We start from the raw sequence: 288,358 nt of genomic DNA, 5'->3' as shown, positions 1-288,358 counted from the left end.
TCTCATGTAAGCCTTAGTAGGAAAAGAAAAGAATAGAATCTGCATCAAGAAAAAAAAAAAACACTATCCCAGGTACTCAATGAAAAAATTTCACTTATTATTGGCCAGAAATGTATAATGTGGGCAACCTTGGCTGTCATAAGGTTATGGGAAAAAAGGATGGGAATGATGGTTGGGTCTACCAAGAAACAGCAATTTGTCCAAGGGGCTAACTTTTAGAAGACATACCTGACTGAAAAAACTCTTTATTTTGTCCTCAATTTGAATGATAGTTATTGGGGGTATAGTGTTTTAGGTTCAAACTATATCTTTTCAATATTTTGAAGACATTATTTCATTTTATTCTCCCATACAGTGCTGTTGATGAGTAGATGATTGTCAATTTTATTTTTTTTCCTTTATAAGTAACCTGTCTTTTTGTTGGTGATGATGATCATTCTGGAGGATTTTCATTTTTTTAAAATTGTTTTTACGTGTTGCAGGTTGAATTGTGTCCCCCCAAAAGATATACTCAAGTCCTAACTCCTGGCACTTGTGAATGTGACCTTATTTGGAAATAGAGTCTCTGCAGATGTTATCAAGTTAAAATGAGCTCATACTAGTGTAGGGTGGGCATTAATCCAATGACAGATTATAAGAAGAGGGAAATTTGGACACAAACACACACAGGAAGAATGCCATGTGATAACAGAGGCAGAGATTGGAGTGATGTATCTACAAGCCAAGAAACACGAAGCACTGTCAACAACCATCAGACACAGGGAAAAGGTAAGGAAAGATCCTCTCCTAGAGCCTTCAAAGAGAACATGGCCAGACCAACACCTTGATTTAAGACTTCTAGCCTTCAGAAATGTGAGAGAATAGAATTCTGTTCTTTAAGCCACACTGTACTTTGTTACAATAGCCCTAGGAAGCTAGTACATTATGATTCTAAAACTTCTCTAGGCTATGTCTAAGTATGACTCTTCTTTTATTGATCCTATTTGACACTAGGTAGACCCTGTAAATCTAAAGAGATATCTTTTCTTACTTCTGAAAATGTTGTTCTTTAATTTATTCCCTCCATTCTCTCTGCTCTCTCCTTCTGGAACACACTGACTTATGAAGGGAACCTATCATCTGCACTGTCAGTCACTCCATATTCATGAGCATTATGAGCAGGGAAAAGTCCTGACTGCAGAATCTGTTTGAATGCAGCCTTTACTGAATGATCCTGATTACTGTTCTAGAGGTCCTTCCGACTTTGTGTTTTCGTATACTCTGAATATGGGATTTCTCTGAGCATTATGGGATGAACTGCCTTTTCCCATCCAAAACCACATCTCTGCCTATATTCTGGTCATAATCTTCTCTATCCTTACTCTAACATCTGATCCCATTGAGTTTCTGTCTTCTAGATTTCTTTCACGATTCTGGCCTATTATCAAAATGCATTCTTGTTTTACAGGTTTATGCTTCATACTTCCTTTTTGTTACATGAATAGAATTGTCAATCTATCATTTTGAATCAAGCCACTGATGGTTTTTAATCTATTTATTTATCCAGGTTTGCATTGAATATTTTTTCCCATTAGGCCTTTCAAACCATGTTGGTATTCAAAGCTTTTCTGTAGTTTTGTTTTCACTTTGTCTAGGACCCGAGTATAATTTGTGACTGCGTCTGAAAATAAGATATTTTTCCCTCCATTAGAGAACTATTAATTGGTTTTATGCAAGCTAAAATTTTAATAATCTCATTTATATCAGAAATAGAGGTGGCATGGTATTGGACAATATCTCCTATGAAAAATAACCCTTTAATATACTTTAATATGCCCAGGTTTAAATTTATTTATGTTCCAAACTAGTCATGTGTATCCATGTAAGCCCCTAAATTTGGGAGAAGGCTAACTTGTCTTCTTTAATAAAACTGCCAATTGAGATGTTTTTTCAAAATGCCACAGTAGTCCAGTTAGGTTTTCTGATTCATAGAAACACACACAATGCACAATTATAATACTTGCAGTATTATTTCCTAAGGCAAATTTAGTGCTTAGAGAAGATTCTCAATTTGTACTTATGCAGGCAGATAATTTTAAGTATGTGTGGCACAAAGTGCCCCAGTGATGATCTGCTTAATTAGCAGAAATTAATTAAAACAAATGTAAAACGAACATAACACTAAGGATTTCAAAAGTGAAAAGAAGCAGATAATATACAACATAAATTGAGCAGGTTTTATCTTTCATTTTTATTTCTTTTTGTTTGATTTCTTTAAGGAAACCTATTTTTCAGGGATCTCCAATATATTAGCTCTAGGAAAATGCTTCATATCTCTTAAACTTCAGTAGCAGGGACTGAGAAGGGGAAGAACTGATGAATTTACAGTGTGGTGATACATTTTTTACCTTTTCTTTTCCCTTGGTATTATTTTAGATTTTGCAATATTTCCACCATTCAGAAAAGTACAGAGAATAATATAAGGAATACTATACCTATGTATCTACCACCACATTCAATAAATGTTAATATTCTGGCATGTTTACTTCATATATTTTGTCTTTTAATGTGTAAAAGGTTAAGACATAACTTGAAGCCCTTCATTCACTTCCTGCATTTTGGTTTCTCTTCTTTATTTTTTGACTGTATATTTTTTTCCTATGATATATAAAATTATTCCTTGTCTTCCTCCTAAATCAAGCAAAGATCTTGGCTTTACCTCTCTCCTCTCACCCAACCAATCTTCTACTATTGACAAGTATTCTAGTTTCATCTCTTTTAGCTCCTAGATTGGTTATTCTTTTATTTCATAATTAATAGTTAAATTTGCCAATGTATTTTACCAGTTTTCAGGCTTACTATTTTTTCATGCTCCCTATTCTTTTTCTCTGGATTTAATCTTCTTGCTATAGTATACCTTTGAGTAATCCTTTCTAGAAAAATATGGATAGCAAATTCTTTTACTATCTGTGTGTGTGAAAATATATTTTCCCTTCTCTGTTGAATATATCCTAGGTGGAAATATTTATCCTCAGCACTTTAATGGTAGGTTAACATTGTCTTCTGGCATGCTTTGTTGCTCTTGTGAAGTCTACCTTTATTCTAACTGTGGTTCCTTCGTGGGGATCTGTCTTCTCTGGTAGATTTCAAGGTTTTTGCCTTTATTTTTGACATTCTGAAGTTTCACTAGGATGTGTCTTCCTGTGGATATACTTTTAGGTTTCCTGCTTAGCTTTCAAAGTTAACTGCCAAGATTACAACTCATATCTTTATTAAAATTTGGAAATATTTAATTACTATAATTTTGAATCCTATTTTTCTTTTCTTCCAAAACTAAAATAGAATGTTTCGTTGTTTAAATTGTTTAGCGTGTTGGCTTTCTTTCTTAATTTTTCCTCACGTGGTCAAGAACACTGATTTGCAGGCTAATGTTGACCAAAATTTCCATTTCAACCACACCTCTCCAGCCTACAAGTATTACAATGGCTTGTACTTGGCAACCAACACAATACTGGTGAGTTTGAGCCATTGTGCACAGTGATTTTGACAATATCTCAGACCAGCCATTGAGGCAGTAGACAGCTCGGCTCAGACCTTGACTGGGAGGCTTTTTCCTTCCTCCTTCTCAGACCACAGTTGTAGGGGCAAGCCCCAGCTTTTTTGAGCTTTCTTCCACGTGAACGAGAGTCTTTGATTTCAGGCAGAGAACAGGATTCTGTCCCTTATCCCACAAGAGGTACAATTAGTTTCCATTATCCAAAAGGATCAAAGTTTCCTGGCAGCATCAGCTTGTTTCTGGCCCCAAAGGCTGGCAGGCCTGCAGGTCCGACTTCATTTATCACTTTGTGTTTCAATTCCATTGATTGTCCACAAAGATGATTGTCTTGCTTCTGAAAATAGCTAAATCTTTATAATTTTTACTTTTTATGTTAAATCTACCACTACTTATATGTTGGGAGAAGAAAAGATCTTCAGAATGTATACTTATTGCATTTGGCTGAAGCACTGGGGAAACAATTTTCACATTGTATCATGTGACTGAATTATATTTAAAATATATAAATTTGTATATATATATATATATCTATATTTTACATTTTAAAGGCTGACAACAAAGTCCTCAAATTAACACTTTTAAATTTATCATGTCTTTCCTTATACCATTATTTGAAAACCACGCTAAGTTCCAGAAGCAAGTATCTGTCCATGCTTGAATGAGGAAATCGGTGTTGATTTTATGACTCTTTGTGGTATGTGAACACAAATCAGTTGGGGGAGACTCACAATAAAATGTGAAGGATTCCACTCATTTTCAAATTCAACAATTGTGTATTTTTATGGCAGTGTACTCTTCTCACTGAAATCGTGCCATCTACTGGTTGAATTTTTGTCGTAAAGACAGTTGAGTAAAAAGAGTTGGTGGGAAAACTCGTTTTGCGTCTAAACGGACTCCCTACTTTGACCGTCATATAATGGCTCAGTGAAGAGCTAGAAGTAGAACCTTGACCTCAAATATATAGCTGTTTCAATTTAATAAAGGTACCATCTTTATGAATGACTGACGACATGGGGACTTAGAACTAGCCATATCTGAGTTGGTAAACAGGAATTTTTTCATAGCACATTAGCCTTCTCTAATTTTAAAAAAAAATTATTTCCTTCAGCAGAAAATTTTTATATTGAAATGCAATAAATTAAAGGTACTGGGTAGTGTTCAGCATTACTGTGACATAAGAAGAAACACTTTAGCTTCTGGAACAAGGTGGCAGGACAGAAAGATCTGCATGTTTAGGGCATCCATCATTAATAAGCTGCCTCTTCCAGAAGCCTGGCATTGGGGCGACCTGGTGTCTTTGTCAGCTTGAGGCTCAGTACTGAGTGAAAAGGAGGCAGAAGGTAGCATGGGTCAGTCTGTGAACTGATAAATGCTAATGCAAAGAAAACAGCTAAATTATATGACAATGATATACCCCCAATAAAAGTTTAGTTCACAGGTGAATGTGTTGGAGCTTTAGAATACAATGGTAATTTTCCTATAAGACTCATGTCGGTAAATATTTATTTACAAGGTAGGCTCATTATGTCTCATTGATATTTGATTTCAACCAGCAGCCCCAAATCCCACCCTTTGATAATTACCTTCCTTGGGTCTACAGCCCCCAAAGGCACTTTCATTGTTCACTGAACCAGAAGATTATAGGAGACCTGAATATTTCAGTTCGTCAATAATATGATTTCTAGGCAATATAGCCCTCATCGCAAACCCCAGATATAATCAGCTACAGCTACCTAGAACCATAGCTGTAAGACTGATTAGCAATCAGTCAAGTAGATCTAAGATTGGAGAATCTTGAAGACCCAATATAATTTTTAAGGTAAATGTTTTAAATCTCAGCTTCCTCAGAAGGGAAATCCTAATTTTATTTTAAAAATTATTTAAGGCATCAAAGATATGTATTAATTTTAAAGACAAAATTAAAAGCTCTTCTCTTAGTCCACGATCATTAGGGTTGAAAGTCATACATTTACCTGGTAAATAAAATAGTAAAAATATCAGCTGTTTTTAGAGTGGAACCCTTGATGATTCCGATCACTTAACATCCATTAAAGACACAGATTGATATTTGAAGAAGAAAATCATTTCATAATTTGGTACTTAAGATGATGATTAAAGCCCAGTTTGCTGTATCGTTAAAGTTGAGTAGAATATGAGGTAAACAAGAAAATACGAAGAGAAATATTTAAAGAACTAATAACTACATCTAATTATATAGTTAAATAGTACTAATAACTACATCTCCATTAAATGCTGAAGAGAAATGTTATTAGTTTCCTGAAGGAATAGAAAATGAAGGTCAGGACAACTAGACTCATTTTTCTCATCCAAGGGAGAACATTTCCCAAGGAGTAGAGGCTGAGGCTAGGCTGTCAACACTGAGTATCACGAGAGGACCCACTGGGCCGAGCCTTACAATTCATGCACAGGTATTTACTACCTGGGCTAAGGAGCCCCTCACAGACAGCTTGGAGTTAAAAGTTGGCCCCCAAATGCATTAATTCCAGTGATAACAGAGCTGCTGCTGTCACTAGTCAAGCTAAGCAATCAGCAATAGTGATTGTCCAGATTTTTCATTAAAATCAAACATTCTCCATGTGACGATGAGAGCTTTGGCTGACAGGGTGGTAGCACCACAGCTTCTGGAGATAAATGTAATAGTCATAAACACTAATGGAAATTATCGTTGTAAAATGGGAGAGGAAAAGGCCTTTCTCAAGTAATATGTGTAAATGTTTGTGTCTACTATGGAAAGTCAGAGAGAAAACCCTTACTTGATGACATTATAATTTTCCTTCAACAAATGAAATGAAAAATAAAGTTGTTAAGGGTCCATTATTTGCAAAATGATACATATGAAAAAAAAAACCAACATGGGACAAGCCTTTAAATAATATTTCTTGCTGGAACGGGAGGTTGGTAAATGACATTGTGAATTATAGAAACTAGATTCTTTTGGTTTCTAACCAGTTTCCTTGCTTTTGAAGCATCTAAATTCTCACCAAAACTCCTATCCCCCTTTTTGTTTTCCACCCCCGTTCTGGACTGAATTGCGTGTCCCCCAAATTTGTATATTGAAGCCCTAACCGCCAATATGACTATATTTAGACATTGAGTCTTTAAGGTTAAATGAGGTCCTAAGAGTGGGGCCCTAACCCAACAGGACTGGCCTCCTTATCAGAAGCAGAAGAAACACCAGAGCTCCCTTGCTCTCTTTCCCCACATGCGCACAGAGGAAAGGCCACTTGAGGGTAGTAAGAAGGTGGTAGTCTACAAGCCAAAATGAGAGGTCTTTTCTGAAACCAACCCTGTAGGCACCTCAGTCTTGTACTTTCAGTTCCCAAAGTGTGAGAAAATAAACAACGAAAACTGTCTGTCATTGAAGCCATCCAGATTGCAGTGTTTTGTTATGGCAGCCAAGCCAGACTAACTTCCAAATCCCATGATAATGTAATTATGCCTAAGTAATACAAAAGTTAAAGTATTAAATGAAAACCACTTGGAGAAACTAAAAATTATTCAAATAAAAGACTAACACTTCGTCTGGCTACTTCTACGTGTTCTCTTTCTCTTTCCTTCTCCTCCTCTTATTTCTCCTCCTCCATCTTTCACCTCCTTCTCCTTCTTTTCCTTCATGGTATTGTTGTTATTGTTATTATCACTATTGTTAGTATGATATAGTGCTTAATGACTGTCATATTAACTCTGTAGCAACCCCCCAAGTGTTTAAACACATAATAGTATGGAAACTATTTTTTAAAACCATCTATTGTATACTGTTCTAGGCTTATGCATGATATATCGTCATCAAATTCTGAATTATCATATCATATCTATTTAAATGTAAGAAGAACAAACTGTCCAAGGTTATAAACTTAGTAGTTGGGAAAGCTGGAAATCTACACATTTAGGCTTTTCCTAGAACTTGTGGCCTCTCCACTATACCATTATGCCTCAGGAGCACAATTTGCCCAGACTATTTCCAAATTCGTATGCTTTGTTTGAGATTATTACCTAAGCCCATTTAGTTAGAAGGTAGCATTAGTAGGTTCAAGTGCAGAGGTCTGATTCCTGTTAGTTTTAATATTCTACATGACCACAATCTTACCAGAAACACATACAACTGTTCTTTATGTTTTTAAACAAAATAAGTTGAAAGTCCAAATATCAACCAGTTATAGTTCTGAAAGGATATTTAATTTCTTAACTGGCTATCACTTTACTTTTGAATATGTAGATATTCTGTCAAAACTGCCATTTGAAAAAAAAAAGGTGCCTAACAAGTATTTTTTCAAATATATAATGATAGATCTTAAAAAATAGTCAAAACTATTATATTTCAAATTACAGAGTTTTTTCCTGATATTCATTTTTGGAATTTGTTTAGTTCTACTAAGTTATCAATTCCTTAAAACTGATTTGATTTTTTTCTAAAAATACAAATAGACATTTTAAAAATTCTATCACTATAGCAGGGCATAAGAAAGAAAACCGATAATGATTATTCCACCACCAAAATTATTCATTTTATATTGATGGACTTGAACTAGAAAAAAAGCAAAAAAAAAAAAAAAAAAAAAAAAAAAAAGTAATTTCTTCTACTCCAAAAACACTCAGGAAAATAAGTGATGATTAAGTTAAAGAGAAAATATTCTATAATATCTTGTTGCTGTAGTTTATTTGGATATTGTTTGCAGAAAAATTTATGAGTTTTATAAATATAACTTTATGTAAAATAGATTATTTACACTGAAATAATGATCATACATTCAAAGCTAAAAACAATATCTGGAATACGTAAGCTGCCGTGGTTTTTTAGGGGGGCAATGGGAGAAGGGTCAGTTCTAGAATGTATTCTAGTGGTAATGAATGTCTTTCTAATATAATGTAACAATTAATTTTCAAATATCCCTTTAGATAACCTTTTTTTCATTTACTTTTTGGATCTTTTTTCCCCTTTGTGTTATTCCTGTTCCTTCTGAATGATTTTATGATTGGGCTGGAATCTGAAAGATTCCTGAAAGATATCAATTGCATTTCTTACTAGCAAAGTAATTAAAGACATACTAGCTCTCTCTCTCTCTCTCACACACACACACACACACACACAAATAAAAATTAAAAAATAAAATAAAGACATCCTACAGCCTTGTACTTTATTATAGCCCCTATACAGTACATAAAGAGAAGCTGAAAATTCTGTGGACAGTGGAGCAAAAGCCCAGCCTTGACCAAATAAATATAAACCCAAGGTATAAACTATGACTAGATGATATTTAGACATTCAACTATTTTGATCTCAGTCCTTAATGTTCATTAAAAATGTGTATAGAGTTATTGAAAACTGTTACCATCATATTACGGCAGAAGTCACATACCAACATGAGTCCAACTAGGTCAGAGGGCAAGATCTGGAGCACAAATGCAGGGTTTATAACGGATTTGCATCATATGTGCCTAAAGACATGTACAACAGAATGAGGTGGTTCCATTCACTCTCTGTATGGAGGCTTCTGAAAGCAGGCTGCTATGCCCATAGGCAACAACTTCCAAACACTGCTACAATATTGAGCCACATCAAACTAGCATTTAAACCAATCCAGGTCAATGATCAGGGTGAATACAACCGTTTAAAAAATATTTCCAGGTCAAACTACTCCAAAAAGCAAGTGTCAAACAGTAATCACTCAGAACTATGTTTAAAAACTGCCTGCCAGTGAATTTCATAAATTGTCCAAGTACTGGTTCCATGAGAACTGATAGTAAAATCTCTTTAAAATAGTACTTCAGAACTAACAAGAATCATTTTTGCCCTTTCAGAAAGATAATATATTGGTGTTTCTTAAGTTAAAAAAATAAAGCTTTAATTTTTCATTATAGAAGCTTTACTAATAAGGCTAATTCTACAAATCTATATTTATTTAATATTTAAAAAATCTTAAAATGACTGCAAAAGAAAAATAGTACACAGTAAGCAAACTAAAATGGATAAAACATTCAAGTACTATACATTGGCCTCAGGGTACATATATATATTATTCAAGTCAATCAAATAAATATCTTTCAGGCTCCTAGTGTTGTGTCAAGGTGCGCTTCTGGTCCAAGTCGTTTTCGGTTAGTTCTATCTTGGACCAGTACCACCCGATTCTCATGGTGATTTGTGGGACAGTTGCCAAAGGACGGACATAATTTAGGGATGTACCAAATTTTGATTTTTCTTCTGCATTTGCCCAAAGTCTAACATTTAGATTCATATTTGGCCTTAACCTTTGAAAGTCCAAATAGCCAAATGCCTGCTGCAATGTTATTTTCGGCACAGTCAACATATGTGTGATGAATGCTATTGTATAGATTACCATCACATCTAAGCAAATAAAATCAGTGATGTGAACAAGGAACAAGAATATATACTTCTGATATATTGTTAATGTCTCACTATTCACTTTCAAATACAGGTAACTTGGAGATAAAATAAAATTTTTATCAGTTAATTTGCAGTATAAATGTATATTTATTATTTCAGTAGTAAAATGGAATCATAATTAATGATGGTTGTGAAAGTCATTAATTATATTTACTCAAGCCCTTTTAAGAACTTTTAAACAGTAAAATAAATAGAGAAATAGACCATAGAAGAAAACTTTTTTAAGAAAAATATAAAATATTGAACAATAAAATAATTAACTATGGGTTTTCTTTGGATTTAATTGTTATATATCATTCAAATTAGACAGTGTTTTGTTTACCTATTCTTATCAGATAGAATTCAATAAGAAAAGAAAGGATAAGAATGCAGGTGAATGGTAAAATTAACTTATTAAGCTTGATATAGTTTTATATAATAGAATTTAAACATAATAAACAGAATTTAATAATAAATAGATGTTGAAGAGAGATCTCAAAATCATATAACTCAACTATGTTGAAGAGATCTCAGAATCATATAATGCAAACATAAAACTAAAGATATATTCCTCTCTTCAATATTTTGGCTAAGAAAATAAACCACAAACAAAACAAAAAGACAACCCACAGAATGGGAGAAAATATTTGCAAATGATGCAACTGACAAAGGCTTAATTTCTAAAATATACAAACAGTTCACAAAACACAACAAAAAAACAAACAACCCCCATCAAAAAATGGGCAGAAGACCTAAACAGACATGTCTCCAAAGTAGAAATACAAATGGCTAATAGACACATGAAAATATGCTCAACAATGCTAATTATTAGAGAAATGCAAATCAAAACTATAATGAGGTACCACCTTACACCAGTCAGAATGGCCATCATAAAAAGCTCTGCAAATAACGAATGCTGGAGAGAATGTGGAGAAAAGGGAACCCTTCTACACTGTTGGTGGGAATGTAAGTTGGTACTGCCACTATGGAAAAGAGTGGAGAGGTTCCTCAGAAAGCTAAAAATAGAATTACCATATGATCCAGCAATCCTATTATTGAGCATGTATCCGGACAAAACTCTAATCCAAAAAGATACATGCACCCCTATGTTCATAGCAGCACTATTCACAATAGCCAAGACATGGAAACAACCTAAATGTCCATTGACAGATGAATGGATAAAGAAGACGTGGTACCTATATATAATGGAATACTACTCAGCCGTAAAAAATAACAACATAATGCAGTTTGCAGCAACATGGATGCAACTATAGGTTATCATACCGAGTGAAGTAAGTCAGAAAGAGAAAGATAAATACCATATGATATCACTTATATGTGGAATCTAAAATATGACTCAAATGAACCTATCTACAAAACAGAAACAGACTCATGGACATAGAGAATAGACTTGTGTTTGCCAAGGGGAAGGGGATTGGGGGAGGGATGGAGTTTGAGGTTGGGATTAGCAAATGTAAGCTATTATATATGGAATGGATAAACAACAAGGTCCTACTATATAGCACCAGGAACTATTCAGTATGCTATGATAAACCATAATGGAAAAAATATTTTTAAAAAAGAATGTATATACATATAACTGAATCCCTTTGCTGTACAGCACAAACTAACAACATTGTAAATCAACTATACTTCAATAAAAAAAATAGTGGTTCAAATGTAAAAAAATAACAACAAAAAAACTTTTCCAATTTAAAATTTTTCTATGCTAAATATTTACTCAATCCAATGAATAAAGTCTCCATCAGGAATAGAAGTCATCTGACAGTTGGCCCCCTTTCTACCTCTTACTTCTTGAGATAGTGTTGGTGTAGGGGAAAGTTATGTGTCCTCATGGAGGTGGGACAAGAAGCCTCTGTCCCTGTGCTGTGTTTTGGGTTCTTGTTGGATCCCACTGAGATGACTTTTCTCCTCTCTGGTTACTGGAAATCTGACAATAGGGTACACTGAGGTGTGGGCTGGTCTGTTTCATGTCGTATTTTGACCACTGTCCTAGTAGCCCTTACCACTGTCCAGCAACACTGCCATTTGCCTCTAGTTATGGGGTACCTTCAATCTGTGGTCTTTGTCTCATGACACCAATCCTGGGACTGAAAAACTCCTTGATGGAATGTTTCCAACAATACATTTCAAGTGTATTCAAAAAATATATTTTGGCTAAGATACCTTTTAAAGTGTGCTGAATAACTCTCTGTAAAACAGGTTTAATCTCTCCAGTTAGAACTAATTACTCCATCCTTTGTATATTTACAGAGTTTTGAAAAGATCTCTATTCAGACTACAGCAAATGCTTTTAGGCCATTATGTGCATATGTATGCTTCTAGGTTAAGTGTGTATTTCTAGCAATCACCCTGAATTTTCAGGAGTTGTATAAGTATCTGGAATGCAGGTGAATCAAGGAACCTCTCCCAATAAAAAGAATCATATATCCTTGGGAGTCAGCCCATTATATAGCTCTAATTTTTATAAAGTGTTGTTATATTGACATGAATTCTCTCTGTAGGATCTAATTAGAGACCCTTGTTCTTTTCTTGAGACAATACACAAAATTTGTTTGACGTGAATTTATTTCACATGCAATTATTAAGGCAATCGATGACATTTTCCCACCCTATTTCCCTCTTCTGCATGCGAAGTACCCCATCCCTAGTTACTCCAAACTGAAATCATGGGGCATGATTTCAATACTTTTATAAAACCTCTTGGTTCTTTTCATTAAAAAAAACTTTATATATGTCCAGCTTACTTAGAAAAATGGTTCTCAAAACTGAAATCGTATGTGTTTGAACATATAAAGCAGTACCCATCTTGTTCCAGAAACTTTATTCCCAAAAGGAATGACCTATTTGTTACAGGTTTACATGTAAAATCTGACCGTATACTTCTTCAGATAGAGCAATATTGGACAAACTATCTTTCACAAGATGTTAATAGGTGCTATATACATACGGAACACATATACATAATTTGTTCTTTGGTCAAATTAGCTTGGAAAAATTTCAGTTCATTTAAGTTTCAGCAAATTTAAACTTAACAGGTTTTTAAGTTGTAGAACACATCAGAAACTTTACTATGCTACCGTGCCTGATGACCCTCTGAGGGGTGAACACAGTTAGATGTTTCCCAAACTTTTTTAAAATCCTAAAACCGTTTTTATAGAGTGTCTTGCAAGACACGTTTTCAATTAAAATATTGTTACTCTTTGGAGCACAAAAAGTATAGGAGATACAGAATCACCTGAAAGGTGAAGTTGAAGTTATTTATGCAACATAAATCTGTCTAATTACTGTAGAAGATTCATGACTCAGTCTTAAATTCTGAACTGAATCAGAGAAGACTAAGATGTGTCAAGAGAACAAGGCATTCTGGAAGTTGGTTCCTGGAAAATGAATCAAATAGTGGCATTCTCCAAGAGGAGACATACTAAGAACTAGAGGTAACTCTGACTCTCAAAGAGAAAACTTCAACTCTCAAAGAGAAAACATACAGAGTTCTGTGAGCTCATTTAGGATGACATTTTGAAGACTCTTTCCTATGGGACAACATTTAGACCAAAGCAGTGTTTGAGCCTGGGTTCAAATCTTGTGAGTCAACCTGTTTCCGTTTCTTGAGATCTCTGATAATTTCTTTTTCTTTTTTTAAAAAATATATCTTTATTGGAGTATAATTGTTTTACAATGGTGTGTTAGTTTCTGTTGTACAACAAAGTGTATCAGCTATAAGTATACATATATCCACATATTCCCTCCCTCTTGAGCGTCCCTCTCATCCTCCCTATCCCACCCCTCTAGGTCTAATAATTTCTTTTGTTTTCTCTTAGTGTTAAATAAAATCCCTGAAAATTCCAACCAAGCTCAGTTTTATGATGTATATGCAAAATATATATTTTTGTCCTTGCTTGGATTGGAGGGGAACAATGCACACTGGCATCCAAATTCATGATGGACTCTGTATTCTAAGTGGCTGAGTCCTAAGGAAAAGGCAAAATGTATTGAACAATATCTTATGAGGTCTGTTTTATCAGCTGCCCTTCCCCACCTGGAGAGCCCTCATTTGCTACTAGCTGCTAAAACCTGGAAGACTCTGCATTTATTAGTAGAAATGGTTCCTTCACAAACTGTTAGTTCAGACAGAAATTCTTTTTTTTCCCCTTCTTTGATTTTATCTGTTTGAGGGGGCTACATTGCTTATTGATGTACCTTGAGCTGATAATTAAAGGAAAAAAATAAATTTTCCTCTTTCTTTTTCTATAAATACTTTCTTCACCTCTGTTTGTTATTCAGTAATCTTTTCCTAATATGCTAATTTGGAGCTTTAGAACCAAGGACACAAATTTATACTAATTCCTTTTAAATGCAATTTCTGAAGATTTAGCCCAATCTTCTAATCTCTCTATATATAATTTCACCTTGCTTCTCTCCTCCAGTGTATTTTTGTCACATCAACAATCTTATCTGCAAATGTGATAAGTATGCTAATTCTTCATTCAAAGAATAAAATGGTAACAGATTGTGATCAATCCATTAATAGCTTCTAAGTGTGACAATATAAGAATTTTCTTTTTTCCTTAATTACATTAACATCTAGCCTGTATGTTTTGGTATTATCCTTAAATATAGCTTGAGATACCTAAACAAATATCAATTGCAGATACACAAGGGAAACAGAAGAATTCAGGATTAAGTGATATTTTCTACTATTAAGATGACTGAAATTTTATAGTACTTTATTTATTTATTTATTTATCTGTGGTACGCAGGCCTCTCACTGTTGCGGCCTCTCCCGTTGCGGAGCACAGGCTCCGGACGCGCAGGTGCAGCGGCCGCGGCTCACGGGCCCAGCCGCTCCGTGGCACGTCGGATCCTCCCGGACCGGGGCACGAACCCGCGTCCCCTGAATTGGCAGGCGGACTCTCAACCACTGCGCCACCAGGGAATCCTATAGTACTATTATTTCTTGCTTCTATAACAGTTTTATGATTTAGCTCAGAAAATATCCATATGCTCACAAAATACCCACATATATAAATTTGTATTATTTATTACAAAAACTTTTCTGTCAATTCATTTAAGAGAACTGGTTTTCTAATCATATAGACTTGGATACAGTCCTAGGTAGTCTAACACTTATTGATTATGAGATCTTATCAAAGTTATTTAAATATCCTGGGCTTCAGTTCCTTCATCTTTAAGCAGGGAATTAAGTAAAACTAAATGTCTAAAGTGTCTGGCAAAATCCTGGTACTTAGATTTTCAGCAAAGATAGTTTTCCTTACCAAAGTCATTATAATTATCTTAATATGAAGTACTTTTCTTAGTTAAAGATGGGCAGCGTGTGAGAAGACCCATTTCACTAGTGTTGGAGGAGGTCATCAAAAACATGACAGCCAGTTGACCCACAAACTGAACCCAGACAACTGGAGTCTCCCCAACCCCTCCCCGGTTCTTGGAATGTGCTTCTGCTTGCCTTCCTGGCTCCCAGAAGCTGCTCTAAGGATACAGCCTTGAGATAGAAATGTGGTGTTGAGGCTAACTGGACTGAGTAGGTGACTGAACCCATTGGAGGCCTCTATATAAACTTCTAAGATTCTGGTGGGTGGGTGCAGAAATCGACTTGTCTTGGGGCTGCCCAAGTCAAGCCTATTAAGGAAGTTTCCTTGCTCATTAAAACTGCCACCTTCCAATACGGATCAGCCTGCCTCTTTCTTCCCTCTCTCCCCATCTTCTGTGTATGGAGGCCAGATTATTTCAGATTACTATATCTGGAAAGCTCCCAAAGATGTTGCAGAGCAACAATTGGATTTAATTGTCATTGTGAACTTGAACTTCATGTCTCCTAAGTGGCTTTATCTTTGAAAACAAAATGTTTTTGACTGATACTGAAAAGGGAATGTATAGCCATGTAGCAACAGCCTCTATCTTTACAGTTATGTTAACCTTAAAAAGTAGATTTCTCTTAGGACCTTGAGTAAATCCTTTTGAGCCAAGGAAAATGTTGATATGATTTAGAGATACAAACCCCAATCGGAGATATTTTGTGGTTTACTTTGTGAATGTGACTCAGTGAATGGGAAGAACAAGAGGGTATACATGCATACGAAATATACCACTTATCAGAATACTAGTGGCCATAAAAGTATAAACATGTAAAATATAATAATAATGTTCATATTTTTACCACAGTTTATTTTTCAAAGAAATTTCACAACTTGTTGAATAGGCAAAAGCTGAAAAACAAATAAGCTTTTAAACAATGAAAGAATTTTCATAACACCTAAATAAAATAGATTAGGAAATAAGTCTGGTAAACCTGACATTTGAATTTCAAGAGGGTTTTAGAAATGTTATACTAAGCAACTACTAATACAGAATTTTGTACATGAAGTGAATTTATTTTCTTATCACATTTGGTTTTATACTATGTCCACCTTTAGTAAATTTACTATTTTTGGAGTGTTTGTAATTATAATATTAAATTCCAGGGACTGATGTAACTCTCCTGTATTTGCAGTTTATCTTGAAATACAAGAATACAAATCTTTTGTTATTAGTCTCTTGGATGACTCAAACCCCAGGGAAATGCTTGTCATTTGTACAAATTAGAGAAATTATAATCAGAAGTAAAGGAAGGATTATGTACATGACTGTAGGACACTGTGGTCATTTATTCTTCTCTCTTAAGACTTATAGTTTGTTAGAAAATTATGATTGTTTTTTCAAATTCCAGCTTCACTTTCTAATTAGATTCACTGTTTTATTTTACTTGCTTTTATTCAATGCACCAAATTAAACACTGAACAAGAAGCTTTAGGGCAAAATAGTATTTTATCTTTTTATTACCTTTATGTCCTTTTTTCTTTAACCTACATTTCCAAAGTAAAAGAGAAACCAAAGTAAAAGAGGACCACTGAACATGAACTAAAAGATTTTAAAACAATCTAAAAAATTAATAAATTAGAGTTATGATAGAAACAGTCATAGACTCACTATATATCCGTTATTGGGCACTCACTATGTGCCATTCAGGAAGCTAAGCCATATATATATATATATATATATATATATATATATATATATATACATATCCATTAAACTTTATATATATACAGGTTCAAATGTTTAACCAAACTGCCCGAAGTTACATAGTTAATATGAGGTTTGAGTCTGAATTTTTCTGACCCCAAAGCCCATGTAATAGCCATGAAATGAGGACAGGTTAGTTCACTGGTATCCGAGTGACTGAGAACAAGGTTGATCCCAAATGAAAGACAAATGCGGCTGCCAGGAACCAAGCATCTCCCCAAGGCATTCAGCCCTTGACCATGGCTAAAAAGAGACAGTGAGGACCAGAGGCCCAGTCCAAGTGATCAGACTGCTTTCCTATGAAATTTTAAAATCTAGTTTGACTTTCTGATCTATCTCTGCCTCCACTGCCAATATCTGTTCAGTTTGATCTTCCCCTGACCCCTGCTTTTGCACCTGACTCATGCTTGCCTTCACTCTCATCAGCTACATTCTGGCCCCCGCTTTCTCTGGAATATCTTTAGTCACCTGGATTATAATACTGAGTCCTAGTGTTGTTTACAGGGTTTTGGAAATTTGGATTATTTTATAATATCCCTATTGTTTATGTTGGATTTGTTTAAAATGAGAATTATATTCCTGCTTCTTTCCCATGCAGAGACTCTCCTCTCCTAGACAGTGCTAAATAAAATTGCCATCCTGGACTAGGAGTGGAAATAAAGCAACTGAAAAGCCCTATTCTGGACTCTGATCAACAAAGAAACAGGTTCCTTTTAGAATTATCCCTTAATGTCTCAACTACCCCAGAGAATTTTACTCTTGTTTTTCTCAGAAATTAGAGTTGGGTGAAATTAAATCAGCAAATATCTCTTTGGTGATTCATGGAGAAGAAGCATAATGTAGTGTGAAAATCAAAAGACCTAGTTTTAAATTTTGCTACAGAACAATCCTGATCAAGACACTCAACTTATGTAAGTTGTTAATGTCATTTGAGAAATGAAAGAGAGAAGTGATCTCTAAAGTCTTTAAAAGTCATATTATATAACAGCATGATTTTAACTAGCAAAGGGGGAATTTAAAGATTAGAAGTATGAAGGTGTGGGCTGATTAACCAGGCCTCTAGTGAAGTAAAGGCATCAAGTTAATATAATACTTATAACTAGGTCAATTTTGTTTCATTTACCCCTGAAGTTTCAACTTGACATTCTAAAATTGTTTTGTAGTCTTAATGACTGAGCATGGAAAGTATTGAGAAATGCTGACAAAGCTCTCTTAATGCCCGAGGTGGTTATAGCAGAAAAATATACTAACAAAAAACGTTTCAAGGAGTCTTGAACTTGAGTCCCCAAGCACATTTGATCACACATGATCCCATTTATGAGTTTAAGCTGCTTAAGATGAATTTTTTGTTGATTAGAAATATGTGATTAAACAAATTAAAATCTTTTCTATTGAAATAAAAATTACTATGAAATAGAAATGTAAATAACAAACTAAAGTATATTTTGCAATACATATGGCACATAATTTAACAAAAGACAAAACAATAAGCCAATATATAAAATGTTAACTCAAAAAATATAGTATGTGCAAATTCATTCATAATTGAGGAGATGAACACTTTAAAGAAAAACATACTATACTACACTTCTCAGTTCGGAAAAGTTTTAGAAGCCTGGTAATATTAAGTCTTACCAAGGATGTGAAAAAACTAATAGTTTCACATGCTCTTGGAAGGAATGTAAATTGGAAGCATATTTCTGGCAGACATTTTTATAGTATGTATTACTCTGAATCAGCATACTCTGATTTAGCAATTTCACTTCTAGAAAATTATTCTAAATATATATGTGTATGTGTGACAACATTTATGTATAATATTTTTCCTATACTAGTATTTATAATCTGGAAAATTCAGGGAAAGAAAACAAAAATATGGGTGAGGAGGAGCTCCAAGATGGCGAAAGAGTTAAGACATGGAGATCACCTTCCTTCCCACAAATACATCAGAAATACATCTACATGTGGAACAGCTCCTACAGAACACCTACTGAATGCTGGCAGAAGACCTCAGACCTCCCAAAAGGCAAGAAACTCCCCACGTACCTGGGTAGGGCAAAAGAAAAAGGAATAAAGAGAGACAAAAGAACAAGGATGGGACCTGCACCAGTGGGAGGAAGCTGTGAAGGAGGAAAGGTTCCCACACACTAGGAGCCTCTTCATGGGCGGAGACTGTGGGTGGGGGGTAGGGGGGAGCTTCGGAGCCATGGAGGAGAGCACAGTAACAGGGGTGCCGAGGGCAAAACAGAGAGATTCCCGCGGATCGGTGCCGACTGGCACTCACCAGCCCGAGAGGCTTGTCTGCTCACCTGCCGGGGCGGGCGGGGCTGGGAGCTGAGGCTCGGGCTTTGGACGGATCCCAGGGAGAGGACTGGGGTTGGTGGCGTGAACACAGCCTGAAGGGGCTAGTGCGCCATGGCTGACCGGGAGGGAGTCCGGGAGAAGTCTGGAGCTGCCGAAGAGGCAAGAGACTTTTTCTTGCCTCTGTGTTTTCTGGTGCACAAGGAAAGGGGATTAAGCGTGCTGCTTAAAGGAGCTCCAGAGACGGGCGTGAGCCGGGGCTATCAGCGCGGACCCCAGAGACGGGCATGAGACACTAAGGCCGCTGCTGCCTCCACCAAGAAGCCTGTGTGCAAGCACAGGTCACCGTCCACACCTCCCCTCCTGGGAGCCTGTGCAGCCTGCCACCGCCAGGGTCCCGGGATCCAGGGACAACTTCCTCAGGCTGGTGCAACGTCACGCTGCCTCTGCCTCCGCAGGCTCGCCCCGCCTCCGTACCCCTCCCCTCCCCCCCAGCCTGAGTGAGCCAGAGCCCCTGAATCAGCAGCTCTTTTAACCCCATCCTGTCTGAGCGAAGAACAGATGCCCTCAGGCGACCTACACGCAGAGGCAGGTCCAAATCCAAAGCTGAACCCCGGGAGCTGTGCGAACAAAGAAGAGACAGGGAAATCTCGCCCGGTGGCCTCAGGAGCAGTGGATTAAATCTCCACAAACAACTTCATGTACCTGCATCTGTGGAATACCTGAATAGACAAAGACTCATCCCAAATTGAGGAGGGGGACATTGGGAGCAATGATATATATATATTTTTCCCTTTTTCTCTTTTTGTGAGTGTGTATGTGTATGCTTCTTTGTGAGATTTTGTAAAGCTTTGCTTTCACCATTTGTCCTAGGATTGTATCTGTCCGTTTTTTGTTTTGTTTTGTTTTTGTTTTTTTACTATAGTTCTTAGTGCTTGTTATCATTGGTGGATTTGTTTTTTGGATTGATTGCTCTCTTCTTTCTTTCTTTCCTTTTTTTATTACCTTTCAAAATTTTTTTTAATAATTATTTTTTATTTTAATAACTTTATTTTATTTTATCTTCTTCTTTCTTTGTTTCTTTTTCTTTTCTCCCTTTTATTCTGGCCCGTGTGGATCACAGGCTCTTGGTGCTCCACCCAGGTGTCAGGGCTGTGCCTCTGAGGTGGGAGACCCAAGTTCAGGACACCGGCCGCAAGAGACCTACTGGCTCCATGTAATATCAAATGGCGAACACCTCCCAGAGATCTCCAACTCAACACAAAGACACAACTCCACTCAACGACCAACAAGATACAGTGCTGGACACCCTATGCCAAACAACTAGCAAGACAGGAACACAACCCCACCCATTAGCAGAGAGGCTGCCTAAAATCATACTAAGGCTACAGACACCCCCAAACACACCACCAGACATGGAGCTGCCCACCAGAAAGACAAGATCCAACCTCATCCACCAGAACACAGGCATTAGTATCCTCCACCAGGAAGCCTACACAACCCACTGAACTAACCTTAGCCACTGATGGCAGACACCAAAAACAATGGGAACTCTGAACCTGCAGCCTGCAAAAAGGAGACTCCAAACACAGTAAGTTAAGCAAAAGAAGACAAAGAAACACATAGCAGATGAAGGAGCAAGGTAAAAAACCACCAGACCTAATAAATGAAGAGGAAATAAGGAGTCTACCTGAAAAAGAATTCAGAAGAATGAGAGTAAAGATGATTCAAAATCTTGGAAACAGAATAGACAAAATGCAAGAAACATTTAACAAGGACCTAGAAGAACTAAAGAGGAAGCAAGCAACAATGAACAACACAATAAAATAAATTTAAAATTCTCTAGAAGGGATCAATAGCAGAATAACGGAGGCAGAAGAATGGATAAGGGACCTGGAAGATAACATAGTGGAAATAACTGCTGCAGAGCAGAATAAAGAAAAAAGAATGAAAACAATTGAGGACAGTCTCAGAGACCTCTGGAACAACATTAAATGAACCAACATTCGAATTATAGGGGTCCCAGAAGAAGAAGGGAAAAAGAAAGGGACTGAGAAAATATTTGAAGTGATTATAGTTGAAAACTTCCCTAACAAGGGAAAGGAAATAGTTAATAAAGTCCAGGAAGCACAGAGAGTCCCATACAGGATAAAAACAAGGAGAAACACTCCAGGACACATATTAATCAAACTATCAAAAATTAAATACAAAGCAAAAATATTTAAAGCAGCAAGGGAAAAACAACAAATAACACACAAGGGAATCACCATAAGGTTAACACCTGATCTTTCAGCAGAAACTCTGCAAGCCAGAAGGGAGTGGAAGGACATATTTAAAGTGATGAAAGGGAAAAACATACAAAAATATTACTCTACACAGCAAGGATCTCATTCAGATATGATGGAGAAATTAAAACTTTTACAGACAAGCAAAGGCTAGGAGAATTCAGCACCACCAAACCATCTTTACAGCAAATGCTAAAGGCACTTCTCTAGGCAGGAAACACAAGAGGAGGAAAAGACCTACAATAACAAACCCAAAACAATTAAGAAAATGGTAACAGGAACATACATATTGATAATTACCTTAAACGTAAATGGATTAAATGCTGCAGCCAAAAGAAGGAGACTGGCTGAATGGATACAAACACAAGATCCATATATATGCTGTCTACAAGAGACCCACTTCAGACCTAGGGACACATACAGACTGAGAGTGAGGGGATGGAAAAAGATATTCTATGCAAATGGAAATGAAAAGAAAGCTGGAGTAGCAATTCTCATATAACACAAAATAGACTTTAAAACAAAGACTATTACAAGAGACAAAGAAAGACACTACATGATGATCAAGGAATGAATCCAAGAAGAAGATATAACAATTTTAAATATTTATGGACCCAACATAGGGGCACTCAATACATAAGGCAAATACTAATAGCCATAAAAGGGGAAATTGACAGCAACACGATCATAGTAGGGGACTTTAAAACCCCACTTTGACCAATGGACCGGTCATCCAAAATGAAAATAAACAAGGAAACAGAAGCCTTAAATGATACATTAAACACGATGGACTTAATTGATATTTATAGGACATTCCATCCCCAAACAGCAGATTACACTTTCTTCTCAAGTGCTCATGGAACATTACCCAGGCTAGATCATATCTTGGGTCACAAATCAAGCTTTGGTAAATTTAAGGATATTGAACTTGTATCAAGTATCTTTCCCAACCACAACGTTATGGGACTAGATATAAACTACTGGAAAAAATCTGTAAAAATACAAACATATGGAGGCTAAACAATACATTACTAAATAACGAAGAGATCACTGAAGAAATCAAAGAGGAAATTTAAAAATACACAGAATCAAATGACAATAAAAACACGATGACCCAAAACCTATGAGATGCAGCAAAAGCAGTTCTAAGAGGGAAGTTTATAGCAATATAATACTACCTTAAGAAACAAGAAACATCTCAAATAAACAACCTAAGTTACATCTACAGCAATTAGAGAAAGAAGAACAAAAAACCCACAAAGTTAGCTGAAGGAAAGAAATCATAAAGATCAGATCAGAGATAAATGAAAAAAAATGAAGGAAATGACAGCAACGATCAATAAAACTAAAAGCTGGTCCTTTGAGAAGATAAACAAAATTGATGAACCATTAGCCAGACTCATCAAGAAAAAATCAGAAAAGACTCAAATCAACAGAATTAGAAATGAAAAAGGAGAAGTAACAACTGACACGGCAGAAATACAAAGATCATGAGAGATTACTACAGGCAACTCTATGCCAATAAAACGGACAACCTGGAAGAAATGGACAAATTCTTAGAAATGCACAACCTGCCAAAACTGAACCAGGAAGAAATAGAAAATATGAACAGACCAATCATAAGCACTGAAATTGAAACTGTGATTAAAAATCTTCCAACAAACAAAAGCCCAGGACCAGATGGCTTCACAGTAAAATTCTATCACACATTTAGAGAAGAGCTAACACCTATCCTTCTCAAACTCTTCCAAAAGATAGCAGAGGGAGGAACCCTCCCAAATTCATTCCATGAGGCCACCATAACCCTGATACCAAAACCAGACAAAGACGTCACAAAGAAAGAAAACTATAGGCCAATATCACTGATGAACATAGATGCAAAAATCCTCAACAAAATACTAGCAAACAGAATCCAACAGCACATTAAAAGGATCATACACCATGATCAAGTGGGGTTTATTCCAGGAAGGCAAGGGTTATTCAATATACGCAAATCAATCAACGTGATACACCATATCAACAAACTGAAGGAGAAAAACCATATGATCATCTCAATAGATGCAGAGAAAGTTTTTGACAAAATTCAACACCCATTTATGATAAAAACCATGCAGACAGTAGGCATAGAGGGAACTTTCCTCAACATAATAAAGGCCATATATGACAAACCCACAGCCAACATCGTCCTCAATGGTGAAAAACTGAAACCATTTCCACTAAGATCAGGAACAAGACAAGGTTGCCCACTCTCACCACTCTTATTCAACATAGTTTTGGAAGTTCTAGCCATAGCAATCAGAGAAGAAAAAGAAATAAAAGGAATCCAAATCAGAAAAGAAGAAGTAAAGATGTCACTGTTTGCAGATGACATGATACTATACATAGAGAATCCTAAAGATGCTACCAGAAAACTACTAGAGTTAATCAATGAATGTGGTAAAGTAGCAGGATACAAAATTAATGTACAGATATCTCTGGCATTCTTATACATGAATGATGAAAAATATGAGAGTGAAATTAAGAAAACACTCCCATTTACCACTGCAACAAAAAGAAAAAAATATCTAGGAATAAACCAACCTAAGGAGAAAAAAGACCTGTATGCAGAAAATTATGAGACACTGATGAAATAAATAAAAGATGATACAAATAGATGGAGAGGTAAACCATGTTCTTGGATTGGAAGAATCAACATTGTGAAAATGACTCTATTACCGAAAGCAATCTACAGGTTCAATGCAATCCCTATCAAACTACCACTGGCATTTTTGACAGAAGTAGAACAAAAAATTTCACAATTTGTATGGAAACACAAAAGACCCCGAATAGCCAAAGCATTCCTGAGAACGAAAAATGGAGCATGAGGAATCAGGCTCCCTGACTTCAGACTATACTACAAAGCTACAGTAATCAAGACAGTATGGTACTGGTACAAAAACAGAAATATAGATCCATGGAACAGGATAGAAAGCCCAGAGATAAATCCATGCACATATGGTCACCTTATCTTTGATCAAGGAGGCAAGTATATACAGTGGAGAATAGACAGCCTCTTCAATAAGTGGTGCTGGGAAACTTGACAGGTATATGTAAAAGTATGAAATTAGAACACTCCCTAACACCATACACAAATATAAACTCAAAATGGGTTAAATACCTAAATGTAAGGCCAGACACTATCAAACTCTTAGAGGAAAACATAGGCAGAATACTCTATGACATAAATCACAGCAAGATCCTTTTTGAACCACCTCCTAGAGAAATGGAAATAAAAACAAAAATAAACAAATGGGACCTAATGAAACTTAAAAGCTTTTGTACAGCAAAGGATACCATAAACATGACCAAAGACAATCCTCAGAATGGGAGAAAATAGTTGCAAATGAAGCAACAGACAAAAGATTAATCTCCAAAATTTATAAGCAACTCATGCAGCTCAATAACAAAAAAACAAACAACCCAATCCAAAAATGGGAAGAAGACCTAAATAGACATTTCTCCAAAGAAGATGTACAGATTGTCAACAAACACATGAAAGAATGCTCAACATCATTAATCATTAGAGAAATGCAAATCAAAACTACAATGAGATATCATCTCATACCGGTCAGAATGGCCATCATCAAAAACTCTAGAAACAATAAATGCTGGAGAGGGTGGAGAGAAGACAGAACCCTCTTGCACTGTTGGTGGGAATGTAAATTGCTACAGCCACTATGGAGAACAGTATGGAGGTTCCTTAAAAAACTACAAATAGAACTACCATACGACTCAGCAATCCCACTACTGGGCATATACCCTGAGAAAACCATAATTCAAAAAGAGTCATGTACCAAAACATTCATTGCAGCTCTATTTACAATAGCCAGGACATGGAAGCAACCTAAGTGTCTATCGACAGATGAATGGATAAAGAAGATGTGGCACATATATACAATGGAATATTACTCAGCCATAAAACGAGACGAAACTGAGTTATTTGTAGTGAGGTGGATGGACCTGGAGTCTATCATACAGAGTGAAGTAGTCAGAAGGAGAAAAACAAATACCGTATGCTAATACATATATATGGAATCTAGGGAAAAAAATGTCATGAAGAGCCTAGGAGTAGGACGGGAATAAAACACAGACCTACTAGAGCATGGCCTTGAGGATACAGGGAGGGGGAAAGGTAAGCTGTGACGAAGTGAGAGAGTGGCATGGACATATACACACTACCAAACGTAGGGTGGATAGCTAGTGCGAAGCAGCCGCATGGCACAGGGAGATCAGCTAGGTGGTTTGTGACCACCTAGAGGGGTGGGATAGGGAGGGTGGGAGGGAGGGAGACGCAAGAGGGAAGAGATATGGGAACATATGTATATGTATAGCTTATTCACTTTGTTGTAAAGCAGAAACTAACCCACCATTGTAAAGCAATTATACTCCAATAAAGATTTTTAAAAAAAAAGATTTTTCAATAACATTGATTTAAAAAAAAATAAAGAAAAAAAATTGATTAAATGTAGTCTCTGTATATCTAAAAAGACCAGGTATTCTGAAATTGTTCAGGGCAATGTTTTATATACACTAATTAATTATGTAGTTAATTGTATGTTTCTTATACCAAGCTGGGTTAAAATTGGCAATTATGATATTTGTTTATTTTTTCCTTTTAGTTAATTTTTGGCATATATATTGAATACAGGGGAGTACAAAATAAATATTGTTATATATTCAAAAATAAAATAAAGATACAATTGTGAAACTTTAACAATTAGGCTGTTAATGAATTACTAATATGGAAAAGTCTCAATATGTAATATTAATTAAAAAATAAAATATGTCTGTGTGCATACAGATACATGACAAAATGTTCAGAATGAAAAAAAGAAGAAGTGGTGCTGGGTAAATTGGACAGCTACATATAAAAGAAAGAAAATAGAACATTTTCTCATAGCATATAGAAAAATAAACTCAAAAGGGATTAAAGACATAAATGTAAGACCAGAAACCATAAAACTCCTAGAAGAAAACATAGGTAAAACACTCTTTAACATAAATTGTAGCAATATTTTTTTGGATCTGTCTCCTAAGGCAAAGGAAAAAAAAAATAGAAATAAACAAATGGGACTTAATTAAACTTAAAACCTTTTTCATGGCAAAGGACATCATCAGCAAAACAAAAAGACAATCTACTGAATGGGATAAAATATTTGCAAATGATATGATGAATACAGGGTTAATATCCCAAATATATAAACAGCTCACACAACTCAGTATCAAAAAGACAAACAACCCAATTTAAAAATGGGCAGAAGACCTGAATAGACATTTTTCCAAAGAAGACATATGTTGGCAAACAGTCACATGAAAAGATGCTCAGCATCACTAATCACCAGAGAAATGCAAATCAAAACCACAGTGATACAGCTCCTCATACCTGTCACAATAACCACCATCAAAAAGACCACAAATAGTACATGTTGGTGAGGACGTGGGGAAAAGGGAACCCTTGTGTACTGTTGGTAGGAATGTAAATTGGTGCAGCCACTATGGAAAACAGTATAGAGGTTCCTCTAAAAACTAAAAATGGAACTACCATATGATCCAGCAATTCCACTCTTGGGTATATACTCAAAGAAAACAAAGACACTAATTCGAAAAGATATATGTACCCCAATGTTCACAGAAACATTATTTACAATAGCCAAGATATAGAAGCAACCAAAGTGTCCACTGACAGATGAATGGGTAAAGAAGATGTGGTATATGTGTATACAATGGAATACTACTCATCCATATAAAAAAATGAAATTGTGCCAATGGCAACAACATGGATGGACCTGGAAGGTATTAGGCTTAGGTGGAGTAAGTCAGACAGGGAAAGACAGATTTTGTGTGTTTATCACTTACATGTGGAATCTAAAAAAATAAAACAAACAAATGAATGTAATAAAACAGAAACAGACTCTCAGATATAGAGAACAAACTAGTGGTTATCAGTAAGTGAGGGAAAGGGGGTGGGGCAAGATAGGGTAAGGGGCTAAGAGGTATAAACTACTAAGATTAAAATAAATAAGCTATGAGGATATAATGTACAACATAGGGAATATAGCCAATATTTTATAATAACTTAAATGGAGTATAATCTATTATAACTTGGAATCACTATGTTGTATACCTGAAACTAATATTGTAAATCAACTATACCACAATAGTAAAATTATTAATAAACTTTTTAAAAAGAAAACATATTGATAACTGCAAATAAATAATTTTATATTCATCAGTCTAGAATGTTGGAACACATTGCATTCTCCCGAGCAAAACATATCTAAACCTACGGCAGGTGCCCTACCTTTTGAGACAGGACAGTCCTTATTGCCTAACAGTGCATGTAAATGACATCTCCTCTTTTGATGTGACGCTTTAGCTTATCACGGCTCTAAAGTTACTCTATAGTGGGCTATTTATGAGAAGACTTTGAGATACTCTTTAAACCCCCAACCAAAAGACTTCTTTTTTCTGATTTCTTTCCTTAATTATTTAATTTTTCACCTTGAGCTATCCACTTAATTACTTTAAGTCCCTCTAGAATATGAGTTTCTTGAGCATGAAGTAGGTGCTCAAAGCTATTTTTGTGTGTGTGTTGGGCAGACTCTATGATGCTTCTCAGTGATCTTTGCCACTTGATATTTTAGCCTTTGCGTATCCCTCTCCTCTTGCGTGTGGGCTAACCTAGCAACTTGCATGTAACCAATACTAGAAAAGCAATGGAATGTCATTTCTGTTATTAGGTTACATAAGAGAGTAACTTCTGTCTTGCCAGCAGACTCTCCTTTGCTGGCTTTGATGAAGCTATACGGATAATCCCAAGTGCAAGAAACTGAAAGCAGCTCTGACTAATGTTCAGAAAGCAATCCTCAGTCCAACAGCTCACAAGAAGTAAACCTTGTCAATACTCATTAGAGCTGGTAGGTGGACCCTTCCTCAGCTGAGCCTTGCATAAGACTCTGGCTCTGCCTGACACCTGCATTGGAGCCTGTGAGACCTTAAAGCAAAGGACTCAGCTAAGGCATGTCTAGATTCCTGAAACTGAGATAATAAATCTATGTTGTTCCAAGCTGCTAAATTTGTGGTAATTTGTTATGTTCCAATAGATAACAATTTGTGGAATAAATGAATATCTCCCAGTTTCCTATCTGTAAAGTGAGAAAAAATTAAAATAGTCATATTATGGGTTTTGTCAGGATTTAAAAAAGACCTAAATGCTATTCATGTAGTAAGTACTCAATAAATATTATTTGCTGTTACAATTGGGTAAACACAATTTTTTCTCTATTAGTATCCTATCTAGAATGTCTAAAGCTGCTGTCTCAGGTGCATGCCAGATTAAGTAAAAAGTGGAATAGAAGGTATCACGCTCTGGGATTTCAAACTGTATTACAAAGCTATAGTAATCAAAATAGTACATGTTTGCACAAAAACAGAAACATAGATCAGTGGAAAAGAGGAGAGAGCCCAGAAATAAACTCATGCACACATTGTCAGTTTATGACAAAGGGACTAAGGAAATACAATGAGGAAGATACAGTCTCTTCAATAAATGGTGTTTGGAAAGCTGGACAGCCACATGCAAAAGAATGAAACTGGGCCATCATCTTACACCATATAAAAAAATTAACTCAAAGTGGATTAGACTTGAATGTAAGACTTGAAACCATAAAACTCCTAGAAGAAAACATAGGCAGTAAGCCCCTTGCCATCAGTCTTGGTGATGATTGTTTGGATTTGCTACCAAAAACAAAGGCAACAAAAGGCAAAAAACAAAATAAAGTAAATAATTAATTAAACAAACAAAGGGGACCACATCAAACTAGAAAGCTTCTGCACAGCAAAGGAAATCATCAACAGAATAAAAAGGCAGTCTAGAGGATGCGAAATGATGTAAAATGCTATGCTGCTACAAAGTAGTTGTTCACTCAACGGCAGTGGTTATTTAGTTGTCGATATCAATGTTATGACTGTCATGTTTGCCATTATCATTTTTGTAATCCCAGTACTTAGCAGTGCCTAGAACAATGTTTGCACATGAATGAATAAATGTAGTTACAGTCTTACTACTCCTCGAGTTGTGTCATCTGGGTCTCTGAGGGAGAACAATGTTTTCTATGGGAAATACGAATGTGTATATTCGTAGCACCCATAGAACATAGGCACGGTTATAAGTGGCACTTATTTGTAGCGTCTGAGGACAGTGTAACTCAGCCATGTGGCTCAGCGTACTGGTGAGCCCTTGAAAATGCGGCTGGTTTAGCTCCTTTAAATAAAAATGACTAGATAAGAAAAAGTGGAAAACAGATTTATTTATAAACCATCCTGCATAGACACAAGGTGCAGTTTTGTTTTCGTGACACACCAGCAACTCTTTAAATATTTATTGTCAACCTGGGGAATTCCTGCGTAGACTGAAAGCATATTTAGGTCTTTAATATGCCATCTCAGCAGGGCCTGCGTAAGGCTGCCCATCTGGAAGATGAGACTTTAGAGCCAATGTGAAACATTTTTTCAAGGACAGATAAAACTGTTTCTGGCTGATTTTTGCCATGACATATGAGAGCAAACCTGGGGCTTTTGTATTTGGGAGTTAACATTTAAACCAGAAAGATATTTCTTTCTCAGAACACCTGTAGCAAACTCCTACATAGTCAAACGTAATTTTAATTCAGTTCTATAAGGCCAGCCTGAGAAGAGTATATAGCGTAGAGAGATATATTTTCCCATTATGGCATCAAACTCAGTAAAAAATATAGTTAGAATTTTATTCTCATCTCTTCTCTTTAGACTTAATAAATAGGTTTAATGTGTTTGAGTCTCTGCCAATTGAATAAAATTACTCAGAACTTTATCAAGTCTGTTTCTAAGTGTAATGAGGCAATATTACATTTCTCTTTTAAATGATCACTTTACCAACTTTTTAAATGTCTTTTAAAAACTTAAAACTTCTGTCATAGAATCTCAAACGCCATAGGACTCCTCAGAATCAGTTCATTCAGTCTCTTAGAAACACATGTCCCGTGATTTGAAGGGATAGCCTTCCTTCCTTCCTTCCCTCCCCCATTCCACTTTCCCCTATTCTCTTCTTCCTTGTCTTCCTACCTCTGTTCCATCTTTTTTCCCCTCCGTCCCTCTTTTCCTTCCTCTCTTCCTTTTTTTTCCCCTTGAACTCTTATGAGCTAGTAAAGTTGGTATTCAAGTGTGAACAACGTCTAAATATTGAACGCCTTTCTGCTCCTGATGAAAGCTCCAACAAACTACTGTCTTACACCATACAAAAAATTAACTCAAAATGGATTAAAGACTTGAATATAAGGCCTGAGACCATAAAACTCCTAGAAGAAAACACAGGGAGTAAGCTCCTTGATAACAGTCTTGGCAAAGATTTTTTGGATTTGACACCAGAAAGCAAAGGCAACAAAATCAAAAATAAACAAATGGAACTGCAGCTATATAACAAAGGAAACCATCAACAAAATGAAAAGGCAAACTTACAGAACAGGAGAAAATATTTGCAAATTATATATCTGATAAGGGATGAATATCCAAAATATACGAAGACTCATACAACTCAATAGCAAACAACACAAATAATCCTATTAAAAACCGGGCAGAGTATCTGAACAGACATTTTTTTTCAAAGAAGACATACAGATGACCAACAGATACATGAAAATGTGCTCAACATCACTCATCATCACAGAAATGCAAATCAAAACCATAATGAGATATCTCCTCACACCTGTTAGAATGGCTATTATCAAAAAATACAACAAATAACTGTTGGCTAGTATGTGGAGAAAAGGGAACCCCCATGCACTGTTGATGGGAATGTAAATTAGTGCAGCCACTATGGAAGTTTCTTAAAAAATTAAAAATAGAGAACTACCATATGATTCAGCAACCCCACTTCTGGATATTTATTAAAAGAAAATGAAAACACTAACTTGAAAAGATATGTGCACCTCCATGTTCACTGAAACATTATTTACAACAGCCAAGATATGGAAACAACCTAAGTGTCTATTGATGAATGAATGAATGAAGAAAATGTGGTATATATACACACACACACACACACACACACACACATATATATACACACACACACATATGTATATATTCACAAAATGGAATATTTTCATCCATAAAAAAATGAGAGAAATCTTGCCATTTTCAATAACGTGGATGGATTTTGAAGACACTATGCTAAGTGAAATAAGTCAGACAGAGAAACACCAATACTGTATGATCTCACTTACATGTAGAATTAGAACAAAACCAAACCAAAACCCAAGCGTATAGATTCATAGATATGGAGAACAGATTGGTAGTTGCCAGAGATGGGGTGGTGAGTGGGCAAGATGGGGTTAAAAGTACAAAGTTCTAGTTATAAAATAAATAAGTCATGGGGTGGATGTAATGTACAGCATGGTGGCCATAGTTAATACCACTGTACTGCACAATTGAAAGTTGCTAAGAGAGTAAATCTTAAAAGTTCTTTCCACAAGAAAAAGAATGTGTTTGCAACTGTGTATGGCAATAGATATGAACTAGACTTACCATGGTGGTCATTTCGCAATATATACAAATATTGAATCACTATATTGTACACCTGAAGCTAATATGTTTTATGTCAATTACACCTCGATTTACCAAAAGAAAAAACAACTAATGAGCAAAATCAGCCTTTCTAAAATGATTTTCTACAATCTGAATTTTTAAAAAGTTTTACTTGTTCTAAAATAATCTTTTCAAGAATTAAGAGAAACATGTGATGTTGCTCTCTTCTCTCAGCCCACTGAATATCGCTTTCTTGAAGTTAACACCGGAATCAAGTAGCCAACATAATCTGATAAAATCCAGGGCAGTAACAGTAGATGGCAGAAATGTCCCTCTAAATGTTGTCTCTTTTTGAATGAGGTCTGATGCTGCTGAAACAAAGAGCAAGAGCTGATTTTCCTGTTTGCAGTATCTGGTTGTAGATGTATACCGTTTCCCAATGAACTTGACAGTTAGGACAATTACTCAGCGGAACTGAGTAAATGGGTTTCTACTCACCTATTACCCCAGAGCTCATGTACAGTGAACACTTGAACAACACAGGTCCACCTATACATGGATTTTTTTCAATAAACATACTGGAAAATATTTTTGGAATTTGTGACAAATTGAAAAAACTCACAGATGAAACTTGTAGCCTAGAAATATTTTTAAAAATTAATAAAAATTAGGTATGTCATGAACACATAAAATACATGTAGATAGTAATCTATTTTATCATTTACTACCATAAAATATACACAAATCTGTTATAAAGGTTAAAATTTATCAAAACTTATGAACACAAACACTTACAGACCTTACATGGATCCATTCCCAAATGTAAAGATGCAGTATTAAGTCATAACTGCATAAAATTAACTGTAGAACATACTGTACTATAGTAATCATTTTGTAACCACCTCTTATTGCTATTGCAATGAGCTTATCATGTGTTGCAAGAATCCATTTAAAATGCCATGTGATACAATCATCTCCTCTGAGCAGTTCCTCTCTTCAGTAAATTGTATATCGCAGTAAAAAGTGATTTGTCATGGTTCTTATGTATTTTTCTTCATGTTTAGTACAATACTATAAACCTTAAGTAACATCATGGGACCCATACGAAGTGCCACTTCCAGTGATGCTGGAAGTGCTCCCAAGAAACAGAGAAAAGTCATAACATTACAAGAAAAAGTTGAATTACTTAATATATACCATAGATTGAGGTCTGCACCTGGGGTCGCCCACCGTTTCAAGATAAATGAATCTGATGTAAGGACCATTGTAAAAAAAAGAAAAGGAAATTTGTGAAGCTGTCACTGCAGCTATGCCAGGAGGCCCCAAAACCTTGCACTTTTGGCGAAATACCTTTTTATCTCTTATTGAAACTGCAGCTTATGTGGGTGCAGGATTGCTATAAGAAAGGATACCTATAGACTCTAATATGATACAAGAAAAGGCAAAGTCATTATATGACAACTTAAAGTAAGAAGAAGGTGAAGGATCTAAAGCTGGAGAATTTAATGTTAACAAAGGATGGTTTGATAATTTTAGAAAGAGGTTTGGCTTTAAAATTATCAAGATAACAGAAGCAGCAGCTTCTGCTGACCAAAAGGCAGCAGACAAGTTCTGAGACACCGTTAAGCAAATCATTAAGGCGAAGGGGTATCTGCCTGACATCCTTTTTTAATACAGATGAAAGTGCCCTATACTGGGAAAGAAAAATGCCACAAAGAACCTTTATTAATAAGGAATAGAAGCGAGCCCCGGGATTTAAGGCAGGAAGGGACAGGCTTACTCTGTACTCTGCTGTTGTGTGGAAATGCAGTCAGGTTGATGGTCAGGGCTGCCTCATCTATAGAGCTGCTAACCCCTGAGCCTTGAAGAGAAAAGATAGACACCAGCTGACCGTCTTTCGGTTGTACGACAAGAAGGCCTGTACTGGAAAAAGAACACTTTTTCTGGATTGGTTCCATCGATGCTTTGACCCTGAAGTCAGGAAGTACCTTGCCAGTTGTAAAGTTCTTCTGATATTGGACAATGCCCCTGGCCACCCAGAACCCCACGAGTTCAACACCAAAGGCAATGAAGTGATCTGCTTTCCCCCAAACACAACACCTCTAATTCAGCCTCTAGATCAGAGAGTCATAAGGACCTTCAAGACTCAGTACACACAGTACTCTATGAAAAAGATGGTCAAAACTGTGAAAGAAAACCCCGACACAGAAAACATGATGAAAGTCTGGAAGGATTACGCATTGGAGATACCACCTTTGTTATAGAAAACGCCATGAAAGCCATCAAACCCCAAACAATAAATTCCTGCTGAAGAAAGCTGTGTCCAGATGTTCTGCATGATTTCACAGAATTTATGACAGAGCCAATCAAGGAAATCACAAAAGAGATTGTGGATATGGCACAAAAAAAGGTGGGGAATGAAGGGTTTCAAGATATGGATCTTAGAGAAATTCAAGAGCTAATAGACAGCAAGCCAGAGGAATTAACAGAAGATGACCCGATGGAGATGAGTGCTCTGAACCATTGCCAGAGAATGAGGAAGGAGATGTAGAAGAAGCAGAGCCAGAAAACAAATTGACTTTAGACAATCTGGCAAAAGTATTCTGACTATTCAAGACTGCTTTGGACTTCTTTTATAACGTGGACGTGTCTATGGCACGGGCTCTGAAACCAAAGCAAACAGTGAAAGAAGGATTGGTACTGCATAGAAACATTTCTAGAGAGACGAAAATGCAAAAAGTCACACCAAAATGACAACGAATTTCTGTTAAGTTACACTGAGTGTATCTGCCTCTCCTGCCCCCTTCCACCTCTGCCACCCCTGGGACAGCAAGATGACCAACTTCTCCTTTTCCTCCTCCTCCTCAGCCTACTCAACATGAAGACAATGAGGATAAAGCCCTCTATGATCCACTGCAGCTTAGTGAATAATGAATAACCAACACACCATACAGTTAATAAACTTATCTGTTGTGTATGTGTCTTCGTGTGAAAATCTAGTAACTGTCAGGCAAGAACCGTAGGAGATGTTTGTGTGTCATCATTATTGCTTAACATCATGTGTAAAACCTGTACTGAAGTAGATAGCCTATGCTTACATGGGCATAAACTGAGTGATATTTAATATAAAATTAATAATACGTTTGTTTTCCTACTGTTTCATAACTTTGCTTTCAAAAACTTACATTACCATAGAGTATGCCTCTCTTTCTCATAATTAGAAAAACGGTATTAAGAGCCTATCAGCACAGGTGGTTTTTTTTAATGTAACAATGTTTCTAATGTTGTATTATGAATGTGACTGTCATACTGTACGCCATGAAAATTTTATAAGAATTCATTCATTAGTGTATCTGCTAGGCTTCCATGAAGCAATCATATCCATTACACTAGGCTTTGTTTTCAATGCATGAATGGTTATACCTGTAAATAAATATGCATTTCTTTTTTACATTATCTTTTCATTTTTGATATCTTGTGTTGGAAATATGTATAACAGCTACAGTGTTTTGTATCATATAAGACAATACTGATGTAGCTACTGACAGACAGATGATTCATCTTGTAAACAGACAACATAAGCTCACTGTATCATTAAGTATGGTACAGTGCTGTAAATGTATGTCTTCTTCCTTATGATTTTCTTGATAACATTTTATTTTCTCTAGCTTGTTTTATCGTAAGAATACAGTATATAATACATACATCATAAAAAATATGTGTTAATCGACTATTTATGTTATTGGTGAGACTTCTGGTCAACTGTAGGTTATTAGGAAAGATTTGGGGGGGTCAGAAGTTACCTGTGGATTTTTGACTACACAGGGTTTGGAGCCCCTTAACCTCTTCATTGCTCAAGGGTCAAGTTTAGTTGGAAAACACTGACCATCATTAGCAGACTCTTCACAGGCCTCTTGCAATTGGAAAATCATATAATTGGACAATAATTACCCTTACTGGAGAGGGATTATTGGGAGAGCTATTTTTAAAGAGCTCACATAATTAGATTTCCTCTTTTACTACATTTCTGTATAGACTTGAGAGAAAAAAAATGTGTTTACCGTGTGTCTCAAGTCCTTTTCCCCTACTTCTTCTTATTTCCTCATTATGTTGTTTTAAAATATAAAATGGTTCACTGTGGTTCAATATTGTCTAATGACTCTTCCTTAGATATTTCTACAAGTCTGTAGAAACTAACGTCTCTCCATCTTAAAATGGTGAGCTGATAAGGATAAGCTTTGCAGACCCCCTGTGCTTGGACCCGAGCTCCTCGTACTCAGGGTGAGTTCATTCATTTTCTACAGGACAGTTTCTAGAGATGTGTGCATTTCCTAAGTAGATCCAACTTACATGAGAAAGAAAGAGACCTCTATCATGTTTTAACTACTCTTTTATTGGGTTTTCTGTTTTATTCAACTGATCTTAATTCTAACTGATTCAGCTGGTTATCAGAAATAGGCACAGATCGTTCCTGCCTTCCCAGGGGAGGTAACACCTGACTTGAGTCTCGACCTAGATCTTTAGCCAGATGGAGCTTGGGTTAGGGAAAGGAGGTCGTCGTGACTTAGAAGAATGGAGAATGAAGGGGCATTTCAGGCAGAATATAGGCTATGTTCAAATGTACACTGGGGCTTACATCATTAGGGCTTGCTAAGGAGGCATCCTAAGAGGGATAGTGGGGGGTATGTCAGGCCTCCCCTCTTCTCCGTCTTGCACTGTGTCCCAGGAACTGACCTTCATGCACTGAATCCACAAGCTCCTTTGCCTCCTGGCTTCTGGTTGGGTTCAGTCAATGGGAGGCACCAGCAGAATATCAGAGCGAAGGAAGAGAGTGAGATTAAGGTACTTATCCCCTCACTCTTTTTCCTGCAGGATCACTCAAGGCTGGCTGCACCCCTCTATCCACGGTCACAGCTCATCAGGTGGCCTTTGGTTTCCAGGGACTGCTCTGTCCCTTTGGTTCGTTGAAACCTAGGGGTGGTTACAGCATCCTGTTACTAGCCCAGAGGACCTACTCTCTCTTGTGATTTCCCTCCATCTTGCTGACATTTTTGCAAATGATACTTTTATTAAAAACTCCTCAAATAAACCCAGTTCAATATGCTTTTTGTTTCCTTATGGGACCCTGACCAAGAAGGAGTTCTACATGTTTTATTTTGCTAATTTAGAGCACTTATTAAAAACAGTAGGAACAAGCTACTCAGTAAAAGTACTTATATCTTAAAAATACCTGGAGGGATTCTGTGAACGCAGCAAGAATTCTTTTTGAGAATAATTAGAATCACCACAAGAAAACTGTGAGGATCCTTATCCTCTGGGTTCTGGCTCTGCTCGTGAGCACCCAGATCCAAGCGTGTGCTGTCCATCAGGGACTCCCTTTGCCATGTGGGAAGACGTCCTTTCCAGCCCCTGCTGACGCCATTGTTCAGTTTGTTTCAAAAATTAAGTCATCACCAGATGATTCCTGCAGAGATTTTGCTCCCCTCTCTTACCCTCTCCTATCCTAATCTATCTGCTCTGCAAACTGCTTGCTGTCTAGATACTTCCCTTGTTAACCCCTAAGACAGCTTTCTTCTCTTTGCTCAGAGCTGTAGCTCTGTATTTGTTTTGTCTCCTTTACTATGCTGCTAGAGATAAGGAAAGGGTTTTCTTCTTTTATTTTGGAAAGAGTCATTCCACTCTTGCAATCAGGGTTGGAAACAGACCGTCTATTGCTCAGCACCCCACAGTTCTCATGGACACCGTGTTGGGGCTCCATGAACTGACAGTAGCAGCGGACGTACCTTAGGGTTATACCGCATACGTACACAGTGGCACGGATGCACGAGCGAGGACATCACTGTTAAAGAAACACACTGATTGCATGTAGCAAAAGTTTAAAGTGCGCATGAAGAGTCACAGAAGAAGATGCAGAGGCAGCAAGGTGCTTCTAGGAACATTCCTGACTTACGTTATTTATTACTAAGGTCAAGCAGCAGAGATCCAAGTCTGCAAACTGTTCTTGAGGACAGCAGGAGCTTCACACATTTACAGGACATCCATGTACAGCAATATACTAAACAAAAGGAGCAACAAGAATCCACGTAGTGATTGAAACACTGAGCACCTGCTACGTGCCAGAAATGAGGAGGACATTTACCAACTTGGCGTGTTCTGCCACTACATAGTTCCTCTTTTATTCCTTAAAACTACTGGAGAATGTCTTTTCTATGTCTAATGATAGATGTTGGTTTTATTTCTCCATGCTTTCATTTCAGATCATTTTGATGAAGTGTTGTGATTTCTTGTGGAAAAACAAATCAGTACTGAAAGGCCTATTTTCCATTCTGCTCTTCTCCTTTTGTCAGCTAGCTCCTACTGCGGTCTCCGGATGGGTATAGCAACACCAAACAGTGCATGCATAAACAGCGATGTCTGGAGGCAAAGCAAAGGAAGAACAAGTCCCTTGTGTGCCATTATAAGATCTAGAAAATCTTTTTCAGAATCCCTAGCCATCTTCTCCTCTGCCTTATTGACTCAGTTTTATTGACCTGAATTAGGTCACACGGTACTCCTCAGTCAATCATCATCGATAAGCAATGCAATTACCAAAATTGGCTTAATCAATCCATAATTATCCAATAACATAATCGGGTTATCAAGATTTCTGCCCTGGGTTAAGGGCCAGGATTCCCTGAAGCACATCCTCACATGTAGGGATAATGACAGCTAGAAAATGAGCAAACATAAAAAAGAGTTCCATTAGTAAGAAGAGGGAAATCGCTATTAAGCAGAAGATCACCAGTGTCTGTGAGAGTGACTGAGAAATCTAAAGACTGTGAAAATGCAAGAGACTACAACTGAGCAAAGAAAACACCAGAAGTAGTGGTAAGATTTCATGTAATAATTGAGTAGAGGGGAAACTTTTTTTTTCCTGGATGGTACCTTTACCCATCCCCTAGAGCTCTTACTTTAAGTAGCATTTTATCTTTTTTTGGTAAGATAAAAGAGGGTGGCTGGGGACTATTTATGTTCCACATTAAAGAAGAATTGAATTTGTTTTTATTTCATTTCTTGTCCTGAAAGATATTCTGCAACTCACCCAACCATGGGTCAAAGTGAAATCTAATTTTTCTACTGAGCTCATTGACAAATTTTTATCTTAACAAGATTAAGACTTCATAGCAGAAACTTCTCTGAGGCTTCAAAAAGCAATAGCTTTTCACTGCTTTTCGTTCACCTTTGACCATTGCTTGTCTTGTTAAGTTGCCATTTGTAAATATCTTTATCATCCTTACATTCTCAGTCTTTTTCATTGTCTGAGGCAATAGTGCCTTCCATCTGCCCTTTAGCTGACTACAAGTCCAGAGCAGCTGTCTCCTTGGATATGTAAAACTGTATTCTGAAACATCTCTAAGATACCATAAATATTACAAGGAGAATGTGCAGCGTAGGGCTGTCCTAACAGCAGAGCTATGAATCCTGAGTCTAAATTCATGAGCATAGTATAGTATAAGTATATGAAGTACAGGAAGACCATTATGTGAGTATAGTATACTCTAAGTACAGCAAGTTCTTATATGCGAGTATGAACTACTTTCATCCAAAAAAGTAAATACCTTGTAAAAACTGTCTTCATTTCTCTTTCAGTGAGTAGCATGTGGGAAGATCGACTTTCTCAAAGGCTTTCCCAAAAGCCTTTTTGGTATGTGTGAGTACCAGTCAATTTATAGATCCATCTCCAAATAAGGGACCTTGGGTTCTCTGGAGAGCTGGCCCAGTTATGAAAGGAAAGCTTAAAGTAGCCTGTCTGCTTATGAGTAGAGGTTATCTAATGTTAGCTTCTGCATGATGGAAAACAAATTTCTCTAGCCGTTAATCACTGCATAACAGATTTCAGGATGCAGAAAGGATGTTAAACTAGTGATAGTTTTATTTGAGGGAAATATACCAATTGCATTTTATCCAGATTAATCAAATATTCATTTCTCCTAATTAAATTATTCCTTTCAATTCTTCCAGAAAAATCTGGTTTTCAAGTATTCTGATCTTATTTGAAGTTTGAGAAAACATGATCATGCGCACTATAATTATTTTAATGTCAGCAGGTAGTAAAAATATGAATGGATACAAAATACAAGGAAATGTTTCCGTTCCTAACCAGAAACCAGAAACCTAAAATAAAGTAAATTTAAAACAAAAACAGGGAGGGCCTGAAAGATGTTTTGGTCTGTTGGCTGGGACCTGAAGGAGTTCAATGGGAAGGTTATAGTAATTTGGTTAAATGTGTGTGTGTCCAAGTTAGACTACCTGGGTTCAAATCCCAGCTCCATGATTTTTTGGCTATGTGATACTGAAAGGTTCTTTAAAGTCTCTGTACTTTAGCGTCCTTATCTGCAAAATGGTGTTGATAACAATAATGACAGAATGGGAATATTGTGACTGTTAAATTAGATAGTATAAATAAAGTACTTTGGGAGCACATGGTTCAGTGTTAGGTACTATTAATTTTTTCTTACTCTTCCCTTCGAGTCTAAGAATTTCCTTCCAAATTCATTTTTATAATTTTTAATATGATTAGAGGTATTCTAACGCAAAGAGTGCTTAGCTTTTCTTGCTTGGTATAGCCGTACACTCACTGTTTTATAGGAAATAGAAAGCAGTAGGTTAGCCCCACTCTATCAGTAAGTTTTATTAAAGTCCTAGTATGAGACAAACCCTGTGCTAGACATTAAGCAGAAATGAGGGAACACACAAAGGAAACCAAATAAGTACTTTGTGCACAGAGTTTACACTGCAGCTTGATCAATACACATGAAAACAATAGAGGATAAACTAGAATGATAATCTACACACTATGCATAGGTCTAATGGTGCACCTCCTCCATGATTCAATAATTATCTCTATGTATCTGTCTTCCCTCCACACTGAGATTAAAAGTTCTCTGAGGCAGCTATGGAGTTCTGCTTGTCAGAGGTCTAGGTGTAGAACAATGTACTCTGTAATACAAAATGAAAGGATTAACCTAAAATCTAGATCAGTGGTATTCTTAGGGTTGTTTTTTTTTTCCTTTTTTCTCCATTTTAAATAGGGCAAAAACATTCTTCAAAAGAGATCTTATGAGTAAAAACAGATGAGAGTGGAGAACCACAGATAGCCTTGGGATCATAGAGAAGATGATGGAGATGAATCAGTGCTTTAACTGAGTCCTGAAGGACGAATTGGAACTACGTAGGAGAAGAGTGTGGAAATGAGAGAAGATGGTTCCAGAGGCTAGAAAGAGCATAGAACTGAAGTCCTTTCATTCTGGTTGAATTCAGTAGTGAAGGGGGAGTAGAAAGAAATGGGGCATAAGAAAATAGGTAATGCCAGATCATAAAAGTCCATAGATAGCACTTTAAGAACTTTGGACTTTATCCCGAGGGCAGTGGAGATCCATTCAATGGCTTTAAGTAAGGGAGTGATCTCAAATTTGCTCTTCAGAAAAATCACTCCTGCTGTAGCTCAGAGAAGGGATTTGAGAGCAGCCGGATTCAGGCAAGGATGCAATTTAGGAGACTGCTGCATTAATTTTAGTAAGAAAAGATGGTCAGTATACAGGCGCCGGTGCTGCGAGCAGCACGACTGGGCGCCCTGAGAACTCCGCCCCTCCCCGTGGAGGAGAACCCGGGAAAGCAGCTCTGCCTGTGGGGACAGCACGTGCTCTAGAGCGTGAGCTTGCACCATCCTCTGATCAAAGACTAACACTGTCCTTTGCTTCTGAACCAAACTGTCTACTGGCGAGAGTGACACCGGGCAGGAGGACCCTTGCTGGAGCCCTACTTGAAAGGCTCTCTAGAACTCTGCAGCACGCAAATTTTTCCTGGCTTGGACCCCCCTCGATATGTGATTAGAAATGAGGAGAAAAGGTTTTTATTGAAAAATTAAAAATCCGTAAGCATTGGACCTTCAAGATGGCAGAGGAATAAGACGCGGAGGTCACCTTCCTCCCCACAAATACATTAAAAATACATCTACACGTGGAACAGCTCCTACAGAACACCTACTGAACGCTGGCAGAAGACCTCAGACCTCCCCAAAGGCAAGAAACTCCCCACGTACCTGGGTAGGGCAAAAGAAAAAGAAAAAAAAGACAAAAGAATAGGGACGGGACCTGCACCAGTGGGAGGGAGCTGTGAAGGAGGAGAGGTTCCCACACACTAGAAGCCCCTTCGCGGGCGGAGACTGCGGGTGGCGGAGGGGGGAGCTTCGAAGCCGCGGAGGAGAGCGCAGCCGCAGGGGTGCGGAGGGCAAAGCGGAGACATTCCCGCACGGAGCATCGTGCCGATCAGCACTCACCAGCCTGAGAGGCTTGTCTGCTCACCCTCCGGGGTGGGCGGGGCTGGGAGCTGAGGCTCCGGCTACGGAAGCCGGGAGAGGACTGGCAGGACTGGCGGCGTGAACACAGCCTGAAGGGGTTAGTGCGCCACGGCTGGCCGGGAGGGAGTTCGGGTGAAGTCTGGAGCTGCCGAAGAGGTAAGAGACTTTTTCTTGCCTCTTTGTTTCCTGGTGCGCGAGGAGAGGAGATTAACAGCGCCTCTTAAAGGAGCTCCAGAGATGGGCGCGAGCCGCGGCTATCAGCGCGGACCCCAGACACGGGCACGAGACACTAAGGCTGCTGCTGCCGCCACCAAGAAGCCTGTGTGCGAGCACAGGTCACTCTCCACACCGCCCCTCCCGAGAGCCTGTGCAGCCCGCCAGTGCCAGGGCTCCGTGACCCAGGGACAGCTTCCCTGGGAGAATGCACGGAGCGCCTCGGGCTGGTGCAACGTCACGCCGGCCTCTGCCGCAGGCTCGCCCCGCATTCCAGTTATGACTACGGTAGCCCTCCCTCTCCCCAGCCTGAGTGAGCCCTAATCAGCTGCTGCTTTAACCATATTCTGTCTGGGTGGGGAAGAGGTGCCTGAAGGTGGCTTACAGGCAGAGGCGGGGCCAAACCCAAAGCTGAACACCAGGAGCTGTGCGAACAAAGAAGAGAAAGGGAAATCTCTCCGTGTAGCCTCAGGAAGAGTAGATTAAATCCTCACAATCAACTTGATGAACTCTGCATCTGAGGAATATCTGAATAGACAACGAATGTTCCCAAAATTGAGGCAGTGGACTGTGGGAGCAACTGTAGACTTGGGGTTTGCTGTCTGCGACTGATTTCTTTCTGATATTCATGTTTATCTTAGTATAGTTTTTAGCCCTTGTTATCATTGGTGGATTTGTGTATTGGTTTTATTGCTTTCCACTTTTTTTTCTTTCTTTTTGTGACTGTGTATGTTTCTTTGTGTGATTTTGTCTCTTTTGGTTTGCTTTAACCATTTGTCCTAGGGTTCTAACAGTTGGTTTTATTTGTTTGTGTTTTGCTTTCTTTTTATGAGTGTGTGTGTGTGTGTGTGTGTGTGTGTGTGTGTGTGTGTGTGTGTTTCTTTGTGTGATTTTGTCTGTTTAGTTTTGCTTTTACCATTTGTTTTCAGGCTCTATCTGTTCATTCCCCCACCCACCCCCTGACTTTTTATTTCTTCCTTTTCTTCTGAGTTCTGTGGCTGGCAGGGTCTTGGTGCTCTGGCCAGGTGTCAGGCCTGAGCCTCCGAGGTGGGAGAGCCCAGGCCAGGACATTGGACCACCAGACACCTCCTGGCCCCATATAATATCAATCGGTGAGAGCTCTCCCAGAGATCTGGGTCTCAACAATAAGAACCAGCTCCATCGAATAGCCGGCAAGCTCCAGTGCTGGACACCCCAGGCAAAACACCTAGCAAAACAGGAACACAACCCCACCCATTAGCAGAGAGGCTGCCTAAAATCATAATAAGGTCACAGACACCCCAAAACACACCAACGTACATGGTCCTATGCACCAGAAAGAAAAGATTCAGTCTCATCCACCAGAACACAGGCACTAGTCTCCTCCACCAGAAAGCCTACAGAAGCCACTGACGAAAGTCACCCACTGGGGGCAGACAAAAAAACAACAGGAACCACAAAACTGCAGCCTGCAAAAAGGAGATCCTCTAAACACACTAAGTTAAACAAAATGAGAAGAGAGAGAAATATGCAGTAGATGAAGTAGCAAGGTAAAAACTCACCAAACCAAACAAATGAAGAGGAAATAGGCAGTCAATCTGAAAAAAATTTGAGAGTAATGATAGTAAAGATGATCCAAAATAACAGAAATAGAATGGAGAAAATACAAGAAATGTTACAACAAGGACCTAGAAGAACTAAAGAGCAAATAAACAATAATGAACAACACAATAAATGAAATTTAAAATTCTCTAGAAGGAATCAATAGCAGAATAACTGAGGAAGAAGAATGGATGAGGGGCCTGGAAGATAAAAGAGTGGAAAAAATTGCCACAGAGCAGAATAAAGAAAAAAGAATGAAAATAATTGAGAACAGTCTCAGAGACCTCTGGGACAACTTTAAATGCACCAGCATTTGAATAATAGGGGCCCCAGAAGAAGAAGAGAGGAAAATGTTCTGAGAAAATATCTGAGGAAATTATAGTTGGAAACTCCCCTAACATGGGAAAGGAGGTAGTCAATCAACTCCAGGAAGTGCAGAGAGTCCCATACAGGATAAATCCAGGGAGAAGCATGCCAAGACACATATTAATCAAACTATCATAAATTAAATACACAGAAAAAATATTAAAAGCAGTAAGGGAAAAACAACAAATAACATACAAGGGAATCTCCATAAGGTTAACAGCTGATCATTCAGGAGAAACTCTGCAAGCCAGAAGGGAGTGGCAGGACATATTTAAAGTATTGAAAGGGAAAAACCTACAACCAAGATTACTCTACCGAGCAAGGATCACATTCAGATTCAATGGAGAAATTAAAACCTTTACAGAAAAGCAACAGTTAAGAGTATTCAGCAGGACAAAACCAGCTTTACAACAAATGCTAAAGGAACTTCTCTAGACAGGAAACACAAGAGAAGGAAAAGACCTACAGCAACAAACCCAAAACAATTAAGAAAAGAGTAATATGAACATACATATCGATAATTACCTTAAATGTAAATGGATTAAATGCTCCCAGCAAAGACATAGACTGGCTGAATGGATACAAAAACAAGACCCATATATATGCTGTCTACAAGAGACCCACTTCAGACATAGGGACACATACAGAATGAATGTGAAGGGATGGAAAAAGATATTCCATGCAAATGGAAATCAGAAGAAAGCTGGAGTAGCAATTCTCATATCAGGCAAAATAGACATTAAAACAAAGACTACTACAAGAGACAAAGAAGGATAGTACATAATGATCAAGGGATCACTCCAAGAAGAAGATATAACAATTGTAAATATTTATGCACCCAACATAAGAGCACCTCAATACATAAGGCAAATACTAACAGCAGTAAAAGGGGAAATCAACAGTAGCACAATAATAGTGGGGGACTTTAACACCTCATTTACAGCAATGGACAGATCATCCAAAAAGAAAATAAATAAGGAAACATAAGTTTTAAATTATACAATAGACCAGATAGATTTAATTGATATTTATAGGACATTCCATCCAAAAACAGCAGATGACACTTTCTTCTCAAGTGCTTATGGAACATTCTCCAGGATAGATCATATCTTGGGCCATAAATCAAGCCTTGGTAAATGTAATCATATCAAGTATCTTTCCTGACCACAGCACTATGAGACTAGGTATCATTACAGGAAAAAAACTGTAAAAAATAAAAACACATGGAGGCTAAACAATACACTACTAAGTAACGAACAGATCATTGACGAAATCAAAGAGGCAAACGAAAGGTACTTAGATACAAATGACGATGAAAACACAATGACCCAAACCTATGGGATGCAGCAAAAGCAGTTCTGAGAGCGAAGTTTATAGCAATACAATTCTACCACAAGAAACAAGAAACATCTCAAATAAACAACCTAACCTTACACCTACAGCAATTAGAGAAAGAAGAACAAAAAAACCCCAAAGTTAGCAGACGGAAAGAAATCATAAAATTCACATCAGAAATAAATGAAAAAGAAATGAAGGAAACAAAAGCAAAGATCAATAAAACTAAAAGCTGCTTCTTTGAGAAGATAAACAAAACTGATGAACCATTAGCCAGACTCATCAAGAAAAAAAGGGAGAAGACTCAAATCAATAGAAGTAGAAATGAAAAAGGAGAAGTAACAACTGACACTGCAGAAATACAAAGGATCATGAGAGATAACTACAAGCAACTATATGTCAATAAAATGGACAACCTGGAAGAAATGGACAAATTCTTAGAAAAGTACAACCTTCCGAGACTGAACCAGAAAGAAATAGATAATACAACAGACCAATCAAAGCACTGATATTGAAACTGTGATTAAAAAATCTTCCAACAAAATAAAGCACAGGACCAGATGGTTTCACAGGTGAATTCTATCAAACATTTAGAAAAGAGCTAACACCTATCCTTCTCAAACTCTTCCAAAATATAGCAGAAGGAGGAACACTCCCAAACTCATTCTACGAGTCCACCATCACCCTGATACCAAAACCAGACAAAGCTGTCACAAAGAAAGAAAACTACAGGCCAATATCACTGATGAACATAGATGCAAAAATCCTCTGCAAAATACTAGCAAACAGAATCTAGCAGCACATTAAAAGTATCATACAACATGATCAAATGGGGTGTACCCCAGGAATTCAAGGATTCTTCAATATACGCAAATCAATCAATGTGATATGCCATATTAACAAATTGAAGGATAAAAACAATATGATAATCTCAATAGATGCAGAAATAGCTTTTGACAGAATTCAACACCCATTTATGATAAAAACTCTTTAGAAAGCAGGCATAGAGGGAACCTACCTCAGCATAAAAAGGGCCATATATGACAAACCCACAGCCAAAATCGTTCTCAATGGTGAAAAACTGAAACTATTTGCTCTATGATCAGGAACAAGACAAGCTTGCCACTCCTACCACTAGTATCCAACATAGTTTTGGAAGTTTTAGCCACAGCAATCAGAAAAGAAAAAGGAATAAAAGTAATCCAAATTGGAAAAGAAGAAGTAAAACTGTCACTGTTTACAGATGACATAATACTATACATAGAGAATCCTAAAGATGCTACCAGAAAACTATTAGAGCTATTCAATGAATTTGGTAAAGTAGCAGGATACAAAATTAATGCACAGATATCTCCGGCATTCCTATACACTAATAATAAAAAATCTGAAAGAGAAATTAAGGAAACACTCCCATTTACCACTGCAATGAAAACAATAAAATATCTACAAATTAATCTATCTAAGGAGACAAAAATTCTGTATGCAGAAAACTATAAGATGCTGATGAAAGAAATTAAAGATGATACAAACAGGAGAGATATACTATGTTCTTGGATTGGAAGAATCAAAATCGTGAAAAAGACTATACTACCCAAAGCAATCTACAGATTCCATGTAGACTATCAAACTACCAACGGCATGTTTCACAGAACTAGAACAAAAAAGTTTACAATTTGTATGGAAACACAAAAGACTCAAATAGCCAAAGCAATTTGAGAAAGATAAACAGAGCTGGAGGAATCAGACTCCCTGACTTCTGACTATACTACAGAGCTACAGTAATCAAGACAGTATGGTACTGGCACAAAAACAGAAATATAGATCCATGGAACAGGATAGACAGCCCAAAGATAAACCCATGCACATATGGTCACCTTACCTTTGGTAAAGGAGGCAAGAATATACAATGGAGAAAAGACAGACTCTTCAATAAGTGGTGCTGGGAAAACTGGACAGCTACATGTAAAAGAATGAAATTAGAACACTTCCTAACACCATGCACAAAAATAAACTCAAAATGGAATAAAGACCTAAATGTAATGCCAGACACTAAAACTCTTAAAGGAAAACATAGGAAGAACTCTATGACATAAATCACAGCAAGATCCTTTTTGACTCACCTCCTAGAGAAATGGAAATAAAAACAAAAATAAACAAATGGGACCTAATAAAACTTAAAAGCTTTTGCACAGCAAAGGAAACCATAAACAAGATGAAAAGAGAACCCTCAGAATAGGGGAAAATATTTGCAAATGAAGCAACTGATAACAGATTAATCTCTAACATATACAAGCAGTTCATGAAGCTCAATATCAAAAAATTAAACAACCCAATCCAAAAATGGGCAGAAGACCTAAACAGAAATTTCTCCAGAGAAGCTATACAGATTGCCAACAAACACATGAAAGGATGCTCAACATCACTAATCATTAGAGAGATGCAAATCAAAACTACAATGAGATATCATCTCACACCGGTCAGAATGGCCATCATCAAAAAATCTACAAAAATAAATGCTGGAGAGGGTGTGGATAAAAGGGAAACCTCTTGCACTGTTGGTGGGAATGTAAATGGATACAGCCACTATGGAGAACAGTATGGAGGTTCCTTAAAAAACTAAAAATAGAATTACCATATGACCCAGCAATCCCACTACTGGACACATACCCTGAGAAAACCATAGTTCAAAAAGAGACATGTAACACAATGTTCACTGCAGCACTATTTACAATAGCCAGGACATAGAAGCAACCTAAATGTCCATCAACAGATAAATGGATAAAGAAGAGATGGCCCATATATACAATGGAATATTACTCAGCCATAAAAAGTAACAAAATTGAGTTATTTGCAGTGAGGTGGATGGACCTAGAGTCTGTCATACAGAGTGAAGTAAGTCAGAAAGAGAAAAACAAATACTCTATGCTAACACATATATATGGAATCTTAAAAAACAAAACCCAAAATGGTCATGAAGAACCTAGGGGTAGGACAGGAAAAAAGACACAGACCTACTAGAGAATGAAGTCTAGGACACGGGGAGGGGGAAGGGTAAGCTGGGGCGAAGTGAGAGAGTGGCAGGGACATATATACACTACCAAACGTAAAATAGATAGCTAGTGGGAAGCAGCCGCATAACACGGGGAGATGAGCTCAGTGCTTTGTGACCACCTAGAGGGGTGGGATAGGGAGGGTGGGAGGGAGACGCAAGAGGGAGGAGATATGGGGACATATGTATACATATAGCTGATTCACTTTGTTATACAGCAGAAACTAACACAACGTTGTAAAGCAATTGTACTCCAACATAGATGTTTGAAAAAGAAAGAAAGAAAAGATGGTCATTTAAGCTAAGAAAATGGCATTAAATTCTTGATTCTCATTCTCCCTTGATTCTCTTGCTTCTTTTCCAATCATCTATAGGGTTAATACCACAAGCTGGCTAAAGCTAACTCTTTGTCAGCTCGAGTCCTGTACTCAAGAAGCTAAAAGTTACTGGGATAAACAAACAACAAAGCCAACTGGCCTCAATTTAAATTCATAAAAACAGCTTCCAGCGGGCCCTTAAAATGCTGCTCAGAAATCATACTGTTCATCCTCCATGTCCCTCTGATTGTCCTAAAAACGAAACAAAAGGAAGAACAATTTCACTTTTTCTCCCCTCCCTTCAAACTCCCAGTATATTCTTCCCCGTTGCCATGGTGGTAAAATCGTCAAGAAACTGAAATAGTCGGAGACTTTCTCAGATTCCCGCCACTGCATCTGATCAACTGCCAACATCAGTACCTGCCCTGTTCCTGTCTTCTGTCCGGTTGCTACAGGTGAATTTTCCATGCTCCTGTCCAAAGCCAATCCCTCTGCCACATCCCTTCTCTTCTCACCTCCTTTATTACATCACTTCAGCAATCCTCCCCTCTCTCCTTCATTATTAACTTTTTCATTCGTGCCAAATAATTCTTATCATCATTCAAATATAGCTTTATCTTCCTCATCTTAGAGAAATATTTTCATGACTCCACTTTCTTTGCCAGCTACCTGATTACTTTGCCCATATTTGCAGCAAAATCCTGTGAAAGATTTGTCTCTTCTTCCTTTTTCCAATTCCTCACATCCCTTTTCTTATAAACCCAACTCAGTCTACTTCACTCCAATCATTGCTACCAATGTCCCCAGTGACCTCCTCCTTGCTTCTCAGTAGATGAAATATTTTACAACTGATCTGAAGAGAGCGTCTGCTCGTAATAACCACAGCTCCCAAGAGGAAGTCACACCGTGGTCTGGGTTCTACTGCTAAGCAATTTCATCAGTGTCAGAGCAACATCAATCAGCCAGTTTGAAAATAGCTATTGAATATGGTAAAGCATCATCAGAATCAACAAATATTCTTTACTGGGCTCACTAGGAACAGGATATACTATCAGGCGACATGGCTACAAAATGGCTCAAGAACCTAATATCTAGTTGCAAAGCTCCTCACTTGTATTCATTTTACTGGTCAAATCCATGCCAAGAGTGTATGAAAAGCTCTGAAACATTTTCTCTTTTCTTATACCTAAACCAATTTTTCAAGGCAGCCATTATCAAATTTATAGGGGAATTAAATGGGAAAAACAACTTACTGTGTAAGTGCCTTTCCAGAAATATTATATATTGATCCAGTAAAGGGAAGCAACAAAGCTGGGACTTTAGCCATTTCACCACCATGAGATTAGGAACAGAGTGAATATCCGGCACTAAAATAGTTCATGGTATTTGCACTTATTGTATTTAGGCCACCACAGTACATACATTTACCTGAAAATAATTAATCACTGTTTACATTTTAAGGTAAAGGTATGACTCTTACATTAATTTGAACTGGGCGAAGAATAGACACAAAAATTGCACTGGGACTAGAAACAGAGAAATTTAACCACCCATTTAACATATGCCAGGAATAAGAAGCAGGGTGAACAGCTGTTCTGTTCTTTATAATACAAGTTCCAATAAATTTTACCTTTCATTGCATGGAAAACAGTGAGATTCCCTTCGTGTTGGCAAGCATTCACCAAGCATCCAAATCAGCAGTCTGCCCCATCCTATTATGCACAGCATAATTTGCTGCAGCTAATAAGAAAAAACCTGCAGCCAAACCCCCGGCTACCAGACTGGAAACAGAAATCATGTGCTTCTTTTGGTGGCACCAATCTAGTACTTATTTGACCTTTGCTGGTTGAACATGATCTAAAAAGGTATTTGTTTAACTTTGAAAGTAAGAATGAATTCTATTCTATTCAATAGTATTTCTAAGTGCTTCCAGATAATACCCTAATAATGATAATAATAATAGCTTACATGTCTTGAACATTTACTGTGAGGGAGACACCAGGAGAAGTACTTTACATACATTATCTCATTTCATCCTTACCACAAACCTATGAGGTAGGTAACCTTATTAAGCATAACAAGCTTAAATAACTTTCACTGGGTCTCATAGCTAATAAGTGATGGAGTTACAAACCAGGCAGTACCCAACCTTTTAAACTTTGCCTCTTCTGCCTCACAGAGCTGCTCAGATGAGTGGGAAATCAAGTAGGTTCCACATAGGAAAAGTGATTCTGTTCTATTTAAGACTTTGGCTCTAGTACATGAAGCTCCTAGCATTTAGATGAGGTCCACTCCTTTCAGAGAATAAGTCCTTCTTAAAATTCAAACATGGTGTCTGGAATGGATAAATAATTTAATCTATTTGCACCAATGAGAAGAAGCAAATATTTTAAATAGGAAGGAGGATAGACGGGAAGTGTCCTGAGAATGTCAACTCTTAAAGAGGGACATTCAGAGGAGAGTAGACTTGGGTAGACAGAAGTCACTGGTCTTGATGCACAAGTAGAGGATGAGGATAGAGGAGAGGAGAAATGGAAAAGGAAGCAGCAGGTGGAATATTACAGTAATGTGGAAGATTAGAATCACCTCGGGCTTTTCTTTAAAATAAGCACGTTTCCCGGCTCAGTTAAAGACATAGCTTCACCACTTAGTATCCTATTCTTGGATAAGTCAGCAAAAGACTTGAGAATTCCAACCCATTTTCCTTTGTAATATGAAATTCATACTTGTAACAACTTCTACTTTGAAATATCAAAATCTTATGTAAGGGAGAAAACATGGTGTTGGGTAATTATGTATTAAATGATTAATTCAAAAATCATTCAAATTATTCCAACATAAATGAATATTAATGTCTCAAAGATTTTCCTAAAACAAAATATGAAAACGTCAAATGAAAGCGATCTTTCCCTTTCTCAACTCTATTTACTCACATGAAGACAATGTATACTTTTCATATGGGAGCAGTCTATGACCATTTTCTTATATGATGAAATGAGTTTGCTAACTTACAACTCATCAGCACTGTTTTGCAAATTGGCTTTCTGACCTAGTCAGTCAACTTTTTTTTACACTATAATGTTGATATTCAGGCTATGTGCAGAATGACATAAGCTGTATCATATCTCAGCTTAATTCTCTTAAAAAGAGAATCAATACAATTCTCTTCTTAAAGTGTATTCTAGTAAAATAGCTTTTAAAGTAGTTTATATTGAAACATATTGTTAATCCAACTTCTCTTGCTAGTTTAATTTTCCACATAAGAAGATCCTATGAATTATTTATAAAGTTTTCACAACAGTGTCGTCCTACAAGGCATTTACACAATGAAACATCTTGAATGTACTGGTAAAAGTTTCCTACTGTGGATACAAAAAATTAATCACACAGAATTTTACTCAGTCTTCAAACTGAAACTATAACTTCATATCTATAGAAAACCATAAAGTATCACCACATGGTGTAATGGAAAGAGACTGGACTTTCATTTTGTACAAACCCAGGTTCAAAACATGCCCATCTTTCTTAGGTAACAGGTGTACTGAGGAGTGAACTCAATTAAGAATATGTAATCATAAGAACTTAAGAAAGAATATATATATATATATTTTTTTCTCACTGAATCACTTTGCTGTACACCAGAAACTAATACATTGTAAATCAACAATACTTCAATAAAGTAAATTTTTAAAAAATAAAAATAAAAAATACATGCATCCCTATGTTCACAGCAGCACTATTTACAATAGCCAAGACATGGAAACAACCTAAATGTCCATTGACATATGAATGGATAAAGAAGATATGGTACATATATACAATGGAATACTACTCAGCCATTAAAAAGAATGAAATAATGCCATTTGCAGCAACATGGATGGGCCTAGAAATTATTATATTAAGTGAAGTCAGAAAAAGGGAGACAAATACCTTATGATATCATTTATATGTGGAATCTAAAATATGACAAATGAACTTAATATGAAACACAAGCAAGCTCACAGACATAGAGAATGGACTTGTGGTTACCAAGAGAAGGGAAGTGGGGGAGGAATGGATTGAGAGTTTGGGGTAGTGGATGCAAACAATTATATATAGAATGGATAAAAAATAAGGTCCTACTGTATAGCACAGGGAACTATATCCAATATAGTTCCATAATGAAAAAAATATGAAGCCATAATAAACCATAATGGAAAAATGTGAAAAAGAATATATAATACATATAAAACTGAATCACTTTGTTGCACACCAGAAACTAACACAACATTGTAAATCTATTATACATCAATAAATTTTTTTAATTAAAAAACAAAACAAAAAAAGAATATGTAATCATAAGCAACTCTCTATCCTCCCACTGACCTTACATATCTTCTCATTGGGCTAGCTCTTTCCCTGTACTTGCATTTCTTAATCTCTTTTAGTTACATTTCACAAAAGCAGTCATTCCAAAATGGCATGCTTTAAAAATGACAACATCTGTGTAGTGAAGAATTAATCTTACCTATTTCCCTTCTTAAAATTCTGTCATACTGAGTGTAAAATCAATACTTTTAGATATATTTGAATTACTGAAGCTCAAGGAAGCCTGAGAGCTCCTATCAGTGGTATGAAAGGCATTTGATCACTGTTGTGGAAGCCAGATGGTCGAACTGATTTTCACCTTTGGATTGACTCAAAAATACATGAATGCATTAATCTATAAGAATTTCCATGTGAACTGGTAAGAGGTTCAGAATAAAGAGTAACCCAGCCTAACATTTGGCCTGAAGCAAATCCTAGTTATTTTGCAAACAGCCATCTGCATGGTAATGGAAAGCACTACTCTGTTGGAGTTGAGAAGTCAGATGGTCGTCCCATGACCATCTCATGCTGTCAGGAGGCATACTGAGAAGTGTTGGCTTTGAAGCAGAATTAGCGATGACCAGAAGCAGCGTCCTGAAAAGGCACCGCTAGCACAAATGCACGCTCTCTACATCAAAATGTCTGCATTTTCTTGCCTTAGCTTTTGCGTATGGCCCTTCATGCCCGTCAGGTCTGTGGAATGTTCAATGCGTCTCTCTCTCAGGATCTGGGCATTTTGCACTGGCACGGTGAGTCCAACCACATTCACCTACCACACGTGCAATTGGTTCCTCTATCTTTAAATCCTCTAACCCAATCACTTATTATTTTTAAAATTATGTTTATCCCACAGAACATATACTAGTTGAGCATCAGCTTTCTACCAGGGAGTACATGCCCTTAAGGCTGCGCCTGCCCATGCTCCTGAGATGCTGTGAGACCTCGATAGACTCTCCAGTTACCTGAGGATTGAGTGATCCCACAGAGGTTCATGGAATGTTTATTATGACAAACAGTATATTTAACAAATTTTATTTTCCTTCACATATTGCATGTATTGCTGATGATGCAAAATCTTAAATTATTTTTATTTAAATCCTAATAGTCAGGCATATAATAAAAAATGACCAAAGACATGAATAGGCAGTTACTAGTAGTTTAAAACATGCAGATTACAGTAATAACTGCTGTCACTGCTAGAAATGAAACGGTAATAACACCCACTACTGGCAGGGATGGAGGGAAAAAAGGTGGAAATGTGTGAATTGTTGCAGGCTTTGGGGAAAGCCATCTGGCAGTGTCTATTAAAAATTTTAAATGTACATGTCTGTAAGCCCAGCAGTTCCACTCCTGGGAAATCACCCCATAGAAATAAAAGTATCAGTGAGTAAGGATAAATATACAAGGATGATTATTCCACATGTACCTTGGCAAAAGGATGAAACAAAGAGAATGCCATTCAGTAGGAGAATCGTTAGACAGACTGTAATACACTCCTACTGTGGGGTATTATACAACCATAAAAAAAGAATGGATTAGAGCCCCACCAAATGAACTGGAGGAGTTTAAAGAAAAACATCAAATTGCAGAAACACGTATATAATATAATCCCACCTTCATAAAACAAACAATGACTAAAAACCCTCATATGTTTATATGATTTTGAGCATGAAGATACACATGGAAAGTTACACATGAGCTTTATAATACAGATCACCTATGGGGGGGGTGGGTGACAAAAGGACAGAAAAGAAGAGGAAAGGAAGAGAGATGCTCAGAAAAAAAAGTTTGAAAACTTGAAGGGTTCATAGAAAATAATGTATCTGATATGACCCAAGTGAGTCATATAATGTATGCATGTTTCTGTGTGGGCACATGTATGTGCAGAAAGAGATGAACTAAAGGAAATAATCACCAAATGGTGAATACGGTTTTTTCATGGTAGAGTGATTCCAGGTAATTTTTACTACTTCCATAGAGTTTTTTGAATTTTGAGTTTTCCAAATGCATGTGTATAATTTACATAATCTAAAAAGCGTTTACCTTGTTAAAAAGAAGTCAGTGACAGGACCATTTTCCATATCTATTCTGTACAATTTTAATGGCCCCCACACCATTTTTAAAAAGTGGTCCATGAATCTAAACTGATTTACTGGTGACCTTACAATGTATCCTGCATCACCCGCTCTCCACACTCTGGCTGTCTGGACAACAGTACTTGTTCACTTCCCTCTCTGTGTGTTCTTGAACCCCTAGTTCTAGTCGCAAATCTGCCAGATCAATCTTCCTAACTTTGGCTTTATGATCTACACTGTGGCTTGCTACCTATACTAGCTGTAATTTTACATGATACTTTATCATCTAGTTGTCACTTTGCCTTTCTCAACCAATTCTGTCATAATTAATATCACTATTTCACTCTTCAATGCTTTCTATTAACTCAACAGCACTCTCGTTTTTTTCATTTCTCCTGACATGGACATTGTCCATGTTCAACTAAGTGAATCCAAAGAATCCAGAGATGGGGAAGAATCTACAAGTGAAAATATATAGGCAACACGTGCAAGATTTGAGAGTACTTAGTGTGGGAAAGAGGAAATTTTGGAAGAGCATTATACATGGATATAAATACTAAAGTGGAAATGGAATCCAGAAAACAGAGCTAGGACAGATAGTTATAAGAATAGCAGAATCTAAGACTAAACCTTTTCACAACAGAAGTTGCCCCAAAATAGAAACTGGTAGTCCGGGACAGAAGGGAAGAAGTTTAGGCAGAAAGGAAATGTTCAAATGGAGACATGTTTTTCATTACCAAGGATGTAGTAAAAAGACTTAATTGGAAGACAGAAGTTGGATCAGATGATATTTTATTTCCTTTTCACCTAGGAAATTCTGTGAAATCTACTTACTGTTTTTACACATATGCTTATTTATTTCAAAAGCTAGTTGGGTGAACTCATACCCTCTGTAAATATTGGAATTTGGATCAGGTGATCCCTTTGGGGTTATAGCGTATACATGTCACCCTTCTCTCTGCTCAGGAAACGTTCTCTGGTAGACCCCTCCTTATTTTTGGCTTTCATACTGCCCCACACTGTTGAAGGTCACTTCTGACTAACTGACCACAATGTATATTCCAGGAAATACATATTTGTAATCAGAAAAAGGGTTTCAGTTCTTAACTTTTTCCTCACCTTTATTTTCTATGCCTAAAATCTAAACTCAAAATCTTAGCAGTAAGACCCACTGTTAATCTTCCTAATTCTTCTCTTTTGGAAACTTCCCCTATCTTATTCAGTTTTTCAGAATAAAGGTCCACATTGGGCAACACACATAGTCCCCAAAAATTTCCTCCAAAAATCTCCTAATTAGCTTCTTAAAAATGCTCTTTATTCAACATCAGCCCCTTTCACCCACAAACCTGTAATATCTTTGCCTGAGGAAAGTGTAAGACCATGAAGACAAAAGATGACTGCCAATACCCCTTTGTAATCTTTCCATTTTTTATGTTGTCTAAATTGTCCTGAGTTTTTACAATGGATCATCGTTCTCTCTGTGTGCATCTGTCTCTATCTCTCTCAGTCTCTTCTTCATAACATCCCTTTTCTCTCTTTCTACTTTCATTTTCCAAGCTACTGTGGCTTCTTAGGACTGCCTGAATCCTCCAAAAGTGTTTTTGAGATGTTGAACCTAGGGATGGGGCCATGTTGTATTACATTTGCTCTTCTTGATCCATTTTCTTCTTCATTTTTAAAAACCTGTTACTTTAACTAGGCAATTTCCTTAGCAACTTCCAAATCTTTGTTCCTCTACAATAATATGAATATTATGCTCTCAAACTAGCAGTTCTTTAATAGTTTTCACCTACTAAATAAATGGTGGCTCTATTTGACCAGTTATAAATATGAAATACATCTTTGGAGCCATTCTATACCACCTTCCTTATCCCAGTATATCCAAGCTTTTAATTCCCTGATTTCTATGTAATCCAAATATTTTAGAAATGACCCATTATATTCATTAACATTTAGGGGTAATGACAAATACAATTCTATGATTAACTCTTCTCTGTAAGCTGTTTGTGATTTAATGTTATACATTTCTAGTATTAAAAAAACTTGTGATTAGGAGTTAAAAAAGGAGAACTTGACAGAAGTTTCCCATAAGGTGGGAAGACCATATTCTGGGAGAGTATATCCTAAAGATGTAAGGTGTGAAGAAACAGGGGGAAAAAAAGTTGAAGACGTTGTGGATTTAATCAAAATCAAAATATTTATATTAGACTGTAGGGCTAAAATTTGAATAAATAGAGAGACATAAAATAAGTGATGCCAAAGATAGTCCATGAGATTATGAGGTTACAGTAAATATTTAGGTGAGACTCTTTAAAAAAGTGGGGTATCTTTCAGGAACCTGTTGAGAACCCAGGCCTGATCCTCTGCCCACCTAGGCACCCTCCAGCTGGGCGTGTCCTGAGGAAGCGGGAGGGAAGGAAGGGGGAGCAAAAGTAAAGGCCGGACCTCCAGAACCAGCACCCCTGAGGGGTGGCTGGGGGAGGGGAGGAGTTCCTACACTCAGCGGGACCCACCCATGGTTAGAGGTCCAGCACTGACGGGGGAGACCCAGGTGGAGACAATGGGGGAGGGTGCGAAGGAATGGAAGGGAGCAGGGCCAGTGCTTTCCCTGTCCACTTAGGCACCGGGGAGCCTGCTGGGCTCCTAGGCCTAATCCTCTGCCCTTGGAGCCTCCCTCCTGCACAAGTCTCACCCCACACCCCGACCCAGGGCCCTACCTCCAAACTCCAGAACTCCACACTCCAGAGGCCCTCATTTCCACGTGCGGCCGCTCCCCTTCTACAGGTCCTAAGCAGAGGCCCCACTCCAAGCTCAAATGTCACCCCCTCACCTGCCTAGGTGCTGCCCCACCCTAAACCCGCTCCCTTGCCTAAGTTCCACACCCCGCCTAAACTCCACCCACATAGCCAAGGCTTTTTTTTTTTTCTTCCTCTTTTAGATTGGGGTTCTGTTTTACCTTGTTGATTCATTGTTGTTGATTCTTTTATATTTTTATTTTTCCTAACAAATCTTTTATTTTTCTAATTTTATTTCATTCTTTATACTTTGATAGTGATCTCTCCTTTTGGCTTGTTCCCCTCCCCTTTTTATTCTCTGTTGTGGTGTTAATTTACCTTGTTGCAGTTGTTTCTATTACAACCTTATTTTTCCTAATATATTTTTTATCTTTCTAATTTCATTTTGTTTTTTATTCTTTGACATCTTACTGCTCCTTTTTTTCCCTTCTTTCTTCTTCTTCTTTTTTTTTTTTTAACTGCAACATGAAGCTCGAGGGATCTTCATTCCAGGCCAGAGATTGGGCCCAAGCTCCTGTGGTGGGAGCTCTGAGTCCAAACAACTGCACTAACAGAGAACCTCAGAACCCAGGGATTATCAATTGAGTGAGGCCTCCCGGAGGTCCTCATCTCAGCACAAAGACCCAGCTCTATCCAACTGCCTGCAATCTCTAGTGCTGAAAGTCTCAGACCAAACAACCAGTAAGACAGGAATACAGCCCCACCCATCAAAAAAAAAAAAGAAATGACAAAAATGATATGTTATAGATGAAGAAGCAAGATAAAAACTTACAGGAACAAATAAGTGCATAGGAAATAGGCCACCTACCTGAAAAAGAATTCAGAGTAATGAGAGTAAAGATGATCCAAAATCTCAGAAACAGAATAGAGAAAATACAAGAAACATTTAACAAGGATCTAGAAGAACTGAAGAGCAAACAAACAGGGATGAACAACACAATACCTGAAATTAAAATACTCTAGAAAGAATCAATAACAGAATACCTGAGGCAGAGGAATGGATAAGTGAGCTGGAAGATAAAATGGTGGAAATAACTGCCAGAGAGCAGAATAAAGAAAAAAGAATGAAAAGAATTGAGGACAGTCTGAGAGACCTCCGGAACAACTTTAAACATACCACACTCGAATTTTAGGGGTTGCAAAAGAAAAAGAGAAAAAGAAAGGATCTGAAAAAATATTTGAAGAGATTATAGATGAAAACATCCCTAACATGTGAAAGGAAATAGTCAATCACGTCCAAGAAGCACAGAGAGTACCATACAGAATAAACCCAAAGGGAAACATGCAGAGACACATATTAATCAAATGACCAAAAATTAAATACAAAGAAAAAATATTAAGAGCAGCAAGGAAAAAGCAACAAATAACATATAAGGGAATCCGATAAGCTTAACAGCTGATTGTTCAGCAGAAACTGTGCAAGCCAGAAGAGAGTGGCAAGACATATTTAAAGTGATGTAAGGCAAAAACATACAAAAAGATTACTCTACCCAGCAAGGATCTCATTCAGATTCGATGGAGAAATTAAAACCTTTATAGAGAAGCAAAAGTTAAGAGAATTCAGAACCACCAAACCAGCTTTACAACAAATGCTAAAGGAACTTCTCTAGGCAGGAAACACAAAAGAAGGAAAAGGCCTACAGTAACAAACCCCCCAAAATTAACAAAATGGTAACAGGAACATACATATTGATAATTACCTTAAATGCAAAAGGATTAAATGCTCCAACCAAAAGATATAGACTGGCTGAATGGATACAAAAACAAGACCTGTATATATGCTGTCTACAAGAGACCCACTTCAGACCTAGGGACACATACAGACTGAAAGTGAGAGGATGGAAAAAGATATTCCATGCACATGGACATCAAAAGCTGGAGTAGCAATTCTCATATCAGACAAAATAGACTTTAAAATAAAGACTACTGCAAGAGACAAAGATGGACACTACATAATGATCAAGGGATCAATCCAAGAATAAGATATAACAATTGTAAGTATTTATGCACCGAACATAGGAGCAACTCAAAATATACAGCAAATGCTAACAGCCATAAAAGGGGAAATCGACAGTAACACAATCATAGTAGGGCACTTCAACACCCCACTTTCACCAATGGACAGATCATCCAAAATGAAAATAAATAAGGAAACACAAGCTTTAAATGACATTCCATCCAAAAAAAACCAGAATACACTTTCCTCTCAAGTGCTCATGGAACATTCTCCAGGATAGACCATATCTTGGGTCACAAAACAAGCCTTGGTAAATTTAAGAAAACTGAAATAGTATCAAGTATCTTTTCTGATCACAATGCTATTAGACTAGATATCAATTACAGGAAAAAAAATCTGTAAAAAATACAAACACATGGAGGCTAAACAATACACTACTTAATAAACAAGAGATCACTGAAGAAATCAAAGAGGAAATCAAAAAATACCTAGAAACAAATGACAATGAAAACATGACGACCCAAAACCTACGGGATGCAGCAAATGCAGTTCTAAGAAGGAAGTTTATAGCAATACAATCCTACCTCAAGAAACAGGAAAAATATCAAACAAACAACCTAACCTTACACCTAAAACAAAGAGAGAAAGAAAAAAAAATGCACAAAGTTAGCAGAAGGGAAGAAATCATAAACATCAGTTCACAAATAAATGAAAAAGAAATAAAGGAAACGATAGCAAGTTTCAAAAAAACTAAAAGCTGGTTCTTTGAGAAGATAAACTAAATTGATTAGCCAGATTCATCAAGAAAAAAAGGGAGAAGACTCAAAACAATAGAAGTAGAAATGAAAAAGGAGAAGTAACAACTGACACTGCAGAAATACAAAGGATCATGAGAGATTACTGCAAGCAACTATATGCCAATAAAATGGCCAACCTGGAAAAAATGGACAAATTCTTAGAAAAGCACACCCTTCTGAGACTGAACCGGGAAGATACAGAAAATATAAACAGACCAATCACAAGCACTGAAATTGAAACTGTGATTAAAAATCTTCCAATGAACAAAAGCCAAGGACCAGCTGGCTTCACAGGCAAATTCTATCAAACATTTAGAGAAGAGCTAACATCTATCCTTCTCAAACTCTTCCAAAATATAGGAGAGGGAGGAACACTGCCAAACTCATTCTTTGAGGCTACCATCACCCTGATACAAAAACCAGACAAAGATGTCACCAAGAAAGAAAACTACAGGCCAATATCACTGATGAATGTAGATGCAAAAATCCTCAACAAAGTACTAGCAAACAGAATCCAATAGCACATGAAAAGGATCGTACACCATGATCAAGTTGGGTTTATCCCAGGAATGCAAGGATTCTTCAGTATATGCAAATCAATTAATGTGATAAACCATATTAACAAATTGAAGGAGAAAAACCATATGATCATCTCAATAGATACAGAATAAGTTTTCGACCAAATTCAACAACCATTTATGGTAAAAACTCTCCAGTAAGCAGGCATAGAGGGAACTCACCTCAACATAATAAAGGTCATATATATGACAAACCCACAGCCAACATCGCTCTCAATGATGAAAAACTGAAACCAATTCCTCTAAGATCAGGGACAAGACAAGGTTATCCACTCTCACCACTATGATTCAACATAGTTTTGGAAGTTTTAGCCACATCAATCAGAGAAGAAAAAGAAATAAAAGGAATTGAAATCGGAAAAGAAGTAAAACTGTCACTGTTTGCAGTTGACATGATACTATACATAGAGAATCCTAAAGATGCTAACAGAAAACTACTAGAGCTAATCAATGAATTTGGTAAAGTAGAAGGATACAAAATTAATGCACATATACCTCTTGCATTCCTATACACTAATGATGAAAAATCTGAAAGAGAAATTAAGGAAACACTCCCATTTACCACTGCAACAAAAACAATAAAATACCTAGGAATAAACCTACCTAAGGAGACAAAAGATCTGTGGGCAGAAAACTATAAGACACTGATGAAATAAATTAACGATGATACAAACAGATGGAGAGATATACTATGTTCTTGGATTGGAAGAATGAACATTGTGAAAATGACAATACTACCCAAAGCAATCTACAGACTCAATGCAATCCCTATCAAACTACCGATCACATTTTCCAAAGAACTAGAAGAAAAAATTTCACAATTTGTATGAAAACACAAAAGACCCCAAATAGCTGAAACAATCTTGAGAAAGAAAAACCGAGCTGGAGGAATCAGGCTCCCTGACTTGCATCTACACTACAAAGCTACAGTAATCAAGACAGTATGGTAGTGGCACAAAAAAAGAAATATAGATCAACGGAACAGGATAGAAAGCCCAGAGATAAACCACACTCATACAGTCACTTTCTCTTTGATAAAGGAGGGAAGAATATACAGTGGAGAAAAGATACCTTCTTCAATAAGTGGTGCTGGGAAAACTGGACAGCTACATGTAAAAGTATGAAGTTAGAACACTTCCTAACACCATACACAAAAATAAACTCAAAATGGGTTAAAAGCCTAAATGTAAGGCCAGACACCATCAAACTTGTAGAGGAAAACACAGGCAGAAGACTATACATAAATCACAGGAAGATCCTTTTTGACCCACCTTCTAGAGAAATGGAAATAAAAACAAAAATAAACAAATGGGACCTAATGAAACTTAAAAGCTTTTGCACAGCAAAGGAAACCATGTACAAGACGAAAAGACAACACTTAGAATGGGAGAAATATTCGCAAACAAAGCAACTGACAAAGGATTAATGTCCAAAATATACAAGCAGCTCATGCAGCTCAATATCAAAAAAACAAACAACCCAATGCAAAAATGGGCAGAAGACCTAAATAGACATTTCTCCAAAGAAGATATAGAGTGCCAACAAACACATGAAAGGATGCTGAACATCACTAACCATTAGAGACATGCAAATGAATACCACAATGATGTATCACCTCACACCAGTCAGAATGGCCATCATCAAAAAATCTACAAACAATAAATGCTGGAGAGGTGTGGAGAAAAGGGAACCCTCTTGCACTGTTAGTAGGAATGTAAATTGATACCGCCATTATGGAGAACAGAGGAGGTTCCTTAAAAAACTAAAAGTAGGGCTTCCCTGGTGGCGCAGTGGTTGAGAGTCTGCCTGCCGATGCAGGGGACGTGGGTTCGTGCCCCGGTCCGGGAGGATCCCACATGCCGCGGAGCGGCTGGGCCCGTGAGCCGTGGCCGCTGAGCCTGTGCTCTGCAACAGGAGAGGCCACAACAGTGAGAGGCCCGTGTACCACAGAAAACAAACAAACAAACAAAACGAAAAAAAACCACCTAAAAATAGAACTACCATATGAACCTGCAATCCCACTACTGGGCATATACCCTGAGAAAACCATAATTCAAGAAGAGTCATGTACCACAATGTTCATTGCAGCTCTATTTACTATAGCCAGGACATGGAAGCAACCTAAATGTCCACTGACAGATGAATGGATAAAGAAGATGTGGCACATATATACAATGGAATATTAATCATAAAAAGAAATGAAATTGAGTTATTTGTAGTGTAGTGGATGGACCCAGAGTCTGTCATACAGAGAGAAGTGAGTCAGAAAGAGACAGACAAATACCATATGCTAACACATATATATGGCATGTAAGAAAAAAAAATGGTTCTGATGAACATAGAGGCAGTACAGGAATAAAGACACAGACGCAGAAAGTGGACTTGAGGACACAGGGAGAGGGAAGGGTAAGCTAGGACGAAGTAAGAGAGTAGCATTGAGATATATACACTACCAAATGTAAAATAGATAGCTAGTGGGAAGTAGCTGCATGGCAAAGGGAGATCAGCTCGGTGCTCTGTGACCACCTAGAGGGGTGGGATAGGGAGGGTGGGAGGGAGATGCAAGAGGGAGGGGATATGGGGATATACATATGCATATAGCTCAGTTTGTTATACAGCAGAAACTACACAACACTGTAAAGCAATTATACTCCAATAAAGATGTTAAAAAAGAGTGGGGTATCCTATTCCAAATCCATACATTAAAATTGTCTTTAGAGGAATGTGGAAAACATAACTTTGAGGTGCTTAGTGAACATTTCTTGCCCATGAGCAGTCAGCTCTTGCTACAATTTTTTATCCTTTGCTCTTATAAAATACTTAAATGTACTTTTAAGTTACAGCAGTATCCAATTATCTGTATTTCTGCAAAAGCATACAGCATGAAAGACAATTTTCAAAGCCAAGAACATGAAATACACACAATTCAGTTTAAATGGAGATGGCCCTTTTGCTTCATCTCTGTGGATAAATAAATATATAAATATGGGGAGGAAACAGACTGGCCATAAGGGGGAGAAAGTAAAAGCCATTTGGGGAAATTTCTGGGAAAAATATGTCACTAAAAAAAAAGTTTTAAAAATTCACAAAACTTCTTTTCAGAAATGTGAACATCTCTCATGATTTTAACATACCTTCTCAGTTAATGCAGACTGGTGCCGAAGTTTAATTGTGCCTTTATCAGCCTTTTCTAAGGGTGATTATTTTAAAAAATCATTAAAATATATCTGGCTTGTGAAATCTTACAGAAACTTAAAAAGGATGGAAATCAAGTGAAAATGTATTGGAAACAGACTGGAAAGCTGACAGAGGACACCTAATGGTGGTCAAGAGTAGTGCCAGGGCTTCTCTGGTGGCGTAGTGGTTGAGAGTCCACCTGCCGATGCAGGGGACACGGGTTCGTGCCCCGGTCCGGGAGGATCCCACGTGCCGCGGAGCGGCTGGGCCCGTGAGCCGTGGCCGCTGAGCCTGCACATCTGGAGCCTGTGCTCCGCAACGGGAGAAGCCACAACAGTGAGAGGCCCGCGTACCGAAAAAAAAAAAAAAAAAAAAAAAAAGAGTAGTGCCATATTCTTCTGTAGCACAAGCTTTGTGTCTCACAATTATTTACACAGCAGAACTTCACTAGAAGACACTGTCAGGTGCCTGCTCTCTATGTCACTTTCAACTGGGCCACAGGTGCGATAAACAGAGAAGCCAACCAAGAAAAAAGATACCACCTGATTTGCATATGAGAACTTGTCCCAAACTCTTATATATCACCTGATAGATGGCAAAACTGTATTATAAACATTAAACTTGCCAAGAGACTAGATCTCAATTTTTCACATCACTAGAAGAAATGATAATACGTGACATGACAGAGTGTTATATAATGCTACAGTGGCAACCATATTGCAATGTAAATGTATCAAATCAGTATACTGTATACCTTAAGCTTACACATTACACTTCAGTTACACCTAAATATGTACATACATACATACAATTTTTAAATGTGCAGTCTGGCTAGGAAGTTGTGTAACCTGTGATCTCACAGTAGAAAGTCCTATAACAAACAAAACTTGCCTCTTTTTAAGGGCTAGATTAATGTCAACTATTTTTAAATGACAAATACACTCAGTAATTTCTTAAAACAATGCTATCATTGTCATTATATGTTATCATTGTGCCTATTACGAACCAATCATCGTGCGAGGTACTGGGAGTACAGAATGAGTGGACACAGCCCAGGTTCTAGAAGGCAGAAGAAGTAGGGATGTAAAAAGAAAGGTGATACAAAGTTTTAGGGTTCCTGAAACAGAAGAATGTACGGTGAAAACACAGAGGAAGGGCCATCGGTTTTACTTGTTGGGAAAATGAAGTCAGAAAATGCTTTAGCAGAGGACGCAAGACTTTTGGTCGTTATCCTAGCACCATGTATTGCATGGTCAGCCTCGTTGGACACCTCCTCTGGTGACGAACAGGGAAGAAGGGATGTATCGTTACTCCTCGTTCTGGCTGCTTTAGCCTTGCTTTCTGACCATGGAGACTTGTCATTAAGTTTTCTAGGCCATCTTAAAACTAATTTAGCAAATTTTTATGCTATTCCAAATGCACAGGAAAACTAGATTAAAATAATTCTTAAGCCCATATATTTGGAAATGGAAAAAATGGGAGTCTGAGATCCAGACAAATAGGGATCTTGCCCCATCTCTGCCAGTAACAGTCATGAGTTTTGGTGAAATCGTTGAAACTCACTCTCAGTTTTCTTTTCTGTCAAATGAGGGTTTGGGACATGGTGCTGTCTCAAGTCCCTTTTCTAATTCTAAGCATTAAATCTCTCTCTCTCTCTCTCTCTCTCTCTCTCTCATTCAACACACACACACACACAAATCTAACTCATCTGTAATAATTTTCAAACATGCCCACAAATCCTTTTTCAGTCCTCCTCTGAAAAGGTAGAGCCCAATTCTTCTCCCCTTGAGTTTGGGCCAGACTTAGTGACTGACTTCTAACAAGTAGAATGTGGTGGGAGTGACAGTGACGGATTTCCCAGATTAGATCATAAAAGGCATTGTAGCTTTGGCCTGGCCCTCTCTTAGCTTACTCATTCTGGGGGAAGCCAACCGCGTGCCATGAAAACACTGACGCAAACCTCTGAAAGGCCCATAGGGCAAGGAACTGAAGGCTCCAGCCAACAGCCATGTGAGTGAGCCATCTTGGAAGATCCGCTCTCCCCAGTCAAGCACTGAGATGACTGCAGCCTCATTAGAGACCCTGAACCACAGTCAACCAGGTAAGCTGCACCAGAATTCTTGACCCACAGAAACTTTGAAATAATAAACATTGTTACTTTAAACCTTGAAAGTTTGTGGTAATTAGCAGTAGATGACTAATACTCCATCTCCCAAGCCATCTTTCTTGGCTCAGAATTTGTGGCATTCAAACCTCAGTGGACAATAACGTAGATGCAGAATTACTGTTTTCTCTTTAAAGGTCTGAGCACTTATTTTTCTACCTCCATCCCTGCCACAAGATGATAACCTTAATACTCACCCTCTCTCTCTAGGTCTTTCTTTCTCTAACAGCGTTATTGCTAAAAGGCCCAGTGCCATCTGTAGTTTGTATAGCTCTTTTAATTAGTATATTCAGTCTTCACGGTTTAAGACAGCAAATTTGGACAATTATAGAGCATCATCTCCTCGCAATTTCTTTAGCTCTTTTCTGCCATTTCATTCAAGGTGCACACTCTCCTCCAAGCCAAGATAACCTCACATCCTTTCCTAGATGCTCTCACTTACTGCAACTCCTGGTCACCAGGCCTAACTCAAGAATTCAGAACATAAGGCAAAAGGCTCAGGTTATTTTCACATTTTTTACATGGACACAGGGATTCTTTTCAACATACCAGGACATATAGTCTCCCAAGGTAATTATAAACACTACAATTTTTTAATGACCCCAGATTGCAAGGTAAAAATGGGGAAGTGGAAAAAATATCAGCTATGTAACCAATGGTGCTCTGGTTGAATCGCAACCCTGCTGGTTACTTGCTCTCTGACTGCAAACAATTTATGAAACTGCTCTGAGCTTAAATTTATTCACCAAGAAAATGAGAGCACTGATAGCTGCTTCACAGGATGGTTATAAGAATTTAGGAATATGTTGAATGTGAAAAGTCCTTTATAAAGTATTATACACATTGCAGTTGTTATTTTTTTTATTATGTTGAGCCACCCATGACACATACAAATCACTTAAACATTGGTCAAATTCCAAGATCTCAGAGACCTGTAACATCACCAAATTGATTTCTGCTTTCAATACTACGGAAGTGAAGAATGGCATATGAAAGGAAGCGAGAAAGTTGGATTTCAGGGTGCCATCTCCCAGCGTGCATAACCATGGCCAAGTTGCTCGAAGGGGGTAAATGAGTTAGGGACTTTTAAGATATCTTCTTGGATGCTAGTAAGTATTAAATAATACTCGTGGTCTGATGGAGAAGGAAGAATTTTAAAAGTAAGAAAAATAATTAGCATATTTTTACCTACTGCATTAAGAGAAAATTTTTACTTTGCATTCATTTCATTTGAAACAGTAAGCATGAAAATGTTCTTATCTGTTTTGATAAATCACCAGATGGTGTCTCAGGATTCATTTTCTTTGTAGTTTAATGCAATTGAAATGAGTTTGCTAGTCACCTCTTCAAACCTACAGTGCTTTAAAATCAATCATTTAGAATATGAAGATCCTAGTGAAGCTGTTAAACTCTATGACTTTTAAATGTTAAAATCACCAAAGCACCTTTAATTCTACTGGTAATGACATATACAACCTTTTATACTGGATATTAAGTATTCATATTAAATCATAATAAATATTCATGCTGAACCATAAGCCACCTGATATTGCAAGTGGTCGTTTACGTTGTCATTTATGTACCACTGTCAGATATGATAGGCTAATGCTTATAACTTATTAAGCAATATGTCACAAGAAAATGTCCAGTTCCACACTATTTCCATATTGGTATCAATGGATGTTGCCAGGGTATGGTGGAGTATAAATTATTTTTCAATTTAAACATGAGGCTATCACAATAAAATGCCCATGGCTAAGAAAGTCATTAGCATTCACTATAGAACAAGCTGGTCACACGTAACACACACACACACATACAAGTAGAATATTTGGTATTATAGACAAAAAAGAAATAAAGAAATAAAAAGAAGTAAACATCAAAGCAGAAGGGCCTCTGATTTATAGCAAGCACAGTGGGAATGTGTGGAAGTCTTGCAATGAGATGCACAGGGAAAGGTTAGCTCTTTATAAGAAGTCAAATATCTTCCTTTTATCTACAAGGGAGCACAGTTCAAAGCCAGGTCAGCCAGGGAAACTTGGAACTTAAGGGAATTAGAAAACAGAGATCATTTGGAAAACGCTATTGCTTCCAATGGATGACGACATGACTAATAAAAATGGAAGGTCTCATTAGTTTTATTTAACTGTTAATCACCAGATGTTGCCACAGCCATATGGAAAGAAATGTAATGTTTTCAGAGCTGTGATGTATGTGTGATATGGGGGAGGAATGAGGGATAGGATGTGTGTTTGTGATGGTGTGTGTGTGTGTGTGTGTGTGTGTGTAAGTACCATACAAACAGATATTTAGATGGTCCTAAAAAAATATTTGTTTTATCAGGTCTTTTAGTTCAACAGTAAAGAAAGAAGGACTGATATTTGTGGTAATGTCACTTTAACACCATATGATATTTTTTACTTTATATTTCCACAGGTACAATTTTATCTGGTTTTTACAACAATGCACTTACTTTATTACAGAAGAAACTCAGGTCCAGAGAGCACAGAGTCGCAAAGCTCGTAAGTGGCAAGACCAGGACTTGAACCCAGGAGATCCACACTCTCCACCAAAGTCTATAAGAAAATGTGGAGAAAAGGCATAAGACTGAAGCAGTTTCCCTGGTGCCTTAGAAAACTATGGTGGGTTATTTCTTACCACCACTCATTTAAATTATTCATCTCCTTAACCTTGTCCCCCTGTTGTAAAAACAGTTGAAGATATGGCTCCTTCATTCACTCAACAAAAATTTCTGGTACCTACTGTATGTCTAGAAATGTGGTAGGTACTGCAAATATGTCTCTGAATAAAACTCCATGCCTGGTTTGGGGTTGCATTTGCTTACAGTCTACTAAAGGAGAGAGTCAAATACTTTTGGAATTACTACCCCAGAGGGTGTTCAAAATTCCTCCATCTCTTCTCAAAGATGCACCAGGAGCCAAGGCAGTACTCTACAGGGTTTGGGTACCATGGGGATAAACATTCTGTGATGTGCTGTGTTTAAAACTCAAAGTTTACATATAGGTTCATATTCACATTCTCTCATTTTCTTCAGCCTCCCCTCACTTTTTTTTTCTTCTTTCTCTTTTACTCTTCCCAAATATTAATCAACACCACTATTCTACCTCATCTGACCAAACTGAGTACATGTTCAGTGATCAGGGCTTTAGAAGATGAAGTCCCCTCCAACAGTGAAGCTTCCTCTTTAGGGAGGCCTCTAGTGGTGATACCTGCAACTGCAAGGAATTTGACAGTGTTTCTTGTAGAATAAGTCAAGGTCTCATACCGAGGAGGCTTGCTAAGTCTGAATCTGGATTGTTTAGGAATGTCAAACTGTAGGGACAGCTGCAGGTATGGGTGAAGTTCCAGAGAGTACACAGAAATCTCAGCTTATAATCTCAATAAGAAAGAGTCCAATAAGTTTATTAACAATAACCCAACCTGATTTCATATGTCAATCCTCACCTGGCCAGGTTGGTTTGAAATTTAACCTCAGTTATTTTAGTGTAATGACCCTCATGGTTTTATCATTAGCAAGGCATTCTGGAGACCCTTCCAATTGTAAAGCATCTATGCTAGTTACCATGGAAATTTCCATGGTACCACTGTCTCCCAAATTCTGCAAGTCTACTGCTCTCATTCCTGTGTAGAGAAAATGACTCTTTGGGAAATCACACAGTCATTCTTCTCTCTACCACCTACATGGGGGTCCCAAAAAGGAGCAAGGCATGTATGTGTGCCATTCAAGAAGCCCAGAGATTCCACCATCTCCCCATCTCAGAGAATCACTCTTTTCCCGAAGGAGATTCTTATTCCCCCGAGGTTCTCTTGCTCACCTTCAGAGAAGACCTACCACAATCTCCTCAGAGGGATAAGACTGAAAAACGAAGCCAAGATATGATATGTCTTGCATTTTTGCATGTAAATTCTGTTTTCTACCATGCCACAAACCTCCCATTGGCCAAAGAAGCTCAGAGTCTGACAGTTTTTTGAAGGCAGAGGAGGGGAATAAGGAAATATAAGAAAAAATATGAATTACTATGTCAAACATTATTCTACCTCACTAGTCTTAGCAAAGATAGAGTTGGACAGTCAGAGTTTTGCACTTCAAGATGCTAGTGTGTCACGGTCTTGATGGGCTATAAACTGCATGGAGTGAGCAGATCTCGTTTTGATTGGGGAAAGCAGTCCCCCTCAAAGGTCACAGGAAGATTTTAGGCTGGTGGTGGTGCTGGTTGTTGGAGGGTGAAAGTTTCCTTGCCCCAGACCAAAGTGTTTTCCCTTCATGTTTTGGTTTCATCTAGAGCTGAGATCCAAGTCCAAGTTCAGAGGGTCACTCAGGCCATTTCATGGCAAAACAGGTAGCCACAGTGAGATGTAAGCTGACATGATGAGAGAAGTTATTAGGACCTGGGCGATTAAGAAGCTGGGAAAAGCAAAGGTTCTGGGAAGAGTCCATGGCATAAGTCATTGCATTTCCTATGATAGCTGAGGGTTCAGGCCTAGGATGTCAACAGACACAAGGATAAAAAGCCTTAGGATTCATCTGGAATTAGAAAAATAATAAGAAAAGAACATGAATTGGCAATTTCAAGGCAAAAGAAAGTCCAAAATCTTGGCTTTTGTTCCCCACTTCTTCCCACCAGTGTGCAGGCTATGCCCTAAATAGAGCCTACACATTTAGGCCCTAAAAAGAAAATTAACCTCAGGGAAACCTAGAGATTGGAGTAAATACCACAATAAATACCTGAATTTTCCCACGAGGTAGTAGTGTTTGGATGCTGCTTTAAGAGAAAGCCATTTGTATGACAGTGGACTTTCAAACTTCTGCCCTACGTAGGTACATTGTTAATGGGAGGTTTGTTCAAATACCTTTTAAGTTTACAGGTGGTAGACTCCAAAGAGATGGCAAAGATTGAATGATAGCCTAATGAAGCTAAAACAACAAAGCTTTGCCTTTTTTTTTTTTTTCCTCTCAGCTCTCTCTCTGTTTCCCCAATTTCCTTCAAATAATAAGAGTAGCTGGTGGTGGTGATACAGTGGTGAGCATAGCTGCCTTCCAAATAATATGGGTAAGGTTAATGTATTAGTTTGCCAGAGTAGCCATAACAAAATACCACAAACTTGGGGCTTAAACAACAAAAATTTATTTTCTCAGATTTCCGGGGGCTAGAAGTCCAAGTTCAAGATGCGATCAGAGCTGGTTTCTGATGAGGCCACTTTTCCTGACATGTAAATGGCCATCTTCTCTCTGGGTCCTCACATGTTCTCTGTGCATGTGTGGAGAGAGAGAAAGCAATCTCGGATGTCTCTTCCTTTTCTTATAAAGACACCAGTGCTATCAGATTTGGGCCCCATCCTTATGACCCCACTTAACCTTAATTACTTTTCTAAAATCCTTATCTCCAAATATAGTCATATTGGGGATCAGTCCCATAGGGGATGAATTCTGGGGGAGTGGACACAATTCAGTTCGAAACATCGAACACACATTTTTAGTAAAATGTTTTTAGACCTTGGGAGCATCACTTCAGCTCTTAAAATGCTATTTTCTGAAGGAAGCAGTGGTTAAGAAGTAAGCTACAAAGAAAAATCTGGTTCTGAGTTGTATGGTAACCTGTTTACCCTGCAGAATTTTAGATTTAAGATACATGAAAGATTTAAAATTAGACTTAATCACCATTGGAAGTGATTAAGAAGTTCCACCCATTCAAGAGGAAGGTGACCCAGTGTAGATGCTAAAGAAGGAACCAAACCACACATGTGACCCTTTGGGTGGGCTGAGAAGAATAAGAGGAAATGAAGGAAGTAAGACTATTTTGTACATATTTTAAAATTCTGATTTCTGAGTGTGTCAGGAGCCATACAAGTCATTTGAAGGACATTCATTCTATGGGAGCAAGTATTTGGTTATAATATGAAGGGGGTCTGGTGTGATTGTGAGCAGGGTGTCAGCAAATTTGAGGCTTTGAATTATTTGAGCAATGGTAATAAATAGCATAAGGGTTGAGAGCTTGGGCTTAGGAGGCAGACTGCTTGCTTGGATTCAAATCTTGCTCTCTACTCAACAGCTTGTATAAGATACTCAAACTCTGTGCCCCTCAGATTCTTTATCTATAAAATGGGGACCACAGTAGTAACTACTTCATAAACTTGAGGCAAAAATTCCATGAGTTACAACATGTAAAATTCCTGGACTTCTCTCTAGCAATATAAACTGTTCAATGAATTTTAACTTCTATTACTGGTTGAATATCATGTGAAGAGACAACATCCATAATGGTGATGTGAGCAGCTCTGCAGAAACTTTTCACTACAAAACAACCATAACTGCTGAAAATTACTTTAAAAAATACCATTAAAGTGTCTCTAAATTATCCTACAGGCATATAGCAAATGAAGAAACATTCATTTAATAAAATCTGTTGAATGTTGTTAAGAATGACCAGAGTGTGTAACATTTGAATGATAACCCCTTTCCTCATCCCTCCACCAAGTAGAATGGAAACTCCACTTTGCATGAATGTGGCCAAGAAGATGGGGACTCCTCTACCCAACTCTCAGTCCAGGGCTACAGTATCTCTCAAAGAGGGTCAGGCTGAACAAGACTTCACTAAAATAATCTAACCAAATCACTAAAATATTAAATAAGCAAACAACAACAAAAAGCCTCAGAATGGAGGGATCAACTTCCAGAAATGTTATGATATATTATCTAAAAAGTCCAGTTTACCACAAAAATTAAAAGACATTCTAAGAAACAGAGAAGTGTGATCTATGAGCAGGAAAAAAAGCAGGCAACAGAATCTGCCTTTGACAGGGTCCAGATATTCAGCTTAGCAAACAAAGACTTCAAGAAGCTACTATTATTATGTTCAAAGAACAAAGGAAACCATGCTTCAATAAGTAAACAAAGGTATGATGACAATATCTGATTAAATAGAGAACATCAATAAAGAGACAGAAATTATATATATTTAAATTATATACATTTATATATGTGTATAAATAAATAAATATACAAACATACATATTATATGAAAAGTATATAACCAAAGTGAAAAATTTGTTAGAGTTGCCCAGTATAGATTTGAGATGGCAGAGGAAAGACTGACAAACTTGAAGAACCATCTCAAGAAGAGAAGAAAAAAGAACAAAAAAATTAACAGACTCACAGAATGAGAAGGTAGTATCAAATTTACCAACATTTGTGTAATGAGAGTATCAGAGGAGAGGAGAAAGTGACAAGAGCTAAAAAATAATTTGAAGAAATGATGTCTGAAAAATTACCAAGTTTAATGAAAAACATGAACCTACACATCCAAGAAGCTCAATAACCAAATACAAGAGATCCACATCCAGACAGATCATAGTGCTAATGTTGAAAAGCAAAGAGAAAGAGGAATCCTGAAAGCAGTAGGAGAAACAGACTCATCACACACAAGGGAGCCCTAATAAGCTATAAGCTAACTTTACCTGTGAAACAATGGAAGCCGAAAAGCAGTGGGATATCATATTCCAAGGGCTGAAAGGAAAAAATAAAACTATCCACCAAGTATCTTATATCTAGCAAAACTAACATTCAAAAATGAAGGCAAAATAAAGTCATTCCCATGAAAACAAAAACTGACAATTTGTTGCTAGTGGACTCACTCTACAAGAAGTACTAAAGAAATTGTTCAGGCTGAAAGCAAGTGGAACCAGTGACAAATTCATATCCACATATAAAAAAATACCAATAAGGTAATGATGTAATTCTAAAACACAGTATAATTGTATATTTATTTTCCTTTCTTCCATTAGCTGATCTCAAAAGCAATTGTGTAAAACAATATGTATATAATTATGTCATGGAACAATAACATCTAGAAATATAATATATTTGACAATAACATCACAAAGAATGTGTGGGAACAAAGCTACGTTGACAGGAAATGTAACTAAATGGTAACTTGAATCCATAGGAACAAATGAAGAGAACAAGAAATGGTAGGAAAAAAAAAAAGTTAACATAACAAACTCTATAAATATATTTTTGCTGTCCTTTCCTCTCTCAATTTCTTTAAAAGGCATAGAACTAATAAAGTAACAATTATAAGAAGGTATTGTTGGATCTGTAGCATATATAAATGTAATATATGCAATAATAATGGCATAAAAAAGAGGGAATAGAGCTATAAAGAGGTAAAATTTCTGTATCTCACTGGAATTAAGTTGGTATAAGTTTGAAGTAGATTCCTATAAGTTAGGACACATATCATAAGCCCTAGAACAACCGCTAAGAAAATAACTCAATAAATTTTGAAATATAATTGAAGGAATTAAAGTGTTACACTAGAAAATATTCACTTAACACAAAAGAAAACAGTGAAGTAGAAACAGTGGAACCAAAAAGATATAAGACATATAGAAAACAAAAGGTAAAATAGATATAAATTCAACTATGTCAATAATAACATTCAGTATGAACATATTAGACAATCCAATCAAAAGGCTGAGATCATCAGGCTGGATAAAAGAGCAAGATACAGCTATATGCTGTCTATAAGGAAAACACTTGTAAGTCAAAGATACAAATAGGCTGAAAGTGAAAGGATGGAAAAAGATTCAACCAACAATCAAATCAAACTGGAAGATATATACTAATACTTGATAACATAGACTTTAAAATTTTAAAAAGTTACTACAGATAAAGAAAGACATTTTATAATGATAAAATGACTAGGAAGATAAATAACTAGGAAGATATAGCAATTGGATACACGGAGCACCAAAATATATGAAGCAAAAGCTGACAGAATTAAAGATATACACAATTAATCTATAGCTGGAGACTTTAATAATGGATAGAACGAAGCAGAAGATGAATAAAGAAATAGATGACTTGAACAACACTATAAACCACTAGCCCTAACAGACATCTATAAAACCCTCCACCCAGCAACAACAGAATATTATTCTTTTCAAGCACACGCTGAATATTCTCTAGGAGAGACCTCACGTTAGGCCATAAAACAAGCCTCAATAAATTTAAAAAGTATTGAAAACACACAAAAGTATTGAAAACATACAAAAAGTATTGAAAACATGTTCTCTGATCCGCATGGAATGAATTTAGAAATCCATTGCTAAAGAATTCTGGAGAATTCACGACTGCATGGAAATTAAACAACATACTCCTAAACAACCAATAGGTCAAAGTAGAAATCACAAAGAGAAACTAGAAAGTAACTTGAGATGAATAAAAATTAACCCACAAAATGACAAAGAAAGAAAGATTACAAATCAATATACTTGCATTCCACCTAAGACACTTGGAAAAGGAGAACAAATTACAGGCCTCCCTCTGTACAGTCCTCCCCTCTGATTAAAGGTTACGTTTAGTCTAAATTCTTAGAAAGGCATAGACCACCAAAAAATGACTCAAGAAATTTTTTTAAATTTATAAGATCTATAATGTGTTAAAAGATTGAATCAGTAATAAAACTTCCCCCCCAAATAAGCTCAGCTCCAGATGATTTCACTGATAAATTCGACCAAATATTTAAAGAAAAATTCTTTGCAAACTCTTCCGAACAACAGAAGAGGGAACCCTTCCCTCATTCCATGATGCCAGTATTACCCTGATACAAATGCCAATACCAACACCAAAGGCACTACCAGAAAATTACAGACTAATATCTCTTATGAATATAGACACAAAAATCTTCAACTGGATACTAGCAAACTAAAGCCAGCAACATATAAAAAGGATTATATAACCATGAACCAGTGGAATTTATCCAATGTTAGTTTAACATACCGAAATCAATTAATATACCATACAAATAGAATAAAGGATAAAAACCATGTGGTCATTTCAATAGACACAGAAAAAGCATCTGACAAAATTCAACATCCCTCCATGATAAAAATCATCAACAAACTTGGAATAAAAGGAAACTTCCTCAACCTAAAGAACTCTCTCCAGTGCCTGGGACCAGCCAGGGTCAGCAGGAACATCAGGGTGGTGATGCAGACCAGGACATTTGTGGTCACTGGTCCCCCTTTTTCTCCGTCAGGGTGTTGTACAATTCTACCGCCAGCACCACTATGACAACGTATGAGATTGATTATGGAGGCATCCAGGGGTCCCTTGGCCCAATTTCAGGAAGTGACCTGCTGATAGGACCACTCTCACTAGCCAGCGGGGAATTTATTTGCTGGTATCACACAAGACTCGGCTGCCAGAATGATGCTAATGTGTCCATACGGAGTCTCACTCAGAGCACGCACTGGACAAGTTCAGGGCTGTGAGCTCCCAAAGGTCCACCATGACCTCTGGGCAGGAGCCGCCTGTGTGGGCCATGGGTTATCCGTCACTCCTCCATATTTCAACTGTTGCTGACTTCAGGTTCCCTCTCTGGCTTACAGAACCCAAGGAAAGTGGCAGTAGATTTCCTTTACCCGGAGTGCCCTGCACTGCTGGAATCCAGGGCATCTGTCCCATCTTCTCTGCAGGCTTCATACTACATATCAGGCAGTCCCCCGGGTGTGGCCGCACACATCTTCTACGAAGTGTTTCAGACGTGTGCCTCAAAATGCAACCCACCTTCTGACCCATGTCCTCTTGCCGATAATCTATGTAGTAACATTGTGCTACAGGGTCCCCGGTCAGTCTCAAGCTACACCAGAGAAAGCACAAACATTTCCCGTCTAAAGAAGACAGCTCTCGCTCAGTCCAGAGCCCCACTGCCTGCGTTCCCCGCTGATGACACAATGGGGAAGGCAGAGCTGCAATCAGCATTTAGAGAGATTACAACCTAGGAATATTGTTATTACTATTCCCAGAGTTGTAGTGAAGACATGATTCTACATTTATGCTATAAAATTCTGAACAGTAATTTTAACATGATCAGGAAACACATTTTTTTTTTTCTTTTTGTGTTACGCGGGTCTCTCACCGTTGTGGCCTCTCCCGTTGCGGAGCACAGGCTCCGGACGCGTGGGCTCAGCGGCCACGGCTCACGGGCCCAGCCGCTCCGCGGCACGTGGGATCCTCCCGGACCGGGGCATGAACCCGCGTCCCCTGCATCAGCAGGCGGATTCTCAACCACTGCGCCACCAGGGAAGCCCCATCCCATAGGTTTTGGGTCGTTGTGTTTTCATTGTCATTTGTTTCTAGGTATTTTTTGATTTCCTCTTTGATCTCTTCAGTGATCTCTTGGTTACTGAGGAGCATATTGTTTAGCCTCCATGTGTTTGTATTTTTTAAAGTTTTTTTCCTGTAATTGATATCTAGTCTCATATGTTGTGGCCAAAAAAGACACTTGATACAATTTCAGTTTTCTTAAATTTACTGAGACTAGGTTTGTGACCCAAGATATGATCTATCCTGGAGAATGTTCCATGAGCTCTTGAGAAGAAAGTATATACTTTTGGATGGAATGTCCTATAAATATCAATTAAGTCCATTTTGTCTGACGTGTCATTTAAAGCTTGTTTCCTTATTTATTTTCATTTTGGATGATCTGTCCATTGGTGAAAGTGAGGTGTTAAAGTCCCCTACTATTATTGTGTTACTGTCGATTTCCTGGTAGAGGGGACTGGTGCCTGTGTTCTGGTGGATGAGGCTGGATCTTGTCTTTCTGGTGGGCAGGGCTGCGTCCAGTGGTTTGTTTTGGGGTGTCTGTGAACTTAATATGATTTTAAGCAGCCTCTCTACTAACGGGTGGGGTTGTGTTCCTGTCTTGCTAGTTGCTTGGCATGGTGTGTCCAGGACTGGAGCTTTATGGCCACTGGGTGGAGCTGGCTCTTACGGTCGAGACAGAGATCTGTGGGAGAGCTCTTGCCAATTGATATTACGTGGGGCCAGACGTAATTGATATTACATCTCTGATGGTCCAATATCCTGAACTCGGCTGTCTCACCTCAGAGGCTCAGAGCTGACAGCCAGCTGGAGCACCAAGACACTGTCAGCCACATGGCTCAGAAGAAAAGGGAGAAAAAAGAAAGAAAGAAAATAATAATAAAATAAAATAATTAAAATTAAAATTGTTTTTAAATTATTAAAATAAGAAAATAGAAGAAAAGAAGAGAGCAACCAAAGCAATAAACAAATCCACCAATGATAACAAGCGCTAAAAACTATACTACGATAAACATAAAAAATCAGACACAAGTCAGTTACAGCAAACCCCATGTCTCCAGTTGCTCCCAAAGCCACTTCAATTGTGGGTTGATTCATTGTCTGTTTAGGTTTTCCACAGATGCAGGGTACCTCAAGTTGATTGTGGGGATTTAATCCGCTGTTCTTGAGGCTGCTGGGAGAGATTTCCCTTTCTCTTCTTTTTTTTTTTTTTTTTCTTTTGTGGTACGCGGGCCTCTCACTGTTGTGGCCTCTCCCGTTGCGGAGCACAGGCTCCGGACGCGCAGGCTCAGCGGCCACGGCTCACGGGCCCAGCCGCTCCGCGGCACGTGGGATCTTCCCGGACCGGGGCACCAACCCGCGTCCCCTGCATCGGCAGGCGGGCTCTCAACTGCTGCGCCACCAGGGAAGCCCCCTTTCTCTTCTTTGTTCGCACAGCTCCCAGGGTTCAGCTTTGGTTTTGGCCCTGCCTCTGCGTGTAGGTCACCCTCAGCCTTCCGCTCCAGACAAGACAGGGTTAAAGTAGCGGCTGATTCTGGGGCTCTGTCTCACTCAGGCTGGGGGGAGGGAGGGGTACGGATGCGAGATGATCCTGCAGCGTCAGAGGCGGCGTGACGTTGCATCAGCCCGAGGCGCGCCATGCGTTCTCCCGGGGAAGTTGTCCCTGGATCACGGGACCCTGGCGGTGGCGGGCTGCAAAGACTCCCAGAAGGGGAGGTGTGGACGATGACCTGTGCTCACATACAGGATTCTTGTTGGCTGCAGATGCAGCGTTAGCATTTCACACTCGTTGGTGTCTGAGTTGACAGGCAGGCTCGCGCCCGTCTCTGGAGCTCCTTTAGGCGGCGCTCTTAATCCCCTCTCCTCGCGCACCAGGAAACAATGGTCTCTTGCCTCTTTGGCAGCTCCAGACTCTTTCCCGGACTTCCTCCCGGCCAGCCGTGTCGCACTAACCCCTTCAGGCTGTGTTCACGCCGCCACCAAAGCCCGAGCCTCAGCTCCCAGCCCCTGCCCTTTCTGGCGGGTGAGCAGACAAGCCTCTCGGGCTGGTGAGTGCTGGTCGGCACCGATCCTCTGCGGGAATCTCTCTGCTTTGTCCTCTGCACCCCTGTGGCTGCGCTCTCCTCCATGGCTCCAAAGCTTCCTCCCCGCCAACCCCCATCTCCACCAGTGAAGGGGCTCCTACTGTGTGGAGACTTTTCCTCCTTCACGGCTCCCTCCCAGAGGTGCAGGTCTCGTCCCTATTCTTCTGTCTCTGATTTTTCTTTTTTTCTTTTCCCTACCCAGGTACGTGGGGAGTTTCTTGCCTTTGGGGAGGTCTGGGGTCCTCTGCCAGCGTTCAGTAGGTGTTCTGTAGGAGTTGTTCCACATGTAGGTGTATTTCTGATGTATTTGTGGGAAGGAAGGTGATCTCCACGTCTTACTCCTCTGCCATCTTGAAGGTCCCTCCCCATTTTTCTTGAAGGCAGAACAAAAGGCTTAAAATCAGAGCATTGTGGGTTTTTTTCCCCCATCTCTTTTATCTTGGCAGTTCAGAAAACTTCCCCTCTAGTCAGAATTAATCATCCAGGCCTCCGCGCTCCCCAGAATTTTGCTCAAACTGTTAATATTGCACTTATCACATTGCGTTACTGTCAGATTTTTCCTGCTTCTTTTCTTGGCAGTATCTTGAGCAGCTCAAAGGCCTCTTGTTCACCTTATCACCAGTAGCACTTAAAATGCTACCTAGCTCACAGTAGGCACTCCATAGCTGTAGAGTTCACTTGAGCTGGCCCAGAAAGGAATAGATATGGTCAGCTTCTTTCGATAGATATCCCTCAATTAAAAGAGGGCTGCATTTTGGAAAGCTAACAATAAATTATTTTTCTAGGTCACAAAAATAAACAGTTCCTTCTATAGTAAAATTCAAGTCACATAACAAATGCAATAAAAGAAGGAAAAGATGGAACCGTGAGATTTTGTCAAGGAGATATAGAGATGGTCCACCTGAATTCTATGTTAACAGGAGCCTTGGTGCTTTAGGACGACTGACCTAAAGAGACTCTGTAGCTTTTTGGTAAAATGAAGATAATCACACCACCCTTACTTAAATCCCAAGGCCGATGTGAGAATTAAATGAGAAAAATGTTTCTGAAAGTCCTTTATAAACTTTAACACCCCAAACAAGTAACAACTATTATTCTATCTACTGCAACTTACTTTGTAGGAAATTTGGAAATTTCTAGTACTCCTATAACTTTGAGATCTTGTCACTGCTTTAGTATTACCTTTGGAAGCCTGTGTCCCCATGTCAAGATATACACTCACCCAGACTTACCACTGAATGAACGCAGTTTCCTATTTTCCTGTTTTTGTTTTGGTATTTACAACACACCAGAATCTGAACTGTAATATCATACTAATTAGTCAGTACTGCCATCTAGTGACTTTAATAAACCAATCAGCTAACTCCAGAAAACCCAGCTACCCAGATATTTAAACAAATCCATTGCACAAATACTCAAGTTTCTGAAAGTGACATTCACCTCTCATGTACATGAAGCATTTTTTTAAGTGAAAAAGCTGCTGTTGAAATTTCTTTTGAAGATAATATGCCGCTAGTACAGCAACACCTTGGGGCATAGCAGCTCTGAAGCATTACAGCAGTCATTATTAATTTTGCAAGTGCTTCAACTATTTCTGGCAGATTGCTAAATCTTGACATCCACATTGGTAGCATTTCTTTGCCTGAATCAGGAGATTCCGGAAGGGATGGTTTGGTGCCAACACAGGTAGAAGTATTCTGGATTTATCCAAACATTGCCAGTGTGTCTTTGCTTCCAGACAATGACAGTGATCAAGCTGTTGGAATCTGAATAAACTGCCACCCGTCTTATCTGATTTCTCACGTATGTCTGCTTCTTGCCCAAGGGGCACTGTTAGCAGGAATTGTGCCTCGTCCTGGGAAGTGCCATCGGAGGTCTACGTGTTGTCACAGATGGCTGACACAGTAAGGCCAGGATTCAGGATGACATGAGGCCTGCAGCCTGCTTGCTACTTAAGGAGCATGGCTTAGGAGGTGATTCCTGAGAGAGCTAACAGTGACAAAAGCAAACCTCTGTTTGCCCAAAACCTCATAAATATGGAGTCCACTTTTTTTTTTTTTTTTTAAATAAGGGGTATAGTTGCTTTACAATGTTGTGTTAGTTTCTGCTGTACAATGAAGTGAATCAACTATATGTATACATATGTCCCCTCCCTCTTGGACCTCCCCCCCACCCCTCCCCATCCCCCCCATCTGGCTCGTCACAGAGCACCGAGCTGAACTCCCTGTGCTATGCAGCAGGTTCCCACTAGCTATCTGTTTTACACATGGTAGTGTATATATATCAATCCCAATCACCCAATTCATCTCACCCCATCTTCCCCCACTGTGTCCACTTTGCAGGGCAGGAATAGAGATGCAGACATGGAATCTACTTTTAATCACGCTTTCCTGTTCCTGTATCTTGCTTTTTACCCAATGATAGTTTAAAAAACTTATAGTATAATTTTTATCCATGACGACCAATTTGTCTAAATGTAACATTGTATCATTTTCTCTATTTCAAGAGGATAAAGTAAAAAACAAACAAAAACACACATACACAAAAAGCCCAGAAACAAAAATCTGGATTCCCCAAATGCTTAAGGGATTGTGCTTCATGGTTTTACTCTAATTCACAGAAGAAAGTAGATCCCCCTCTCTTGTGTGCTTTTAGCACTCTTTCTTGCTGCCTGGAATTATTTATCACAATCATAATTAATTTGACTAAACATCTGAAACATCTGCACCCCTGCTAGAATGAAGGCAACTTAAGAGCAGGAATGGATAGCATCTACAGAGGCCATTCCTCCCTCCCAAGAGCCTAGCACAGTGACTTCTTCATAAGCAGGCACTCAAAAGAAAATTTACTGAATGAGAAATAAAGAAATGCCTGAAGATTAGCCTTAACGTTATTTCTTCTGTAATCATCTCTCTGCATTATAAATCACACGCAAAACGTCTATCTCTGCTGTTTGTTTCTGCACCCAGCTCTGTTAACCCAGATTTTTCACTAATGAGCTATTAAACCTTGTCCAAGCCAACCAATCCCTTTGTGATCAATTTCTCCATATGTGAAATTCGAAGATTATAGTGAAAGAGTGATAATTTTTTATCTCTTTCTTCTATTATTTATGCTTCATTTCTGTTTTATAGCTTATTGCCTTGGCCAGGATTAAAAGAACAGTGTTAAATAACAATGATGATAGAAGGATGAGACCCTAGGTTTTTAAAGACTGGTGTGAAAGGTCATTTGAAGTATACTGAGCTTACCAAAGATGTGCTATCAGGGCTCTTTTTGAGGAGCATCTTCCCAAGGATTCTAATATGTTTTAAAGTCTCAGGGTCTAAGATCAAAATGAAGAAAACTGGATAGAGGAGGAAGCATAGTTCCTTCTCAACAAGCTGCTATTTTAATACTTTAAACCTAGATCTTTCATTACAATGCAGCAGCAAAATCCTTTGAGTGCTGGCAATTAGTTGAAAAGGAGAGATGATCGCATAGCCCTCTGAGGTAACAATTCGTAGGAATGCCCGTAGTTTTAATGTTTTAAGTACTCTTTTCCCATTTGATGAATGTAATCTTCTTGTTCATTTTAATGACGAGGATAACATCAGGCTGCCTGAATCCTTTGGTTTACTGCTAATTGCCAATGTCCAAGCCACGCTCCGCAGATGCTCACGCTTGCATTCATAGATATAATTTTGTGAACCATCGCTTTAGCAGTGAAAGCCACAGATTTAAAATGTAGGTAAAATCGTAGCTTTGGGAAATGATTATTTTCAAAACCTAGGGCTCCTTTCATAATTTAAAAAAATCCATCCAACTACGTACAGATAAAGGCTTTGCCGTTTTAGAACCATCCTTAACTTTTTTCTCCACATGCCCTCTGGTATTTTCCAAATTATCTATAAAGGGTTCATAAACTTTAAATGATTTTCTTTGTCCCTTGTCTCACAAGGGAGGCCAGTTCTTCTCGGCACCCCTCACAATCACTTTCCACTTCCAGGAATAATGAGATTCAAATTCCTTTGTAGCTCTGTCACCCTGGTCTTTGCTCAGTGGGCACATATACAAAGTAGCCATGGATCTGGGAGAAAGGCCAACTGCCAACAGCACAGGCTAAAATTAAGCCCCTGATGTAGAACCATCCCCAGCGTAACCGGAAGGCTGAAATACGGAACTTTCCATCGGGAAGGCAGCAGTCATTTTCGACACAGGAATAGATAGGAATTCTGTATGCAGATTTACTTTCCTTGCTCAAGATGTCTCTGCCAACGCTGCAATTGGTGGAAATCCTTATTCATCAATACAGTTTCTCACATCTATAAACCTCTGAGTAAGGAAATAATTTTATGGTGAAGGAAGTGCAGCAACGCGTCTTGCTCATACCTTTCCCTGCTCTCGAAAGAAAACGGGTGGAGTTACGTCAGCAAGATGGTGGGGCTAAGAGGTCCCAGACTTTGTCCCCCACGAAAACAGTGATTTAACAACTTCCAAAAAGAGCTCTGGGAGTGCTCCAGAGAACAGGTAAGAAGCTGCAGCAACCCAGTGAAGGAAAAGAACCAGGATAAGCATACGGGAGAGAGCCGCAGGGACCATCTGATTTTCACTGCGTCACTCTATCCCCCGGGGCTGGCACAGCTCCGTGATGAGTCCCTTCCGCCTCATGGTCCCTCATCAGGACAAAGGAGAGCAAGAGGGCCCCGGCAGCCCTACCCACTGCAGGGACCCCCACAGTCTTTGCTGCGAAGCCCACAGTTTTCACCAAAGAGAACCCTAGCTTCTGGAGCTGCCAGGAGCCCAAGCTGCCACATTTCACTGGAGCCAGAACTGTTGAACCCCGACCAGCCACCAGCGCCATAAACTACCGCCCAGCAGATACCACTGTACAGCCTTGGGACCCGGTGCTACCCCACACTCACTGGACCCAGAAACCCCACATGCAGCTGGCCTGGTGCCCTCAGGTACCTCTGAACCAGGTGCTTGCCATGCCCCCCAGAACCTGTGCCCTTATCTTCCCCTGAATCCAGCACCCCCAGAGCATGTATGCTCCCAGGCCCGGGGCCACAGCAAAGGCCACCCAGCTGTTATCCTCATGCCCACCAACAGCTGAAAGCCTTTCCCTACTGAAGCCAGTATATATAAAGTCTGACAGAGGTACTGCTTCTTCTAATGAGCAGACACCACTGCAGGCTACAAGGAACACAAACAAATCAGGGAAATATGAAACCACTAAAGGAACACAATAAATCTTCAGTAACTGATCTCCTAAAATGGAGATCTAGGCATTGTCTAACAAAGATTTCAAAATAATTACCTTAAAGAGATTCAGCGAGCCTCCAGAGAACAAAGATAGGCAACTCAATGAAATCGGGGAAACAATACATGAAAAAAGTTCAACAAAATGAGAGAAATCATAGAAAAGAACCAAACGGAATTCAGGTTCTGATAAGCATTCTCCTCCTGGCTTGGAGACAGCCACCCCTTGCGGGTCCTCAAATGGCCCTTCTTTTGTGGAGAGAGAAAGAGAGCTCCCTGGTACCTCTTCCTCCTCTTATAAAGACATCAATCCTATCAGACACGAGTCCCACCCTTATGAACACATTTAACGTAAATTATCTCCCTAAAGGCCCTGTTTCCAAACAGAGTCAGGAAGGAGGTTAAGGCTTCAACATAAAATTGTTTAGAGGGACAAAATTCATACCACAACATTCTGTCCACTGGCTCCCCCAAATTCATGTCCTTCTCACACGCAAAATACATTCATCCCAAACCAAACTCCCCCAAAGTCTCAATATTTTCCAGCATCCATTTCAAGTCCAAAGTATCATCTACATCAGATGTGGGTGAGACTTAAGGTATGATTCATGCCGAGACAATTTCCAGCTGTGAACTTGTGAAACCAACCAAGTTATGCACTTTTAAAATACGGTGGTGAGGGCTTCCCTGGTGGCGCAGTGGTTGAGAATCCGCCTGCCGATGCAGGAGACACGGGTTCGTGCCCTGGTCCGGGAAGATCCCACATGCCGCGGAGCAACTAAGCCCGTGAGCCATGGCCGCTGAGCCTGTGCGTCCGGAGCCTGTGCTCCGCAACGGGAGAGGCCACAACAGTGAGAGGCCCGCATACCGCAAAAAAAAAAAAAAAAAAAAAAAAAAAAAAATACGGTGGTGGTCCAGGCATAGGATAGGCATTCCCATCCCGAAAGGGGAAATGGGCCCCAAAGAAGTCCAAAACCTAGCAAAGCAAACTCCAATGGATCTTGAGGTTTGAGAATAATCCTCTTTGGCTCAAGGATTTGCCCTCCAAGCCCACTGGGGTGGCAGCATCACTCCCAGAGCCCCGAGGCAGTGACCTCACCCGACTCATCTCTTTGCAGGGCAGCCTGGCTGCTGAAACCAAAGAAGTGGGCCCCCCTCTGAAACTAAGGAGGCAATGGCCTTACTCCTGGGCCTGTGGTATTGGTGGTAGCCCTGAGGCTTTCTGCATTGCCTTCAAGGTTGTTCTTTCCCTTTTCTTGCAGGATATAGCATGCTGGCAGCTGGATGAGTATCGGCCCATCCTGGAGAATTCCAGGGTCGGAAAGTCTTCCTTTATTTCTTCCTATCTCTGTCCCCTTCAGTTCAAAGTAGCAGTATAATCCCATCCCTATTTCTGGCTTCTGCTGAGGTTGTTAATTAAAATCATGGCTAATTTCTTTATGGAGTGATTGTCCAGCCACACCCTTGGTGTTCTCTCCAAGAACTTGCTTTCTCATTTTTTGCAACATGGATCTGTTGAGATTTTTCCAAATCTTCAAGTTGTGGTTCCTTTTTGCTTAGCAGTTCCTTCGAATTCTCTCTTTCCTCTCACATTAATATAAGCAGGAAAAAGAAACCAGGTCACATATGCAACACTTTGCTTACAAATCTTCTCAGCTGAATAAATATTCATCACCGACAAGACTAAAAGACAAGGAATTGTACATAAGCACTGTTCTTGAGTTGAGGACGTTTTCCCCATGGGGTACATGTTAATAATTCTGAAACCACAATACATGTGTTGACCTGAAATAAACAGACTGCCAGATATTTCTCCAGAAAAGTTGGGCTTATTCAGGATCAGCCGAGAATTGCATTTTGAGGTCTGCAACCATGACGAGACATGTGTAAGTCTCCCCACAGCAAGGGAAGGAGACCACTACTACAGAGAGGAGAAGGAGGTTGGGGGGGGCTCTAGTAAACAAGGAGTCCGTGGCTTTTCATGGGCTGAGCGCTTGCCAGGGAAGAAGGGGAGTCTTCCTTCCTCCTGCTGGGCTCTGCTGCGATCCAGGGCCCGAGAGCTCCCCTGCTGGTCTCCTGTCTCTACTGATTGAGATTTCTGTTTATTAATTGTTTACAAATGTATAATGGAATTGAACAATTAAGTAACATTGAATGACAATGGTGGGAACCAGTTTTCTCAGTGTTGGAGTGGGAGGTTACAGGCACGCAATGGGAGAAGGCTAGAATGTTTCGTGTAGTAATGCTCGAGTTATAGACATCAGTATGAGTTCCTGTTTAGCCTATTATAGATACGTATGGTTACATACAGCAATATTTATAGATAAGTGTATATACACACACATATTTTGTTCTGTCAGCTGAGAGGACCTGAAAGAAATGACACCCTAGGAGCAATGAGACTACCCAGTGCTCAGATCTTGGGTTCTCGTACTATTCCTCTATAAAAAAACCAGCATTCCTTGGAGAAATGACTAATTTTAGGGCTGGGGAAGGAAATATACAAGATGAGCCTTTGAGCAACAAATAAGTATTGGGTTGGCCAAAAGTTTCCTTCAAGTTTTTCTGTAAGATGTTATGAAAAAACCCGAACGAACCTTTTGGCCAATCCAGTAAAATTGTATTGGATTATAACACAAAGGACAAAATAAATATCCATGAATTCATATTGGTTTAAATACATGATTGAGTAAATACACAAATGGGGGGAGAACAGACAAATCATCCACGCAGAATTACCGCAAATAATTTATGTAGATACTTTACCAGACACTTCACTCTCTAGAAGGGAGAGGATAATTCTCCACTCCTTATGTGTATGCTACCCATGGTGACTTCCAAAGATTACAGTACGGAAAGAGGGGAGGAGAGTAACTTTACAGTGGAGAAAGCTAACAAACATGACCTCAGCCGGGAAATAAAGGTTAACACCAGTTGTAACCAGTTATGTGGATATGAGGTACCCTTGATAAGATGTGATGACAATTGCACTTGACCTTTGTTTTTCTTCCTCTCAAAAAGCCCTAACGCCAGTCTTATAGTAAGAAAAACAGATAAATTCCAATCGAGGAACATTCTATCAAATACCAGTCCAGTACTTCTGACAACTGTCAAGGTCATCAAAAACAAAGGAAGTCACTAAAACTGTCACAGCCAAGAGGAACCTGAAGAGACATGATGCAGAAAGGTAATGTGGGATCCTGTAGGATTCTGGAATAGACAAAAAGGCACTAGGTAAAAACTAAAGAAGTCTAAATAAAGGATGAACTTTAATGTAAGATGTAAAAAATAGAGGAAACTGAGTATGGGGTATATGGGAAATCTGTACTACCTTTGCAATTTGTAAATCTAAAATAATTCTAAAATAAAGTTTATTTTTAAGAAACCATCATTTAGATCCCTTCTCTCAAAATGGAAATATGTCCACCACAGACAGTTAACTTACAAAAGCAGACACTGTACTAAACAGTAATGACAATAATACTTAGATTTTTCAATCAAAGTTCTTTAGAGATATTTATAAATGATGAAGAATTCCTAGAAATACACTCGCCAGAGGTTTTCAATTCTGCCACTGCCTTGCCACCTAAACACAAACCACTGCCAAGCTGAGCAACATTTTACTCTAGAGTAACATAATTAATTCCTCTATGCATGAGTTTTTAAGTGGTTTTGTGTATCTCATTAACTGAACTAATGATAAGATTTAGGACATTTTAAAAATTTATGAAAAAAACAAAAACGAAATTTGTGTATGTAAGGCCATACACAATGTTGTGGTATAATAATTCACTTTTTATCATTATAAATGGAGAAAACAAAACCTATGTGGCTTGAATTGGTGCCCCTCCTCCTTTGTAACATGAGTTATGTCTGTCTTTTCAACACACATCTAGCACCTCATGCAAATATCAGTACTCTGAGTTTGAGGCACATAGAGTGTTAACTCCACAATAAGTAAGGGATCACTAATTCCACTGGAAAATATCAGTGTTCCTGAAAATGTTAAATGTTTGCTAGATGGAGGTAAACCTTCCAATAAGGCATAAAGCACTAGGTCATTTATAAAGCTAAGTGGTCACTTAAATCTTTTGGGGGACAGGGTGGGTAGACAAATGAATAAATTAAACATAAAAATTTTCTATACTCTGAGTCCGTGAGCACTGGGATAACTTGAAGACTTATAAAAACTCGTCTTACTCACACTTCCTTTTAGCATTTCTCATGTTTCAGAAAAATGTTAATTGGGTGAAAACGTATGTGTGTTGTTTGGTGATACTTCTATATATAGCACATCACCAAACAGCAAAGGAAAACATGAGCAGAAGTATAAAATGATGGAAGAAAGATTAATTTTAGTTCTATAGTTGGCAAGAAGCTAAGCAAAGGCTATGAAGAACAAAAGTAAGAAATGCTATAAGACGTATATAGTATAGCAAATAGAATGGGACTTAGCTGCAGTAACAATTTAGAAATGATATAAAGATAAATTTGCAGTTAACAATTACATACACTCAGATGACAATTTTAAAAATGAGCTTAGACTTATGAAGGACTTTTCCCATAGTGCTAAGATGTGATTAATCAGCCTGCTCATTGGGGAAGGGGAACAAACTAACCTTTCCTCTATCATGTCAAAGGTCACAATTATGAACAAAACAGAGGCTCTTTATCTTAAAGAAAAATTAGCACAGCTCTCTCAGGCTTTGTTTCTACACATTCAGCAGTTTTAAGAATTGTTGAAGCTCAACAATTCAGCCAAGCAGCTTATCTTGCACCCGAGAAATTGTTAGAATTTGACACTTTTTATTCTGTTTATTTGCATTACTCTAACCTGGGTGTATTTATGTCAGTTCATGAAAGGTAAAGATCCCAATTATGTCAGAATTATTTGGCATTATGCTAGGCAACCCCTGGAGTGCTAACGGATGCCTTTCAGAGACCTTCATTCGCCAGGCACTGCCCTGTGTGTTCCTCAGCCAGTGCCAGCTGGGACAGGCCATGCTTTCATCAGAAGGTTTAGCTCTGCCGGCTGGTGGGATCTCGATTGCTTTTTGCTGTCTTTAGCCCAGTTTAAGCTACCCGGGGTTAGTGGTGAGCCCCATTTCCACTAAACCTTAGGCTTTCTGTTAAACCCACTAAGCTTTCTTTGTATGCCCAAGACCAGTACTTTTGCTGTAACTTTCTGATCTATACTCTGGTCCCCACCTCTGGGACTAGACTGTGATCTCTGTCATATAAATAGAAAGATTCATCCTGCACATAAGAGCTGCTTCCTCAGACTTACACCACACAGGATAACCTGTAAGAACTTGGTTACGTGGTACAGTAGAACTCTTGCTATGACCGGTAGAGAAGAAAACTAGGGTACTGACCTAATTTGTTTCCTAAAAAGGCAGTCAGCACTCCAAGTCTTAAATGGCATGGTTGGGTCAGGTTTGGAGTCTGTCAGTGTCAATATCTAAAAGTCCAATTCCAAACAGAACTGGAGTAAGTTCCATTGTATTTGATATACTATATCAAATATATATATTTCTCACTTTTGTTCTGTATAGTCTTTGCTTAGCTTCTTGCCATGCTGGAAGCTGGCAACATATATAAAGAGCTCCTTATTTTCTCTGATTTATGAGAAGAGAAAAGTAAAAGAAGGAATGCTGTCTGAGTCATGGCATTGTAGCTCCACGCGGTCCATCTAATTTGGAACAAAACTTTATGAGGGGAAGGGATGCAGCGCTACTCTGTATTTACTTTGGGTGTTGGGAAGTGCTCCTTTGATCTCAAAATCATTCTGAGACTGGACTGCATGGCTCATGACTTTAGAAGTGTTATAATTATTTTAGTTCACGTAACAGTATGTGGTAAAGATATTTGCCGGACACCAAAAATTTGTGTTCTCCTTTCCATAATACAGAGTTGTTGCCAGGATGCAGCTTCTCAAACAGGGGCTACAATCTCTTATCAATCTTGTATTCAGATGTGCCCATGTGTCTTATTCTTATCAAAGATAACTTTATCCTACACCCAAGACCCGCCTTAAAATTCATCATATGCAGCAGCCTGTGGGAAACAGGCTAGGGTCTCAACAGAATAGTGGAGAGGTGTTTAAGTTGAGCTCTCACCAATGTACCAAGCCCCAGTTTCTCAAAGTTTATAAATAGGCCACGATTTTTTAAAATCTTAAAAAAAATTTTTTTTCTGAGAAGGCTCCATTTACATTCCTACCAACAGTGCACGACGGTTCCCTTTTTCTCACATCCTCTCCAATATTTGTTATTTGTGTTCTTTCTGGTGATAGCCATTCTGACAGGTGTGAGGTGATACTTCATTATGGTTTTCATTTGCATTTCCCTGATGATTAGTGACGTTGAGCATCTTTTCATGTTCCAATTGGCCACCTGCATTTCCTCTCTGGAAAAATATCTGTTCAGTTTTTCTGCCCATTTTTTAATTGTGTTGTTTGTTTTCTTGATGTTGAGTTGTATGAGCTGTTTATATATGTTGGCTACTAATCCCTTATTGGTCATATCATTTGCAAATATTTTCTCCCATTCAGTAGACTTTCTTTTCACTTTGTTGATGGTTTCGTGTGTTGTGCAAAAGCCTTTAAGTTTAATTAGGTCCTATTTGTTTATTTTTGTTTTTATCTCCTTTACTTTAGGAGATGAATCCAAAAAAATATTGCTGCAATTTATGTCAAAAAGTCTTCTGCCTATGTTTTACTCTAGGGGTTTTATAGTATCTGATCTTACATTTAAGTCTTCAATCTATTTTGAGTTTATTTCTGTATATGGTATTAGAGAATAGAACTACCATATGACCCAGCAATTCTACTCCTGGGTATATACCCCCCCCCAAAAAAAAATACTAATTCTAAAAGATACATGCACTCCAATGTTCATAGCAGCATTATTTACAATTGCCAAGATATGGAAGCAACCTAAGTGTCCATCAACAGATGAATGGATAAAGAAGAAGTAGTACACATATACAATGAAATACTACTCAGCCATAAAAAAGAATGAAATTTTGCCATTTGTAGCAACACAGATAGACTTGAAGGGCATTATGCTAAGTGAAATAAGTCAGCTAGAGAAAGACAAATACTGTATGATATTATTTGTACATGAAATCTAACACATACAACAAACTAGTGAATATTAAAAAAAAGAAGCAGATTCACAGATACAGAGAACAAACTAGTGGCTACCAGTGGTGGGGGGGGTGTAATATAGGGGTGAGGGATTAAGAGGTACAAACTACTATATAAAACAAGCTACAAGGATATATTATATAACAGGGAATATAGCCAATATTTTTTAATAACTATAAATGGAGTATAGCCTTTAAAAATTGTATTAAAATTTTTTAAAAAATCTCTTCTAGGCAATCAATCATGATATTCTCCCACATTTGATTCCCAACTCAATACTTTAAATTGTTTTCATAGCATCTGGCTCCTGCTTCCATATTCATCCTAAATACCAACTTCTGATTCTTGCTAGATCTAGTTACTCTCTGGCTACTCCTACTCTCTTCTTTGGGTACAGTATTCTGTACCCAAAGACAGTATTCTCCTTTAGGACTCTATGACCTATTTCCCTGTTCTAAATACCCTGTCCTGTAAAACAATCAAACCAATTTCTATATCTTTTCCTAAGAACAGAGTAAAATGTGGAGAGGCAGAGAATTCAAAAGCTTTGATACAAGGAAACAATATTGTAGAACATACTGGTATTATTCCCAGAGAAAAAGTTCAGCATAATTTTAATAGGTTAACAATTGGAATCCAGGCTTGTGAGGAAATTAGGAATTAACATCAGAAAGCTTCCACCTTTCCTAGCTTGACAAAACGAAGGGAAGAGAGGGTATTATCAGATCTCAAAGGTTAGAATCAAATGACAGTAACTGACTAAATGTCAGGCCTGTCCAGAGGGAGCTGGAAATGATGAGGAGAGGCAGCCACTGCCAGAAAAGCGCTTCAAAGCAGAGAGAGATGAAAAAGAAAACTAGCCTGGTTGCTTCCTCCCTGCCTGCCCTCCAATCGCCCATTAGTACCACCCATTAGCCAAATCCAGTTGGAAGGCAGGCCACTCAGGAGCTTGTGAAATGGAGCCTGCAGAGGTCAGCCCCCAGAAATGAGAAACAAAGTACAGATAGGATAAGCAATAAAGCTGAGTGCAGAAGGGCTCCAACTGACACAGCCGCAGATACCCCAGTCTGTGGATGCCTCTCACTGCATGGTGGCTAAAGACGTTGAGTCTCTTCTTGGGTCACATCTCTTATTGGCAGCCACTGATCACTTTTTCATTCAATGCTTCTGTTTTCTGGTTTTTCTCCTGAGGTTTAATTGTGGCTACCACTTTCCTGAGTTTGGAAATTCATAGACAAATCGGCCATCTCTGATATGGGTCAGCTAGTTAATGGTTTGCTAGGTTATCCACCCTAACTCCTCACAGCCATAATATAAGAGAAACTAGATACATTATAATCCATTTTCTTTATAAGATGCTATCACATGTTCCCTCTTTTTCTTCCTTTGTACTAGCAGAGGAGTCACCTAGAGTTTCCCTTGAAGTCTTTCTCCTTAATAACCTGGAGTCATTTTACCCCACACTAGATTGCAGTTTTCTTCAAATCAACAAAATCAGTCTACTTTTCAGTCTATAGACTATTTTCAGGCTATAGACTGAAGGATTGGCTGCCTGTATTTGAAAGATATCAAAAGTTAACTTTTAGTTTGACTATCATAAACTACTGGATCAACAAATATACAGAGAGAGGAATTGAGGAATAGCCTTCAAAATGTCTAGAAATTCTTTTGTTTTTATATAAAACTTTCATGAGGGGAAAAATGATTTTTTTTCTAAAAGTAAAAAATGGTTAAAAATAGTACTTATGTAGCATTTATGAAAGCATTCTTTAAATTTTTAGAGAAGCTTCTATACCTCATCTAAGACGTTATATGACATCTAAACCACATCTATTCTGCTAAAAAAACCCCTGCAATTATCTAGCTAAAAGAGGATTTTTATCATGAGGACAAAACGATAATAATCTGACTGAGTTTAATTTAAAATGATGTTTCAATAATCCCATCAGTTTTTAACAGGTGAGGACACAGCTTGATATAGGAAGACCCTCGTTGGTAGAGCCTTTAGGCTGGTAGAAAGAGAAACCACTGCTCTCTCGCTCAATGACAGTCTTAAAGAATCCACACCAATAGAGTTGCAACAAATAAGAGGTCACGATTTAAAAAGAGAAAATCACAGAACACATAAGAAAATAAGCCACCAAGTGTGTAAGAAGAGCAGAAAATAAAAAACAACAAACCTAAAACCACAAAGACATCCAATATTGCTACGTTTGGATAATGAATATAAAATAAGAGTGTTTACTATGGGAGAAGAAACAAAAATGAAAATTGAAACTATTGGAAGGAAGAAAATTAGATATCAAATCTACACTCCATCTTAAACTAGGAGCTTTGACATCATTTGTAGATAGGCACAGGACTCAGAATATTAGAAAATAAAGTCACAGAGAAACAAAAAGATGGAAAATAATGAGAGATTACAAGACATGGAGAATTGTGACAGATGGATGGTCCAATGAACCTCTAACTGGAATATTAGAAGATATTGGAAACAATGAAAAAGTAGTAATATTGGAAGAGATAATGTTGAAAAATTTCCAGAATTGTTACAAAACAAAAATCAGCATATGAGAAAGCATAAAATCCAAGTAGGATAAATAAAAAAGAAATCCACATCTAGACAGTGTGTGAAATTATACAGAATACCAAAAATAAAGATAAGGTCTTAAAGCCAATTGGAGAAAAAGTTACATTAGCTACAGGGGAATAGCATTTAGACTAAAACTGATTATTCAACGGCAAGAAAGCAAACAGAAAACAAACAAATCCATAAATCAATAATCATAATAAATGTAAGTGCAGTGACTCTCCAGTTAAAAGACTGGATAAAAATTAATCAATAATTAAATCCATAAATGTGTTATTTATGACAAACATCTACATCATAAGAACACGGGGAGTTTGAAATTAAAACTACAACCAAAAAGAGCTTATATATGTGTGTGTATGTATGTGCATATAGATATAGATATATAGATATAGATATAAAACTGTGTTAGTCAGTGTCCTCTGGAGAAACAGAACTAAGAAGATATATAGATGATATAGATATAGATAAGAGATTTATTAAAGGAATTGATTCATGCAGTTATACAAGCCAAGAAATCCCACAATCTGCCAATTGGAAACTTGAGGACCAGGAAAAACTGTGGTATAATTCAGTCTGAGTCCAAAGGCCTGAGAATCAGAAGAGCCTATGGTGTAAATCTCAGTCTGAGGTCAAAGGCCCCAGAACCAGGAGGTCCAGGCAACAGAACATGGACATTCCAGCTCAAGAAGAGAGAGCAAGAATTTGTCCTTCCTTCCCTTTTTGTTCCATTTGGGCTCCCAACAGAGTGGGAAATATTTGTCCACATTGGTGAGGGTGGACGTCTTTACTCAGTCTACTGAATTAAATGCTAATCTCTTCCCAAAACACCCTCACAGACACAGCCAGAAATAATGTTTTACCAGCTATCTGGGCATCCCTTAGCCCAGTCAAGTTGACACATAAAATTAATCATTACATTACTATTTAAAAACTGACAAAGATATAAAAGAAAATAGACTTAAAAACTGAAAGCAATGCCAGAGATTGAGAGTCATTATAATCAAAGTTTCAGTTCACAAGGCAAAAATAACAACTTAAAATCATTATGAACCTAATAACCTAGCTTCAATAATTGAAAAATCAACTAGTCCATTTCATACTGGTACATTTCAGCATCCCTAACTCTTTGTACATATGAACATATCTAGAACCCTGCACACAACAGCTATGGAATACCACAGTGTCGCCAAATTTATTTTTTGGAATATTTACAGAAACCAAGCAAATACGAGAACAGCAGCCACCACCACAAAAAGAAGGGTTTAAAATTTTCCATATATATATATATATATATATATATATATATATATATAATATCAAACATGGGGTTTCTTATCATCTGTATTTTTTATAATCTTATAATCAGTATTTATTATAATCTGTATTTTTGTGTGTGTGAGCACTACGCAGGCCTCTCACTGTCACAACCTCTGCCGTTGTGTAGCACAGGCTCCGGATGCGCAGGCTCAGCGGCCACGGCTCACGGGCCCAGCCGCTCCGCGGCACGTGGGATCCTCCCGGACCGGGGCACGAACCCGCGTCCCCTGCATCGGCAGGCGGACTCTCAACCACTGCGCCACCAGGGAAGCCCAATATGTATTTTTATAATGGGTATTTTATAATCTGTATAGTACAAGTCACGTGGGGTAGTGGTGGAAGCATAACCTTGTACAAGTACTTTGAAAGTAACTTGGCATTGTCTACTAAATTTGAAAATAAACATGCCTCATGACCCAACAATTCCCCTCCTATATATACTTTTATACATATGTACCAGAAGATGTGTATACAAACTGTGGTAGCATAATTTTTAATAACAAGAAAATTAGAAAGAACCCAAATGTCAATTGGCAAAAGAATATAGATAACTAGATTATGGTGTAGTTACGCAATGAGATACTATAGCACAGTGAAACGAATAACTCATCATTAGAGCAATCCACATGTATGAATCTCAGAACATAATGTTGAGTGAATAAAGCAATATCAGAAAAAAATACATGCAGTATGAAAAAGTTCATAAAAATATAATATAAAGCATTATATTGTTTTAGGAGATACACAGGTAAAATCTGAAAGAAAAGAAAAATAATAAACATAAATTTCAGGTAAGAAGTTTCTTCTGGGAATGGGGGTTCACAGAGCTTGTGATACAGACTTTTATATATATATAATATTTCATGATTTTGAAAGAATGAAATATATGCAAATAGCCAATAAGCACATGGAAAGATGTTCAGCGTCACTAAGGAAATGACACTGCAAACCAATACCACTTCACACCTATTTGGATGGCTACTGAGAAAAGGGAGGAAAGGAAGGAAGGGAGGGAGGGAGGGAGGGAGGAAAGGAAGGAAGGAAGGAAGGAAGGAAGGAAGGAAGGAAGGAAGGAAGGAAGGAAGGAAGGAAGGAAGGAAGGAAGGAAGGAAGGAAGAAAGAAAGAAAGGAAGGAAGGAAGAAAGAAGAGAGGAGAGAAGGGAGGAAGGGAGGAAGGCAGGGAGGAGAGAACTGGAGGGAGGAAGGGAGGGAGGGTGGGAAGGATGGAGGAAGGAGTGAGAGAGAGGGAAGGGAAAGGAAGGGCAGGGGAGGGGACAGGACAGGAGGAGAAGGAGGGGAAAGGAGAGAAGAGGAGAAGTGTTGGTGAGGATGTGGAGAAACTGGAAGCTTCGTGCATTGCTGATGGGAATGTAAAATGTCGAAAATAGTTTGGCAGTCCCTCAGAAAGCTAAACATAGAATTAGCATACAATTCAGCAGTTTCACCTTTAGGTAAATATCCAAAACAGTTGAAAGCAGGAATTCAAACAGATACCTGCATGCCAAGATTCATAGCAGCATTATTTAAAATAGCCAAAAGGTAGAAAAAACCCAAGTGTTCATCAAGAGATGAATGGATAAACAAAATGTGGTATATACATAAAATGGAATATTATTTAGTCATAAAAAGGAACGCAATTCTGATACATGCTATAACATAGATGAACCCTGAAAACATGCTAAGTGAAATAAACCAAACAAAGAAGGACAAATATTGCATGATTCCACTTTTATGAGGTACATAATATAGGCAAATTCATAAAGGCAGAAAGTAGAATACAGGTTACCAGGGACTGAGGGAAAGAGGAAATGAGGAGTTACTGTTTAATGGATAAAGGGTTTCTGTTTGGGATAATGAAAAATTTCTGAAAACAGACAGTGGTGACAGTTTTACAACATTGTGAATGTACCAATGCCATTGAGTTGTACACTCAGAATTGGTTAAAATGATCGATTTTATGTTACACATATTTAAACACAATAAAAAATTGAAAAGGGGGCAAAAATATAAAAGATTCTGCATAAAAAAAGAATGATTCATATCTAGAAATAATGACAAGGAATAATCTCCTGGACATATTAGTAAATTAAAAAAGCAAGCGGTAGAATGATATGTGTAGGCTACCACTTTTAAAGAAAAATATCAATAGCCAGGACATAGAAGCAACCTAAATATCCATCAACAGAGGAATGGATAAAGAAGATGTGGTACATATATACAATGGAATATTACTCAGCCACAAAAAGGAATGAAATTGGGTCATTTGTAGAGACATGGACGGACCTAGAGACTGTCATACAGAGTGAAGTAAGTCAGAAAGAGAAAGATATTGTATATTAACGCATATATGTGGAATGTAGAAAAATGGTATAGATGATCCTATTTGCAAAGCAGAAATAGAGACACAGACTTAGAGAACAAATGTATGGATACCAAGGGGAAAGTGGGGGTGGGAGGACTTGGGAGATTGGGATTGACACATATACACTATTGATATTATGTATAAAATAGATAACTAATGAGAACATACTATATAGTACAGGTGACTCTATTTAATGCTCTGTGGTGACCTGAATGGGAAGGAAGTCCAAAAGGGAGGGGATATATGTATATGTATGTCTGATTCATTTTGCTATACAGTAGAAACTAACACAACATTGTAAAGCAACTATGCTCCAATAAGAATTAATTTTAAAAAAATAAAGAAAAAATGTGAGGACTTCTTACACACACCTGCACACAGATGTACATGGAGAGATTCTCTGGAAAGACACCCAATAAACTGGTAACTATTTCCTATGAAGTAAAGGACGGGGTGGGAGGGTGACTTAGAATAGATTTTGAATTTACTTATCACATACCTACTTTACTTACCAACTGTCACATACTTTAAAAAGGATATGAAATTAGAGACTTTTGTCAATAGAATATTAGGTATTTTCGAAAAATTAAATGGTCAGAAACATGTAATTGATTGGATGGGGAAAGACTAGAGTTAAGGATACCAGTTCAATGATTATTTTGATATTGCAAACACATGACTGTTGGTATGTGAACAAAAGCTCTGGCACTGGAGAAATGCCTTAAATATAAATAAATGTTCATTTAATATAATAAATATAAATACATAATAAATCTACTAAATTATAAATAATAAAAATATTTATTTATTTATTTGATATAAGGGATAAAGAAGATATGAAACTATAAAGATAACTTCAAATTCTGAAGTCTAGTTGACTGAGAAATTGCCAGTCCTTTAATTATTATGAATAAAGAATAAACAAAATTCTCTACATTCACAGATTCACTCCTCAAGCACTTATTGAGCATCTATGTTGTGTTGCCAGGCACTGAGCTAGCACTGGGGCTACAGAGATGACCGAACACAACCCCTACTATCAAAACCCAGTTTCCCGAGGAAGGCAAACGCGAATAGAAAACTACAGCACAGAGTGAAATCCGTGTTGCGGTGGCATCGTAATCAATGCAGAGAGAGCACAGAGTAAGGGGAACTCCATTTGCCAGGGGCGGTGACAAGAGCCTTCAAAGAGGAGGCACAATCCGAATACATCTGGAGGGACGGTCTAGAACCACACTAGCCACAAGGACCAAAGTATCAGGGAGGACAGATGGCTGTGGCAGTTTCCAGCAGTGTGAGGGCTTCGGGGCGCCGGAGAGCAGAGTGTGAAGTATATTCAAGCGCAGAAGAGGTTTGGAGAACATTAAGTACCCAGGATCCCTTCAATCAACATATCCAAACCAACAAGTCGTGATTTACCCATGAAAACCTGCAGCTCCTGCTAAGTGAATAATCTGGTTTTAGTCATAACAGGCTAAGCATATCCATTTGTGATTTATAGTTTTGACTATTTTGTTTTCTTGCCAATGCCAGCTCCCCATCTAAGTAATAATTTTTCTTCTGTCCTGAGGCCTTAAACTCCTACTTGTTAAGATAGGGTGAGCGGGGAGGTGAACGTGAGAATAATGATGATTCTGTCTTTGTGCTTCCAAGCAGGCTGAGGAAGAGGGAGATCTGAGGGGAGAGAGCGGGGACTTACTCAAGAATACATTCTGGGCTTCCCTGGTGGCGCAGCGGTTGAGAATCCGCCCGCCGATGCAGGGGACGCGGGTTCGTGCCCCGGTCCGGGAGGATCCCACGTGCCGCGGAGCGGCTGGGCCCGTGAGCCGTGGCCGCTGAGCCTGCGCCCCACAGCGGGAGAGGCCACAGCGGTGAGAGGCCCGCGTAACGAAAAAAAAAAAAAAAAAAAAAAAAAAAAAGAATACATCCCTGAATATAGAGCCCCATTCATTGCTAAGTGCCTATGAAGAGCCAGCAGTGTGCTTGTCCAGGCAAGGGGAAAACAGTGGTGAGCAGGTCACTGCAGTTCTCAGTCTCCTGCCTCACTGGTAAGGCTCCAAAACCACGGTACTCAGGGGCTTCCCTGGTGGCGCAGTGGTTGGGAATCCACCTGCCAATGCAGAGGACACGGGTTTAAGCCCTGGTCTGGGAAGATCCCACATGCCGCGGAACAACTAAGCCCGTGCGCCACAACTACTGAGCCTGAGCTCTAGAGCCTGTGAGCCACAACTACTGAGCCCACGTGCCACAACTACTGAAGCCTGCGCACCTAGAGCCCGTGCTCTGCAACAAGAGAAATCACCACCATGAGAAGCCCGCGCACCACAATGAAGAGTAGCCCCTGCCCTCTGCAACTAGAGAAGTCCGTGCGCAGCAACGAAGACCCAACGCAGCCATAAATAAATAAATCACAGTACTCAAATAATGACATGAACACTGAGTTGAGGCATCAGTCAATAATTGAGAGAATTGACATAGAGACACAGGAAAACATACTCAGTGGATGACTGCTGTATGCAGCAATATCATTTTACCATATCTGATATGAAAATGTTAATTTTCACAGTTCTCAGCCTCCCTTGCTCCCTCTCTTTTTCCTTCTCTGTTGTGCAAAAGTGTACACTAACGCTGATACCATGGGATACAAAAGTATTTCGGATAAAGACCTAGTTGTTGCAAGTAATGCCTATGGGTAATAACAGTAAACATAGTAATAGATGATACCCCAAAACTTACACTGTTCTAAGTGCTACAATGTTTTGTTTTGTTCAATGTCTACTACAAACCTTTGAGGTAGGTATCATTATTGTACCTATTTATTACACCTGAGACACTAATAGGTTGAATGAGTGACCCAAGGTCACACAGCTAATAAGCAGCAGAGCTGCGGTTTGGACTGAAACAGGCTGGCACCAGGGCCTGAAATGCTAAGCCTGCCGCTGTGAACCTCTTGGCTAGCGTAAGTCATTCTCAGCCATCAAATGAAGCACGGGTACAACATAAAGAATGTTATGACAGAGACTCTCTAATTGGTAAACACTTGTAGTGACGGACTCATACAGGATCTATTACAATATGTATCTCCTAGTTTGCATTGAAAATACTAGCTCTCAATATTCTTTCATAACTTTATAAATTAATTGCCTCAAACGTACGTAATCCCTGAAGTCCAGACTTCTCTTATAAGGACCTTGGCTATGCTACATTTTTGTAATTAGAACTGAAACATATTTAGTACCCTTTAGAAATAAGTAGGAAATGAAATTTGGAAATAAATAATTCAAATGATTTTGTGAATAAGATACTGTAAATTATATTATTTTTGATCAAATCATAATACCATAAAACCATAAAAACTCAAATTTGAAGAATCTTAGATTTCCTTACCCTTATCCTTTCTGGAATAACTGTCATTATTTTTTGGTTAATAATCCAAAGGCAGTGGTAATATCCCTAAGAATTTTAAGCTTGTGAAAATCTTAGAATAACTGCATATAGTTATGAATGATACACTTTATTTTTTTCACTTTGTTTCTCAGTATTTTCTCTTTTCAAAAAGCCTTTATGCAGCTGTTAGCTTGTTAGAAACTAAGGTCTTTCAGTGTTTCAAAAATGCCACACGTCATGACATTTTATAAATGGCACATTTGCTTCAATGCCTGAGTTTAGCAAAATCCCTCTCAGTACAGTTCATGATTCTCAACATGCAGACTGGGAAAGGGATGCTGTCACCAAAAGGTACTCATTATATTTCAAGAAGGCAATGTGAAGTCAAAAGAGGGAGACCAATTTCTTGACACTTTACGCAAAGGAGAATGTCCTCAGAGATGTATGGCTGAGATCTGTAACATATATCCTATAATTAAAATCGTAACCACAGGTTCCTGATTTTCTACAGATACCACAAGCTACATTAATTAAGGTAGAATTTCAAATTAGCAAAGTACTATAATCAAAATGAGGAGGGTTATAATTAAATGTGCTCGCGAGGCTCACCAAGGGAGACAAAACCACATTCTATCTGCCACTGTTGTCCTTCAGATGACTGCAAACAGAACTGTGATGTAACAATTTAAGCTAAGGTATTGACTTTAATGATTTATAAGTCCAGAATCCTAAAGACACAAGGTGGGATGAACATAGCTAAGTGTGTAACATGCTGAGTTTAAACCTCCTTAAAAGGAGAAGGGCAGTGGAGAATTTTGCTATATATGTATAATTTATATATATGCATGTTACATATAAATATATGACATTTCAATATATTTATACCTATAAAGTATGTTTTAAATTTAAATATATATATTAAATATAATCTATATTTTGTTTTAATAAATCCTAACCCACTGCCCCCTTGGGAATATGAACGAATGGAAAACGTCAGTGGTCATGAAAATGGACACTCTTCGTTTTGTCATTTTACTTATTTTGTTTTTCTTTTTTTTTTTTTTTTACTGTTAATAGGAGGAGAGTATGTTGGAGGAAAGCCAGAAGGTTCAGAGCTATTCACACTATGTAACGGCTTTACAGCTTCAAGTTTCAAGCAAATCTTTTCCAGAGCCCTCTGCTGGACTCATAATAGAAATGCTGATTCAAAGGAAATGACAAAGCTTGCCTAGTTGCCAAAAGTGTTTGTGTGGAAAACACAAAAGTGAAGGAGATAGAGAGTGAGGAAAATAATTCTCTATTCCAAGATCTCTATTCCTCTAGTCCTCTCATCTCAGCACTTGCAATTATTTTATATTTTCTGTCTCTCTCACCCACTAGAATGTACATTACATGAGGGTAGGGACAATCTTACCTTTCTCACCATGGAACTGAACATAGAAGATGTTTATATTAGAAAACCCTTTGTACCACTTCATGTCCTTTCAGCCTCTCCTTCCTCCCAGGCACCGGATTCCATCTGTAATCTGTCAATATCCCACACTGGCCGGTGCCACATACCTTCCTGACCCAGGGCTTCTCTGCACCAAGGTGCAGCTGGCCCCCACCTTGAAGGAAGCTTTTATGAATTGGAGAGACCCTCCCGAGAGGGAGGATTTGAGTTCTTCAGGGAGTGGATTATATTAAACCTTTCTCTATACCACTTTCTTCTCAGTTCTACCTCCTATTCCAGTCCCGATGCCATTCAAGAAACCAAGGTTGCGCAGGTTTAACTTCTCAGTAGTCATCTTGGCCGTGACTCCCGATGTCTCAATTCCTGCCCGAGGGCGTTTCTAATGCTGCCGTATGGGTTTCCCCGGGCGAACCGACGCCAACACGTACAAGCCAGAAGGGTGAGCTGTTGAAGACCTGTGGGGTTACCACTGGCAGACGGAAGGCAGGATTTCATGGATAAACGTTTCTCCTTCTCTTCCCTGGAGTGCGCAGTCTTGAGAAACATTCATAGCGTTCCTCAGATGGTCTCAGAGGATTAAGCATTGCTTACAGGCAATGACGGCCATCTTGATAACACACTTTAAAAAAAAGTTTTTAATAATTTATTTTTTTATACAGCAGGCTCTTATTAGTTATCTATTTTATACATATTAGTGTATCTGTGTCAATCCCAATCTCCCAATTCATCCCGGCACCACCAACAACACCCCCTGCTTTCTCCCCTTGGTGTCCACACGTTTGCTCTCTACATCTTTGTCTCTATTTCGGCCTTGCAAACCGGTTCATCTGTACCATTTTTCTAGGTTCCACATATATGCATTAATATATGATATGTGTTTTTCTCTTTCTGACTTGCTTCACTCTGTATAACAGTCTCTAGGTCCAGCCACATCTCTACAAATGACCCAATTTCGTTCCTTTTTATGGCTGAGTAATATTCCATTGTATACTTGTACCACATCTTCTTTATCCATTCATCTGTCGATGGGCATTTAGGTTGCTTCCATGAGCTGGCTATTTTAATAGTGCTGCAATGAATATTGGGGTGCATGTCTCTTTTTGAATTATGGTTTTCTCTGGGTATATGCCCAGTACTGGGATTGCTGGGTCATATGGTAATTCTATTTTTAGTCTTTTAAGGAACCTCCATACTGTTCTCCATAGTGGCTGTATCAATTTACATTCCCACCAACAGTGCAAGATGGTTCCCTTTTCTCCACACCCTCTCCAGCATTTGTTGTTTGTAGACTTTCTGATGATGCCCATTCTAACCAGTGTGAGGAGTTATCTCATTGTAGTTCTGATTTGCATTTCTCTAATAGTTAGTGATGTTGAGCAGCTTTTCATGTGTCTCCTGGCCATCTGTCTGTCTTTTCTGGAGAGATGTCTACTTAGGTCTGCCCATTTTTGATTGGGTTGTTTTTTTAATATTGAGCTGTATGAGCTGTTTATATATTTTGGAGATTAATCCTTTGTCCGTTGATCTGATTCCAAATATTTTCTCCCATTCTGAGGGTTGTCATTTCGTCTTGCTTGTAGTTTCCTTTACTGCACAAAAGCTTTGAAGTTTCATTAGGTCCCATTTGTTTATTTTTGTTTTTATTTCCATTAACTCTAAGAGGTGGGTCATAAAAGATCTTGCTGTGATTTAGGACAAAAACTGTTCTTCCTATGTTTTCCTCTAAGAGTTTTACAGTGTCTGCCCTTACATTTAGGTCTTTAATCCATTTTGAGTTTATTTTTGTGTACAGTGTTAGGGAGTGTTCTAATTTCACTCCTTTACATGTAGCTGTCCAGTTTTCCCAGCACCACTTACTGAAGAGACTGTCTTTTCTCCATTGTATATTCTTGCCTCCTTTGTCATAGATTAGTTGACCATAGGTGCATGGGTTTATCTCTGCGCTTTATATCCTGTACCATTGATCTATATTTCTTTTTTTTTTTGCCAGTACCATGTTGTCTTAATTACTCTAGCTTTGTATTATAAAGTCAGGGAGTCTGATTCCTCCAGCTCCATTTTCTTTCCCTCAAGATTGCTTTGGCTAGGGACTTCCCTGGTGGTGCAGTGTTTAAGAATCTGCATGCCAATGCAGGGGACACAGGTTCAAGCCCTGGTCCAGGAAGATCCCACATGCCACGGAGCAATTAAGCCCATGCACCACAACTACTGAGCCTGTGCTCTAGAGCCCGTGTACCACAACTACTGAAGCCTACATGCCTAGAGCCTGTGCTCCACAACAAGAGAAGCCACCGTAATGAGAAACCCGCACACTGCAATGAAGAGTAGCCCCCACTCACCGCAACTAGAGAAAGTCCACAGGCAGCAACAAAGATCCAATGCAGCCAAAAATAAATAAATAAAATAAATAAACTTATTTTAAAAAAATAGATTGCTTTGGCTATTCGGGGTCTTTTGTGTCTCCATACAAATTTTAAGATTTTTTGTTCTAGCTCTGTAAAAAATGCCATTGGTGATTTGATAGGGATTGCACTGAATCTGTAGATTGCTTTGGGTAGTATAGTCATTTTCACAATATTGATTCTTCCAATCCAAGAACATGGTATATCTCTCCATCTGTTTGTGTCATCTTTGATTTCTTTCACCAGTGTCTTATAGTTTTCTGAGTACAAGTCTTTTACCTCCTTAGGTAGGTTAATTTGGAAGTATTTTATTCTTTTTGTTGCAATGGTGAATGGGATTGTTTCCTTAATTTCTCTTTCTGATCTTTCATTGTTAGTGTAGAGGACTGCAAGAGATATCTGTGCATTAATTTTGTGTCCTGCAACTTTACCAAATTCACTGACTAGCTCAAGTAGTTTTCTGGTGGCATCTTTAGGATTCTCTATGTATAGAATCATGTCATCTGCAAACAGTGACAGTTTTACTTCTTCTTTTCAAATCTGGATTCCTTTTATTCTTTTTTCTTCTCTGATTGCCGTGGCTAGGACTTCCAAACACTTTGTTGAATAATAGTGGCAAGAGTGGACATCATACACTTGTTCCTGATCTTAGAGGAAATGCTTTCATTTCTTTACCAACCATTGAGAATGATGTTTGCTGTGGGTTTGTCATAAATGGGCTTTATTATGTTGAGATAGGTCCCTTCTATATCCACTTTCTAGAGAGTTTTTATCATATATGGGTGTTGAATTTTGTCAAAAGCTTTTCTGCACCTATTGAGATGATCATATGGTTTTTATTCTTTAGTTGTTAATATGGTGCATCACATTGACTGATTTGCATATATTGAAGAATCCTTGCATCCCTGGGATAAATCCCACTTGATCATGGTTGGTGTATGATCCTTTTAATGTGATGTTGGATTCTGTTTGCTAGTATTTTTTGAGGATTTTTGCACCTATATTCATCGGTGATATTGGTCTGTAATTTTCTTTTTTTGTAGTATCTCTGTCTGGTTTTGGTATCAGGGTGATGGTGGCCTTGTAAAATGAGTTTGGGAGTGTTCCTTCTTCTGCAATTTTTTGGAAGAGTCTGTGAAGGATGGGTGTTAGCTCTTCTCTAAATATTTGATAGAATTCACCTGTGAAGCCATCTGGTCCTGGACATTTGTTTGTTGGAAGATTTTTAATCACAGTTTCAATTTCATTACTTGTGGTTGGTCTATTCATATTTTCAATTTCTGCCTCTTTCAGTCTTAGAAGGTCACACCTTTCTAAGAATTTGTCCATTTCTTCCAGGTTGTCCATTTTATTGGCATAGAGTTGCTTGTAGTAGTCTCTTATGATGCGTTGTATTTTTGCAGTGTCTATTGTAACTTCTCCTTTTTTATTTCTAATTCTAATGATTTGAGTCATCTCCCTCTTTTTCTTCATGAGCCTACCTAAAGGTTTATCAATTTTGTTCATCTTCTCAGAGAACCAGCTTTTAGTTTCCTTGATCTTTGCTATTGTTTTCTTTGCTTCTATTTCATTTAATTCTTCTCTGATCTTTATGATTCCTTTCCATCTACTAACTTTGGGTTTTGTTTGTTCTTCTTTCTCTAGTTCCTTTAGGTGTAAGATTAGATTGTTTATTTGAGATTTTTCTTGTTTCTTGATGTAGGATTGTATAGCTATAAACTTCCCTCTCAGAACTGCTTTTGCTGCATCCCATGGGTTTTGGATCATTGTGTTTTCATTGTCATTTGTCTCTAGGTATTTTCTGATTTCCTCTTTGATTTCTTCAGTGATCTCTTGGTTATTTAGTAATGTCTTGTTTAGCCTCCATGTGTTTGTGTTCTTTATATTGTTTTCTCTGTAATTGATCTCTAATCTCATAGCATTGTGGTTGGAAAAGATGCTTGAAATGATTTCAGTTTTCTTAAATTTACTGAGGCTTGATTTGTGACCCAAGATGTGATCTATCCTGGAGAATGTTCCATGTGCTCTTGACAAGAAAGTGTAATCTGCTGTTTTTGGATGGAATGTCCTATAAATATCAATTAAATTTACCTGGTCTATTGTGTCATTTAAAGCTTGTGTTTCCTTATAAATTTTCTGTCTGGATGATCTGTCCATTGGTGTAAGTGACGTGTAAAAGTCCCCCACTATTACTGTGTTACTGTCGATTTCCTCTTTTATAGCTGTTAGCATTTGCTTTATGTATTGAGGTGCTCCTATGTTGTGTGCATAAATATTTGGCATTGTTATATCTTCTTCTTGGATTGATCCCTTGATCAATATATAGTGTCTTTCCTTCTCTCTTGTAACATTCTTTATTTTAAAGTCTATTTTATCTGATATGAGTAATGCTACTCCAGCTTTCTTTTGATTTCCATTTGCATGGAATATCTTTCCATTCCCTCACTTTCAGTCTGTATGTGTCCCTAAGTCTGAAATGGGTCTCCTGTAGACAGCATATATATGGGTCTTGTTTTTATATCCATTCAGCTAGCTTGTGTCTTTTGGTTGGAGCATTTAATCCATTCACATTTAAGGTGATTATCGATATGTATGTTCCTATTACCATTTTCTTAATTGTTTTGGGTTTGTGTTTGTAGGTCCTTTTCTTCTCTTGTGTTTCCCAGTTAGAGAAGTTCCTTTAGCATTTGTTGTAGACCTGGTTTGGTGGTGCTGAATTCTCTTAGCTTTTGCTTGTCTGTAAAGCTTTTGATTTCTCTGTCGAATCTGAATGAGATCCTTGCTGGGTAGAGTCATCTTGGTTGTAGGTTCTTCCTTTTCATCACTTTAAATATATTGTGCCACTCCCTTTTGGCTTGTAACGTTTCTGCTGAGAAATCATCTGTTAAGCTTATGGGAGTTCCCTTGTATGTTATTTGTCATTTTTTCATTGTTGCTTTTAATAATTTTTCTTTGTCTTTAATTTTTGTCAATTTGATTACTATGTGTCTCAGGGTGTTTCTCCTTGGGTTTATCCTGCCTGGAACTCTCTGTACTTCTTGTCCTTGGGTGGCTATTTCCTTTCTGATGTTAGGGAATTTTTCAATTATAATCTCTTCAATTATTTTCTCAGGTCCTTTCTCTTGCTCTTCTCCTTTTGGGACCCCTATCATGCAAATGTTTAATGTTGTCCCAGAGGTCTCTTAGGCTGTCTTCATTTCTTTTCATTCTTTTTTCTTTATTCTGTTGCATGGCAGTGAATTCTACCATTCTGTCTTCCAGATCACTTATCCATTCTTCTGCCTCAGTTAATCTGCTATTGATTCCTTCTAGTGTATTTTTCATTTCAGTTATTGTATTGTTCATCTCTATTTGTTTGTTCTTTAATTTTTCTTGGTGTTTGCTCTTTAATTCTTCTAGGTCTTTGTTAAACATTTCTTGCATCTTCTCGATCTTTGTCCATTTTTTTCAGAGGTCCTGGATCATCTTCACTATCATTATTCTGAATTATTTTTCTGGAAGGTTGCCTACCTCCACTTCATTTAGTGTCCTTCATCTGGTACATAGTCCTCTGCCTTTTCATTTTGTCTATCTTTCTGTGAATGTGGTTTTCGTTCCACAGGCCACAGGACTGTAGTTCTTCTTGCTTCTGCTGTCTGCCCTTTCTTGATCACAGACTCTTATTTTACTCCACTAATTCCTCACTTCTGCTCTCTGGGTTCACTCCTAATGAGATTACTGAATGCAGACTTTCATCTCAGACTCTGAATTGGGGTCCACCCAGACTAGGAAAGAGTTCAATATACATTCATAGAATAAACAAATGAACAAACAATGAATATTCATTAGTCTCCAAATTCCCTGAACAGTCCATCTTTCTTAATTATTCTTTCTCTATTCAACCTTAAAATGTTGGTATTCTCCAGGCTTCTAACTTTCACTCTTTCCTTCTAGGCAAATGAAACTACCCTTAGCATTCTCATACACAGCAAGGTTGTAACTAATCTCCATTCTGCCTTTAACTCTTACCCCGTGCCCTCTCAGAAACTCCAGAACTATACATGTGTGCATGTGCCCATCAACATATAGTGAATATACGTACACGTGTAATTTCCTAGTTTTTCTACTTGAGTGTCCCATTAACACTCCAAACTCAATATTTAACAAGAAGAAATCATTATCTTCCTCCTGAAATTCAACCCTCTTTCTAGGTCCCCAATACTAAGGAATGGTAGCACCATCCACTTCACCCCACAAGTCAGAAATTCAAATCTTTCTTTATTCTAATCCATCATTACTCATATCCACAGTCCTATCCATTCTATCTCTTTAATATAATGTAAATTTCTCTCCAATTAACAACTTTTATACTACTTCCTTAAATTAGAATGTCTGTACTGCTGTACATTGTAATAATATCATAACTAGTTTCTCCAATTTCATTCTCAAGCCTGTATCCTGATATAGTGAATTTCCTAAAATTCTTGTAATTTTCTTGTTTTAACTCGCATGGCCTCTAGTTTAAAGCTGAAGTTTCTTAACCAAGCTTTCAAGGTCCTTTATCACATGGGTCCTGCCTACTTCTCTCATTCTTTATTACTGTCACTACATGTACTTCCATATCAATCACATAAAACTCCCAAACAAGCCATACTCTTTTTTACTTTTGTGAATTTATATATCAGAGGTGTTTTTTTCTGTAACATCCCTCTCTCGTATCCACACCTACTATCTGTCACTCTTCAGGAAGTAACTCCAATCTTACTTCCTCTTAAAAGATTTCATCAATTTCGTTCATATCTTCTCAACCCCAGGGCTAGATTGGATGTTACTCCTTATCACACTCTCTCTTTAGCTCTTTTCCATTCAATGTATTCTTATGTGATAGCATCATCACAATGTATGTTAACTATTAATATAATTTTATTAAAATCTTATTAATTTTTTTAGACAACATTTGCCTTGGGTTAGGGACTTATCAACTTTGTATTTTTGAGATACATAAGAGTGTCTGAATATAATAACTCCTCAATGTCTGTTGAATAACATAATCAATGACAAAAGAAGCTACTGATTGTGCAATATTTTCAAAAGTACACTCTAAACTAGGCATTATTTCCCACGATTTTCTGGAAAAAAGCCAAAAATTTTAGAGAAAGTGAGAGACTTCCTCAAGTACACAGCTGGGAAATAGCAAAATCATTTTGCAAATCTTTGTCTACATGAATACAAGGCCCATATCCTTACTCTATGCCACATTATCCGAAGGCCCAAATAAATTGTGTATGGAGAGGAAAGAGTCAGTATTATGAGAGGTAATGGAGGAAAAAAGATAAAACCTTATTAGGCCACCACAAATGTCTTTCTTTCTCTTCATATTATTGTTATTACTTTGTTGGTTTGTATTATTTAGAGGAGAAAGGAGTTGTCTGTCTCTTTTAACAAGCTATGTTGAAAGCAGTATCTTCAAATGACAAGGACCCAAAATTCATCAAGATCTACCTTGTCATATCTATCATTGCCAAACTTTGGATGGTCAATAAATGGCTTGACCTGAAACACAACTGCTTCTTTTTAATACTCACTACTCTTCATAATTTGACAAATAGAAAATAAATAGACCAAAAAATGTTGTTAAGCATCAACGAAAATAGGATCTAACACAAATGAAAACAAAGACACATTTTCCATCTTAGAAATGATCTTCTTTGCTTTTCAAGCTGGTCAGTGTAATTAAAAAGAATAGCTTAATTTTTCTATTATTTTCTGTTAGAGCAGAAGTTTTGTTCTGAAGCAAAAGCGGCATTTGTTTTCGGCACTCTGTTGTCCATCTTATTTTCTAGGTATATAGATTTAAAAACCTTTTGTCAGGCAATGCAAACTGTGTAGACATTCACAAAAAGACGATGAAAAGAAATAATGTGACAGTTACTTTCCGACTATATGGATTTGCTTGGAACTGTACAATGGGAAACAATCTTAACACAGATATTAAATTATAGATGAGTATATACATTTGGAAATGTTTAAGGGTACTGATAAAGCAAACTACTATGAAAGCATCAAAAAATTATTTGATATATCGATAGAGGAATGAATATATGATGATAGTTGATAAATAATTATAGAAAAATATCAATTTTAGAATCTAGGTGATGAGCTTAAGAGTGTCCACTGTATAACTCTTTCAACTTTTCTGTGTTTTGGATAATATTCATAATAAATGTGAAAAAAGATCAATGAAAAATTATAATTGATCCCATGCATAATTTTCAGACATAAGCCAGTTCTCAGATTCAGAATTCATGACTGAAGAAAAATCTGGATTCCTGTGAGGAAGCATCACACAGAACTATGATATGCATACTCACTAGTAGCTTCCTCCATTCTTCCCTAAAGAGATCTATAGCCATTTACTTAGTTAACCATACACTGGGGAAAAGAAAATACCTTCAAACCTTTTGAGAATATTTGTATATGTGGTCTATATTGGCATTGATATTTGGGAGCCCAAAGTGCTACCATCACTCCCCTAATGGAATATGAGTAGATGTTATTTAGGAAATAAATATTATCTTGGAGCAGGTTCACCTCAAAGCTGTGGTCACACCCAACAGTTACTTCCCAGCCCCTAAATGTATAATTGTACTAGACATAGCTGGTAATTGGTAAAACACTCATATCAGGTCCTTGAGCTGTGGCATAAGAGAAAGAATAAAGGAAAAGGCCAAGTGGAAGCCTCAAAAATTGCCCCTCCACCTCTGGTCAAGATTGTACATACAGCAGATAATAACATATTACCAAAGGAATCAAAGAGATTAGTGCCACACTTAAGATGTAAAATATGCAGAGATATTGGTCCCCATCATATTCCACTTAATTCAAAGGTCTGACTCCTACAATAATTAAATAAATCTAGAAACTCAACCAAGCAGATGTCCAAATTTCAGCTTCTATGTCAAACATGGAATCTATACTAGAGCAAATTAACACAGCCTCCAGTACATGTTAAGTGGCTACTGATTTGATGAATGCATTATTTTCCATCCTTATCAATAGGAGGGTCAGAAATAGTTCACATTCAAATAGGATGGACAACAGTATACATATATGGTCCTACCACAAGACTATGTAAATTTTCCTGGTTTCTTTAAAAATATACTCCAGGGGCTTCCCTGGTGGTGCAGTGGTTGAGAGTCTGCCTGCTGATGCAGGGGACACGGGTTCGTGCCCCGGTCCGGGAGGATCCCACGTGCCGCGGAGCGGCTGGGCCCATGAGCCGTGGCCACGGAGCCTGTGCGTCCGGAGCCTGTGCTCCACAACAGGAGAGGGCACAACAGTGAGAGGCCCATGTATCGCAAAAAATAAAATGAAATAAAAATATAGTCTAAAGTGTCTTCAGACATATAAACATTCCACAGAACATCACATTGGCTACTATATTAATGACATTATGTTAACTGGATTAAAATGTAAATTGGAGACTAAGGTAAGACAAATGTGTTCCAGTGGCGGAAAACATACTCTACAAAGATTCAACGTTATGCCTCATCAGTGAAGTTTTCAGGCCCCTAGTAGTCTGTGGCATGCTGTGCTATCCCCTCAATATAAAGAAGAAATTTTTGCATCTCAGATCTTCCAGCACAAAGAGAGGCACATAATGTTTGGTTCACATTTTCAGATTCTGTAAACAGCATATTCTACATTAAGAAAGAATACTCTGACTTACTTACTGAATGACAAAGAAGGCTGCTAGCTTTGACTGGAGCCCAGAGAAGGAAGGAGCCCAGAGAAGGAAGGATCCCTCAGTAGTTTCAGGCTGTGATTCAAGTAGCTCTGATCCTTGAGATAACTAGGAAAGGAAAAGAATACATGAGGATTTTATAGTAAGTTCCAGTAGCAGAAAATTCTGAGGGTTCTAGAGAAGTGTTGTATTATCTACAGCATAGAAAGTATATAGTCTCTTCAACAAATGGGGCTGTGAAAACTGGATATCCATATGTAAAGGAACTAAATTGGACCCTTATATTACACCATACACAAAAATCAATTCCAGTGGGTTAAAGACTTGAAAGTAAGACCTGAAACCATGAAACTACTTGAAGAAACACAGGCAAAAATCTTCATGACATTGGTCTCAGCAATGTTTTCATGGATATAACACCAAAAGGACAGACAACAAAAAGAAAAATAGACAAGTTGGACTACCTCAAACTAAAAAGCTTCTACATAGCAAAGGAAATGATCAACAAAAGACAACCTACAGAATGGGAGAAAACATCTGCAAACCATATATCAGATAAGAGGTTAATATCTATAATATATAAATAACTCCTACAACTCAACAGCAAAAAACAAATAATCTAAGTTTTAAATGGGCAAAGGATTTGAATAGACATTTCTTCAATAAAGACATACAGATAGCCAACAGGTATATGAAAGGATGTTCAACACCACTAATCATCAGCGAAATGTTAATCAAAACCACAATGAGCACACATCTATCAGGATGACTATTACCAAAAAAAAAAAAAAAAAGAAAAAAGACATTAAGTCTGGATGAAGATATGGAGAAACTGGAACACTTGCACACTGTTGGTGGGAATAAAGAACGGTGCAGCCACTGTGGAAAACAATAGGGAGATTCCCCCCCAAATTAAACTGCCATATGATCCAGCAGTCCCACTTCTGGGTATTTATGCAGAAGAACTGAAAGCAGGATTTCAGAGAGATACTAGCACTCCTATGTTTATTGCAACATCACAGTGGCCAAGCTGTGGAAACAACCTAAATGTCATTCAACAGGTGAACAGATAAAGAATATGTGGTACATATGTACAGTAGAATACCTTTCAGCCTTTAAAAAAGAAGGAAAGTTCTGCAACATGTGACCATATGGATGAATCTTGAGGACATCATGCTAAGTGAAACTGATCAGTCACAAAAAGACAAAAAATACATGATTCTTCTTACGTGAAGAATCAAAAATAGTCAAATTCACGAAATCAAAGAGTGGAATGGTGGTTACCCAGGGCTGGGAGGTGCTGAAGGGTATGAGTAATTATTAATCAAGGGGTATAAAGTTTCAGTTAAGCAAAACAAATAAACTCCAGACACCTTCTTTACACCATTGTATCTACAGTCAATAATAATGTATCATACACTTACAAATTTGTTGAGAGTAAATTTCATGTTGTGTTCTCATCAAAATAAAATGAAAAAAATCATCAGTGACTGTTAAGTGGGCTTAATCCTAGATTTGCTTAATTTCAAATTCTATGTCCTTTCCACTAAAAATACTGCTACCCTAAAAACAATTTTAAAAATATTTTAAAATTTATTTATTTTATTTATTCTGTTTTTTTCTTTTGGCTGTGTTTGGGACCGCATTGTTGCGTGCCGGCTTTCTCTAGTTGCGGCAAGCGGGGGCTGCTCTTCGTTGCGGTGCACGGTCTTCTCACTGCGGTGGCTTCTCTTGTTGCTGAGCACAGGCTCTACGCGTGTGGGCTTCAGTAACTGTGGCACAGGGGCTCAGTAGTTGTGGCTCATGGGCTCTAGAGTGCAGGTTCAGTGGCTGTGGCACACGGGCTTAGTTGTTCCATGGCATGTGGGATCTTCTGGGACCAGGGATCGAACCCATGTCCCCTGCATTGGCAGGTGAATTCTTAACCACTGTGCCACCAGGGAAGTCCAGAAATAGTATATGTAATGTACAAGTACTTTCTATTCCCTAGGGGAAAACTATTGTTGTTATTGTTTTGTTTTGTGTTTTAGTTTTGTGATGTGGAAGTATTGTTAGGTCCTAACAATTCCTGGACAAAATGTCCACTTGAAGCTACCTAATAACATTTCATAACTTTTTATTTTCCATAAAATTATTAGGTTTATAAGCGTGTTTCCTCAATCTCTTAAAAACAAAAAGTTATGCTCTAGATAAAGGAAATTAGTTCTCTAGTCACTGAAGGTAGCATACTTTATTATAAAAGAAGAATTAGGATTCTTTTAGTCATCAATGTCTCATGAATTTCTTTGGTGAGTGAGATCTTTAAGGGGCCTATTCACAGAGTTTCTTTATCTACAAAGCTGAGGACCAGCATCTAGGTAACCAAGATTCCATGTAAGTAAGGCACCCGCAGCTGGTGTTTTCTATTAATTCTCTGATTAGACTTTGAACTACATCTTACACTTTCACTGATTCAAGTTGAGTCTATTATTTTATTGATACTCTGCTTAATTATCCTTAATTGACAGGGATATAATTCTTCCCAAAGAATCAGCATTTAGCAACTGAAGGCAATCAAGTATAACTTATGTCTCTATTAACATGGAAGTGATTCAAATGACACAAACCGGAAACAATCAATAAGACTACGTATTTCAGATAATCAACTAAGATTTTAACTATGTTATCTAAGTTAATGGAAAAACAGAAAAGAGTTTTGTTGTATTCATTTTATTATTGAAAAGTACTGAAATACTGTGACTGGTAAGATGAAAGAAGGCACTCAGAGTTATTGGGACTGGACTATAAAGAAAAATCACAGTATGTTAAACTCTATTTAAAAATATTCAGAGGAGCTTCAAGATGGTGGAAGAGTAAGACATGGAGATCACCTTCCTCCCTGCAAATACATCAGAGATACATCTACATGTGGAACTTCTCCTACAGAACACCTACTGAACGCTGGCAGAAGACCTCAGACCTCCCAAAAGGCAAGAAACTCCCCACGTACCTGGGTAGGACAAAGAAAAAAGAAAAAACACAGACAAAAGAATAGGGATGGGACCTGCACCAGTGGGAGGGAGCCGTGAAGGAGGAAAGGTTTCCACACACTAGGAGCCCCTTCGCGGGCGGAGACTGCGGATGGCGGAGGGGGGAGCTTCGGAGCCACGGAGGACAGCGCAGCCACAGTGTGCGGAGGGCAAAGCGGAGAGACTCCCGCAGAGGATCGGTGCCGCCCAGCACTCACCAGCCCGAGAGGCTTGTCTGCTCAGCCGCCCGCGGCGGGCGGGGCTGGGAACTGAGGCTCCGGCTTCTGTCTGATCCCAGGGAAAGGTCTGGAGTTCGCAGAGTGAAAACAGCCTGAAGGGGTTAGTGCGCCACGGCTGGCCGGGAGGGAGTCCGGGAGAAGTCTGGAGCTGCCGAAGAGGCAAGAGACTTTTTCTTGCCTCTTTTTTTCCTGGTGCACAAGGAAAGGGGATTCAGAGTGCCACCTAAAGGAGCTCCAGAGACGGGCACGAGCCGCGGCGATCAGCGCGGACCCCAAAGACGGGCATGAGACGCTAAGGCTGCTGCTGCCGCCACCAAGAGGCCTGTGTGCGAGCACAGGTCACCGTCCACACCTCCCCTCCCGGGAGCCTGCGCAGCCCGCCACCGCCAGGGCTCCGTGACCCAGGGACAGCTTCCCCGGGAGAACGCACGGCGCGCCTCAGGCTGATGCAACGTCACGCCGCCTCTGACGTTGCAGGCTCGCCCCGCATCTGTGCCCCCACCCCCGCTTGAGTGAGCCAGAGTCCCCGAATCAGCGTCTCCTTTAACCCCGTCCCGTCTGAGCGAAGAGCAGACACTCAGATGCCGTCAGGAGACCTACATGCAGAGGTGGGGCTAAATCCAAAGCTGAACCCCGCGGGAGCTGTGCGAACAAAGAAGAGAAAGGGAAATCTCTCCCAGCAGCCTCAGGAGCAGCGTTTTAAATCTCCACTATCAACTTGATGTACCCTGCATCTGTGGGATACCTGAATAGACAACAAATCGTTCCAAATTGAGGTGGTGGACCTTGGAGGCAATGATATATATATCTTTTTCCTTTTTCTCTTTTTGTGAGTGTGTATGTGTGTGCTTCTGTTTGTGATTTGTCTATATAGCTTTGCTTTTACCATTTGTCCTAGGGCTCGGTCTGTCCGGTTTTTTTTGTTGTTGTTGTTTTTTTAGTATACTTTTAGCACTTGTTATCATTGGTAGATTTGTTTTTTGGTTTGGTTGCTCTCTTCTTTCTTTTTTTACTTTTAATAACTATTTGTTATTTTAATAACAATATTCTATTTTACTTTCTTCTTTCTTTCTTCCTCTCTCTCTCTTTCTTTCTTTCTTTTCTTTCTTTCTCTCTTTTATTCTGAGCCGTGTGGATGACAGGGTCTTGGTGCTCCTGCCGGGCATCAGAGGTAAAAGAGCCCAGTTCAAGACACTGGTCCACCAGAGACCTCCTGGCTCCATGTAATATCAAACAGCAAAAAACTCCCAGAGATCCCCATCTCAACGCCAAGACCCAGCTCTACTCAACGACCAGCAAGCTACAGTGCTGGACACCCTGTGCCCAGCAAAGAGCAAGAGAGGAACACAACTTCACCAATTAGCAGAGAGGCTGCCTAGAATCTGAATAAGATCACAGACACCACAAAACACACCACCAGATGCAGACCTGCCTACAAGAAAGACAAGATCCAGCCTCATCCACCAGAACACAAGCACTAGTCCCCTCCACCAGGAAGCCTACACAACCCACTGAACCAACCTTAGCCACTGAGGGCAGACACCAAAAACAAAGGGAACTACAAACTTGCAGCCTGTGAAAAGGAGACCAAAAACACAGTAAGTTAAGCAAAATGAGAACACAGAGAAACATACATCTGATGAAGGAGCAAGGTAAAAACCCACCAGACCTAACAAATGAAGAGGAAATAGGCAGTCTACCTGAAAAAGAATTCAGAGTAATGACTGTAAAGATGATCCAAAATCTTGGAAACAGAGTGGAGAAAATACAAGAAACGTTTAACAGGGACCTAGATGAAATAAAGACCAAACAAACAGTGAGGAACAACACAATAAATGAAATTAAAAATTCTTTAGAAGAAATCAATAGAATAACTGAGGCAGAGGAACGCATAAGTGACCTGGAAGACAAAATAGTGGAAATAACTACTGCAGAGCAGAATAAAGATAAAAGAATGAAAAGAATTGAGGACAGTCTCAGAGACCACTGGGACACCATTAAGTGCACCAACATTCGAATCATAGGGGTCCCAAAAGAAGAAGGGAAAAAGAAAGGGACTGAGAAAATATCTGAAGAGACTGCAGTTGAAAACTTCCCTAATATGGGAAAGGAAATAGTAAATCAAGCCCAGGAAGCACAGAAAGTCCCATACGGGATAAATCCAAGGAGAAACATGCCAAGACACATATTAATCAAACTATCAAAAATTAAGTACAAAGAAAAAATATTGAAAGCAGCAAGGGAAAAAGAACAAATTACATACAAGGGAATCCCCATAAGGTTAACAGCTGCTCTTTCAGCAGAAACTCTGCAAGCCAGAAGGGCGTGACAGGACATTATTTAAAGTGGTGAAAGGGAAAAAGCTTTTCCCAAGATTACTCTACCCAGCAAGGATTTCATTCATTCGACAGAGAAATTAATACCTTTACAGACAAGCAAAAGCTAAGAGAATTCAGCACCACCAAACCAGCTTTACAACAAATGCTAAAGGAACTTCTCTAGGCAGGAAACACAAGAGAAGGAAAAGACCTAAAATAAAAAACCCAAAACAATTAACAAAATGGTGATAGGAACATACATATCAATAATTACTTCAAATGTAAATGGATTAAATGCTCCAAACAAAAGACACAGACTGGATGAATGGATACAAAAACAACACCCATATATATGCTGTCTACAGGGATCCACTTGAGACCTAGGGACACATACAGACTGAAAGTGAGGGGATGGAAAAAGATATTCCATGTACATGGAAATCAAAAGAAAGCTGGAATTGCAATTCTCATATCAGACAAAATAGACTTTAAAACAAAGACTATTACAAGAGACGAAGAAGGACACTACATAATGATCAAGGGATCAATCCAAGAAAAGATGTAACAATTGTAAATATTTATGCACCCAACATAGGAGCACCTCAATACAAAAAGCAAATACTAACAGCCATAAAATGGGAAATCGACAGAAACACAATCATAGTAGGGGACTTTAACACCCCACTTTCACCAATGGACAGATCATCCAAAATGGAAATAAATAAGGAAACAGAAGCTTTAAATGATACATTAAACAAGAGGGACTTAATTGATATTTATATGACATTCTATCCAAAAACAACAGAATACACTTTCAAGTGCTCATTGAGCATTCTCCAGGATAGGTCATATCTTGGGTAACAAATCAAGCCTTGGTAAATTTAAGAAAATTGAAATTGTATCAAGTAACTTTTCTGACCACAATGCTATGAGACTAGATATCAATTACAGGAAAAAAACTTCAAAAAATACAAACACATGGAGTATAACAATACACTACTTAATAACCAAGAGATCACTAAGGAAAGCAAAAAACACCTAGAAAAAAATGACAATGAAAACACAACGACCCAAAACCTATGGGATGAAGCAAAAGCAGTTCTAAGAGGGAAGTGTATAGCAAAACAATCCTACCTTAAGAAAGAAGAAACATCTCAGATAAACAAACTAACCTTATACCTAAAGCGATTAGAGAAAGAAGAACAAAAAAACCCCCAAAGTTAGCAGAAGGAAAGAAATCATAAAGATAAGATCAGAAATAAATGAAAAGGAAATGAAGGAAACGATAGCAAAGATCAATAAAACTAAAAGCTGGTTCTTTGAGAAGATAAACAAAATTGATAAACCATTAGCTAAACTCATCAAGGAAAAAAGGGAGAAGATTCAAATCAATAGAATTAGAAATGAAAAAGGAGAAGTAACAACTGACACTGAAGAAATACAAAGGACCACGAGAGATTACTACAAGCAACTATATGCCAATAATACGGACAACCTGGAAGAAATGGACAAATTCTTAGAAAAGCACAGCCTTCTGAGACTGAACCAGAAAGGAACAGAAAATATAAACAGACCAATCACAAGTACTGACATTGAAACTGTGATTAAAAATCGTCCAACAAACAAAAGCCCAGGACCAGATGGCTTCACAGGTGAATTCTAAAAAACATTTAGAGAAGAGCTAACACCTGTCCTTCTCAAACTCTTCCAAAATACAGCAGAGGGAAGAGGACACCCAAACTCATTCTACAAGGCCACCATCACCCTGGTACCAAAACCAGACAAAGATGTCACAAAGAAAGAAAAATACAGGTCAATATCACTGATGAACATAGATGCAAAAATCCTCAACAAAATACTAGCAAACAGGATCCAACAGCACATTAAAAGGATCATACACCATGATCAAGTGGGGTTTATCCCAGGAATGCAAGGATTCTTCAATATACACAAATCAATCAATGTGATACACCATATTAACAAATAGGAGAAAAACCATAAGATTATCTCAGTAGATGCAGAAAAAGCTTTTGACAAATTTCAACTCCCATTTATGATAAAAATTCTTTAGAAAGTAGGCATAGAGGGAACCTACCTCAACATAATAAAGGCCATATATGACAAACCCAACGCCAACATTATCCTCATTGGTGAAAAACTGAAACCATTTCCACTAAGATCAGGAACAAGACAAGGTTGTCCACTCTCACCACTATTATTCAACACTGTTTTGGAAGTTTTAGGCACAGCAATCAGAGAAGAAAAAGAAATAAATGGAGTCCAAATCAGAAAAGTATAAGTAAAGTGTGCACACGTATCATGCATATGTATAGTATCACTGTTTGCAAATGACGTGATACTATACAGAGACAATCCTAAAGATGCTACCAGAAAACTACTAGAGCTAATCAATGAATCTGGTGAAGTAGCAGGATACAAACTTAATGTACAGAAATCTCTTGCATTCCTATACACTAATGATGAAAAATCTGAAAGTGAAATTAAGGAAACACTCCCATTTACCACTGCAACAAAAAGAATAAAATACCTAGGAATAAACCTACCTTAGGAGAAAAAAGACCTGTATGCAGAAAATTATGACACTGATGAAAGAAATTAAAGATGATACAAACAGATGGAGAGATATACCACATTCTTGGATTGGAAGAATCAACATTGTGAAAAACATTATACTACCCCAAGTAATCTACAGATTCAATGCAATCCCTATCAAACTACCAATGGCATTTTTCAAAGCACTAGAACTAAAAATTTCACAATTTGTATGGAAACACAAAAGACCCTGAATAGCCAAAGCAAACTTCAGAAAGAAAAACGGAGCTAGAGGAATCAGTCTCCCTGCTTTCAGACTAGACTACAAGGCTACAGTAATCAAGACAGTATGGTACTGGCACAAAAACAGAAATATAGATCAACGGAACAGGATAGAAAGCCCAGAGATAAACCTATGCACATATGGTCACCTTATTTTTGATAAAGGAGGCAAGAATATAAAATGCAAGAAAGACAGCCTCTTCAATAAGTGGTGCTGGGAAAACTGGACAGCTACATGTAAAAGAATGAAATTAGAACACTCACTAACACCATACACAAAAATAAACTCAAAATGGATTAAAGACCTAAATGTGAGGCCAGACACTATAAAACTCTTAGAGGAAAACATAGGCAGAACACTCTATGACATAAATCACAGCAAGATCCTTTTTGACCCACCTCATAACGGAAATAAAAACAAATGGGAGCTAATGAAACTTAAAACCTTTTGCATAGCAAAGGAAACCATAAACAAGACCAAAAGGCAACCCTCAGAATGGGAGAAAATAGTTGCAAATGAAGCAACTGACAAAGGATTAATCTCCAAAATACACCAGCAGTTCCTGCAGCTCAATATCAAAAAAACAAACAACCCAATCCAAAAATGGGCAGAAGACCTAAATAGACATTTCTCCAAAGAAGATATACAGATTGCCAACAAACACATGAAAGAATGCTCAACATCATTAATCATTAGAGAAATGCAAATCAAAACTACAATGAGATATCATGTCATACTGGTCAGAATGGCCATCATCAAAAAATTTAGAAACAATAAATGCTGGAGAGGGTGTGGAGAAAGGGGAACACTCTTGCGCTGCTGGTGGGAATGTAAATTGATACAGCCACTATGGAGAACAGTATGGAGGTTCCTTAAAAAACTAAAACTAGGGCTTCCCTGGTGGTACAGTGGTTGAGAGTCCGCCTGCCGATGCAGGGGACGCAGGTTCATGTCCCAGTCCAGGAGGATCCCACATTCCACGGAGCAGCTGGGCCCGTGAGCCATGGCCGCTGAGCCTGCGCGTCCGGAGCCTGTGCTCCGCAACGGGAGAGGCCACAGAAGTGAGAGGCCCATGTACCAAAAAAAAAACACTAAAAAACAAAAAACTAAAACTAGAACTACCATATGACCCAGCTATCCCACTACTGGGCATATGCCCTGAGAAAACCATAATTCAAAAAGAGTCATGTACCACAGTGTTCATGGCAGCACTATTTACAATAGCCAGGACATGGAAGCAACCTAAGTGTCCATCAACAGATGAATGGATTAAGAAGATGTGACACATATATACAATGGAATATTACTCAGCCATAAAAAGGAACAAAACTGAGTTATTTGTAGTGAGGTGGATGGACCTAGAGTCTGTCATACAGAGTGAAGTAAGTCAGAAAGAGAAAAACAAATACTGTATGCTAACACATATATATGGAATCTAAAGAAAAAGAAAAGCTTCTGAAGAATCTAGGGGCAAGACAGGAATAAAGACGCAGATGTAGAGAATGGCCTTGAGGATACCGGGAGGGGGAAGGGTAAGCTGGGACAACGTGAGAGAGTGCCATGGACATATATACACTACCAAATGTAAAACCAGCAGCTAGTGGGAAGCAGCCGCATAGCACAGGGAGATCAGCTCGGTGCTTTGTGACCACGTAGAGGGGTGGGGTAGGGATGGTGGGAGTGAGGGAGATGCAAGAGTGAAGAGATATGGGGATATATGTATACGTATAGCTGATTCACTTTGTTATTAAGCAGAAACTAATACAGCATTGTAAAGTAATACTCCAATAAAGATGTTAAAAAACATAATAGTAATTCAGGTCCAAGGTCTATAGGCACTCTTTACTGATGTGTAAGCACAGATAAAATCATGAGCAAAGTCAGCTGCATCAAAGTGATTGGTGCTGTCTGGAATTTCCAGTACCTAAACGACAGGGAAAAATCATAGATAAATCCACGAAGCCCTGGATCTGCCACATAATCATTAGCTTTGTGATCTTGGTTGTGTAGCTCAATCTCTCTGAGGGTCAGATTATTTTTAATCTCTAAATGAGGATAGAGTACTAATCTCCAAGGATTTTTAAGGATTATAGAAGATCATCCATATATCTGTTGTGACAGAGTTAATAGTTACATTTCCTCCTGGGAACACAGCTAAATTCTATTTTCCATCCACCTCTACAGTTAGGTAGGGCCATGGGATTAAATTCTGGCCAGTGGCCTGCTGGTGGAATCCACATGTGCCATTTCCAAAAGAGGCTCCTAAACTGTCCTCCACAACCCTCCAAGTTCTACCTCCCAAGTTCTGGCTAAATGACTTCAGGTCTTTGATGAACACAGAGTATTAATCATCCAACTTGGCTTACTGGAGTTCCAGAAGACCCTCATCAGACTATAAGGGGAACATAAAGTAAATGTGACTAGGGCTCTGTTTGCACAGAAGTTAGCTGATGCTGTCAAATACTACAGAAATGCTGTTGTCATTTCCTTTTTCCATTATTAACTAGTATCTGCTGAGTAGCACATAAAGGTAAAGGGACATCTACTGACAACCCAAGTGCCATTTTATCTGATTTAATTAATTAACTACTCAAACCCTTATGTGTCAAGGACTCATCTAGATACTGGAAATAAAGTAGTAAATTCAACTTTATCCATACCCTTAATGTAGCAATATTCTAGTGAGTGAAACATATAATAAGCAAGCAAATTCACATATACACAGACACACACGTGTTTTATATATATCATGTTATGTATGTTACCTATCATATATATGTTGTGTGTATGTCTATATATAACGTATTTTATACATATATAACAGGTAATAAGTTCTATGAGGAAAAATATAACAGGAGAAGAACATATATTATGATGGAAGACTAACTTTAAACAAGGGGTGGTCCTGGGAAGTCTCCTTGGGAGATAAACTGAAGCGTGAATGAAGTGAGAGAATAAACCACTCCAAACAGCAGAAACTGCAAATGCAGAAGTGTGAATAGAAATTTTCTTGATACGTTTGAGGAATATCAAGGAGGAAAGAGTAATTAGAGACCACAGAGCAAGGGCTAGAATGGGAGGAAATGAGCCCACAGATGTGGACAGGGGCCAGACCATGTAGGCACACGGCCATAGCTAGGATTTGGGATTTAATTTGGAACCTAATGGGAACAGCTGAAGAGCTGAGACAACGGAAACGATAGGGCTTACCGTTTTTAAATGTAGCCACTCTAGCCACTGTGCAGAGAACGGACTGCAGAAGGCAAGAAGAGTCCAGCAGCTGTTGGGGTGATCCGCACGAGAGGTGGCACTGCTACACAACCAGGCTCGTTTGTGCCCGTCGCACAGTGAGCCAAAACGCCGAGACACCGAGGTTTGCAGAAGGAGAGGGTTCAGTCACAAGGCAGCCAAGCAGAAAGACCGGAGAACTAGCCTCAGATCCATCGCCCCAAAGCAAGGGGCCCAGCGTATTCATGGATTAGAGACTAAAGGAGCAGGGAGGTCTGAGGCTTGGGGAACGCGGGGAAAGGCGATTGGGAAAAGGTGAGATACTTGTCCTTCTGCGCAGGCGTAACTACGCTACAGCCGCCGCACGTTCAGAAGGTCACGGAGCGGACGCTCGCGCATGCCCAGTTGAAGGGTCGGTGGTCCCGTTCCCATCGTAACCAGCTCAGCTGGGACGAGCCACAGCTGACTCCAAGTGCTTGGAGAACCTCTCCGGCAAACATCTTGTTTCGGTGGTGCGCGGTTGGAGGACACGCAAGTGTTCTGTAGCGGCAATTAACAACCTTGATCAGTGAGGGCAGGTTACAGGATTTAAGTAATGATTACCTACAGTGTCAGGGCTGCCGGGGGCCAGCCTGCTAGCGGAGGATGGGGCGTGAAGTGGAGGGTTTAGAGTACACTGTAAAAGTGGGGTGAACAAGATTGCTGGTGCGCCGGATACGGAACAGGAGACAAAGAGTTCAAGCATGGCTCCGAGGCATGACCTGAGAGACGGAGTGCTCTTTATGGAGAGGGAGTATACAGTTCTAAGGACAGTTTTGGAGTGGTCACAGGGAACAAGTAAGGGTTTTGGACGTGTGAAGTTTTAGGTTCTTCAAGTCATACCAGTAAAATGTCCGCCGTTTATTCTATATCCAGTTGTCCTGGTTCAGAAAAGGAAGTTTGAAAAGATAAGGTCACTCCACGCCAGAGACCTTTCACTAGGGACACGGCAGGGGGTCCAGGAGAAGGCCTACTTCTAGTGGCTTTGAGGGAGGCCAGGATGGGAGCTCCTGTATTGGATACTTCTCACACCTTGCCTCCTCTTGGCCCAACTTTTACTCTAACCTTTGCTTCCACAACTAGCTCCGCCTGCTTAGACCTGACAGCTATCAGCACCTCACCCCCCCCCCGCCCCACTGTACCGCCCTGGGGCTTCTCTGAGGCCACGGTGTGGGACACCTTTGGGAACCCACAATCCCAAGGGACTGGCGTGAATGGACCTCGGTGTAGGAAGGAGCTAACACACCACGGGGCAACCCGCAAGCAAAGGAGGATGAGAGCTCATGGATGTTTCCTCCTTTCATCCCTCAGCTGGACAATTTTGGCGGTCTTCCTAACAGCTCCTCGGAAGTTCAAGGCAGGATCAAACTCCAGGAACCCATTTCAGTAACCAACTTAAAATACACGTCCACATTGGCTTTCCTTCCTTCTCTCTTGTACTGTCTCCAGTCTCTCAGTCTTTCTCTCTGGGGTCATTTCCCAAATAAATATTCTGCATGCAAATAGAAAGCAAATCTTCATGATTAGACATTCATTCATGAGTTCATTCATCTGATATAAGATGAGGGCCTCAGGATGTACTTATGTGTTTCACTAACCCTGTGTGTCTTTTACAGAAACTACCGTCCCTTAAAGGCTCTGTGATAGATTGAACACGATAAACGAAATGGTGTGGTACAAACTGCGAATACAATCGAATGCCTTTTATACCCTCCCTCACCTCTTCCTGGCCACCCACCTTCTCCAACGTTCTGAGGCAACCAGCACACCAGCTACGACCTGACAGCACCTGCCCCAGCAACACTGCCTACTTTTGATTTCTTACCCAGGATCTCTAACCTTGAGGGACTCCTGTACAAACTCCCCTGACACACACACGACCTGAGGAAGCTGGTGGGTTGCCCACTGGGGGAAACTCTTGAGTCGTATTCTCGCTTCTCAGAGGCCGGCAGGGCGAGATCAACTCCAATCACTTTCAGTTGCGGTCTTTGCATTTGCTCTCACTTCCTCTGTTGCACTCTCCAACTCTTACTCTTTATCCCTGAGATCACTTCCCAGATAAACCATCTGTACACAACCCTTGTCTCAGGTTATACTGTGAAGGAGAAGCCAGGCTAAGGCAGTTCAGTAGACAGGCAAGATTGCTACCTAGCTTGGAGAATAGCACCGTATTTCTTGGGTACACGGGTTCTACCTCTGTAAAAAGATTAAGGGGACTCTCCCTTTCAGGGCCAACTTTTGTTCATGACTGAATATGATCATCATGGTAAATGAAATGTAATTTAACTGCACTCAGCGTTCATTCCCATCCTCTCCTAGTGGGCCTTTCTGAACTACAGAGGCTGGAAAGCTGAAGACCTTATTTCCCAGACTCTCTTCAGGCCCACGGCTCCCAACAAGAATTCAGTTCCTCCAAAATTTGAAGACAGAAAAAAGAATTTTTCTTCCGTATCTGGGGCTATTTTCTGCTAGGAAGTGGAGTCATGAAGGCAGAGGCTTTTCTGCAGCACCCTTTGCTTTCTGGTCACCAGCTGGGGTGGAAGCAGTAGCTTCCTGACTTTCTAGTGGCTAAAACAGTGGTATGTTCTTCAACTCAGCGGCTCAGGAGGCGGCCTCCTGATTTCCTGCCACCAGACTCTAGCAGAGCTAACAGTTCCCCTGGTGAGTTCAAGGGCATGGTGTTGAGGAAGCTATTCTGGTGAGGCTAAAACCCACATTCGTCCCACCAATAATTTTTTAATCACTGCTTCTCTGTATTATATCCCTTTTCTCTTAAAATATGTTAAGACAGTAAATACATATATATATTTATATATATATATTTGCACTGAACGTTGACAGTGCAAATGTCAGCACAAATATGACAGTAAAATATATTTATATATTTTTTAAATATATATTTATACATATAAGTATGTATAAATATATATTAATATTTATAAATATAAATAAATATATATATATGTGTTTGCACTGAACTCTGACTGATACAGGCAGGTTATTCTTGTTCTAAGTAAATATTTCACTCCAGGAATCAATCATGTCTACATACAGCATCAAGATCTCATCAGAACTGTTGGACATTCATATGGCGAGTCCTTCCCAATAATCCCCAACCCAGGAGTAAAACCTGAGGAATAATGATTGCTAGCAGAGCTCAGGAAAATAACACCCTGCAAACGTTACCACAACCCTAGCCCCGGCACAAGCCTAGATTCCCATTCTTCTGGCAGCCACGTTAAAGAGGCAAATACTGAAACTCCATCTGAGACAGAAGGCACCACAGTCACTCCATAAATAAAACCATCTAGTTTTAACTTTCAGAGGAGAAACAAGAGTCACATGTAATTAGGTTTCCTGACAGGGGAAGAAAACTGTTAGTGGAGGGTAAAAAGTAAGCTCTTTTAATTATCAAATGTCTCAAAAAAAAAAAAAAGTCTACTGAACTGAAAAGAAAATCTGTTTGTATTACTCATGTTCTTATATTCTTAGGTGAAAGTTTCTGGATATTAATTAACCTTTATTGAAGATCCATGGTGAGTCATATATATCAAATATAATGCCTATCTCAAACATGACAATTTTATCCTCTACAGTTCTTTTATTAGTTCTTCCCTGTTGCAGACCCTCCCTACAATGGTCTGAGACTTCAGGTAATCAGATCTGTCAAACTTTGTGTAAATTGTAATCAGGAAGATCTAAGTAAGGAATAAGCCTGGGGCCCATTCCTTGTTAATCAAGTAATTGATTTTGAAATGCAATTTGATATTGAAATGCAATAATTTCAGTGCCTAGGTCATCTTTTAAGCAGCAATTTTAGCTGATCAGAAGCTATTTTAGCTATTACTAGTGTTTTCCATATTTGAGCCTCTGATGGAGTGGGAGCCCTTGGGTTATTTCAAGGAATACAGCTTGACAGACAAACCATTATGCTTTGCATATAAAGATGCTACTCACTTTTAAATGGATGTAGATGATACTTAGAGTAAAAAATAGAAATTGATCTAAAAGAGTGTCTGAATTCATAGTAGTGTTTGATTACCATGTATTTTCTCAATAAATAGGTAATAAATATACAACTGCTACCTCAGAGATACGGTTCATGGAATTTATTTTATGTTGAGAAGTAGTCGTAACTCTCAGAAATGTCAAGAGCTTTTGTGTCAAAGGATGGAGTTTGCCAGAAATGTGTCTTATGAGAAATGTAAATATAAATACAAATTAAAATAAGAGGCTTAATTCTCCCTGTTAAAAATAAGAGAACAGATTTACCGTCACTTCTTTTTCTCAGAGCATTTACTTTAGAAAACTTGTAATGATAAGTACTTCTCTTTGAAATGTACATAAATCCTTTAGAAAACTAGAATAGGACTTTTGCCTCGGGTGATCTTTCTTTGTCAACAGGTCAGCACTACATTTCATTTGGCAATTATCAGCACCTCAGCTGACATAGTCTCGAGTTCTAGCATCCCGTTTTCAAACTGTCACCAGTACTGTGATATCCCAGGTTTAAGTGTCAGTAGCACTGATAGAAAGATCTCACATGGCGCACTGCCTGGTGGGTGGTGCTTGTTAGCAATGACCCTGTACTTATTTCCCAAATGTGATTCCCAGACATAAGTAGCACCCGGAACATCAGCTTGTTTAATTGGACTGTTCCATTAGGCACTGACTCAGTCACGAAGGGGAGAGAGAACATGTGTGCTTTCAGAATTCACTGCCTGCTGCCTTACACCACTCCACAGTGATTTAATTGATGCCTAAGGCTGCTTTTGTGCTCAAGAAATACCTGTTATTTTTGATGGGAGCCCCAGCTGACAGTCTCATCAGGGAATACTGTATGTCCTTTTTTTTTTTGCTATTAGCGACAATATTATCAGAATTTCCTGACACATAAATCTTTTCACATTAAGTTACTGCATCTGAAGTCATGGTTCTTTTGCTTTTCCATAATAATGAATAAAACCCAAACAGATCATTACAACCTCTTTGAATTTTATATCAGTGATTCTTGGACTAGCTCCTCAACATATACTGTGGTACAGAACAAAGGAAAGCTATCATTTTCTTTTACCTGGAGATTTTTAGCGCAGCCATACATTAGGATGGATGTCCAGGCACCTACCAATAATGCTACCCAATTAATATCTGGGTTCACTGAAAGTCAGTACCAAAAAAAAAAAAATGTTGTAAGAAATCATCTGTTGTAGAGAAATTGGAATTCTTGTGCACTGTTGGTGGGAACGTAAAATGGCATAGCTGTTATGGAAAACAGTATGAAGGTTCCTCAGGAAGTTCAACTATCATATGGTCCAGCAATCCTACTTCTGAGTATTCATATAGAAAAGTTAAAGAGTGAGAAAAACAAAGAATTGGTATCTGCATTCCCATGTTCATTGCAGCACCATTCACAGTAACCAAGATGTGGAAGTAACCTAAATACTCGTCTGTAGAAAAAAGCATAAACAATATGTGGTATACACATACAATGGAATATTGTTCAGCCATACAAAGAAGGAAATCCTGTCATATGCTACAAAATGAATGAACCTTGAGGACACCTTGCTAAGTGAAATAAGCCAGTGACCGAGGAACAAATACTATCCATACATGATTCCACTCATACAAGGTATCAAAGGGAGTCAAACCCATCGAAGTAGAAAGTAGAATGGTGGCTGCCAAGAGCTGGGAGGAGGCAGAAGTGGGGAGTTGCTGCTCAGTGGATATAAAGTTTCAGTTACGCCGGGAGGAAAATTTCTAGAGATCTGGTGTGCAACATTGTGCTTAAAGGCAACAATACACACCTGTCAGGAGGACTGAGCTCACATCACGTGGTTCTTTACCACAATGAAAGAAAAAAAGAAAGGAATCATCCTCGTGACCACTACAAAGTATAAATGCTTTTTATACTTTGATGAATTGAGTTACAAGCTCTACCCGCACACATAATGATGTAGCTACCAGTGATGTTTGCACTTCTCACCTCTGTCCACGCTCCGTGACCACCAGAGTTTGCAAGTTATGAAAAAAAGGAGAAAGAGAAAAAAATCACAAATCTAATTCTCACTTTCCTATATGTCTCAATGAATAATAATACTTAGCTCTCAGATTTGCTAGGTATAATAAGTGTAGTGTATTTAAATCATATCCAATTTCTGATAGATGAGAAGGGAGTAACTCTCACACTAAATAAAGTCATTTAATAACATCCTTACTTAGTTCATAAATTTAGATGATCAACCTTGGTATGTATACATTTAATTGGAATTTTATTCAAGGAGGTGACTCAGTCATGAAGGGGAAAAATAACATGGAGATTTTCACACTGGACATAGACAGCAGTGTCTATAAAAGGCACTAGCGGTTCTCAAGTCAATTAAAGTACATTTCTTTTAATTTGTACAGAGTTGCTTTATTTTTCAAAATAATTTACAGATTGATTTTCTGAAAAACATCATTTATCTTTCCAAATGCCAATATGTATAGGTTATACCAAAGTTTGGTTTTGCCATGGGAACTAGCAAGATATGGTGTTACTCTTTGGCTTCTGCTGAATATGAACTCATATGTGATCAGTGGTTATATGATTATGTAGGTAACCATTACACACAGTCATTTTAACATCATTAAAAATATGAATAAGGTGCAGTGGATATTCTGGTACATTCTTCCTGCAGCCAGGAGCATTGACTGCTGAGGCTCACTGCTGAGCCCTTCCACATGAGCTGCCTTCTACTGAAGGAAACTGTCTTATCCAAGGTTATGCCCCCCTCCCTGCAGGCAGACTACAGCTATAACTAGTTGAATTGGGGTGCAAAAGCTTTGGCCCCTTGACTCAACTGGTATTCTAAGGAGCCATACCAGCTTCCAAACACCCCTTAGGATCAGCTGAAGCCACTTGGGCAACTTCTTCCTGTGACCAATTTTGCTTTCTTCATCTCTCCCAGCCATTGCATCTCAGCACTCCCAGTGAACTTTCTGCTTGCAAATCTCAGTATCTTTCCCGGAGATCCTGACCTACAGTATAAGGCATATCGTTTTAGAATTATTATTTTTCCTAACTATAAAAATTTTCAAGCAAGAAAGGTTGACAAAAACACTACAGTGACACCACTACACGGTGTCACTGTATTTGCATTTTAGATTCCGTATTTACATTTCACTATTGCTTTATAAGATGTCTATCCATCTGTTTTAAATTCAGTAAGAACACCTGAATATTTAATTTAAAATACTGGTAATCACCATACAATGTAAAATTGCAATGAAAATCCACCTCAGCAAAAATCAGCTACATGTTATCAAGATATCTTAAACTGCCTTATCTTGCATTTATATGAGATGTACAACCAAGACAGAATGAAAGCCATTACATGTTCAAGGCTGTTTGAACAAAAGAAGGCAAACCGTATTACATACCTTGCAGATAACAATACCAACCACTCAGGATATACTAACAACCAATGGTTGCTTGCCAAGCTTTCCTTTGCTGAAACCTGCTGAAGAAATCAAGACAATATATCACGGGGTGGGAGTACTTCTTACATGCTACGTAATGGACAGACCTCCCATCATTCCCCTCCAGGGAAATGTCATACTTGCCAATGAGAAATCGATAGAAACCTGAACGGCAGATAGGAATTCAAGAAAAATGTTAGTATCCTGAAAGCCAATCATATTTTTCAATTGCCAAAGTTCTAGTCCCTGGATTAAGAACAGATTTTTCTCAAGTGATTGTGTGAAGCAGAAAATGCATGTGGAAACATCAGAGATGGGGGAGACTGTACAAGACAGCGGAATAGAAAGCCGCTGAGCTCAGCTCCTCTCGCGAGCACATCAAAATCACAGCTATTTGCAAGAACAACCATCAGTGAAAAAGACCAGAACTCAGCAGATAAGATCTTCCACAACTGAAGAAGGAACTACAATGAGATGGGTAGGAGGGGTGGAGTCACAACACCGTCAAATCCCAAATCCCTGGGTGGGCATTTCACAAGCAGGAGAATAATCACAACTGCAGAGGCCCTCAAAGGAGTGAGAGGTCTGAGCCCCACATCGGGCTCCCAGCCCAGGGGTCCTGCACCAGGAGGACAAGCCCCCAGAGCATCTGGCTTTGAAGACCAGCCAGGCTAACTCTCAGGAGACCCAGAGGGCTGAGGAAGACAGAGACTTCACTCTTCAATGTTGCACACAAAATCCCACACCCTCCAGAACGCAGGACAGAAGTAGTCATTTGTTAGGAGCCTGGGTCAGGCCTACTTGCTGATCCTGGAGAGTCTCCAGGAGAGGCAAGAGGCAACTGCAGCTCACCCTCAGCACACAGACACCGGCGGCAGCCATTCGTGGGAGCTCCTTCTACCACGTGGACTCTGGTGCTGGCAAAGCACCATTTTGGAATCTTCCCTCCAGCTTATTAGCCCCAGAACCCAGCCCCACCCTGGCCAAGCCATCTGCAGGCACCAGTGCTGGGATGCCTCAGGCTAGGTAACTAACAGAGCAGGGGCACAGCCCCACACACCTGCCGACAGGCTGCCTTAAGCACCCCTGATCCGGGGCTTCCCTGGTGGCGCGGTGGTTGAGAGTCCGCCTGCCAGTGCAGGGGACGCGGGTTCGTGCCCCGGTCCGGGAAGATCCCACGTGCCGCGGAGCGGCTGGGCCCGTGAGCCGTGGCCGCTGCGCCTGCGCGTCCGGAGCCTGTGCTCCGCAACGGGAGAGGCCACGGCAGTGAGAGGCCCGCGTACCGCAAAAAAAAAAAAAACAACCCTGATCCCATAGCCACCTCTGGACATGGCCTTGCCCACCAGAAGGCCCAGAACCTGGCCCCACGCACCAGTGCACAGGCCCTAGACCCAAGACCCCAGAGCCCTCAAGCCAAAGAAGCAGACACCCAGCTCCACCCACCAGGGGGCAGACAGCAGCTGCGAGAAAACCACATTCTTATAACCTGGCCCGCCCACCAGTGGGACCTGCTGTGCCTGAGTCTCTTGCCCACTAACAGCCCAACACAACCTTCAGGACACCCTGGGTCCTGCGGCCAAACGCTTTAAGAGCCAGCCCACCCTCCAGTGATCCAACACCTGCTTTGGGACCCACAGGCCCTGCAACCAGACCCCAGGACCTGTCTCTGCCTGCCAGTAGTCTAGCACTAACTCCAGGACCTGGCTTCACCCATCAGCGGTTAAGCAACAGCCCTGGGGTCTCCCGGACCCTGCCCAACAGTAGCCCAGCACTAGCCCCAGGGGCCTCCAGGGTTCCACAGTCAGCCACTCCATGACCCTGTCCCCCCAGCCAGCAGCTGGCAGCCTCCACACAGGCAGGCCAGCCAAGCCTACCAGACCACCCCCATAGTCAGCCTGCCACAACAGAAAGAGCCCCAGAGCCCTCAGGGGGGAAACCTTAGAGCATATAAGTCTGGTGACAAGAGGGGAACACACTGCCGGAATGCATAGGACAGCTCCTACAAAAGGCCACTTCTTCAATGTCAGGAAATGTAACCCGCCTACCAGTTAAAAATACAAAATAAAAATAGCAAGTTAGGCAAAGTAAGGTGACAGAAACATGTTCCAAACAAAGGAACAAGATAAAACTCCAGAAGAAATAAGCCAAGTGGCGATAGGCAACCTTTCCAGAAGAAAGAGTTCAAGGTAATAATCATAAGAATGAGCAAAGAAGTCAGAAGAATAGATGCATAGAGCAAAAAGTTAGGAGTTTACAGCAAAGAGTTAGGAAATATAAAGAACAACCAAACAGAGGTGAAGAATACAATCACTGAAATGAAGAATACGCTAGAAGTAATCAACGATAGACCAAATGATACAGAGGAATGGATCAGCAAGACAGAGTAGCAGAAATCGTTGATACTGAAGAGAAAAAAAGAATGAGAAGCAATGAGGACGGCTTAAGAGACCTCCGGAACAATATGAAGTGTCCTAATATTTGTATTATAGGGGTCCCAGATGGAGAAGGGAGAGAGAAAGGGGCTGAGAACATAATTGAAGACATAGCAGCTGAAAACTTCCCTAACCTGGGAAAGGAAACAAACAGACATCCAAGTCCAGGAAATGCAGAGAGTCCCATACAGGATTAACCCAAAAAGGAACACACCAAGACACACTGTAATTAAAATGGCAGAAGTTAAAGACAAAGAAAGAATATAAAAAGAGCCAGGGGAAAAGCAGTACATTATGTACAAGGGAACTCCCATAAGGCTGTTAGTTGACCTTTCAGCAGAAACTCTGCAGATCAGAAGGGAGTAGAATGATATATTTAAAGTGATAAAAGGGAAAAACCTACAACAAAGAATAATCTACCTGGCAAGGGTCTTGTTCAGATTTGATCAAGAAATCAAAAGCTTCACAGACAATCAAAAGCTAAAAGAGTTCAGCACCACCAAAACAGTTTTGCAAGAAACGTTGAAGGAACTTTAAGTGAAAAAGAAAAGGACACAATGAGACACATGATAATCATAAAAGAAAAAGGTCATTGGTAAGGGCAAACACATAGTGAAGGTAGGAAATCATCCACACACAAAGCTAGTAGGGAGATTAAAAGACAAAAGTAGTAAAATCATCTATATCCACAATAAGCAGTTACGGGATACACAAAACAATTAGCTGTAAAACATGATATCAGAAACAGTAAGCATGAGGGGAGGAGAGTACAAATGCAGAGCTGTTAAAAGCATTTGAAATTAAGAGATCAGCAACTTAAAATAATCACACACACACACACACACACACACACACACACACACACACACACACACAAATTGCTATGTTTAAACTTCAGGGTAACCACAAACCAAAAATCTATAATAGATACACACACACAAAAGAGAAAGGAATCCAGAGTAACACTAAAGGTAATCATCAAATTACAAAAGAAAAGAACAAGAAAAGAAAGGAACAAAAAGACTTACAAAATAACCCCCAAACAATTAACAAAATGGCAATAAGAACATACATACCAATAATTACTTTATGTAAATAGACTAAATGCTACAATCAAAAGACACAGAGTGGCTGAATGGATACAAAAACAAGATCCATATATAAGCTGCCTACAGGAGACTCACTTCAGATCTAAAGACACACAGACTGAAAATGAGGAGATATAAATGGTATTGCATGCAAACAGAAATGAAAAGAAAGCTGGGGTAGCAATACTTAAATCAAGCAACTGGATTTTTAAAAAATGGGCAGAAGACCTGAATAGCCATTTTCCAAAGAAGACATACAGATGGCCAAGAGGCACATGAAAACATGCTCGACATAGTTAATCATCAGAGAAACGCAAATTAAAACCACAATGAGATATCTCCTCACACCTGTCAGAATGGCCATCATCAAAAAGAGCACAAATAACAAATGTTGGCAAGGATGTGAAGAAAAGGGAACTCTCATACACTGTTCATGGACATGCAAATTGGTACAGCCAAATATGGAGAACAGCCTGGAGGTTTACCAAAAAAACCTAAAACTAGAACTACCATATGACCCAGAAATTCCATTCCTGGGTATTTATCCAAAAAAACACAAAACCACTAATTTGAAAAGATACATGCACCTCAATGTTCATAGAAGCATTATTTACAATTGCCAAGATATGGAAACAACCTAAGTGTCCATGAACAGATGAATGGATAAAGATGTGGTATGTATACACAGCGGAATATTACTCAGCCATAAGAAAGAATGAAATGTTGCCATCTGCAACAACCTTGAGAGACTTGGAGGGTATTATGCTAAGTGAAATAAGTGAGATAGATAGAGAAAGGTAAATACTATATGATATCACTTGTGGAATGTAAAAAAATAAAACTACTGACTATAATAAAACAGAAACAGACTCATAGGCATAGAGAAAAAACTTGGTTACCAGCGGGGAGAGGGAAAGGAGGAGGGGCAAGATAGGGGTAGGGGATTAAGAAGTACAAACTACTACATATAAAATAAATAAGCTACAAGGATATGTAACACAACACAGGGAATATAGCCAGTATTTTACAATAACCATAAATGGAATATAACCTTTAAAATTGTGAATCGCTATGTTTCACAATAATACGTAAGACTCAGGTATACAACAACTATACCTCAATTAAGAAAAAGAAAACATTAGATATTAAGATATGTGACTGCTTTTGAAAATATTCAGAAAGCATCTTCTTCAGCACGGATGCAGAGCATCAATTTGAGGGATGACGTCATTAGCATGACCTTAGCATCACCTCATCCTCACCATCTAGTCCAGGAGCTAAAGAGGTGGGAAAGTTAGTTACAATTGGTGGAGGGGAGTTAATAACTTGACCACATTGTTACATCAGCCCTAGATGTAGGAGCTAGACAAAGGAATTTGTGCCTCCACAACCTCAGTTGAAAATAAATGTCTATTTAGCCCCCCCTAATGTGCAATATAATTACCATAGGAGCAATCTACCAGCTGCCATTGCTGAAAAAGTGTTTCTGTTCTATGATGTCAAGCCTTAAAGAACAATTACTAAAATTATAAAAAAAATTTTCAATGATTTGACTTTATTTAATAATATTTCAGATTTATTTTTGCATTTGACGTTTTTTCTATGTTATGTTATCCATCTTGGCCAACTGTTGATTTTAACATTTGACCTTTCAACCTCCAGCCAAAATGTGCATTCAGTACAAACACCCCCAGTGAATTTGAGAGGCTGTTTTCCCATTGTTAAGATGCCAGGTTGTTTCTATGTTGAAAAACTATGTTCTATATTTTTATGTTTAAAAATTATATAATATTCCTATAGAACCCTACTCTATTTTATTCAGAACCTTCAAGTACTTTTGAAAAGCACTATTAAAATTCATTCTCTCCATTATCCCTTTTGGAGTTAGTGTAAGCTTCTGTAAAATTTCAACAACAACGAAAAAGCCAACCAGATCTTATTATTTAGAATATGCACATTGATTTTAGAGCTTGTGTGGAATAATTTTTGGTTTTGAAACTTTTGCTAAATTAATACTTTTTCCTACCTTTTGTAGACCTCATGGTTTGTAGTCAGCTCTATTTTTTATTTTGTTAATGCAGACAATAATCAAAGAATAGGTTTTAAATGCATTGCTTTACTAATTAAATATCCAATACTAACCAAGTGTGGAAAATGAGAAAGAATGAACCACAGAGTACTTGTAAGAGAAATGGGATGTCTGTACCACAGGAAAGAGGCTGCCTTGAGGACTGTTTGCCCAATGAGCCCTGACTCACTCTCTTATTCAGAGCAGGTACACGTTTGGGCAGCAGCTTCTGTCCATTTCTGAGGCTGTTATTAAAAACATCTTCATGATGTTCATACTTCATGAATTTCAGGAAAGCAACCAGAAGAGAATGCCTGATGGAAATAAATAATACAGAGGGCAAAGGGTATTTGACTGAAGTATGGACATAGGGAAATTTGCCAGTTTAAACAGGAAAAAGTGACAAAGTGGTTAGTAGGTAAAGAGCTAGCTGACCCTAAACGTAACAGCTTTACTGACCCAGAAGGAAATCACCAGTCCTAAGGACACTTGATAGGTGGTTTTCAAAGGAGCTGTTGATACTGACGATTGTCAAAATGGCTTAATGAGGGCGTTGGCACTTCATTATAGCATCAGGGCACACACAGACGAGTGAGTGTACAAAAATCTCTTTTGTTTTAGCTAATGAGAGAGAGACTGTTCCATCTTGTTCTTGCCATAATGGAGATGTAAGCCATTTTCCGAGTAAGGCATATTGGTTCTTCAAAATAATGATAATAATAATAAGGATTTCTACTTTGTATAAAAGAAATCTGAAATTTTAATTTCTTGCTAAGAACCAAACAATCAAGTGAAATACTTTGAGTTCTACACTGTGGTGCAAATTAGGCTTTCTCATAACAACTTACTGGTAGTGAGTATTGGCTCATGATTTGTTTCAGAGTGGTAATAATATCTATGGAAGTTTCATCAATAACCTTGCTCAGGTATATGAATGGAGTGTGAAGATACTAGGGCATTTCTTTGCCCAGATGTCAAATATGAGTGTCAACTTCTTGGTAGCACAAATCTGATGACCCCAAAGACCCCCAAGGGGAAAATTCTCCTTCTCTGTACAAAGTATTCGCGTTGTCAGAGCAGACGCAATTAGGAATGCTAAGAGTATATGATCTCTAAGATTTTGGTTTCCCTGTACAGAATATATTTTAGCTTTCGTTGGTTCCAAATTTTACCAGTCTTTCCCATCTATGTTACAGCCATTTTAATGCCTTCACTTTTCAAATGCCTGGCCCTGCTGCCACGTTCTTTGAAGTAGTAAAGCCAAATAAAGACAGCACAAATACAATTCTCTTAAAGAGGGATCGATCCAGGAATGGGTGCACAGATTAGACAAGGCCTACCCAAGTGGCAAAACCTCTCCCAAACTCCGATCTAAATAGCCTGGGACAACTGCCTTGTCTGAAATTACACTGGTAAAGATTCACTGGATGGAAGAGTTCAAAGCCCAGCAGATCTTCTGTGGCAGAGAACAATGTAGCAGGAAGCTTCCTGCAGAGTCTCCGGAGCATTCACATATGCACCCCAAGAGAGAACCAGCATTTGGTACCTTTCACTCAGAGGTCATCACCAAGGCAACTGTCACAGCCAAGAGAGGAAAAGATCAACCCCAACTAAATGAGAATCATTTGACTGACTCTTTTCTCCCATCTCACTTCTCTGTCCTGAATATACCGGAAGAAAAAGAGCTTCAGAAAAAGGAGGATGGGGAAAAGTCCCTAAATCAGACCTTTTTACTTCCCAATTCCAACTCCTTCAAGCCAAAAGTCTTGTTGCTAGTGGAAGGAAAAAGAAAGATTTAAATTGGATATAAGCTGATGTTTAATAACTGAGTGACAGGAAAGCTATGGGATTTGTCCCAAGATATCACTAAGGAATAGAAATGGAAATGCTATGGAGAACAGCTGAAGGAAGTGACTTTTAAAAGAAAGAGATTATATCTGTGTCCCATCAAATTCACACTGTTCCTTAATTTGTTTACACATTGTTATTGGTAATTCATATTTAAATTAGTTCATCGAATCCTTTCCTCATTTAGTAATCTGACATGAAGTCACAGAGGAAATGGGAGTACTGATGAGGGAAGAGAACAGAAATAATTGTGGAGTAGAAATGTAGTTTTAGGGGGACAGCTTGGGTAATGGTAATCTTAAGAGTCAGAACTATTACATATCAAGCATTTGATAAGCATCTTTTGGGAATCCTTACAACTTTGGAAATTAACTATTATTCTTCCCAGCTTGCAAATAAGAAAAACACCTCAGGGAAATCAAGTGAATCATCTCAAGTAATGGGTCCAGAGTCTGGACTTGAAGATAGAGGGTTTCATTACAAGGTCTAATCTGTGGTCATTATATATACCTCTAGAGGGGAGGAGGGCAGGGGCATTTGGGGGGTGACAGTGGTGCGGAAAAAAGAGGAGACAGTAACCCAGAGAAGAAAAAGAAAACGGAAAGGAGAAGTAGGGATATACTGGAGAAAATACTTTCTAACTTTATAATTACGGTGAGGGGTGACCTGAAATATTGAACCTCATTGCAGTTTATCCGTGGAAAACAAAAGTACTGCCTTAAATACACAGAACCTTCTTAGCGCTTTTCCCGTATCAACCTACTCTTGGTTGTACATAAACGGCTTTCTTTCAGAAAGGAAATTGTGTGAGCCTTCATTATTTAGCCACAAAACCTGCTTCTACAAAGGTCAGTGTTTCAGTTTCAGATAAGCTGTTTATTTCCATGTTTGGGCAGACCTGAGCCAAGAAACAAAAGGGAAACTGGAATCAGTCCCTAGTCCTTCCTGGCATTTGGGTTAATTCAAGTATTACGTTGTCAGACATCAGACATAACAGTATTTAAGTATGACCACATAATACATCATTCAGCAAAAGTATTGTATAATTTACACTGCTACAAAGAACCTTAATCTACTGCTTCCTTTCATGAATGAAGACATGTGAAAGCTTTTAAAGTTCTTTTATATGAATATAATGTTAAAAATATAGGCATAACATCATTCTCTCTCCAGCGCCTAACCTCCCCCTGAATATCTACAGGCAAACATAGAACTTACAATTAGATTTACCTACCGGCAAATTTATTTCACACTTACCAGCCCAGTCAAAGATTGTGTGCCCTCACTGTGTGTGTATTTACAAGTTTATACGTGTGCATTTGCACGCCTGTAGAAAATTCTGCATCAAGAGCAGTACATTCTACTATTTACTGAATTACGTGGATAAATCCAGACATCATATCAGAAGAAACTTTTGTTCCTTCACAATCACACTTCAGATCTTCCCTGAAATCTCATTATGAAAATAAGTACTGCTTCTAAATCTGGGACATGAAATAACTGAAGGTGAACCTTAAGAAAATCAAGAAGTCATGTGATAACTAAACCAAAGACCTAAAATATAGTTGGTATGCTCTGTTCAAATTTCTTTTTTCCCATGTAATTTACATGGAAGTAATGTGAAGTACTCTCTATGCATCTGCTGCTTACCGTAAAATAATTTGTCCCCTTACCTTGGGAACATAAGGACATGAGCAGTGGAGGAAGCCCGGGGGAACCTTGGTTTGAATACAGCTCTGTAGCAGCCAAGGGAGCTTGGCCAAAGTAACTAACTAACTTCCCCGTGCCTCAGTTTCCTCATCTATAAAATGGGGAACTAATACCTACCTCACAGTGTTGTATAAAGATACAGTGAGAGGATATATGCATGATGCTTAGCACAGAATCTGGGACACATGGGAAGGCTCTACTAGTGCTCGCTGGATAAGGGGGCTCCCTTGGGAGCCAGACTCTGACACTCACTAGCTTAGTGACTCGGGGCAAAGGTACTTAACACGCTCTGTCCACTTTCCTCATCTGTAGAAGTGAGATAATAGCATTACCATGTTGGCTGGGTTAAATAAGATAAAACATTTTAAGTACTTACAATAGCTTCACACGATAAAAGTTAGCTGTTATTACTCAACACCAAGTCAGTGGTTAGTATTAATATCTGTTATAAAAAAGTGGCGAGTTTTGTTTTTAGGAGGGAAGAAAGATTTTTTTCAAAAATAGAAGCAAAGAGCAAAATAAAATATCCACAGGAAATAACATAAGGCCCCATGGCTTCTCCACTAACTCCACCTCTGGCCTTGCCTGGAGAGACAGGGGATTCGCCAAAGCCTAACACCCAGAGGGAGCGAGTTAGAGCTGCCTTGTCCCACCGCTCCCTCCCCCCAATTAGCTGCCACCTAGAGAGGTCTCTTTCAGAACTTTCCAAGAAACAGTATTGCAGACGAAAGGACTAAATTAGTTCTGCCCTGTGGGAAGGCGACACTTTCTTGTGTTCCGCATTTCACCTTAATTGTGGACACATTTCAGCTTTTCCGGATCATTTTTTATCTGATTCTAGGCTCGTCCTTCCTCCTAGTTTCTACCCCCCAAGCCCCCTAGCCCCAGGCTAGCGGTGGGAAAGCTCTGTCCTGTGGCTGTGGCTCTGCCAAAGGTTTCCTGCCCCCAAATGGAAAACAAGTAGACGGTGAGGGGACAGCATGTTCCTGCCCACACAGCCCCCTGACCTCAGAGGACCGCGCTGGTCGCTTTTTTTTTTTTTTTTTTTTTTTCGGTACGCGGGCCTCTCACTGCTGTGGCCTCTCCCGTTGCGGAGCACAGGCTCCGGACGCGCAGGCGCAGCGGCCATGGCTCACGGGCTTAGTTGCTCCGCGGCACGTGGGATCTTCCCGGACCAGGGCACGAACCCGTGTCTCCTGCATCGGCAGGCGGATTCTCAACCACTGCGCCACCAGGGAAGCCCGCTGGTCGCTTTTGAATGCAGGTTTGGGAACTAAAATTGCAGAATGTGCCTCGGTCCAAGTGAGTAATTTATACACAAAGAAAGGAAGGAGTCTCATTTCTGGACAAGAAGTAAAACTTCTGTAATGAAACAAGTGTCTGTAATGGACAGAATTAATTAATTTGAGATATTAACTCAGGAAAACCCGTTTTGTATGTACCACATGATCAATGTATGCAAAACAAATCCTTGGACGGATGAGCACATACCAACATTGTAACGGTGAGTATCTCAGATAAGCTATAACTATTTTTCTCGAAGTCTCCATTTCTGTATTTACCAAAATATGCAATTCTTTTCTAACAGGCCATTAAATTGAATTCCTATTAGTGACAGCTGGCCTCCGGGACGGTCCCTAAAGACCCCCACCTCCTGGTATTCACACGCTTGTGCAGATCCTCCCACACTGTGCCAGCGTTGGTCTGTGTGACCCATGGGAGTGTGGCAGAGGTGATCGTAGGTCGCTTTCAAAGTTAGGTTATAATGGACTACAGCTCCCGTCTTGGGTTCTTCTCTCTCTCACCACGTGCTCTGGGGGGGAGCCTTCGCCATGTCCTAAAGACTCTCGGGCAGCCTATGAAGTGACATAATTGACGAGAGATGGAGGCCTCCAGCTAACAGCCAGTAAGGAACCGAAGCCTGCCGACGAACTGGAACCGAGCTCCTAACTGGATCCTCCAGCTCCGGTGGGGGCCGTAGATGATGCAGCTCCGGCCAGAAGTGAGCCCGCAACCCCGCCAGAGGCTCTGAGCTACAACCAGCCGGATTCCTCACCCTCGCAGGTTCCTGACCCTCAAAACTGGGTAATAATGAGTATCTGTTAGTTTATGCTGTTACATTTTGCGGTAATGCGCTACTCAGCAGCAGTTCGCTATTTTTTTCTATAATACTGAAGGTCAAGTCAAATAACCAGACGGAGAAAGTGGGGTTTTTGCATTTCTTTTTCTCTCAGGTGGCTTGTGCACCTGTCCCTGGAGGGGAGGGGGTGAACATTACTCACCTTTATCCATGAAGACTCCAAGTTTGGAACAATTCTTCTAAAGTGAAAGATCTAATTGACACAAGTCCAGAACTCCTTCTTCATTTATGCTCGTATCTGTGAAGAGGGAATATTTTCCATCACAGGTTATATAGAGACTGAGAGAAAAATCTGAGGCAAAGTGAATCTAAGTGTGGGAAAGAACCCTTAGGGTTAAAGCAATTTTGTACCAACTTGAGAATTTTAGCCTTTGGCTATCATTTTACTGAAAACTAGACCAAAGGTGTAAATCCAGATTGAAAGCATTGAGCTATTACCTTCCTGCTCTGACAGCACAAGGATATCATTCTATATGTATAAGGGCCCTCAGGCTCTCTACTGACTAAACTGTACCTATGGAGAGGCTGACTGAACATGGAGTTTTATACAATACCGACATTTCACCAACATTTATTTTATCTAGGAGGCGAAGGTAGTTTTTTTTTTTAATGCCAATTATTTCCTTGGAGAAATAATAGAAATAATCTTCTCTTTTTTTTTTTTTTTTTTCTTTTTTGTCTCCACCCTTGATACCTTTCCAAATGGGCTCCAGCTTCCTTTTAAAGCAGACAGCAGATGAGATGATTTGTTTTTTTCAATTTGCTGTTACTTGTTTGGCTGTTTCTAGCTCCTTATCTCTTGAGAAATATAACAAGAGAACAAAAGCAATTTGAAAGGACCAAGTCTTTTCATTTTGATCACTGAACACATACAGATGTAACTAGGACGCTGGAAGGCGATCCTTGTCAGACAGTTGTGCAAGTACATGGATGCCCTCAGTCACTACACAGGCAGCGTCAGAGCCCCCACCAGGGATGAGTCAGAAGTTCACCTGCCAGGGATCTCAGTAAAGGCATCACCTTCTGACATCTTCCCCTGAATTCTTCATCTGATAAACTTTGCCCTCTTCTCTCCCTCAACTGCTTTGTCAAGACACTTCCTGCGCCATTCCTTTATTCTGCCTTTTATTATTGTTGTTTGTGTATTTGTCTTTATTACAAAGATGGATCGCCACTGATTGCGCTAGACTTTGGAAATGTAATGAAAAAGGATGCAAGGGACCTCAGCTGGAGCTGAGAATCCCACAGGGATCCTCAGCATCCTGGAAAAACAGCCCCTCTGCTTCCCTGGCCTATTTCAAAATGTTGCCTGTCTCACAGCCAAAGAGATCAGTATCTAGAAGGAGACCACATGAGAATCTATTATTCACTATTATTTTTCCTCTGGGAAATCCTGCAGACTAACCTCATTGCATTTACAAACTTCTTCCTCTGACACAAGAACTCCTAGTCCACCAGACTCTTATCTCTTATCTCCTTCTGTATAAGCCCCTTCGCTTACTCAAGTCCCCACTCCAGCTGCCTTTTCACGCACTGTGCCCTCCACAAGGGCATCTGCAAAAAGCTTGTATCCTCAGGTCCTCTGAATGTTCCTGTAACCCTCTCTTCCGTTGAAACCAGGCTATGCCCTGAGGACACTCACTTTCCTACAGGCCTCGATCGTGAAGAATGTCCTCCCTCTTCTCACGTAATACAGGGGCAGTTGGGTCTGTCAGCCTCCTTGCCCCCATCATGGCCTCCAGATCAGTGTTCCTCCCTTTGCCATGAAAAGAAACGAAACACAAACAAAAACCCAAACCTACTTGAAGCATATATCCTCATGAGTCCACCTTTCATTTGCATAGATACCCGCCATCCACCGGGTCACTCGGCCTCAAGTGTTTCTTGCTACAGAATCCCTGTCATTGCTCATGGTGAGTTTAACATCTATGCGGATGGTTCATTCAGGCTTCTAGTTTTTCAGGCCTCAAATCTTTTCAAGTTCAGTGTTTCACACTTCACTTTCTGCCACTTACATCCATGGCTATAACCTAGAGCAGAGGGTCGGCGAACGATATGGCCTGTAGCCAAATCTAGCCCACTGCCTGTTTCTGTACAGACTGCCAACTAAGGATGGGTTCTGTCTTTTTAGGTGGAGCACACCCGTGTTCATTCAGCGTCCTATCATCTATGACTGCTTTCTGGTGACAACGGGGGAGTGAGTAGCTGTGACAGACCTCACGGCTTACAAAGCTGGAAATATTTACTATCTGGCCCTTTACTTAAATGTTGACTCACCCTTGCCCTAAACTGTCCCATTACTAATAATTGCAACACTTTCTTTTTTTTTTTTTTTTAACATCTTTATTGGAGTATAACTGTTTTACAGCGGTGTGTTAGTTTCTGCTTCACAACAAAGTGAATCAGCTATACACATACGTATGTTCCCGTATCTCTTCCCTCTTGAGCCTCCCTCCCACCCTCCCTATCCCACCCCTCTAGGTGGTCACAGAGCACCGAGCGGATCTCCCTGTGCTCTGCGGCTGCTTCCCGCCAGCTAGCTGTTTTACACTTGGTAGGCAACACTTTCAAAATCACAGTTTTAAAAGCCCCCTCTGACTGCCCCCTCCGCTCTTTCTGGTTTGCTCCAACAGTCTTCAATCGCCCACCCTACTGACGCTGTCATCATTTCCCCACCTCACTTCTCTCATTCCCTAGGTCGGATTCCGCAGTCCAGCAGTAGGTGTACTTCCTTGCACGTACACGCAACTCCCGTGCCCTCATTTGTCTACCATTTGAGCCTCTTATGACCGTAACCACATCCCTAGTTAAGCTCAAGCGTCTCCCTTTTCTGCGCCTTCCCCTAAGGAGCTGTACGTGGCTGGAGTAGAGGCACACGGCCACATGACGAGGTAGTTTATGACAACCCGCTGGTTTCAATATGTGGGCTGCAGCTGGGAGAAACTGGAATGTCATCATGTTTGGAAAAAGCGTCTCTAGGAAAATGAAAGAGAAGGAAAAAACAGGTTAAGGGCTGATGCAAGTCTTCACCGTTCTGACAGGCCCAGGTGCAATTAAATGAAGTTCCACAGATAACGGGGTCTCATTAATACCAAGGGTAGTGCAGCGGCCTTTCTAATGGAAGAAATGTTTTCCCCCATCAATTTGGGGTTACCTTAACTCTCAGAAAATAGTACTAATAATAGTGGTAGTAGTAGTAGTACTAGCACTAGTAATAATAATGATAATATAATAATATAGATATTAATAATAGCGTTTGTCCTTGGGAGATGTGCTCTCTTGAAACCGGGCAGGATGAGCCCCAGTGATGTCCAGAGGAGTGCAGAGCTCCAGAGAGCAGACGACAGGACTCACCCATTTCATTGTGTGGCTGGGACCTGGAACCCAAGAAACAAGATTTTTATTCCCGATGGAAATAAGTGATGTTCATGTGTCAGGGAATGTCATAGACTGAAATGCATCCTCCTAAAAGTCAAGTGTTTAAGCCCTAACCCCCAATGTGATCCTATTTGGACATGGAGCCTTTAGGGAGGTAATGAAGGTCAAATGAGGTCATAAGGGTGGAGCCTAATCCAATGTGACTGGTGTCCTTATAGGAAGAGACATACCTGGCACAGAGAAAAAGCCATGTGAGGACACAGCAAGAAGGTGGCCGTCTGTAAGCCAGGTAGAGAGGCTTCAGCTGAAACCAAACCTGTTAACACTTTGATCTTGGACTTTCAGCCTCCAGAACTGTAAGAAAATAAATTTCAGTTGTTTAAGCCACCCAGTCCGTGGTGTCTTGCTTTGGCACCCCAAATAGGCTAATACAGGAAACAAAGTGGATTTTCAGACTGAGACACTTGAAAGTGGGGAGCTTGGGAGGCACAGATACAAACCTGATGGTGGAAGAGCCCAGTTAGGATATGGGGGAAAGAGTTTACAAAGCAAAGCATTGTATTAGTAAGGATTCTCCGCATCCTAAATGAAAGAACCCCAACTTAAACTAGCTTAGGCAAATAAGTAGAGGATGATGATGAAGATAGATAGATAGATAGTTGATAGAGAGATAGACAGAGAGATAGATAAATTCATTTCAGAGTTGTAAGCCTACTGGAATAACTGAAAGACTCAAGGAAATTAAGGAAAACCTAAAGGAACCCAAACAGGCCTGGGAGTATGGAGGAACTCGAACTGGGAACTTATGCTACACTCCTGTCTCTACTCCCTTCTGTGGGTTGACTTCATTGCCCACATTATGGACAATTTTGTCCACAGGTACAGCAGGATAGGGAAGGAAAGTCATGGATCTATCATCTGTTCTGGGTTTACCTTTTCCCAGGTTAGCAACCCAGAGAGACAAGGGCTTCTCTCTTCCCTCTAGGTCACATAGAATCCCAGAGAAGAAATTGAATTGTACTGGCTTAGATCACACGCCCTGTGACAAACAACTCTAGTTCTAGGAATGGAGTGTTGTGACTAGTCAGACTGGGTCACATGAGCACCTGGTGTCTAGAAACGGGTCTGGGTGGACAGGATTCACACAACAACTACAGAAGGTGGATAAGGAACAGCACCTAGAGGCAGGGGTAAGGGTACGTGGTGCTTGTATCAGAAGAAGTGGGGAGGGATTAATGATGGACTCCCTCACCCCTCACGCCTTAAAAGAAAGAAATCAACTCTATTTTGTTCATGGAGACCAAGGTCTTTAGGTGCTTTTCTCTTGCACTGCCAAGCAAAATATAAGTTAGATAGAACTTTAAAAGTTATAATAACAGAATGAACATTACAGGGCTAAGAGACATACCTGCTTAAACTTCTTAATACTCATTGGTTCCCTACATAAGGGGATACTAAGCAGTGTTCAGCTACTACTTGACTTCTGCCAAAGGTAGAATTTACTTGAATATCCATAAAATTCTGGAACCCTTAGTTGGCATGGCTCATTTGGACTTAGGGGCACACCTGGGGTCATCTCTGTGGGCAGGAGGGGACAACTCTTTTAGAGGAGGAGGGAGATGCTCTAACCCTTTTTCATAATGACTGTCTAAGCAGAAATCAAGAGTCCTTGGGGGGCATCCTATACCTCACTAGTTACATTAAAGGGCAATGTTCATTCTAATCTCTAATAGAAATACTAAAAAAGCAATGGAACACAATTTTTTAGACAAAAAGCCTTTCCTGGAAATTCACAAATATTACATGTCTTTTCTTTTCTTGCAAAATGTATAAACTGTATATAAACTATGAGCTGGGTTTAGCCACACACAGCCTTGTAGTACTTCACTGAGGAAGGCTCACCACAGTCTATGAACACTATTTGTCCCTGAAAGAATGAAGAACTATCATATGAGAATACAGAGTCTCCTGACAATGCAGGTTTTTCTGTAGTTTCCTTTTGAAATGGCCCTTATTCTTCAGAAATCCACACATAACTGTGCAGTATAATGGGGCTGAATAGAGAGCTTAGCAGAAGAGAAGTAGACCTGGTTCTTTCTTTTTTCCCTCTTAATTCCAGAGGGATTTGCACAGCAAAAGGGTGAGAAGTGAGCTGCAACAGTGGAGGGCAGTCATTGCAAACTGCAACAGAGCAGGGAACCCAAGGATACTAGAAAACTCTTCTGCAGAGGATACATGTCAGACATTTAACATCTAAACTTCAGTAAGCTTATCCACAGTAAGAAAACAGACACACTAAAAGGGCAGACAGAGGTCGCGGCAACATTTAGAAGAATTATACATGAGCCTCACTTTATAGTAACGTTCTTAAAAATTTGCTTGAAACTTTGCAAGTATTCACTATGTTTTATGTCCTAGGGATGGTCGCTTTAAATAGAACATTATAATCATTCTTTTCTGTGTGTGAACTGAAAACAATCTTTTAATGATAAAATTTATTTGCTTCTAATATTTGGTTTTACAAATTTAACTATCAGTGTATTGAGACTTCTTTAAATAAGAAACAACTATAAATATTTTGAGGGACATTTGAAGTAAGGGAACTCATCAGTGTTAATTCATATATAAAGAGAGTAAAGCAGAATTAGTAAAGGTCAGTTAATAACTGACATTGAAATTATCTTGTCACTACCATATTCAATGACTATCAGTCTTCTTTTTCTTATTTGGATTCTTTGAATAGAATATAATTATGAAAATAACACCTCAAAATCATGGAATTAGAAGGAAAAGAGTCACATAAATCAAAACTGTACTTTTGGGCTTCCCTGGTGGCGCAGTGGTTGAGAGTCCACCTGCCAATGCAGCGGACACGGGTTCGTGCCCCGGTCCGGGAAGATCCCACATGCCGCGGAGCGGCTGGGCCCGTGAGCCATGGCCACTGAGCCTGTGCTTCTGGAGCCTGCGCTCCGCAACGGGAGAGGCCACCAACAGTGTGAGGCCCGCATACCGGAAAAAAAAAAAAAAAAAAAAACTGTACTTTTGAAGAAAGTTTAATGTCATAGGAGACCTAACTAAAAGAACAAAATCTAAGACTGGGAGATCAAGATGGCAGAATAGGAGGATGTGGAACTCCCCTCCCCACACAGACACATCAAAAATACATCTTCACATGGAAATGTTCTCATTGAAGACTAACCAGAAACTGGCAGAAAGTCACTTGTACAAACAAGGATATAAGAAGGAGCCACATGGAATTGGGTAGGAAGGGAAGAGATGTGATCGGGTCAGGACCTGTGCCCCTGGGAGGGGACACAGAGGAAAAGGGAGATTACATGGGAGGAGATCCACCCTGGGGGGTAAGCAGGTCAAGCCACACATTGGGCTCCCCCATCCTGGGGTCCAACACAGGGAAGACAAGCTCCCTTTGCTGGTTGCAGTGCTGGTGGGACCAACAGGAGGGCTGCTGGAAGCTGTGGCTCCACTTGTGAAGAGCACGCACAAGCTTGCTGGTTCCTGAAGCAGGGTCAAAGGTAAGGGTGCCAGTACTGGGAGCAGGGAGATCACACACTTAAAGGGAGCGGAGTCAGCTTGGACCCAACCCTCGGGACTTCTGCTCCAGCAACTTGGGACCTGCCCCTACCTATGATAGTGTGGTAATGGCCACTGAGCATATGGGGAGCCCTAGCTGACACCTGTCCCTGGCCCTAGCTCCTTCATCTCCAGACCCACTTCCTACAAAGGTGATAGCTACCAGCACACTCTGAGGAAAGATGTGACTTGTGTTCACCTGGAATCCAGCTCTCACACCAAAGCCATCAGGCACATGCAGACTGTACAGGTGCCCCTATGTAAGCACACCACTTCAAGACTGCCATAGGTAACTGTTTCATCTAATATCTAGAGACAGAAAAAGATAAGCAAAATGAGAAGACAGAGGAATTTGTCTCAGCTGAAGAGCAAGAGAAAAACCCCGAAAAAATAATTAAAGAAACAAATAAACAGTTTACCAGATAAGGAGTTCCCAGCGTTAGTAATAAGAAATCTAACTGAACTAGTGAAAAGAATAGATGAACACAGTGAGCATTTTAACAAGGAACTAGAAAAGATAAAAAAGAACCAGTCAGAACTGTAGAATACAATAGCTGAAATGAAAAAGACACTAGAAGGAATGAATAGCAGACTATGTGATACAGAAGAATGTATAAGTGAGCTGGAAGATAGAAAAATGGAAATGGCCCTATTGGAACACCAAAAAGAAAAACGAATTTTTAAAAATGAGAGCAGTTTAAGAGACCTCTGGGACATCAAGCATACCAACATTCACATTATAGTGGTCCCCGAAAGAAAAGAGAGAGAGAAGGGGATTGAAAATGTATTTAATAAAATTATGGCTGAACAATTCCCAAACCTAGAGATGGAAACAGATATCCAGGTACAGGAAGCATAGAGGGTCTCAAACAAGATGAACACAAACAGACCCACACCAAGACATATCATAATTAAAATATCAAAGTTAAACACAAAGAGACAATTCTAAAGGCAACAAGCAAAACAAAGAGTCATATACAAGGAAACCTGCATAAGGCTATCAGCTGATTTTTATGCAAAAACTTTGCAGGCCAGAAGGGAGTGACATGATATATTTAAACTGCTGAAAGGGAAAAACCTGCAACCTAGGATACTCTACCCAGCAAGATTATCATTTAGAACTGAAAGGGATATAAAGAACTTTTCAGGCAAGCAAAAACTAAGAGAGTTCATTGATACTAAACTGACCTTAAAAGAAATGTTATAGGGTCTTTCTAAATGGAAGTGAAAAGGCAATAACAAGAAATAAGAATCTATAGGAAAGGAAAATCCCACTAGTAAAGGCAAATGTATAGTAAAGGATGAGGATCAACCACTTAAATAAGTTAGTACAAAGAATAAAATGCAAAAAATTGTGACATCAACTACAACAAGAATAATCAGCAAAGTGATAACATGAAAATGTAAAATATAACACCAAAAGCAAAAAAGGTTGGGGAGGGGAGTAAAACATGTAGATCTTTTAGAATGTTTGAACTTAAAGGACTACCTGTTTAAAACAAGTAGATATAGATCAACATATATGGTGACCACAAATCAAAAATCTAAAATAGATACACAAAAATTAGAAACACAAGCGCACCAGTAAAAAAATCATCAACCTACTAGAAAAGAAACTAAAAGAAGAAGAAAAGAACAGAGAAAAACTACAAAAACAACCAGAAAAACAAGTAACAAAATGCTAAGTACATACATATCAATCATTACTTTAAATGTCAATGGCTAAATACTCCAATCAAAAGACACAGGGTGGCTGATTTGATAAAAACCAAGACCTCTGCTTACAAGACACTCACTTCAGAGCTAAACACACAACAGACTAAAAGTGAGGGGATGGAAAAAGTATTCCACTCAGATGGAAATCAATTCACATCAATGGACAGATCAGCCAGATGGAAAATCAATAAAGAAAAAGTGGTCTTAAATTACACAATAGACTGGTTGGACTTAATAATATGACATTCCACCCCAAAACAGCAGAATACACATTCTTTTTAAGTGCACATGGAACATTCTCCAGAACAGATGACACACCAGGCCACAATCAAGTCTAGACAAATTTAAGAGGATAGAAATTATATTAAGCATTTTTTTCCACTCACAGCAGGCACACCTCATTCTCTATGAGCTCTGGGAGCCTGCAAGCCCTGGTGGGTTGCCCACACACAGAGGTGGAGCTGAAATCTGAGCCAATCCCCGGGGCCCATATGACTTCAGAAATGGAGCTGAAATATGAGCTCTGTTGAGGCAGCTCTCTGACTTTGGCGGATTTATGCTAAAATCTGGAAGAAGACAAGGATGCCCACTCCCACCACTTCTTTTCAACACAGTATTGGAAGTCCTAGCCACAGCAATCAAACAAGAAAAAGAAATAAAAGGTATCCAAATTGGAAGAGAAGAAGTAAAATGGTCATTATATGCAGATGACATGATAGTATAAATAGAAAACCCTAAAAAATCCACACAAAAACGACTAGAACTGATAAACAAATTCAGCAATGTAGCAGGATACAAGATTAACATACAGAAATCTGTTGCATTTCTTTACACTAACAATTAAATATCAGAAAGGAAAAGTAAAAAAAAAAAAAAATCCCTTTTAAAATTGAAGCAAAAAAGTAAAATACTTAGGAATAAACATGACCAAGGAGGTGAAAGACGTGTACAAAACACTGAAAAGGGAAATTGAAGATGATTTAAAGAAATCATCTGGGAAAGATAACCCATTCTCTTGGACTAGAAGAATTAATATTGTTAAAATGGCCATAGTACCCAAAGTAATCTACAGATTTAATGTGATCCCTATCAAATTACCCATGACATTTTTCACAGAACTAGAACAAATAATTCTAAAATTTATATAGAACCATAAAAGACCATAAAACCAATGCAGAGGAAAAAGAACAAAGCTAGAGGCATAACCCTCCCAGACTTCAGACAATACTACAAAGCTACAGTAATCAAGACAGCATGGTATTGGCAAAAAAATAGACTTATGGATCAATGGAACAGAATAGAGAGAGCAGAAATAAACTCACACACCTACAGTGTTATATATATATAAACACACACTCACAATGGAATATTCCTCAGCCATAAAAAAGAATGGAATAATGCCATTTGCAGCAACATGGCTGGACCCAGCGATTATCATACTAAGTGAAGTAAGTCAGACAGAGAAAGACAAATATCATATGATATCACTTATATGTGGAATCTACAAAATGATACAAATGAACTTATTTACAAAACAGAATTAGACTCACAGACATAGAAAATGTCATAGAAAAAGAAAAATTTTAATAGCCTTAATAACTGGTTATGTAATCAACTCCTTCAACCTTTTTTATCACCATTTTTTATCATAGATTTTTAATGGTTAAACCAACTGTATTTTATTCATCTTAGGCTGGGAAATGAACCCCAAACCAGTAGTGTGTTCACAGAGGTCTAAAACGAAAGTCTGAGGCCACAATCTTAGAAGTCTGTTGAATTCTGTCATCCATAGTTATGTTATGAGAACTCGGAAAAACAATGCGAATTCAGAACAAGGAAAGGGAGTTTTCAATTGCTGTTTGTACTGCCATTCTCCTTCTTCCACCCCTTCCCCAGGAGCCATAGCAGTAGCAGCAGTGGGGCCTTGATAAATATGCATCTGAGGTCCCCAGTGGCTAACCAGCTCCCACCTTACTCCACAAGAGTATCTGTGGAAAGAACCATCTTTGCCACTCCAGTCAAGCACCCATGAAGGATTATCCGGAGTTCTCACATATTAATGGATTACTCATCACCATGTTAGTCTTGCTTTCCTTTCAACTCAATTATATCACTGATATACCCTAAACTTACTTGTTTATAGCTCCAAAGACTTTTTGGTTCCAGTTTGCCTACAGCTCTATTTTCCTCTATATTTTCTGTATATATTTCCTCCAAAACTCATAAATTTTAAACTGCATCATTTGGTTTATTTTGAAGTGGATAGTGACCAAAATAATGATTAAAAGGTACACTTGTAAATTTCCAGGATATTGGAAAAGGATATTGAAAAGTGCTGGGGTGAGGGAAGTGCTACTTAACTTGTGAAGGGAGCTGGATTATAGAATTGTGGCATATTTAAATTTGTGGAATGAATATATTTCAGTGTTATTATTGTAGCTTGGTATGTACTTACATAAATTAATTTGTAAATAATGTCAGAAGTCTGAATTTGAATCCTACACTAAATATATTTTCTGACCCTTTGTAGGAAAACTGGCTGCACGGTTTTTGGAAGGCATTTCTGCAGTTCAGTTTTCTCATATGTGCAGTGAGAGCATTTGCTTAGCTATTTCTAAGGACCCGTCCTACCCTAAAAGTCTATTAGTCTGAGATATACTCCCATTCTTCCTTTCATATTCCATTGAGGTAAAAGTTCCTTTAATCTCATACTATCTTCATCTCTTACTGAACAAGGATGGCTCTGTGTTCTCAAGTCTGTTCTAAATGACTCTTAAAGAGAAATCAAACTTTTTAGACTCTTGAGTCCTGATTGACTGAGACCTTTACATCCTAACAATAGCTATTTGATACAGTCACTGGATAAAGCGAAGTCTCTTCTGTTGATGTGTCTAAGTGTCTGTGAATTAAGTCAACCAAAAAATCCACTTGGTTGAGCAGTCTTATTTCTGGACAAGGTCTTATCCCAAGGGATTACATCCAATTGTAAGATAAGAGAAAATGTTGGGTAATCTTTTGTTAGAATCTCTGTGAATCCAAATGCCGCTGTTGATAACTTGGCAGGGGGTGGGAGGAGGAAGTGTGGTTTAGGAAGATTTATATTATTAAAAAGTGAATTCTGTAGTGTCTGAAACAAAAGCAGCAATCACTGAGGGAATAAACCATATATCAATATTGCAGTAAAAAATACAGGTATTAGTTCTGTATTTCATAAAAATCCACATAGTGAGAGAAAACAATATATTTTAAGTGAACTTACATATAATGATGCAAAATGTTTATATCTTAATAGCTATGGAAGCATAAAATAAAATCAAGACATAATTCTGAACTATTAGTCAAAAGACTTAGTAGAAGTAAGCTACTCTATGATAAAGGGAGTTCTACATTTGAGGCAGAAACATTCCTAGTTGGAGATGTATAAATAAGGCCAAAAAAAAAAATCCTAAACAGAATTTTTAAATATCTATATGATGAGGAGGTTTATTTATGAAGTTTTCAACATTTTCAAAGCATCTGAATATCACTTTTAATGGTTAACTGATATTATTATCATCTAGCCCCATGTCTTTTTCCAAAAGTTTAAAAGGTCTATTCCTGGGCTTCCCTGGTGGTGCAGTGGTTGAGAGTCCGCCTGCCGATGCAGGGGACGCGGGTTCGTGCCCCGGTCCGGGAGGATCCCACGTGCCGCGGAGCGGCTGGGCCCGGGAGCCATGGCCGCTGAGCCTGCGCGTCCGGAGCCTGTGCTCCGCAACGGGAGAGGCAACAGCGGTGAGAGGCCCGCGTAGCGCAAAAAAAAAAAAAAAAAAAAAAAAAAAGGTCTATTCCTAAAATCATGAAATTTTAAGCTGTCCTTAATGAGCTGTATAAAATGACTTTCTTCCACTTTTTTGTCTAACCGACTCCTAATAATTCTTAAATGTCTCTTCTCTGAAGTTCTTCCTAATCCTGTTTTCCCTGGCAGATTTATCACTAGCATTCTGTTTTTTTTTTTAAAACAGAAAACTTGGATGTAATTTTAATATGCATGCTTTAATTGTTTCCATACCTATCTCCTTACAATGCTGTCTTATTCATTTCTCTCTTCCTAATACCAAGCACAAAGCCTGGCATAGAGTGTGGGCTTAGTAAATACATATTTTTGAACTGGTGAGAAACATAAGGCCCAGAGAGAAGCTGTTTTCATAGATCACACAGCTCATCAATAACGGTACTTGTGCTAAAATTCAAATACACTACTATTAGCATGATGACTTTCACACAATCAATAAATATTTAAGGAATTAATGAATCAATAGGTTAACAAATCAATGGTTTCTACAAACTTTCCATTGCACTGTTCAGATGAATAATAAATATAGCATACCTCATGTTTATACCAGGCTCTGGCTACTTGCCTTCGCAACATACACAACAGCAAAGGGAACAGATATTTCATGTACATTTGATTATCGGTTTCATGTAGATATAGTCTGCATCAGTCATATAAACTAAACTTTATCTGGTAACAAAAATCTACTGGTGATATCTGATGGTCTAAGCCAGTGATGTGAGAGACAGCTTTCCTACCAAGTTGAATATCTATCCTGTGAACACAGCTATCCAACGGCTTTTGTTTGAAAATTAATCTTCTTGGATTTGGGTCAGTCCATGTGTAACATGCTTTAAGGGAGGCTGAATGGCTTCTCTCTTGTTCTGAAAGCAGAGAGGTAACCTTTATATCGAGTTGGACACTAAGGAGTTGCCAACTTGACCTCAAGGATCACAGTATGCTTTGGATATATTACTTCTCAGAAACAAAAGAAGAACCCTTTACCCTTGGATACCCCCAGAGCGTCCTCTCTCGCGTCAACCAGATACCTGTGCATATACCACCCTACTAGAGAGGCCTTTTCTGATCAACTTTTTCTATAATAGGACCACATTCTGGATTTCTCCCTTCATCTCCTTACCCTGCTTTTCCTGCTCCTATTATCACCTGATATACTATACACTTACATTTTCATAACTTGTTATTACATATGTATATATAATGTGTATATGCTATCCACATTTTACACATTTAATATTTTTGAGTAATCAGTGAACAATATCATAGATACATCGGAGAGTCTACTTTGCGTAAAATTCAGACCGAAGGTTTGAAAATTGGTAATGACATTGTAGGTCATGTGGTACAAACTATTCATTTTATAAGTATGAAATCAAATAATAATAAAAGATAATAACACGGGCTTCCCTGGTGGCGCAGTGGTTGAGAATCCGCCTGCTGATGCAGGGGATACGGGTTCGTGCCCCGGTCCGGGAAGATCTCACATGCCGCGGAGCGGCTGGACCCGTGAGCCGTGGCCTCTGAGCATGCGCGTCCGGAGCCTGTGCTCCGCAACGGGAGAGGCTACAACAGCGAGAGGCCCGCGTACCGCAAAAAAATAAAAATAAAAAAATAATAATAATAGCACACCACGTGCAAGGCACTGAGTAAAGTGCTTTACATGTATAAACTCATGATACTTATGGCAATCCTAGTAGATCTTATTACTATATTTCATTGATTTAAATATATGAATTTTCACATTTCCCACTTTAATATATTTAAACTATCAAAACTGAAATCAGAACAATTATCACCTCAAACATTTTATTTTATTTTATTTGGAACTAGAGTTACCATTTATTAAGCACTTTATCAGTTAAGGTGTTTAGAGTAGCAAACAAAACTGGTTTGATCAGAGGGTAATTTATTGAAGGATATTGGGCTGTGCACAGAATCTCTAGCAAAGCTAAAGAACAGGGTTGGAAGCTGTACGGCGGAGAACAATGCTCAAAATTTCACTGCAGAATCGGAGGTAATGGGGCCACCACAACTGCCGCCCCGGGGCACCGCACCGCAACTCAAACTGCTAAATGCTCAACGCCGGAAGCCATGTCTAATTTTCCCCGCAACCACCATGACAGGTAAACACTATTACTTTCATTTTACAGATGAAGCCACAGAAGTTCAGAGACGTTAGGTAGCTTAGTCACAAAGTTTGCTAGAAATTCTCAAGTGTAAGTTCAGTGAGGATGCGGGTTACATTGACTTTGATCACTATTTATTATAAGCTCAGAACCTAGTCCGGTGCCGGTTCACTAGGTACTAAAGAAACTTATGGGGTGAATACATGCGGGAAGTGGTGGAGACATGCATGGTTATTGGATTTGTTTTGGTCCCACTTTAACATGACCTGTCCTCGTCTACCTTCCTGTGGGAACATAGCCCATGCTTCTGGCCAGAGGGCTGGGTAAATGACGCAGGGTCAGGCAGTCACAATATTATATCCTCCTGGCCATGGTGATGGGTCCCAACGTTTGAAGGATGTGAGTTTGACCAGATGGCCCAGCAAGACTGATTGCGATATGAAAGAACAGAGTTAACATACAGACAGGAGGAAAGACAGGATTTATATTCAGTTTTCCTGCACGTTACCAAGCAAGCACCATCGCTCCGGGAAAGAAAAGCAGGTTGAAAATGGTGACTTCTCTCAAAAAAGGGGTTTTATTTTGGATGCCAACTCCAATGCCCCATTAGATGGATATGTTTCAAGAAATAGTCCAGAACGGGTAAAAATGCATTCTTGTTGTTGTTCAGGGAAGTCTTTTCTTTTTTTTTCCATTCTCTAGCAAACATTTGTACTTCTTTTCTATAAATTAATTTTTATTGGCTTATAGTTGATTTATAATGTTGTGTTTGTTTCTGCTGTACAGTCACCTCAAACATTTTAGGACTTATGTGAGTTTGGAAAATATGAAAAGGAAAGGAATTGAACATAACTGTCTTTGTTTTAAAAAAATAATAAATTTAATTACTGTGTTTAATTAAATTTAATTTTTTAATTTACTGTGTTTAATTAAATAATTTAATTAAAGAGATTTTCTTACAAAAATCTCTAAGATGGAAAAATAAAATTGGCAATAACATAGTTTCTAGGGTTTTTTTCTGACTTTTCAGGAAAGAAGTGCTCATGATCCACTGAGCAAGAAAGAGGTGCCCGGGCTTCCCTGGTGGCGCAGTGGTTGAGGGTCCGCCTGCCGATGCAGGGGACGCGGGTTCCTGCCCCGGTCCGGAAGGATCCCACGTGTCGCGGAGCGGCTGGGCCCGTGAGCCGTGGCCGCTGCGCCTGCGCGTCTGGAGCCTGTGCTCCGCAACGGGAGAGGCCACAACAGTGAGAGACCCGCGTACCCGAAAAAAAAAAAAAAAGTAATATGTACCTGTATTGATTGATTTATGAATATAAAGCCTTTCTCCTAACACAGAAAAATCTTAATGGACACAGTCTACACTGGGCAACCCTTACTGGTCACTTTTTTTGAGTAATAATAAATGTTTATGAAAAACTGCTCTTGGTTTTCATCAGTTTTATATTTAAAAGGACTTAGCAATTAATTGCTGCATCTATGCAGCAATGATGATTGACGTGGAGAATGCAGCCTCCGATATGAGTATGTTAGCCCAACCTATGTCTTTAGTCACTAGACGAATGCTGGCTTATCCCTGTCTTTAACAGGGCAGCACTGAGTCAGGGTGAAGACTGTTGCTGTAGCATTTGAAATGCTGACTAGTTTTAAGCTGCTGTTGGGGGATATTTGGGGCCACTGACTGGAGCTAATCTTTACTGAATGCTTACTATTCGCCAGTAATTTTTTAAGACATTTGATATATTTTAAATGAGAATTTAATCCGTACATCAACCTTCTGAAGTGGTACTACTTCTGCTCATTTCACACATAAGAAAACACAGGATTTTGGAAGTTAAGTAACTTACCCGTGCTCACACAATTTCACGTAAACCACAGGAAAGTGTCTCTCCCAGGAGAAGGAGTAGGGAGGTGGATAACAGGAGGTCAGGGAGTAGAATTAGGTGAAAAGGAAACATTTGCTCTGTCTGGATTAAACTAGGAAAATCCACATGCAATATCTGTGCTTAAGCCTTTCATAGAAGTAAACCCCAAATTGATATATATTTTTTTCTTTTTTTAAATGTGTGACTGAAGAGTTTGTAAACATCAACATCTTGAACCAAGATTACTAGGCAATTACTTTCAGAGAAGATACAATTGGAGTAGGATGGAAATTTTGCATTAAGAAAATTCCCCACACGCATGTATTTAGTGTTGTGAGTAATTGCTAAAAGAAGGGGGAATTGTCAGCCTAGAGGACCAAAGAAGAGACCCAAACAGCCAGAGGCAGGCTATGTCCATCCAGAATTTTCTACTTCTGGAGGCAGTGACAGAGAGCAGGGCGTCAGGCTACTTAGACAGCACGCCGTTCAACAGGTAAACTGTGACACTCCCCTTGTTTTGAACCATGCTCACCAAAAGACTTCTGATTATACTCTTGCTTCCTGAATACCACATTTGACGGGAAAGATTCTACTGATACAACCATTCTTGATTGCTTACCATGGCATTTCTTACTTTAAATGAATAAATCAGAATTATGGAAGTGTATCCATTTCTACAAGCTTGAATAACATGAGCCCACTCGTGTTATTCCAAAGATAGATCAGCTCTTTCTCTGATAAAACAGCAGGAACAAAAGAGGACCAAACTCCAAATAGGATCAATTCACCAAATGAATATATCTTTATGTATCGAAAATATGTAACAGGCCTCTTCAACACAGTGAGCTCTGCACAACTTAACAGCCATGGTGCAACTCTACTGGGAGAAAAGTTAATCCAGGGATAAGTTCATTTTCAAAATGAGATGTTTCTTGCTGCCAAAACTATGCCTACCATAATCCAGAGGTCCATTCATCTTATAAGAATTCAGAAGGAAATAAAACAGTAAACAGAACGAAAAGAAAAGAATGTAAGACAGGGAAACCTAATAATCTAACATATAAAACAAAACTCTTCCCTTAGCTAAATACTAGGCATAAACAGATATAATGGTATATTAGTAGCTGGCGGAACTTCAGTAATTGTGCTCTTAAAAAAAAACAAAAAAAAAACAAAACCGTTACCCTGTGTTCTGATCTTGGGTTCTGACACCATTCTCCAATGAAAAGAACCAGGGCTCTTTGGAGAAATGGCTGGCTGGCTCTAGAGCTGGGGCAGGGAACACATATATCAATCAGGAGCACGTTAACAGGGCCAGGGAATAAGGAAGCGTTCAGAGAAAAGGTTGGGGCCTGTCAAACGGAACCAAAGTGAAAGAGCTCTGAATGGCCAGAATCAGAATGATGTGAACAACATTTGGATGATAACCCAAAGCATAAAATACGTATCTCAGGTCCATACTGATATAAATAAATGATGTAATAAACAAACGAATGAGGGGGAAGAGTCCACGCTTTCTTACAGAAGAATTTCAAACAATGTATTTGGATGCTCCCCTATCCGGGGGACGGTGCTTCAATCACCCCGCACCTTTAAGGGCGGGCTACCCGGAGTGACTCGCTTCCTTAGAGCAAGGAAAACAAGGAGAGGAAGTAACCGCACGGCGGGGAAACCCGGCAAGCCCGACCTCGACCAGAGGCTTACGATCAGCATCGTCACTAGTAAATCCTGGAAATGGCATGTAGCCTGACATGATGTGGTGAGAATTCACCTCTCCGGTCGTCCTCCCGAAAGCCCATGACCCCAGCCTACCAGTGAGGAAACCATTAGACAAATCCACACTGGAGGGCGCCCTACACAGTGCTCCTCAAAACTGACAAGGTCATAAAAAACAAAGAAAGCTCGAGAAACTGTCACACGGCGGAGGAGGCTGAGGAGACACGATGACTAAATGTAATGAACAGAAAACGGAGCTCAGGAAACAACTACTGAAATCTGAATACCGCCTGCAGGTAATAGTAACAAACCTCCGTTGTTTTCTTAGTGTGATCGCGATACCGTCGCAATGAAAGATGTTAACATCAGGGGAGCTGGAACTCTCTACTATCTTTGCAACTTTTCTCTAAGTCAAAAAGTATTTTTTTGTTTGTTTGTTTTCGGTACGCGGGCCTCTCACAGCTGTGGCCTCTCCCGTTGCGGAGTGCAGGCTCCGGACGCGCAGGCGCAGCGGCCATGCATGGCTCACGGGCCCAGCCGCTCCGCGTCACGTGGGATCTTCCCGGACCGGGGCGCGAACCCGCGTCCCCTGCATCGGCAGGCGTACTCTCAACCACTGCGCCACCGGGGAAGCCCAAAAAGTATTTTTAAGTTAAAAGTTTATTTTTTAAAAAAGAGAACTATTGTTTTCTTCACGTTGTGGCTCTACAGATTTCTTAAAAGCTATGTAATGGAAAATTCTACATCAGATGGATTTTGACATCTCTAGTTGTCCTGCTGTAGTAAAGTCACTTTGAAAAGATTGCATTCACATTGCGCAACGCAGCTCTTCAATTATGTGCCACGTCAAACCATCCCAACGCGGGATCTTGCCAGACACAAGCTTTCTGACCTCAAGTACAACGGCAGGATCCTCCTTTGATCTGGCTCCTTAGTTTCTAGTAAAGGCTAGAACTGGTAGTAAAATAAACAGACGGTAAATGAAGCAAAACAAGATCAATAAAACAACCTTGTCATTATAGGTATTCAGCTTCGTCTGGGAGAAAATGAGCAAGAGATGTTTTGAAAGATGGTCCCATGAGAAGGAGACGTGTGATGGAAAGTTATTTATTCCTTTAAGAATCTATTGCATAAAAATGTATTGCTTGCCCGTAGTAAGCTAGCTATTCCAGAAACAGAGAAAACGGATAAAGCCCTGGTCATCATCATCATGTAAGTCACAATCCGGGGGGGGAAAGACAGGCAGGAGGGGGAGGATTTAAATACAGTGATGAGTGCTAGCTCTGCCTTTTTCCTCCAGTGTCTATGCTTTTGTTAAATATGCTGGAGGCGGCCCCAGCACATCTTCTCGCCCTGCAGCATCAGTGGTTATGAATTCAGAAGCCAGTCTGGATTTATGGGGAGAAATAATTTTCAGATAAAAAGCTACCTCCAAAACCTTTATCCCTTTTTTATTGTATAAAGCCATCACTTAAGTGTAATTTCTCTGTCTCATTCAAATATTAGCCCTGCTACAGCCATCTGGGCTTTTATTATTTAACCATTTTACGCCCACTTATGAGCAAGTCACCAAAGTGACCTAACATCCTTAAAAGGAGATTTATGATTCCTAAAGATTTATAAATGCAACTCCTAAATAAGTGAAGGTTCTGTTTTTGCCAATGCTATGCAGATTCTTTGTTTATTATCCCCTTTGCCTTGTAGTCTGTATAAAATATGTTATCTAAACTACCTGACCTGACCGGTAAGCCATGGCATTTGGAATTATTTTTTAAATCTATTTTATTAAGGAATAAAATATACTCACTTTAAGTATACATTTCAGTGTTTTGAGAAACGAATATACTCATGTAACCACCACAATGATAAAGCCTAAAACATCTTTCCATTACAGCCAAAATATCCTTCATGTCCCTACTCTCTGACTCAGACACTCAACGTGTTAATTTGCGTCCTCAAGGAAGTAGATGCCAAGAGAGAATTAGCCCTGAAATAGATCTAGGGGAAATAATGTGAAGGATAAAGGGAAGAGAACCAAGAAGGCGTGGAAATCCTACAGAACAATGCAGCTCTGATACAGGTAAAAGAAAGGAGGGAGTCAGGAGGAGGGGGTAGAGAGACAGATACTCAAGAGTGCAAAATGCAATCCCAAGAAAGCGTTGGCCAGGCCAAGGGGGCACTCTCCAGTCAGGCTCCCATCAGAGGAGCTCCTGTGTCTTTCAGGAGCGGGCTGGAATCAGCGCCTCCTCTCTCAGCCGTCAGGTGGAGGTATCCCATTGTGGGATGCACCACCATTAGTGGATACGTTTACCTGTTGCTGTGCCTTTGCATTGTTTCCAGTTTGCGAATATTATAAATAAAGCTGCTATGAACACTTATACACAGCTCTTTGTGAAAACAGATGCCTTCTTGTCTCTTAGGTAAATGCCTAAGAGTAGAACCGCTGGGTCTTAAGGTAAGCGTAGTTTAACTTTGTAAAAATCTGCCCAACTTTTTTCCCAAGTGGTAGAGTCACTGCGTATTTTACAAGACGTCCAGTTACTCACATCCTCTCCAACACGTGGTATTATCAGTCTTTTTCATTTTAGCCCTCCTAGTGAGTATGTAATGGTATCTCGTTGCGGTTTTAATTTGCCCTTCCCAGCGATGAGGAGCACCCTTCCTAAGGTTCGCAAGGGTTTCCTCGCATTAGAGCATCAGCTCAAAAGCATTTCAATTGGGCTCCCCCGGGGGCGCAGTGGTTGAGAGTCCGCCTGCCGATGCAGGGGACGCGGGTTCGTGCCCCGGTCCGGGAAGATCCCACGTGCCGCGGAGCGGCTGGGCCCGTGAGCCGTGGCCGCTGCGCCTGCGCGTCCGGAGCCTGTGCTCCGCATCGGGAGAGGCCACAGCGGTGAGAGGCCCGCGTACCGCAAAAAAAAAAAAAAAAAAAAAAAAAATCATTTCAATCAGGCCCAGGTGTTAATAAGGTTACCGAGTGTAATCTGTTAAGTACAGACCCTGATCTACCAGTGTTCCCTCTTCAGGGGAGAAGAGTAAAATAAAGCAAAGAATCTCAAGAAGGTTGTAAGCCACTGCTATGAATATATACATATCCTTTTAACCTTATGTCACCTAGCTGCGATACTCTGTCAGTTTATAACTACAATTGCATCCAGCTGCTAAAAGCAGAGTTCCAACAGACACTTAATTACTTTTCTCACAGAACAGAAGTAAAGTGTAGCTGACATTGATTCAGGCGTTCGAGAGTATTAGTGCTGACGTACCTGAGACCCTCTTGACATTGTTCTCAAGGTCCCACGGTGGCTGCCCATGTCACGAAGGTAGAAACACGAAGGGGAAAGGACATGACTCCCAGCTGAGGTAGCGCTTTTAAGCAGCTGTCCTGGAAGCTGCTTCCCACCCAGTGACTCACGATCACGTCTCACTAGCCACCCAACTGTATGGGGGCTCGGAGATGTCACTTTAAACTGGGCATAATACTGTGACCAGTAAGAGAAAAGTTCTGTAACTCAATGAGAACGACAGAGTTGACAGGAGGCAACTAGCAGTCTTTATAGTTTCCTTTCCCTTACACTTGAGGGTTTGAAAAGAACAATCTTAAATCTCTGTTCTCTATTTGATCATTTTTAATTCACTGCCTAATATATGCAGCTTCTTTCAATTTAACTTCTCCACAATTGCCTATATTTGATCCTCTCAACATATTATACCCTTCTACCTGGAGTGTTTATCTATAGGTAAATCCTTTCTTTTAAAAACTCCTTCCTTGCTTTATAAAACATTATTTAATACTGATTACCCATCTGCTGTCAGGCTACTCCTCAGTATCCTTTTTTGGGGTCCCTCTTCCTTTATTTCTATACATTAACTCTGGCAATGTCATCTATAGCTGTGACATCAATTTTAATATGACCTACTTCCCATCAGTACCTGCTTCTAAGTCTCAGGCTTGAATTACTAATCACCTACTAGATACCTCCTTGACTTGCCAACTACCTACCGGATACTTCCATATGGGTATCTTACAGAAAATCAGATTCCAGATTTTCAAATTGAAATTGTCTCCCTCCCCATTTTTCACCCCAAATCTCCCATATTTCCTGTCCTGGCTGATGTTATAGAATTAATAAGAATTAGGGGGGAAAAGACATGACCAATGGACATACATACACTACCAAATGTAAAACAGATAGCTAGTGGGAAGCAGCTGCATAGCACAGGGAGATCAGCTCGGTGCTTTGTGACCACCCAGAGGGGTGGGATCGGGAGGGTGGGAGGGAGACGCAAGAGGGAGGACATATGGGAACATATGTTTATGTATAGCTGATTCACTCTGTTATAAAGGAGAAACTAACACACTATTGTAAAGCAATTATACTCCAATGAAGATGTTAAAAAAAAAAGACATGACCAAAAAATTATAAATCCCTTATACAGGTCAGAAGGTTAAAATATTTTTATCCTCCATATTATTTCATTGTCATTATAACCTAATAAGAAAAGTACTTTATTGTATCCATTTTACAGGTAAGGAAACTGAGCCTTAGAAAAGATTAATAATTAAGAGCAGGGAGATAGTAAATGATACTCTCTCCTAGGCTCAAGTCCAAAATCTTTGCATTAGGGTGTTTCACTTTTTTTTCGTTAAAATATCTGACATAACTTTCCTATATACCTCCTTGCCTAAGGAGAGTGACTTCTACCTCAACCCTTATAAAATTCGGCAGAGTCTACCTTAAAAATACGTTTACATAGGGCTTCCCTGGTGGCGCAGTGGTTGAGAGTCCGCCTTCCGATGCAGGAGACACGGGGTTCGTGCCCCGGTCCGGGAAGATCCCACGTGTCGCGGAACGGCTGGGCCCGTGAGCCATGGCCGCTGGGCCTGCGCATCCGGAGCCTGTGCTCTGCAACGGGGAGAGGCCCGCGTACCACAAAAAAAAAAAAAAAAAAAAAATACGTTTACATAGCCTCTATCCCACAGCCATTGCTTTTAGTGCAAGATCTTGGCATTTCTTACCCACACTAATAGAGATAACTTTCAAAGTCTTCTTACCAGTGTTACCAGATAGTCTTTTCTTCATTCTTCTGAAAAAGAGGTATTTGCAAAACTAAATTCTGTCCATGTCAGTACTCTGATCATATTTCTTCAGTGACATTTTACTATGCAGAGAATAAAGGTCAGTTCCTCAGTATAAACAGTCTGTCTGCCACGGCAGGACCCATGTCTGTTTCTCCCTGTCACCCCACATTTGCCCTATGGAATTACTTAATGACTCCCTGTCTTTGCATATGTTGATTCCCTTCCCCTATTTTGATAACTTCTTTTATTCTTTAGCATTTGGATTCTCTTGGAAATTTCCTGGCTTTTCTAAGCAGATATAGTACCCTTAGCATGCCACATTCTTTCATGGGTGTTCTCCCTCTCTCTCTCCCTCTCTCTCTCTCCCTCTCTCTCTCCCTCTCTCTCCCTCCCTCCCTCTCCCTCTCTCCCTCTCTCTCTTTCTCTCTCCCTCTCTCCCTCTCTCTCTTTCTCTCTCCCTCTCTCCCTCTCTCTCTCTCCCTCTCTCTCCCTCTCTCTCTCTCTCTCTCCCTCTCTCTCCCTCTCTCTCTGTCTCTCTCTCATACACCATAGTAGTCTTACTGCATGCCCCAATGTCTAAACAAGAATGAGACAATCTACTCTGACCTCTTTGAGGTCAACAACTGCGTCTTCCTAATCTGTATGAGTTTAGTCCCTGAAACTGTGCCTGTTGCTGCTAAGAGCTCACAGTCCAATCTGAGATACATTACAAAATACATAATACAGTACGCTGTGTCTGACCACAGGATGGACTTAAAGTGCTGCATTAATATAGATGTCGTTATTTACCTGTAACTTGATTTGTTCATGTGATATCTTCTCCTTCTCACAAGCAGCAGAAATGAAGAAACAGGTTAACCCAGGCTCTGTAAGATGTTAATGACATAAGGGAGAAACCAGCCAGTATTATGTCCTTTGAACAGCCGTAGAAATGCAAGGAGTGTTTTCTAAATGCACGGGCCTTTCCTCTGCTTTTAAATTTTACAACATACAGCATACTTGCTCCTGATCTTCCGAGTATAAGTCAGCTTTGCTGGAGTAACAAACAACCCCAACTTTCAATGACTTATTATAACAAAGGTTTCTTGCCCATTAATGTTAGATGTAACTGCATTTCTACTCCAGGCAGAGGAACTTCTCCATGGGTCTTTTCATTCCAGGACCAAGGATGAAATGACAGCCACCCTCTGGGACTTGCTGTAATAGTACAAGAGCAAGCAGCCTCCCACGATTGCCCTCCACGATTCTGCACATCTACTCACATCTACCTCAGCAAGTCATGCGGTCAGGCTGCTGATGGAATAGGGAGTGCAGGGAAGCTCTGAGAGTCACATGGCAACAGCAACAAGACAGAACCCTCTTACAGGAGAGGGGACAATGTCATGGTTTTTCAATGTCACTCAGTCATGTGTTTTTTTAATTTTTTCCTTGTAGAGAGCACAGTGCAGTGGGAAAAGGGCCCATCAGAAGACAGGAGGCTTTGTCCTTGTTCTTTTCCGTCTCAAACTCACTGCCTAGAGGAGTCCTCAGGAAAGCAGGCCACGTGGGTGGTGTGTGGAGGACCGAACAGGAGGGTGGTTTTTGGCTTCTGGAGAATCGGGTCTTACACATACATACGGCTTCACATTTTTTGTATGAAATACTGTGAATTCCTATATCATCAGCCACACTTTTCCCACAGGAAATGTCAAAACGCGTTCCAAACACAAATATAAGTGATTTTTGGATTATCTGCTTTTGTTCCTCTCCAATAGCTTAGAAAATTGAGTCAACTGCATGTGAATTTCTCATTCACAACTAGACAGAATATAGCCTCCTCTGAATTATTCATGCTAATTGTGGGGAAGGAGAAGAAATGTCATGAATAAATTAAATTTACTGATGAAAGAAATCTGGATTGCTATGGCATATTGCATTTATCATTGAGAGAGAATATTTCACAACATACTATAATTATTTATGATATTTGCCTATTGGGCTTGGAGTTTTGTTTTGTTTTGTTTTTTGGTTTTTTTTGCAGTACGCGGGCCTCTCACTGTCGTGGCCTCTCCCATTGCAGAGCACAGGCTCCGGACGCGCAGGCTCAGCGGCCACGGCTCACGGGCCCAGCCGCTCCGCGGCACGTGGGATCCTCCCGGACCGGGGCATGAACCCGCGTCCCCTGCATCGGCAGGCGGACTCTCAACCGCTGCGCCACCCGGGAAGCCCAGGGCTTGGAGTTTTGAGGGCACCCAATGATAAGGAAGTGAGGCAGGCACGAGAACTATAAAAGTTTAGCAAGTCACAGTTGGTCATCTAAGGAACTTAGTGTTTCGTGGAAACACAGATAAGAATAAATACTAAAGTCTACACAACAATACGACAATCACATGGGGACACAGGGGCAGAGTGAGGGGGGGCCTGGAGGAGTCAAGAAATTCCAAGCATAGGTAAATGAGCTGAATTTCAAAGGATGACCTACCTAGACAGCTGAGGAAGGGTGTAAGTGAAAAAAGAAGACCTCAGAGCTCGCCAAGAAAACCAGGCAGCTCCATGGAGCTTCGGCAAGCTCTAGGTAGTGGTGCAAGTCTGGGCCTGGCTGATGCCACAACTTTCCTGGCACCACAAGCAGCTATGGCGGTTAAGATCTAAGTATCATGCAGTGAACCAAAGCACCTGAAGACTTATTTTTTAAAGGTGTAGATTTCTGGACACTACACCTGATCGATACATCTGAGTATGACAGCTGGCCCCAAGGACCTGCCTGGTTAACAAATTATCCAGATTTTTTTTTAAAGTTCACTAAAATTTGATGATATTGTTCTACGACATTGGATGCACATCATAATCACCGAGGAAGCCTTAAAAGATGTCAATTCCTAGACCCATCTCAGCCATTGTAACCCAGGCATCATCATTTTCAAGAACTTCCCAGGTGATTCTAATGTAGTCAAGTGTGGAAATCACTCATCTAAGGCAATAAACAGTATATTGTTTTCCTTTCCTTTTTGCTGACACACATCCCCATTGACACTTTAGACCAAAAAGTCCATGTCTCGAGGTACTAGAAGCCACTTTTACTAGTGCCATCCTAATGACAATCTGGTTTCTGTGTTTGTGTTTGCCACAGTTTGAAACAGACCTTGCAGGCTAGTACAACCACCTAATTATGCCTTTATCCAAAATGTAACCAAGATAATTGAAAGAATATTAGAGAACACAAAATCTTTAGGAGTATCTGACTGTCTCACATACTGCATATTGAGATTAAATAGTCCAAGAGCTCTGTTTCAGGTGGCTCCGGTACCTTCGCTTCACGAATGCATTTTGACAGTAATATGTCTTTCTACACATGTGAATATAGCAACTAATTACGTGGTTTTTCCAGTATAAATGGCTTCTTTCATGGGCAAGTATTTCTCATAAGATAATTTGGCAGACACATTCACAGTGTTCAAAAAAACATTTTTCCTGTTTTATCAAGATATAATTGACATACAACAGTGCATTAGATTAAGTTATACAACATAATGATTAGATATACGTATATGTTGTAAAATGATCACCACAGTAAGTTAAAATCCATCACCACATACAGTTACAGATTTCTTTTGTCATGAGAACTTCAAAGATCTACTCTCCTAACAACTTCCAAATATACAAGAGTACTGTTAACTATAGTCACCATGGTGTATATTACATCCCCAGGACTTATTTATCTTATAACTCGAAGTTTGTACCTTCTGACCACTTTCACCCATTTCTATCTCTGGCCACCACCAATCTGTTCGCTATGAGTTCTGTTGTTTTATATTCCACAGATAAGTGAGATCATACAGTATTGGTCTTTCTCTGACTTAATTAGCATAATACTTTCAAGGTCCATCCATGTTGTCACAAATGGCAGATTCCCATCTTTTCTATGGCTGAATAATGTTCCATTATATATATCACATATATGTATAAAATATATAAGGTATGTATATATATATATATATATATATAACATACATTTTCTATTTTATACATACTAGGTTGTTTCCATGTCTTGGTTATTACAAATAATGCTATAATGAACATGGGAGTGCAGGTATCTCTTCTAGGTAGTGATTTCCTTTTCTTTGCATATATACATCCCCAGAAGTGAAACTGCTGGAGCATATAGTTCTATTGTTTTTTTTAATTTTTGAGGAACCTACATGCCATTTTCCATAGTGGTTGCACTAATTTACATTCCCACTAACAGTGCACAAGAGTTCCCTTTTCTCCACATCCTAGCCAACACTTTCTTGTCTTTTTGGTGATAGCCAGAGCCATTCTGACAGGTGTGAGGTGACAGCTCATTGTGCTTTTGATTTGCATTTCCCCGATGATTGGTGACGTTAATCACCTTTTCACGTAGCTGTTCGAAAAATGTCTTCTTTGGAAAAATGCAGTTCCTCTGCCTATTTTCTGATCAGATTGTTTGCTATTGAGTTGTGTGGGCTCTTTATATATTTCAGATACTGACCCTTTGTCAGATAAATGATTTGCAAATATTTTGTCCCATTCCACAGGTTGCCCTTTCATTTCGCTGATGATTTTCCTTTGCTGTGCAGAGGTATTTTATCTCATTTATTCATTTGCTTCTCTTTCCTCCTTCCTATTGGAGGCAATACCTCCCTATTTTCCTTACTTAAAGTAAAACCATTTTAGGAAAGTCTTTTTAAATGTACCCTTACCTCTCAGACCTATACGGTATCGTCACTAGCTGTTTGGCAATGCATGCCCCAACTGGTAAGAGGCAAAGGGGGCAAACTCAGCCACTGATTTAATTTCCAACTGTATCAGAAGGCAGAAAGAAACTGTGATCACTCTCTACCTGTTTTGGGTACAATTGTGAGAAGGATTAAGAACCTCAGGAAGATGGATGTAAGAGGACAGTTCCACTCAATTGTTGGCTGAAATAAGGAGTACCAGAATTTTTAGCACATGTTGATTAAGAAATAATGGGAGATGAGGGGAGAAGAAAGAAAAAAGCAGTAAGTTATTCTTCTTTATCTTTTGCTAAGAATAGTTCTCAGCTGTTTGGAGTCTGGGGCCAGTGCTATTTACCGCGGAAACTAAGGTTCCTGAAAAAAACAAAAGACCAAGATCATGCCTGATTTTGTGGGTGGTTAAGTGGTGAAACCACCGCCCTTCCCCACAGGGCTCTCTCCAAACTATTTCCACCGAACGGCAGGAAGTGCAAAGGACACTGTGCAGTCCATCCTAAAGCATCCCTTTTGTCCCTTTCCAGACAATGTTTTCGGGTCAGAAATGAGTATTCATTACATTTTGGCCTGGCAGGAAATGAACCTAATAAGATCCTATTTTGTTCTTGGCCTTGTACCATCAGTAACACCAAAAACAATCATGGTTTTGCATAAGGTATTTTATATAGGAAACAAAATACATTCACTCCTTGTTTTCATGAGGTTAAAAATCAAAGACAACTAATTCTATGGCCAGGAGAGGCAAATACATGGCAAGCCTGTAACATCTTGTGATGCAAGAAAGTGAAGAAGGATTAAAAAGCGGGGGGAGGGGAATGTCAAAGGTAAGAGGGAGCCCACCTGCAAGAGGTGCCAGTGATCAATGCTGGAACAATCTGAGCAACAAAAACAACGTAGTATTGGGTTATCATGCAAAGTATAAAATAAATACCCCTGACTCCACACAGATACACATGACTAAATAAATAATCAAATAGAGAAGAGACAAATCTTTCTTAGGGAAGAATTCCAAATAACTTATATAGATATAGCCTCCCCTTCAGGAGGTGGAGCTTAATGCCCCTATCGCTGGAGTGTGGGGTTTACTTAGTGACTTGCTTCCAAAGAATAGAATATAGGCAAAGGGAAAAATAATAACTTTACAGTGTAGCAACAGGGCAGACACCACCTTGCCCAGAGGATCAAGGTTAACGTCATCAGTGATAAGTCACGTTGATAGCCTGCACCCCCTGATATGACATGATGAGAAGGGCATTTCATCATGTGGTCTCTCTCCCCCAAACCCACGACCCCAGTCTAGCCACGAGAAAAACATTATACAAACCCAAGTTCAGGGACATTCTACAAAATACCTAACCAATATTCCTCAAAACCGTCGAAGTCACGAACAACAAAGAAAAAATGAGAAAATATCACAGACCAGAGGAGAGTGAGGAAACCAGACGACTAAATACTGTATGGTATCCTGGACCGCATCCTGGACCGGAAAAGGACATTGATGGAAAAATCAGTGACATCCTGCTGTTCAAGTTAATAGTAATGTACCCACGTTAGTTTCTTAGTTTTGACAAATGTGCCCTGGTAATGTAAGATGTGAATGCTAGGAGAAACTGAGACGTATATGAAATTCTCCGTATTATCTTTGCGACTTTACTAAGAATTTTAAAGCATTCCAAAATAAATACTGTATTGAAAAAAATAAAAGACAAGTCAACATTAAAAAAGCATGTGGAATGACACTGTCAAAAAGCATTTACTTGACACATGCTATGAAGGGAGTTTTAAAAATGTGTGAATTAGGGCTTCCCTGGTGGGGCAGTGGTTGAGAGTCCGCCTGCCGATGCGGGGAACGCGGGTTCGTGCCCCGGTCCGGGAGGATCCCACGTGCCGCGGAGCGGCTGGGCCCGTGAGCCGTGGCCGCTGAGCCTGCGCGTCCGGAGCCTGTGCTCCGCAGCGGGAGAGGCCGTGACGGTGAGAGGCCCGCGTACCGCAAAAAAAAAAAAAAATGTGTGAATCAGTTGCATTTTAGAAGGAATAAGCTGAAGATATATGATGAAATTTTGATGCATAAGATTTTAAATGTTTCCACTTCTTTGTAACAATTCAGGAAGGCTTCCTGTATCAACTTACTCCCTTTGCCAAAAACAAACAAACGATTAGTGTCAGTTAAAGTGTTTTCAAGGGTAAATTTTCTCTAAGCTGTATCAAGCCTGAGATCATTATGCAATCGGTTAATGGCATTAAAGATTTTGCTCCAGGTACCCCCTGATATTCATGATTAGATCCCTAATCCTCCAGAGGTACTCTTACTTTTCCCGTTAACTCACAGTGTTTCACGCTCTCTCTCTTCACTGGTCTATGCTTCAGTTCCAGGTGAGGTCTTGCAGCCTCATTAACTGCTTCCGTTTCTGTTTCCCTGCCATCACTGCCTTTTCTTTATTCTGTTGCATGGAGAGAGAGCAACAGAATTTGGAGGAGGGCTTTATTTCCCTCATTCATTTTATAAATTTTGATCAGTGTTGGATAGTCAAAGTTATTTGGATCATCTTAGTCTTGTTTCTAGGTCGGTGTTTCTTAAGGAGTGATGTGAAGACCACCTACAACAGAATTACCTGCGATACTGACTCTTTGCCTAGACCTGTGGACTTAGACTCTCTGGGATGGAGCCCAGAAACCTCATTTTAACATTGGCTCCCAGGTGACTTTTTTGTCCACCGCTATAGGAGGTTACAAGTCTCTGGACATGCCAAAGGAGTTTTCGTCCTTAGTTTTAGCTTCCATTTACGGAAGAACTTGAAACATTTTTAGCGGCGTCTGAACTCCAAGTGAATACCGGGGTGCTCCCAAATTCAGAGGCTGAGAAAGTTTCGTTCTTGACTTTTTATTTGGAAGAGTCTATCAGCCCCATAACAAAGGACTCGCAGAAATAAAACTTCTTGTGATTGTTTCTCAATCTCAGCATTTCCAAGGGCCCCTTTCAAATAACCAAGACCCAGCTACGAAAGGCTATATTGAGAAGTGTTCTTACATATCTAAACATTATCTCCATGTACTTTCTTCACTTTCTTCAATGGATTTCTTGTCACATTTTCTAGACTAATGATAGAATACCAAGGATCACATACATAATAGAGAATTAGGCTGAATCTATCTGAAGAATAAATAATTTCAGCTGATTCCACTTAGTTAAAATATTCCCTGAAAAGAGATTTCTTTTCTCAACGTTAGAATAATGTGAAAAGTACATGTGGTTTACACTTGTTCCACCTCTTCTTTGATGGCTAAAATTTCCATCGTGTGCCTCATTGTGACACATTATTTCCATTTTCTTCTCATTTCATTTAAAATGGTCAAGTTGTCTTTCATGTTAATTAGCTTTAAACAAGAAAAAAAAAATCTTTGTGCAGGTAATAACCAACTCCAAAGAGGCATTATTTCATTAACTTCATGCTTTGGAGACATAATGGCTGCTTGTTACAGCACAGCAGAGCTGGTATAAATTAAATCTCAATGGGTCATTCACTGAAAAGGCAGTGTAAAATGTCCTAAAAACCAAGGTTCTATAGCTAAATTTAACGATATTTTTTCCCATAAAATTTTCCTAATGTTGCTCTTATAGTTCAAACACACATCCATTTTAATAAGTTTCTAAATTCTTTAGTCAATAATATCTTAAAAAAAGAAATTAATGCTGATTAGACCTTCTGACAAAACAAGCCTAAATCATCAGTCTTGACGTTTCTAACCAAATGCTATTGAGAACTGTACATATGTTTTTGTGCATGGATTCAACATTTCCTAAGAAAGTAATATGCAAAAAGCTCATGATGACCTACTGAAATGTCAAATTTAATATTTAATGATCTCATAGATACTAGTCATTTTTAAAGCAAGTAATTCATTCCTTTAATATTTTGAATTCTGAAGTAATCTCAGCCAGGTTACAATGATTAATAAAGTCCTTTAGACAAGAACTCTTCGTATTCTAAAGACCCTTCCAGCACTTTTTTCCTGCTGAAAGATATGTGTGTTTGCATGGTATTTGGCTCTATTTGAATACATATAGGGAGAAAGCCTTCTAGTTATGGAGAACACAGAAATCGAGTTATGACTTTTTTAAATAAAAATTCTCCTATTCAATTACTCAAAAAGACTGTCTCAACAACTGTGTAGGCCAGGCACTATACCAAACCCTTTGGGAACAACTGTGGATAAGGCAGACGTGTTCCCTGCCCTTATGGGGCTTGAAAATCAGTGCTGTTTTATTCCTAAAAATATAATGACTTTTTGTCATTTGCATGTTAGTTGGATTCACTTCATATTGACTGATAAGATTTTACAGTACCTAATTGTTACTGCTTCAACAATACAACAAAACAAATAGGGAATTTTAAACACGGTAGAAAAGTAGGGCATACATTATACCCAAAATAATTAGTGATCAAGGCATTATGGGTTTTACAAAATTTGCAATCACTGCATTTATGATATAATTCAGTCAACTGTATGGTAAATTAGAAAACAGAAAAGTACCTGAGAAGATGCTAATTCTGTGATATAAACCGCAATCCCCCCAAATGAGGAGATGAATCTTTTGGGACGTCTTTACAGAGAGATTAACCCTCATCCCAGGAGTTTCAAGATCTTTTCCTTTCCTAATGAAAAATGATAGACTTTGAGGAGGAAAGGCTCTCTCTTCTATTCTCCTGCAACAGTGTGAAGTTCTTAACCTCCTGTGATTGTTCCTGTTTAGAAAATTATATTCGTTAAATTAATTGAAAAGGGAATTTTGAGTAATTCATGAAAATCCCAGAAATCAGTTTTTCATTGTGAGATTAATATCATATACCAACATACTAAATTTAGAGTTTAGCCATTTTTCCACCGAAATAATGCTTGGTTTCTCCCAACTTTTAGTTCAGCTCGATCGTCTCATTCACCTTTACTAAGTCAGTAAAGGATTTCTGCTGGCCGTCAAGGAAACTATAATATAGAGAGGGTTGAAAATGGTGAAAACCTTGTTTCTCATGAACCTGTAAACAGGAGATAAACTGGATAGAAAAAGCACAAATGCATTCACTGTCCCACTGGAGAAAACAGGTTTGAAATTATCCCACAAAGAAGCTCTTCAAAAACAGGGCATGCTGTTTTATAACAGGAAAAAAACGAAGTGATAATCTGAGGGATTCTCTAGAGGTACTGGGATAAATGAGGAAATAAATGGAACATGAAGAATAAGGATATACATTCATTACAAATGCAGGAGGAATTTCTTCTTTCTAATTTAAATATTGAAATCATGAGCCTGAAATTCTGCCCTTATTACTTTGCCTTTTTTATACAGCGGGACACCTTTATTTCATAGTACAATATAAGCAAATTTCAGGAAGATTTAATGAAAACACAATCTTAGCAGTAGCTGTTTCATATTTCACTGAATGGTGTTGGAAATATCCAGAAATATCACTGTATTAAAAACTCTCAAATTAACTTAAATATATAAAAGTTTTCATTTCCTATTTTCCAATTTTGAAATCATAAAATGAAAAAAAGGAACCTCTGACGCAAAAGGAGGAGGAGGAGGAGAGGAAGAAAAAGCAAAGTGTAGTTAGTTACACGGGAATTTTAGCAGAGCCCAATCTGACTGTTGAAAGATCCAAGTACAAGTTAAAAGTAGGGATGAAACAGGAAAAAGTAAGTATGGAAACCACTGATAGAAGGAAGAGATACCAAAACCAAGTTTCAATTACTTTATGATTTAGATCAAAACAAATCCTACAGAGATAGCTGTTTTAACACTAATTGCCCAAAAGATATAAAATAGTACTTGTTTATATTCAGTGAAATACACCATTACATTCTACTTTCTATGGTCCTCTGTTTCACACTGCAAATGTCCATCTCTACAAATACTAAAACTGAGGTCCTTGAGGACCAAAGCATATATCTTTCTGTAAATTTCTCCCATACTTCCCAGCCCTCCCTCCACAGGTATCCAGCAGGAAAGTAACAAATGCTCCCAAGACAGAAGTAAAACAGACAGGAATGGAATTGATTTTCTTAAACACTGAGTAGAGAGGTACCTTTTCAGTCTTAAATTCTTTGCTTCTACCAACGGAGTGATGGGGTTCAGGACAAGCTACCCCAAAGTATTGCACCTTTTTGGAATATTGAACATTTTAAGCTGAAAGCATTTGAGAAAACAGCAAAAGCAGGAAGGTCACTGACATTTCTCCAACCCTTCTCCTCTGAAATATCATAAAACCCTCCTGCGAGAGGTGCCCTCCCTATACTCAGAGGAAAGGAGCATCCTTCTGGGGAGACAAGGGGACACCGAGAAAAATCTGAACAGCACTTGCTAAGTTCCCCCCACTTCTTAACCTATCATATTCCTCCATGGCTGTCCACTCTTCATTAAAGCTAGCAAAATGATACTCAGGTTGACTTCGGGTCTTCACTTCCTTATGGAGGCCGCTGTGTCAAGTAAAAATTATATTAATTAATTTGTATGCTTTCCTCCTGTCCATCCATCTCTGTCGGTTTAATTTTCAGACCCGGCCACTGATGCTAAGAGAGAGGAGGAAACCTTTCCCTCCCCTCCAGGAGATATATGCTCCTATCTCCCAAAGTTGATTTTGTTTCAGGTATCCTTCTCATTGAATAGTTTTACAACTAGAAAAGTCTTAAAGGTAGTTGTTAGCAGAGCTGTCAAGAAGGTTAAGGATTTAAAAGGGAAGTTCAAAACCTAACCTAAATATAGGTTAACTTAGAACTCCTCTGACAGATTTTCTTTACAATGAAGATAGGAAAGGGAAGTGGAATAATGGAATGTGCAGAGGTTTTTTTCCTAGGATACAATGGCTCTTCCAAAAGACAGTTTGATGTCCCGCATATTTTTTAACAACCAGCTTAAATTGCCATGTGGAAGATGAAGACGATGAGGTACCGCTCGGCTGCCTCGGCCCTCAGCACCCTGGGCTCCGGGTCTCATCGCTCACTGAGTCTCCGTCCATCGGGGGCCATCCCTGCAGAACTGTGAGTACACAAGAGACTTCTGTCCCGGATTCAGGACGAAGTTAATGTGCAGGTACGAAATCATTCGTACTTAGTACTTAGTTTCAATTTGTTAATACAAAAAAGGAGACTTCCAGTAATTTTAAATCTCAACAATCATGCAAACATGTACAGTGTTTCATTTATAAATTCTAAATTTATCTAAGTCAGGGAGAACTCTGACTTAGAGAAGGTTTCACGTTATCTATACATAAATGTTGACCTACAAGTGCATTCAATAATACTTGAAGAACTACTCTTTCGTCACTTAGAGAGTCCTATTGTAAACTACGTGGTGATTCTTTGATGGATTAGAACCCATGTTCTAAGGCATATGTTATCTCCTACTTTTGCTACATTTAGTGACGTGACGGAAAAGAATTCAATAATCTAACCAGAATTCCAACAATAACAACGTCTGCCTTAATAGGTTTTACTCTAAGGTAGTACAACTGAAGTTTTCATATAGCTAAGAAAGTGAATAAGTCAAAAGAATTTAGTAGGAACATGTGATATGTATTTTAAGATCAAACCATTAAGTGGCCATGGAAATACACTGTTAATACTCTTATCAGAAATCGCCTGTTATCCTGTAAGCTTCATCCAGAACTTGTACAATAGGTGATAAATTTCCTTTTAACAACAAACATTGTTTTTCATTGCTATGACCAAATATTCTACCAGTGAGTGTCAAAAGGTGAGAATATTTGTTTGCGATGACGGAAGGACATCATCCTGGAAAAGAGATAGCCAAGTGCGCTGGAAATTCTGCTCCTTCAATTTCCCTTTATAAATCCCAATTCAGCACATCCTCCCCTTACATAGTCTGTGCTCGAAAAACTTCTAGTGAAAGAGTTCAATCACTTAAGACTGGAATGGTAAGTACATAGACACTGTGCTGGACCTTTCAAGGTCAGCAGAAATCAGCAGTCCAAAGGTAGAGAAAGACAATTTTTATTCTACAAACAAGAAATAAAGGAGGAGATGAAAAAAGGAGACATAAAAGTTTACTTGAAGGTAACTTTGGGAATGTACTTTAATGATCCATGGGAAGGAGTATAGAAGAGATTCAGGTCACAGTAACAGGAAGTATAGAAACCTAGCCCTGCTATATTTAGGGGCTGGCTAATAATCTAGAAGGCTTATAAATCCAAGGTGAAATAAAGAGGTTTTTCATGTACCAGCCATTAAACAAAACAAGACACGATTCTTTCTAAACATGGAGAGTGTGTCCAGATTCTATTTTGTTCGGTTGCTTGAAGGAACACAGGGTTGGGTCACAGGCAAAGATCAGTAATAATCCTAAAACGCTGCGATGGGAAGAACAGCCAACAAAGAATTATATCTTCCAGTTACACATTCCCTAAACCACTTTCTCAGAGAAAGATGCTCTATAATGAAAATATATTATTAGTCACGGTCATGAGAATCCAAGCACGTATCTGCTAAAGGAACAAAGCGTTCCTGCTACTCCCTGAATTTCCTGCACCATAAAACCTGAAAGACTGTGATGTGTAATTCCCATGTACCTAGAATATTTCATCAGAGAACTACCAAGAATCGTGCAGATGTTACTGACAGCTACTTTACTATGAATTCCATATTTTAAGGAGAAAGGATGAGGAAAAGGATATAAGTCATTTTAGTTTTTGAAGGAAAATATTGGAATAATGCCATTGTGCAAGAATCGGCAGTTTGGCAAATGAAGGCCTCACTCAGGAAACAAAAAGAAGCAATTTCATAATTAAACAAAGTTGCCAGCATGAAACATCTGTCGCTTCACCCTTAACCCTGCACTCTTCTTCTCTATGACATTTTAGGAGGTTCAGTATTTCTATTAAGCTGTGGGTCACTTCACTAACAACTTCACTACAATACCAAAGAAACAAATCTCACAGGATCCTCACAAAGAAATGCATTTTTGCAAAGATTTCTCGATTAAAAGATACTGAAACTGCTCCCAGAAAGCCTGGAACTTCTCCATTCATTTGTGCCATTCTGTTTTCCTGTTTCCAGCCTTTCCCACAGACTGGTCCCTAGTTTTCCTTACTAGATCTCTGTCTCTCTCACAACAATCTCCTGAGACTAGTGTGACTTGAGTAGAAAACCCTCAAGTTACCTTCTGACCCTGAGATTCTGTCATCTATGAGTATGAAACGTCTTTGATACGATCAGTTAGAATTAACCATAGCAAGTCTCGGCTCCTTTTAGCTTTTCCTTTTCAAAACCTAAAACTGAACTTAAGTTCATTAGGCAAAAGTTAATCATGTGGCCATGTTTTGCAAATTATCCTTCCCTTGGGGTGCTTCCCCAGAAAGGAATTAAAAAGGAAAGGACTCATTTGCACTCTAGGAACAAATAATAATAGCCTATAAGGACATGACAATAAGCATCAGCCCATGGGGTCTAGGGCTTAGAATAAATCAGGGTGCGCCTAATGTGAAACAGGCACTGGTCCTAATGGGTGGTAGGCAGAGACCCTAGGGAGAAATACAATGATTTCTGTCTTGCCTTTCCATCAAACTGTGATTTGTTCTCTGTGGTACTGATCGGTCGTGAGCTTTAAGAAATCTCTCCCACACACATGCTCCTGTTCTCTTACCTCTTGATTCGGAGATCAGTTAGATGTTACAGATGAAGATCAAGAAGAAGAAAACTACATCTGAAATGTGTGAAGAAGACCTAAGCAAATATTCAATCTATTTAGTCTACTTGAGTCAGTACACTAAGCCTAAGAGATCAATAATTGTCGTTGGGAGAGTTGTATGGGGACGCTCAGCAAATTGCAGTAAATCCCTTTCTGCATAAAATGTTTCCTGAACTGAATTCTGAGTGGTAAAGTAGACACATTTCATTTCATATTTATGAAGTTGATATCACCTCATCTCAAATTCTTACATTAAAAAAAGAATATCACTCTTTGATGTGTAAACTGGAATATTCTAAAGACAGCCGTGTTCAGAAAAACAAAAATATTCTTAAAGTATGTGGCCTCTTTTCTGAAAAAAAGAGAAAATTAACTTGAAAGCAAATGTTAACATTTTAAATAACCAATTAGACACTAGTGTTGAAAATTAGCTGTTTGGTTAAAACAAACTGTATGTTCTATAAAGCAATAATTGATTTTGTTACATCGTTAGGGAAAAAAAAAAAAACACTTCAGAATTGGTTCCTTGGAATTTAGAGTTGGATACTAATAAGTTAAGTTGAAGGGAAAAAAATAGTCTAAAATTCACAGAGCTGAGCAGCTCTATGTCAAAACTGACTGTACTTCCAGTTGTTCCAATTATTAGCAAGTTTTTATTTTTAGTCACTCCCCGTGAAATTAGTTAAGACAGTAAATAATAGCATATTTGCAGCAAGTGTTTCAAAGTTAATGAGAATTATTAAAGATAATTTTTATCACATGACTTCCCTACAAAGCCAGGAGATTAATAACTAAATAGGGACATTACCCACAGCCTGGCTGCCAGGAAGAATTATATGAACTAATTAACAAAAGACCTTGGAGGAAAGTGGTCTCATTTACAGTCTTGATAAAAAGGAGGGGAGAAGATATAACAGAGGAAGAGATAAACAGATTATTCTATGAACTATTCTTTCTTTATAATAAAATATATCATAACTAAAGAGGAAAAGCTAATAAAATTTTTTCAGGAAAAGACATGAAATTGAAAAGAAACATCTAAAGAAAACTTAGTAAACAAATAAATGAAAAAAATTAAAGAAATCAGAAATTAAAATTTTGAAAACATGTTACACCTAACAAGTGTGCAAAATAAAAATAAGGTAATTATCTATGCTGGTAATATGTATATGAAAATTGATAAATATTTTAGAAGTCATTTTTACTATGTATTCCAAAAATTATGTAGATGGTAGTATCCTTTGATAGAGTAATCTCATCTGCATCAAATTTTCCTAGGGATTATCTAAAGGAAAGAATATCTACATTCATTGCCAAATTATTTATGGTAGCAAAAAAGACTAGATATTTAACAACAGGAAATGATTAATTGCACTTTGGCCAATCGACTTCATGGAATAACATTGGGCAATAATTAAAATGTTATTTACGGGCTTCCCTGGTGACGCAGTGGTTGAGAGTCCGCCTGCCGATGCAGGGGGCGCGGGTTCGTGCCCCGGTCCGGGAGGATCCCACGTGCCGCGGAGCGGCTGGGCCCGTGAGCCGTGGCCGCTGAGCCTGCGCGTCCGGAGCCTGTGCTCCGCAGCGGAAAGGCCACGACAGTGAGAGGCCCGCGTACCGCCAAAAAAAAAAAAAAAAAAAAAAAAAAAAAAATGTTATTTACGAGGATTCTGTAGCAACATATCATAAATATTAAGTATAAGTAGCTGTTGAAAAACTGCATAGCTGTAGGGAATAGAGAGAAATGTGGAAAAAGAAAATAACTTTGAGTGGAAATATTGCTAATTCTGAATCTAATTTCTATCCACATTTTGTTTTAACTTATTTGGGGAGAAAGATGATAGAGTAAAAGATTGCTCAGGCTTCTATTGGAATTCAATAATTTCCAGATAGGTAAATATAAGCTCTTATATTTAAACCTGTATTGCAATTTATTTCAGAAACAGTATCCTTCAGTTATATACACGCTGTGAAATTATATTCAGTAAAATATTTGGTCAGTGCTATCAATTGAGGTATAGGAGGTTTGATGGGATGTTTCGCTGAACTAACTGACAATGTTCTGGATTTTAAAACAAGGGACTGAGTGAGGTTCAGGGCAGGTGGAGGATGACAGAAAAGGCAAGACAGAACCAGCAATGTTCTAACTGGATATCATCTCCAGGTGCTTAGTGAGGAGAAAGTGAAATCGACACTAGAACTCTCCTCTATACCCTTTATAATTTTATCCTGTAAACATCCTTTATAATTTTACCTACATGATTATGTGTAAAAATTGTTGCATGAATTTCATTAGAATGCAAGCTCGGTCTGGCTGCACAAATCCTCTGGTTGCTTTCACAAAGGCCCAAGTTAATGCTTTGTCTCTAGACAGAATACATAAATATCTAAACCAAGCGTTAGAGCAGGGGGTTAAAAGCTAAGGACCTGGGGGCTAAAACTGGCTTACAGATTTATGTTCAGGTGGACCTGGTGTTGACAAAAGTTTGAATGAGACTGCAGTATGGTAGAGCAAGCAGTCTGGACCAATTCAAACATTTTTGTCATTTGCCTGGATGCCAGAGGCATTTGAGCTGACACATTTTTCACCTATAATAGATACAGATGTTTGGACCCAGAACTAGTGGGAAAATGAATGTGGTCTAAAAAGTCTTATGAATAGACCCCAGCTCAATTTTCCCAGCAAGGCCTGGGGCTGTGGCTACTGAGGCTGATTTTCCTCAAAGCACTGTGGTTGCTGAAGCTGTGGAAGTGGGATGGCCTCACCCCTGTGCTTCTTCCCTTAGCCCAAGGGCCTGAGATATTTTGCAGCTGTTGTCTTGGGATCAAACCATCAGGGCAAGGTTGGAATTAGCCTTTGGTAAGTTGAGAAAGCAGCTGGGAGGCCCTTATCTTCTTTCTCTGCCTCCTATTGAGAGAAGCAGCTCTCGGCCACTCTTAATTGACTATTAGGCAATGATATTCAAACATGATGATGTTAGCATTATTGATAGTACAGGGAGAATCTTTTACCCTTGTTTAAAAGAAAACTATGATAATTGGAACATATTGCAATTAGCCATGCATTTCATTTAACACCTTTCACCTAAGAATCTCAGAGGTTTATAGCAATTAGCTGGTTAACCTTTAATGAATGAGGTATTTTTATTCTTAGAGCCTGCAAACCACACATAAAAAGCACAGCTGGAATTTTAAGATGTGAAAAAAAAGGTAGAATAATACAAAGAAATAAAATACATTGTCCTTTCAAGGGGCTTTAAATCCATCCAATAGGAAGAGACACTGCATTTAATTGATAAAGACATCAGTCGAGCACAGTTCATGAAAAAGCACGTTTTTTTCCAGCTAGCATTTTTTTTACAACTAGATCCAAATAATACTTAATCACTCCTCCTGTGTGCTAAGAGCATTTACTACTCAGGCATCTTTAACTTTGCGGCGACATCTACTGTACAAACGGGGAAATGCTGTGGAATCACTCTGTACCCAGAAATATTCTAGAAATTATATTATTTTATATTTTATTTAGATGCTACAACTTTTTTGATTCTTTCCTTCAATATAAGCAGGCTTAATTTTTTAAATTTAATGATATTTAAGTAATTTCCATATGTATTACTGCATAGAGCCATAGAAAGATCAGTCCTTGCTGACAGATCCTAACTTAATTCTCTGGTAGATATTTTAAAGACATCATTTCGATTTAAAGACTTTGCTAAACCTCTGTTTAAATATTAGGAAAAATTTTAAAGTGAATATTTAAATGCATTCTCTTATATTTAAAGAGAACCATTTCTGAGGACTTAAATATTATTATTTAAATGTTATGTATTTAATTAAAATATAATATTACTAAAATTGACATTATAATTGTAATATTTACAAGTAGAACTTGAATTTTAAAGGAAATAAAATCTCCAAATCAGTCGTCAGCTTGACTTGCTATTTCTCTAGCTATAAAAAACAGCAGAATTATCTGGTATGCGCAGTATCCTTTGTACTCCTCAATTACGCTCAACCGGCTCACAGCTGGTGGGTTGCAAAAGACGAACAATTTCGATTATAACTAGGAAATTCTTGCAGAGGAATTTGGTAATTCAACGACAAAGTAAATAATTTTTTATTGAGTATCTATTATAGTATCATGCTAGCTGCTTTCACCAATGTAACATGTGATGAAATGGTACAGCTCCCAAAGAAAACCTCCAAACGGGGGGGGCCCCCTATTCCATAGAACAAGCTCTTCTCACCCACTCTGGTAAGTGGTGAGAAGGTGTATCTCCGATTGGCTATGGGTCTCCAGGTCTTAAAAAAACTCTACTTTTTCAACCTGCCCATTGTAATGCAGTGAACAGACAGCCATTTCAAGTTTGTTAACAGTGTGAAAACCAGATATGATAGAAGCAGACAAGCCTATAAAAAAAAAAGTAAACAAGCCTAGAGTCTCACATCATGTTACATGAACGGTTTTTTTTTTTTTTTTTTTTTTTTTGCGGGCCTCCCACTGCTGTGGCCTCTCCCGTTGCGGAGCACAGGCTCCGGACGCGCAGGCGCAGCAGCCACGGCTCACGGGCCCAGCCGCTCAGCGGCATGTGGGATCTTCCCGGACCGGGGCACGAACCCGCGTCCCCTGCATCGGCAGGCGGACTCCCAACCACTGCGCCACCAGGGAAGCCCAACGGTTTTAAATTATTAAGCAATTCGTTCCCCATTATGATTTCCTTTCCAGTCCTCGGTATTTTTTTTTTTTAATTAATGACCCCAAGGCCCAGTAATCTGCATGAAGAAATAACCCATGTCAAGTAATTATTTAATTATGTTATTTTTATAATTATACTATTTTAATAATTATATATTAATTAATTAATTAATTATTCTGCAAATATTTATTGGCAAGGCTGGCTCACCCTGTGAACAATAAAATGCAGACTAAATTTTCAAGGGTTTACAGCCTGGAAAAAGGGATGAGTCAACAGCTCAAATCAAATCAGAAGGCACTAAGTAACCAAATGAGATCTATGGGAATAAGATTAGCATTTAGAAGAAGGTATGAGTACTTCCCGCTGAGGGAATCAGAGGAAAACGTATGGAGAAAGTGATCCATTTGATCGAAGAGGAGGAGTGTGTGCATTTTCCAAGTGCTGTTATGGATGGTCTAGGTGACGTGGAATTGAAGAGCCCAGTTTTCACCGAGACAGGAAGGCCTAGCTAGGCAGGGGCCTGACGCTGAGCAGCCCTGGACGTCTGCTCATTGGATACACCTTGGCTATTAAACCAGTGACGAAGAAACAAACGGAGGCTGAGACATCTCACAAAGGGCCCTGACTTGCAAACTAAAGAGTTTGAGATACTTCCCGGGAATACGGAGTGCCTTATCCCAAGTTCCCTAGATCATGGAAGGGAAATGTCTGCGACTCTGAGTTTCAAGTCAATTTCCTTTTAGCTTCATCTCAAAGCTGTTGTGCCGGGTTGCGTTTTCCTCGGCTTCATTCTTCCTATGCTTCTGAATTCTTCCTGATCTAAGACTAAGCCTTTTTGGCAAGTTGCCATAGATCTTTCACACAGATCAGTTGATCCTTTTGATTCTGAAAAATTTCTGTTTCCCCAGCTTCCTCTAAAATTTACAAACTACAATCACCATTTTTCCCTGAGAAATTGTTTTTATGCTATCAATTTTCAAATACTTGAGATTTTCCTCTCCAAATACATTTTATCATATTCAGCCCTAGCCTTTCCCTTACCACTTCTGGTAAGTGAAAGGATATTTTGGGAACATAACTGCCGTCTCCTTTGACCACAGAAAGTGGGAAAGTAACAGCATAGAAAAAGGCAGAGATATAGGAGGGAACTTTAGTTGCCTTCACCCACCTTCCAAAAGACCCCTGGGTTCACTTTATCTTAAAGTTTGAAATAATCCTTTTGGGACCTGTCAATAAAATATATAAACAGCATATCTGAAACGCCTAATATATAAGTACAAATATATTCAGAGATAATTAAATTCAGTTGACAAGTCAAATGCACATCGTAAATATATACACGTTGAGATTCTGCCTAGAATTTAATCTTCATCCTAATTCTACAAATAACTAAACATTTTTCTACTAGATCAAGTTTGGGGTTCTCAACTCTACCCTAGGCAAGTATAAGTTTGAGTCTCCAGTGTATGAGTTTATAGTTTTTTTTCATCACTTACCACTATTCTTCTACTAACCTCAGCATATTCGTAAAATTAAACCACCATCCTTTATTTTTCATTTATAGTTTCAGTCTAACTTCACACAACCTAGAAAGAAAATAGGACAAATTCAACGGACAGAAAAAAATTATACAGATAATTTACACTTCTGTACAAATTTTTAAATATCTTCATGCATCAGGCAGCTTAACTTCAGCTCTGTACAAATCTGTGGTATAAGCAGATGCAATGGCCACAAGGAGGCCACACTTTTTCTCTAAGTCAAATTATACTCTCTATGATACGTACCCGTGCACTAAACTGGTTTTCCCCACCTGCTTGACTGTCCCTTAGATAACATTGTCAGGACTGACATCTACTGACAGAGCAGGTGGCGCCTCAATGAGATGATTTAAGAATAACCACGTAATTTTTGGTCTGGATTTAGGACACTTTTGAGAGTAAAAAAACATGCATCTTTTGCATATTCTCAAAACTCTATAAATTTTTTATAAAAATAAAAACTACATATCTGTATAAACTAAGAAACATTTTAAAATTTCTTCACGTTCATTATCTGAACAGTAAAAGATATGATCACATAATGAAGATTTAAACACTAATAAAAGATATAAACACATAATCTGTGTGTGACCAGACTAGAATCAAGATGGTGGCATAGGAGGACACAGAACTCACCTCCTCACAGCCAACACATTAAAAATACATCTACACATATAACAATTCTCACTAAAAACTAACTGGAGACTAGCAAAAAAGAAGCCGGTACAGCCAAGGCTATAAGAAAGATCCACATAGAATCAGGGAGGAAGGGAAGAAAAATGATCAGGTCAGGACCTGGCCCCTGGGAGGGGACCCAGAGGAAAAGAGAGGATGCAACGGTGGAGATCCGCCCTGGGGAGTGAGCACATGTTGGGTGCCCCAGGCCTGGGGTCTGACAAGTGAAAGACAAGCCCCCTTGGCTGGTTGAAGGGCTGGAGGGTCTAATAGGAGGGTTGTGAGAAGCCTGGACTCAGCCCATGAGATGCACATAAATGCTCTCTTTCTCCCAAAGCAGGGCGGAGAGGGCAGACTGAAACCGTAAGGGTGGCTGACTCATTTCCCGGCACCACCACGGGGTGTGCCCCAACCTGAGCCCAGCAGATGCTCCAGCACTGCTTTGCCTCGCGTTGCAGCTCCACACTAGAGCAAGGGCTGCCACCACTGAGGAAAAAGCTCGGCCACGAAACACTGAAGAGGCTCATACCCTAAGTGATGTCTGAGCAGGGAGGGGGCAGCCGTTCCTGCTGTTGCTTGGGTGCTGCATCAGAGGCAACGTGGGGACAGCAGTCAGAGCAGCACAGCCCATGCACAAGCCTCACTGGACACTCACACCAGCCCCTCTTGCTCTGGCACTGCTCCCCTCTGGGACAAAGGGGCTGGTGCTGGGACAGGCAAGAGCACACACTTAAAGGAGCCTGAGCCAGCTTGGTCCTGAACCTCGGGCTTCCTCTCTCTAGCAGCCTGGGACCTGATCCTGGCCCCGACGGGGTGGCGATGGCCACTGAACAGAGGGGAAGCCCTGCCCCATACCCGGCGCTGGCTTCAGCCCCTCCATCTCCAGCCCCACATCCTACCAAGGTGACAGCCGCCAGCGCACCCTGAGGAAAGATGTGACTTGCTCTCACCAAAGCCAACGGGCACATGCAGACTGTACAGGAATACTTCTACATGAGGACACCATATCAACATCAACATAGGTAACTGTTTCACCTAATTTCATAGAGACAGAAAAAGATAAGCAAATGAGAAGACAGAGGAATTTGTCCCAATTGAAAGAGTAAGAGAAACTCCCTGAAGACACAACTAATAAACAGAAATAATTCACCAGATAAAGAGTTCAAAGCATTAGGAATAAGAGTGCTAACTGAATTAGGGAAAATAATAGATGAGCACACTGAGATTTTTAACAAGGAAGTAGAAAAGATAATATAGAACCAGTTAGAACTGAAGAATACAATAACTGAAATGAAAAACACACTAGAAGCGGTGAACAGCAGACTAAGTGATACAGAAGAATGCATAAGTGATCTAGACGATAGAATAATGGAAATCACCTAATCAGAACAGCAGAAAGAAAAAAAACAATTTTTAATGAGAACAGTTTAGGGGATCTTTAGGATATTATCAGGCATACCAACATTCCCATTATAGGGGTTCCAGAAGAAGGAGTGAGAGAAAGAAGGGGGTCAAAAATGTATTGAATAAAATTATGGCTGAAAACTTCCCAAGCCTGAAGAAGGAAACAGATAACCAGGTTCAAGAAGCACAGAGGATCCCAAATAATGGTAAAAAAATAAATATAAAGAGAGAATTGTAAAGGCAGCAAAATAAAAACAAAAAGTCATATACAAGGAAACCTCCATAAGGCTATCAGCTGATTTTTCTCCAGAAACTCTGCAGACCAGAAAGTAGTGACATGATATATTTAACGTGCTGAAAGGGAAAAACCTGCAGCCTAGGATACTCTACCCAACAAGAGTATCATTTAGAATTGAAGGAGAGATAAAGAACTTCTCAGGCAAGGAAAAACTAAAAGAGTTCATCAATATTAAACCAAACCTAAAAGAAAAGTTAAAGGGTCTTCTCTAAGTGGAAAAGAAAATGCCATAACAAGAAGTACCTACAGGAGGGGAAAAAAAGTCCCACTACTAAAGGCAAATATATAGTAAAGGCTGAGGATCAGCCACTAGTTGAACCTAGTACAAAGATTACAAGACAAAAGATTGTAAAGTCAAGGATAACTACAATAATTAATAAAGAGATAGACATTAAGATGTAAAATATGACATCATATACATAAAAGGTGGGAGAAAGGAATATAAAAAAGGTAGATCTTTTAGAATGTGTTTGAACTTAAAGGACTACCTGTTTAAAAAAATAGATATAGTTACAGGTCCACATATGTGAACCCCACGGTAAGCACAAATCAAAAATCAACAATAGATACACAAAAAGAAGACAGAACAGAACAGAAACATGCCACTAAAGAAAGTTATCAAACCACAGGGGAAGAAACTAAAAGAAGAAGAAAAGGCAAAAACTATCAAAACAATTGGAAAACAAGTATTAAATGACAATAAGTACATACCAATCAATACTTACTTTAAATGTCAATGGATTAAACACTCCAGTCAAAAGGGGGAGCTGGATAAATAGGTGGCTGACTGGATAAATAAACAAGACCCATCTATAGGCTGCTTACAAGAGACTCTCTTCAGAGCTACACAAATACACACACACACACACACACACACACACACACACACACACACACACACACACACACAGACTGAAAGTGAGGGCAAATGGAAATGTCAAGAAAGTGAGGGTAGCAATACTTATATCAGACAAAATAGACTTTAAAATGAAGTCTGTAACAATGAGAAAGAAGGTCATTATATAAATTAAAACGGATCAACACAAGAAGAGAATATTAGACTTGTTAACATATATGCACCCGATACAGGAGTACCTAAGTATATAAAGCAAATATTAACAGACATAAAGGGAGAAATTGACAATAATACAATAATAGAAGGGGACTTTAACAACCCACTTACATCAAGGCACAGATCATCCAGACAGAAAAATCAACACAGCAACAGTGGTCTTAAATGACACAATACAGCAGTTGACTTAATAGTTATCTACAGGACATTCCATCCAAAAACAGCAGAATAAACAATTCTAAGAGGGAATTTTATAGCTATACAGTATTACCTCAAGAAACAAGGAAAATCTCAAAGAGTCAACCTGAACTTCCACCTAAAGGAATTAGAAAAAGAAGAACAAACAAAGCCAAAGTCAGCAAAAAGGAGGAAATAATAAAGATCAGAGAGGGGATAAATAAAATAGAGACCAAAAGAACAATAGAAAAGGTCAATGATACCAAGTGCTTGTTCTTCAAAAAGATAAACAAAATTGACAGACTTTCAGCCAGGCTTGTCAAGAAAAAAAGAGAGAGAACACAAATAAACAAAATAAGAAATGAAAGAGGAGAAACAACCACCAATACCACAGAGATACAAAAAACTATATGAGAATACTACAAACAGTTACATGCCAACAAATTAGACAACCTAGAAAGAGTGGTCAAATTTCTAGAAACATACAACCTGCGAAGACTAAATCAGGAAGAAATAGACAACGTGAGCTGACTAATCAGTAATAGCGAAATTGAACTTGTAATTAGTAAAAACAAAACAAAACAAACAAAAAAACGCTCGGCAAACAAAAACCCAGGACTCAATGGCTTCACAGGGGAATTCTATCAAACATATAAAGAAGGGATAATACCTATCTTTCTTAAACTATTCCAAAAAATTGAAGAGAAGGGAACACTCCCAACCTCATTCTAAGAGGCCACCATTACCCTGATATCAAAACCAGACATGGCCACTACATAAAAGGAAAATAGGTTCAAATCACTGATGAATCTAGATGCAAAAATCCTCAACAAGATATTAGCAAACTGAATTCAACAATATATAGAAAGAATCATACACTATGATCAAGGGGGATTTATTATTTTTTTTATTTTTTTATTTTTTGTGGTAGGCGGGCCTCTCACTGTCGTGGCCTCTCCCGTTGTGGAGCACAGGCTCCGGACGCGCAGGCTCAGCGGCCACGGCTCACGGGCCCAGCCGCTCCGCGGCACGTGGGATCCTCCCGGACCGGGGCACGAACCCGCGTCCCCTGCATCGGCAGGCGGACTCTCAACCACTGCGCCACCAGGGAAGCCCCAGGGGGGATTTATTGAATTTACAGTTCAATATTTGGAAATCAATCAATGTGATACACCACTTAGCATAGTTTGTTCTAAATTTACCATGTGCACAAATCCGGCCATCACACTATCAGGAACTGCCATGTATTGATAGTAGCTGTGTGACTTTGAATGTTACCCTCTAAAATCCATTTGTCCCCTCTGTAGAACAGGGAGCAGTAATAACACCTACCTCACAGGTTTTTTGTGAGGCTTAAGTGACATGATGAATGTAATGGACTTATCACAGAGCCTAGCCTAAAGTATGTGCTTAATAAATGTCAGATGCTGTTAGTCTTGTTACCATCATCACCACCATCACCATCATCATTTCCTCACCTTTAACTCTGTAAAGAGGAAGAAGGTATGGGACAAGCTGTATGACTTATATTTAAATAGAATATCTGTTTTAATACTACCATAAGAGTAAATGTGGGTAAGAACCACCTACCGATCACATTATAATTTAGAGCCATGTAACGAGACATGTTTTCACCCTCCTTTTTAAATTAAAAGCTTAATTTTTGAACTTCTTTTAAAATGCTGGATGTCTGTCTTCTCGCTATAGAGGATGGAGAGAGGATTAGTCTCGTCACTTATGAAGCAATTTAGCCTCAATGGATACTTGTTCTACCATCTAACTACTGCAGAAATAATAGCTAAAGATGAATTACTCTAAAACTCAATGTAGCAATTTTGAAAGACATCTTCCAAAATGTACTTGACTATCAATCAACAACTCTATGTAGCAAACGCATCCATTGCTTTACACATATGTGCATTTTGCTACAACTTTATCCTAGAAGGTCCATTGGGAAGTTATATTGCTTAAAACCATTCCAGAGAGGGATTATTGAGATTTCCCAGAGTCAAAAGAGCAACTATTAATGTCTTCTTTAGGGGCCATTCTTGATGGCACAAAAAAGAATTTTGTTTTCTATTGTGGATAAAACGAATTGAGAAACTCAAATCTAAAAGTGAGACCCATCATGAATAATTTTAAAAACAAAACAGGACAAATGTTGCCGAGGATTGTGAAGAAAAGGGAACCCTGTATACAGTTTGCAGGAATGTAAGTTGTAAGTCATTATTGAAAACAGTATGGAGGTTCCTTAAAATATTAAAAATAGAACTTATACATGATCCAGCAACCCCACTTCTCAGTATATATCCAAAGGAATTGAAATCAATATCTCCAAGATAAACCTCCACCCCCAAGTTCATTAAAGCATTGTTCACAATAGCCATGATAAATAAACAACCTAAATATCCATTGACAGATGAATGGATAAATAAAATGTGGTATATATACATACAATGGGATATTATTCAGCCATAAAAAAGGAGGAAATCCTGCCCTTTGTGACAACAGAGATAGACCTGGACACTATGCTAAGTGCAAAAAGCCAAATGCAGAAAGACAAATACTGCATGATTTCACTTACATTTGGAATCTGAAATAGTCAAACTTATAGAAGCAGAGGGTAGAATGATAGTTGCCAGGGTCTGGGGGAAAGGAAATGAGAAGATGTTGGTCAAAGAATACAAAATTTTAGTTATCCAAGATAAAGAAGTTCTGGAGATCTACCTTACAGCATAGAGCATATAGCTAACAATATTGCATTGTATACTTAACATTTTCTAAGAGTGTAGATCTACATTAAGCATTCTTACCACAAAAATAATTTAAATAATAACGATAATAAAGCAATAATAAGGGCAGGAGGAAGCTGTATGAGGTGATGGGTATGTCTCTGGCCTTGATGATGGGGATGGTTTTACAGTTGTATACTTATTCCCAAACTCATCGAGTTATATACAGTGGTTCCCCCCCCCTTATCTGCAGGGGATACATGACAAGACCCCCAGTGGATGTCCAAAACTACAGATAATACCAAATCCTATACACGCTATGTATTTTCCTACACATACGTACCTATGATAAAGTTTACTTTATAAATTAGGTACAATAAGAGATTAACAACAATAACTAATAATAAAATAGAACAATTATAACAATACACTGTAACAAAACTTATGTGAATGTGGTCTCTCTCTCAAAGTGTCTTATTGTACTGAACTCACCCTTCTTGTGAGGATGTGAGATGATAAAATGCCTACAAGATGAGATGAAATGAGGTTAACGACGCAAGTACTGTGACGTAGTGTGAGGCTACTATTGACTCCTGACAATCCATAAGTCAGAGGGAGGGTCATCTTGGATGATCCTGGATCATTGAGCCACAGTGACGTCACTGGTTGGATGTCAGGAGCAGAAAGATACTGATGGGTGGGGATTCTGGCAGTGACAGAGCAGGACTGCACAAGACTTCATCATACTACTCAGAAAAACATGCAATTGAAAACTTATGAAGTGTTTACGTCTGGAATTTTTTATTTTAATATTTGAGAAAAATCTGGATGGTATAGTGATTAAGTGTTGTTATTAACGTGTGACAGTAAAGAAATAGCTTATTTAGAGAGGAGTAATTTGATAAGTAGACATGGAGTACAATTATATTAATGAAAATAGAAAATAGAATCCTCTATTTTTTACTCTGTTTGCACTGAGGCATTTAATTATTTTTCCAGCAGATAAATGACCACTGGAGTTGACTTTTTGATACAACAAATACAAATTATATCTTCACTTGTTAATAAAGATTCTGCTGCTACCCTTAACCTAAAAATAAATATGTGCATATGTTCTTTCACTAAAAATGTAACAATAATTGGGCAAGGTCATAAGTGTACATATTGTCACTCTTTTTGATTTCATCTTTATTTAGTTGAATATAGAATACAATGATAAGTATAGTACACATTTCGAATGGTTCAAAATTCAAAACATATAAAAATGTATACATGAAACTTTGTCTTCACTCCTCTATCCTTCAGCTACTCACTTCCCCACTCTCGTCAGGAAACAAAATACTGTTACCAGTTTCTTTTTCATTCTTCCAGAAGTCTTCAAAGTATGTATAAACATGTGCATATACTTTTCCTTTTTCCTTTTTTATTTTTTTGCAAGAAAAGGAGCAAGCCATATACATGATTTTGCCCTTTGCTATTTTTTAACAATATATGTACAGATAGTTTCATCTCAATACATACAGACCTTATTCCTTTCTTTAAATGTACCATAATTTATTTAACCCAATCTGTACTACTAATAATATTAGGGCTGTTTTCTATCTTATGCCATTTCAAATTGTACAAGGAACAACCTTATAAGTACACATTTCACACACATGAATGTTTGAAATTTTTAAGGATATTTTCCAAAATATTTTATATAAGTATTATTGATTTACTTTCTCACTATTATGCTCCTATCATATATATTTACCAATTTGGTGAAGAACAATATCACAGTGATAGTATTCTCTAATTGTGAGTGAAGTTGAACATCTTTTTATGATTAAGACCTATTTGTATTTTTTGTTAATGGTTTGTTTTTATCATTTGCCCTTTCCTATTGGATTGATGATTCTTTCATTATTGATTTGTTAAAGTCTTTTTTATATTAGGAAAACTAGACTATTGAATGTAATAGGATGCAAATATTTCTACTAGTTGGTCATTTTTCTTTAAAGGTGTTTTACCTTGCAAAAAAATTCATTATTATTATTGTTTTTGTTGTTTTATACGATTGAATTTATCAATCTTATTTTATATATTCTAAGTTTGGGATCCTACTTAGACAGACTTTCCCTCTCTGAGATTATTTTAAAATGTATAGTTTCTTGAAGTGCTCATTGATTTCAGCTCTGCTGTTTAGTCTTCCCTGCCTGTAGAACCCTTTCCAACAATTTTTGAGTCTGGAGTTTCACCTGTTGTCTAGTTTTACTGAAAAATAAATTTGCATTTAATTTTATCTTTCTTGTTTACTTCTTGTGATTTCTTTGAGAAGAAGGGAAAGACTATATGTTTCCAATTTTAGACTGAAAATCCTTTTTAAAAACAAATCTTCTTTGGGGCTTCCCTGGTGGCTCAGTGGTTGAGAATCTGCCTGCCAATGCAGGGGACACGGGTTCGAGCCCTGGTCTGGGAGGATCCCACACGCCGCGGAGCAACTAGGCCCGTGAGCCACAACTACTGAGCCTGCGCGTCTGGAGCCTGTGCTCCGCAACGAGAGGCCGCGATAGTGAGAGGCCCGCGCACTGCGATGAAGAGTGGCCCCCGCTCGCCACAACTAGAGAAAGCCCTTGCACAGAAACGAAGACCCAACACAGCAAAAATAAATTAATTAATAAACTCCTACCCCCCCAAAAAAATCTTCTTTTATCCAATGTATTTCTGTAAGTCAAGTCAAATCCTTTGTAGAATGACAATATAAGTGCACAAACACAATTATTTTGATATACAGTTTTTTTTAATAGCACTCAGTTTTCTTTGACCAAAAAACATGTTGATTTTTTAGAATGTCTTGTTTTAAGGCATTGTCCTTCTAAGATTAAGTTGCATATAACAAATTATAAAGATATACATAAACTTTTACATAGAATTTCAGGAGGAACTCTGCAGAATTCCTAATGCCTATCCTGACCTATTTTGTGATTAAGAAGGAAGCTGAATGTGAGGATTTAACACTCAAAATAGAAAACCTTTTATGATAAAGGAGAAAAACGTGCCTTTGCTGCCACCACCAAAGTGTGGAAATTCAAATATACAACAAGATCAGACCTATTTTAATGATCCATCACAATATTATTTAAATAGTTGTTTATTTTGAAATAATCATGGTACATATGATTCAACCTAAAATGTTACTATTTCCAAACATGAATATGAATGAGTTCAGCAAGTACATACTCAACACAGTTTTAAACAGATGACTGACTTGTCTTTAAAATCTTTGGTTGATGTAGCAAGTCGACTGCAATTAAATTCCTTTATAGATAAAAGTCTAGCCAGACTGTTGAGAATGTACAGTAATGTCATGGAAAATAAAATTTAGGTACAGAATATAACAAGATGTTAAAATGGCACTTCATCTGCTCTAGTTTTACATCAGGCCCAAAGGGAAAATAGAACCATTGATACCACCTGCTCTCCATTTCAAAGCATCTTGCTAAATCATTTACGTAGGATCTGCAAAAGAGGCAATCCAAAATATTTTTGCATTTGTTGGCTCATTACCTAATTTAGGGATATGTAAGTAGTTGAATAAGCCTAATAAATAAGAGAATTTCTTTAGCACAAGTTATCCAAATACAGCGGCATGTTACCTACCCCCCACTCTTGGGGTAGGGAAGATAGTGTTTCTTCCTCACCTCAAGGCTACTGAATGGATCAACCAAGGTACCGATGAGAGAATTGAATGTCTGACTACTAAAGTTTGGAGAACATAAACATTTTTTTAAATGTATACTTTAATAAGTATAAAGTATATAAACATCAGATAAGCTTGTGGAGAAGCTGACCAAGATACATAAATTAGGAGATACAAGTGTCCATCTAAATTTTCTACGTCATTCTTTTTTTACAGAATATTTATTAAAGTTGTTTAATGTTCAATTTCTCATTTGTCATCCTGGAAGCCCTTTATTGTAAAGATTCTTCTCGGTCTGATTAAACAAACAGCAGCCACACTGTCGGTGATTATTCTGGACCTCCACGTTTTCTTCTTGAGATACGAGTTTCCTTCTGTACTTCTGGTAAAGTTTTGATTCTCTCTGCAGTGTGTGGCGGACGCTGGCGCATCAGGCAGTCTGGCGACTTACTTCCCTTAGAATGTTGGGAAACGGAAGAAGCGTGAGACGGCAGTCCTGCCGATCTCAGAACTTCTGACACATTGGGTTTAGGACTGTCTCTTCTGTCAGGGAACTTATTAATGGAGTACGTGGCTTGACTACCGGAAGAAATTCCAAAGGGAATGTCTGGAGCTGGGTCTGCAGAGTAAAGAAAGCAGGCGATGTTTTCCATCATTGGTAGGTCAGAGAGGCATGGTTCCTATGCTTAGAAGCAGATTTTGGAGGAAAGAGCCACACAAAGATCATTTTAGGGGAACACCCTCTTCAGGAGGTTTGCTGCCGAGAACAAGGAGCCTTTAGCAGGAAGAGATCAGAGATACTGTCCATTGAAGAAGTAGCCGGGAGATCAGGGGAACGTAGGGAACAACTGCAGGAGAAACAAACCTCACAGCACAAGAGCTGAATTTTGGGGTTTTTGTTTGTTTGTTTTCAAAGGGAAAATATCTAAAAAAAACCCACAAAAACATTTCAGGAGGAAAAGAATGAACATTGGGAATCTGCCATACTCAGAGGGCACCAAATACCAAGTTACATCTGCCTCTGCCAACTTGGATTTTTTTTCATTCCTCCTTGGCTTCCTCGAGAACCAACTCAGGAAGTTGCAGTGGCAGCCTGCTGGGAAAGTGATGTTGAGAAGATCTGGATCAAGGTCGAGGAGTGGAGCAGCGGCCATACCCTCTTCCTTTCTTGTGATGGTTAATTTTATGTGCCAACTTGGCTGGACGAAGGGCGGCCCAGGTAGCTGGCACACATTATTTCTGGATGTGTCTGTGAGGTTGTCTCCAGAAGAAATCGGCATTTGAATCAGACGAGGTTAAGATCACCCTCACTAATGCGGGCAGGCACCACCCATCTGAACGAGAGCCTGAATCACAGAGCAAAAAGTCGGAAGAGGGGGCTTCCCTGGTGGCGCAGTGGTTGAGAATCCGCCTGCCGATGCAGGGGACACGGGTTCGTGCCCCGGTCCGGGAAGATCCCACGTGCCCCGGAGCGGCTGGGCCCGTGAGCTGTGGCCGCTGCGCCTGCGCGTCCGGAGCCTGTGCTCCGCAACGGGAGAGGCCACAACAGTGAGAGGCCCGCGTACCACCAAAAAAAAAAAAAAAAAAAAAAAAAAGGCGGAAGAGGGGCGAATTTGCTCTCTCTGCTTGGCCTGGGACATCCATTTTCTCCTCCCCCTGGACTTCAGTGCTCCTGGTTCTTAGGCCTTCTGATTCAGACGGAATTACACCACTGGCTTTCCCAGCTTGCAGACCGCAGGTACTGGGACTTCTCAGCCTCAATAACTGCATGAGCCAATTCCTATTATATATTTCCCCATCTCTCTCTCTCTCTCTCTCTCTGTCTCTCTGTCTCTCTCTCTCTCCCTGTTCTATTTCTTTGGAAAACCATGACAAATACACCTGCTAAACACTTCCTAGGCTGAAGTAGCATGACTGTCCGTGGTATGAAAAAAGGCTTTAATTTAAATGAAGCGCAGAGATTGGATCACTAAAAGAAGCTGGGCCTCTCATTTGCAATTCTGAGTCCGAATGGATGATTAGAGTTTAGTGCGATCAGCAGAAACTTTCTTCCAAAACGTAATAAATAGCGTGTGCAGGTTTTATTCACCTCCTCCTCACCCCTATGGTAAGGGAGAGACTCCTGCCCTGGAGTTATGTGATGACTGAACAGACAACAGCCACCACTAGCCAAATGAGACCGACAGCAATTTCTTAGTCACATAAACTACCCAAGCCAGCTGAACAGGACATCACATGCCATGCAGGGCCACACGGGGGTTGCTCTTGGGAACAAATTAATAAGCAGGGGATGTAGGGGGCAGGGAGGAAGAGATCAGAGACACCGTCCAGTGAAGAAGTAGCCGGGAGATCAGGGGAACGTAGGGAACAACTGCAGGAGAAACAAACCTCACAGCACCAGAGCTGAATTTTGGTGTTTTTGTTTGTTTGTTTTGTTTTTTTTCAAAGGGAGAATATCTAAAAAACCCACAAAAATATTTCAGGAGGAAAAGAATGAACATTGGGAATCTGCCATACTCAGAGGGCACCTCAGAGGCTGAGCTGGCCCTTGGCTTGTGGGAATGATTTCTTGCACTGGCAGGGAACTGAAGGCTGCTACTTCAGGACTGAAACAGGTCTTGTGATAAGAGGGATGTTAGACTAGCGTTCTTTATCTGCAGGAGCAGTGGGGAAGGGGAACTTGTGGTTGGGTCATTCAAAGCTCTCCCAGTTTTACAGATGTCAAGGCAACATTAACACCGAGTCTTAATTTCAGCCTTACACCACAGTGTAAAAGGGCCAGAGAGAAGACACTATATATTTAGGGTCTAACTAGTATTTTGGAATGCAGAGCACAGAAATAGAAAGGTTTGAAGGAGGCTGGAGAAATAAGCAGGGACCAGAACCTAGAGTCTCAAACGCCCTGCTACAGAGTATTTCCCTGTAAGGGCAAAGGGAGAGCGTTAAAGAGTCTTAAACAGAGTAACATCATGAGATTGGTTTTTTTGTTTAGAAGTCTCTCTAGCTGTAACAAAGTGAATGTCTGGGAGTAGGGCACTACTCCAAAGGTAGGTAGACAAATTAGGAGGCTGTTGGAGTATCTAAGAGACTGAAATGTACCAAAAGTAATTTGGGGAATAGGAAGATATGGATGGATCTCAGAAACTTAAGCAGAAGGAAAAATTCAGTTTTCTGGATTTGGCAACTAGATAAATGATATGTCTTTCACTGTAGTAAAGAAAACCAGATAGGCACAATTTAGAAATGGAAATGTTCTAGCCACAAAAGTATGATAAATTAATCATATAGTAAGATGACAGTAATTTGTATATATTTTAATGGTAAACTTTTCCACTTCTTGTGTTTATGGATTATTAAAAGTATAATGAATTAGAATCAATATCTCAGTAACATGAATCAATCAACAAATATTTTCAACATACCCACTAGATATTAAAGACAGTACTCTCAAAGAATTTTTACTAGTTGAGTATGTTGAGACCAGACTCATAAAAGAACTAGTAGCACATTGTGGTATTTGCTAAGTACCAAATGATCAAAATGGAAAATAAGTTTTATGAAAGTATTCAAAAATGTCTGGTAATACCAGTGAAAACTTCTCTCAAAACACAAAATTTTAAATGTCATTATTTTATCTAGAAGTTCCGCTTCTAGAAATTTATGCTAGGAAAATGGTAAAGAAATTATGAATAAAAAATGTGAGATAAAAGAAGTGATAAACTGAAGTTAATGCTTTCTCTAAGGTTTTTGCTTATAGATGCAACATGCTATCTTCTTTTGGATCATGCTTGGGGTCAAAAGAACACCAATCTGAAGATGAAACAAAAGACCCCAATTAGGCACTTGAGATGTTTTCCCATCAATTCCTCCTCTTCCTTTTTACTTCATCCTCTAGGGCTGAAATCAGTCAAGATACAGAAAAGAATGAAGACAGGTTGACAATGGTATCTTTAATTGCCTCTGGCTTCCTCACTGTTTTCAATGCTGATTTTTTTTTTGGTTAAGGACCTCACCTTTAGTCTGCTTCCCCAGCCTTCAAAAACAACCATGTTCTATCCCTTTATAATTATCATTGACAGACTTCCTGAGCTTAAAAAGTTAAAAAAAAATGTGTTTACTTTTGGATGGAGCCTTAAAAATACAACTGATAAAAAAGCCATCTTTTTACTTGGAAGTTCTGCTTCTAGAAATTTATGCTAGCACCATAGTGAAGAAATTATGACTATGTGTGCATAGAACGGTGCTCTTTGTGAGTTTTAATAGTGAAAACATAGCCATCACCTATATTAACATCAAAAATGGTTTGGTTATATAATAACAGCATAACTACACAATAGAGTATTATGCCACCATAAAGTAGAACTGAAAGTATTACCAAAAAAGGACATAGACATTGTATTATTACATCGAAGAGCAGCTAATAGGAGAGTATTACGGCAGGATGCTCTCTATCTATATGCATAAGGAACTCAGAGAGGAATTACCCAACACGTTAACAGTACTTATCCTGAAGGATGTGGGATTGCAGGGTTACTTTCACTTCCTCTCTACCACCTGAAATTTTAGAATGATAATACACTATCTGAAAAAAAAAATGTATTACGAAAGGACTTCCACTGTTGTCTTATGAGGAGCTTTCTGGACAACACTTCTTCAGACAAGGGAAAATCATACGGGCCGAATGATGTAAAAACTCTTTCTTCTGTGGTTGCATCCTGACTCCTACTACCGAATGCCTCCCATTTTCCAGCAACTAGAATGAAACCTGATACACTTGTCACTTTGATGGGGTTTGTTGTTTGGTCAACTCCTGACCACTTTAATGTTCATTTTTCTAGTTTTGCATAATGATGAATTACAAAAAGGTATCTGGCCATTTAAGAACAACCCCCAAATAGGGCTTCACTATTTTTACTAAGGTAGAACATTCTCTCAATAAGCCAAATTCAAAATTCCAGAACCATCTTTAATTTTTCTTTGCTTCTTATATCAAATCTCTAACAAAGCCACCCATCCTCTCCCATTCCTTTCTATTCTTTGTAACAGGGGTCAGTAAACTTTTTCTATAAAAGACCAGGTAGGAAATATCATAGCACAGCAACATGCTTGGATCTTAAACGCACTTTGCTAAGTGAAAGAAGTCCGACATAAAAAGGCTCATTTTGCACAATTCCACGTATATATAGCGCTCTGGAAAAGGCAAAACTGTAGGGACAGAAAGCAGATTAGTGGTTGCCAGGGATCAAGGTGTAAAGAGAGAGGCTGAATATAAATGAGCAACACTAGGGAACTTGGGGCGGGGAGGGGGGTGAGCAAACCTCTGTACGGAATTGTGGGGATAAATACATGAGTCATCACAGTTGTCAAAAGTCAAACAACTGTACATTGCAGGGTGAATTTTACTGCACGTTAACTTTTAAAAATCAGATCAAACAAGATGTGGGGAGGGATGCAGGATGTGACAAATCTAGATGTATTTCAAAGGAATTACATAATCACAAAAAGTTGCTGACCCAAACAACTTTGACAGTTTCCTGACTGGACACTTCCAAGTTAAACACAAAAAGAAATGTACCTTAACTCTACGCTCTAGCTCAGGGCTTGGCAAACTTTTTCAATAAAGGACTTGACAGCAAATATGATCGGCTTGGCAAGAAAGAACCTCTGTCACCACTATTTAACTGTGCAGCTGGAACACAGAAGCAGCCACAGACAATACGTAAACAAATGAGCGTGGCTGTCTTCCAGTAAAACTTTATTTATTAAACAGGTGCTGGGTTGGATTTGGCCTGTGAGCTGTACTTGGCCAATCTCTGCTACAGTTGGTAAATTTATTCCTCACAAGGGTATGGCCTAGCAATTCTAAGACTACTTTACTTTTAGGCTAGGGTGTAACTAATAAATATACTGTAGCAACTGAGAGTTGGCTTTCTCGCTGCCAAAGGAAGAAGTTACAAACAAGGAAAACGTAAATGCTAGAATGAACCACGTGGTACTGGATTGAAGATGGGGGTATTCAAATGGATTCATGATTTAAAAAATACCTACAAATACAATAGGAATAAATAGAGACATGTTTATAGACATGAGTTAGGGTACACATATTCCCCAGTTCTATCCACTTAGAGGTGCTAGAAGAAGTATCACCACAGCAGCAATGAGCTTGGGTTTCTAAATATCATTCTCTAATAAAAGGAACCAGGGCTCCTTGTAAAACTGGTTTGTGCCAGGGCTGGGGCAGAGAAAACACTGGATAATCCGGGAGCGGTATGTGATGCCAGAAAGTAAGGAAGTGATTAAAAATAAATAATAAAAGATCAAGACATAGTGAAAGGGCCTAAAAAAAGCTCCCAATAGCCAAAATTAGAACACTTACAAAACCAAAATAAGTAACAATAGTATTGGAGTGTAACCCAAAGGATGAAATGCATATCCACGCTGATGTTAACACCCCCCGCCAAAGTGAACACATAAACAAAGAAATGCGGGAAAGGGACTAGTCTTCTTTACAAAAGATTTCCAATTAAAGGTGTAGAAGGGATGAGGAAAATCACCATTAGAGCACCACAGCAATTCCTGCCTCAGACAGGACAGGTTAAACACTTACCACACTGGCTCATAATGCCTATGCAATTGAAATGATACTTAAGATACTACCTTACAGGTAAGAAATATTTTCCAAGTGTACTCCATTTGTTATTTGGGGCTTAGGGTAAAAGAACATATGACAACTGCCTTTAGGGTCCAGTTGTGAAGAAATTAGATCGATAGAAGAAGATCAAAGATAATGTGCTGCTCCCCTGGTGTCTATCAGCAGAAGACTCAAGCCTCTGCGAGAAGCCCACTGTTTGACTTGAAGCAATAACTAGACCGCAGGGAGGCTCTCAGCTTGGTAAGTCTAAACCAATCCCAGATCCTCATGTGCTGCATATGTGTCCACATAACCCAAGATACAGACCATGAGAGGGCCAATAAGCCAACAAAGGCTTGGGGGTCATGGAGAAAATATCCCAGGATTTCAACACTGCGGGCAAATGACTGGGACCACTGACTTCAGGGCAGGTGCCAGCGCAATACCTCAAAACACCACACAGAAGTGGTCACATCCCAGTGGATACGAGTCAGGGGCTAGATAAGATCCCACGCTTCACAGAACATCAGCGAGGGTTCACCTAATTCAATATGCTTCCACAAGGTTCCCACAGGGTCACTTAGAAATTATCTGGAATTAGAGCAGGGGGGAGAAGAAGAAAATTTTAAAGACTGAAAACTTACACCAAAAAGCTTGAAACAAGCCAAAGAGCTTACTTATGCTGGAAGAGATGGAGAGATCATTATATTCTAAAGTGGGTTTTTAAAAGAAATAAATATACCTTTAAGAGGACTAACAGTATGGAACACATGGTAAATATAAAATTGCTTTGATTTTCATGTTAACTTATTGAATACACGTGTAATGATTCTTTTCTTATAACTGAATTGTTGGCCGTGCCGCACGGCTTGCGGGATCTTAGTTCCCAGGGATTGAACCCAGGCCCTCGGCAGAGAAAGCCCAGAGGCCTAACCACTGGACCGCCAGGGAATTCCCAAAAGTGGGGTGCTTTGTAAAAAAATTAAAAAGTTGCATTTTATTTGTACATGTGTAAGCAATTACTAAATTAGTAATACCTGTTTACTTTTATGTACCATTAGACTGAAAGTTCTGTAGAAATGGGAACTGCATCTTTTTTTTTAACCATTGTATGCCTAGCATGGTAATAGGTATTTGATAAATATTCATCATATGAGTGAATGAAAGAATGAATAAGGTACTGTCCTGGAGCTCGGCAACAGACATGTAAACAGATATTTAAGATAAACACTAATAAAAGCTATGATACTGATCAGCCATCTCTGCCTATGAGGGACAAAGAATACTTCAGAGAGGAGGGGTGTAGATCTTGAAGGGTTAACAGGGGTTTGACAAGGATATTCTGAACCAGAGAGAAACTTGGAAACTTCCTTGAGGTTAAAACCATTGATTTTATACTTCTTAGTATTTCCTCTGAGCCCCGGCACAGTAACAGACATTCAGTGAATGCACTGATTTTAGTTTCAGTTTGCAATCCATTAGTCAAAAGAAATTGTCATTGCCTAAAACATATTTCCAATTGATGATGTTGGATGGAATGCTTTTTGTAAGCGAAATTGATCACTACAGTGGTCTTATGTAATGAGGTTTATTTCTGAAATTTCCTGCCATGGGATCAAATCGAATAATGATCATGGATAAACATATAAGTAAACTGATGGGTTTTTTGGGTGTTTTGTGGTTTTATTTTTGCTTTTTTGGTTTAAATATATACAAGTTTAATAATGATGTAATTTACCAAATCTCTAGGTTGGATTCTCTGAGCAAGTCTTCTGTGTTTTTCATTGGAATTTCTCTACCTACTTTATTAAAGTGTAATTGTATTTATGTGAAAAATATTGAGCTTTAAGTGTTATAAAAGGTTAATTTGACTTCTTTTATGTCACCAGTTTGAATCTTCTTACTCTCAAAGAATCAAAAATATGTAACACAAAATAGCGAGAGAAAGGCAAAGAGAGGGAGGGAGAGAGAACTTCAATTAGGAGCACGGACTGATCACGACAATCAGATTTCCATCAGATTTCAGGATAAAATCATAAACTTATAAAATGCAAATTACACTCTGGAGGCAACTTTAGAAATCACCTACTCAATTCCTGTGTTTTACATATAAACTTATTAAACTAGAAACCGACTCTAATCAATAACCAGAGACGTATCCTAAATGTCTTGATTTGAATTATTTTTTAATAACAATTTTATTGGGATATAATTGACATACCATAAAATTAACTGTTTTAAAGTATACAATTCAACAGGGTTTAGTAGATGAACAGAGTTGCACGACCATCACCAATATCTAATTTTACAGCACTTTCATCACCCCCAAAAGGAACCCAGCACCCATTATGAGGCATGGTCCATTCCACCTTCTCCCAGTTGCTACCAACCTAATCTACTTTCTATCTCTATAGACTGGCCTATTCTGAATTTCATATAACTTTAATAGGACAATATGTGGCCTTTGTGGCTGGATTCTTTCACTTACCATAATGTTTTTAAGGCTTATCTATGTTGCAGCATATAATAGTACTTCATTCTCTTTTTTTGCTAAATAATATTCCATTTTATGGATATGCCACATTTTATCTATCCATTCGTCACTTGAGAGACATTTGGGTTGTTTCTACTTGTTTCTACTGTTCGGCTACTAGGAATAATGCTGCTATGAACACTTGTGTACAAGTTTGTGTTTGGACATATAATTTTAACCATGAGTATATACCTAGCCATGGAATTGCTAGGTCATATAGAAAAGAAACTCTAGGTTAAAATTTTGAGGAACTGCCAAAGTGTTTTCCAAAGTGGCTGAAGCATTTTAAAATCCCACCAGCCATGCACGATGGTTTTAATTCCTCTGTGGCCTTGTCAACCCTTACTATTTTCTGTCTTTCTTAATATACTCATCCTAGTGGATATGAAGTGGTATCTTCTTGTTTTGATTTGTGTTTCCCTCATGGCTAACGATGTTGAGCATATTTTCATGTGTTTATTGTCCATCTGTTTATCTTCTTTGGAGAAATATTTATTCAAATCTATTCTCCATTTTTAAATTGATGTTATGCACTGAATGTTTGTGACCTGCCCCCTGCCCCATATTCATATGTTGAAATCCTAACCACAATGTGATAGCAGTAGGAGGTAGGGCTTTGGGGAGTTAATTAGGTCATGAGGGTAGAGCCTTCATAGATGGGATCAGTAACCTTACAAAAGACTCCAGACTCTTGCTCTCTTTCTTCTGTGTAAGGATGCATGAAGTCAACTGTCTGCAACTGGTAATAGAGCTCTCACCAGAACCCAACTATGCTGGCACTCTGATGTCAGACTTGCAGCTTTAGTCGGAAAAGATACTTGATATGATTTCAATTTTCTTAAATTTACCAAGGCTTGATTTGTGACCCAAGATATGATCTATCCTGGAGAATGTTCCTTAAGCACTTGAGAAGAAAGTGTAATCTGCTGTTTTTGGATGGAATGTCCTATAAATGTCAAATAAGTCCATCCTGTTTAATGTATCATTTAAAGCTTGTGTTTCCTTATTTATTTTCATTTTGGATGATCTGTCCATTGGTGAAAGTGGGGTGTTAAAGTCCCCTACTATGATTGTGTTACTGTCGATTTCCCCTTTTATGGCTGTTAGCATTTGCCTTATGTATTGAGGTGCTTCTGTATTGGGTGCATAAATATTTACAATCGTTATATCTTCTTGGATTGATCCCTTGATCATTATGTAGTGTCCTTCCTTGTCTCTTGTAATTGTCTTTAAAGTCTATTTTGTCTGATGTGAAAATTGCTATACAGCTTTATTTTGATTTCCCTTTGAATGGAATATCTTTTTCCATGCCCTCACTATCAGTCTGTATGTGTCCCTAGGTCTGAAGTGGGTCTCTTGTAGGCAGCATATATACGGGTCTTGTTTTTGTGTCCATTCAGTCAGTCTATGTCTTGTGGTTGGAGCATTTAATCCATTTACATTTAAGGTAGTTATCGATATGTATGTTCCTATTACCATTTTCTTAATTGTTTTGGGTTTGTTATCGTGGGTCTTTTCCTTCTCTTGTGTTTCCTGCCTAGAGAAGTTCCTTTAACATGGTTGTAAAGCTGGTTTGGTGTTGCTGAATTCTCTTAGCTTTTGCTTGTCTGTAAAGGTTTTAATTTCTCCGTCGAATCTGAATGAGATCCTTGCTGGGTAATCTTTTTGTATGTTTTTCACTTTCATCTCTTTAAATATGTCCTGCCACTTCCTTCTGGCTTGCAAGTTTCTGCTGAAAGATCAGCTGTTAACCTTATGGGGATTCCCTTGTATGTTATTTGTTGTTTTTTCCTTGCTGCTTTTAATATTTTTTCTTTGTATTTAATTTTTGATAGTTTGATTAGTATGTGTCTTGGCGTGTTTTTCCTTGTTTTTTTTCTGTATGGGACTCTCTGTGCTTCCTGGGTTTATTTCCTTTGCCATATTAGGGAAGTTTTCAACAGTAATATCTTCCAATATTTTCTCAGTTCCTTTCCTTTTCTCTTCTTCTGGGACCCCTATAATTCGAATGTTGGTGTGTTTAATGTTGTCCAGAGATCTCCAATACTGTCCTCAATTCTTTTCACTCTTTTTTCTTTATTCTGCTCTGCAGTGGCTATTTCCATTATTTTATCTTCCAGGTCACTTATCCAGTCTTCTGCCTCAGTTATTCTGCTACTGATTCCTTCTAGAGAATTTTAATTTCATTTATTGTGTTGTTCATCATTGTTTGCTCTTTAGTTCTTCTAGGTCTTTGTTTAACGTTTCTAGTATTTTTCCACTCTATTTCCCAGATTTTGGTCATCTTTACTATCATTACTCTGAATTCTTTTTCACGTAGAGTGCCTATTTCCTCTTCATTTGTTTGGTCTGGTGTGTTTTTCCTTGCTTCTTCATCTGCTGTGTATTTCTCTGTCTTCTCATTTTGCTTAACTTACTGTGTTTTCGGTCTCCATTTCACAGGCTGCAGGTTCATAGTTCCTGTTATTTTTGGTGTCTGCTCCCAGTGGGTAAGGTTGGCTCAGTGGGTTGTGTAGGCTTCCTGGTGGAGGGTACTGGTGCCTGTGTCTGGTGGATGAGGCTGGATCTTGTCTTTCTGGTGGGCAGGACCATGACCAGTGGTGTGTTTTGGGGTATCTGTGATCTTATGATTTTAGGCAGCCTCACTGCTAAAGGGTGGGTTTGTGTTTCTGTCTTGCTAGCTGTTTTGCATGTGATGTCCAGCCCTGTAGCTTGCTGGTGGTTGAGTGGAGCTGGGTCTTAGCATTGAGAATGAGATCTGTGGGAGAGCTTTTGCCGTTTGATATTAGCCCCCTCCTGGGGCCAGGAGGTCTCTGGTGGACCAATGTCCTGAGTTCGGCTCTCCCACCTCAAAGGCTCAGGCCTGACACCCAGCCAGAGCGCCAAGACCCTGTCAGCCCCATGGCTCAGAAGAAAAGGGAGGAAAAAAAGAAAGAAGTGAGGGAGGGAGGGAGGAAGGAATGAAGGAAGGAAGGAAAGAGAAAAAAGAAAGAAAGAAAGAAAGAAAAAAGAAAATAAATAAAGTAGTTATTAAAAAAGAAAAGAATTATTAAACATAAAAAATTAAAAAGTAATTTTTTAAAAAAAGAGAGAAGAGAGCAACCAAACCAAAAAAACAAAACATCCAATGATAACAAGCACTAAACACTATACTAAAAAAAAAAAAAAAAAAAAAAAAAGGACAGTCAGAACCCTAGGACTAATGGCAAAAGCAAAGCTATACAGACAAAATCACACAAAGAAGCATACACATATACACTCACAATTGGTGAAAAAGGAATATATATACATATAAAACATTTAAAAAGGAAGAGAGCAACCAAATCAGTAAACTAATCTACCAATGATAATAAACTTTAAATACTAAACTAAGATAAACATGAAGCCAGAAAAAAATTAGATGCAGAAAGCAAACCCTAAGTCTACAGTTGCTCCCAAAGTCCACCCCCTCAATTTTGGGATGATTCATTGTCTATTCAGGTATTCCACAGATGCAGGGTACATCAAGTTGATTGTGGAGATTTAATCCTCTGCTCCTGAGGCTGCTGGGAGAGAGTTCCCTTTCTCTTCTTTGTTCACACAGTTCCTGGGGTTCAGGTTTGGATTTGGCCCCGCCTCTGTGTATAGTTCACCTGAGGGCATCTTTTGGGAAGTCTGACATCTTCTGCCAGTGTTCAGTAGGTGTTCTGCCAGCATTCAGTAGGTGTTCTGTAGGAGTTGTTCCACATGTAGATGTAGTTTTGATATATTTTGGGGCAGGAAAGTGATCTCCACGTCTTACTCCTCTGCCATCTTGAAGGCGCCCCCTCAATGGAATTTTTGAAAACATAAATTACTTGATCTTTGATAAAGAGTAGATAAAAGCATGTGAATTCAACTTCAAATTACACAAGATTTTTTTAATTGCAGAAAATATGGTGATTGCTAAATTATAATTTTGACCCATAACTTTAGAGAGTGAATAAATCTAAAATGAAACTAGAATAAATCATATTTTAAGCAAAGATGAAATAAAGCATAAAGAAAGCAAGTGTATACTTACAAAACTTTAGAGATATTAAAGTAGTATTTCTGAAGATACAAAATAAGAAACTAGTTTTACACATAATGTGGATAGCTGGAGAATGATTTAGTGCCTTTAATTTTTCAATCTTATGAAAAGTAAAAGTTTGCCTCTCATCTATATGATAGAAACTTGATAATATTCATTCTAAATATTCTGTATATTCTCCTTTAAAAAACTGAGGAGTGGGTAAATTCTAAATTAGTAAATTATTTATGTTGTCATATGTTATTAGAACATGGCATTTTGAATGCCAACACAGAACAAAAGGAATAAGGTATTATACCATACTTTCTAATAAATGCTAAAAAGACCCTTTTAAGCTATAGGCGCTATTTCCATATATGTTGATTTTAGCAACTATTGGACCTTTTTAAGAGTAGTGTGTGTGTGTAACTGTGCAGACCAGATTATAATAAAAAAGATAAATGCTAATATTGAAAGCCATGTATTAAATATAAGTTAATTGTCCAAAGGATCATTTATACAAAGACTCATTTTATCTAATTTTTATACATACGTCTAGGCACATAGCCTGTTATTTTAAAACTTAATCTAAAAACATTTTATTTGGCCAAGGTTTCTCGCTCAAATCTATGAAGAACAATCCCTTTTTTGCTAAATAGCTTATTCTTTACCATAATGAACATGGCACCCTCACAAATTATATTTGCAAAGTGTTTTCAGGCAAAATTAAAGTGTTATAACTATGCCATTAAACTCTAAAATCCCATTTAAGGCAGATGGGACCTGAGTGTGAACAATGCATTGTAGACCACTTGACATTGATTTCCTGAAATGGGAGGCATGAGGAATAGGGGCTACTGTGCCCTCAATCCCTGTCTCTCACCTCTCCAGGTGCCTTGCTCCATTCATTAATTGCACTTTATCTTATGCGTTCTGCCCCTCAACCCACAAACACTCAAGTCTTTCCCATCCTAAAAATTCCCATTCTCTCAAATACTGTTCAAAATACCTCCCCATATCTCTACCAAATATTTTGGAAAACACAGTGCATTTTCCTTTGTGTCTCATAATCCATTGAGACAGAGACTATTAGCTGCCTGTCCTGTTCTTTGTCTCTAACTGGACCCTGATCAATGTGCCCAAATAAAATATTTTATTTCCCAGTCGTTCTGGTAGCTAGGGGTGTTCAATGTGTTTTAAGCAGAAGTGAGGTAGACTTCAAAACAAGTGTTGAACAGAGGGTTTTAACATGTTCCCTCTTGCCATTAGTCCTTTCTCCTTCCTACTGTCTAGAATACATGTCTGGTGTCTAAAGCCCCAGCAACCATATGGACAATGAAAAAAGCTTTAGGATGGAAGCCATGGCCAAACACAGTAGAGGAGAAAGATAAAAGAGCCTGTGAGCCAGGTAACTATGGAGATTCATACCAGCTCTGGGATGTCTCTTCCCGACTTCCTCCATGAAAGACATGAACGTTTAACTTTTGTTTTATTTCATTATAACTTTTTAAGTTACCAGTCCTCTGCTTTAAACTACTCTTTATCTTCATTTACTTATTGATGTAGTGTTGAATGCATTTATTTAAACATTCACATATACAGTAAACTATATACGTTGAGATGATATTATTTACGGCTGTGAACTTTAGTTTTAACATATGAATAGTATTTTAACATAATATAGTTCAGTCCATATACTATGTTGATTTTAACTAGTTGATATTTTATATGTATGCATATAGATGCAAGAGTATAAGTAAAATGATTCTTTGAAAGCTCAATTGTCTTCTGATTTCTATGAATCAGCTTAGGAATTTTTTGACAAACAAATTACTCACTAGTTATTTTTAAGGTCTCAAAATCAAATAGAAATCACAGAAATTAATCTCAATTTGACCTGAAAGCAGAATATAATCACTGTTGATATTTAAAATTCATCAGAGAAATATGATATTTAAAACTTTTACCCATATGTAAATCATTATTTTTGAGCCAAATATAATCTTAGTTGATACATTTGTGCAACACTCAACCTCTGAATTTTCTCTCGTCCCTTTCCTCTAACAAAACTCCTTTCTTAAGGGTCATTCATTAACCTGAGTTGCCAAATCCAAAATGTAAATGCTAATTGAAAAGCTGCATGTCATTCATCTTTTACTTTTACCACATACACCGAAGTCTTACAACTCTGTTCTTTTTTATTTCTTCGTTGTTCACCCTTGGAGTTTCTCCTACTTCAGATCAGCCTCCCTTTTTTCATTGATTCCTCTCTTCTAGCTCCCTATTAAATATTAGCTTCCTTATAGTTCACATTCAGTTTTTTTCTTCTTACTGTATATCTCATACAATGCCAAAATTTTCTCTTACTAATATGATAGTGCTACCAAAATTTATATCTCAAACCTGACATTTCCCTTGAGCTCCACACTCATATTTCAGAGCACCTGCTGTCCTACCAGGAGATCCTGTAAACAATTTAAATGAGTGTCAAACTTACTATCATTCCATCAGAGTCAGTCACCCTTCAGACTCTGCTCTGCTCAATGACTGAGGCAGTACCACCAGAAACAGTACCACAAGACCCTCACGCAAGAAGGGAGAAGATAAAAATCTTGTGCATGTGAATAAGGGCTCATCCTGTTTCGAGTAAGAAAATTCCAAATCTATTCAGTTTAAGCAAATAAGGGAACATATTGACTCATATATTTCTGTAATAAACTAGCTGCTGACTCGGTACAATCCAGTTGTTTAATCCTTGTCTTCAAGAATATTTTTTCCTCTCTCTTTGTTACTTAGTTTTGTTTTCAACTTTGCTTGCTTATTTCGCAATCATATTCATCCCAGTGGCAGCAAAAATCTAAACGCTTATATTATCAAAGTTTAAGAATTTTATTGGGAAGAAAAATCTCTTCTCCAATATTTCAAGCAAAAGCCAAGGAATGATTCTCATTGATTTGAGTTAGATCACAGGTCCCTAAATGATCACTAAAATTCTCATTACCTGCCTTAGACCCAAGTAAGTGGAACCCCTGACCTGGGCTCCACACCTCAGGCCCCCTTTTAATCCCCTAACTCCCACCACTTCAAAGTGCCTTTTCCAAAGTTTTCATAATCCTCTTCTGGTGATTGAATCACCCAGAATCTGCATTATTATCCAGGAAGGGCACCCAGGGCCTAGATTAGGACCTGTATGGGTGAGATTTCTTAGGAGCACTCTCCAACTCTCTATACCACTCACTGAGGTCAACCAGATGCCTGAAGAGCTCCCAGAATCATACCCATAGGGCTGTTCTAAGGCCCTGAAGTCAAGTTCCGGAGTCAGGCCCTCGTTCCAAGAGGGTGGCTTGGTGACAAGTTCACCCTCACTGGCCAGGACGGGATTTCTTTCATGGTATCACAATATCCACATTCCGTGGGTATTCTGCCCATGGAATGGTACAAACACACTTATTTTGGGTGACTCTTACATATAGATACAAAAGCTGTGTACTATGGTTTTTCCATACTTTCTTCACTGTGTGCTTTAGTTTGCATGGCTTTAATAGCTTATCTTCCAGTTCACAAATCCTTTCTTCTGCTCAGTCTAATCTGATAAAAACCCAAATATTGAATTCTTAATTTTAATTATTATGATTTTCTGTTCAAGAACTTGTTTGATTCTTTTTTGTAGATTCTAGTGCTTTGGTGAAATTCTCCACTGTGTCGTCTATTTTCTCAAACATACAAGTAATAATTATTTAAAATCTGTGCCTGACAACTTCAGTTTATGGATTATCTTTAGATATGTTTCTGTTGTCTATTTTTCCTCTTGTTTGAATTAGCTAGCATTTCCAGTATGATGTTGAAAAGGATTGGTGAAGGGACTTCTTTGCCTTTTTCCTGATCTTAGTGGGAAAGTTTCTAGTTTTTAATCATTAAGTATGATGTTAGCTGCAGGTTTTTGAAGATGATTTTTTATCAATTTGAGGAAGTTCCCTTCTATTCCTAGTTTGATGAGAATTTGTATCATGAATGGGTATTGGATTTTGTCAGATGCCTTTTCGGCATCTATTGATGTGATCATGTGCTTTTTCTTCTTGTTGATATGATGGATAACATTAATTGACTGTCAAATGTTAAAACACCTTGCATAGCTAGGATAAATGCCACTTGGTCATGGTGTACAATTCCTTTTATACATTGTTGGATTCAATTTGCTAATATTTTGTTGAAGATTTTGCATCCTGTTCATGAGAAATATTAATTTCTAGTTTTCTTTGCTAGTAATGTCTGTGTCTGGTTTTCAAATTAGGATAATGCTGACCTCCTAGAATGAGTTAGAAAGTATTCCCTCTGCTTCTATATTCTGGAAGAGAGTATAGAGGATTGGCATAAATTCTTCCTCAAATGTTTGGTATAGTTCAGTGGTGAATCTATCTGGACCTAGTGTTTTCTCTTTTGGAAGATTATTCATTATTGATTCAATATTAAGTAGACATCGGCCTTTTCAGATTATCTATTCCTTCTTGTGTTTTTTAAGTAATTGGTCCATTTCATCTAGGTTATCAAATTTGTGGGCATTGAGTTGTTCTTAGTATTCCTTTTCAATCTTTTCAACGTTCACGGGATCTGTAGTGATGTCCCCTTTTTCAATTCTGATATTAGTAATTTGTAGCTCCTAACAAATATTTGAAACATACTCTCCACTTGGCTTCTGAACACCAGTCTCTGGGGTGTCCTTCTATCTCACAGAACAGCTTAATACTTTGCTGGATCATCCTTATCTTGCTGACTTCTAAAATTTGGAGTGCCCCCTGGAGGTCCTCTGACCTCCTCTCTTCAGTCTACACTTACTCCCAGTCTTTAAATACCATGTATTTCCATATGACTCCAAAATGCATACCTCTGGCCCTGAACTTTTTGCTAAACTCTAGATTTTTGTATCTGACTCTCTACTAGAAAACTCTACTTGATTATCTAATGGTTATCTCAAACTCAACATATTCTAAAGGGAATTCTTTAAGTACCAGCAGCAGTCCCTCTCCTACAAAAGAGCTTCTCCTAGTTTTCCACCTTTTGTTTCCCTATTTTTAAATAGTTCTTAGACCAAAACATCTCTATTCCCTATTTTTATGGTTGCTTAGGCCAAAACGTTAGAATAATTCTTCACACTTTTCTTCCTTCCACTTTATATTAGCAAATTCTGTTGGCTCTCTCTTCCAGATAAATAAATCCAGATCCCAGGCACCCATCAGCATCTCTACTACACTTGTGCAGTCACACTCAGCACTCATCAGGAGGACTATGAGACGCAATTTACGAGGTTCCCTGCCACCACTCTTTCCCCCTCTATTCTAACATAGCAGCTACAGTCATCATCCAGAATACACTCCAGATTATGTTACTATTCTGCTTAAGCAATCCAAAGCCAACATGGTTTACTCAGAGGAATGGCCAAGACCTTTACAATGGTCTATTTGCACCACACTGTGTCCAAACCCCTAAACCATTCCCTCTCTAGCCTCGTCTCCCAGTGTTCACCACTTCACTCACTCAAATCTAGCTTTTCACCTTCTTTTAGATCTAAATCCAAACTGCTCACCATGATCTACATGTTCTATGAGTTTGTCTTCTAGTTCTCTCCCTGCTCAATTCCCTTACTTGGTGCTTGCCATATTGGCCTTCTTGTTCTTTCTCAAATAGCAAGTCCATCCTACCTCAGGGCCCTTGCACCAGCTTCCGCCTCTGGCTGGACTACCCTTGCCCCAGATAGCTGCAAGTTAAGTCTTATTTCAAATACCTTCAGGTCTTTGCTCAAATACTACTTGATCAGCAATGCCTTTTTTGATTATCCTATGTAAAATTACAGCCCCATTATCATTCTATGTATTTCTCTGTAGCAGTTAATACCACAAAAATATGCATTTATTTCCTGTCCTTCCCTCATAGGTCTGAGGGGTCAGGGAAAGCTTTCCTGAAAAGGTGGTGCTTCAGCTCAGCCATAAATCAGAGTAGACTATCCAAAAAAGGGAAGAAGCACATTCAGTATAAGGGTTAGAAATTATAAGGCCTTGAATCTAGAAAGGCAGACACAGGAAATATCTGTATTGTAAAAGGACCATGTAAGTCATGCTAAGGACTTTGCATTTTATCTCAAGCATAATGAAAGATTTATGGAGTAGGATTATATGATTAGAATTTCTTTTATTTTAATCAAAGAGAAATTTTTGTGGTTTTTTTTTTAAATAAATTTATTTATTTTTGGCTGCGTTGGGTCTTTGTTGCTGCGCACAGGCTTTCTCTAGTTGCAGCGAGCGGGGGCTACTCTTTGTTGCCATGTGCAGGCTTCTCATTGTGGTGGCTTCTCTTGTTGTGGAGCACAGGCTCTAGGTGCGTGGGCTTCAGTAGTTGTGGGACACGGGCTCAGTAGTTGTGGCTCGCGGGCTCTAGAGCACAGGCTCAGAAGTTGTGGGGCAGGGGCTTATTTGCTCCACAGCATGTGGGATCTTCCCCAACCAGGGCTTGAACCCGTGTCCCCTGCATTGGCAAGCAGGTTCTTAACCACTGTGCCACCACAGAAGTCCCTGGAATTTCATTTTGACAAGATGCTTTTAGCTGTTTGAAGAAGAGATGTATTCAATGGAGGCCGAGGAGGAATAGGAAAGTCAGTGAGAGGCTCTTGCAATGGCAGATACGTGTCTGTCATGTGATGGCTTCTGAGATTCATCTTCTACAGTATTAACCATGAATCTCTTGCAGCCTTTTGGTCCAAATTTCTTTTACTTATTTTGAGATAGTCATATGTTTTTCCTTGGTTTGATATTAGCCATTTATAATACCTTAAAATGCAGAGTTAACTTTACCATCAATATATGAATTTTCTTTCATCTTTAAGCATGCAATCAAAGGCTATCTATACCTGGTTTAAAAACACTTTTTATAACTAGCTCAGATTTTGGATATAGGTAGTAAGTAAGGAACTTGTTCCAGCATCCCCTTAAGAGCATCCCCTGCTGTTGTAAAGAAAAACCAGTACAGACAGAAAGAGAAAATATAACATAGATTTCAAACTGCACACATTTTCCTGTGAATATATTCATATCTGCAATCCACAAAGGGAACAATTTTCTTTTATAGGATAATGATGGCCATGAGATGGAGTTCTAATGGGATATTTCTGTAGTCTAACAAATATTTGTACGTTTCCGTTCATTTTTTTTTTTTTTTTTTTTACAAATGAAATGACAAAATAATACCCTATGTCCTTGATAATTCCAACTCTAGTGCTTTTAGCTGGCAGCTCCTTCTGTAATATGTACAAATTCTATTTGTTGCTTTCAACCTCATAGGTGCCTCTTTCAGCCGAGTTCAACCTTGGTCTGTCATTTTTAAAACCATAAAATGGCCAGAGAACATATGCTAGGGACTGGTTCATAATAGCTGAATCAGTAACTGCGTCTCAACTAGTAAACGGTTCCATATGGTTAGGAACTTAGATTGTGATCTTAAGTCAAGGGTGTTTGGATTTAGCAAGAAATTACTTGGATTTTTACCTTATCCCTAGTCTATTTTTACATGTTAAAATTATAACTACACATAAAATTCCCCTTACACATAATAGTTAAGGCTGAAAATTTCTGTGAAATGCAGTATTTTGGTTTCTGAGTCTGTGTGTGTGCGCGCATATTTGAATTTTCTTTACCAGGTATAGTCTTCGATTCCATACTCAAAGACGAAACTTAAAATCCATACAGTCAAGGAAGAGTTACCCGTGAACTTAAACTTGATGTATGTGTTGCAAATCTGTGAAGGGTTAGAATACAACGTAATTGACTTAACTACCAAAACTACACTGACCAGAGTTTAGCCTTTTTAAAAATATAAATGAGATAATATATTTTTAAATAATTCTGAGCCTTATCCCGAGGAAGATGAAGAGGGTACCCACTTCCTCAACTGCTCATCCTGAGCTATTTATTCACTCAACAGTTACCTTCTTTGTTATAATGGCTTTCAGGTAAATTTTCGTTTAAAGAATGTGTTCTCCAGATTTCAATGGTCCCGTTATTTGGAAGATGAAATGAGATAATTTATGTAGAGGAAAGTTGCACAACAGTCAGCAAATGTTAACTCTCTTTCGTCCTCCTTTTATCTTTCCCAATCCATATCCCCCTTCCCCTTTCTCCCATCCTTCACTCGTGTATGCTATGATGTCTCCAATAATAATTTTACAGATAAACAAAATAATGAAATAGAAATATTTGATATCAAAACAAACCTCCCCAAACACAGCATTTTAAAAAATAATTTCTTTGATATGATATCATTTACCCATTTTATTCCACAGAAATAAAAGACAGAAAAGATTTCTGATCATTTTGTTTCTCATTGCTGATATTTTATATTAACCAATGATGACTATATCAGGCCTCCACGCCAAGATATCACAATAGAATTATGAATATGCAATACTGATATTGAAAAACATTTTAAATTGTAAACAATATTTATGAACACAGGATACTACTGATGTTACATTACTCAATGGAGAGGCAGGATATAAATTTTTTTGGCCTTTTTTTCTTTGCTTTCTCTACTTTTTTGAGGGGAGGGGTAAGGTGGAGTCATTCTTTTTAAATTTTACATATGATCAAGGCAATAACGATGCCTTGGAAAAAAGCGTAAAACAGCAAGCAGGGACATTTACCTAGTGCTATGTGCCAGGCCCTGTTCTAAGTGTTAATACTTTATAAAGTTCCGGAACTCCCACGTGGACTCTTTAGGGCAGTGCGATATCCCCACTTCAGGCCCCAGAGGCAACCATTATTTTCACCTCCCACTCCCTGCCCCCAGCATTCACTCTCCTCCTTAATATCATTCTTATCATCTTACGACCTCTGGGGTCCACCAACCACTATGGAAGATGAGAGGGCCCAGTTCCTCCTTTATCTTCTCCTACTGGTCAGGGATCAGTTGGCACATGAGCTAAGCTGAGCCACTTAACTCAACGCTAAGCTCACCCCGGCACTTAGACTTTGGCTGTCTGACATCAGAACACGTCCTGATGGTTAGATGTTCGGTCATCTCAGCAGCCATGAGGCGGCGTCGGCGCCTTGACCTGATCCATCCTGCGGTGGCTGTTCTTCCCTCTGATTCCCCTTCGTCATCCTAGTCCTGCCCATTCACCCTCCCTCATCCCCCAGCCCCCAGGTGAATCTGTGCGGTACCACTTCGTTTCAATAAACCCTCGTTCGTTTTCCACAAGTTTTTCCTTGTAAGACAACCATACTTGGTTTCTGTTGTTGGCAATTCAGATCCTTGGTACAGAAATTGGGACTGAGATTAAGGTTAACATTAAGAGACTCTAAAATGTGGTCTTCGCTGAGCCAAGGAGGTTGGGTGGAGACCAATGGGACACATCTATTCAGTGGCTGGAAGATTGTAGTTATTAATACATGGTAACGGAAATAATCATTTTTGTCCATCTGTACTCTGGAGAACCAGATCATGTACATATTGAAGCTTTTGCATGAAGGGGCTTTGGAGGAAAAATTAGGATGTTAGAGTGTGCTGTTTTTAGTGGCCTTCAATAAATTCCTACACAAAAGAGGTATGATAGTTTTGATACTGCCATCGGAAAGCAGAAGGAAGAAAATAAGGTCTTGCCTAGAGAAACACTACCTTTGATGTCTATTCAGTTGCCAGAGAGTCTAGTACCTGGAACCCTGAAAGATTAGAAGAGCAGCTCAGGAAAACGCTGCTGTTCCCTAACCCCCATCCAGGCCTTTGCTAATCAGCTCTTACTAAGAAGAAAAGGAAAAGGCTCATGGCTCCACTTGAGAAGAAGCCCTCACGTAAAGCCTGCAGGGAGAGACAACTTTAATGGCATTTTCATGCCCCAGCTTACTGTTTCAAATTGCCCCCAAATGACATCACTCAAAGCTGTGGTCTCAAACTTTATCTCACCTCCAGTGCTTAGTCCACCACAGATTGCTGGGCCCCAACCCCAGAGGTTCTGAATAGGTCTGGACCCAAGAATTGGCATCTCTAACCAGTTCTCAGATGCTGCTGCTGCCGGCCAAGGAACCACACTTTGAGAACCATAGCACTAGAGGGGTGAGCAAAGCAGGGAAGTGGGGGCTCACTACCAAAGAAACTCTGGTGGCTAGAATTGCACTTCAAGACTACAACTCATCAGGGTCCCCGCCTTTGGCTGCTGGCCTATGAAACAAATAGCCTGGAAGCCTCTATACTCTTATTGAAGTTTTATTGCCAAATAAGCTCCCAGCCTGTGGCTTCTCAGGCCCTGAATATAAACTCTAAGCTCCTTAACTAATAGGAAATGAGCCTCTAAGAAGTAAAGGGAAAGGGGTGACCTACTCAGTGCCCATCTCAGAGATGGCTGTGAAGGACAGCAGAAAAGAAACATTCTGCCATAACCGAACCAGAGGTCAGCAGATTGGCAAAGTAAGGAACTCCCAGGTGAGGGAGTCCTGTCATATCATGGATATTGGGACCAGTCATCCCTATGAGATGTTCCCTCTTTTCCAAATGGAAGTTTTCACTTTAGTCACTCTTTTTTTTCTGCACCATTGTATTCTTATATGCACTCCATATAAATAAGTATTCATTTAGCCATAAATTGGTGAATCATGAGAAACTATATTTGGACCCAAGAAAAGGAATGCACCTCACCCAGGGTCAACTGCTCACTCTCTGAAGAGCTCCCCAAAATAACTTGTTGCTAAACCAAAGTCAAGTTTATTGCTTACCACTGTAAAGGAGACCACTGATGCAATATTAGTAGCATTTCAGAATAACAAGGTCAAAGGTGAGGGCTTTGTTCCGATTTTCTGTATCTGGGGATATTTCCATGTGAGAGGCAGCTGAAGACTGGGCCAAGTTTATTATAAAACAGTTTAGGGTTGGTGGACCCAGCAAGAGAAAAGTTTGAAAGCAAGCCTTGAAGAATAAACAGTCTAATGATCCTAGTTTAGTGTGATCTATTGAGACACCCTGGGAGCGCAAGCCGAGAAAAGTTATTTGTCACTTCAGCTTATAGGCAAGACTCTCTGGGAATTATGCAGTCGGTCAAACAAAGCATGGTAACGTAGCCCCTAAGCTGTGTGATTATATATGGTTTTGATTTTTATCAGAGCCCTTAGAATCTGGATTCAGTAACTGAATCAATCTCTGGATTGTGTTTTCCGAGGTGACGTGCGCGTTTATAAGGTCTGTGTATGAGGTGTGTGCTTGTTCTATGTAAGCTTGACCACGTTTTAAACCACGTGCTGAAAGGAGAGGACGTCTGGCTACTGGGTGGCCTAAGGAGTAGGCTAACGTGGGCATCTGTGTTTGTCTCCAGAACCCATGTCCCTTTTCTAGTAGTGCCTGATTTCCACTTGGGATCCACTTAGTTGTAGGGAAGCCAACTCCTCTCCTGGAGTCCAGTGGTGGATGTGACAATAACTAGGTGATTAGCACATTTTATTCCCCTCCGAGTGTCAGGTGATCATGCTGATTGGTTCAGCTGTGTGACCTAAGCCTGTCTCATCAGAATGGATCTTGGAACACTTGCTGGAATATAAAGACATTCTCTTGGTCTGGATGGTGTGGTGTTTGAACATGAGAGCAGAGTCAGTCCCTTTGGCTAGCCTGAGGGACAAGGGCAACAACCTAGAAAGGAGGACAGAGCAGACAGAACCTATGAGAAATGCAGAACAAGCTTCTGATGCTCAGATTCCCTCAAAATTATTTCAGTGCTTCAGATGCCCTCCCAGCCCTACCAAGGACAAAGCAAAGACATCCAAACCAGATTGCTTTGCTTTGCTTTCCTCTATCTCTCGTTCCCTTGGTTCCTTCCCCAAAGCACAAGAAGACTTTCTACCTCTTCCTGTCTGATGGGAACTGCCCTGATATCAGAACCTTCCTTCAATTTACTGAATGTCTTATAGTATAAAACACCATGAACCGAGTCATATGTAGGTACCTTGATATGTGAAAGGGAAGTGTCAGAATTCCAAGAAAAACTTTTCTTTCCTTTGAAACTCTGGTATTCAAGGCAACTGTTTTACTGGGTGCTCAAAAAAATGTCTTAAGTAACATTCAAAGCTGAACAATGACTTCTCTGTGTTAGGTGCTATCTACAATCACCCTGAAACAACTGAAGCCTAGTCAATGCCTGGGGATATCCAGGACAATATACATCATGGGGTTCCAAAATGATTCTTTTTTTATCCTGCCTTCATCCAGTTCCCCTTTACCCCATCACCCCCAACTCTGGTACCACAAATCTGATCTTTTTCTGAGTTTGTTTGTTTGCTTTTGACGCATAATTGACCTACAATAATACTGTTAGTTCCTGTTACACAACATAGAGATTCAATATTTCCATAAATTTCCAACGTGATCACCACGGTAAGTCTAGTTACCATCTGTCACCAGGCAAAGATATTACATAGCTATTGACTGTAATTCCCAACACTGCACATTTCACACCCGTGACTCATTGATTTTGCAACCAGAAGTTTGTGCCTCTTAATCTCCCTCACCTATTTCTTTTTTTAGAATAGATTCTTTTTTATTTTGAAAATATCCCTGTTATAGACATAAACCAAACTCACACAACATGATCATAAAATATAAACCCTCCCTGTCCCAATTATGACAACCCAAAATGCCTCCAGACGTTGTCAAAATTGCCCTGGTTGTGAATCCCTACTTTAGGTCTCAGGTTAAATGTCACACCCTCAGGGAATCCTTTCTTGGAAGCCTCACCCTCATTGATTTACTTGTGCTGTTCTGTCATAACACTCATACCAATTTGTAATAAAAACTATTTGGGGGTGTTTACTTGTGATTATTATCAGTCCTTTCCACTAGGCTGTAAATTTCTTGAAGGTAGAGACTGAATTTCCCTTTCTTTTCTGTTTTTAATTACTATTTACTAAGCATTCCCTCTCTACAACAATAGTTACATGTTAACATTTATTAGCAAACAAATGCTTGTGAAATGAATAGATTAAGAGTTGGCTAAATAAACAATGCAAAGATATCTCAGTCTGGGGGTAGTTAAACTCACCATCTGCTCTTATTTTGGGCACAGCACATAATTATCAAGGGACAAAGAGAAGGGAAAAGAAAGAAGAAAAGGAGGGAGAATGAGAGGAAGTGAGAAAAGGACAAAAACCAAGAGCACAAGTGAAGGTCGCAGGTCCAGGAAACTAAGTGTTGCCAGAATAAAGGGCATTATTGAGAAACAGGAACAGAGCATCCTATCTCTGGGCATGAATATGGCTGCATACTGAGACAGATAATTGCTTGCAAGTGTCTGACTTTCCTAAGGTTAGAAATCTGTTGAATCAAATATGAAATTTCTCCAGGCCCTTCCTGTGTTCCCTGTTCCTGGTATTCACAGTTACTCACTGTGAAGTCTTAAACTAATCAATAACTATCCTTGGAATTTCCTACTTTCCTCTAACTTTTCCCTAATTGCAAAAATTATTAATAAAAGGCTGACATCATCACATTGTTCCAGAGAACTTGAACTGTTGTCTGGAGTTGCATGTAGGTCGGATCTGGACTGTTCTCAGAATATTAAGAGATGCTGCAGACTTGCCCACAAAGACACAATAGCTTCTGTAGTGGACCTACTATGGTTTCTAGTCAACAAAGGACATTGAACCTTTTAAAATCACATTCAGAAAATGATAGATGTGGAGCCATCACATTTCATGTTTCTAAACTATATTACAAGGCTATTATAATTGAAACAGTACAGTATTGGCATAAAAGCAGATACATAGACCAATGGAATAGAATCACAAGCCCAGAAATAAATCCATTCATATACAGTCAACTAATCTTTGACAAGAGTGCCAAGAACAGACAATGGGGGAAGGATAGTTTCTTCAATAAACAGTGTTGGGAAAACTGGATATCCACATGCAAAAGAATGACACTGGATCCTTATCTTACACTATACACAAAAATTAACTCAAAATGGGTTAAAGACTTAAATATTATATCTGAACCATAAAACTCCTAGAAGAAAACACAGGAAAAAATCTCTATGACACTGGCCTTGGCGATGTCTTTTTGGAAATGTTCCAAAAGCAAGGCAACAAAAACAAAAATAAACACATGGGGCTATATCAAACTAAAAAGCTTGTGCACAGAAAATGAAACAACAAAATGAGAAGGCAATCTATGGAATGGGAGAAAATACTTGCAAATCATATCTGATAAGGGGTTAATATCCAAAATATATAAGGAACTCATACAACCCAGTAGCAAAACAAAACACACACACACACACATATAACCCAATTAAAAAATGGGCAAAGGACCTCAATAAATGTCAATAGACATTTTTCCAAAGAAGACCTACAAATGGCCAACAGCTACATGAAAAGGTGTTCAACATCACTAATCATCAGGGAAAAACCACAGTGAGAAATCATCTCACACCTGCCAGGATGGCTAAAGAGACAAGGGATAACAAGTGTTGGCAAAATGTGAAGAAAAGGGAATCCTCGTGCACTGTTGGTGGGAATATAAACCGGTGCAGCCACTAGAAAACAGTATGGAGGTTCCTCAAAAAAGTTAAAAATAAAACTACCATATGATCCAATAATCCTACTTCTGGGTATATATCCAAAAGAAATAAAATCAGTATCTCGAGGAGACATCAGCACTGCCATGTTTTTGCAGCATTATTCACAATAGTCAAGATATGGAAAAAACCTAAGTGTCTGTCAGTGGACGAATGGACAAAGAAAATGTGAGATATATACATATGAATGAATATTATTAGCTTTAAAAAAGAAGAAAATCTTGCCATTGCAACATCACAGATGAACCTGGAGGACATTATGGTAAGTGAAATAAGCCAGACACAGAAAGATAAATAATGCATGATCTCACTTATATGTGAAATCTAAAAAAGTCAAACTCACAGGAGTAGAGACTAGAATTGCTGCCAAGTTGTGGGTAGGGGAGAGGTCAGGAAATGGCAAGATGCAGGTCAAAGGGTACAAACTTTCATTTATAAGATGAATACGTTCTGGGGAATCTAATATACAGCATGGTGACTATAGTTCATAACAATGCATTTTACACCTGAAATTTGCTGACAGAATAGATCTTAAGTGTCCTCACACAGAAAAAGATAAGTATATGAAGTGACAGATGTGTAATCAGCTTGACTTTGGTAATCATTTCACAATTATCGTGTTGTACCCCTTAAGTATATACGATTTTTATTTGTCAATTATACCTCAATAAAGCTGGGAGAAAAAAGAAAGAAAATGACAAATGTAATGCATGCTTGCATGCACAATGCAGAGAACTTTGGACACACACACATGATAGAAGAAAAACAGAATAAAACCACCTATTTAAAAACAAATCCAGAGATAATCATTCCTTCTTTGGGTGTATGACTGTACTTTTAAGAGATATTTTTACTACAGGTGCTTAAGTATTGCTTGGAAATCATTTTTACTTGCTTCCAGATTATTGCTTCTATTCCTGTCAAATTCAAAACTTACTTAAAAATACAGTGATGTCTGATGACTAAATCTCAGGTAGCTCAGTCAATAAAGAATGCCAGCACTGTATATGGTACCTTAAAATAGTGTAGAGATAATTATGACAGTATTAATGTTATTCTCAAATACAGTGGTATTGAATTGAACATTTAAAAGGGTTCAGAATCAAACAAGAAATCCCAGAGAACTGAGCTGCTTTCAATTCTGCTAACTTGGGTTTTTATATTCTGCAAAGGTGGATTAGACAAGTTTCCTCATATACGCTCCCATATCCAATATCTCCTTATCTCTCACACTACCCCTCACCAGCTGCTTACAATTCCCCCAAACAATTCCTCTCTTAAATGGATTTATTTTCACCTACCTAAGACACTGTATGTTGTTGATTAAAAGCATTGTAATGGAAAAGCTGAAGTATGCCTAAGAAGTCATAAGGTACTTTCCTGATTCTTCCCTGAGCTTAATCAAAGTAATTTTACATTAGGATATTATTATTAATTTTAAGGATTCAAATAGAGTTTTATCCTTGCTTTTACAGTTTTATATTTTTACTCAATTTTTTAAAATACCTTGTTGCTGTTGTTGTTTTTAAATTCACTTTTTCCATCATATTTGTGACTCTGGCAATCAATGGCTCATATAATTGTCTCTTTCCCCTTTTCTCTATTTGAAAATGAATACTTTTATTTTATCTACCTTGTACATGAAATTCCACACATAAGTAATTAGTCCCCTCCTGCAGGTTTTTTTAAAGTTTTAATCATAATTAAAAGATTACTGGCTTCATTTCCATAAGCCAGTCACTCTAAGTATTTAATTATAAAAGCAAAATTCATAAGGCGTATGCCATTAAACCCTACTGATAAGAAATGAACACAGCAAAAATTACGCACAACAGAACCAACAGCATTGTAGAGCAATGCTTTTATCTATTTGTTCTTTTGTAAATAAATTTTCCCCAGCCATTTTATTCCAATTTTGTTCTCAGCCATTAGATTTCTGGAGTTTCCTTTTTGCCACTAGAGGTCTACCGTACCTATCTTGACAACATGCTCGCCTTTGTTACTGTTAATGCCGTCTGGGGCCTGCCTGTGTGTGTCCATAATTTACCCATCTTTTCATGCACTGATTCACTAATTCGCTCCTCATTTGTTCATCACTGCTCTGATGCTACTTTCAAAGAAGGGGAGAGTTGTGAGTTTCTGACATCTGCCTCTTTCCCTATCCTTCCTGGCATATGACTCTATGTCCTACCTCCCCAGGCCCTTATTCTATCAGGCATCTCTTTTCCTCTCTCTACCTCCAAGCTTTGCCTTCTTCTTTGTTCTCCACTCATTAGCATGTAAACTTGCTAATAAGGCTCCCATCCTATAATCCTTCTTCACTCTGGTCTTCCTCTGGCAACTCTTCTAACTTTAGGACTAAGTTCCATGTCTCACCACCCATTCACTGATGGTTCTTACAGGGTTATAAGTGCTGCCACTGTCACAGCCCATGGCTCCTCCACTGCAATTGGACTCCACTGAAACTGCCCTAACAAGACAATTCCATTCTTGATGTTTCCTCTCTGTCTCCTAATAAGGAATCACTGCTGAGTCCTGAGACTCCATCTCTTTAATAGTTCCAGAATCTGCCTGCTTTCCTGCATGTCTCATCTTCATTCGAGCCCAAATCACTTATCTAAATTACACCCACAAGCTCTAACTGGCCTCATGGCATGAGCTTTGTTCCCCGCCAACATTCTCGACCCTCCTGCCAGTGATCTTACTAAAGCACATCTAACCACGTCACCACCTTGCTAAGACCCTTCCATCATTCCCTGAACCACCAGATGAAGCCCAAATCCCTAGGAAAGACAAAGAGCGGCCCATCACAGGCCTCTGCTTACCTCTCGCCTGTGTCCCTCTCCATTTCTCTCTTCCCCCAGATCTTCACACACGAACTTCCAGTTTGTCCTTGCTCTTTTCGTTACCATTGATTTTTGCACCCTCTTTTCTTCTGTGTTGAATTTCATCGTTTAGAGTACTTTCTTCAAAAGTCTGTGGGTGATAAACACTTGGTATCTCTACTTCTTTTTTTTTTTTTTTAAATTATTTTTTTTTGCGGTACGCGGGCCCCTCACCGTTGTGGCCTCTCCCGTTGCGGAGCACAGGCTCCGGACGCGCAGGCTCAGCGGCCACGGCTCACGGGCCCAGCCGCTCCGCGGCACGTGGGATCCTCCCGGACCGGGGCACGAACCGGCATCCCCTGCATCGGCAGGCGGACTCCCAACCACTGCGCCACCAGGGAAGCCCCTCTACTTCTTAAAGTGACTTTATTTCATTCTCCCTTGTGAATATGACTTATCTGAAAACAATTCTATCCTGACAATTATTTTTCTACACTCCTTTGAAGATTCTTATGTTTTCAAGCATATATCATTGCTATTCAGTTGTTATTGCTTTGTAAAAAACCTATTTTCTTCTCTACTTGGTGGTTTCCCAATTTTCAGTTTTTCCTTATCCTTCTGCAGTTTCACTCTATGTATGTGATTTCTTTTTAGTTTTACTGATTAGAAGTATTAATTATTTCTGACCTTTTTTTTAATACAGCAGGTTCTTATTACTTGTCTATTTCATACATATTAGTGTATACATGTCAATCCCAATCTCCCAATTCATCACAGCACCATCCCTCCCCCAGCTTTCCCCCTTTGCTGTCCATATGTGTGTTCTCTACATCTGTGTCTCTATTTCTGCCTTGCAAACTGGTTCATCTGTACCATGTTTCTAGATTATGGGATTTGATTTTATTGTGATTGCGCCCTTCCTACCTTTTCATTGCAGCTTCTCCTTTGTCTTTGGACGTGGAGTATCTTTTCTGGTGAGTTCCAGTGTCTCCTTGTTGATGATTGTTCAGCAGCTAGTTGTGATTCCAGTGCTCTTGCAAGAGGGAGTGAGCTCATGTCCTTGTGCTCTGCCATCTTGAACCAATCCAAGGATGTATTACTTTTTTAAATCTGAGGGCTCCAATCACTTTCTCCCGGAAAAATCTTGAGCTTCTATCTTTCCCCAATTCTATTTATTCTCTCCTTTTACTCTAATTAAATCTACATAGAAATTGATCACATTATCCTATTTCTTAGCTTTCTTAGTCCATGTTTTCATCTCTTTATCACTTTATATTGTGAGTATCTCACAATATAAAAATCTATCTTCTAATTCACTTTCTTTTTTCCTCTGCTATTTCTATGCTACTGCTTAAATTCACCTAAAAAGCCTTCTTGAAACCTAAACCTGAATTAAGTTTTCTTTCTCTGGGTCACCATAGGTCCATATGCAGGCCTATATACAGTACATTTAAAAATTTATTTTAACTTTCTGCTTATTTCTATCGCTTCCATTTCAAATTCTCTCATTTTTAAGGGCAGGACTGTATCTTATTTTTATACCCACTGTACTTGCTACTGTGCCTGTAACATGAGGAGCATTCTGTAAACAATGATTATTTCCCACCTTTAGCCTCAATATGCATACTTGTCTGGTACTATTGATAACTTTATTTTTGCTCTACATCTATTTATACTCCTTCCCCAGTAGATTCTGTAAGGGCAAGAAGTATATTTATTTTGTTCACTATTATATCTCCTGTGCTTGTTACATAACAAACACCCCAATATATCTGTGTTTTCTTTATGATGTGCTTCCCATTACCTTGAAGAAAACCAAAGGCATGGTCTGTGATTTGAAAACACTGGCAATATTACTATGATTGTGGGGCCATTGAGGGATCCCTATTTTAAAAGCAAGCCTTCTCCTAGCTTTTCTGTGACAGTTAGGTCCCAGATTTATATTTTGAACAATTCTTTCCATTCCAAGCATAGTGACCTTTTTTTTTTCCTCTATGGTTTGCTGAAAGCAAAAGTAACAACTCCAAATATCTTAAATCTATTACTTTTAACCAAAAAACAATTTCAAGAGAGAAATAATATAGGTTATTATTAGGGGACAATACTTCTTTCCCATACCTTATGTTTTCTTCTATATGAAGAGATATTTATTAGAGTAACACTTCTGGCCTCTCTCCATCCTCTCACCACACGTTCTTCTATATCCACCTAAACTGCTCCACCTCCCACCTATCTCCAAGAGAAGGAAAACATGTTATTTGTTAATTTGGAAGGAGAAAGTGGATGAATACCCATTTCCTTCCTCTTTCCTTACTCTGAGGGGTAAGAATTCTCTGCTTCTCTGGCAACCCATTCTGCTCCTGTTGTGAGACATTTGCCATGGTCCAGTATTGCTTTGTAGATACATGTGCCTAATTTGGGAATTCAGTATTAGGTAACTGACTTGACTACAGACATATGCATGTTCTTTCACTGGTCCTTCCAGTAATAAGGTGATATTTTATCCTCTTACCACTGAAACTCAGCTTTATTTAGCAACTGCTTTAGACCTAGAACAGGTAGGAGGAGCTATTTATTGGTGTCCCCTCCAAGATACCTACACATTTCAGCAGAAGGTGGGAGCCCACGTTACGGTGACCCAAACCACTCTTTCTGCCACTGTCATAAAATAGCAATGGATTCATTCATTCATTCAACAAATATCTGAAGACCTTCAAGAAGGCAGAGGAGTAAGACCTGGCAATCACCTTCCTCCCCACAAATACATCAAAAATACATACATATGTGGAACAACTCCTACAGAACACCTACTGAACGCTGGCAGAAGATCTCACACCTCCCAAAAGGCAAGAAACTCCCCATTTATCTGACCATGTGGCTGACAGGGTCTTCGTGCTCCGACCGGGGGTGAGGCCTGAGCCTCTGAGGAGGGAAAGCCACTTCAGGACATTAGTCCACCAGAAAACTCCCAGCCCCTCATAACATCAATCAGCAAGAGTTCCCCAGAGATCTCTTTCTCAACGCTAAGACCCAGCTCCACTCAACGACCAGCAAGCTGCAGTGCTGGACACCCTATGCCAAAAACCTAGCAAAACAGGAACACAACCCCACCCATTAGCAGAGAGGCTGCCTAAAATCATAATAAGTTCACAGACACCCCAAAACACACCACCAGACATGGTCCTGCCCACCAGAAAGACAAGATCCAGCTTCATCCACCAAGAACACAGGCACCAGTCCCCTCCACCAGGAAGCCTACACAACTCACTGAACCAACCTTACCCACTGGGAGCAGACACCAAAAAATAACAGGAAATATGAACCTGCAGCCTGTGAAAAGGAGACCCCAAAAGCAGTAAGCTAAGCAAAATGAGAAGACAGAGAAATACACAGAAGATGACGGAGCAAGGTAAAAACCCAGCAGACCAAACAAAGGAAGAGGAAATAGGCAGTCTACCTGAAAAATAATTCAGAGTAATGACAGTAAAGATGATCCAAAATCTTGGATATAGAATGGAGAAAATACAAGAAATGCTTATCAAGGACCTAGAAGAACTAAAGAGCAAACAAACAATGATGAACAACACAATAAATGAAATTTAAAATTCTCTACAAGGAATGACTAGCAGAATACTGAGGCAGAAGAACGGATAAGTAACCTGGAAGATGAAATAGTGGAAATAACTGCCACAGAGCAGAATAGAGAAAAAAGAATGAAAAGAATTAAGGACAGTCTCAGAGACCTCCAACATCCGAATTATATAGGGCCCAGAAGAAGAGAAAAAGAAAGGGATTAAGAAAATATTTGAAGAGATTATAGTTAAAAACTTCACTAATTTGAGAAAGGAAATAGTCAAGTCCAGGAAGCACAGAGAGTCCCATACAGGAAAAATCCAAGGAGAAACAAGCCAAGAAACAAATTAATCAAACTATCAAAAATTAAATACAAAGAAAAAATATTAAGCAGCAAGGGAAAAACAACAAGTAACATAAAAGGGAATGCCCATAAGGTTAACAGCTGATGTTTCAGCAGAAATTCTGCAAGCCAGAAGGGAGTGGCAGGACATATTTAAAGTGATAAAAGGGAAAAACTTACAACCAAGATTCCTCTACCCAGGAAGGATCTCATTCAGATTCGATGGAGAAATTAAAACCTTTACAGAGAAGCAAAAGATAAGAGAATTCAGCACCACCAAACCAGCTTCACAACAAATGCTAAAGGAACTTCTATAGGCAGGAAACACAAGAAAAGGAAAAGAACTACAATAACAAACCCAAAACAATTAAGAAAATGGTAATAGGAACATACATATCGATAACTACATTAAATGTAAATGGATTAAATGCTCCAACCAAAAGACACAGACTGGCTGAATGCATACAAAAACAAGACCCATATATATGCTGTGTACAAGAGACCCACTTTAGACCTAGGGACACATACGGACTGAAAGTGAGGGTATGGAAAAAGATATTCCATGCAAATGGAAATCAAAAGAAAGCTGGAGTAGCAATTCTCATATCAAACAAATTAAACTTTAAAATAAAGACTATTACAAGAGACAAGGAAGGACACCACATAATGATCAAGGGATCAATCCAAGAAGATATAACGATTATAAATATTTATGCACCCAACACAGAAGCACCTCAATACATAAGGCAAATGCTAACAGCCATAAAAGGGGAAATTGACAGTAACACAATCATAGTAGGGGACTTTAACACCCCACTTTCACCAATGGACAGATCATCCAAAATGAAAATAAATAAGGAAACACAAGCTTTAAATGACACATTATACAAGATGGACTTAATTGATATTTATAGGACATCCCATCCAAAAACAACAGAATACACTTTCTTCTCAAGTGTTCATGGAACATTCTCCAGGATAGATCATACCTTGGGTCACAAATCAAGCCTTGGTAATTTTAGGAAAACTGAAATCGTATCACGTATCTTTTCTGAGCACAAAGCTATGAGACTAGATATCAATTACAGAAAAATTACAGCAAAAAATCTGTAAAAAATACAAACACATGGGGGCTAAGGAATACACTACTAAATAACCAAGAGATCACTGAAGAAAACAAAGAGGAAATGAAAAAATACCTAGAAACAAATGACAATGAAAACACGACAATCCAAAACCTATGGGATGCAGCAAAAGCAGTTCTAAGAGGGAAGTTTATAGCCACACAATCCTACCTTAAGAAACAAGAAACATTTCAAATAAACAACCTAACCTTACACCTAAAGCAATTAGAAAAAGAAGAACAAAAAACCTCCAAAGTTGGCAGAAGGAAAGAAATCATAAATATCACATCAGAAATAAATGAAAAAGAAATGAAGGAAACAACAGCAAAGAATCTGGTTCTTTGAGAAGACAAACAAAATTGATAAACCATTAGCCAAACTCATCAAGGAAAAAAGGGAAAAGACTCAAATCAATAGAACTAGAAATGAAAAAGGAGAAGTAACAACTGACATTGAAGAAATACAAAGGATGATGAGAGATTACCACAAGCAACTATGTGACAATAAAATGGACAACCTGGAAGAAACTGAGAAATTCTCAGAAAAGCACTACCTTCCAAAACTAAACCAGGAAGAAATAGAAAATATAAAGAGACCAATCACAAGCACTGAAATTGAAACTGTGATTTAAAATCTTCCAACAAACAAAAGCCCAGGATCAGATGGCATCACAAGCAAATTCTATCAAACATTTAGAGAAGAGCTAACACCTATCCTTCTCAACTCTTCCAAAATATACAAGAGGGAGGAACACTCCCAAAATCATTCTACAAGTCCACCATCACCCTGATACCAAAACCAGACACAGCTGTCACAAAAAAACAAAACTACAGGCCAATATTACTGATGAACATAGATGCAAATATCCTCAACAAAATACTAGCAAACAGAATCCAACAGCACATTATAGGATCATACACCATGTTGAAGTGGGATTTATCCCAGGAATGCAAGGATTCTTCAATAAATGCAAATCAATCAATGTGATAAACTATGTTAACAAATTGAAGGATCAAAACCATATGATCATCTCAATAGATGCAGAAAAAGCTTTCAAGAAAATTCAACATCCATTTAGATTAAAAACTCTCAGGAAATTAGTCATAGAGGGAACTTACCTCAACATAATAAAGGCCATATATGACAAACCTACAGCCAACATCGTTCTCAATGGTGAAAAACTGAAACCATTTCCTCTAAGATCAGGAACAAGACATGGTTCCCCACGGTCACCACTATTATTCAAAACAGTTTGGAAGTTTTAGCCTCAGCAATCAGAGAAGAAAAAGAAATAAAAGGAATCCAAATCGGAAAAGTAGAATTAAAACTGTCACTGTTTGCAGATGACATGATACTATACTTAGAGAATCCTAAAGTTGCCACCAGAAAACTACTAGAGCTAATCAATGAATTTGGAAAAGTAGCAGGATAAAAAATTAATACACAGAAATCTCTTGCATTCCTATACACTAATGATGAAAAATCTGAAAGAGAAATTAAGGAAACACTCCCATATACCATTGCAACAAAAAGAATAAAACACCTAGGAATAAACCTACCTAATGAGACAAAAAACCTGTATGCAGAAAACTATAACACACTGATGAAAGAAATTAAAGATGAGACCAACAGATGGAGAGATATACCATGTTCTTGGATTGGAAGAATCAACGTTGTAAAAATGACAATACTACCCAAAATAATCTACAGATTCAATGCAATCACTATCAAATTACCAATAGCATTTCTCACAGAACTAGAACAATAATTTTCACAATTTGTATGGAAACACAAAAGACCCCTAATAGCCAAATCTTGAGAAAGAAAAATGGAGCTGGAGGAATCAGGCTCCCTGACTTCAGACTATACTACAAAGCTACAGTAATCAACACAGCATGGTACTGGCACAAAAGAAGAAATTCAGATCAATGGAACAGGATAGAAAGCCCAGAGATAAAGCCACACACATATGGTCACCTTATCTTCGATAAAGGAGGCAAGAATATACAATGGAGAAAAGACAGCCTCTTCAATAAGTGGTGCTAGGAAAACTGGACAGCTACATGTAAAAGAATGAAATTAGAACACTCCCTAACACCATACACTCATACACTCAAAATAAACTCAAAATGTATTAAAGACCTAAATGTAAGGCCAGACACTATAAAACTCTTAGAGGAAAACATAAGCAGAACACTCCATAACATAAATGCAAGATCCTTTTTGATCCACTGCCTAGAGAAATGGAAATAAAAACAAAAATAAACAAATGGGACCTAATGAAACTTAAAAGCTTTTGCACAGCAAAGGATACCATAAACAAGACCAAAGGACAAGCCTCAGAATGGGAGAAAATATTTGCAAAGGAAACAACTGACAAAGAATTGATTAATCTCCAAAATATACAAGCAACTCATGCAGTTCAAAATGAAAAACAGGGCTTCCCTGGTGGCACAGTGGTTAAGAGTCCACCTGCTGATGCAGGGGACACAGGTTCGTGCCCCAGTCTGGGAAGCTCCCACATGCCATGGAGTAGCTGGGCCTGTGAGCCATGGACACTGAGCCTGCGCGTCTGGAGCCTGTGCTCCTCAACGGGAGAGGCCACAACAGTGACAGGCCCGCGTACCGCAAAAAAAAAAAAAAAAAAAAGAAAGAAAAAGAAAAAAGAAAAACACAAACAACCCAATCCAGAAATGGGCAGAAGACCTAAGCAAACATTTCTCCAAAGAAGTTATACAGATTGCCAGCAAACATATGAAAGGATGCTCAACATCACTAATCATTAGGGAAATGCAAATCAAAACTACAATGAGTTATCACCTCACAGCAGTCAGAATGGCCATGATCAAATAATCTACAAGCAATAAATGCTGGAGAGGGTGTGGAGAAAAGGGAACCCTCTTGCACTGTTGGTGGGAATGTAAATTGATACAGCCACTATGGAGAACAGTATGGAGGTTCCTTAAAAATCTAAAAATAGAACTACCATATGACCCAGCAATCCCACTACTGTGCATATACCTTGCGAAAACTATATTTCAAAAACAGACTTGTACTGCAATGTTCACTGAAGCAGTATTTACAATATCCAGGACATGGAAGCAACCTAAATGTCCATTGACAGATGAATGGATAAAGAAGATGTGGCACATATATACAATGGAATATTACTCAACCATAAAAAGAAATGAAACTGAGTTATTTGTAGTGAGGTGGATGGACCTAGAGACTGTCATACAGAGTCAAGTAAGTCAGAAAGCGACAAACAAATACCGTATACTAACACATATATATGGAATCTAAAAAAAAATGCTTCTGAAGAATGTAGGGGCAGGAGAGGAATAAAGACTCAGATGTAGAGAATGGACTTGAGGGCAGGGGGAGGAGGAAGGGTAAGCTGTGACGATGTGAGAGAGTGGCATGGACATATATACACTACCAAATGTAAAGTAGATAGCTAGTGGGAAGCAGACACATAGCACAGGGAGATCAGCTCGGTGCTTTGTGACCACCTAGAGCTGGGGGAGAGGGAGGGTGGGAGGGAGATGCAAGAGGGAGGGGATATGGGGATATAAGTATATGTATAGCTGATTCACTTTGTTATAAAGCAGAATCTAACACACCATTGTAAAACAATTACACTCCAATAAAGGTGTTATAAAAATAGACACTGCACAAAGAATTGATAAAAGTGAGAGAGTAGTTGATGGATATCTTGGGTAGAGGAAAGAGCTCTGAGGCAGAAAGAGTGAGGAGACCAGTGGGGCTGGAGAGAGGGAGTAGAGGGAAGGAGAGGTGGAGTTCATGGGACAGGAGGTCAAAGAGGTGATGGGGAGAGGAAAGTGAGTCATGTAGCACAGTGACAGCTGTAGTATTGATCTGAGCTTTCATTGAGAGTGATGTGGGCTGCAATCACAGGATTTAAACAGAAGAAAAACATTACCTGACTTGTGTTTCCAAGGGATTTCTCTTGCTGCTGTATTGAGAATGCACTTAGAGGAAGCAGTGTAGAAACAGGGAAATCAGTTCGGATATTATGGCAACAATCTAAGTGAGAGGTGATGGTGTTCTGGAAGAGTGGGGGCAGAAATGGTAACAAGTTGCCAGATTCTGGATATATTTTGCAAATTGAGCCAAGGGGATTTCCAATGAATTGCCAGTTGGATATGACAGCTTGTGCTATTAACAGCTTTCCAGGGTAAGTGCCTCTTAAGAGATACTGAATAAGCCTCACAAAGTCCATCAGTAATCCCTGTCTCTATGGGAATCATAATTTCAACAATTTAAAATGGAGCTTTTGCAATTCAAGTTACTCCCAATGTAACTGGGAAGTTAAGTCTGGTCTAGAAGGACTCACTTCGACGTATCACTTGGTAGGCAAATTAAAATGCTTGCTCTCCTGATATCAATAAACACTTTTAAGAATATGTCCTGTATTTAAATATATAAAACATATAGCTTTAATAAGAAAATATATTGATAAGTCAATATGCAGCCTCATATCTATAGTAACTGATAAAAGAACATCTCCTATGGACCACATTTAGAGTCTACTAAAAGGATGCATCTGATATTTTGTCAAATCCTGTTCAATTTAAATCTTTATCCATTTTTCAGGACTACTGGGAAAATGCATCATTCCTCTTCTTTTTACAGCTTTTTCATCAAAGACGAAACAAAGATCTAATAAATAGAACATACTAAAGATTGTTTTTTTTTAATCGACAGAGCATTTAAGTACGACTTGAAGAGCTCAACCCACAAATGACTTCGACAAGATTATGAAATAAAACTTCATAGACATTTCTTGAAAGACTACACTTGCTCATCCTCGACTATCTAAGGTAAGGTTGTAAAACTGGCAGCTTCGCAAGGTGAGTAATGAAATGTCTGACTAATCATCTGTATTTTTCTTAAGTATCATTCAAATATAACAAGGTAGGTCAAAACGCAGCATTGCGCGCACAGTAGTACCACGAACATTTGTTGAGGACAAAAGGAAAATGCTAATGTTTACTTGCTATGTGCATAGAGTTATCAAAATTAGAACATGAAGGAAAACAGTCTATGGTCACAAATGCGTATAAATAGTGTACTCTCGGCTCCCACTGACAGGTGCCATCCAGGCCAACGCCACATGTCACTTCCTTTTAGCTGCCACCATTCTGTACTTGAAGAAACGTCCAAGCATCAAGGCATGAAAGACCTGCACCCCTAGCACCAGACGCAAAGGTAACAAAGTGGATGTCAGCACCTCCCTAGACAAACAGGAAGAGTGTCAAGGACCCGTTTTTACAACACAGTAATCTGGGGTTTTTTTCATTCGGAGATTCTATTGGTTTTTCCACTGCAATGTGTAACAAAACAGGGAAATGAGGTTTTAAAAAAAATCAATGTTAAATGTAAACAAATCATCTGGGCTCCACTTGGCTCCATAGCGTTTTATGTTTACTTTACAGGTGTAACCTTTCCAGGCATTGGTCAATCCTGGCGTGATAAATACAATTATCTTTAAAATTGGAGTATGACGTCATCACAAATGGTATGATGGAAACAAAGATATGGCCAGTGCCCATTTATCCAGAATGACAGGAAACTGGATAACTGAATAGTCTCATTAGGTAAGAATTACTGTACATAAATTACCACTTTTCCAAGAAATAAGAGTAAAAATAGAATGTATTTAAACTGTAGTAAGTACAAGTTAACCCATCTGGTTCACAGCAGTAACTATGCCATGGTAGTAATTCTGAACACCAATTCAGGCTGCTAGATACAAGACTGAACCAAAGCTAGCTTTCTAATTTGACCTGAAAGTCACTGATTTCAACAAATTTCTGCCATATGAATACACCATTACTATCTGTCTTTCTTATAGAGGTGTACAAGTGCACATTTTTTATAATTCCCATAATTTCAGCTTCTTAAATGTTTCAGAGAAAGAGAAAGAGGGGAGTGAAAATCACTACGATAATTCTCACATAAGGATAATAGAGAAAAAGGCACATGTTTTTTCTACATTACTTCTAATTACTAATCATATAGTATAAGTCTCATGGCTTAAAATATTTTAAAATTCTGGTTGAAGTTGCAAAAATTTATTTAAGCTGTATACCCTTGTCTCCTACACTTGCTTTTATATTGTAGCAAGAATAAACCTTCTAATCTGAAAGACTGAATTTGGAGCATAATAAATCTGAATACAAAATATCCTGGAAATACTTTATCCTGCTTTTGGATACTGATCAGGAAACAGCCTATGCTTTTTAAATCCAAAGATCAATCCTACCTTTATTTTGTGCATAGTAAAGTTTCAAATTCTGTATTCAGCGTGGAATTTGATATGAACCACAAGCTCTCTGCTCATCTGAAATTTTACTAGCCTCCTAAGGAGGAAAAGCATCTTCTGTTTTTGTTGTCTTTGAAGGGTCTATAGCTTCCCAGGAATGCAGGCATTTTACAGTACAGAGGAGCCCAACTAATTCGAGGAGGAAGGAGGCTTTCGCCCACAGAGATTCAGGTACCCGAAGCATCCCTGCCCACTAGGCATCACAGGCATGACGTGGGGAGGATTCCGAGGCTGCAGCACCTCCCCGGAGCCCCTCTTACCCCCTTGCATAGCATTCATCATCTTCTGATTGCTATGCTGCAAGCAGCGGAACCTATGACTTTCAGAGGCTCACCCTTGTTTCCTGGCGTTACCTCGCCGGCAAGTGCCTGGTAGGTTAGGTCTCCACATACACAAAATACGAGGTCTACCTTAGTCAGTGACTGATTCCTAGGAGGGTACAAAATCCCCACACCTTTGCCTCCAGATATGACAATCTCTGAAACATAATTCATACTCCAGAGCGCCCTATGGGATCAGGCTGAGTCTGGAGCTACACCTGAAATCACAGGAAGATTGCTTGGCTTCTCCTTCATCCCTTCACTGGCCTCTCCAGGGAGCCCTCTTTTATAAACCACTTGCACCTGAATCCGTAATTATAAGTTCTCTTTTGGAGAGAGCTTCATCTATGACGGAGGCGTAGCTCAGTATTCAACAGTCACAACCTCAGTATCTCAGCTCAGGCAAATAAGTATACACGACAGAAAGCAGATGCAGAAATAGGAGATTTGGCGGCTTCCCTGGTGGCGCAGCGGTTGGGAGTCCGCCTGCCGACGCAGGGGACGCGGGTTCGTGCCCCGGTCCGGGAGGATCCCACGTGCCGCGGGGCGGCTGGGCCCGTGAGCCGTGGCCGCTGCGCCTGCGCGTCCGGAGCCTGTGCTCCGCAATGGGAGAGGCCGCGACAGTGTGAGGCCCGCATACCGCAAAAAAAAAAAAAAAAAAAAAATAGGAGATTTGGGGCAGGTGACATTCAGATCAGGATCTGGGGCGGAAAGGCAGCATCAGGGAATTCTAATGGCTACTATCAAAAAGGACTGATATTCAGGGGCAGACCTCAGTTCTTCTGGAGCAGAATGGGACTTTGGCCAGTGATAAGAGTAGGGACGCGGGAAGAAGAACTGATGCAGATGTCTAGTTATAACGAGTGTGCCAAAGATTTTACCTTTGTCGCGCCTTGCTTTGTCCTTCCCCCTGGAATACCTGCTCCCCATCTCCCCACATTGCCTTCGGTTGAATCTGAGAGTTTGGAATAGGCTTTGGAAACACAGCCCTGATGTTTCCTCCTCTATGAAGCCTTCCCAGTGCCCATAACACAGGCATAATCTCTCTCTCCCCTCTCCCATCTCTATAATGGGCACATAACTGGGTGCAAGTATCGTCCAACTTTATTGTTAATGTTTGATTTTTATCCCTTTGTAGACTGTGACATGTCTTATTCACCATTTTATCCCCGGAAACTGTCAGGACGTTGAGAAGCACCTACCGTGAACTGACAGGAACGATGCAGAACCCCGATTCCCTGACTGGGGAAAAGCACGAAAGCGCACGGGAGCCGCTCGGATCGATCCCGGCAAAGCTGGGGCGGCACGCAGGGTCGAGGCAGGTAGTTGAGAACGACACGGCACACCTGAGGGGGCGGGGAGGCGGTAACTGCTGCGGGAAAGAACCAGACTGAGCTGCAGACGCACTGATGTCTAGGCTCATGCCTTTCATACCCCCAAATTGATGAGTTGCAAAAATATCTGATTTTGTTCTCCTACACAAGAAAGATCAAATTTCTCTCATACTTAAAAAACTAAACATTAGGATCCTATCAGGTAGACAGTTATCTTTTATTTTCTTTCCTTGTCTTCTACAATCTGGTGTTATGATTGATGGTTGAAGAAATGAAGTTGAAATCCTATTTGTCACCCAGTTCTGCTAAAGAATTCACTAAAGAAATACATTCCAATTACCAACTTAAATGACGATTTAAATTGTCTCTACATTTTGTTCAGGACATCTTTTCCCTGTAACGTTAGAAAGTATTAGTACGGGGAACTCTACTCAATACTCTGTAATAACCTGTGTGGGAAAATAATCTAAAAATGTATGTATACATATATGTATATGTATAACTAAATCACTTTGCTGTACACCTGAAACTTAACACAGTATTGTAATCAAATATACCCCTATGTTTAAAAAATTAGCCCTAAAAAAAAAAAGAAAACAGAAAATATATGGATGTTTGTATTGAGAATCCTATCAGTGTTCTGGTATCTTAGTTCATATGACTATAATCAGTTTATCAACTTACTATAAAAAAAGTAAACCCCATTGAACTGCACTCAATCAAGTCCCTGGTTCAACAAGTGCGGAAACAAAAATGATTACAGTTCACTCAGATTTCTGTTTTAAAACTCACTGCCTGGGCTTCCCTGGTGGCGCAGTGGTTGAGAGTCCGCCTGCCGATGCAGGGGACACGGGTTCGTGCCCCGGTCCGGGAGGATCCCACGTGCCGCGGAGCGGCTGGGCCCGTGAGCCGTGGCCGCTGCGCCTGCGCGTCCGGAGCCTGTGCTCCGCGGCGGGAGAGGCCACGACAGTGAGAGAGGCCCGCGTACCGCAAAAAAAAAAAACAACTCACTGCCTTTAGGAAGGATGGCACTGTAAGACTTCAACAGCTAATTTTACGGGCTAACTGTCAATCTGAATAATGGAAATAAAGAAATAGAAAAGAAATAAGAAAAAAGAATTTTAAAAATTAATAATAAAAAAATTTTAAAAATAAATAATAAAAAAGAAATAATAATTTCTTCTTCTCGCTGTCACGATTCCTCTTCCTAGCATCGCCACGTCTCAATTTTAAGTGGAGTTAGAGAAGTATTATTACAACACACAGACTCTGACCCTCACTGACTCCAAAACGGTTCATCTTGAAGTATTCGTCGCTTGAAGTGCATTCTGAGAGAACAACACTGTCTGATCTGCGCTGTAACCCATTAGACATGTTGCTCGCAGCCGAAAGGGGGTCCTGCTAGCTTTCATCCCGAAAAGGTTCCAGCCTCTCTTCCATATTTGCAAAGTGCCAGTGAATTGGAATCTTCCAATGGTGCTACCTTCAGCTCACCCCTAACACTCAAACCATGTCCAAATTTGTCAATCCTTCTCTCCTGAGTGTATGCTGTCTTCCAGTATTCTGTCTTCCTCTCCTCCACCACAGTGAATTCACTAGGTCAGTGTTTTACTGTCTTTATTTGAAGCTATTACCATAAGCTTCTTACCAGATCTCCTCCCTGCAGCCTACTCCTGATACGGCCACCAAACTTATCTTTCTAAAATACACCAACTATGTACCATGTTATTTCCACTGGAAAACTTTCAGTGCTCCCCTATTGCTTTTTGTCTGAGTAAGCACGATGGCACCTTTCGTGGTAGTTTAAGCTATTACTTTCCCTGAGTGCTATTCTCACGGCAGACCACCTGCCAGCCAATCTCTAAGACAGCAAGCATTTCCTTCCAACCCTCTTTGGCTTTATCTACTCCCACAACCTAGAATACATTTTCTCCCAGATTCCTATTCAGCCCTCAATGCCCTTCTAAATGCCATCTTCTCCGTGAAATACTTTCCTTTGAGTATTCTAATCAGAACTCATTACACATTTCATGGGCATCCTAAATTGTACGAACTGTGTCTTGATTGTCCAAGACTGAGAACAATATCTAGCCTATAAAGCATGTTCAATTAATGTTTCTTTAAAGAGTTTTCTGAATCTTCTGTGGTGGAAAATGACAAGATACAACCCTCAGTCTCCAACCTGATCCTCTTTAATACTAAACTTTAAACTCTTGCTAGAATTACTTAACGAAGACGTGACTGAGCCTGTCATTCCAATGATTATATAATAACTTTCTATCATTCATCCAAGTCAGTCAATAAATATTCTTGGAGGACCTAGGATATGATATAGCACTGGGAATAAAAGTGTAAGCACAGTGCACCTCACGCCTGTCTCCCTGGAGATGACAGTCCAGAGCAAGACCCAGTTAAAACACACACACAAAGTACAAGTTATCTTAACCACTAAGAAGAAAGTGCAAGACGTACAAGGGAGAACAACAAGAGATCTGAACCCATCTTACTTGTCTTTTAATAGCCAACATCTGAAAAATTACCAGAGTTACCCCCAAAGCTTATAAGTATATTGAAATGCAAATGTATTTTTCCTGCTTTGCTGTTACATAACATCAAACAAGTATTGGGGAAACTGTCAAGAGGCTAATTCACCTTACTCAGTTTATCTTTTTAGTTCATCAGAGGTGAAAAGTTTTCAATACTGCCCACATGGATACAGATAAATACATCTTCCATGCAAAAAGTCCTATGATTTACATGAATCCCAAATTTAAATTTAAATTTAAATTTAAATATATGTGGGAAAGTGGTGGAAGTGTGGCAAAAGGTAGAACAGAGATAAGTGAGGAGAAGCTAGAAACAAAATAATAAAAATGGGAGGGGGAAAATATAAGTAAAATTATAAAGAGAAGAAAATTGGAGTGGACATACAGAAAAGTTTTCTTTTTGCTACTTATCTACACACACATTAAAATCTTTCATCAGTACCTGGCATTTTTCCCTGTTGCTCTGTCAACACTGAAGAGCTAAACTGAATTTCACATTATGAAACTGTTAAAACAGACATGATTTTTTTTTTACGTTTTTTTATAGTTAGAGATACCATAACCATGTCTTAGCTTTTTTTTTAAAGACCAGATAAATATTTGTGTTTTACCAAAAATTTTTGTGGGCCTTATAATAACTATTGGAACTACTCACATACACTGTGTAGTGTGAAAGGAGCCACAGATAATACAGAAACAAATGAATGTGTCTGTGTTCTAATAAAACTTTATTTACAAAAAAAGACATCCAACCTATGAACTGTAATTTGCCAACCCCTACCTTAGAGTAAAACGTACCATTCAATATACACACATACATCTATGCAAAGTGCCATGTGTATCTTTGGGTTATATAATGTGTCTTTCATATGGATAAGAGTATATATTATTCTAGGGTTCAGTCTGCATTAAATTATCTATACAATATGAAGCATATTTTAAATATATTGTAATCTTCACCCTTCACTTTTTATGAGATAGTATCTGATTCATATATATATATATATATACACATACACTAAACTTTGCTTTTTATGATCCTCAATTTTTGGTAATCAATGACCCTTTTTATAATTATTCTTCATAATAATACTGTCTTAATGCAAATAGCAAGTTTGATATACTTGTGCGTGTATGTGTGTTATTTAATCACTTTCCCCCCCTCTGTAATATAACTCTGTAACTTTAACTATGGATGTTATTCTATAGAAACAGGTCCAGCCAACTAATCCCTCAAATTTATTATTGTCATCGAGACTTATGCCTTATAGGTAAGCCAATATCAATCTTTTTTCCTATAGAAATGTACCACTGGGTAGTAACTGATGTCCCCTTTCTGGGAGACAATGCAGACATTTCCAGGAGAGTTACTTGAATAGAAAATGTTTCATACCTTTTTTCCAGATAGAAGATTTTAAGAGGAAACATGCACATAACTGTCTGTGCGAAACAGGAGGTTAAAGGCGCTGATTCTCCAAGTGGGGAGATTGTTAGTAAGGCGGCTGGAATGGCGAACCCGAGCACCAGGAGATGAAAAGTGAGGCGCGCTGTAGAAGAGGGGCAATGACTGGCCCATTACCTTAGGTCCTACCAGTTTTCCCAGTTGAGAGTACTGTCAGAAGCCAGAAGATGATCCCTTTGCTTTCTTCTTGCCCAGCTCAGTACGCAGGTTTCATGACTGAGTTACCTTGGCCCTTGCACCGGTGTACATGGCAGAACTAGAGGCCAAGTAAAGGCACCTTAGAGACAGTAAAGATGACTGGATATTTACAGAATGGAAGTCAAAATTGTGTACCACAGAAAAGAGAGAGGGAGTTCTGTTTTCCCATTTACAGAAACGGGCACAAAGCCAAATTAATTTCTTCTAAAACTGAGGTTTGCGTTACATGGCCATCAAGTCTGAGCTCGCAGAAATGAAGTTGACAGCTAAATTACAGGTAAAAGTCACGGTTAAGTACTGACCTCAGAGCCTTTACTCACCAGTCTACGTATGGAGCCACTTCTGTGTCTGAAGTGTTAATCTGACCCTGCCGGCTCCACCCAGATAGAACTCCAGGTGAAGCCTGAGAAATCAAAGGAGGAATTGTGCACAGACGGGATCCAGGAAGGCAGGAAAGCAGGGTGGGGCTTAGGGCCCCTGGAAAGACAGCAGGCTTGAATTGGGTCTTTGATATTACATCAATTAAGCCAGACTAGCACACCAGGCAACAACACGCTTGTCCTGAATTTGCAGATTGAGCTATGTTTCCTCTAACCACGAAGTGAAGGAACACAGGCAGCCTTTTCTTCAGTTATGGCAAATAACTGATTGATCAAGTTAAATATATATATATTTATATAATATATATTTATAGATAATCTATTTATGTATTATATATCTATACTATGTATCTCTATATTTATAGATGTATTTGTATATATCTATAGATATATAGAGATATATTATATCTAAATAGATATATATAAATTTTATATATACATGTAAACATAAGAGAATGGCCTGGCCTGGCAATCTCTAAGTTTAGCAATCATACTTAAAGGCAGTACCATTATTTCAGTTTTTACATCTCCTTTCTGCTTGCATTCTTTAGCAAGAATACCAGATTTAGCAATGCCAGCTAAATTTGAATTCCAGTTAAATAATGAATAATGTTATAGAAGTATACCCTCTGCAATAGTTGGGACATATATTCATTTTTGTCTGAAATTCAGATTTATTTGGGCATCTGCATGTTATCTGGCAGCTCTAATTCTTAGTAAAGCACGGAAGATGGAATGGTGTGACATTTCATAGGGGAATGTTAATTATTGGATGGATAAGTTGGCACTGAAGTGTTCCATGCTATGGTTCATTATAGATCAAATGAAATCAGTTTATTATTTCTTATATAGATGTACAAAATTAATTCAGAATAACTGGGGAAGGCCAGTCTAAAATAGTAAAATATTTTAAAGTAAAAGACACAATTTAAAGAGAGGAATCTTACAGAATGTAGTCACTCACCAGGAACTCAAAAGTATTTATTGAAAGAATTATGTGAGATAAATTGTTCATTATCATATATAATGGCACGGCTTTTAATTAATTCCAATTGAGACTGATAGAGTAGTAAGTTTATTCCCTTGAAGAAAACAGATAATTGTCATTTAAAGCCTCCTGAGGGTTAGACAGCAACACAGAAAGGAAGAAACAATAAAAGATTATTAGACAAAGATTAAAGGAGGGACTTCCCTGGTGGTCCACTGGTAAAGAATCGCCTTACAATGCAGGGGAGGGAGGTTCGATCCCTGGCCAGGGAACTAAGATCCCACATGCCACGGAACAACTAAGCCCATGCGCCACAACTACTGAGCTCGCACGTCTCAACTAGAGAGCCTGCGTGTAGCAAACTACAGAGCCCACGGGCTCTGGAACCCACGTGCTTCACAGCTACAGAGCCCACGCACTCTGTAGCATGTGCGCCACAACTAGAGAAAAGAAAACCCGCACACCACAACTAGAGAGAAGCCCACACACTGCAACAAAAGATCCCACATGCTGCAACTAAGACCCAATGCAGCCAAAAATAAATAAATCTTAAAAAAAAAAAAGATTAAAGGAAAAAACTCTCTTCTTGAAGTAAGCACAAGATAATAATAATAGCTAACACTTTACCGAACACTTACTATTGTTCATGTATTTGGGTTGCACATTTTGCCAAGCACTTTATATACATCAGCTCATTTTGTCTTCTAATCCTCAAAGTATCTCTATGAGAAAAATACTCCTACGTTCTCCATTTTATAGACAAGAAAACTGGGGTTTAAGACGGATTAAGAAAAGTTACCCAGAAGCTGGTCAGAGTCCTTAATCCAGATTTCACTAATACCATAAAATGCCATGCTCCTAGCCATTAAGTAATATCAACCCCAACAAGTAAAAGACCAATCTGATGTATATTTGAAAATAGAAAATAGGTTAGAATAACAATAAGTAACCCAAGTTTGAAAGGCTCAGAAATCAGAAGATGTACTTACACAAGCATAGAAACTATAAATAAAGGAGACAAAGTAAGAACCTGTCTGTCTGTCTTCTGACCTCAGTGGACATGACTCTGACCATAAGGAGGCTAGAATCTTGTGCTAGGGAAGGAAAGGATGCTGCTGTGCCGTTTATAAAAAGCCCTCAAAGTGAATCAGATATATCCTCCTAGTGGAGAATGACTGATTTGGACAGATGCACTTTACTAATACATACAAGCGATTCATAAGGCCGCCATATGTTGGGATTATTAATTGAGACATAGGGTTGAATGTTCTAGGAATGGAACTGTTGTCATTAATTACCCCCTATGGAAACCGGCTTCCATTCTGGGTGGCTACCAAGGACTCACGGGGCATGGATAGAGCACGTGTTAGGAAAACATCATTTTGTAAAAATAGAATACTTTATTAAAGTTGCTAATAGCTTAATCAGCTGTACAGTGTCAGGAGAGAATAAAAATTCAAATATCCAGAAGGATCAAGACAGGAAAGAAATAAACATCTAAATGTAACGGTATACCTTTTATAAACTGCTTATTTGCTTTGAAATTAAAACTTTCATGCCTTGCATGAGTTTCAGCTCCCAAGATTTAGGAAGTCACAGAATAGCACCCTTCCCTGTCACTCCTGGGTTCAGAACCATCTGAGAGGAAGGCACAGAGATCAGAGAGATGGGTATTAAAATGTTTTATTATAATAAGTGTCTGATTGGAAGGAATGACTTGTCTTAGATTTACAGCCATACCAGGCCTCCTCTACTTCACTCTTGAATTACTCAAGTGTCCCTAGCCAGCAACAAGCAGCTCTGGGCAATCATAGGCCTGATCTTGCAGGTTTATAACACGTAGGAGTAGAGAATTCATAACTTCCTGCAGGCAAGCTGCATCCAAAAGTGAAAGAGAGGAGAAGGTATAGAGTGGCACATTCTAAGCAGTTTTTCCAAACTCATTCAATAAACAAGCCACTCCTCTTGCCTGGGGACAGTGAGTGAAGGGCTGGGAAGAGGCCAGGAGTATCACTGGAGTTGAAAAAAATGGAGATCCTCCCAAAACACGGGCCTTGGTCCATCCTATTCAAGTTGAAGCCTCAGTTGCTGAAGTCCCTTAGCGAATTCTAAGAGACTCAAAGAAACTGGATACTTTCGAATCAAGATTTTACACTATTTGAACTCTGCAGTAAAAATAACTATAACAGGAACATTTACTTAATGCTTATCATATGCCAGGCCCTGTTCTAAACTCTTTACATATACGAATTCATTTAATCCTTCCAATTATCCTATGAGGGAGAGTCAACTGTGATCCACATTTTACAGCTGGGAAAACTGAGGCACATAGCAGTTAAAAATAATCCTCCATACTTTTGCTGGTGGTCCTTTTATTGTAAGTCTCCTTACCTTCCACCTGTGCTAGAGACACAGGAAATTTTAGCATACTTTTCTGTATTTTTTCTTTAGACAATAAGGCTTCGTTTGGTTCCTGTCATCAAATGCTGCACCCTACATCGAACTGGATAAGCCTTAGACTTCTTTAAATCAAGCAACGTCTTTCCCTGGTCCTTGTATCCACCGTCCCACAAATGCTCCAACTGCTAAAACTTCCTCAACAGAGAGGCTGTATATCTGCCTTCTTTCTGATCTTTTCTGCATATTTGCCAAGCTAACTTTTCTAGATTTTTCCTCTTCTCCTCCTCAGGCATCTGCGCAGGTCATCTGCAAACTTCCCAGGTGAACCGTGACCGCCAGAAAACCCATCATGGAATATAAAGCCAGCACTTCTCTGTCTACTAGGCATGACACCAATCCCACTGTATTTAAAATCAGAGCCCACTTACTTGCAAGGTACTCTGCCTGTGTCCTTCCAGTGGGCCTGAGTCTCTAAGTGTACACATTTAAAAAATCTAAGTGAGCCAAACGTAAAATAGCTAGCTAGTGGGAAGCAGCTGCATAGCACAGGGAGATCAGCTCGGTGCTTTGCGACCACCTAGAGGGGTGGGATAGGGAGGGTGGGAGGGAGGGAGACGCAAGAGGGAGGAGATACGGGGATATATGTATATGTATAGCTGATTCACTTTTTATACAGCAGAAACTAACACAACAGTGTAAAGCAATTATACTCCAATAAAGATGTTAAAAAAAAAATCTAAGTGTACTTGCTTCGTGAATTTCTTTTCTTTCTGTCTCACCTTGATTTGTTCAAGCCTCTGTTATTTGAACTTTGTTTGCTATCTCCTGTCCCTACTCTATTAAGAAGTTTCTGATACCATCTTTGGTCTTTAGTTCTTCCTTCTTGGTTTGGCCCATGCCTATCTGCAGACTGGAAACCTAATCGTTCCCTCTAGACCAGTGTCTTTTAAACTGTAGTCCTCAAATTACCAGTTTTTTAAAAATGTAGAATATAATTAAATAAAATATAATGTAGTATATATGTATATATATACTACTATGTATATAATGTAGTATAACAGACTACAATTCTCATGATACCTTGGGGTGACTTTTTTTTCCAGGTGTGTGTGTGTATTAGAGACCACAAGGTCAGTGCTGGGTGAGAAGTATGGTGGCCCAAGGAGGCCATATGCAGGCAGAGAAGCACAGGTGTATGATGAAGGAACAGCAGGAGGTCCAGGGCAATATTCTTTATTCCCACTGGAAGGAAATGGACATCATTGATGATACACGTCCCACACTAGAGTTGAGGGCATGGGGCAAAGCTATTGAGATGTAAAGATATTGTATCACAGAAGAAGAAATGTGAGTCCCAATGACCTCTAACTTCATGTAAAATGATTTAGGTCATGTGTTAGAAGCCTTGAATATAAGTTGGGCATTTTGAAAAATCCTGGAACAACTAACCTCCAAACTATTAGCAATTCAAGCAGGCTAAATTTTTAAAAGCCTTTGCTGAATGACAGTAAATGTTCATTTGAAGTCAATACAGAGTGACTTCGTGTAGCCATGTTATCCCTCATCAGCACCAGCAACCACAGAAAAAGAACTGAGAAAGTGGTAGCTCAAGATTGGCCACAGGAGGACATGGCCAAAGAGGCTCGGCTGTGGGTGAGGGACTCCAGCAGGCTGGATGGGAAGCCTGCTCGGTGCCGGGGGGGAAGGGTGCTGGAAAACTGCCCACCAGGTACAGGCTGTGTATGTGTCCATAATGAGAAGAAAGAGGGGATCCTAGGAAGATAATCGGCATCACTTCTTGAGGCTGACATACTTATTACATATTAATAAATAGGATGCCTGAGGCAAATCAGTTAGGTAGAGGTTTGGGTATCCTTACTTACATTTCTGAGCTCTGGTCTTCCCAAAATAAACTGACTACCTAATACCAATTTAGGTGATGGAGGAAGATGGGGGCTTGGAAGTGGGACGTAAGTCTGAAACACAGACTCCTCTTCCTTCTTTCCGCAGCGGCTCTTGGATCTTCTTTCTACTTTCCGCTATTTTACAACAGACTTAATTGATTAATAAGTCTTCTGAATATATTCAAAGTAGAATTGATTAAATCTTGAAAATCATCTTGAAATTTTTTAAAAAATCAGTTCATTATTGTTGTTTAGTGTTCCAATTATCTATTGTTGTGTAAAAAATACCAAAACTTAGCGACCTAAAGGAATTCATTTTGTTCCCGAATACGCAGTTTAGGCAGGGCTCAGTGATGGCATCTGGACTCTGATCTACTCAGCCTCAGCTGAGGTGGCTCCAAGGTTGGGGTCTAGAATCTTCTAAATATTTGTTCAGTCCCATGTTTGTCAGTTAGTGCTGGCTGTTGACTGGGACCTCAGCTGGGATTGCTACCAGAGGACCCAATGTGGCCTCTCCACGTGGCCCGGGCTTCCGGACAGCATGGTGGGAGGATTCTGAGGGCAAGCACTCCAAAAGAGAGGGAGCCAGATGGGAGATGGGTCACTTCTTACGACTGAGCCTAAGAAGCATCCTTTCCCCTGCATTTTGCTCATGGGGGCAGTCACGACAAGGTCCGCCCAAGTTCAAGAGAGAAGAGAAGAGAAAGAGACACATGCCAAGTCACTTGTACCACATTCTTTTCCTCTGTGCAGTCCCCCCCAGGCCTGTCAAATGTCAAAGGGAAAGGAAACAGACTCTTCTTCTTGATGGGGCAATGACAAAGGGCAAAGTGCCGGTCCTGGGAATAATGCTTTGGCCATTTTTGGAAAATACAGTGCGCCACATTTAGCAAACTTCTTTTCAAAAATCAAAAGGTATGAAAAGTAAGGTCCAATTTCATTTAGTTACAGAGAAGAGACAGTCGAAAAGCTTTCTCAAATGGAAGCAAAGAGGTAGGTACTGGTACCTTTCCTCTGCCAACCACAGATTTCCTGAGGTGTTGCATCAACGGGAGTTTTATCCCAGCAGTCAAAGGCATGATTTGACCCTAGCATTTTTATAGGTGCGTCTTAGAGAAGAATCTGATGATATACGTAAACTGCTCTTCTGCTTGAAGGTTATTTTAGAAATAAGGAATGGATGCATCACTAAATAGCTTATGGATATGTTTTTATTGATTTATGACTCACCATGCGTTCCTATCTTTCAGGCAAAAATAATGTCTTTCCATGTAAGTGATTTGCTTTATTAGACCTCATGGGGGAAAGGAGTTCTTTGCTCTATGTTTTACTCTGACAAGGTAATGGCTCTTGTCCTGCTCTTGAGAAGTGACCAAGATGCTCACTTGGGAAGATGCATTAACTTTTCAAGCTGTAGAAATTCCATTTATGAAACAGAATGTACTGGGCACTATTATCTAAAAAAGTTAATGCTCTTTCTCAGCACATGGAATTTACTGCTAAGACCCAGGCCTCCCAGTATACACAGGGTGTCACAAAAGGGAAATCATGGATCCATTCTGGGAAGTTGTGCTCAAGATCAGGAAAATGGGTCAGATGACCTCCAAAGGGCCTCAGCATTTTGTCCACTGTCAGAAGTACAGGATGACTCCCTACATCTTACGGTTTTTCACTTTCTTTTTTTTGGCCATGCTGCACAGCATGCAGGATCTTAGCTCCCCGACCAGGGATCAAACCCACGCCCCTGCAGTGGAACCGCAGAGTCTTAACCACCAGACCTCCAGGGAAGTTCAGTTTTGTACTTTTATTCACATAATTTCTTCCCTACTTCCAACTCAACCATCATCACCTCCACTGAAAGCCTCTCCATGCTTCGCCCACATTATAATTACTGTAAGTCTATCAGAATGCACTCAACCACAGATTTACTTATTTCTTAATTCGATATAGTACTTTATATATTCTTTTTTTTTTAGCACTTGACACTATATATTAAATTATTCTTTATTTTCCTTTCCCATTGGAGACATTGATAATAATCTATGTTCCTCTGGTACCCCAAATAAGCCCTGCCAGATAGAACTGGGCTTTCTAACACTGAATTCATGTTAGAATCCCCGAGGCACTTTTTGAAAATACCAACCCCTGAAACTCGCCTCAGACCAGTTAAATCAGAAGCTTGTGGGTGGTGCGGGCATCAGGCATCATGGCATCAGGAATTTTTTAAAAACTTTCCTGGGTAATCCTGTGGTCAGACAAGGTAGAGAACCACCAACATAGAGGATATCCAATGGTGTTTTCCTGAATGAGGTTTGTCTATCGAGTACTAAGTTCCCATTATAGATCCTTAAAGTATCCACCTTCTACAAAATGTAAGAATCCTAGCAGATGTGCTCGATAAGTACTTTCCTTTTCCCCCAGCTAAAATAAAGTAGGAACTACATATATAAAATGTATTTCAAGCCATTCTACACAAAGGGTTTTACATGAAAATTACTTATTTCCTAGAGTACAAAAGTTTAGATAACAATTTAACCTGATACAGAAAAAGAAATAAAAGGTTCTCCAAATGTTATCATGGGCAATGTGTGGTTAATTATAAAACAGAATAATCTAGGCCATGGTTTTCAAACTGTGTTCAGGGGAAATGTTTAAGCCAAATTCCATGACTTGTATACAGCTGACCCTTGAACAATGCAGGATTGAATCATGTGGGTCCACTTATAGAAGGATATTTTTCAACAGTAAACACTACAGTACTACAGAGTCCGTGGTTGGTTGAATCCGTGGATGTGGAGGGAACCACGGAGGCCAGCTATAAATTATACATGGATTAATCCCCCCATGTTGTTCAAGGGTCAACTTGTATTTTTATATAGCACAAATATGCCATATATACTATAAGTTAACATATTGGTGATTACCAACATATTAAGATATGTTGGTGGTTAAAATTACTTTTGTGGTACTTTTGCCAGAAATACGCATGTACACATACATACACACACACGGAAATCAGACCTGCTTAGGTCTGCTCACATAAAACTACAGGGCAGGGGCTTCCCTGGTGGCACAATGGTTAAGAATCCGCCTGCCAATGCAGGAGACACGGGTTCGAGCCCTGGTCCGGGAAGATTCCACATGCCGCGGAGCAACTAAGCCCGTGCACCACAACTACTGAGCCCACACGCCACAACTACGGAAGCCCACGAGCCTAGAGCCCGTGCTCCGCACCAAGAGAAGCCACCGCAATGAGAAGCCCGTGCGCCGCAAGGAAGAGTAGCCCCCGCTCGCCGCAACTAGAGAAAGCCCACACACAACATGTAAGACCCAACGCGACCAAAAATAAATAAATCATAAATAAATTTATTTTTTAAAAAAAAACTGGAGCTAGTTGAGGTTCTTTCAAACCTATCAGACTGCAAGTGTAACGTTTGCCACTTGCACCGTTTTGTAATCACTACACCTCAAAACCTCAGATTTGTGTGTAGGAGGAATTGCGGAAGTCTTCTCTGCTTGGCCATATTCTCCTTGGCGTATTTTCTGAGGATGTCAACTCTTAGGGATCCTAGCTCACTTAGTGAGTGAACCCCTAAATAAGTAGGCTAATAATTAGGAAAATAACATTAACATGTTAATGGTCTGCAGCTGCTTCAACCCAAAATAATTCTCCTGTCCTTTCAAGGGGCAGGAGGGGAAGGGGAAGCAGGAGGTGAATTTAGTATTTTTGTTACCCGTTAGAAATAAGTTTTGGCATCAAAATGTCTCAAGTTTGGCTGGACTCTGAGGGCTACTAGGTTTAAATGCTTTTTTTTAACCGAGAACCTGGGCAGCTTTCTAGTTCAGCATAGAGGGCTACTCTGCAAGGCTCCTGCAAGCATCCCTGGCAATTTTAGGGAATCAGGAAGACGGTACTTACCAGAAGCTGCCTCCACGTGTAGCAGGTAGAATGAAAGGAATACTGCAGAAAGCCCCTTGGAGGAATTGGTGGAAAAATCCTGTCCCCCTTCCAAAAAAAAAGAGAGCATACTGGAGTAACAGATGATTTTAGAAGGATGAGGCTAATGAACTGCAGGATTTGGTTGTGGTTCCCAGAGGATCAAGCAGTCGAACTGCCGCCCAGGCATTCCTTCTCTGCCCTTTGTTGGAGCAGCGGAACTGCGAACTCGTAACACCTGCGCTGTCCCTGCTGGGCTACGTGACTACGTGAATACGTGACTACGTGGCTACGTGACTACGTGACACGTGACTACGTAGAAGTCGTAGGACACTGAGCGCGTGATCTAACCTCTCATCGCCTCTACTCCTTATCTGGAAACAGAATATCCTCCATAGGGATGTTGAGAGGGTTAAATGAATAAATACGCATAAAATACATAGAACAGAGCCTGGCACAAGTAAGTCCTCAATTAATTTCAGCTACTTTAAAAACTTCGAGAATATTTGTTCAAAACACTTCCAAATTCATATCTAGCCAGGAACGCCAACCAGCCTCTATGCTTATTTAGCCTCGTCTTTGGTGTTCTACCATTGCCACTTCTATTGTATTTTACATTTTTTTAGAGCTGAAAGACAAAGTAGCTATAAATAAATTGTGTAGGTCACAAATCTGGAAATTAAATTTGTTCCTCTTCTTGGAGGAGGTCAGCCAGTTGTGGTTAAAATCATGACAAAAACTTTTCTCCTTGAGAATACATTCCTCCCCCTGAAATTTTCTTTCTGGAAAACACAGACCTGAATGAGCTGTTGAATTCTCTGCAGTACTGATTTGAAACTTTTATCAATAATTCTGCTGGTAGAATTCTTTACTATACACGTGTCCCTTTACGACTGCCACTGGAGCCTAGCGCTGTAGGATGAGCAACAAGCATCTCTCACTTTGGCGATCTGTGTCTTTGGTTTCTCAGTAACAAAGAAGATACCCAACACTAACGTCCCTTCCATTTGTAACATTATGACAGCAAAGCTGTGACAGCTGTAAAGTTGCTCAGTGATGTAACATTGGAAAACACTTGCAAAAATTGGCAAGATAAGCTACTCTCAGCAGTCATTTTGCAAAAGTTGAAAATACATCTACAAAGCAAGATTATGTCTCTTGCTTTAAAGAATGTAATTTGTTTATTTTTCCATTATTTAGAACGATCCTCAAAAGCAAAATGAAATCAGTATTTGGGATTTCATTGGATATTTTATTTAATAAATAAAATATAACACTTGCCTTCCAGGTATTGTGTTATGTGCTAAATATAGCATAGGGAACAAACCAGCCATGAATCCTAACTTCACGGAACTTAATCTAAGCATGTAGTTTCAGACTTAGGGTGCATTAGAATTACTCAGGAAGGGCTTCCCTGGTGGCGCAGTGGTTGAGAGTCCGCCTGCCGATGCAGGGCACGCGGGTTCGTGCCCCGGTCCGGGAGGATCCCACGTGCCGCGGAGCGGCTGGACCCGTGAGCCGTGGCCGCTGAGCCTGCGTGTCCGGAGCCTGTGCTCCGCAACGGGAGAGGCCGCAACAGTGAGAGACCCGCGTACCGCAAAAAAAAAAAAAAAAAAAAAAAAAAAATTACTCAGGAAACCTGTTCAAAATGTAGTTCTCGGAACTTGGTTTCTCATTCAGATCACCTGGGAGAAACCCTGAAATGTGCAGTTTTTACAGGGGCCCCATATGATGGTGATGCAGATCCACGCACTGAAAACTGGAGCAGGAGATGATCCAGGCAAACCTTATTAAGAAAATAAGTGTTTGTGATGAACATTTTTATAGTAGTAATTTATGATGAAGGGACACACAAGACGTGTCAGGCTTCCATATCATCTTGCAAGCACAGACAAAGTATATCTGCAAATGGAAAACAAAGAGTCCATTTTACAGGGAAATTTTGCATGAGAGGCAAGCTTTGTCGTTATCCGGGCTCTTCTGGGTGTCCCATCTTCCAGCTGTGACCAAGTCTCTCAGGACTCTCAGTACGTGTTCAGCCTCTTTCCCAAGCCCCTCTTGACACTCATCCAGCTGTCCAGAGAACAAGCCAACTGAATCAACACAAGCTATATTTACCACAAGGGAAAGACTATCAATACTTGAGATAGCAGCAGGGAATTCTGACATCTGGTAGCACCAGATGATTAACAAAGGCATTTGGCAAATCAAAATAGGTGAGGCTTAGGAAAGACAGCTGCTTTGTGGGATCAGGATTAAACCAAGCCAGTGAGAGGAGGAACCGTCTCAAGTAATAGCAGACTTGCCTGCCAATCTGCAAAACTTCTCCTTAATTCCCCGAGGTGTTTTTCTCACAGATAACTAAATGAAGCAAATTGTGTTACTGTATATTATTTTATCTAAATAAATAACATGTAAAATTCAATATTCATTCATAGATTATCTTTCTTTGCCTGAAGATTAAGACAGAGCATTTCTTAGCAATACTGAGAATCTCTGAATGGCTTTTATCAGTCAGGTGTTTGTGGGAACTTTAGTTCACTCATCCTGTTGGGGCAGGTGCCATAAACAAATAATGTGCCCAACGGAGGTGTGATTTTCAGCAAGGCGAGGAAGGTAGCCTTCTCAATTTCTTAGTAAGACAGCCTGCTCAGTGATGAACCATCCTTCTAGGAAATAAAGAAATTCCCATATAATTCTCCCCTTTGGGTTAATATTGATGTCTCTGTTTGAAATGCCGATACTTTCTACATGTGGGAGCTCAAGGAGCACCGAACAGGGAACAGATCTGGAGCTAAAGATCACGGGAAAGAAACTTGTGTGGCAAGAAAACGGGAAGTTTGCATCCCAGTTGTCATTACGCAAGTTTCAGAGACCCAGCTGATAGAGGTGGGAGATTCACGAGGAGGAAATCCGAAGACTTTGCTGTTCACCTGAAACTAACACAACATTGTAAATCAACTATACCCCAATTTAAAAGAAAAATTAAATTAAAAAATAAAATGCAGGAAGATAAAATAGAATAAAAGACATTGATCTGTAGAGAGACCAGACCTTCTCCAACTTTAATGTGCATGTGAATCACCGGTGGATCTTGTTTAACTGCTGATGCTGACTCAGCAGACCTGAGGCAGGCCTGAGATTCTACATTTCTAACCATCTTTCGGGTGATGCTTAAGCTGCTGAGGAGACAGGGGACCAAACTGGCTAATGGGAAAAGGGTGGAAAAGGGGTTCGGTGTTTACCGACATGACCTTGGACGCTGTATCCTTAGGAGCTGCCTACTCTTCATTCTTGCATTTATTCATTCTTTCAGCAAGTGTTTCACTAAAATGTCCACAATGTGCTTCGCTCAGTGCTTGGTGGTGCAGGTATCAAAGCGAGCGAAACAATCGACTCCTACATGCCCCGCTTTTCCTGCCTTCCTCAAATTTAGCACACTGTGCTAGATGATTCACTCCTTAGGACAATGACGGAAGTCTGACTGTGATGGCAGTCTCCCTGAAATCTTCTGCTCTGCTCAGACATCTTACCTTTTCTCTCTGTGCTAATTACCAAGAATTCACTTCAGTGAGCTGCACTGAAACACATACATTTTTTTTTTTTAAAAAAGCAGGTTAGAGCCATTAAATAATTATGAAACGATTTAGTATAGCCTCAAGTACTTTAAGGATATTTAATACCCTTAAAGACAGTTTCAACCCTAGTTTTCCCATTCCCCAAATCATTTCCTGGCAGACTGTTCATTATTCGAGGAGAATATTAAATCTTCTAATGCCACTAACGTGGCAATAATGGGGAATGAATACATTATAAAACATTCTAATGTCTCAGATAATTTTAAAATACATGATACACAAGGGAGCTTATTTATTTTAAAGTTTGTCTCATCAGTGATGGTTCTTAACCAATTTACAGAGTTCAAACCTTCTTTCTTAGGTCTTATCTACTTACTTTCATGGCAGCTTTCCATCGTGGACTCTCTGCAGAAATTATTTTCAGGGTTATCACAATAGAAGAAATGGAGAGATCTGGAAAGGCATCTGTATTCGATCTCCTTGTGTGTTATCTAAGTTCCCTACTGCCCCAGTTCTCAGTTATTAGTAACAGAAACGACTACGTGCTAGGCTAGATCTTCCGTGAGGCATTTGCCTGTTACCACCTGCAGCAGTTCTGTCTAGTAGGTCTTATCCCACTTAAACCAAGTGGATATCACAGTAAACCAAGGCTTAGAGAGGTGGGGTTTACATGAGCTAAGGAGCAAAAGGGACAGATCCAATCCAGGGGGACAAAACCCCTATGTCTCTCCTCCCACCCAAACACCAACACCTGGTGAAGTCTTCCATTAGTTCTCAAGGACATGAGTGATTTTTCTAAGTGTCCCAAAGCCGTAAGGAAAGAACCTGTAGTCTCTTTCTGTCACGTATGGAAATAGACACTGATATGCATAATTCCTTTGTTCATTTTAGTATTCAAATTCTTTGTATGTGATGGGGTTAAAATACAGCATCTTGACGTATTGAATATCTTAAGCTGAAGGGGTTTGAGAAAACAGCAGAAACAGGAAGGTCACCGGAACTTTTCCCCTCAACCCACCCACCCCTTCTCCTCTGAACCAATCATAAACCCTCATGTGAGAGATGCCCTCCCTATACCCAGAGGAAGGGAACATCCTTATCTCCAAAGATAAAGGAACACCAAGGAGAGCCCACGTAAACAGGCCTTGCTACGTTACCCCACTTTACAATACTTACCTCACATTGCTTAATCTCTCATATTCCTCCATGACCTCCCGCTTTTCATCAAACCTAGCACACAAATACCCAGATCCGTCTCTTTAGGTCTTCATTTCCTTACAAAGGCTCCTATGTCACATAAACCTTACATTAAATAAATGTATATATTTTCCTCCTGTTCATTTGTCTTTGTCAGCTTAATTTTTAGACCCAGCCACACACCGTAAGAGGGTCGAGGAAATCTTTTTCCTATCCTGCATATGTTTACTTATTCTTTCACTATTTGGTCTGTCAAATTCTCTCAAATGATAAAAGGTGCCTATTAAGCTCATTTGATCTAAAAATACATAAGCTTCTCAGCTCAGAATTTTTTCTCTTCCTGTTGTTTTATGCGCTATTGCTTCCCCTCCCCCTGTTCTTTTTTTCTCCTTTTAAACATGTTATTATTTGCCTATTAAATACCTGGATCTAGCTATCTTATCTTCTCTATTAAATCATGCTTCCCATTTCTTGGTATTTTTGCTCCACATTGTGAGGTGGCAAACAATTTGATCTTCCAGATTATTGATTCAAGTCAGCAAGGTCCAATCTCTTTTCGTTTTCTCTGTTGTTGTTTTTTAATCAAATATTCATTCAACAGCTATGAGCATCTATAGTGGTCCTGGCACTAGTCTAGGCTCTTGAGACGTATGAAGGAATGAAATGAAACAGGTAACTCTTATCTTCTAAAATTTCTTTAAGGCAGTTTACCAGAAATGCTCACATAGAAATTCTCCCTGGTGACACCCGGACTCCCCTCCTCCACCCCCATCTAGAACATTCTGTAACTCCAAACACTCCAAGCACTCAAAAGTTTTAAACTTTAGGTTGAACCCTCCTCTGCAATTTGTGATTGCTTCTGGCCCATTTACCTGTGATTCTTCCTATTGAGGAGCTATTTTCTACCTTGGAGTTTACCATTGCTAGAAGGTTACTTTTATAGAATCCACTTATTTTATTTGTTCTTGATTTTTGGCATTGTTGACGTGTAGATGATCAATACCCAGCTGACAGAACATATGGAATTAAGCATCCCATAGTATTATAATTTTTAAGACTTTTTGTGGTGGTTACTCCCTGAACCATATCAGCAACTTAAGGCAGTTTGTCTTATTCATCTCTGAATTTCTAGAACCAAACAACATGCCTGGCACAGGTGTTAAATAACTATTTTGAATAAACAGTACAAAGGGCTGATTTCAATGTGTGTTTCTTATTGCTTTACATGATGATAAAATCACAGAATTGAAATGATAGACCAGACACATGACTGAGAAGAGCCTGCTGAGATTTCACTTAAGAGAAAGAAGAAGTAAACCATAGCAGACTTTCCTTCAGCATTATTAAGTGAAAAGTTGAAATAACTTCTTCCTATATGTTCCCCTATTATTAAAATTAGCATTTTATAAGATTTTTACTTGCTGTTCTTTGATTTTACATCAGGAAACAAATTGATGTCTTTTTCAATCTCTTAATTTCAGTCTCTTATAGCAGTGGTTTCTTGGACTGGAAGGTGCAGCTTCTCATCATACTTGGACTATTGTACTATTCTTTTGCTTTTCATAGATTGACACCTCACATACTTCCACAATATTAGCAAAATAATATTAAGGTCAGTTTTTGTTCATAGGTTTGTGGGGTTTTTTGCTGGGGGAAGTAGGAGCTACTAATTGGTACTTTGATTTTTGCTTTGTAAGCGCTCAAAGATAAAAATGATTTTTTTCCTTCCCCTGACACAAGGGCCAGTTCTCTCTGTTCCAAGTAGCATCTCAAAGAAAATCCATCCCCCTGAGGGCTAGACAGGCAATATAACAGAACAGTGTGGATGAGGTGCCCGTGACTGGTGAAATGGCATATGTTCTTTCCCAACAGGATGGCTGCTATTCAGCTCCAACTCTGCAGGAATACAGCCCAATTTCCACATTCCACATCTTGCAGTTTTCCATGAGAAGGCAGAAATATGTTTGTTTTTGCTTTTTAAAATTGCAGCTTTATTGAGGTATGATTTCTTTATAAAATAAGATATGTAAAGTGTGCATTATGGTGGTTTGATGTATGCATACATTGTGAAAGGATTTCCCAACTAGTACACATCCACAACCTCACATATTCTCATAGATTTATCTTTTTTTTTTTTTTTTTTTTGGTGAGAACATTTAAGTTCTACCCTCCTTGCAAATTTCAATTATACAATACAGTGTTATCAACAGTAGTCGCCATGCTTTTCATTAGCTTCTGAGACCTATTCATCTTATAGCTGGAAGTTTGTACCTTTTTACCAAACTCCCCTCTTTTCCCCACCCCCAGCCCCTTTCCTACTTTTCTATTCACTATTTCTCTGAGTTTGACTTTTTCATTTTTCAGATTCCACATGTATGTGATACCATGCAGTATCTGTCTTTGGTTTATTACACACAGAATAATGCCCTCAAGGAGGTCCATCCATGTTGTTACAAACGGCAGGATTTCCTTCTTTCTCATGGCTGAGTAATATGCCACTGTTTATGAGATATATATAGATATCTATATATCTATATATATATATCACATCTTTATCCATTTGTGCATTAATGGACACTTAGGTTGTTTCTGTATCTTGGCTATTGTGAACAATGCTGCAATGAACATGGGAGTGCAGATACCTCTTTGATATCCTATTTTCATTTTCTTTGAATGTATACCTAGAGGTGGGACATGGAGATTGCTGGATTATATTTTTTTTTCTTTAGTACTGGTAAGTAACTCAATTTAACAACAACCTCCCCAGACATGCTGAAAAAAAAAAAAACCCAAACAAACAAATAAAAGTCCCTGCAAACCAAACCAAATACATCAGCAGACTCAGTCTATCCACAGCTGCCAGTTTGTGACATCCAGTTTAATGACTGTAATTTTCTTAATCCTGGAGGAACTAAAACTTCATTTTGTTTTGTTTTCCTGAAAAAGTTTTTTAAAAATGACTCTTATTCTTTAAGAGTTTAGAGACCTATAAAGAATATAATGGAATTGTCTCAGGATACAAGGATACAGAAACTGGAATTTGGAGGATTTAAGGGAAGAAAGTAGCACAAATCCAGAAGTGAACTGTTCCCCCAGATGGAAAGACAAAGGGGAGGCAGATTTCCAAATGGCAGAGCCCTTCTATTGGCCCTAGAAATGTATTATTTCCAGGAGCTGACTGAGCTGACTGTATGGATAGATGGATGTCCATGAAATGGACACAAAAAACGTGGAGCAACGTATCCTCAGGTGGACTGTGTGGGCTTGACCACCAACATCGTCTCAGTGGTAACCACTGTGGACTTCAATCTAGAGGCCAGTTTCTAATTTTCTTCAATTACAAAAGTGGAGGGACTTCTAGTTATTGTCTGGGTTCCCCTTATTCCCATGGTCATAGAATTTTTAGTGAGGCACATGGCCACCGAGTCAATAACAAATACTAAGTTTCTGTGCAACTAGATGTGGCCCTGTGACCACCTTCTGGCCATTGAAGAATTGTGTGTACAACTTTAAGTTCATCCCTATAAAAGAAGTTGGCCAGACCTTTCCTCTTCCTTTCCCTTAGTTGGAATGTAGACATTTTGATTAGGAGTTGAAAACCTTGAGCTAAGAAAAGGAAATCAACAACTCCAAAGGCAATCCTACCAACTCTTGGCCACCTACCCAGAATTTTATGCAAGAAAGACATGTTTTTAACTTGTGTAAGGCACTGAATTTATGGGTCTCTTCGCTTCTTTAGCCTAACTTATGCCCTAATGAATTCAAGAGGCCCTGGAGTTTTTATAAGAACCCAAGAGGGTACCTTACCCCCCTCCAGAAACAAAAGAGAAAGAAAAGGAGAAAGAAAGGATTTGTGCCTAATTCCAAAGTCTAGGAGGATGGAGTCTGGATTAGATTTAATTGTATTTATTAATTAATTTATTTATTTTTGGCTGTGTTGGGTCTTCGTTGCTGTGCACAGGCTTTCTCTAGTTGTGGTGAGCGGGGGCTACTCTTTCATTGTGGTGCATGGGCTTCCCACTGCGGTAGCTTCTCGTTGCAGAGCACAGGCTCTAGGCACGTGGGCTTCAGTAGTTGCAGCACGTGGGCTCAGTAGTTGTGACTCGTGGGCTCTAGAGCACAGACTCAGGAGTTGTGGCACACGGGCTTTGTTGCTCCGCGGCATGTGGGATCTTCCCAGACCAGGGATCAAACCCATGTCCCCTGCATTGGGAGGCAGATTCTTAACCACTGCACCACCAGGGAAGTCCCGATTTAATTGTATTTAGAAAAATATTTTTACATGCCCAAATGTTATGCAATAATTCGTGTTGATTAAATGTTTTTGCCACTGAAAGAAGAATAAAACTGAGTGTCTTGTCTTGGCATTCTAGTCTTGAAATATTGTCTTTGACCTCCACCACGGCTGAGGTCTGGGTACTTGGGGATGTTGCTGTGAGGATAATGGAAGTTTTCCCACAATAGATCTATTCCTATGTACAAAGGAAATATCATATATTTTTTTTAGGCAGTAGTAACTTGTTTAGGTGACTACTACTGACTATGATTTGTGCTTTGATTACTTTGGACTGTGGCCTGAAATTTTTCTGACTGCAAACCTTTAAGTGAAAATAATTTACTGTCTCTCAACAGTAAATTTGGGCACATGGATTTTTTTTTATCCACCCACTTCATCATACTTAATGGTTTTTTATTCTTCTTTTCAAAATAATACTCAAAAATTATTTTATTTAATGGATGAAGGAAATACAAATATGGGAAAGTAGGTAGAAACCCAATTCAGTAAAAGAACCTGGTGAGGAATAAGAGATCATCTAAATTCATGACAATCTCAGATTATTACTAGATGTATCATTTATGATGACAAGCCTCAAAGGTGCAATGAAATCCAATGTAATATTAGAATTAATATCAATAATCCCTTTAAGATGTTATATAACCCTTAACAGAGCCAAAAATATTTCAGGGAGTTTTGTTATGGTTGTTGTTCTAAAGCCTAGGGAACATTTCCCTTTATGGAAAAATTAAATCCAGGATTGATTTCCTTCTTCAAGAGATTTTCTAGCCTACATAAAGGTACACGAAAAAATCAGGCAGTTCTTCTATTTTAACAAATATCATAAATGAATGCTCAAAGCCTGTGCTGAGAGTGATTAAATAAGTAATCTATATCAAAACATTTTCAATAGCTGACAGTGTGTCCTGCAGTCCTTGAACTTCTTCAGTCCCTGTGGTCTTGGAAAGTCTTACATAAAAAGCATCTTTCCCAGGAAGCCCTCATTAACGTCTGTGGAATACATGAACGGGTGAAGAGAGGAATAAATGAACACCAGACAAAATTTCGATCAAGTTAAAATATTAACCACCTATATGTAGCAACTGACCTTGGTTGAATTGTTTTGTTTACCTATATTTTTATTAAAATTCCTCTTCAAAACTTGGAGACCATTTGTAAGTTTTCCAGGAAAAGTGTCCGATATCACCACATCTGGGTCCACAGAGATGCATAGCAGGGCATAACTGGGCATTCCTTAAACTGGGAAATACATGGAAAGTTAGAGTGTATCTTGAGAGAAAAAAGCATGGGATATATTATGTTTATAATATATAAGCAGGCATTTCCTGAACTGGGAAATACCTAAAAACCTGGAATATATTATGGACTATGGCCCTGGAGGAATAGAGTTGGGGACAAGGTAAACCAACACCATCCAACAGAAATATGATGCAAGCCACAAACGCAAACTACATACGTCATTTTAAATTTTCTAGTAGCTACACCAAAAAAAAAGTAAAGAGAAGCAAGTGAAATTAATTTTAATGGTATATTTTATTTAGCTGAAGATATCCAAATTATTACCCTTCAGTAGGTAATCAATAACAAAATTCTTAATGAGATATTTTATTTTTTTTTTTGCAAACTAAGTCTGCAAAATCCGATGTGTATTTTAACTGAAAGCACGTGTCAGTTTGGACTAGGCATACCTGAAGCGCTCAATGGACTCATGAGGCCAGCTGCCACCCTACTGAGTCACATAGAAAATTTGGTTCTTTTCTTTCTATTCTGAGTGATCTCTTTTTCAGAGAGTGGAGGAGACATATAACCCTCATTTTTGTATTTTTGTTTTGTTAAAAGTATTGTTGGTGCCTAAAATATTAAACGCTAAGCACTCCTAAGTCAAACAGAACTTAGTTGGAAGTTTTGCATATGTTAAAGCTGCAGGACCCCTAAAAGTCAAAACCCAAAGGAAGCAGACTGCATTGCACCCAAATGCAAGTTTATAAATTGTGATTAAAATTTGCAGAACTGCCTCATGCTTAATCCCATGCTTCTTGATTTCATTAGTTGAAATTATGCTCTGATCTCGATTTCTGACTCCATGACTCTGGGCTTTCTGCCCTGTTTTACCGGAGAGTGAACATGGCTTTGAAACCAAATATTAGACTAATGCCTCCAAGTCATCTTTTGTAAAATGGAGCCAATAAAACCGAAGTTGAGAGTTTTTCCATATCAAATGGGATGATATAGGTAAACTGCTTTTTGTCTTTCCCCAATCCACTACAGTTTGTTCTCATTGCTTTTCAGTTGCTCACCTTGAATTAGCTGCTATCACCTGTCACCAGCCCTAACTCCCCTGCATGTGCATTAAAACCCTTTCAGCCTATGCCCGGTGCTGTAATGAGAGGGTTCTCTGGTCACCAGCAGACCCAGCCCTAGACTGTGCTACCAGCACACTCCCCAGCATACAAGATTATTTCCTCCCACTCACCAGGACGATGGACAAGACAAGAACTACACGTTAAGGGGCAGTTATGCAATTTCTATTTTAACCACACCTTTTCCTTTTTTTTTTTCTCCTTCCTGCTGCTTATTCGTCGTTGTTATTTCATTTCCCATGAGCACTTACCCCACTGGGGAGCAACGAATGAAAAGTAGTGAACACGACTCGGTCTAGTTTAGAGGTTAACAAGATCACTTTAAAATACTATATAATGAAGGGTGCTCTAATGGAGAAAAGTAATTGCAATAGAGCAATGGGTCAGAAACATGCCACATAGCAGGGTGGAAATCACAGAAATGACTGATAAGATGAGGCTGAACAGGGGCACAAGCGATGTCCTTCCATCCAACGGAGGAGAAATAAGAGAATTAGTGTAAGGAAATCTGAGTGTCACAAGAAACACAATCCTCGCGTCTTCAATTATCATAATTAGCTTTCAGACCCTCCACATGCCAAACATTTGTGTTCAGTGTGTGTGTGCGTGCCATGTGCCTGCATATATTTTAAGGTTGGGGTGAGAAGAGAATTTGTCATTTTTATAAAGCATTCTGTGAATAAATATTCAACATGCTGGGTTTTGTATTTGTTTTCTTTTTTACGGAAGTGTAGTTCACTTAAAATATTGTATTAGTTTCAGGTGTACAACACTGTGATTAGATTTTTTTACACATTACAAAATGATCACCAGGATAAGTCTAGTTAACACCTGTCACCTCAAAGTCACTACAGTATTATTGACTATATTTTCTATGCTGCATATTTATTACATCCCTGTGGCTTATTTATTTTAAAACTGGAAGTCTGTACCTCTTAATACCCTTCACTCATTTCACCCAGGCTCCCACCTCCCCACCCCTCTGGCAACCAGTAATTTGTTCTCAGTATCTGTGAGAATGTTTCTGTTTCTGTTTCTGTTTGTTCGTTTTGTTTTTTCAGATTCCACTATAAGTGAAATCATATGATAATTGTCTTCCTCTGTCTGACTTATTTACTTAGCATAATATCCTCTAGCTCCATCCATGTTGTTGCAAATGGCAAGATTTCATTTTTTATGACTGAATAATATTGCATTGTATATATACATATATATATATATATATATATAGCTTCTTTATGTATTCATTTATTGATGGATACTTAGGTTGCTTCCACATCTTGGTTATTGTGAACAATACTGCAATAAACATTAGGGTGCATATATATTTTCAAATTAGTGTTTCTGTTTTCTTTAGAAAAAGAGCCAGTAGTGGAACTGATGGTAGTTCTAGTTTGATTTTTTTGAGAAGCCTCCATACTCTTTTCCATAATGGTTGTACCAATTTATATTCCCACCAACAGTGAATGAAGGTTCCTTTTTCCCTATACCCTCACCAACACTTGTTATTTCTTGTCTTTTTGATAATAGCTATTCTGACAGATGCTACCTCAATGAGGTGATATCTCATTATGGTTATGATTTGCATTTCCCTGATAATTAGCGATGTTGAGCATCTTTTCATGTGCCTCTTGATCTTCCTTATTTATTCTTTGGAGAAATGTCTATTCAGGTCCTCTGCTCGCTTTTTAATTTAAAAAAAATTGTTATATTGAGTTGTATGAGTTCTTTAAAATTCTCTCTTCATCTTTAACCTTTGCCCTTAATTATGATGTCTTGGCATGGATCCCTTTGAGTTCTTCTTGTTTGGGGTTCTCTGTGATTCCTGGGCCTGGATATGTTTCCCTGGATTAGGGAAGTTTTCAGCCATTATTTTTCAAATAAATTTTCTGCTCCTTCCTCTCTCTTTTCTATTTCTGTAATCCCTATAATGAGAATATTACTATGCTTGATGTCGTCCCAGAGGTTCCTTAAATTATCCTCATTTTTTTAAATTCTTTTTTCTTATTGGTGTTCTGATTTGATGATTTCCACTACTTCATCTTTCAGATCATTGATCTGTTCTTCTGTATCATCTAATCTGCTGGTGATTCCCTCTATTGTATTTTTCATTTTAACTACTGTGCTCTTCAGCTCTGATTGGTTCTTTCTTATATTTTCTAACATTTTGTTGAAGATCTCACCGTGTTCCTCCATTCTTCTCCCAAGTTTGGTGAGTATATTTATGACCACTACTTTGAACTCTACATCATTCTCTATCTCCATTCTATTAGGGTTTTTTCCTGGGGCTTTATCTTGCTCTTTTGTTTGGAACATATTACACTGTCTCCTCATTTTGTTTGACTTTCTGTTTGTTTCTATGAATTAGGTAAAAGAGGTTCCTCTGTGGCCTTATGTAGGAGTGTTCCTTGTGTGGACTGCACATGACAGGCAACTTTGGCAGGCTGGCTGGACCTGAAGTGGGCATGGACAGGGGTATCTCAATGCACATTATGTCACAGCCACCTTGGAAAGACTGCTGGAGCTGGAGCAGGCATGGGTCAGTGGGGTCCCAGGGCAAACTGGGGCCACTTTGGTGGGACAGCTGGAGCTGGAGTGTTAACAGATCAGGGGGTGCTGGGGTGCGACGCATCCAGGCCCCTTGGCAGAATGGCTAGAGCTAGAGCAGACATGTGCAGTAGATTCCTGGGGCACATATCACTAGGGCTACCTTGATGGTCAGCTGGAGTGGGAACAGGCTGTGCTGAGACCGCCGTGACAGGACAGCTGGAGTGTGCATGGGCTGGGGGTCCTGGAGTGTGCCATGGCAGGGCTGCCTTGCTAGGACATCTGGAGCTGGGACGAATGCAGGTGGGGGTCCCAGGGCACTCTGCACTGCAGCCGCCTTAGGGAGAATGGTGTAGCTGGTATGGGCCAGGGAACTTGGCAGGTGGGCCAGCACGCCTAGAACGTGTTCTTGTCCACACTATCAAGGTGGAGGGGGGAACATAAAAAATAGTACTCTCTGGCTCTTCCGAACCCGAAGAGAGCTCCAGCAGTTCCTTGCCTGTTCGACAGCACGCGAGGGTTAGTAAATGGACTTCCTTTAAGTATCCTCTAGGTGCCCTTTACACTGCTATTTTTTGCCATGGGTGGAAGAGTGTGCAGGCAGGCCCCTCAGTGATGTCCCTCCCTATTGCAGGTGGCTACATCGGGAATGAGTTTCTATAGATACCATGTCTCCATCTTTCCAATCCATCTCCTTGTGGTCCCTCTATCATTTGTTTTGCAGAGGATAATGAATCAACCCTTGTCTTCTTCAGGAGGAATTGCTCTACATGTAGCTGTCAATTCGGGGTATCTGTGGGATGAGGTGAGTTCAGGATCTTCCTGTGCCACCATCCTGGACTGTCCTCTTACAGATGTGCTGTTTTCAATTAAACATGTTAGTATAATTCTGTGGTTAAAAAGTAACGTGTAAAACTCCAAATATTTCTAGAATTTCAAAATACAGTGAGCCTATCACATTCCAGGGGAAGTAATAAGTTGGACATTATCATTGATAATAAATAATTGACTGAAAAAAATCCAGTTCCAGCCTTTTGTTTATTTAAGTGTTTACTGAATACTGAAAGACTACGCAGGGCCTAACCTAGAAGAGCTTGGAGTCAAGCCAGGGGTAAAAAATCTCACCCATAGAGAACAATTCAGAGGCAGTAACTCTAAGTTTAAAACAGACAACAACATTTGACATCAAATATAATTTCTAGATTAATTGTTTCTAGCCAGCATCAAGCTTAGACTGAGTAAAAATTGTTTTTAGTACTGACTGTCAGTTTCTAGCTACATAATTTACAAAGCATCTCTGAGCCCACTTTCCTACATTATACAAATAGGGAGAACACACTCTATGTTTTCTCTGCTTTGTCAGCATTAACATTCTGAAATTCCAATTCTATTTCCCAAATGGTGTTTCATGGTCGACATTTTTTACAAAATTAATATCTTACGCAATATGAAATTTCAGGATGAGGATAGGAGATGCAATTTTATTAAAGAAATTAGAAATGATAAACATCAAAATCTTCAAATTTCTTGGAAGCTAAAGCAAATAGAAAAAGAAAATACGTGATAACTCTTACCATTTGATGAGACAGTTTCTCCTTTACATGGAAAAACTCAAACACTTTGTGTAAAATAATATTATTTATGAAGACACCATGCTCAATAAATTCAACACCAGCACTGTAGAAAATGCAATTACTACTTCGTATTGTCATGTTGCTGTGAAATCTCCATGTAACTTCAGAGAAACTAATCATAACTATCTATCTGACTCTCAAGTTATCAGCCCAGAAAGAGAGATTGTTCTTTGGATTTTATACAATCAACAGAATGAGGAAAATAACTTGACTACCAGTAATTGACACATGAAGAAACAACTCTTGCCAAATTTTTGCTTCTCAATTTTTTTCCCTCTGAGAAAATTTTTTGAGTTAATATGACTTTTAAAAAATTGAAAAAAAATATATATATACATTTTTGGTTAGGATTGGAGAAAACTTTTATTTTTTCCTTTTATTTTTAATTTATTTTTTATACAGCAGGTTCTTATTAATCATCAGTTTTATACACATCAGTGTATACATGTCAATCCCAATCACCCAATTGACCACACCACCACTACCACCCCCACCACCCCCCCGCGGCTTTTCCCCTCTTGGTATCCATATGTTTGTTCTCTACATCTGTGTCTCAATTTCTGCCCTGCAAACCAGTTCACCTGTACCATTTTCTAGGTTCCACATATATGTGTTAATATATCATATTTGTTTTTCTCTTTCTGACTTACTTCACTCTGTGTGACAGTCTCTAGGTCCATCTATGTCTCAACAAATGACCCAATTTCATTCCTTTTTATGGCTGAGTAATAGTCCATTGTATATATGGACCACATCTTCTTTATCCATTCATCTGTTGATGGACACTTAGGTTGCTTCCATGTCCTGGCTATTGTAAATAGAGCTGCAATGAACATTTTGGTAAATGACTCTTTTTGAATTATGGTTTCTCTGGGTATATGCCCAGTAGTGGGATTGCTGGATCATATATGGTAATTCTATTTTTAGTTTTTTAAGGAACCTCCATACTGTTCTCTATAGCGGCTGTATCACTTTACGTTCCCACCAACTGTGCAAGAGGGTTCCCTTTTCTCCACACCCTCTCCAGCATTTGTTGTTTGGAGATTTTCTGATGATGCCCATTCTAACTGGTGTGAGGTGATACCGCATTGTAGTTTTGATTTGCATTACTCTACTAATTAGTGATGTTGAGCAGCTTTTCATGTGCTTCTTGGCCATCTGTATGTCTTCTTTGGAGAAATGTCTATTTAGGCCTTCTGCCCATTTTTGGATTGGCTTGTTTGCTTTTTTAATATTGAGCTGCATGGGCTGTTTATATATTTTGGAGATTACTCCTTCGTCTGTTGATCTGTTTGCAAATACTTTCTCCCATTCTGAGGGTTGTCCTTCCGTCTTGTTTATGGTATCCTTTGCTGTGCAAAAGCTTTTAAGTTTCATTAGGTCCCATCTGTTTATTTTTCTTTTTATTTTCATTATTGTAGGAGGTGGATCTAATAAGATCTTGCTGTGATTTATGTCAAAGGGTGTTCTTCCTATGTTTTCCTCTAAGAGTTTTATAGTGTCTGGTCTTACATTTAGGTCTCTAATCCATTTTGAGTTTATTTTTGTGTATGGTGTTAGGGAGTGTTCTAATTTCATTCTTTTCCATGTAGCTGTCCAGTTTTCCCAGCACCACTTACTGAAGAGACTGTCTTTTGTCCATTATATATCCTTGCCTCCTTTGTCATAGATTAGTTGACCATAGGTGCATGGGTTTGTCTCTGGGCTTTCTATCTTGTTCCATTGATCTATGTTTCTGTTTTTGTGCCAGTACCATACTGTCTTGATGACTGTAGCTTTGTAGTATAGTCTGAAGTCAGGGAGTCTGATCCCTCCAGCTCCCTTTTTTTCCCTCAAGACTGCTTTGGCTATTTGGGGTCTTTTGTGTCTATATACAAATTTTAAGATTTTTTGTTCTAGTTCTGTAAAATATGCCATTGGTAATTTGATAGGGATTGCATTGAATCTGTAGATTGCTTTGGGTAGTATAGTCATTTTCACAATATTGATTCTTCCAATCCAAGAACATGGTATATCTCTCCAACTGTTGGTATCATCTTTAATTTCTTTCATCAATGTCTTATAGTTTTCTGTATACAGGTCTTTTGTCTCCCTAGGTAGGTTTATTCCTAGGTGTTTTATTCTTTTTGTTGCAATGGTAAATGGGAGTGTTTCCTTAATTTCTCTTTCAGATTTTTCATCATTAGTGTATAGGAATGCAAGAGATTTCTGTGCATTAATTTTGTATCCTGCAACTTTACCAAATTCATTAATTAGCTCTAGTAGTTTTCTGGTGGCATCTTTAGTATTCTCTATGTATAGTATCATGTCATCTGCAAACAGCAACAGTTTTACTTCTTCTTTTCCAATTTGGATTCCTTTTATTTCGTTTTCTTCTCTGATTGTCAAGGCTAGGACTTCCAAAACTATGTTGAATAATAGTGGTGAGAGTGGACCTCCTTGTCTTGTTCCTAATCTTAGAGGAAATGCTTTCAGTTTTTCACCATTGAGAATGATGTTTGCTGTGGATTTGCCGTATCTGGCCTTTATTATGTTGAGGTAGGGTCCCTCTATGCCCACTGGAGAGTTTTTATCATAAATGGGTGTTGAATTTTGTCAAAAGCTTTTTCTGCATCTACTGAGATGATCATATGGTTTTTCTTCTTCAATTTGTTAATATGGTGTATCACAGTGATAATATATCTACATTTTTTATTAAGATTGGGGAAAACTTTTAATGAGTTCAGTTTTTCTGGAATATATGGCATTGGATGACAGATTGTCCATATTGTAGTTCCCTTATGCTCTATAAATAGCCATGGAGGAAATAAGAGGGAGAATGTATTTATACACTGAGAACAGAGGGTCTCCTAGTTGCCATGGCTGTCCTCTCTGAGGATAATATTAACCCTTGCACTAAAAAAGCACTTGATTTCAGCTCAGTCTGTATAGAAATGTGTCCTTTCTGACAAAGGAATCTGAATCAAGGTAAGTCTGAGAAGGAAAGTAACCATACAATACTGAATTAATGTATATGATACTGGCAAGGCTCATGATATAAACTTTTCTTTCTGTATTTTTGGCTTCATGTACTCTAATCTTATAATCAATATGAACAAAACCTAAACTCAGTGTTTGTGAATCTTTTCAGTTGAAAAAACTTTCCACTCCTATTCCAACAAGGAGAGCCCAAGAGTTGGGGGATGGCCAGATTTCAGGTGTAATTGAATGGCTGATGAGGAGTTTTGGTTGTAGGACAGAAATTAAAATGAAAAATGCTTCCCATAGTTTTAAAGATGTATCAGTTCAACATTCAATGATATCCTAAATTATGTCTTCTTACTGGATTGTTAAAAATCAGTCAAGTACAGTTTAGTCTTATCTAGCCAGGTAACTTATCTCCTGATGTCTTATTTTTCCATATTGATAGGAAAAGGATCACACTATATCTTCCTCTGTTTTGTTTCAATACTATGCAGCAACGAGATGAAAAAACGTCCAGCTACTTCCTTTTCTTCCTAGTTAGCAACCCTCCTGGATTGCTTTTCTACCCTATCAAAGCACCCAGCCCACAGATTCTATAGCTTTTTCACTATCATCCCCCTTCTATGCTCACTTCACTCTTTAGCTAGAACTTAGTTTCCATGGTCCATCATTTAAATAATTTATTGCCAAATGCTATTTTACTCATTTCTCTCCACATCATACTCTCTTGGCAAAATCCCAGTCCTAATTAAACTCAACTAATACACTGAGTCTCAATCTGCAACCAAACAATTTTTCCTGGAGAAAAACACACACTTACTGAGTTTGAATGTATTGTATGGCCACAAAGCTCAAAGGGGCATACAACACTGCTCAGAAATTCTGTTTATCATATGACTCTTCAAAATGACTCTTTCGTGCATTACTATGTTCAATTCTACATCCCTTCTCATCTAACTCTTTCTCATTTGACAATCTTGCCTCATAATTAGCCCTAAAATAGAAATATCAGACAATATCTCATGTATCTTTACACTTCGAACTAACTAGTCAACCAATATCTGTACTCTTTTTTTCTATCCTTCCCAGAGCCTATCAATGATGTAAAGGAAACTAGTGTCTGTATAGTGGCTGTTGTTTCCATATTGTCGCTCAAAAGGCCAAGAAGATGCCTCTTTTGCTTCCCTTTTACCTGGCCCCAAGAGCATTGCCTTGTTCTCTTTTTGTCTAGGAGACTTAAAGAAAACAATTGTCTTGTTTTGTTTTTCCCATTGAGCTTCACTGTCAGGCCTCGGGTAGTACAAATCCCTGGGTCTGTGTTGGGAAATCAAGAGATGTGTGTGCCATACAGGACAGAACAGAGGACCGTATGAACTGCACACACTCATAGTTACCCGACTCCTTCCACATTAGTCCATGACCTTGAACCTCTCTTATGAATTCAACATCTTCCTCAGTATAAGTTTCTTTCTTAGGGGCTTCTCATATTCAGAGACTAGACTTCTGGAATGTGTAACCCCTTCAGACACTGACCATACATGCCTAAGTTCTGAAATTAAACTATCTCAGCTAGAAACCAAAATATGCTGCTTACCTACATTTAATCACAAAGAATTCTCCTACAGCTGTTATGTTTTTGACTAGATCAAAGAGTCATGGAACCTACAAACAGGAAAGAAAAATATCTACACTAGATATTGTCTTTTCCAACTGAGGCAAGAAAAATTAATTGTTGATATTGTCTTAAGGTTTTTTCTGCAGTACACTGGTATAGATAAAAAGTTAAGATAAATACAACATTATCTAAATCAAGACTTAACTGATGTTCAGTAAAAGCAGTTACACTTTCCTTGGGACCTTTCAATGTTTTCCTGGTGGCTTATGACAGGACATTTAGAAGTGCAGCTTTTTTCAAATGAGACCTTTGCCTAATCACCATTGCTAAGTCCAGGGAGTCATTTGATCATGGAATTTGCACCATTTCTTATTCAGCTGTTGGTACTTCTTATTGTTCAAGATTCTGCCCTGACCCCCTGTTTGTTTGTTCTTGCATACTGTCTCCTTGGCTGAAATCATCTATTTTCATGGTTTCTGTTGCTACTTGTCTTCAAATGATGGTCAAATCTACATTTCTAACTCTCTCCACGATAATAGCCTCATTTTGCTCTATGAGGCATCACTTTTATGCCCTAACATCACTCAGCTAAATCAAACGAAGCTTATCTCCCAGCCTTAATAACCAAACTTCCAAATTTCCCTATGTCAGTTATACATCAGTATCTCAGACTACTATACCAGGAGTCTGGTTGAATATTTCTCTTTCACTTTATTATTTTCTTTCTCCAACTAGTAGTTAAATTCTATAGATTCTTCTTTAGAAACATTTCTGTATTTGTCCTCCCCCCTCAGTTCACATGATCACCACCTCAGTCCATGCCCTCACAATTTCACAGCCAGTTTCCTTCTACTGTCTCCAAAACAGGTGCTCAAAGACATACCTTTCCCTCTAATTTACCTGATATTCTACTGCCAAATTAATCTTCCTGAAATCTGCTTCCCTCATACCTTTACAGGGAAGGGAAAGAGAAGGAACTAAATTTATTGAGCATCTAACCATGACCTTGGCACTTTAAATGTGTTACCTTATGACATTCTCTCACCCAATACTATGGGGCATGTATTAGGATTCCTACTTCACAGATGATGGGAGAAAGGGTCAGAAAGTTTAACAACTTGCTCAAGATCACCCACAGCTAATCATCAATGAAGCTGATGTTTGAACCTGTGCTATCTCAAGTCCCCGCTGCTGACTCTAAAATTCTCAATTGTTCCTCATTATCTAGCACACTTCTCATTGAACCTTTATGTTTTGAACATCTATGCTGTATGAAGAACTTCATGGAAAACAAAGATCGGTAAGAAAGAGATCCTCCCTCTAGCTAGAGCTTAGCTAACTAAAGGAACAGACGGAGACGCCGCATGAGTAGCTGGGACAGAGAGAGCCATAGAAGGAGTCGAGGAGAGGAAACGGGGGGGATACGTAGGAGGTGGTGCTACAGGGCCTTACCGGGTAAGAAAGTTGGATTTTACTCTGAGTGCAATGTGAAGCCATAAAAAGGCTTTTAGCAGGAGAAGAACCTGATAGGACTGGATTTTTGTACAGACCACTCTCAGTGTGGTGTGATGAATGGGTTGGAGATAAGGACAGATGACCAAGGAGGACCACAGGGAGAAGTGTTAGGGGGCAGTTTTTGTATCCGGATGAGAGATGATGGTGACTGGGTCTGGGCTGTGGTTGATGAAATAGGCAGATGACTTTGAAAGTAGACTGACTAAACTTTGTGGTAAATCATATTTAGAAAAAGAAGATGGAAAGCTCAAGACTGACTTCAAAGATTCTGATTTTAAACTTGGGGTGGAGGGCTTCCCCGGTGGCGCAGTGGTTGAGAGTCCGCCTGCCGGTGCGGGGGACGCGGGTTCGTGCCCCGGTCCGGGAGGATCCAACGTGCAGCGGAGCGGCTGGGCCCGTGAGCCGTGGCCGCTGGGCCTGCGTGTCCGGGGCCTGTGCTCCGCGATGGGAGGGGCCGCAACAGTGAGGACCGCAAAAAAAAAAAAAAAAAAAATGGGGGTGGATGATCATGGGTGAGAGACAGGAAAGATGAGCGGAGTCACAGGCTTCGTGGGGAAATGCAGAGTTTGGCGTGGGACAGGTTAAGAGCGCAACTTGAAGCGGATGCGAAAGTTGGACAGTTGGAGAGCAGCGACAGGGGCTCTGATAGGACCTCTGCTGCGATCACCTGATGTCTCTGCTGGAGCCCCCGCCGCCCCCAACCGAAGAGATGTGGTCAGCGAGAGGAAACTCGATATTTCGCTTAATCAAATCACACACACTCTTTTGCATTTGACCTGGCAGCTCCCAGCCGCTGACCTGCTGCCAAGTCAAATTTGGAGCCAGGTAATGAGCTGAATCTCTTGCAACCACACCTGCTTCCTGCTTGGTTGGAAGCAGGAAAGTTACCACCAGGTAGAACCGTCGACAACATCAACAAAGGGAAGCAGCTGCTATCGGTTGCACCAGTAGTGAGAAGAACTCTGAGATGAGAAAACTATATTAAAAACCAAAAAAGTCAGAGAGGACGAAGGTGTCAGGTAAGAAGGCACCTTCACGTTTTTGGAGGGATATCGGTGAGTCGGCATTGAGAAGAAGGCAGGACTTCTGAGACTGTGACTGATAAGGGGTCAAAGCCACATCAAGAACAGTGGCTGCTGGACTTCCCTGGTGGCGCAGTGGCTCAACAACCACCCGAATCAAAAAATTTCCTGTGATTTTTCATCTTAGTAGCCACTTATAAAACTCAGTTTTAATATTAATAATTCCTACCTGCCACTCAATAAAAATATGCCAGGGGCTTCCCTGGTGGCGCAAATGGTTCAGAATCCGCCTGCCAATGCAGGGGACACGGGTTCGAGCCCTGGTCCGGGAAGATCCCACACACCGCGGAGCAACTAAGCCCGTGCGCCACAACTACTGAGCCTGAGCTCTACAGCCCGCGAGCCACAACTACTGAGCCTGCGCGCCTAGACTCCGTGCTCCACGATGAGAGAAGCCACTGCAGTGAGAAGCCTGCACACCACAACGAAGAGTAGACCCCGCTCGCTGCAACTAGAGAAAAGCCCAGGCACAGCAACAAAGACCCAGCACAGCCCCAAAACTAAATTAATTTTTAAAAATTTTTTAAATTAAAAAATTCAAAAATAATGCAAATATTATTAAAAAGTTCACAAAGACTAAAGACATGGGGAAAAGTCTGCCCAACGTGCAAAATACAAAATTCAAGGGAATATATAAATGGAAAATGTATTTAAATTAGGTGATAGCATGCTTCTTTGACACCTACATTGAAGAATAAAATGTTAACATTGCTTATTTTTTTAGGACTATAGGAAATTTAACATTTCCTATAAATAAAGATGTCATGAAGATGGAAGTGAAGAAATTTCAAGATGATAACCCCAGGCAGTTGATATTTCAATCCAATTGGTCTATTTGCTATTTTCTGAACTCACAATACACTCTGATACCTTTGCTTTTGCTTCAATTATTTCTTCACCCTCTAATGCCCAAGGGTCTCCTTTTACTTTTTCATTCCTTGTACCAAAATCCCATCCATCCACAATGACAGCTCAAATTCGACTTCTCCCATGAATACTTCTACTAATAAAGGAAATAAAAGAACATCTTCATTATCTTTTGTACACCTTGTATTATATTTGTCTTGACTGTCTCTTCTAGCTTGAAAGCTTCTTGAGAGAAGGAGCTGTATTTTATGCATCTTTGTGTCCCTCCTCTTTCATTCAAACGCTAGGCATGCTTCACCACAGAGGGAATTCAAAGAGTTCAGCATATGAAATCATCTCATAAAAGCTTGAAACATTCTCAAAGCAGAAAAAGCAGGGTTTTTTCCAGGAATACTCTCGGATTCTCATTAGAACTAGTATCACTGCTCACCTGCAGAAGTAATACAGCCTTCAGTCTCCTACATTTTCCTGATATAAATTTAACTTGCTCTGTCAATCTTTCCGAGATGAATAAATTTTGGAGCAAGACTCCATCAAGGACTCAGAGCGTCTCCGTTGGGTTTGTAGGAAGATTTATGCAGAGATAACCAGAGTATAGAAAGCATCCAGTTTCCATTGTTTATTCTCACAACTATTCCCCTTTCTCTCCTATTCCTATTCCCTTTTAAAGAAAAAGATGGAAGGCAAAACAAACTGTTCGTTAAAATTAAAAAGTGAAACTGTAAAAACAATGTCTATAGCAACAGCCACTCCAACTCAATAGACAAAATCACCACTACAAATCTGACAAAATCCTTTCTGTGCATTAGAAAACCATGAATAAAATAGACTACATCCTGACTGGCAAATGAGATTTAATTCAGGATTTATTCATGCAAGAGCATCATGGGTGAAGACCCCTGAAGACTGATGTTCTTGGCCAGAAGCAGGGTAGGAGCAGAGCCCTGTCCCTAGAGACTTGCAAATCTGATGGTAGCAGCAGCTCCCAGAGTGGGTGAGCACCTAGGACTTCCCACCGTGGCCAGCGGAGAGGAGAAGTAGGAGGAAAATGGTGACTTCAAGCAATAGGGGCATCTGGGATAACAGCAGCCAGTGACAGCCATTGAGCCTTACTGCGTACCGGGTACTGGGCTAAGGCTTTTACCTGCATCATTTCATTTAATTCCCACAACAACTTTACAAGAGAGGTCCTATCTTCACGCCTCGTTTAATGAAAAAGAATGAGGTTTAGAGAGATTCGGTGGCTCTCAAAGGTCAACATCTAGCAAGCGCTGGCACCAGAACTAACCCAGCAACAGGTGTGGTGCCCAAGGAAGCTGGCCTGCAGTTAAAATCATCATGCCCAGCCAGGATGGATTATGGTGGCAAATACCTAAGTGAGTTTCTTGGAAGGGGCAGTACTCACACTGCAGCAGGATGAGGTTGGTACCGGGGTCTCAGGGAGTCTACGTGGCTCAGAACCCAGTTTCCTGGAAGTGAAAGTACTAAACAGCTTTCCACGGTGAGGGGTGCATGCCCAGGTTTCTAGGTAGCTTCAAGCGTCAGCGGAGAACTGGAGGGTGGAGCGGAGGTCTCTGTGTCCCTTCACCCCTCCCCTTGCCCCACCTACAATTGTAGCTGTACTGAGATGATCTGTCCCCAGGCAGGCGGCCGATATCCTACCTCATGGGCTCGCCGAGTCTCTCTCCTTTGCTGCCGCAGGCTTTCCCTGAAGCCGCAGGAGCTGAGGGCAGGGCGCTCGGGGCAGCGCAGGGGTACAGACAGTTAATTGTCCCAAGGACAGCCCTCAATCAACTGGGAAGGAGGTGGCCCGAGGCCCCTAAGGTGAGGAGCTGCAATCCCCGGGCTAATTCTCAAGGCTTCTCAGAGGGCCCCAAAGAGCTTAAGCCCCAGTTTCTCAGAGCAGTGGTTCGCCCAATGATACAGCCTGTGACGGACGTACCTTCCACCACGTCCCTCTCTCCTTGCGCCTCGCTCCTGCCGCTGGGGTTTACTTCCAGCAAAGTTACTGCACAACAGTTCTTAACAGATGGTCCGCTTGTGCAGGAACCAAAACTAAGACAACGAGGAAACCAAGAGACAAAGTCCGCCTAGAACTCTGGGCAAATATGACAGGCGATGAGGGAAACAGCAAGACACCGCCGCCTCTCACCTGAACTCTGGCAGCAGCCCCCTAACTTGTCTCTCTCTTTTTTTTTTTTTTTCCCCTGACAACTTATCCTCCTCACAGAAGCCTGAGTGGCCCTTTAAAATGTAACATGAACTTATCCTCCCTTCAAAATCCTCCAAAGCCTTCCAATCACATGTGGAATAAAATCCCAAATCTTTACCATGGCCTAAAGGCATGTAGGACCCGGCTTTCAGAGGCCTCCAACTTCATATTCTGCTACTGTTTTCAAGTTGGACAACCTTGGAGAGATCTTCTGCTGAGTCCTTTCCAAACTAGCGATTCTTCCACCTCTTCACATCCATGCCTCTCTATCCTCACGCTATGCACAGCATTTAACACTACCTGACATTGATTGTATTACTTACAGCCAGTTCTCGCTACTTATGGCAGTCATGCTTTATAAAGCCACCGAGGATGCTGAATTAGTGAGTGCTGAACCAACATTCCCAAGGGAAGTACACGGTTAGGTTCCTGTGAACTTCTGGACACAGCATTTTCACCACCTATCAATATATAACCTTGTTTTATATGTGTTTCTGTTCAAAGACACCTTACTTAACACACTGTTGATGCATTAACATTGGGCTCAGACTCACAGCCAACGGTACTATAGCTCATGCCTGAATGAAGCTTCTCTAACACACATATTTTCCGTCAGGCACACCATAGCTTTCTTAAGCTTAGGAAGACTAGACAGTATTTCAGCACTGCCCTCGGGGGCCACTGGAAACAGCAAAATCACCCCCAAAAAAACCACACAAAAGATGTCAAAACCATGGCACTAAATAGTCCATGAAAAGGATACTTGTTTCCAGAAGGAGAGCAGGAACAAGAAGAGCACCGCCTCGTTTGACTTCAGCTGAGAACGCGCGTAAGGTAACTCAAAGTTTTTGCCACCCAGCACGTATCTGTGAATGATTGCATAAGGGCTACAAAGATTTATGTCAGTGGCTACAAATACATTTTAGCAAGCGGGCAAGTTCACAAACAGAGAATAGCAAATAATGAGCATCAACCATATCTACTTGTTCATTTTGCATTATCTAGCTCCTCTTCCTGATATCTAAGCTCTATAGGAGAGAAGCCGTTTGGGGTTTTTGGTTTGGTTTTTTGTTTTTCACTTTTTCCTCAGCATCTAGACCAGCACTGTCTACTAGAAGGGTAATGTGAGCCACAGATGTGAGCTACATGTGTAGTTATACATATTTCAGTAGCCATGGTAAAAAATATAGAGTTAATTTTCATAATGTATTTATTTACCATAATATATCCAAAATATTATATCAATATCTAATCAATATACAAATATTCACCTGATAGTTTACATTCTTTTGCTTGTTTATTTGTTCCAAAGCTTTGAAATCCAGCATATGTTTTTACTTACAGCACACTTCCATGTGGACCAACCACCTTTCAGGTGCTGAAAAGCCACATGTGGCCGTGGCTACCATATTACAGTTTGGGTCCAGAACAATGACTGGTACGTCATAAGTCCCCAGTAAACACTGTTGAGTAAATTCATTTATTCATTGCTTTCTACATTCCAGACACTGAACCAAGAAGTCTACATCCTTCAGATCACTTACTTCACACAACCACCCTGTTGTTAGCTACTGTTTGCCTCTTTTTACAATTCAGTACCTGAGATGCACTAAGTTGCCCACAACCACGAAGGATTCCAAAACATGACTCGCGTCCCCCCTCCCCGATCATCTGACCAAGTCTTATGTCTCCAAATATGTCTTCATTAAAAGATACTAATGCAGTTTTACTTAAAATATCCATTAAGTAAGAAAGATGTGGCACATATATACAATGGAATATTACTCAGCCATAAAAAGAAATGAAACTGAGTTATTTGTAATGAGGTGGATAGACCTGGAATCTGTCATACAGAGTGAAGTAAGTCAGAAGGATAAAAACAAATACCGTATGCTAACACATATATATGGAATCTAAAAAAAAAAAAAATGTCATGAAGAGATTAGTGGTAGGATGGGAATAAAACACAGACCTACTAGAGCATGGACTTGAGGATATGGGGAGGGGGAAGGGTAAGCGGTGACAATGTGAGAGAGTGGCAGGGACATATACACACTACCAAATGTAAATTAGATAGCTAGTGGGAAGCTGCCGCATAGCACAGGGAGTTCACCTCTGTACTTAGTGACCACCTAGAGGGGTGGGATAGGGAGGGTGGGAGGGAGGGTGACAAAAGAGGGAAGAGTTATGGGAACATATGTATATGTATAACTGATTCACTTTGTTGTAAAAGAGAAACTAACACACTATTGTAAAACAGTTATACTCAAATAAAGATGTTAAAAAAATATATATCCATTAAGATATTAGTCAAAAGATGTTTAGCTGTGGGTAAGACTGCATGCTTCTGAAAGCATTTCAGCTTTGGCGAAATATAGCATGCATGTTTTACCTTTCTAAGAACCAGGAAATGCTAATTAATACAGTTGTATGCCTGAGTGATTAAGCACAATGTCACCCCAAAGCCTCTCTATCAGCTGTCCTCCTAACTTGCCAGAGGCTTGTTGGGAAGTCTGGTAACACCACTGGCTAGGCTAGGAGCACGAAAAATCAGGCATCTTGCTATTGTTACCGACAGCGCTGGAAAGAGCATCGTTCTCCTTCTAAACCATAGGATTCCCCTCATTTCCCCATTGTGTGGAAGAACTTCTGCTATTTTTTCTTATCTGTAAACAAACATTACTGCACACAAGCTTCTGCAGTGGGAATACTCCATGATGGTTAGAATGGCAATGTCATAATCAATTCATAATATTTACCTTCTTATGATTCCAAAAACGAATGGCTTTAGGATGGCTTAATCAATTAATATGAACAACTCACAGCTGATTAACACAGACTATTTTTTTTCTGCTCAAATTCTGCTCGTATAAAAATCTGCAAGATTAATCAGAGGTAATGTGTTGCAGAGCAAAAATAGAGACGAGAGACGGTTATTCAGTGAGAACAGTTGTAGAATAATAAAGCTCATTTTGATTCTGTGAAAATTCAAGAGCCCTCAGTATCGGAGTAAAAATTGCAAATCATGTTTTCAATATTCCCGTAATTCCAGACTCTGATTACAGCCAATTTTGTATCATCCTGTCCCCTCGGCTTGCAGTATGTTACCCACACGCTCACGCAGAAAGCCATCTGGACACACCAGTCCATGGAGAGGGCACCAGAAGCCAGGCCTCTGTGACATGGGCTGCTACAGACCCGTAACTGTGCTCCCTACATCATATTTTCCTACAGTGACAGAGATTTAAATAGAGAAATAATCTGCACTTCTTTCGAATACACCTATAGACTCTGGGCTTTTTCGTTGTTGTTCTTTAAATAATCTACGAATATGATATTCCCAAGAAATAAACCATACGTGTACATCACATACCATCAGGGAGTAACTAGAACTGAACTGCATATTCCCATTAGGGTTGAAAATATTCTCAAACGGTGAGAGAAAATGCCCCCATCTTCTCCAAGAGGGTCAACGTTTGAGGGCAATTCACAAGAAACAAACGACTGGCGTTGCTTCTGTCGCAAGACAAATGTGAGAGGTATGCATTTAGAGGTAGCAGTGCTGAGAACAAATTAATCTAAGATCAATTGCGATTTGCTTCTGTTGGTTTTGAAAAGTCCTCAGCAGCAACAACAAAATCCCATGAAAGTTGCTTTACAAATTCAAAATTGCATAGGGTAGAAAAAGAGATGCAATAGTGCGACCTTCGGTCCAATTGGCAATTTTAATCAGGAGACAGAAAGTAGGGCAGAGTCCCAACGAGAGGAAGAAAATTGTTCTTCCAAAGGTCAGACAGTGAAGGTGGAAAGAAAGGACAGGCTACAGGGAAACAGAGAAGGGGAATGAAAATAGGCAGCCCTGAGAGGATCAGCTCTTAAATCTCTAGCAGCTTTGGCTGTAGAGTGACTAGCTACATTACCTACTTGACAGAATGCCCAATCTATATTCCCCCACATGAAATGATACTGGTGATATTCTTCACTTGGTAATATGTGTTCAGATATCCCACACCTCCTAAGACCTTTCATAATATCCTCCCTAAATCCTGTCTGTCACTATGATGCTTAATTTCATGTGTCAACCTGACTGGGCAAAGGAATGCCCAGATAGCTGGTAAAACACGTCCAAGAGGGTGTCTTCGGAAGATATCAGCATTTGAATCCAGAGACTGAGTAAAGATTGCCCTCACCAGTACAGCTGGGCATCTCATCCAATCCATTGAGGGCCTGAAGAGAATAAAGAGAGGGAGGAAGGGTGGATCCTAGCCTCCATAACAATGTCAGTCAATCCTTTATCTATCTATCTATCTATCTATCTATCTATCTATCTATCTATCTATCTATCTATCTATCTATCTATCTATCTATCTATCTCCCACTGGTTCTGTTTCTCTGGAGAACCCACACTACCACAGCCATCATGCACATAGTTGAGGTTAGTGAAACTGTGCTGAGAATATAAATTATAGTTCTTGCATAGAAAGACTTTCTGTCATTCATTTATTGACTCCCCCCCTCCTTTACTGAGCACATACTTTTTGAAAAGCCTACTATGTGCCAGGTACTGTTCTAGGGTAGGACATAACGTTAGTTTATGCATCTAACAAAGCCCTTGACATCCTAGAAATTCATTTCTAGCTGGGGAAGACAGACGTTAAATAAGACAACATGTAAATAATATAATTTCAGGCAAAAAGCAGAGGAAAGATTTAGAGCCAGGTGGTGAAGGCTTGGGCACAGCCCAGAACGGCTAACATTATTTTGCATTCCCTGGAAGCCTTGAGGTCTCCCACCTGGCTGCAGCATGGATCAGGGCTCATCCGATCTAACGATACATGAATATCCTGAGTGTCTGAGCCACGCCTAGGAGAACGTGAACGCCTAGTAGCAGTAAGATGCAGGGCAAAACTGATTTATGACAGCATTGTCAGCGACAGGGGGAAGTGTGGTAAGGGACTAGGGAGTGTCTAAGTAGGGCAGTCAAGGAAGGTTTCGGAAATACTGAGACTTGAGCAGAGGCCTCGTGGTGTATAAGCAGAGGGAAGAATCTGAGCCCAGATAGAGTTTCAGGTAGGTATTCAAGGAACTGCAAGAAAGTCAATGTGCTTAGAATATGGTCACCAAGGGTAATCGGCCGCAGGAGTTGAGGTCAGAGGCTGGCAGAAGATCACAGAGGATCCTGTAGACCATGGTAAGAAGTTTGAGGGTTATTTGAAGCGCAGTGGAGTGCCATTGGAGAGCATTAAACCAGGAGGAAGTTGATGTGCTGTGAAACTGTTCAAATCTTCAGAGGAAGACAGCACAAAAGGAGGACACCGGCAACAATCAATTCTCTGTGTCTGGGTGAAACAAGCCCTGCAAGAAGAGGAAATTAAAACAGGGAGCAGGCAAGTTGTGCAAAAACAACAGCAGAAAGGATTGGAGGATTATCTGAAATACACGGAGCCAGATCAAGTGAAAGGATGTTATTATGGAACAGACATGCTTATGCAACAATGTGTAGTGTTCAGGGAAAACAACGGTCTATCAATATATTACAGAGCCTGCTAGGTCTTGCCACGCCCACTAACCATCACACACTCCTGCTGCTTTATGTAAGAAGAAATGACACCTTCAGAAGAGACCAGAAAAACATCTTTAGTAACTAAGATACCCTGAGGTCCTAAACGGATACGCTTAGAAGGAAAGGGATCGATTCTCTTGTTCCCCTCTGCAGCAGGTATGGTGGCATTTCCTCAGGTCTTCCTTCAAGAACCTGCTGCAATGGAACAGGATAGAAAGCCCAGAGATAAACCCACACACATATGGTCACCTTATCTTTGATAAACGAGGGAAGGGTATACAGTGGAGAAAAGACAGCCTCTTCAATAAGAGGTGCTGGGAAAACTGGACAGCTACCTGTAAAAGTATGAAATTAGAACACTCCCTAACACCACACACAAAAATAAACTCAAAATGGGTTAAAGACCTACATGTAAGGCCAGACACTATCAAACTCTTAGAGGAAAACATAGGCAGAACACTCTATGACATAAATCACAGCAAGATCCTTTTTGACCCATCTCCTAGAGAAATGGAAATAAAAACAAAAATAAACAAATGGGATCTAATGAAACTTAAAAGCTTTTGCACAGCAAAGGATACCATAAACAAGACCAAAAGAAAACCCTCAGAATGGGAGAAAATAGTTGCAAATGAAGCAACTGACAAAGGATTAATCTCCAAAATTCATAAGCAACTCAGGCAGCTCAATAACAAAAAAACAAACAACCCAATCCAAAAATGGGCAGAAGAACTAAATAGACATTTCTCCAAAGAAGATATACAGATTGCCAACAAACACATGAAAGAATGCTCAACATCATTAATCATTAGAGAAATGCAAATCAAAACTACAATGAGATATCATCTCACACCGGTCAGATTGGCCATC

Source organism: Kogia breviceps, chromosome 6 (assembly GCF_026419965.1).
Source record: "Kogia breviceps isolate mKogBre1 chromosome 6, mKogBre1 haplotype 1, whole genome shotgun sequence".
In the NCBI taxonomy this organism is placed as follows: Eukaryota; Metazoa; Chordata; class Mammalia; order Artiodactyla; family Physeteridae; genus Kogia; species Kogia breviceps.
This window is presented reverse-complemented; position numbering follows the sequence as displayed.